General features: G+C 41.7%; 3 protein-coding genes across 10 annotated transcripts; 2 read left to right on the top strand and 1 right to left on the bottom strand.

Annotated features, from left to right (window-relative positions):
- Positions 1-27659: 27659 nt before the first annotated feature.
- On the top strand, positions 27660-31284 carry INAFM2 (InaF motif containing 2). The gene has a single exon (XM_089521963.1). The coding sequence runs from the start codon at positions 27742-27744 to the stop codon at positions 28138-28140; it is 399 nt and encodes a 132-aa protein (XP_089378089.1). The 5' UTR covers positions 27660-27741; the 3' UTR covers positions 28141-31284.
- Positions 31285-41247: 9963 nt separating this feature from the next.
- CCDC9B (coiled-coil domain containing 9B) lies at positions 41248-148806 on the bottom strand. Of its 8 annotated transcripts, none has more exons than XM_089521957.1 (13): positions 134442-134602; positions 134094-134207; positions 132226-132330; positions 124693-124848; positions 113806-113955; positions 101740-101814; positions 89373-89557; positions 88076-88131; positions 83593-83646; positions 80168-80273; positions 71946-72003; positions 67601-68354; positions 41248-41266 (listed from the first exon to the last, which is right to left on the bottom strand). In XM_089521957.1, exons 1-12 carry the CDS (start codon positions 134499-134501, stop codon positions 67638-67640), a joined length of 1836 nt encoding a protein of 611 aa, XP_089378083.1. In that variant the 5' UTR covers positions 134502-134602; the 3' UTR covers positions 41248-41266; positions 67601-67637. The 8 variants fall into 8 exon arrangements, with proteins under 8 accessions (XP_089378083.1, XP_089378082.1, XP_089378084.1 ...); XM_089521956.1 differs by lacking the exon at positions 41248-41266 and adding an exon at positions 43532-43698; XM_089521958.1 differs by lacking the exons at positions 41248-41266; positions 134442-134602 and adding exons at positions 49239-50413; positions 148674-148806.
- A 17606-nt stretch (positions 148807-166412) lies between these two features.
- Positions 166413-222846, top strand: DISP2 (dispatched RND transporter family member 2). The gene is made up of 9 exons (XM_089521953.1): positions 166413-166454; positions 186899-187135; positions 200266-200724; positions 203429-203458; positions 206397-206520; positions 208231-208343; positions 209892-210004; positions 213583-213680; positions 218417-222846. Exons 2-9 carry the CDS (start codon positions 187017-187019, stop codon positions 221831-221833), a joined length of 4473 nt encoding a protein of 1490 aa, XP_089378079.1. The 5' UTR covers positions 166413-166454; positions 186899-187016; the 3' UTR covers positions 221834-222846.
- The last annotated feature ends 5776 nt before the right edge of the window (positions 222847-228622 follow it).

Below are 228622 nucleotides of genomic sequence, written 5' to 3'. Positions count from 1 at the left end.
TGGTATTTGTGAGATTGGGTGCCACAAATATTTTGCTGGGCTATGGATATTATGCAACTTAGCCAAAGTAGAAAGTAACAAAGTTCACTAGTTTAATGTTGGTAACTGAACACCTTTTGTGATACTGTGTTGGAAAATGTACTGGGCATGGCTGTAATTTTTGTGCCTGTTATTAGTTGTATAAAATGAGTCATTGAGCCTGAAACTGTTCTGTTCAGAAGGCTAGCTGTGCTTGTAGAAAGACTGGCTGTCCTGGCTGCCCCATATGTGTGAAGGTATTGGGAATCCAGACCTACTTCCTCCCTGCATAACTGAATTCTTAGTTTCAGGTCCCTATTCTGTTTTGTGACAGTCTTCTACAAGAAGAAAAGGCGTTATGTGTAACCAACCACCACATAAAAGGTTTGGATATGTTCAATAAGTCAATTGAGAACCAATGCAGTATAATGTATAGTTGCTGCAGCAAATTAATAATAATAATAATAATAATAATAATAATAATAATAATAATTTATGTTTCCCCGCCTCTCCCAATGGATCAAAGCGGGGTTACAGGCTACTAAAATCGAAATACATACAACAGGACCATAGAATTAATTTCTCATGCAAGCAAAATCATGCTCAAAATTCTACAGCATAGAGTCAAATCATATATGTAGAAAGAAATCCCAGAGGAACAAGCAGGGCTCAGGAAAGGAAGAGGCACTAGGGACCACACTGTGAACATACGATGGAGTGATGGAGTCATTGGGCAGACCTGGCTTACTGGCAGCTCATGCAGACTGTGAAGGAGGGGCTGCAGGGGAACTGTGATAAGCCTGCAACTATTATATTAATGTAACCACACTAATGGGCTGAACAGACCGGTGTTTAACGCTGGCCTCAGGGCAGACTGAGAGTATGGTGTCCAGATGTCATATGCCCCAACACTGCTGCGATACTGGCATCATACTGCATGCTTAACTGCATGGCGGGGGTGTCATGGTGCTCCTTTAGCGCAGCATTTAGGCACACTGCACCAAAGGAGCACCAAAAAGCTGCCACCATGGTGGCAAGAGCAAATTTTTGACAGTTCTAAAAGGAGCAGCATTTTGCAGTTCCTTTTAGTGCCAGCAAAGCACTGGATTGGGGCCATGGCATGCAGTTGCTGTGGCCCTGCTCCAGCAAGAAAAGGGGTAGTGGTACACCGCTCCAAAGGGGCACCCCTACGTTTGAACTAAACCACGTAAGGCGCAGTACAGACCACCTAAAAATGGCAGTCTGCAAGCACCCGTTTTAATTACAGAGGGACGCTGCAGCCGCCAAACCGAGCAACGCTTCTCTGGATTTAAAAGAACCCACATTTTCTGGATTCTTTTAGTAGTGCCCAGGTTACGTCGTGAGTGCGCATCCCTTATGTCAAGATGGCAGCACATGTGTGGACAGGATGCTGCCATCAGGATGCCGCCATTGCATACTAGCGTTCTGGACCGTGCAGTTGCTGCGCAGTCCAGAACCCTAGTATCGCCGCCGCCATGCCCCTTTTGGCCCATCTGTCTCAGGCCATAGTTACTTCCTTACTGAATGTTATTTAAGAAAGTTACTGTTTATTTGTTATAACAGGTATCTCTGTCTGAGTGAATTTTATACATTATAAACAAAGGCAAACATATAAACGTATCTTTGATGAGGGGCCTTCTATAAGGAAGATGTAAAGGTAACCTCAAGATGTATAAGGAAGGTCCTATCACAGATGGTTAATGGGGCAGCATGTTTTTTATAAACTATAGCAAAACCTTTCACCATATAGATCATGAAAATCTATGGAATGTTTTTAAAGAATTGGGAGTGCCACTACATTTGATAGTCCTGATGAGGAATCTATAGGCTACAACTACAAGAAGCTAGTTAGAATAGAATATGGAGAAACAGAATGATTCCCAATTGGAAAAAGGATAAGACAAAGCTGCATTTTATCACCCTGTTTGTTCAATTTCTATGTAAAAAAAATCATATGAAGAGCAAGTTTAGACTCAAAAGGTATGCAGATGACACCATATTACTAGCAGAAAATAGCAGAGACTTGGAATAATTACTAAGAAAAGTTACAGGAAAAAGTGCAAAGGCAGACTTCCTGCTGAACATAAAGAAAACAAAAATATAGATCACAGAGGATATACATAAATTCAGCCTAAACACTGAAGAAATCAGAACAGTCAAAGATTTCTTGTACTTTGGATCAAACATTGACCAGAATGGAGACAGTAGTCAAGAAATTAGAAAAGTCCAATCAATCGTGCATTTTTTTACAGTTTCTTGCTCCAAATCAAATTTGGACATAGGACAAACTATATCAATGGAACAGTGGGAAAGAAATTGGAAGAATGAAAAATACACCAAATTTGGGACTTCGTGAAAATTTAGTAAAAATGCAATATAAGTGGCATCTTACTCCACATGTGTTAGCCAAAATTAATAAGAACAACAATAACAAATGCTGGAAATGCGGCAAGGAGGATGGTACATATTATCATTGTTGGTGGCTCTGTGAAAAAGAGTCTGATATACACAGGGCGATGATAGAAATACTAAACATAAATTTTAGAAAAGACCTTAGACTTTATTTACTTACTATGATAGATCAATCAGAAGAAGTTAAAAAATTTGAAAAGTTGATTTTTTATATGGTTTCAGCTGCTAGAATTTTATATGCGGGAGTTTGGAAAGAGACAACAATTCCGAACAAGGAGCAATGGCTAATTAAGTTATATGAATACATGGAACTGGACTGTTTAACTTTATTGTTAAAAGGGAAATTGAAAAATGATTTATGGAAGGTGTGGCAACCCTTCATAGATTACATGAGGCTTAAAAAAAGAAAATATTCAGTCATTTTATTTGATGACTGACCATCTGTAAAATTGAACATTGGTATGAAAAGCGAGTACTATTAATCTTATCACAATAGAAAGGGGATGTGCACTGGTAGATTAATGAGGTTAAAAAGACACTTTATTGTTGCTTTTTCACTGTGAGAAGATGAATAATTTCAGAAATGGCAGTAGAAATATACTATTAGAATATAGAGATAATAGGAAAAGCTAAGGAAGTGGTATAAAACAAGGTTGAGAACATAATTTTGTATATAGAAATGCAGGTATGGGGAAGAGGAGCTGCAATATTTGTGTGTAATAAGAAGTTATATATGTTTTATCTTTTGACTGTAAAATAATAAAGAATATTTAATAATAAAAAAGAAATTAGAAAAGTGAGAAGAACTAGACAAGATCCTAATATGTAAAGATATACAACTGAACACTAAAGTCAGAATTGTTCCAGTCACTGTATTCCCCATCACCATGTATGAATGTGAGAGCTGAACAATAAAGAAAGTGGACAGGAAAAAAATAAACTCAAAAGAGACAAGCAAATGCATCCTAGAACAGATCATGCTAGAACTCTCCCTGGAAACCAAGATGATGAAAGTGAGGCTGCCATACCTTGACCACATCATGAAAAGGCATGACTCATTAGAAAATGCAATAATGCTAGGAAAGATAGAAGGTGATAGTAAGACAGGCAGACTGCATATAGATAGATGATCTCAATCAAGGAAGCCACAGGCTGAATCTGGAGGACCTAAGCAGAGCAGTGGAAGATGGAAGCAGAGCAGTGGAAGGCTTGGAGATGTCCAGTCCATAGGGTCGCCATGATATGGAGTCAACTCAAGGGCCATTAACAACAAACAACAAATTGGACCTAAAGGCCAAACAAAGCTTTAAAATTCTGCAAAACCCAAGCTACCTACCTTCCTTCCTCCCTTCCTCCCTTCCTTCTTTTCTTTTCCTTCTTTCTTTTGCCGCTACTGACAATCATGGTCTCCCTTGAAAATTTGTTACCAATATTGCTGGGAATAATAATAATAAATAATAATAAAATTTATTTCTGTCCTGCCTCTCCAATAAGATCAAGGTGGGTTACAACAATAAAATTCATACAATGTGAAAACAAATCTCACTATCCCCTCCCTCCTGAACAAATAACATAATAATTCCAAAATACATAATAAAATACAGTTAAAACATTAAACAACCAGAGATAAAAAGCCAGGGCATCTTGGGGCAGTCAGTAGGATAGTCTATATCATTGGGATGACCAAGTGACTCATTCAGGGAAGGCCTGTCAGAAGAGAACCGTCTTGATAGCCTTTCTTAAAACCATCAAGATTAGTAATATGTTGGATTTCTTCTGACAGGCCATTCCATAATTTTGGAGCAGCAGATGAAAAGGCCCTCTGGGTGACCGTAGCCAACCTAGTCTTTGTTGGCTGCAGCAGATTTTTCCCTGTGTGTGGGGTGGATTATATGGAAGAAGGTGATCCCACAAGTAGGTTGGACCCAGGCCATGAAGGGCTTTAAAGATAATCACTAACACCTTGTACTGTGCCCGGAAACTAGTAGGCAGCCAGTGAAGAGTTTTTAGCATTGGTGTTATATGGTTACCTCTAGCTTTTCCAGTGACTAATCTGGCTGCCATGTTTTGGACTAGTTGAAGTTTCCGAACTAGGCAAAAGGGTAGCCGCATCAAGAGCACAATACAAAAGTCAAGTTGTGAGGTTACCAGTGAATGTACCACAACTTCCAGGTCCCCTGGATCCAGGAAAGAACGCAGCTGGTGTATGCAATGATCACAATGGCTACCACCTTCTCAGCCTCTTTCTCCTACATGCAATACAGTAAAATACCTGCATGTTACTGGAAGTGTGGAAAGCAAGGAAAGAGAAAGATACAAAGGAGGAACTGAGGGGCTCAACAGACCACCCCTTTTAGTGTCGGATTGGGGCTGCAGCAACTACATGCCATGGCCCCAATTTTGCCTTTCCATGGCGTAAAAAAGATCAGCAAAAAGCAGCTCCTTTGTGCGCCTTGGGAAGGGTGCCATAGCTGCTAGCGCATAGCTTTTTTGTGCTCCTTTGGGGCTGCATCATGTAGATGTAGGGTTGCCATTCATCAGGGCCTCCAAACCGAGACAAATGTAGGACAAAATTTTCAAATGTAGGACACTTTTTTGTGTGTCCTACATTTGAATAGGAGCCTCGCTGAGGGGAGGCTTTCCCTCCCAGCCTGGGCCCCCGCCCTTGGCGGAGGTGGAGCCAAACGGGGAGGGATTCCTCCCCTCAGGCCAGGGGGTGGGGGCAATTCTGGGGGCGGGGGCAAACCGGGGCGGGACCGTGCGGACCCGCCCCAAACTGGGAAAGTCCCGCCCCCAGGCAGGATATGGCACGCCTATGTAGATGCAGTGCCAGAGGAGCGCCATGATGCCACATGCCATGTAGTGTGGCGCGCAGTGTCACACCATCCTGGGGACAGAGTCAGGGCATGCATCATGTGGATGTCACACCCCCGACTCCAGCCCCAGGCCAGCCTTAAACGCCGGTCTGTACAGCCCCTGAGTCTCCTGCCTTATATGTACATTTTACAGTAATGCCTGTAGCAAGTAGATTGTTCAATCATTTTTTTAAAATCCAGGTGCCCCTAACGTCCTCTATGGTGCAGGGGCATCTTTCTCATATTTGTGCTCACCTGGGCTGTTTTGGCCCCAAAAGGGACCATTTTTTTAGACCAGGGAGTGAGCAAGAATTCACTTCCTATTTTTTAAAGGCTTTCTTGGGTTCAAAAAGGCTAGGAGGGGGGAATCATGTTTCAATTGCCTCCACACACCCCTAGAGAACATATAGGGACAGTTAGAGGCACATACATATTCCACAAAACAACACTTTCTCCCGAGTATCTTATGAGAATTCCATCTGCGCCAGCCTTGCAGTGGCATGGCTGAAGACTCAAAATACTTTTAAAAGGTTTTTATCCTTGTACCCAAACTGCTTCTTCCTTTCTGTTTAAACCTAGCTGCTCATACCTGTCTAATATACATGATGAAACAACCCTTTTCAATTCTCATTTGCAATTTGCATGAAATGTTGCCCTCTCGTGGCCACCCTGCAAAGGTATATACACGGCTCTGAGATCTGAACTTGTGATAGTAGCCTGGAAAATTCTAGCCCCAGAGAAATTCCAAGTACTTTCTTGTATACTGTCCATTTTGAAATTTATAGTGAGCCCTTAGTATCTGCTGGGGCTTGGTTCCAGGACCCCCCATGGATACCAAAATATGTGGATGCTCAAGTCCCATTGAATACAATAGCATAGTAAAATGGTGTCCCATATCTAAAATGTCAGAATCAAGGTTTGCTCTTACATATTTTAAAAATATTTGAATCTGTAGCTAAACAATCTGTTCATATGGAGGGATGACTGTATTTCTTCATTCGAAAAATTTGTATCAAAATTCAGTCAGCATGCTAATTCTGCCAAGTGCTTTTGCAAGGTTTCATCTTATGTCAGATAGTCGTGGAATGAACCCGTGGGATGCTGGACCAAAATGAGTTCATATATTTCCTAAATTTCCACTTTCCAAACATAGATCAGATCAGATTCCTGCCTCTATGGTTGTTTAAAAGTAGGAATGTAGAGGAAAGCCAGAATGGTGTAGTGATTTAAGCATTGGAGTACAGCTCTGGAGAACAGGATTCAAATCCCCGCTTGGCCATGGACACCCACTGGGTGACTTTGGGAAAGTCACACTCTTTTAACCTCAGAGGAAAACAAAGGCAAACTGCCTCTGAACAAATCTTGCCATGGAAATCTCATGATAGTTTCACCTTAGGGTTGCCATAGATTGGAAACAACTTGAAGGCACACAATAGCAAAGCAGTTCACAGATGACATTAAAAATAGATCCCTTACTATACTGAGAAACTCTGCTCTATATTGGCTCCAACTTCCTAATTTATGGTTGGAAAAATAAATATGTAACAGGCTCAGGGTGTGTTCAGATCCTCTCTTCTCTTTAGAAATGCAGTGGGTTTCTAGATTTACTTCACAGGCCAGAAATTTACCATCCACTCTCTTCTTGTCATGGGCTGCATAGGTTTCTTTCCATCTGAGAGCACTTTCTTCTGGAACTGTAAAAATCTGGCATACACCTTTAAAAGTGCTATCATGGTGTCCTTATTTTGGTTTTTCAATATGTTGTGAACTTCTCTAGTGAGCTTTTTTGTTTCTGTCCTATTGATGGCTTCTTCTGCCTATACAGAAAATCCATGCTATTATTAACCTTAAAAACAAAATCAAGTCTAGAGCTGGGAAAGGTTACTTTTATTGCAAGGGCAGAAAAGTCCCACATTTATGGACCCTGGACTAGTTCCAACATTAAAGCCTCTTTGGTCACATATGTGAGTTACTCTAGGAGTGGTGGTATCAAAATTAAATAAGCTATAAATAAAATACAAACTACAACAGATAGCAGCACAAATTTTTTATGTGTGAACCCATTTTCAGTCCCACAACTTTGGGTAGACTAATAGCATGATCTCATGCATTTTTACTCAATTATTCAAGTATTATTTGAAACACTTGTGATAACAGAAACATCATAACATTCAGAAAATAACAATGGAAGAATAGCAAGGATGCTACATCTTTGTTCTTCAGCACTAAGCTCCTAGCCAGCAAGGGGAGAAATTGCACCAAGTGAACCATTACCAATCTAGGCTTCCCCCCATTCCCCCCTCTATTGTTTTTGGAGTTCAGCTACAAGCCTCCATCAGCCAGCATGGCAAGTAGAGGCCATGCTGGCTGGGGGAATTCTGTGAGTTACAGCCCAAGAAAGTAACATTTCCAAGCTTTGATCAGGTTGTTGACATGATCCTTGCCTCCAGCTTTGATAAACTTGTGTATGGGATTAATGAGCAACTCGGTTTCTAATCTTGAACCCAAGGTTTAGGGTCGGGACCCTATTAAACAAGAACTATGGTCTGTACAAATGTCTTCCCCCAAGCTTGACTCACCTGGGGAATTAAGTTCCTTCCACCCACTGCATATTCTCAAAGCACAGAGGAATGTACTAGTTTGAGACCACAGAAAGGAGGAAAAATTTCCATAGGCCAGTCAACTGGCTTTTAAAAAAAAAAAAGCTATAGTTTTCAGGTGCAGGAATGAAGCCTAGGAAGGGCAGAGTGATGTTAAGAGATAGCAACTTAGCATTTCCCTGCTCAATAGTTCTAGTTTATACTAAGAGATTAAGCATAGCATGTCCGGCCAGAGAGAGGAGAAGGAGAGGAGCTGCTTGGCAGCCATTTTGAGACCGTGTGCTTGAGACCGTGTGCTCGTTGCTGAAGGGGAGGAGCTTCTGTGAGTCACATCTGTGAGTCACAAGGGGGCGGAGCTAGCAGACTAGCTTTATATACCAACTTCCAGAGCCTTCCAGAACAGTCCGGCCAGAGAGAGGAGAAGGAGAGGAGCTGCTTGGCAGCCATTTTGAGACCGTGTGCTTGAGACCGTGTGCTCGTTGCTGAAGGGGAGGAGCTTCTGTGAGTCACATCTGTGAGTCACAAGGGGGCGGAGCTAGCAGACTAGCTTTATATACCAACTTCCAGAATTTTAGTTTTCTTTAACTGAACAACTCTGCTCAAGTGGCATCAGGTTAGAATCGGATATTCAAACAGAACCTTCCCTTTAAGTGTAAGATAGCAGCCAGTACATTCCTTTAAAGAAGTATTCCCAGTAGATTGACTGTTATACTCATTACTAAAGACTTTGCAGTATGGACAACGAGGGATCTGCTGCAGTCACCTGCAACTCTTGTGGGATGTTTCTCTTCTTGCCTACAGAAGTGGAGAACTTCACATGCACCAAGTGCAAGTTGGTAGCACTCTTGGAGGAGAAAGTGCAGCAGCTGGAGTCCAGAGTAGCTACACTTCAGCAGATTAGGGAACAAGAGGATTTCCTGGACACAATAGAACTAACCATCTTGGATGAGTACCACGCAGAGGAAGATGCTAGGGTGGAAGAGGTCACTTGCCAAACAGAGGAGGCAGACAGCTGGAGGAATGTCACAAAGAGAAGTAAGCCAAGAAGGAATTGTTCGGGGAGCTTGCAGCTAGAGAATCGATTCGAAGCTCTTTCCCTTATCAAGGAGGATGAAGAAGAGCAGCATGGACAGACTTCAGGGACGGAGCAGGGGAGCCTGAGAGTCCCACCCGAGGGAACAGTCGCTGCTAAGCCTCGGAGGAGGCGTGTGGTCGTAGTGGGGGACTCCTTGCTGAGGGGTACAGAAGCAGTGATTTGTAGGCCTGACAAGATGGCTCGAGAGGTGTGTTGTCTTCCAGGTGCAAAGATCCGTGATGTGACAGAGAGGCTGACAAGACTGGTCAAGCCTACTGACCAATACCCCTTCCTTTTGGTCCACGTGGGAACCAATGATACTGCAAGACACAGCATTCAGAACATCAAAAGGGATTACGAGGCGCTTGGTAGGAAGCTGAAAGGAATGGATGTACAGGTTGTCATCTCGTCTCTTCTGCCAGTTGAAGGGCATGGTCCAGGAAGGGAGAGGAAAATAGCAGATGTGAACAACTGGCTTCGCAGATGGTGCCGCCGAGAAGGATTTGGATTCTTCGATCATGGGCTGCGGTTCCATGAGGAGGGACTTCTTGCAACAGACGGGTTGCATCTCACGCCAGTTGGAAGAAATGTTTTTGCCAACAGTCTCAAGAACTTGATCAGGAGAGCTTTAAACTGAGTTCCGAGGGGAAGGGAGACAATATTAAGGAAGGCGAAAGGGATGGCGAAAATAGTCAAACTGACACAGAGGAAACAAGGCAAACAGTGCAAGGACCCAGCAGTGGGAGGCAAAAAAACTTGCACAGGCAGCAAGTAAAAGGGAATCATGGTCTGCGATGTCTCTACACTAATGCACAGAGCATGGGAAATAAGCAGGATGAACTCGAACTCCTAGTACAACAAAGCAAATATGATATAATAGGCATCACTGAAACCTGGTGGGATGAGTCTCATGATTGGAATGTGGAAATAGAGGGGTATAACCTTTTTAAGAGAAATAGGTCAAACAAGAAAGGAGGAGGAATAGCACTATATGTCAGAGATATTTACACCAGTGAAGAGATCCTGGACATCAATCATGGAAGCCAGGTGGAGAGCATCTGGATAAGAATCAAAGGGGAGGGAAACAACAAGGATGTTACAGTCGGAGTCTACTACAGACCCCCAAGTCAGACTGAGAAATTGGATGATGCCTTTCTAGAACAGATGACCACACACTCAGAAAGGAGAGATGTAGTAGTGATGGGCGACTTCAACTACCCTGATATTTGCTGGAAGTCAAACTCAGCAAAATCCTCAAGGTCTAGCAAATTCCTCACTTGCCTGGAAGACAATTTCATGGTCCAAAAGGTGGAAGAGGCAACAAGGGGGTCAGCTATTTTAGATCTGATCCTAACCAACAAGGATGACTTGGTTAATGGGGTGCAAGTGGTGGGATCATTAGGTGGAAGTGACCATGTTCTCCTGGAGTTTGTAATACAGTGGAAAGGAGAAGCCAGGCATAGTCAGACACGCATCCTAGACTTTAGGAGAGCGAATTTCAGTAAACTTAGAGAAGTATTGAGGGCGATTCCATGGTCAGAAATACTAAAAGATAAAGGAGTTCAGGATGGATGGGAGTTTCTCAAAAGAGAGATACTGAAGGCACAATTTCAAACAGTTCCAGTGAGAAAGAAAAACGGGAGGTGTCTCAAGAAACCAGGATGGATGACCAAGGAACTTTCAACCGAGCTAAGTTTGAAACGGAACATGTATAAGAAATGGAAAAAGGGGGAAATCACAAAAAAGGAATTCAAAGAAATAGCAGGCATGTGTAGGGGTAAAGTCAGAAAAGCTAAAGCGCAGAATGAACTCAGGCTTGCTAGAGAGGTTAAGAACAATAAAAAGGGCTTTTTTGGATATGTCCGCAGCAAAAGGAAGAAGAAGGAAACGGTAGGGTCACTGCGTGGAGAAGATGGCAAAATGCTAACAGAAGACAGAGAAAAGGCAGAATTACTCAACACCTTCTTTGCCTCAGTCTTCTCAGAAAAGGCAAAGGGTGCTCAACCTGAGGATAATGGAGCAGAGGACAGAATAGGGGAATTTCAGCACAGAATAAGTAAAGAGATAGTAGAGGAACACCTTATTAATCTAAATGAATTTAAGTCTCCGGGACCAGATGAACTCCATCCAAGGGTATTAAAAGAACTGGCAAATGTAATATCGGAGCCATTGGCAATAATCTTTGAAAACTCCTGGAGAACAGGAGAGATCCCAGCTGACTGGAGGAGGGCAAACGTTGTCCCCATCTTCAAAAAGGGGAAAAAAGAGGATCCCAACAATTATCGTCCAGTTAGTCTGACATCAATACCATGAAAGATTCTGGAGCAGATCATTAAACAGAGAGTCTGTGAACATCTAGAAGGCAATGCCATAATCACAAAAAGTCAACATGGGTTTCAGAGAAACAAGTCATGCCAGACAAACCTAATCTCTTTCTTTGATAAAATTACCAGCTTGGTAGATGAAGGGAATGCTGTGGATATAGTATATCTTGATTTCAGTAAGGCCTTTGACAAGGTTTCCCATGACATTCTTGCAAACAAGCTTGTAAAATGTGGGCTAGACAAAGGAACTGTTACATGGATCTGTAATTGGTTGACCGGCCGAACCCAAAGGGTGCTCAACAATGGCTCCTTTTCATCCTGGAGAGAAGTGACCAGTGGGGTCCCACAGGGCTCTGTCCTGGGCCCAGTGCTATTCAACATCTTTATCAATGACCTGGATGACAGAATTGGGAGCATACTTATCAAATTTGCAGATGACACCAAATTAGGAGGAATAGCTAATACCCCAGAGGACAGGATCAAGATTCAAAATGACCTGAATAGACTAGAAAGCTGGGCCAAAGCTAACAAAATGAAATTCAACACAGAGAAATGTAAGGTAATGCACTTAGGGCGGAAAAATAAAAAGCACAGATATAGGATGGGTGACACCTGGCTGAATGAAACTACGTGTGAAAGGGACCTAGGAGTCCAAGTAGACCACAAGTTGAACATGAGTGAACAGTGTGATGCGGCAGCTAAAAAGGCCAATGCTATTTTAGGCTGCATCAATAGAAGTATAGTGTCTAGATCAAGAGAAGTAATAGTGCCACTGTATTCTGCTCTGGTCAGGCCCCACCTAGAATATTGTGTCCAGTTCTGGGCACCACAATTCAGAAAGGACATTGAGGAACTGGAGCGTGTCCAAAGGAGGGCGACAAAAATGGTGAAGGGTCTGGAAACCATGCCCTATGAGGAACAACTTAGGGAGCTGGGGATGTTTAGCCTGGAGAAAAGAAGGTTAAGAGGTGATATGATAGCCCTGTTTAAATATTTGAAAGGATGTCATATTGAAGAGGGAGCAAGCTTGTTCTCTGCTGCTCCAGAGAGCAGGACCCGGAACAATGGATGCAAGCTACAGGAAAAGAGATTCCACCTGAACATTAGGAGGAACTTCCTGACAGTAAGGGCTGTTCGACAGTGGAATGCACTCCCTCGGAGGGTGATAGAGTCTCCTTCCTTGGAGGTCTTTAAACAGAGGCTGGATGGCCATCTGTCGGGGATGCTTTGAATTGGATTTCCTGCATGGCAGGGGGTTGGACTGGATGGCCCTAGTGGTCTCTTCCAACTCTATGATTCTATGATTCTATGATTCTATGTATTCTTGTCATTTTTCTTTGCTGACCTTAGGCACACTCTCCTCCTTCCATAGTCTGTGATTAGTCAGAGTTTGCACATTCTCTCTCTTTCTACTCCATTCCTCTTTTGAAGAATACATATTACAGAGCCTCTCAACACGAAATGTTATGAAATCTATAGTGTTTGTAAGTACACCAACTTCATATATTTTAAAAATAAAGCTAAGCCTGCTTTATTTCTTTGCTAGGCCTTGCAGGGCAGGATGGGGGTGTACACTGATCACCTTCTGCTTACAAAAACTAATCACTCTGTTTATGAAATAAAGTGGTATCTCACATTCCCCCAACAACTGGGAGAAAGGATGCACAAGGCCTCAGCATATTTAAATTTATATATATTTATATATTGTCCTCAGGGAAATAGTAGCCTTGAGATTAGTTTCTTATTACATAATTTTATTATGTAATCTTACTGAACAGAATGAACATTGTCCAAAAAAAAGCCATACAGCATTTTTTTTGCAACAAACAAGACAAAAAAAGAACAGCTTTTTTAAAAAGCCATGTTCGTTGTGTAAAATCATAATAATTTCCATCGTTTTTCTTAGGAATGCTTTGCAAATTATCATTCAAAGACACAGGGTGATTTCTGTGAGTCACTTCCAAATACACTTGCAAATACAAAGTTGTAAAGAAAAGCACACATAGTCGTCTCCAGAACTGATCTGCTAGAAACTGGCCAACTGTCTTTTGTAGTATGAGAATCATGCAACCAGCCTTCCAGAAGTTTTTGTATGTCCTTGCAGTCCCAGGCAGTATACCCAATGACAACGAATGCTGGAAATTGCAGTCAAAAACATCTGGAAGGCCACGTTATTTCATGCCCCATTCTAAATGGAGCTGCTGATGATTCATTCTGACAATGAATTTACAGAACTTTTCAAATATGTGAACAGATGAGCAGATGCCGTCCTGTGTAACTGTGGTGTGGGCTATCACATTCAGCTTGAACAAATGGAACAGATGGTATTTATTGCTGAACAGGGTAAAACTCAGTAAGAAAATTACATGAGAGTAATGCAAAAGTTTCCAGAGCAGTCCACCCTGGACTAGCTATCTAGCTATCAGATAAATTCTTGATTTTCAAGATTCAAGCCACAGCTTCCCATGTGGATTGAGTCAGATGTTAAATCCCAATGTGGTCACTGAGCTTAATCTTAATAAAATGTGTAGCAATGAAGTGTAAAAATATTTTCCATTTAGCTACGAGCTTTCTGGGTATAAATACTTCGCAAAATGGATACAGTATATTTCACTTTGCCTATACTGGTGTGCGTGAAGTACACAGCTGCTAAAAGATTGGAAAGCTCTAGGGATCAAAAAGAAGCTTTTTCCTTGTCACATTTGGTGCCAGAATTGAAACTATCATGGGAAGAATAGAGATAGTTTCCTACAGTACAAAAAAAGAGGAGCCATTCAACATGTTTCAACAAACTTTTTATTCAAAATGAACAATATGCACATGTGAAATGAGACAACCAGTTCAGATAATCCTTGCATTATTGATAAAAAACCCAAACAAACTTTGAAACCACTGGAATGCTTCTTCCAAAATGAGTTTTTCCATTTTTGTGGCTTCTACATCTATGCTTTCTTTTAACATGCTGGAGGTATGAAGTTATCTGCTCTCCTCTTTTCTTTCTGTTCTTCTGTTCATGATTGTTCAGCAAGGGATTCTGGTAGAAGCTGCTGTTTAACCTTACCTTTCAGAAGCAGATACTGTATCTACAGCCACAGCAGAATTGGCTAGAGAAGAATCTCACTCTTTCCCAGCTCAAATTTTGTTCATCTTTTACTGCAGACATGCTGCTGCCTGCACCCCTACACTGAAAATCTGTGTTTCTCCAGCCCTACCTCACCATCTCCTAATAATTCTGCTGCTGAAAAATTTCCAGCTAGATAGAAGACAAGGAGAGGGGGCTGGGTGGGACTAAAAAGATTTTGTAAAAAGGAACTTCACTGTCAAAGGCTTTGCTATATAACTGATACATATCTGTGTCTATACTGGGTGTTTACATATATGTGAAAGGTTATCTTACTGAAAACACCACTGAGTCTGATGCTTCTGGAAACAATGCCAAAATATTATTTACACAGGCACATTGTTTCTCATGCTGCCATGAACTCTGCCTTATATGAGTGAGCCTGACCCATCTACTGTCCGACATTGTAGGAGCTGAGCTTCCTCTCCGGAACTCTGCTGAAAACATATTCTGATTTCACACTTCCACATGGCTCCACACTTCCACATGGCTCCAGTTCAGAGTTGGAATATGGTTCACAAGACCATTTCATAGTGTGGCACGCCAGAGGATGACCACAGTATCTACAATAAACTAAGCGGATTTAGAAGAGGAATGGCACTTTCCTACGTGAGACACTGAGGGACTGAGACTGCAAGAGAAATTATTTCCTTTGAGATGCAATTACAAGGCATCTAGGCTTAGCTGAAGTATAATGGAGGGAAATCAGATGGCAAAATGCAACTCTTTTGTGAAGGGAGGGAGACTACTTACTGTGTTTTTAAAAGTGCACTTATTAGCAGAGGAGCCAGCTGCAACAAGGGAAAGTGCTTGAAATGAGGCACTGTGGTGTAGGCTCCAATTCTGCTGTTTAGAAAGGGGCTGAGTTGCAAGGAACATGGTGCGTTTCAAATGAGAAAGCACACGGTATGACTTCTTAAATCCTCTCACAGTACAAAAATGAAGCAGTTCTGTGAAATGTAAAGGCAGAACTTTTATAACCAGGAAAAATGAACAATTTACAGCTTGAAACTATAATTACCCATTGGAGACCACACTATTGCCAAGGGCCAGTAAGCTAAGATTTGGGGCTGAATTTCTATGAGAGCAGAATTCCAATTTGATTGCAGCCAGTATCTTTTTCTGATTTTCAAAGGAGGGCAACTAAAGCTAAAGCTCAGCCTCAGGTGCTTCAAACAAACTGAATTCTTGCTTTGGTCCCAAAGATGCACCATTGTTCACTCTTGTATCACTTGAGAGGCCCATTTAAAACATATGAATTAAAAGGGGGGCTTAACAACAGAGAGCAGGAATGGGCTGCCGTATGGGAAGAGATGGGGAGAAATTTACAGTGAAATCTGCTGCCCTCTAAATATAACAAAATCCACAAAACAGTGATACCTTTATGGAGGAAAATATAAAGCACAAAATACATCATACAAAAGCTTTACTGGAGGCACACAGAGGCAAATCCCATGCAGAAACAAGATTTTTAAATCTGCTAAACACCTGCAAATGTGGGATGTTTTTTAGATGCATTGGCAGAAAGAGAGATAATGCAAAAATAACCCGAATGGAAAGCTGACAAAAACTACTCCTTTCTACTTTCGGAATTTTCTGAAAGTAAAAAGGAGTGGGTTTTGTCAGCTATCTGTTCAGGTTGTTTTCGTGTTATTTAACTTTCATGCAAACGTCATCTGAAAAACAACCCACATTTGTGGGTTTTTTCTACTTTCTGTTCAGATTAACTCCAAATGTCATCTGAAAAACAACCCACAAAAGTGGGTTGTTTTCACTTTAAATCTACTTTTTGCACGGGATTCGTCCCGTGTGATAAACTCTACTGACCTCTTTATCAGGCAAAGATGTTAAGAATCATATAGGAGAAAAAAGGTGATGATGGACCTATATTATGTCTCAGTTCTTAGTTGTTATCAGTTAAGATGGATATCAGTTCAGGCAGAGGTCACTCCCTTTCCTGGCCACGTGGGAACCAGGAACAAAGGGCAGTAAATTAAAGGCATTAAAATTTCAAATCCGTTACTAGCAGCAAAGTAACTTCAATTGGGATTCAGGCTCTGTCCTATGCTGGGTTGACTGCCCCTTTTATTGGTAGAGAACACTGGACTTCTCAAGCAGTTTCCATACTGTTGCATCTGGAAAAACATGATGTAGTTTATGCTTTTCAGTGGCCCAATAAAAGTATGACTGTTTTGTAGATTTTCCTAAAAAAGATCAGAAAGTCTCCAAAGCAAGGTGAAAATACCCTCAAGGCTTTTAGAAGGAGTATGGGAGCAAAAATCTTTTTTGATTTCGCTTTTGCAGGAACTGGTGTATGAAAGGTGTGAGGCCCTCAAAGGTATTCTGGGGGGCTAATGTGCCACCCCAGCTTTCCACAGTTGCCTGCTCCTGATCTAAATGTGGGCATGGGGGGTAAGATTATTTTGTCTAGAATCCAAAATTATCTAACTGTACCATTTAATCAAATATATAATTACTCATGTAATAGGCACAAATTCTATGCCTATTACAGGTACTGATGCAGAGTTTTATCCCGGTTTGTCCTGGGTCTATTTACATCAGTTATCCACAGAGCTGGCAATGCAAATCATGTAGGAAAACTCAAGAAAAAAACCCGAGGTCAATTATCCTAGGTTAAGTGGATTTTTTCACAGCCCCCCCCCCCCAACTTACTTGAGTGCATTTGAAATGTATGTAGACAGGAAAGCTTCAATCTTCATTCTACTGGCATTATATTTACCACCTGAATAAAATTAAAATAAGACATATCTCCCCGCCCCCCTGTTACTTCTTCAGAAGAGCAGTAGATCTTTTTTTAAAAAACCCTCAGTGATTATAGAAGATTATGCAGGAAATTTCCTTCTGAAGACTATAACATCCATTGGGGAGGGGGAGTTTCCAAACTAAGCAATTGTAGCTGAGATTTCACTTTGAAGTTTATTGCACAGACCCTAAAACGGGCCCGTTACATCCTAAAAATGCATCCGGATTGGGGCTAAGGATAGCATTTTACTGCACGCTGGAATGCTGCCACTGCTGCCGGGTGTTCCACTTGCATCCTCCCTCTGTTCCAGAGGCGCCATTTCTGAGAACGTTTTAGCCTCATCACGTTCTGTGCATGCCCCCGTTTTAGGATGCAACGGGCCCGTTTGAGGGCCCATGCGATAAACTTATTTAATTGCCATGTCAACATACTATGGAATCCTGGGAGTTGCAGTTTAGGGAAGGGCACATGGGCGGGATACAGACCGCCCAAAAAGGGCAGTCTGTCCACCTCTTGTTTTGCTGTGCGAGGGAGTTGCAGCGGACAAACTGCGCGGCTCTCTCACGCAGCAAAAAGAACCCGCAAAAAGCGGGTTCTGCTGCACCATAAGAACACCGCAGTGCACCAATGGCACATTCATGACGTCCTTATGGGGGCGTGACGTGCGGACACTAAGCGTCTGTCGCATCAAAATGGCATTACCCGTGTGTATAGGGTGCCACCCTCGTCACATGCTAGGGGTGAGGCAGGTATGGGCAGTGCGCCCTCAACCAACCCCTAGCACGTGACGCGGGTGCTGAAAAGGCCCGTCTAAATCAGTACTTAGACTTCTTGGACAGAGCACTCCAGTGGCTCACCAAACTACAAGCCCTAGGATTCCATAAAATGCTACCATACCTGTTAAAGTGGAATCACATTGCTATAATTCTGTAAGATAAGGTGCCCTAGCTATCATGCTCTGAGGTCTGTAGGACAAAGAAAGGTCCTTGGCTGAAAACATTTCCCTCAGCAAAGACTATTTTGTATTGGGCAAGAAATTTACCACATTATGTTATATCTTCCTGGATATAAACAAAAACAGCTGTTTTGCTTCAGGATTTATGTCTCTTTCCTAATTTGTTGGCTTTACAACAATGTGCTTTTTATTGTTTTTGTTTTCAGTTGGAAATAACAGTGGTGGTATTTTTGGAAGAGCTACATGGGGGATATTTGTGTGGAAAAGGAAAACTCAAAACACATGTTCCATCACATGTGTTTTCTGGCTCTGGGCATTTTGGGTATTAAGGAATACCATTCGTTCTTCAGTGTAGCATCTAATTCTATACCCATAAAGACTCCCATGGAGTGGAGACATCACCCCCCACCCCCCACAAAATAGACAAATAAATAAATAAATAAATAAATTAGATAGATAGATAGATAGATAGATAGATAGATAGATAGATAGATATTCCTAGGGACCCCCCCCCAAAAAAAAACAACAACCAAAAACATAATGAAAATTATTATTTTTTAAAAAATCCATTTGGATGAGAGCTAATTTTTGCCTGGGGGAGCTTATTTCAGTTGGATGTTTTGTCTATTAGGCTTCAACTTTTCAATTTGCTCTCAAGAAATCAAACTAGGAGGGTTATCGCATGGGAGCAAAACCGTCCCCCGATGTGTTCTAACGAGCACGAGTGCGCACGGAGCATGATGGGAACCCGATGGGAACCAGAACGCTAGTTTACCGCACGGTGGAATGCCGCTGCTGCCGCCGGCGTTCCCATCGGGTTCCCGATGTGTTCCAGGAGGTGCCATTTCTGGGAACGCTTTTGAAACTGTTCCCAGAAATGGCGCCTCCTGGAACACATCGGGAACCCGATGGGAATGCCGGTGGCAGCGGCGGCGTTCCACCGTGCGGTAAACTAGCGTTCTGGTTCCCATTGGGTTCCCATCACGCTCCGTGCGCGCCCGCGCTCATGCTCGTTAGAATACATCGGGGGACGGTTTTGCCCCCATGCAATAACCTTCTAGGTGTGGGCAACCTGTGGCCCTCCAGATGTTTGACACAGTCATCCCACCATATTTGCGGCTTTGATATTTGCGGATTTGATTATTCATGGATTTCATTAATATGTTCTCTCTAGGACTGTCTAGGTCCTCCAGTGCAACTCTGTGGTCAACTTTAACTAAAAGTTGCACTGAAAAAACATTTGTAGCTACTCCAATGCCATTCTATGGTCAGTGTATGTTGGACATTGACCACACAGTTGCACTGGAGGACCTAGAGATTCCTAGAGAGGTGTCCCCTCAGGTTAAAACAGTTTTTTTTCTTATTTGCGGTTTTTCCATATTCACGGGGGTCTTGTTCCCCTAACCCTAGCGAATATGGAGGGACAACTGTAGTTCCAGTCATCTGCCACAAATAGCATTTGGGGAGCCACAAGTTGTCCACCCCTAGTTTGTTTTGGTGACTGGTATAGCATCCAGCCATCTCCTAAACAATTGATTTAGCTCTCAAAACTCCTAAGACAATGTAGGGAATCTTCCTATGTCAAAATCTCAAGTTTGAAGTTTCTTAGCTTTCTCTTCCTCTTTGTTTTTAATGGGAGGGGGCATCTGGATATTGATTCTCATATATTAGTTCTGATTAGAAAACTGGTACAATGTAGTAGATAGAGATGGTCTTGAGAGGCCTAGATTCAAATCACTGCTGCAATGAATTGAAGCCAGTCACTAACATGCATCATGCCTTGCAGAGTTATTGGATATGGCACACATCTCTTGTCTGATGATGTGAAAGGAGGAAGATGGTACAGGAATATACAGGCAAAACTGTGTTTTATATTCCTAATGTGTACTGGGAATGATATAGATATTTTCCTGGGCTTATGTTCTGTCGCCGATTCAGAGTTTTTCAGAGAATGTATACAAGATTCCACTAGGTAAATACAAAATGGTTTGGGTCAGCTTCTTCATTTGGTCTCAGCAATGGGGGGGGGGGGGGAGTTGCCAAGCATGGGAAATGTTCCTTTTTGGGGGTTGCAACTTCCAGAACCCCCAGCTAGAATAGTCACTGGTCATGCTGACTGTGTCCTTCTGAGCACTGAAGTCTTACAAAGTAACAGTTCCCAAGTTCTGGGATTTGCATATGTTCTCAAAAGACTAGCAAACAAATGTAACATTGCTGTAGGCAGTCCATCTTACTTGGATTCTCAGTTTCAGTCATGTCTTAATAACTACAGTAGAAGGAGAAATTTGTTTTAGCCAAAATAATAAAAATTGGCCCCCAAACAGAAATGTTTTGAATCCCTTTTATCTTCCTTTCCACAGCAGGCTTTCAGCTGCTCTTCCACTTAAAAAAATATTTTGTGAACAAAGGATAAAAATGCACTTGTCCACATAGATGCAGTACAGACCGCCAAAAAATGGCAGCCTGCTGGCGCCTGTTTTTCTGCCGAAGGGAAGCCACAGCTGCTAAACCGCACAGCTTTCCTCTGGCAGAAAAAGAACCTGCGAAAAGCTGGTTCTTTTTATGCTGCAAGGGTGGTGTAGCACTGCACTGCAGCACTTATGTAACAATGGCAGCACCCATGTATACAGGGCACTGCCATTATTACACCCTCGTCCCGTGTTAGGGTCGTGGGGCGTGTGGACACTCTGCCCCAAGGCAACCCTAGCATGTGACGAGGGCGTCACACAGGGCCCGTATGTACCAGGCCACAGTTAAGGCACCATCCACATGAGTAAGAGCCAGTAGCAAGACTTCTTTGTCTTTCAGTGACTGCACCTTCAGAAATAAGCAGAAAATGGAGCACTAAGAATTATGCTTTTACCTTCACATATTCTTATTTTTTGAGTATATAAAGGGATCTTGTAGCATATTTTAGTCTGTGTGAAAAAGGTTGTCGCATAAGGTTTTGGAGACTGAGGTCCTAAACACACTGCCAAAATACTCCAGTTTAAGACTGCTTTAACTGCCCTGGTTCAGTGCTAGGGAATTCTGGGAATTGTAGTTTTGTGAGACATTTAGCCTTTTCTGTCAGAGAGCACTGGTGCCACAATAAACTACAATTTCCGGGATTCCCTAGCACTGAGCCAGGACAGTAAAAGCGGTCTCAAACTGGATTATCTCTGCAGTATGTTTTGGACTTAGGCTACTTCCTCAAATGCATGGAGTCTACAACTTCTTTCATACAATAAGAGGCTCGACAGGCTGCCCCTTTTAGCACAGGATCAGGGCCATGACAACTACATGCCGCGGCTCCTTTTTGCACCCCAGAAAGGGCACCACAGCTGCCAGCGTGCAGCTTTTCCATGCTCCTTTGGTGCTGCATTATGTAGACACAGCACCAGAGGAGCGTCATATGCTGCTTACCATGTGGTGCGGCACACGGCATCACGCCGGCCTGGGGGTGGAGTCAGGGTATGTGTCATGAATGCCACACCATGCCCCCGCCCCTCAGGGCTGGCCTTAATGGCCAGTCTGTACAGCCCCTAAGTCTCAGAGGTGCTACAAGATCCCTTTGCATACTGTTAATCAAGATTAATAGGGCTATGTTTCTGAATTCTATCCCCCATGGAAAGATGATGATGATGATTTTGAGATAAAGGGCCAGGTAGCCCTATATTATTATTTTTAAATAAAACTTTGATGGATGTGAGAGCCGACCCTGACATTAGGTAGAGTGATGTGGCCACTTCAGCATGCAGATTTGAGGTGACATAACAGCATTTAATGCTATGACAATGATGGCCACAATAGTAATAAAGGTTATTATGGAGCCCTGGTGGCGCAGTGGTTAAATGCCTGTACTGCAGCCATTCACTCAAAACCACAAGGTTGCGAGTTCAAGACCTGCAAAAGGGCCCAAGCTCGACTCAGGCTTGCATCCTTCCGAGGTCGCTAAAATGAGGACCCAGACTGTTGGGGGGCAAATTAGCTTACTTGCTAATTAGCTTACTTGCTGTTCACCGCTATGATCTTTGGAACAGCGGTATATAAATAAAACAAATTATTATTATTATTACCATTATTACTTGTTATTATTGCATTTTTGCTGTCAGGGTGGGGGAAGAGCTACCTTACATATCAATATAATTTGGCAAACTTTGGCTACTTGACATGCTTGGTGGGCAGGCACCATTTGATGCTTTGCCTCAGTTAGGAAAATGTCTTGGGCTGCCCATGGTGAACAGACACTATTACAACGGGGACCACATCATACAGAATTTCTCCCTGCTGAAAGCTGTACTTCTACATTCTAGCATTATATGCACGATTCATCTGATTCTTTTTTTTTTTTTAGGTTTCCAAGAAGAGACTAAATGACATCAAAACCTTTAAAGGAGTGATGTGCTTTGGAAATCACTAATTTCATACATTTTTGCCACTGTGGGTTCCATTAGCAGATATTGTCTCACAGAGCATCTGTGCTTGTGAAATACACTGCTTTTTCTCCCTCCCTTAGCATTGCCCACTTAAGAAGATTTCCTGGGCTCCTGGGAACCGGAAGACCATTCCTATTTAATAAGAGTTTCCCTTCCACAGTAACCAGTCAGAGCACAAAAAGGGGAGGGGGGTTATAAAAAGAAAAGGAATATGCCAGAGGCTTGAAATGCAAGATTACCCAAATTATTAGAATGTTCATTAAAGGAAAATTCCCTCTTATAATAAGTTTCCTTGCCATAATTTTGCAAAGCCTTATGTTTCTCCCCAATGCATTTATTCCTGTATGAATTTTAACACAAAAGAAAATAGCACCACTACAGTGTAGCTCACCTCTTTTAGTTAGCCAGCACTCTAAATGCTTTGGGGAACTATAAATCAACTTCATGTATATCCAATAAATACACAATGTCAGGAAGATTAAGAAAATAGTAATAACTTTGGGTAGAGCAGATGCTAGCTCTGAGGGTGCCTTTTTGGAATCCTCAGTACCATTCTCTAAGTCTGTCAAGGAGCAAAAGGGGTGATAGTGGACACACATTGTGGCAAGCAAAAAAGTGTCCTGAATAAATGTACTGGGTGAAGCAGTCACAATTTTGATTTTCCCACAGTGCTTCTGGGCTCTACATCATCTTCCCTGCCACTTCTTTTCAGAGTGCTGAGCCGACAAAAATGTTTTTGAAAACCGCATAGGAAAACATCTAAAGTGTCTATAAATAATGATGTTTGTGTCATCAACAGTGGAAAGGCAGAGGCCTTGGGATTGGCATTTGCCTCTCCATATTGGGTGCTGTCACTGGGATTGACTGGTGGGGAGGAGTCTCCCCCCCCCCCCACATTACTTTACTCCAGAGTAAACATGATGACTATTGGCTGTTCATTGAACTGACTGAAAAATCATAAACAAGAATTATTCCAGATTTACAAGTGCTGAAATACACAACTGGAGAGATACTATAGCCACTGTGTGGTGGGAAGCTAAGACGTTCAGGAATATGGGAGTGTTGCTCAGAATGAAGACCTCAGACAATTATGGAGGATAGAAAATGCTCATGAAGCCCTCTTTGTATATTTGTTTTATTGTCACCAGAGTAGGATTCTGGGACAGATGTCCAGGGCCTTACTCAGGAGACTGCAGCTGAACTGGCATGTTACATTTTGCAGTAAGACTAACAACACATTGAAGTGTTTCTGTTCAGTAAAGCCGTTAGCTCCTGAGTCCAGAGATCCACCATGGTGCAGGTGTTTGAGCATTGGACTATAACTCTGGAGACCAGGGTTCAAATCCCCGCTTGGCTGTGAAAACCCACTGGGTGGCCTTGGACAAGTCTCTCAGCTTCAGAAGAAGGCAATATCAAGCCCCCCTGAACAAATCTTGCCAAGAAAACCCTATGATAGGTTTGCCTTAGGACCACTGTAGGTGAAAAACTACCTGAAGGCATGAAACAACAGAGATTATCACACTAGGGCCAATTCAGCAATAATGGCAGTAATGAAAGCCAACCCAACAGTAGCACAAGAGTGCTCGATATTCTCGCACAGTCATGCAATCAGGTGATTATTGTGACATTAGCATATAACATCATGATCACGTTCCTCACACATCCATGAATGAATCGTTGGAATTGGAATTGATCGTTTTGCGCATGCGCTGTCTCGGTGCTACGGCACACGTGTTGAAATCATGTTTCCAGCTCACACAGAAAAAAAGACAACAAAATAAAATGTATTATTTCACCACACTGTTTTAATCCAGTTCAAACAATATTGTGCCCCATACCTCAAAAGAAGACTGAGTAATCCATGTAAACAGAGCTTGGAAAAGTTAGGGTTTTTGGACTACATCCCCAAGGACTGACCACACAGCATGGCCACTGGCTGTGTTGGCTAGGAGAGCCCGGGAGTTGTAGTTCAAAAAAGTAACCTTTCCAAACTCTGAAAGCAAGAAAACATGAGAAAGTAGTTGAAACTTCTGAATTTGATTGCACCCATCTGTCTGTCACAATCTTCTTCTACCTAGGACTGGCTAGGAATAACAAGAGTTGTAATCCAGAACTACTGGAGGTCACCCTGTTGGGGAAGGTTGATTTCTCAAGAAAGCATAAAACAATTCCTTACAGTTGCAGATTCAGATAAAATAAATTAATGTTACAGAACAAGGGAAAACATGCTATATGCCAATGTTGGAATTAAACTTGAAAAAGTATATTTAAGACTTGAGCAACTGAGGCACATTTTTCACAAGTACCCATATTAAAGGGTTTTTTTCCCCTGTCCTTTTTTCCCAACCATAAGTTCCATCAGTTCCTTCAAATCTGAGATGTGAGCAACATTCCAGACTTTGATAATCCAGTAATTAACAGATAACATCTTCCACAGTTCTTTTGGCAGCTGTCAGCAGATGAGCGATCAAAGAATGATGCTCCTTTCAGAGACCATCTAATAACCATCCTTACAGTAAAAAGTCAAAGGATCTAGTGGTACACTGCATGTCTATTTATCATATCTATCTAGGAAAAGGTAGATTCTACCCTTCCACTTAAAATAGTGCTTGAGGTTATTTAAGAACATATTGCGAGATAAAAGACAAAAAGTATAAAAGCGTTAAAATCAAGATACACACAAGATATAGGGTACACAGTTGACAGGCGAAGATACATACACATATGAAGGCCTTCACCTTTGGATTTATGGTGAGCCCATAAATTTCATAAGTGTTTTCTTAAGTAATGAATATTCAGAGGTAGTTTTGCCAGTTCCTTCCTCTGAAATATAGCCTGCAGCATCTGGTATTTGCTGGCGGTCTCCCAAGCAACTACTAACCAGAGCTAACCCTGCTTGGCTACCAATATCAGATGTGATCTGGTGCTTTTAGGGTATTTAGGCCTGACACACACACTTCATTTAATACCATTTCTAGATATTCTGCCACTGGCACTGTGCATCAAAGTTGGAGTTAGCCTACCCATATTTGGCAGGGAATGCCAGAGCCTGGGAGCAGCTGTGGATAAGGCTCCCATTTGCATCCTGACAAATGTGACCTACAGTGGTGGCAGAAGGGCATCTCCTTTGGATCATAAAGGCCAGGTAAGCAAATGGTTGGAGTTTATCACGTGGGAGGAATTTCTCTTAATTTTGAATGAAAAGAAAGTGGGGCCAGAACACAGCCATGTGAATTTGCTAGTTCAGTGAATTTACGTGAATTTGAACTGCGTTCGAACTGACTTCCCATTGCCTGAAAATAGCACAAAATTGTGTGTGGTAGTCTTATCACACAATAACATTAAACCCCATGATTATGTTCGGATTGCTATTGGATTATACTTCCAATTTCCCTTGTCTGATAAACTCCGTTGTCAATCTCCTCTAGTATTCTGACCTAATGTACCCAAGTATCAAATGACATATCCAGCAGATAAGCTGCAATCCTATACAGTTAGGATTGTCTGGAAGCGTGTCTAAAGAGATTATCACACCGGCAAAAAAGATGGGAGTATAGTGGTATGCTCCCGTCAATAATGAGTGATAACATAAAGATTATTACACGACGTCGCAATTATCCCATGAATAAAGGGGAATTCATGGAAAATCCCCATGAATAAAAAGTGGTGCTAGAATTCCTCTTTATTCACGGGTGAATTGGGGGATAATTGTGAGGTCAAGCAATGGCGTGTGATAACCTTTGTGTTGTTGTCATGTGATACTGGCTGGAGCATACCGCTATAATCTGGTCTTTTTTGCTGGTGTGATGCAACAAGCCTTGCTTCTGTCTAGGCCTTTTCAAAGAAGCTTACAATTCTGATATTGAGTCCAGTTTTTCAGCAAGCAAGATATTGGATCCTACCTGCTTTTAGTCAGTGAAAGGCCCCCCACTCCTGCATTTTTAACTTGGGGCCCTCTCAGGAGTGCTCCTCAAGAAGAGGAAGGGGAATGGCATCCACAAGGGAAAGGAAGGAGAGAAGAAAGCGGGCTGGAGGGAGGGAGGGAGGGGCGGGGAGAGGCGGACTCGGCCTAGTGGCCACAGAAGCATCAGACCCCGCTGGGCAGCCAAGCCCCGGAGCATCCCTGACAGGGCCGGGACTCAGGGGCTCCCTTTTGGGCGCCTTCCTGGGCCTTGGTTTGGAAGGCGAGGCCTTGGCACCTGCTGCTCCTCCCCCCTCAGCTTTTCCTTCCCATCGCCCCTTTAATCCCCGCCATCGCCCCCTTCCCTCTTTGGGGCCTGCTCCTCCTCTTCCTCCTCCCTCAGCCCTTTCCTCCGTTGTTGCCCCTTTAATCCCCGCCGGCCTGGGCCTCACCCCCCCCCCCGCTCCTCCTCGCCGGCCTCCAGCGCCCCCGAGGCAGACGCCGCTTGTGCCTCCCTTCCTGGGCAGTCGGGAAGGGCCTCGGGGCTCCCATTGGGGGGGGGGTCCTCCTTTTCTCCGGGCAGGTGCTCCTCCCTTTGGGGCCACCCCTCAGCAGCCTTGCACCCCTCACACTTGCACCCCTCTCCATCCTGTCATCCCTCAGCAGCCTTGAACCCCTCGTCCTTCCACCTGGCATCATATTTGCTCTCCTCAGCATCCTTGCGCCCCTCCTCCTCCCTGAACCCCTCCTCCTTGTACCCCTCTCCATCCTTACTCCCCTTTTCATACTTACACCCCTGAGCATCCTTTGCCCCCTCTTCCTCCTTGCAGCCCCTCACCTGGGCCTCGGGCAGCCTCCTCTCCCCCTCCCTCCCTCCCATTGCCCCTTTAATCCCCGCCTGCCCGGCCCTTTCCCTCCTCCTCCTCCTCCTCCTTCCTTCCTGCGGAGGCGAGGAGGGCCTGGGGGCTCCCATTGGTAGGCCTCCTCCCCGTCCTCGGAGCCCCTCTCTCCATCCCCTGAGAGAGAGAGAGAGAGAGAGAGAGAGAGAGAGAGAGAGCCAGCGAGGGCTGCAGCATCCCTTGGGCCGGCGCCCTCTTCCTCCTGCGATGTGATCCCGGCCTCTTCCTGCTGCTGCTGCCGCTGCCTTGGGGCTGCTCCTTCCTTCCTTCCTTCCTTCGCTCCCTCCTCTCTCTCTCCCTCCCTCCCTCCCTGGGGACCCGGCCCAAGAGACGACGGAGCGGGCGGTGGAGCATCGGTCCGCCAAGGGCCGCGCCCCCATGAAGGAGAAGCCGGAGAAGCCGGAGCGGGAGGCGTCGGAGCGGGGCAAGCCGGCCACTTACACGGGGGACAAGAAGGCCCGCATGGCGGCCAAGACCAACAAGAAGTGGGTCCGCCTGGCCACCGTCCTGGCCTACGTCCTCTCCGTCTCCTTGGCCGCCATCGTCCTGGCCGTCTACTACAGCCTCATCTGGCAGCCCGTCCGAGGGGCAGGAGGCGGAGGCGGAGGCGGGGGGCCGGCCCCGCCAAGCCATCCCCAGCCCCCGGGAGCCAGCCCTGCCCCGTCGACCCCGGGCCCCGGGCAGCCAGCCGCCCCCACGACGCCCCTCCCGGCTCCCTCCGGACCCCGGAAGTCCGGCGGCGGCGGCAGCAGCAGCGGCGCCCCCTCCTCGCCTTAAGGAGCCCCCCGCCGGCGCCTGTGTCTCGTCCCTTCCTTCCCGACTGGGGGCGCCCCAGATCTCGGGGGCCTCCTTTGCTGCGAGGAGGCGGAGGCTGAGAGAGTGTGACTTTCCCGGGCCGACGAGGACCTTTCCATAAGGATCCACTCCACAAAAGACCCTCTCCTTGGTCGCCGATTTGGAAGGGAGCCGAGCCATCGGAGGAGGAAGAGGAGGAAGACTGCAAGAACTGCCTGGCCTCGTTGCGGACTCCGGAGCAGAGCCCCTTCCACTTCCTGCCTGGCCTGCTTTCCTCCCCTTCTTGCCCTTTCCTGGAACTGGGCCAGATGGGCCTGAAGTTGAGTTTGTTTCTCTTTTGGACCCAAAGCTCCTTAGGAATCTTTTAAAACAATCAAAACTAGTATTGTTCAGGGGAGCCGGAGGAATGGAGCCTCAGGTATGTGCCAGCCTCTCCCAGACGGAGCCCCACGCCTTGTCATTATTATTTCTCCTTTGTGTATAAAGGTGTATAAATCTGCCATCCTTTGTAGACCAATGCACTTAGTTTTATCACCTGGAAAGGAACACAGACACGTTGAGGCGGGATGAGGGGTGCATCCACACGGCAGAGGTAATCCGGTTTGGTATCAAACCGGATTAGCTCTGCTGTGCAGGTGCAGCTGGTGTCTCAAGGGCTATTGGGGAAAGCTTGGCTTTGAAACCCACACAGACCCCCGGTTTGACCTTAAAAACTTGATCTCTTGGTTAGCACATCTTTGGTTAAAAACATTTCTGTAGAAAGAAAGAAAGTATCCTCCATGTACCCCCTTCGCTCCCATGCCTGCATTCTCTGAAGATGCCAGCCACAGATGCTGGTGAAACGTCAGGAATAAACTCTTCTAGAACATGGCCACGTAGCCCCCCAAACCCCCACAAAACACTAAAGAAAGAATCAGTTCCCGAGGTTTAGGCCTCATGGCTCTGCTTCATTGGAGGTTTTTTCTCTCCTTATTTTCCCCCCAAACTGTACCACATTTGACCCTCACTTCACCACTCTTTCTTTCTCAGCTGTGCCTACATCCTCCTGGCGCTGTCCAATTTGATCCCCAAGCCTTTAGAGAAAAATCCTAGCTGCCTTTGGGTTTGTGGCCCATTGCATCCGGTCTGCTTCCACCTCCCCAGTGAAGGAAGGATGGAAATAGCTGGGGTCATGTTGTGACAGAAATAAATTTGGTCTTTCATCCCTTACTGCAAATGTAGATGGTTATGTGCAGTTCCAGAAGTAGTTTCAGCATTGAATCAAAGGAAATGCAGTTAGCGTAGCCTTCGAGTGTCCTCCAGAGGTGATGGGAAATACTTCCCATCATCCCACCAAGTGTGCCATCTGGGGATGATGGGGGTTCTAGTTCAGCGCATGTGGAGGTGCCAGGTTGGGAGAAGCTGGCAGTGCAACCACCTTCACCTGCAGTAATAGTTCTCCCAACACCTGAATGAGTCTAACCTCTTTGTCTTGGACTTAGGCCAAAATCCTGGCCTTTTTATCTTGCCTTTTTTACTTTAAAATATGGTGGTCCCCCAGTGGTTGACATTCTTGCTAAAGAATGTACTGTGGAGAGCAGAATGTAGTTGAAAAGCCTGGAACCCATGGCCTCGGCGGAATGGTGTTCTGGCTTATTTTATTTTAATATTTATTTTTCCTGGGTCAGGCTCATAGCATTACAGTCTAAGAAGCGTCTATTTCCAACACAAAGGTGGTGGACTCTTTCTAAGGTTTCTTCTAGCACTGCAATTTTCTACACTCAGCTCAGTTTTGCTGTTGGGGAAAAGGCCCTTTACTGAGAATCTTGGGCTCCTTAGGCCTTCATTGTGCCGACACATCAGCTTTTACTGCAATTTATTTCAAAGACAAAGCCATGTTAATCTGGAAAATCAGTACACAAAGGGATCTTGCAGTACCTTTGAGACTAACTGAAACATAGAAGTTGGCAGCATGAGCTTTTGTAGACTTGAGCCTACTTCCTGTGATGCATAAATCTGAAGAAGTCAGCTCAAGTCTATGTATGCTACCAACTTCCATCTTTCAGTTAGTCTCAAAGGTGCTGCAAGATCCCTTTCCCTACACAATTTATTTGTTTAGACTTTAAGGTGCCCTAAGACGCTGATGATTTTTTTGCTGAGACTAACATGGCTGCCTCTCTGGATCAAGGATGTTGTGATATGTTGCACATCTGCTTCTTTTTTTCTGCTGTGAATACTCTGGGTTCAATAGCTATGATGTATATCAGCTACATGATCTGGTGGAGAATGATTTCCACTTGTGAAGTAGCCCTTAGTACACTCAGAAGCAGTAGATGGGAGCCTTGGAAGCACATAAGCACAATGTTGTACATGTTTCCTCAGAAGCATGCCCCATTGCATTTAGTGAGGCTTTCTTCCAAGTAAACATGTATATAGAATTGCAGCCTTAATGGCCATGAGTATTGAAAGTGGCATATTGCCCCGTGGAGCCAGTGGGATTGTGACTTGTGTCTTACAAGAAGCTCAGTGGCCTATTTACTGTGGTTTTCTCCTGCTTTAAATTTTGCAAGCCGCTCCCTTCTGCTCAGGTGTGTCCAGGCACTGAAGTCACAAGCTCAAAAAAAGCAGATGTTTTGCAAATAGAAGAGTAGGATAGAGACCTGTGAGGAATGTCTCAGAGGTCTCTATCATACCCCTGAGACAGAGAGTGAAGGGCCACAAACCTTTGAAGGAAGATACAAGATCTCCCCCCACTTGTATTAATTCAAATAAATAGCAACAATATGTGCCCTTAGAGGGATTTCCGGTATATATATATATATATTGACAGGATGCATGGCTAAACTGCTAGTCAGACATATTGAACATGTATAGACAAAGGTGTGCTATTTTTGAATGATCACAGTCTTGGAAAAAAGGAAACAAGAATGGGCAAAAATGGCTTTAATGTTTGGACGGTCAGGCTATAGCCTTATGTATGGTTGTCGCCAAATGTCAGACTCGATGAATAGGTTTAAATTTAAAATTGTGAACATGCTCTAATGTTGTCTATATCTAATTCAGCCATGTAAGCTATGTCTGTATTCAAAAGTTCTGTATATTTTTTAAGAAAAATATTTTTAAGGTGACAAAAAATACATTGAAAGATTTCTGCCTAAAACATGTGTGGTTTCAGACTTGTGCTTTCTTTTGTGTTTGTTTGAATTCTCCTTCATTTGAAGAAGGTTATCCTTGCCTGTTTGTTGATGGCTGGGAATGGGGGCAATGTGCCAAGTTCATCCCTGGAGAGCAGGCTGTGCTCATATATTTGATGCTCTAACCAACACTTTGGTCCTGTGTTACTAAGAGTGGGCAATGTTAAATCTTTTATATATCAGAGAGGGCTCCAAGGAGAAAGATGACTTATCTGTGTTTTGTTTAAAGAGCAGAACATGTGAAGTTTGCTGATAAAGGAGCTTCAGTCCTGGGAAGTTAGTTAGTCTTCAGTACCAGCGAACTCAGTGTGTCAATTTATCTGACACTAAACCAGAGTGGTTTTGGACTCCAGAAACATTAGAGTACAACTCCCACAGCATTAGCCATGCACTGGATGGGGGGGGGGGTGATGGGACTTTTAGGCAAACTATCTAGAACAGCCTTTCTCAATCTTTGTACCCTGAGGGAACCCTTGAAATAATTTTTCAGTCTCTGGAAACTACCTGCCAAAAAATATTATTTACAGCAATGAGTGTGACTTTGTTCTTTTCAACCATGATCCCTCACAGAACTCCCCCTGACCCCTTGTAGAACCCTGATTGAAAACTGTGATTTAGCATGCTCAGTTTTCCCCACCATTGTATTAAAACCTAGCTGGCCTCTTGTGAAACAGCCCTCCAGTATTTAAAATTGGTTTTCCATTCTCTTTGCATGGCTTTGATCTTTGAAAGCATAACTGGAGAGAATCCTGACGGAATGACGGCTTCATACCAAAGGCCATACAAATTCCTATATAAAAAGCACTTGTGCTTAGGAATAGCTACAGTCCTAAATCATTTCATATGGTGCCTGTTTGTGGGGTGGTTGGCTGTTTTGTGTGTGTGTGTGTGTACACAACCTTCTGTGTATTTATGATAGCCATATGTGATTATTGCATACAATTTCCTCTTAAGGAGACAGTGTGAAAGCCCTAGTTATGGTGACTGTTTGTGTTGTAAGTAGGATTTGGCTATTGTACAGTTGGGTCCTTTGAAGTTGGCAGAAATAAACCTATTTGGGAAATGTTTGTATTGTCTGATCTGGATGGGGACACTCAAAGGAGGATGAGTAGAGAAGAACGAAAGCAGATTTATCTGATTTCAAGGCAGTTCCATTCAGTTGGAACAGAGCTTGGAAAAGTTACTGTTTGGGTGATGACTCTATCCCCAAGCTATATTGGTTAGTGTTGACTGCATGTTACTGTGAGTTGCATTTCAAAAAGCACTTTTCCCAAGCTCTGATGTATGTGAGTGTCCAATATCCCCCGTGACTTGAGGAACCATTCTGCTGAGTTGCAGTTTGCTTTGTTATCTTATTTTAAAGATATTTAAAATATTTTTAAAGGCTAGGTTGGGATTTGCTGAAGCTGGGGTTGCACTGTAATTAGGAGTCCACCAATTCAGTAATTTTTCTTTTTCTTTTTAGAGATAGCAAGAGCTTTGTCGTTCTTATATGTCTTCAAGTTGACTCCAATTTATGGCAACCCTAAGGTTTTCTTGGACAGATTTATTCAAAGGAGGTTTGTCATGCCCTTTCTCTAGGACTCAATGTGACTTGCCCAAAGCCACCCAGCTGATTTTCAAGGCTCTGCAGGGATTTCAACACTTAAACTATTGCATCATGGTGGTTTAGCAGGCTTCATGGTGGCTCCTAGTCCAACACTCAAAGCATTGTATCATGGTGGCTTAGCAGGAGCTTATGAACATTTAAAATCCTCCCCCCACCCTCCGTGTTAATGCCTTTACCTAGAAGACTGCTAGGTAAAGCCAATGGAAGAAAAGAGAAATAAATTTAATTCAAATAGCATTGTGTAACATTTCTACTTTATTGTGACTCAGTAGGGGAAATAACTTTTCTATATATATTTAAGACATTTTCCAGAAAAGACTGCATGTCATTCAGGGACAGTTTGACCTGAGTCCAGTTGATCCATTATAAATAGGTTACCAATTATACTCTTATAACTGGAGCTGAAACTGCTTTCCTTTTTGATGTCCTAGAAACAAATCAATTCCATGTGCATGGCAGAACTGTTTTCATAGAGAAAATGTCTTGTTGTTAACCACCCTCGAGTTGATCTTGACTCATGGCGACCCTATGGATGAGACATCTCCAAGGCCCTCTATCCGCCACTACTCTTCCCAGTTTCTGCAGAGAAAATGTCTATCTACCCATAATTCTGCAGTGTTTGATGATGGAAAGATGGCTGTTGGGAGGTTGATACATTTATTTGTGACTTTCAGAAGGCTTCTGGTGATGCTGGAGATCAGTACTGTATAGTCTTTGTTTCTTTTCCAAAAGCTTTAAAAAAATTGTTGGGGTCCTTTGACTGGATGACATTCCTTGGACTCAGTTTACTCTGCTTTTCCTTCAGCTTGTTCCTCAGTTGCTGATGTTGGCAGATAACATGGCTTCTTTTCCTTATTTGTTAGATTCTTGAACAAGATTAACCATACCATCCCAAGTCAATTTACCAAGCAAAATACTTTCTTAAAACCCAGGAGTCCAAGAAGTATCCTGGGAAACAGGTAGCAAATACCATTCTGGGGCATCTCTGTTCTCATCTTGCACAGGACAATTTCATATCCAGTAGATCAACATAGTACCAGTGATGATGGTGGTGGGGCTGCTTGAGACATGGCAAACCTGATATCATCCAGTAAATTTGTTATTATGTACCTCCAAGTCATTTCTGATGCAGGGAAACCTTAAGGTGAACCTACCACTGGATTTTCTTGGCAACATCTGTTGAGAGGGGTTTACCTTTGCCTTCCTCTGGGACTGAGAGAATATGTTTTGCCCAATATCGTCCAGGGTTGAAAAGAAACCAGAATCCTAGTCCAACACTGAAATGACTACACCACATTGGCTATCATTTTAGGGTAGTTATTAGTAAGACATTTTGAAAATATCTGTTTCTATGGACTAGATTGCTTTTCTATAAGAAGTATAGCTTAACAAATGCCTGTTGGGTTTGAGATGTGCTACAAGATATAACCTGAGATATTTGTTATGAATTGCATGTTTTTTTCAGATGATGAAACTGATTAAAGATTTTGCTGATTTTTTGTAAACATTCTTATCTGCTGTCTGGATGCACTTTTCCTGCCTGACATAATCAGTGACTTGGTACCTAGGATGCTGTCTTCTCTTCACAAAAGAGTGCATTCATACAAAGATAACAATTTTTATACCACCAATAAAAAAAATTCAGAGGCTGATGTAAACAAAGATGTTTTTAATGAGCCTGGGGCATGTTAGAACAACTAATGGGACTGAAATAGCATCTCTGCTTATTAGTTGTTTACCTGCCTAGGATTTTCTCATCTTCATAGGAGATGATTTGGCTGAAAGTACTTCATAGACATTAAATGGCTTATAATTCTGTGTGCGTCTTGTTGGGGTCAGAGGATGGGGTTCATGTGTGACTCATTACTCGAATACTTGGTTACAATTATCCAGCTGCATGTTAGCCCTTGTGTGATAGTATGTGAGTTCTTTTCCCCCTAGTAATAGTTGTGTTTTCTTCAGTATAATAGTTGTGTACTATAGATCCCATCCACTATAATAGTGAAGGAATTACAGTGTGGAGGTAACTGTAGCTTTCCCTATGTGAAATCTGAGTTGTCAGTGTGATAACAATTACACTTGTAAATGACTGCCAATATCTGCTATTTAGGTTTGTCTGCACTGCAGAAATAATCCAGGTTGACACCACTTTAACTGCCATAGCTCAGTGCTTTGGGTTTCTGGGATCTGTAATTTTGTGAGACATTTAGCCTTTTTTGTCAGAGAGCTCTGGTGCTACAACAAGCTGCAGTTCCCAGAATTTAATTGCAATGAACCATGGCAGTTGAAGTGGTGTCAAACTGCATTATTTCTGCAGTGTGGACACAGCCTTAGTTATGTCTGAGTAACTAAATAAGATTGTCTGGCCTGAACCCCCTGCTTCCAGCCCATCTTAAGAACCAGCAGCTGGCTCAGGCAAAGGAGATATGTTCAAGGAGTCGAGGCTCAAGGTGAATGATGTTTCCATTCCATTCCTGCCAGCTAGTGAGGCTGTGACAAAGACTTGAAACAGGGGTCCTCCTTCTGATTATTGCAGCCTCGCTTGCTGACAGAAGCAGGATAGAAATGTCATCTATGTGTCCTGATTGGAAACTGAACACCTGATGAAGCTCCTGTTTCTTAAGCTGGGGTGGCATTTATGTAGTTTTACAGCAGGACTATGAAGTGTTAATGAATACAGAGCAGATATAGATCTGTAGGTCAAGGTTATAAATCCATACCTGCAATACTGAATGCCAGACAATATTTGCAATACTCTAAGTAATGGGATTATTTTTCTCTCAATTTTTTAAAAGAGAAGATAGAAAAACAACTACTCAAGTAGGGATGGAGAATGTATGTCCCTCCAGATATTGATAGTCTGCAGCTCCCATCACCTGTCACCATTAATTATGTGGGTTTGACATGATGAGTGCAGTGCTTACTCTTATTCTGAAGAGTACTGAAGGAGTAATTAAAACATTTGCTAAATAGTAGAGCATCACTATTCAATACATTGGTGGTATCTACCCCTTTTAAACAGATGCTTCTACATTAGGCTTGCCATATCCCGCCAGGGGGCGGGACTTTCCCAGTTTGGGGCAGGTCCGCACGGTCCCGCCCCGGTTTGGCCCCGCCCCCAGGACACACACCACCCACGCGACGGACACCAGGCAGGGAAAGGAGCCTCGCCTCCGTTCCCTGCTTGGCCTCCTCCGCCGGCGAGGGAGGCGGCCTGGCTCTGCTCCCTCCTTCCCAGCCTCTGTGGAGGCTTGGGCCTCCATAGAGGCCGGGAAAGGGAGTGGGGGCCGCCCGCGATCGCGCCGATCGCGCCGATCGCGGGCACTCTCCTCCCTCCTTCCCGGCCCCTATGGAGGCCCAAGCCTCCACAGAGGCCGGGAAAGGGAGTGGGGGCCGGGAGGAGGCTGCTTCCCACCGCGGTGATCGTCGCGATGTGGAGCAGCCCTTGCATCCTTCCCGGCCTGAGAGGAGGCCGAGGCTTCCTCCCAAGCCGGGGAGGAGGAGGAGGACAAGGTTTTAAAATGTAGGACCTTAAAAAAAAAGGTCCTACATTTTTAAGCCTTGTCCTACATTTGTCCCGGTTCGGAGCTCCTCAGTTAGGGCAACCCTATTCTACATAAATGTTGGAATTTACATTTCTAATCTGAGAAACTCCAAAGTCTTGACATAGTGCATACGTAAGACACTTGTGCTATTTACTTCTGTTGATGTCACAAACACGCACACACAAATCCATAAATGACTATGTGCATGAGCAACCATATTCAAAACATTAGCCACCATAACCAGCAAACCATTATCCAAAACATAAGACTATCTCATCAAAAAACAACATCAGGTTCAGGGACCTTGGAATTATTTTTAAGGCAAAGTGGGCTCAACATTTGTTGACAGGTTGTTATTAATTTTACCTGTTTCTAAGTACATGCTGAGGGAGAGCAAATTATTTTTCCCCATCCATTATTACTGAAACATCCTTAAATATGAAGACTCACAGGGATGACATGTAATTTGAAGTCCTTTCCATGTGCTCAGTAGGGCTTACTCCCAAGTAAGTGTACATGGGATAAATTCAGTCAGATTTTATTATTCTGGGGAGGGCTCAATGACAATAGCGATCTTAATATTTCTTAGGGCTTGTTCATTTAGTACACTTGAAGAGACACAACTGCATAGGAGAGTCTTGGTGTTCCAGTTTTGCCAGATTATTTCAAAAGGTGATCAGCTCCTCCATGCTAAATTTAAGGGCATCTTGAGCCTCCCTACTCCATTTGGGGTTCATGGCTGGCTTTTGGAATAGGCTTAGTGCAGATCCAAAAAAATTACTACAAACAGCTCCCTAGAAATTGGAACAGATAAAATCCAGCAAAAATCAAGAAGCTGATATTACAATAATTTTAAAACAGTATATAAAATACTGGGAACTGGTATATTGTAACGGTTTTACTGTTGGAAAGGGACTTCAGGAAACCAGAATTCAAATCCCCACTCAGCTGTGGAATTTCACTAGGTGGCCTTGGGTAAGTCATACTCTCTCACCCTTAGAGGACTAAGCAATAACAAACCTCCTCTGAATAAATCCTGCAACAAAAACCGTGATAGGGTCACTATACGTTGGAACCAAATTGAAAGCATATTAACAACAATTTATAAAATATTGCTATTTGCTAACAGTTTCCATGCACTCCTGTCTCACATAAGTTAAATAGTTTCAGGCTTAGATTCCTTACATAGTCAGATTCATACCATCAGATGAGACATGGCCAAATAGGTTGGATGGCATCCTGCATTGCAGTTACAGACCAGAAATTGTTCCATATCCACAATTGTACTACATATTCTGGATTGTGACAATTGTGACACTATTGCCACAGTTATAAATGCCCCCCAAATCTCACTTTAAACTGCAGGGAGCCACTGCCAAGCAAAGGAACTATGTTCTGCTAGCAGTTGGAGGCATAGCAGAATAATGTTCCCAGTCTTCTTTTGCTAGCAAGTGAGGCTGTACCAATCAGAAACAGGATTCTTGTTGCAGCTCCTTATTGATCCTTGTTAGAACTCCTTATTGAACTGCAGGTTGCTGGTGGGATGAGGCTGGTAATGACATCCTTCTGTGCTCCCGATTACCAGCAGAGCAAGCCTCCTTTACTTCGTGTGGCTGATGGGTGTAAAGGTGGAGTAGGGTGGGTTCAGGTTGGGCCAGGAGATGATAGTGATGATCATATTTATATTCTGTCCCTCCTCCCAGAACTGAGGCTTTTTAGTTTAAAAGCCTGTCTAAATAAAAGGGTTTTTTAAAGACTATCTCTAGAAGGACAACAAGGAGGGGACCATTCTGGCCTCCCTGGGAAGGCAGTTCCAAAGTCTAGGGGCATCCACTGAGAAGGCCCTTTGTTGTGTCGCCACCAACCATGCCTGCAGTAGTGGTGGGACTGAGAGAAGGGCCTCTCCTGATGATCTCAGGGAGATATGGTCTGCCAAATAACCTGGACCTGAGCCATATAGGGTTTTATAAGTCATAACCTTCATTTAGAATTGTGCCCAGAAACAAACTGGCAGCCCAGCCAATGGAGCTGTTTCAACAGGGGCATTATGTGGTCTCTGTAACCTGCCCCAGTTAACAGTCTGGCTGCAGCCCTTTGGACTAGCTGAAGTTTCTGAACATTTTTCAAAGGCAGCCCCAAATAGAGCTAATACAGATGGCCTATTAAAGCCTTCTTCCAGGCCTCTTGGAAGCATGTGCTTACATGCCACACTCTCCAAAGCTACCCGTAAGTCAGCTGTCTGCCCAGACATGGACGGCTTCAAGATGCTCCAACAGCAAAGTGTTTACATGCTGCATGCCACTGGAGCATCTTGAAGCCACTCTGGGGCTGCGGTGGGAGCAAAAAAGGCAGCCCTTTCCCAGCCCAAATAGGAGCAGATCATTTCCACTCCTATTTAGGCCAGGCTCAGGGTGGAATGGGGCTGTGGCATGTGTTTGCCGCAGCTCCAATGTGTCTTCATGGTGGGTGGTTTCAAGCGGTCCCTTTCTGGCTGTCTGTTCTGGCAATAAGTCAGCAATGTAGGTTCTTGGCCATATTTTGTTCGGCAAAGGAATCTTTGACTTGCTCTAGGAGATGTTTCCATTCCTGTGTGTTCTCTCAGCCTTCAAACTTTTAGATGTACTGTACCTTCAATTCTAAGTATTGTAAAGCATCTTCTGTTTGGACTCTGACAAAGGGCCAGATGTGGAGTAACAGAAAAGCCTAAAAAACCCAACCCTCTCCCCACTCTTTTAAAAGATCCTGCCTGATGGAAAAATCTGGAAGTCTTGATGGCATGGACATATTTTTGGTCCCTTTGGGTTAGTGTTTGTTTTGTTTTGTTTTTTGTGTAAGAAAGATATCACCCTAATAGGGTTTTTGACATTTTATCTTAGAGCCAGCACAGCTATTTTGGAGGAGTGTGTGTTGTGTTGTGTTTTGAATGGCTTCTGATGGATAGTTCTCACATTTTATGTCCAGGAAGCCATATATACATATTCTCCATCAGTTGTGTGAATGGTAACAAAGCTCAGAAATGGTGTTTGATCTTCTCTCATGTGACTTTTTAAAAAATGCATCTAGTCTGCTATGCATCTATTGTATTTAACAGGTTACGTCTGCATTTTTCTTTTACCAAGTTGTACACAATAGGAAAAACAGTGTATGAAGTTGCCTTTACATAGCTTTTTTGCTGGGTAGTTGGCTTTAAATAGACTCCCTGTGTTTTATTTAAGCTTTACCTGATGTAATTTAAATACTAAAGCGTTCATTTAATTAAAAGCCTTTACAACTTCCTTTAGGCTTGCAAACCAATTACTGTCAACCTGTCCAGGGAAAAATCCATGTGGAAAATAATTTAATACTTGGATTGTTAAAAAAATACTTGCAATGAAATCCCAAATTTAAATCATAACAGTATTTATTAGCCATGTGATATAAAAGACAACAAGGAGCTTCCATTTAAGGCTGAAGCAATGTAGTGCCCAATTCTGCTGGTGCACTTCATATCCAGAAAGACATGGTTCTGCACTACAGTTCCCCAAGCCCCCATGACCAATGGTTATGCTGGCTGTGTGATTCTGAGAGCTGTGGTCCAAAACATAATTTTTCCAAGCTGTGATGGTTAGGAACTAATTATTAGGCCCAACAATCAAGAATTTCTCCAATGCCTGCCAAATGTATTCATGTAGTAATTATAACTGAGACAGTATCTAGCTTTCAACCAGTTGCTGGTGTGTATAACAGGTACAATATCTTTTTGGAGATGGAGCTTACCAGAAATTGACTTTAGATTTATTTGTTAATACTGTTTACAATAAATCAAATCCACAATGCTCTGAGCATGTATAAAGTATTTTCAGCTGCTAATTATCCTAACCTGTTGTAATGCAGCAGGGATTGGGAATGGGGTTTGCAGACCAGAGAGTGTGGCTTTCAATTCGGTTCAAGCCAACTGCTTCATGTATCATATTAAGTTTAAATACTGCCTAGTACATAGGTTTCTCTAACAAGAATGTCATTTTGTTTTGTTACATTTGAAAAGCTTGTTATCTTTCTGTGAACTTGTACTCTGTCAATGATCATCTCCCTGAAGGAACTTCTGATAAGCTTTGAAAAAACCTCAAGATTCCCTGGAACCTAGTTTGAAAAGCACTAGACAGAACCGGGTTGCTGCTGAAAAGTGCATATAGAAGGCATTACAATTTTCCTTGAGTGACCTGGGACATTACCGCATGAGCCCCGCTCTCACCACAATTGCATTAGTTAATAAAAATGGAAACACATTAGTTTCAGAACAACCGTTATCACACCTCTCTGCAGTAGCATGACTGGAGCTGTTTCTGCCAACACGCTCACTTCTGCACTCCCCCTTAACCTTGGCCCCTGTCCTCTGTCCTACCCTTTAATGCAGTTCCGGAGTTATGGTGATGCAATTTAAGTTTCTAAAAAGAAAAGAAAACATAGAAAATAACAATTAAAAAGCAATCAACTCCTTGGGAATAATGAGGGGATGGTGGGACAAGGGGAGGAGACACCACATGGAACTGCCACATGGCAATGACGTTTTGCATCTGTGAGGTAATGAAAAAGAAGTACAATTGGAAGCCTTCTTTTGGCAATGAAAAGGGACACCCTAACCAGGCTTTGGGGACTCAGCAGCTATGGGTTGGACATAACATTGTGTGATAAGTATCACCAAAAGTACTATTTTCCAACTGTAATTGCAGTTTAAAAGCCATCTGGGCAGTATTCCGCTATACCTCAGTTAATGAAGTTGATGTGTTCCTGGGCATTATTTCCTAAACAAAAAATGTGGAATCAAATACAGAAATACAGTAACTTGCAAAGAAAAGGGATAGGTTCGAGCAGTACAAAAAAGAAGAGGAATTTTAAATAAAGCAAACTTTTATTTCAGAAGTTACAATGAGTAATTTTTTTATTCAAAAGTAACTATGCACATGTGAAATGAAACAACAAGGTCAGGTAAGCTTTGTATAAGTAAACAAAAAGCCTTTTGAACTTTCTACAGATCACTTGAAGTCTTCTTCCAATAAACATCCAGGGTTGACTTTTTCTTTCAGTATCTTCCTTTCTTAAGATTTCTATTTTGGTGGCCAAATTTATAGATCTATGCTTTTAACATGTTTGGTGTAGCTGGGGAGGCAGCTCTTCTGCTCCCCACTTTTCTCTCTGTTTTGCTCTTCACACATGCTCAGTAAGGGATTCTGGTACCACCTGCTGTTTACCTTGCCTATTGTAAGCAAATGCATACAGCTATCATAGGGTTGGCTAAAGCAGAATCTTTCCAACACAAACCTTGTTTATTGTATTGTTCACTGCAGGTCTGCTGTGGCAGTCTAACACTATGGCCTAAATTCTCTTTTGACTTGAGTAGACTCATTGAATTGATGAGATGTACCTATTTGTCAGCTCACCAGTCAACAATTAATTCAGTGATCTATTCTAGCAAGATATAATACAGGGTTCCAGCCAAAGTATGTTTCACCAGCCCCTTCACCATCCTCAGTGCCAATGTGGCTAAAAATCTTCCAGCTAGACAGAAGGTTAGAGAAAAAGGGAGTCTGGCCAGGCATGAAACTACGTTGTAAAACAAGAGCTTCACTGCTAGAGGCTTGTATTATCTGTCTGAAATGTCCATCTCTGGTCAGTTGTGCACTGAACTTAACAGTGTCCTTTAAATGTTTTCAGCACCTTAATAAAAATTCTCTCCTGCTAGTTGCCACACTATTTCCATATAATTTCAAAAAGATGTGGTCTCAGTGTTTCCTAACCTTATACCATTTGTTTATTTCATGAGATGAAGACTCACCTGCCTGGATTCCTTCCTGGAGCTGATGTTAAATCTCACCATCTCTGAACAGTCTCAAACCATAGCATGTCATTCTCTGTCTGGTAGGCATTTGCTCCATGTGACGCAGTCCCTGCTGCATTCTTCTCTTGGTGGAAACTTTGGAGGACTGAGGAGCAAGATCCTCTGGGCTACCAGCCAATATGGTGAAAGGAAACAGTTACCTCTCAGTGCCTGGGTGTTTCCAGTTTTCATGATTTGATTCACCTCCCTGTTAACTCTAGATACTGCCCCACACCTGTTTTTGTCCCTAAACAGAACTAAGGATGTACAGCTTCCTGAGCAAGATTATCAGTTTATAGTATAAAAAGCAGTCGTCTATAATCAGACAGATGTATTGGACTTCAGCTCCCACAATCCCCAGTTAATTATAATTCCTCAGACATTGGCCACACCTGCTATTGATCATGAGACTAGCCAGCCGATGGCCAGGTTCGGGAAGGCTGGGAATGCAGAGTGGCACATTTCCTCAAAACACCACTTTTGCAGAGCTAGGCACATGTGGCACTGTATATTACAGACTTTCAGGCTGTGTGCCATGGCCATGTTCAAGCAAAAATGATGGACTGAGCACTTGCATGACAATTATCACTCCCAGTACATTGGTGTGGAAAACATTTCACCCTGCAAAAGTTTCGGTCCACAATTCCCATGAACCCCACCTAGCATAGCCAGTGAAGTGATAATGATAATTGTTGTAGTTATATGCTTTCAACATGACTCTGAACTATGGTGGTGTACATGTTTTCTTGGCAATTTCTTCAGAGGAAATTTGTTGTTGCCTTTCTCTGAGGCTGAGAGAATGTGACATACCCAAGATCATCCAGTGGATTTCCATAGCTGAGTGGGGATATACATTGGTCTCCTGGAGTACAATACCAACATTTCAAACTATCATGTTAGCTCTTAAAAGTCACTGTAGAACAATGCTACTCAAATTAGTGATCCATAGTCCAGTACCAGTTTGAGAGCCTGCAGTGTATTAACATCTGTTGTTTATGACCAGGCTGGGAATTATGCAGTCCTCCATATCTTACTGGATTGTAAATCCCAACAGGCCTATCCAGCAGAGCAAATGGTGAAGAATGGTGAGAGTTGCCATTCAAAAACATTTGGAGGGCCACATGATTCTCACCTCTGGGTTATATACAAGTAGGGAGTATATCCTGCCCTTCCATTCTTCTGTTGAATTTGTTATTCCAAACCAATTATGAAGCTGTGTAAAGTCACACTGCTGCCTCCACGACCCTGGTGCTAGACACATTGTGCTGTTAGTGGCATCAGGTTTGTTTAGATGGTCTCTTTTCCTGATTGTGTCCAGTTGCTGTATTTGTGCTATCTTTACCTTCCAGATCTGGTACACTGTGAAAACAAAATTCTCTGCTAAAATGCAAGCTCAAACAAAAAACATTGAACTACTGTATATACGCACAAATAGAAATTAAGAAATCTTAGTCAAAAAATTGACCCAAGAAACCTACCACGGGTTAATGTAAGTACTGTAATCTTACTCTTTTTTTTTTTTTAAGGGACAAACCCCTGGTGAAAGGCAAGAGTAATCTGTCCTGGAAGCACTGACCCTCCTCTGCTCTCTCATCCATCCAGCCTTTAGGATGAGCACAGTTATGCCTGCTGGGATTTTGCAAGTTTTGTAATTGTGTTCCTTCATCTTTTACACCCTTAGCTACATGCCCCCTAGGTTTTATCCTTGACTTATCCATGAGTCCTATCAAAATCCATAATTTTGGTCTCGGAATGTGCCCTTGATTTACACACGAGGTCGAATTATAGTTGAGCATATACAGTATATAACCAAAGCATTATTTCAAAAAGCAGCACATTTGAAATGAACGCTATCTGTCCTCTACAACTGGGACAGATCATACCAAAATATTTCTTTGCACTGCCACAATGTCAGTTTGATGTCAGAATTCCACAGGCAGGATCTGTCTTTTCACTTGGACCGGTCACACCACACAGTTATAGCACTATTCCACTTTAACTGCCTGGGGAATCCTGGGGTTGGTAGTTTGGTGAGCCAGTAGAGCTCTCTGGTTGAGAATTCTTAAAGCCCTTCCCAGAATTCCACAGGATGCTGCCATGGGAATCTTTAATATTAATGGCCACACATTACCACCTTAGTTACCTAGCTATGCAGCCAGTACCAGCCCAACAAGCCTAGCCTCTGAGTGACTAGGTTTGTTATTCTGCCATCTCCGCTTGCTTCACTATAGCACTGACCAGGGTAAAGCCTAGGAAATAGTCAATTGTACTAAGTTGACTTAGCTAAGCTTTGCCCCGGCCAGTGCCACAGGTCGATCATGTGGGAGAGGCGGGATACAAATAAATTATTATTATTATTATTATTTATTAATGCGAGGGAAGATGGCACCTGTTTGGCCGAGGTGCCTCTTGTTATTGCCCAAACAGCCTTGGCCAAACAGCTTCCAATCTCTGGATTCCAACAAAGAACATGGTGTTGTGATGGTTGTTGTCAGCTACTCTCTAGCAAAGGACAAAGTTGCACTGGCTGTGATATTTCCCTCCATTTAGTGGGAAAATGCAAGGGCTCCAACTCAGCAATTCCTTGAGCCTCCCTTCCACTGTCATCCAGCAGAATTGGCATCCTCCACTCTTCCCCAGAGAGAGCAGAAAAGGATCAGAGCATCCATCAGGCTGTACCTTTGGACCATTTTGAAGGTGGGGTATGTGTGCACGAAAAAGTAGAGTCTGCCCAGGAGAGACCTCACCTCTGGTATTTCAACCTTTTTAAATGTCAGTAATGTATGACCAGAACCCATTAAACTGGCACATGGTCAAAAGAGTGGACCACATATGTAATATACGGGTTCTGAGTATAATTTAGAACCATCAAAACTAAGAGCAAGTCATTACAAAGAGGGTCATTGAAAGGTGGGGGACATCTGTACCTAAAACCTATAGTGGGTTCTGAAAATGACAGCCATTATATCTCCTTTTCCCTCTCCAATGTTAATTGGAGCCTGCTAGGTACAAAAAACTTCTAGATTCACCAGACACCAGAGCTCAGATCTGTGATCCTCATCACTGATTATGCTTCACCCCTTTGAGTGCATTTCAGATTAACACTATATAACATTTAGTGCAATTTATCTTATGCCACAGTAGGACCTAGTTCTTAATGTGTGCCTTTGGCAACTGAACTCAATTACCCCCCCCCCCTTTTTTTTTTTCAAGTTGGTTTTAAGACTATTCTAAATTTTTAATATTATTATAAACTTATGTTTTAATTGTATTTATATTATTTAACCATAAATTATCTTTTGCAGTACAGTATATGGAGAGTTTCTGTCAACTGAACAAGAAGCCCAGCAGACTAAAGTGTGCTGTATTTGTTTTTTTTAATCTAATTTGCATATGGATGTAAATTAGCATATGCATCCATTTATTATGAGTATAACAATGAATTGTTTCAGAGATCACTGAGGAATAAGTTATGAATTTTGTTTTGAAGTGTTGAACCAAAGATTGTTTGACAAATGTTCTTTTTGGTCACAATTTCTGCTGCTAAGATCACTCACAATACAACAAACTCAATAAATAAACCTTGGTATTGACAGTGGTTGTTTATCTGCATGTAAATAAATATTACTATTTATTCTCTCAACCCCCTGCAATGTTATTTAAAAGGCACAATATGTTCTCTTTTCCTTAAACAACATTTATTTAATAAAAATAATCCCTACATTTCTCAATACATCATTCACATCTCAGCCATCTTCCTCATCCATCTTGTATACATTTTTGGAAAATGCCTATCCCATACACATTTTTTGGAAAACAATAACAACCAGTATAATGGTTTTCTCAAAAATGACATCAAATACATAGATGCTTCAACAAATGTATCAGTCTTACAAATTTAAAGTGATTTAATAATCATTTACTCTTGCCAGGAACGTGTACTTTATGAATCATGGGAGCAAAGGTAAGGGTTCCTGATACAGATTTTTCAGCATTCTTACCAGACTGCAAACCCCATGTTCATTCTAAGAAAGCTCTGTCAAGCCTGTATGAAACTGATATAATTTTGTAGTACAGATACATAAAAGAAAAGAATGAATCTATCCTTAACTATGAGTATCAGTTCAGAAGATGCTATCTTATAGTGGTTCTTTTGCCTTCCATGGTTGTCTCCCACCCATTTGCTCTTATTTCTAGATTCTAGACGATTTCGGTCTTTGGGGTAAAAGGCTGAATAACAATTCCTTTTGCATAACTAAGCCTAAACTAATGTGGAACATCGTGTGACTAATGAGGGCTGTGTCTGCACTGCAGAAATAATCCAGTTTGACACCACTTTAACTGCCTTGGCTTAATGCTATGGAATGTTGAGAGCTGTAGTTTGTTGTGGCACTACAAGTCCAGAATTCGATAGCATTGAGCCATGACAGTCAAAGTGGTATCAGACTGGAGTATTTCTGCAGTATAGATGCAGCTGAGGATAGCTATGCTCCAAATGAAATAACATTCAATTTTCACACCCAACACTATTAGAGTGACTTACATTCTAAGGGATGGATCCTAATGGAAATCTCAACAAAGCTCAGATCCACGAACCAGGGGATTTACATAGGTTTGGGCCAGACCAAGTGCATGCCTTAACTCCTGAATCCCATTTTTGTAGCACCTGAAGCCTCCTGCCAGTATCTAAAGCCCCCAATTTTTTTTAAAAAAAAATGACAGAATTTTCAGGTATCTTTTACCCCAAACCATGTACAAAACCCCCAAATGAGCAAAAGCCTCCCCAGCCTGCCCAATGTACCTCATTAGAGTTCTTCTCAAAGGCGGGAAAGGAAATGACATGATGTGATTTCTGGCCATTGAAGAATCATATGAAGATAAGATGCATTTGGGAACTCTATTGGAAGGGTGTAGCCAATGGAGGGGATATTAGTGGAAAATTTCCTGTGGCCCTCATGCAAGTGCTGACTCGCCATTCCATAATAAACTCAACAGATCTATTCTAGTTGGGACTAGTACAGTAATACAGTTCATGCCCAGCCACGGAAAACACTTGATAGAAATTCTGCTCAGAAATTCTGTGAAGCCACAGACTTTTTTTTTCTTAAAAAATTCCACCGACTACCAATAAATGCAGTCTGAAAGCGTTTCCATGTACATTCCCCTATAAATTAAAAGATGAACTTGTGGGTTGTGCTTATTTCAACTGGGCATACCTCATGTCTGTAATCTGGCAAATCATTTGTACTCATTTACTAATCAATCACTGGTGAATGTGATATGATACAGAAGCTGAGACTTATCAGGTCAAGAATGTCTAGACCTGAAAGAATTGGATCACCAAATATGATTAGTTTATTTCCAAAGGGAACCAATGTTGGCTCTCACCACATTATTATTTCCACCAGAACACATGCAAATCGTGTAATGTGGCTTTCTTGCTAACACACTGTTGTCTGAGTGCAATGGACTTCTGAACAGAATAAGGAGTAGAATATGGGGAAGTTCCCTTCTTGAACTACAACTCTCAGAATTCTCCAGATTGGCTAAATGATTCTGGAGATCTAGTTCAAAAAGGAGATTTTCCAAGCTCTGGCATGGATAATACATTTCTCATTTGCACTTTTGGCAGGGGGCATGACCATTTAGTAGTTCTAAACAAATACAAGTCATCTGTAGAAAAGGTCATCCAGTTCTCTTATATTAATGATAATTATTCCCCTAATGCCAGAAGTACTTGTTCTCATGTGACAGAATGCTGGCACAAAAACCTCCTTACCTTGGCAAAAGGGAGAGAAATATTTTTGTGATATTTATTCAGATCCCAGTTAGAATTTCTTGGATTATTAATTTAAGATTGTTTGTTCTGGTACAGAACACTTTCACTGAACCAAGTTTGCCATGTTGTTGTCATCCATTCAGTCTAGAGAGAGCTCTTCACAATCTACTTTGGTTCTCTCCATCCTAGATTAATCATGATCATCTGCAAATTTGATCAAGTATTAGGTTATCTGGTATCAGGGCTAGGGTTCCCAGATCTCAGGGCCTGGCCCTACTTCTGCAGTCTGCAAGCCAAAGGAAAAAATCTCAGGGTGAAAGAACTGCTTTGAAAAATAAACATTGGCTTACCTGGTGATATGTTATTTTCCTCATTTGTTCTACATTTAAAAAAAAAAACTAAATGGCATAGTCCGAACAGCTGTATTTGATGCTTTATGTGGCAGACTTGACATCATCAGGGGCTGCTCTTTGTAATATCAGCCTTGTAGCATCACAGGCCCACCCTCTTTGACGCCATAAGTCGCCAAGTCTCAGGTTTTGGCCCTGAATCTCGAAGGCCATAGTCCCTATCTGGCAACCCTGATTAGGGCCCATTGTTTTCAATGGAAGAGTGCTACTGTTGAACAGATACTTTAAATTTACAGTGAAATCAGTCAGCTTTGGCCAAGATGAGCCCATTGTATCAGTAGGGATAGTGTTGCTTCCAATTTATGGCAACCCTATCACGGGATTTTCTTGGCAAGATTTCTACAGAGGAGGTTTGATCTTGCCTTCCTCTGAAGCTGAGAGAATACGACTTGCCCAAGGTTGTCCAGCAGGTTACCATGGCTAAGCAGGGATTTGAACCTTAGTCTAAGACCCAAACTGCTATGCCATGCTGGCTGTGATTAGTAGGGAGCTAATCCATAATACAGAATTTTTGCTGCTGGTATAGAGATGTTGCCAGTACTAGCAATTTCTCACATATGGTTGGATTGTCTCACAGCACCCTCTCATGCTTAAAAGTTAGTGATCCTTATAATGTCCTTCAAAGTTAGAGAATAACACCCGGCCAAAACTTTGTTCAGCTTTATTGAAGTGATAACTACAGCTACAGAGAACACTGCAGACCAGCACAGTCATGATCATGCTGTTATGTAAAACCCTGTCTAGTCCACCTAGCACTTTAGTTTACAATCTACAAAAACACTTTTTACTTTCACCAGAAATGCCAAAAGCACCTTTTGGCTTTCACACCCATCTCCACTCTGATATCACAGTCACAGCATAACCATTTACAAAGAAGAATTTTTAGCATGTGTAACTTCCCCATCCTCTGTGCTTTTATATGAGGGAGGCACACCCAGAGGAGATAAGTCTGGATGTTTGTACTACTGGGAATGATGCTAATCTATCTATTCCATTTGGATTCACATGGCCATCTGCATGGGAAATACCTGGGGAAGTAGGCACCGCTATACATATTTAGTAATTTCTTGTAACAAACTAGGAAGTTAATGATAGTCACAAGTTCAGAACAGTTGCAGAGAAAAGGTATAGTTTGAGAAAATGGTAATCTAAACCTGCTTTACCACTGGTCCCTCAACATCATTCTGTCACATTCAAACCAAGTCACTGTGCAATTCCCCTGAATTACTAGTCCTCAGCCATCATTATTATAAAGTGATGCTTCCTTTTTCATAAATATTTCTAGCTAACCAACCAGTTAAAATCAAAGTAGCATTGGGCTCTGGAAAATCTGATGCTTCATTTTCAAAGAAATAATTTTCCAGAACTTGGAAAAACTACTTTTGGAGGATTCTGGAAGCTATAGTTAAAACCTTTTCAATCTCTGCAGTTTACCCACTGACTGTTATCCAGGAGGGTAAAAAAGCTGGGTAATATCTGCAAAGTAAATCTACATTTTAAATAAAATTAGTGTTTAAATAAGATAAAGTGCACAAAGTTGATAAACACTGGCTTGTCACATGCCCATGATAATAAGGGGGTGGAGAGGGGGGGGGATCTACAAAGTTAGATGTGAAATAAAGGTGTTCATGTTTTCCTTCCTTTCTTCCCCAGGAAAGCTGCTTGTTTGTCATTTTTTTCCTGTCCTTTGGCACAGAGATGTGCTCTAGGGAAGTGATGCCAAAACTGAACAGACAATTTCAAGACACATCTGGCTCCCAAACAGAAAAATGTGGCCTGCTGTGGGTTTTGTATTAAGTGAGCTGGAGGGTGAAGGCCAAGCCGGCTGCAGAGACAGTGTGCTCATCTTCTTTTGTAAGCAGCTCTGCTTGTTTAGCATGTTGTCCTGGAAAACAAACAACAAAAACAACATCAGAACCATCCACCTGCAAGGACCTCTGAGCAGTAAATTAAGGTGGCAGCTGGGTTCTAATGAGTTCTTTGCCCAGCCAGGATACTATCCAATGTAATTTATCTCAGATGCTTATCATCTAGACATGAGGAACACACTGCAAATGCCCCAATAGAACTCTCTCCCATCTCCTCCAAAACTCATTTTCCTCAGCAATAGCTGACAGAAATAAGTCAGTCATTAAAGACTTGGTTTACGGTCTTGCTGTGATCCTATCTATAGCAACTGAATACCTCTGGGAGTTCCTGCAGTCTGGTGATATGCATAAAATGGTGACACTGAGTCTGTGAGCGCATCTCACCACTGACTCACGGAGTGACCTTGGTCACTTCACGTCCATCTCCTTTTTGTGGTTCCACTTATGGGTTTTATGTGTGTACAGAGGAGACTCTGGGAACATTTTAGTACTCATGCCAGGAAGATGGTGCTCTTTTTCCTACCTCAAAGAAGTGGGTGAGTGCCTTGTTATATAAGTTCTGACTGCCATGCAGAGCCAATAGCCCCGCTGGCTGGGAGATTCTGGGAGCTGTAGTTTAAAAAACCAAATTTCCCAAGCTCTGCTGCTATGGCACCTCATCTTTCACACTGCACAATTATAGACCTTGAACTGCCCATAGCAACACTCTATGGAATCCTGGGTACTGTAGTTTGGTGGGCCCCTACAGCTCTCAGCAGATAATTCGAAACATCCCTTCGTAAACTGCAACTACCAGGATTCCATAAAATGGAACCAGGGCAGTTAAAGTGGAATCACAGCACTCTAATTGTATAATGTGAAAGGGCTATTAAGGCCAGAATTCTCTTAATGCCTTATGCCTCTATGTAGTTCCTCTACAGTCATGGGTAGACTTCTTTGCCCAATGCTCATGTTCAGTTCCAGGAAATGGAATCAGAGCTAGACATACAGTTCCATTATGCATGTGAACACACATTCTCATGCCAAAACTGAAACTGATGGCAGTACTGTACTCTGTTGGTTATGAATTCAGCTGCACATCCGGTTGCACATTCTGTGATATTTTAAAGTCATTTTGGGGACAGCCTGAAAACAATTTTAAAATGGGGGAAGGGGTCTTAGGGTTTGCAAGGCTTCAAGGGCATCAGAACGGGGTGCTATGGACCACAGAACTTTTCTTACCCCTGAACTAGGGCCACAAATGGCTCTGGGTCTCATTCCTTCATTGCTGTCATTTCCCAGGAACTTAGCAAAACAGAAGTGAAGATACCCAGTGCCAACTCACCACCAAATGCCTTTACAGTAACCTTGTTACCTAATCAGCCCTTCCTGAATTATCTGTTTTATCTTTGGCAGCAAGCATTCCTGCTTTGGCTGAAACAAAAACTTGACTCAGATTGAAGTGGAATGTATATTAATAGACTGAAATCATCATCATCATCATCATCATCTCCTCCTCCTCCATTTCTGTCTTGCTAGATTTTTTTCCTTTTAGCTTTACTTTTATTTTGGATATGCAGGTGATGGCATCCTTCTATGGGCCAAAATAATTAAACTATTCACACAATTAGCCTCTTCATAAATGACCTTTTAAAAAGTCAGTAACATGTATAGGAGGCCCAATATAGATTAGGATATGAGAGGGGGAAATAAGGGTTTTTTACTTACCCTTCCACAATCTAGGTTTGGGTTGGGGCTCTGCACTTTGCATTGGGGAAACATTCCTATTGGTATGAATTTTAACTTTTGTTCTAATGTAAATAGGGGGCAGGGGATGCTTGATCTAGATGAGGGCCCCAATGAGAAGCAAAGGATTAAAATTCCTGCATTCCCGCATATTCCCAAACTGGATTGTTTGCCCCTCTTAGCTTCTGCTATTTACTACACCACCAAAATATTCCTGATGCAAAAACTTGGAGACTTCTTGAGAAACTCATTGTTCTCTGCCTACAAAGAGGCCTTTCACCACACTGGAATGGAGACATGCTGGACTGCAAAAGTGAGGACCCTGTTGAGATGCAAATGGACTTTAAATTTCCTGGACTTTCAAAATATCCCTTTTTCCACATGGCCAGAAGGAGGAGGAGCCTGCCAACAAAAGATATCTTCCACAGCATACCATTTTTGCTAAGGACTGAACCAACATGCAGGCATCTGACTAATGTCTCCAACTGTGTTTCTTTTTCTCCTATTTGATTTGTAACATCTTGCCTGAAGAAGAAGCCCATGGAGCTTTAAAAGCTTGCAACAAGTATATTGTGCATTTCCGTTGGTCAATAAATGTATCACTGATGGATTGTTGTCACCTTCTTGTTTGACAACACTCAGTGGCTAAAATAATGAGCTAAGCAGTTGCCTGTATATAGGACAGCACAGACACTACTGAGTGGATATCTGTGCTGTTGCGCCATCTGCCCTTCTGCCTGCCTACGCATACCTTTCAACCTTTGGTAGTTTCAAAGGAAGAAAAGGAAAAGGTATCTGCTCTGTCCTTTAAGGGACACATGGATAAGCAAAGGCATATTAGAGGGTAAAGTTCTAGAATCTTCCCAAGCATGGAACCCACTTGTAGGGCAGTTCAAAGAATATCTGTTATGGATATGCAGCCTGTTTTGTTGTAGCATTGGTCCTAGTCTCTGGAGCAGCAGAAAACAAGCAGGAGGAGGGAGCAAGCTTGTTTTCTGCTGCTCCAGAGAACAGGACCCGGAGCAATGGATGCAAACTACAGGAAAAGAGATTCCACCTCAACATTAGGAGGAACTTTCTAACAGTAAGGGCTGTTCGATAGTGGAACAAACTCCCTTGGAGAGTGGTGGAGTCTCCCTCCTTGGAGGTCTTTAAAAAGAGGCTAGATGGCTATCTGTTGGGTATGCTTTGATTGAGGCAAGATTTTTCTCTCTCTATTTATTGCTTTGGGCCAATGGTATGCTTTGATTGAGATTTCCTGCATGGCAGGGGGGTTGGACTGGTTGACCCTTGTGGTCTCTTCCAACTCTACGATTCTATGTTTCTATGATTCTCACACTTATATAATCAGATTGAGCATATTGCTAGCTACCAATTTTAATTATTTAACATATGTCTTGTCCACCATTTTATGAACTGCACCTCGAGACAGCTTACTGCACAACACTAAGCCACAGCCTGTATAACTGTGAATAAATAATCAGGTGTTTCAAAATGGTAAGTCATCACTTGTTCCCAAAGCCTTTTGTCATAAAGTGGAAGTAGAGACAGAAGGTATCCTTCCATATGGGCCCTGTCTCTAGCAATCAGAAGGTGTTGTACAGCTATTCCATCTTTTTCTCCTTAACAGATTTTCCACAGTAATAAAGAAGAAAAAAGAAGATGAGGAAACAGTGGTGGGGAAACACGAGTAGAGGGAAATGATGGCTGGGCCACTTGTCTCTGGCTTTACTTCGCGAACAAAGATTCAGGAAGGACTCATCCCGCGCTTTCTACAAGCACATTGATGACTAAAAAGGACAATCTGAGATAAACACGTCTGGATGCAGAAAGCACAGCAGAAAGTCTCCTTGGGTGATGTTTCTGGGTTGTGATTCTTTCTGCATTGTCATTTCTCTTTGAGACTCATTCGGCGTGAGCGTTCAAAAAAGGCTGCAGCAGCGTAGACAGTGCGTTTCCTTGCTTCCTGATGCGAGGCCAGGGCGGACCATTGTTGGTGATCAATTTGGCCGAGCCCAAAATGTTGTTTCAGGCAGTCCTTGTATCTCTTCTTTGGGGCACCCCTCTTACGCTGACCCGTGGCGAGTTCACCATAGAATACTATTTTTGGGAGGCGATGGTCCTTCATCCTAGAAACGTGTCCTGCCCAGCTAGTGATCCCTGCTTGCTCAAGGACAGCAACATTTGTCACATAGAATCATAGAATCGTAGAGTTGGAAGAGACCACTAGGGCCATCCAGTCCAACCCCCTGCCATGCAGGAAATCCAAATCAAAGCATCCCTGACAGATGGCCATCTAGCCTCTGTTTAAAGACCTCCAAGGAAGGAGACTCTATCACCTTCCGAGGAAGTGCATTCCACTGCCAAACAGCCCTTACTGTCAGGAAGTTCCTCCTAATGTTCAGGTGGAATCTCTTTTCCTGTAGCTTGCATCCATTGTTCCAGGTCCTGTTCTCTGGAGCAGCAGAAAACAAGCTTGCTCCCTCCTCAATATGACATCCTTTCAAATATTTAAACAGTCGTTCCTCATAGGGCATGGTCTCCAGACCCTTCACCATTTTTGTCGCCCTCCTTTGGACACGCTCCAGTTTCTCAATGTCCTTTTTGAATTGTGGCGCCCAGAACTGGACACAATATTCTAGGTGGGGCCTGACCAAAGCAGAAGACAGTGGCACTATTACTTCTCTTGATCTAGACACTATACTTCTATTGATGCAGCCTAAAATAGCATTGGCCTTTTTAGCTGCCGCATCACACTGTTCACTCATGTTCAACTTGTGGTCTACTTGGACTCCTAGATCCCTTTCACACGTAGTTTCATTCAGCCAGGTGTCACCCATCCTATATCTGTGCATTTTATTTTTCCGCCCTAAGTGCAATACCTTACATTTCTCTGTGTTGAATTTCATTTTGTTAGCTTTGGCCCAGCTTTCTAGTCTATTCAGGTCATTTTGAATCTTGATCCTGTCCTCTGGGGTATTAGCTATTCCCCCTAATTTGGTGTCATCTGCAAATTTGATAAGTATGCTCCCAATTCTGTCATCCAGATCATTGATAAAGATGTTGAATAGCACTGGGCCCAGGACAGAGCCCTGTGGGACCCCACTGGTCACTTCTCTCCAGGATGAAAAGGAGCCATTGTTGAGCACCTTTTGGGTTCGGCCGGTCAACCAATTACAGATCCATTTAACAGTTCCTTTGTCTAGCCCACATTTTACAAGCTTGTTTGCAAGAATGTCATGGGAAACCTTGTCAAAGGCCTTACTTGAAATCAAGATATACTATATCCACAGCATTCCCTTCATCTACCAAGCTGGTAATTTTGTCAAAGAAAGAGATTAGATTTGTCTGGCATGATTTGTTTCTCTGAAACCCATGTTGACTTTTTGTGATTATGGCATTGCCTTCTAGATGTTCACAAACTCTCTGTTTAATGATCTGCTCCAGAATCTTTCCTAGAACTGATGTCAGACTAACTGGACGATAATTGTTGGGATCCTCTTTTTTCCCCTTTTTGAAGATGGGGACAACGTTTGCCTCCTCCAGTCTGCTGGGATCTCTCCTGTTCTCCAGGAGTTTTCAAATATGATTGCCAATGGCTCCGATATTACTTTTGCCAGTTCTTTTAATACCCTTGGATGGAGTTCATCTGGTCCCGGAGACTTAAATTCATTTAGATTAACAAGGTGTTCCTCTACTATCTCTTTACTTATTCTGTGCTGAAATTCCCCTATTCTGTCCTCTGCTCCATTATCCTCAGGTTGAGCACCCTTTGCCTTTTCTGAGAAGACTGAGGCAAAGAAGGTGTTGAGTAGTTCTGCCTTTTCTCTATCTGTTAGCATTTTGCCATCTTCTCCACGCAGTGGCCCTACCGTTTCCTTCTTCTTCCTCTTGCTGCGGACATATCCAAAAAAGCCCTTTTTATTGTTCTTAACCTCTTTAGCAAGCCTGAGTTCATTCTGCGCTTTAGCTTTTCTGACGTTACCCCTACACATGCCTGCTATTTCTTTGAATTCCTTTTTCGTGATTTCCCCCTTTTTCCATTTCTTATACATGTTCCGTTTCAAACTTAGCTCGGTTGAAAGTTCCTTGGTCATCCATCCTGGTTTCTTGAGACACCTCCCGTTTTTCTTTCTCACTGGAACTGTTTGAAATTGTGCCTTCAGTATCTCCCTTTTGAGAAAGTCCCATCCGTCCTGAACTCCTTTATCTTTTAGTATTTCTGACCATGGAATCGCCCTCAATACTTCTCTAAGTTTACTGAAATCCGCTCTCCTAAAGTCTAGGATGCGTGTCTGACTCTGCCTGGCTTCTCCTCTCCATTGTATAACAAACTCCAGGAGAACATGGTCGCTTCCACCTAAGGATCCCACCACTTGCACCCCATCAACCAAGTCATCCTTGTTGGTTAGGATCAGATCTAAAATAGCTGACCCCCTTGTTGCCTCTTCCACCTTTTGGACCATGAAATTGTCTTCCAGGCAAGTGAGGAATTTGCTAGACCTTGAGGATTTTGCTGAGTTTGACTTCCAGCAAATATCAGGATAGTTGAAGTCGCCCATCACTACTACATCTCTCTTTTCTGACTGTGTGGTCATCTGTTCTAGAAAGATATCATCCAATTCCTCAGTCTGACTTGGGGGTCTGTAGTAGACTCCCACCGTAACACCCTTGTTGTTTCCCTCCCCTTTGATTCTTATCCAGATGCTCTCCACCTGGCTTCCATGATTGATGTCCAGGATCTCTTCACTGGTGTAAATATCTCTGACATATAGTGCTATTCCTCCTCCTTTCCTGTTTGGCCTATTTCTCTTAATAAGGTTATACCCCTCTATTTCCACATAGTCAGTCCAGTGTATATTTAGAATTTTGCGTAAACAGCGCTGATGAAAGTGTTTGAGGAGTCGTAGGTGTTGGCGATAGGTGACCTATGTTTCAGGCCCATAAAGGAGAATAGACAGTACAATGGCTCTATACACACTGATTTTTGTGCTTCACCTCCAGACTCTTTTGTGAAGCCTTCCGAATGCACTATATGCCTTTGCTAGTCTGTGATCGATCTCTTTATCAATCTTGGCATCTGAGGAGATGATGCTTCCCAGGTAGGTGAACTACTGAACGGACGTATGCACAGATTTGCCTACAGTGATGTGGGGATGGTAGTGTTCTTCCTGAGATGCCAGCTGGTAGAGAACTTCCGTTTTCTTCAGGCTGACTTCCAGCCCAAAGAGCTCTGCAGCTGTTGCAAAGCAAGATGTTAGGTGCTGCAGAGCTGCTTCTATATGGGCAACTAGGGCAGCATCGTCATGGAATAGCATGGAGTACATGGCATCCGTGTTTCCAAGCTTCAGGTGGAATTCCATCAATCTCGGCTGCATTGCCATTGTTCATCTGTTGTATGGCCTTAAGTGTCTCTTCCAAAGTGGGAGCTATGTCCAATTCATTTTTCATCCGTTGTTGTGTTCTTCTGGAATTCTCTGGTGCAGTCCATTATCCATTGTATGTTTGCAGTGTGGTCTCTAATCTCTTCCTTTCCTGAACCCACATTACACTGCTGGGATTTCCCTCTTCATATGTGGTAGAAGTCCCTGCTGCAGAATTTTAAAGATGATTTTGCTTCATGGGGAATTAATGCAATTAATTTCTGTAGTTGCTGCAGTCTTTTGTGTTTCCTTTTTTTTTTTTTTTTTGTGGATGGGAATATATAGAGATCATTTCCAATATGTGAGACATGTTTTTGTTTTCCATATTTGTTAGCTGATTTTAGTTAGAAATATAATTGACTGTCTCTGTAGAATGTAGCAGTCCAATTGGTGTGTCATCTGCTGCTGTTAGTTTATTCCACCCAATTGCTTGGAGTGCTGCTTTAACTTCACTCCCCAAAATTTGGGGTTCATTTTTGTATGATTCTCCTTCCCATGTGTCTGACATTGTCTTGCCTCATAAAACAGGCATCTCTGACACCAGCAGTGTAGAAACTGTCTTGTTTATGTTAGGAGAAAAGGTTTGACGTCAGCACCCCACTGTGCTTTGGAAATTCACCCCAGCTGTATTTTCCTGGGAGATGTTGAAATTAATAGTCTCAAGAGAACACAATGAAAAGCTTTTTTGCTGATTGCTCTGATGATACACTAAAACCCTGAAAGGGATTCTGGGCTTGGGTTTGGGGTAAATATTATTTCTTCCTTTATTTGGGTAAATATTATTTGGTATTAGAAACAAATTCCTAGTTTCAGTTTGTGAGACACCAGCCCCATTCACGTATTAAAATCAGAGACAAACATAATACAGTGGGCTCTTGGTATGTGTTAGGGTTTGTTTCCAGAACCCGACATGGATACCAAAATCCATGGATGTTCAAGTCCCATTAAATACAATGGTGCCCCTTATATAAAAATCAAGGTATGCCTTTGGGGATTTATATATTTTTGAATATTTTCAAGCCATGTATGCTTGAATCCATGGATACAAAAGGCCAACTGTACTTATAGAGGGAATTAGGCTGCACTCATCAGCCCCACCACCAATATCCCTGACTCATCCACCATGATGAGGCTCCAGTGGGGAAATAGCAATAGCAAATACATTTCTATACTGCTTATCAGTAAACTAAGCACTCTCTAAGCAGTTTATAATGTGTAAGCTAATTGCCCCCAACAAGCTGGGTACTCATTTTACTGACCTACAGAAGGATGCCAGGCTGAGTGGATTTTGAAGGTCCTGGGACTGAACTCACAACTTTGTCTTGCAGTACTGCCATTTAACCACTCTGCCACCAGGCCTCCCTAAACTGATATCCTGAGACCACTGAGGTTTCAGCATAAATATTAGAAAGATTTGCTAAAGGTCTCTGCAATTTGAAAATGAGGATTCAGATTTTGTTCACTGGCAAGAAAGGAAAGAAAAAGTATTTCAACTGTGGTGGACAATTGATTGACTATTCAAGTATTTGGGGGATATTTTTTTTTTTTGCAATTTTTTTGGTCTCTTGTGTTATATTTATATTTGTGTATTATTATTTTTGTTCAAATAAACTAATAAAAATATTTTTGTAAAAAGAGAACATACTGAAACCCTCCTCCATTTCAAAGGTTAGGAGTGGAGCAGTTGGGAATAAACTACATGGGAAAATTGAGGGAGAGTCCAGTATCTTGGTGTTCTGGTAAAACAACAACAACAACCTCAAAGTCTCAGAAGGAAACTAAGACTTGGAAGGGTAGATATGAAGGAACTAGATAAGATCTTCAAGTTAAGTATAAAGATGTATCATCAAATACTAGTGTCAGAGTAATTTGTGCCATAGTATTTCTGATTTCTATGTATGGGTTTGAAAGCAAGCCAATGAAGAAAGAAGACAGGAAGAGAATCAGCTCATTTGAAAAGATACCACAGACTACAGATACCACGGACTAGCAAAAAAGTAAAATGAATGAGTCTTAAAGTAAATCAAATCTGAACTCTCACTAGAAGCCAAACTGACTAAACTGATACTATTGTGCTTTGCACAAATCATGAGACAACTTGACTTATTGGAAAAGACAATAATGTTTGACATTGAAGTCAGGGGGGAAAAAGAAGACCCCACTGGATCACTAAGGTTGGTGTCACCTCAGTGCAGTAACGTATGCTGTCACCCCCAGGCTGTTTGGTACATACCTCAGCCATCCCCTCTGCCAGGCACACCATCTCTGCAGTGGTGGGGTGTTGCTGCCACACCACACTCTTTCTACGTCTAGCGGAACTGCTGACTGGGTGTCAAAGGGAGGCGACTCACTTTCCTGCCCAGCCAATAGACCCTCCAGACCCAGTAGGCAACCTCTTCCCACCAGCAACCACTGGTGGGGATGTATTGCTGCTGCTGCCCAGCAATCTTTTTCACATTCTGCCTGGAATGACCTGCCGAGAAGAAACACCCCACCTCCATAAGCAGCCAATAGCATTACTGGAGGTGTGGACTGCATTGGGTGACAACTCAGAGTAGGGTGTCACCCAATGGAGCGGTACACCCAGCGCAGCTGCTAGGCGAGCGAGAACAGATGTCACATCCCTTTCTCACTTGTTCAGCAGCCACGGCAGTCCCTTTTGTATGGGCTTCAGCATGGCTGTAGCCAGGCCGGAGCCCAAACGGACCTCCAGGGCCCTGGCATTTCCCCCTCCAGTGGCTGTGCCTGCTGGAGGGTGCAATCCCTTCTGTTTGGGCTTCAGCGTGGTTACAGCCACACTGAAGGCCAAAAAAGACCTCTGGGAGCTGAGGCAGTCTGCCCTGCCACACCAGGTGACACCCTCCTGGTATGCCAGTACAGCAGCCACAGCTAATGGACAGCAGAAGCGCCTTGGCTGGTGAAGAGGTGTAGCCAGGGGATTTGTGTGATAGTTGTGAATGCCTGCCCCACCAGGTGTTCACCCCCTTGAGGTGTCACCCATGTACTTTCCACACCTAGTGATGCCCCTGGGAAGACCATATCACAATCGAGGAAGCCATGTCTCCAAGCTTGTAAAACCTGATCAGTGCTATTGGTGACCATGACTCTTGAAGTTTTCTCATTGATAGGACTGCCATAAATTGAAGCCAACTTGACAGTGATCATCATCAACAACAAAAATCTATTAAACCTGAATCTGCCCATGCTTGTTCTAGCTTTTGCTTTCAAATTTTGCATGACAGTAAGGAAACTGAAAAAGCCTGGCCAACGATTCACACAAACTGTTTATACATATACTGAATATGTACCAGGATTGGAGCTTGGAAAATTTATGTTTTTAACCACAGCTCCCACAAACCTCCATGGCTATGCTGGCTGGAAGATTCTGGGAATTGTAACACCCCCCCCCTCCCCATTTCAAAGCAGCTTTTTCAAGTATTGTACTGGGATGCCATAGTAGCAGACACTCCTTAGCAGACAGATTAGTGTGGGCAGAAGTAAAATAAGTCTGAAAATTCCTGCCTTGGGAAAAATAAGTCAAAGAAGTATGACAACAGTTCATAAAGCTTTAAAAAGATCTGAAAAGAGGAAAATGTATACAGTTTTTCCAATTGCAAGAAGAATACTGAAAGAAAGTAAACAAGAACTGAATGCCTAAATACTGGCAACCCTTCTACAAGAACCAACTAAAGAGCCAAGGGAAATAAACTATTGGAAAGCTGATTTAGGATGAATATTAGGAAAATACTTCCCAAATCATCTTCCGATGAAGATTACAGAATATCTAGTGCCATTGACTTTAATGAGAAAGAGGGAGGGCCAAGGCAAGAGCAAAGAGGGAGTAGGACAGAGACAGAGGAGTAGTTAGAGATGTGGTCTATGGGCTTCCAATGGACAAATTAGATTTTAATACCAAAACAATTGCATTCACTTAATTTCATTCTATATTCTAGAATCTTTCATTTTCCTTCAGCCACTGAAAACTCTGTACTTCTGTACTACAGCTTTGAGTGTGATCCCAGTTTTTCATGTTGCTCTTCCTCAGTACTATGTTCAAACCACAAGCATTTGGGTCCATAATCAGATGGATCTGTCAACTGAATCCCTTAGTGCCAATGCCTGTGATTCCCTTGGTGTTAGATACAAGCACTAAACTTTAGTGAAGATCATGCTAAAAGCTTTTAGAAAGGGCAAATAGATGCTGTAGTAACAATTCTGTCAGTATCTTCTCAAGGACAAACACCTTTGCTCGTTATGTTTACAGTTCATTAAAATAAATTACATTATTTTAATCAATCATTCACTTTACCAGAGTCCCAAAGCCTGGAGTCAAGGCAACTTAGTTTTGAAAACAAATGCAACATAGATTTAAAAATTACAAAACATTAGCCTTAAAATATAATTAAACTATCAAAAACATAAAATATACATTAAAAAGAAAACATACTGTAATAAATATGGCATTCATGTCCTGTTGCAGTGTACCTTCAAGTTGCTTCCAACTTATGGCAACCCTAAAGTGTACCTGTCACAGGCTTTTCTGGGGCTGAGAGTGTGTGACTCACCCAAGGTCACCCAGTAGGTTTCCGTGGCCAAGCAGGGAATGAGACCCTGATTTCCAGAGTTATAGTCCAACACTCAAACTACTACACCATGCTGGCTCATGTCCTACGTGTCCACTTTGTGCATCAAGAATAATTTATCTGCGCTTGGAAGCAATAACTCCACTTCTTTTGTGGTTTAACTATAACTTAATTCTTGTTAAGTTTGTAGTTACAGAATGGATTCACTGCTTATCGTGTTTGCATGGTTTTCTTTCAAAGTGATGTTGAGATACAGTACTTCCAAAGACTCAGAAAATGTGTGCCTTTTCTTGAAGTGACACCTCCTGTTTTGAACACAACATAATTACAGTAGTTAAAAGCTAACAGTCGTATAATTCAAGAATCACAAGCAAAAATAATATGCCCACTGTGACATACTAACCAGAGCTTAGAAAGGTTGCTTTAAAGCAACAAGTTAGTTACATATTGAATATTCAAAAATTTGCTAATTTCTGTTCTAATTTTAAAATAACCTTTCACTTTTAAATAACTTTTAACATGTATTTCATCCTACAGAGCTACAGTTCTTTCTCAGGGAGTGAGTGTCATGGTAGGCCAAGGATCTGAACCCTGATCTGCCCAGTCCTAGTTAAACAATCTTACCAATATAACACATTGTCTACCCAAGACAAAGGGCTGCTGAGACAACCTGTCTCAATTTGGGAATTTCCACAGGTCATTTTAGCTACTCAGCTGGAGCTTTCCAGAGAGAGTCACTGAGTGACAGGGTCTGGCAAACACATGAGAGCATATGAATGTGAATGGGTAGAAAGATGGGCCAGAATGCAGGAAAAGAAAGCCCCTCTCCCTCCTCTTTACCTCCTCCAGTCACTTAAACACCAATGATCCCCACTAGTCTATGCATATGTAAATACACAAAAGCAAGGGAAGAGGCAGGAACTGAAAAAGTTTCTTTTTAAGAAGACAACTCTCACTGACTGGGGAACTGTGAGAATTATCATCCAAAACACTGGGGAGGAAGTTATGCTCTTAGGGAAATGCTTAAGTACCTCTAGAGCAATTTTTATTCTGAGTAAAGAGAAGCATTTCACAATGGCAGGGTAGGCAACTCACTACACTTATCATTCCCTGGCAGAAAATGTATTGATGCATTAAACACTAACAGCAAAGAGTGTAAGTCAAATGTCCCTGAGATCTTTCCTGGTAGGTATTAGCTCACAGTTAATAGCTCCCTGTGTGAAATTTGTCACTGATACACAGATTCCATTAACAGATACCAGTGCTAAGAAAGATAGCCATATTTTATGTGGAAATGTGTGGGATTGGAACCAAGATGTCATATCAAGCCATATTCCAGACAATGAAGTTGAACAAGTGGTTGTAATGCTTTAAAATACATGTGTAAAGAGTTTCTGTCCAAGATGTATTGTATATACTCGACTATAAGTCGACCTCATGAAAGGTTGAGGGCAGGTTTTGGGGCAAAATTATGGATTTTGTTATCACCCTTTGATAAATCGAGGGTAAAATTTAGGGACATGTAACAAAGGATCTAGATGATGACGCAAAGGAAAACAATGTCAAAGAACCTATAAAATTATGGCAGACATAACTATTTTGGCTAAAGGCTGGATGGAAGAGAGAGTAGAGGGAGGTCATTGCTTGCAGGAAATATTGCAATCTTGCCTTTCACCAGGGAATGGTTCCCTTTTTGTAAGTGTTAAAGTATAATATTTACATTGATGGATATGTTGACCTAAGTTTTGGGAGTCAATTTTTTGACTAAAATTTCTAGACTTATACATGAGTATATACAGTAGTTCCTTTTAGCACAGTCTCTTGCACTTGCAGAACTGCAATTTTAGTAGTAGTACTACAAAGCCATGAAAGTAGCTACTCCATAGTATTTAACAACCTACACCAAAAGTTATTTGTTTCTAGAATCACAGAATCTGAGAGATCCTGAAAGGTAATCTAGCCCAAACTCCTCTCAATGCAGGAAATCCATCACTACAACATCCCTTAAAAGCTGCCACATAGCCTTGGTGTAAACCTCACTAATGAATGGGAGTCTACCACCTTCAGAGGCAGTCCACTCCATTGTCAGAGCATTCTTCTGTCAGGGATGATGGGAGTTGTAGCTCTTCACCTCTGGCTCAAACTCACCACCTTGTTACGCACCGGCACTGACCAGTTTTGGCCAGTGGTTAAAGCTTTGCTCTAAAGCAGCAGAGTTACAGAGAATAGGCTGAAGACCCTGACAAACTCTCCAAGCCTTCTCACTCTTGCTTCCACAGAAGTCTTTACACTTCTTCAGGATCCAGCTGGCTCTTGTATCTTCACTCAAGACACCAGACAACTCAGTAGTCTTATATAAAAGATCTACTTTATTCTACTATATACAGCTCCAAAACTATCCAACACAACTCCAATATTCCTCCACAACTACTACCCACAAAATACATTGGGAATCATAGCCATTATTATAGTCATTGGAAAACACCACCCACTCTTGTCAGTTTCCACCCAGTGGGCGTGTACAACCATTTTCATTGGTTCTCTTGGTTCATCCCATAATTAATGATTTCATCATCTCACCTTGTCCACTTAACAATTCTCAGGTGTGTTCAATTATCCACTTTGCATTTCTGTCCTTGGCATTTAGGACTTGTTAATTCCATTACCTTTTACACCTGTGTGGCTCCTAATTGCTTTTGCTGAGTCATCCTGACTCTCACATACATGTTTTATTTCTTACACTGTATATCCCATGTTGCTTTTTCCTTAACATCTTCTTCATATTAGTTGATAGCCTCATAATTTGAATTTGCTAATTCAAGTCTTATCCTCTAAACAAAAAAGACATCTGCTCCATCATCTCTGTATCAGCCCTCATTCATTCAACCTTTCAGAATTGGACTTGGTCAACAGTCCCTCTCACCATCTTTGTCATCTCCCTTAGCAAACTTTCTGTTGTGACAACTTCCATTCTATTTCAGACAGAGGCTATCATAAAAGCGTGCCATTTCTCCTGCTGGAAAAATCCTTTTGGCAAAAGCCTCGCTTTTATAACCCTCTCCCTCTGGAGGGAGAATGGAACTGCTATGACATCATACTAGGAGGTAAGCAGAAAGCTGCTTTTATCTCTTGTCTTTCCTTTATAATAGGATAAGACTCCTTGTCTCTGGCCAAAAACAATTAAAAAGTTAACCATAGTATTCAGAGTTTGGAAAGGTTCCTTTTTAGATTACAACTGCCAGAGTTTTGCAGCCAGCATTTCTAATACAAACATAGCTTCCCACATCAGAGATGCAAAAATTTACTTTTCTTGGCTTATACCTTCCATAATCTTGAGACCATCTTGCAGTTTAACATCCAGAATCTATATGCTGACACGAAAATTTGGACAGTTGTCCAAAAAAGTAACATTTCAAAGCTCTGGATTCCCACCTTGGATGAAACTGTTATTATTATTATAAACTTTATTTACATCATGCCTTTCCTACTAAACTGGGATTTGGGTCAGTTTACAAATTAAATTAGTATAATATGGTTAAAACATATGGAAGAACAGAATTAAACTAGAATAAAACTATTAACAGGATTTAAACAATGTAAAATATCGAATTTTACAGTTTCTAGAGCACTTGTTTTTTTATTTTTAATTCTAACATACCCTCTTAAAAACCCTCTCTTTAAAAACCTTCAGTTCTGAAAGTATCGGAAAGCTAGGAACCAACTGGGGGAGTAAATTTTTTCTGTTGATAACTTGTTTGTACAGTTCTCAAAGATATTGGGAGGAGATAGGCCATGCTTCCACACTGCAGTTTTCTTTGCTTCTGCTTGGGAGCAGTTTTCTTTGCTTGGGAGACCATTTTCTATTGGCCTCATCTTGGTGAGTGTTGACAAAGGCGCGTTACAGACCGCCCCGTTGGGGCGGCCTGTAGGCGCACCTTTCCCCACCGGATCGGGGCCTCAGCGGCCAGAGCGGCAGCCGCTGAGGCCCCGATCCGCCGCTTTCTGGGCTGCGGGGAAGCGGCAAAAGGCCCCTTCCCCGCAGCCTGGAAAGGGGTGTCCTTGAGGCTTCAAGCCCCAAGGACACCCCGCAGCGGCGGGGAGAAGGAGAAAGGGGCCGTTTGGCCCCTTTCTCCTTTGGTCCGCTGGGCGCAGCCGTTTGAAGACTGCGCCCAGCGAACCAAACCAGAAAGGAGCTCCAAAACGGAGCTCCTTCTGGGGTCGCGGAAAGGGTGCCCTAGGCGCCCTGCAGCGACCCCAATACGTCACAACCGCGCCGCCTCGTTTGGAGGCGGCGTGGCCGTGACGTATCGATGATGGCGGCCGTGCGGAATGGCCACCGCCATTTTGTCCGCGCGTACTTTTTAGCTCATGTGTAATGGGCCTGAGTGATATGGGCAGGTAGAATTTGTCTGGGAGCCCAATTCTACCATTGACTATAAGACTATAGACCGGACGAGTAAAAGGGGTAGAAGGCTTTTTTTGTCTGTACCATCATTTAACACCAATAAAGCTTATGATATAACAGTAACATGTGTCATTGTTTGGCACCAAATAACCTTGGAGAGGCCTGGAAGTACAACCTGTTCTGGAACAATACAGGAGGTTGCTGTTTTGTTGTTGTCCAAAATCTCTGCATGTGTGCTTCTCTATTCATTTCAATAGTGCAGAAATGTGTGAACCCTAACAATGCTTTTTGAAAGAAAAACCAATTAACAGCAACAGCAACTAAAATGCATTCCAAGCATATAACCAATAATAAGTCATGAAACATTCTGGTAAGATCAACATATTGTATTGAAATGAAAGATCCCATAAGGCACCACAATTTAAAAAGGATGTTGAGAAACTGGAGCGTGTCCAAAGGAGGGCAACCAAAATGGTGAAGGGTCTGGAACGACTTAGGGAGCTGGGGATGTTAAGAAGGTTAAGAGGTGATATGATAGCCCTGTTTAAATACTTGAAGGGATGTCAGATTGAGGAGGGAGCTAGCTTGTTTTCTGCTGCTCCAGAGATTCCACTTCAACATTAGGAGGAACTTCCTGACAGTAAAGGCTGTTCGACAGTGGAACAAACTCCCTCGGAGTGTAGTGGAGTCTCCTTTCTTAGAGGTTTTTAAACAGAGGCTGGATGGCCATCTATTGGGGATGCTTTGATTTAGATTCCCTGAATGACAGGAGGTTGGACTGGATGGCACTTGTGGTCTCTTCCAACTCTATGATTCTATGATTGTAAGTAGAATTCTTAAGGGACAAAACAACCAAAGATGCAATCCAGAAGGAGGCAAGAAGCAGTGTTGTCATATTCTTGCAATGTTGTGATTCATTTCTATAGGGGTTGACCAGGAGAACTTCCCAGTTGGTTGTACAGTGTGTGTGTGTGTGTGAGTCATAAGACTTAAGGTCTTGGGATAGGGCAGGCTATACACTTATGAATCTCTCTCTCACACACACACACACACATCAAATGGACTTACCTTTAATCTCTTGGGAGCCCAGAATGTTCTGTCTTTATTAGTTCTGTGCTTCCTGATCGCATGGCTGAGGTAGGTCTTGTTTCTTGCTCCTCATTCTTGTCCCTTCTTGTGCAGATCTGTTAGTTCTGTCCAGCACTTCTTTACCTGGAGACTCAGATCTCTCCTTGTCATCAAGGCAGGTGGGGTCATCACTTTCTTTTGCAAGGGCTATTTGTTTGTTGAGGCCAGCACTTTGGATTTCTCCCACTTGTCTTTCTGATGACAGTCCTTGATCTCCTCCACCATCTGTTTCTGCCTTAACTATCAACTGACTAAGATTTTTTGCACAGTCTTCACCATTAGGGTCTGCATTTTTTTCTAAGCCATCTTCATAAACTGCAGAACTGATCTCCTCCAGGACATCTCCAGAAACCTGTTTCAGCAGATTCCCTTCCTGACAAGGACTGCTATTCATACAGTTGCCCTTGGGAGATAGATCAGACTCAATTGTATTCTTACTGAGATTAGGCTCTACCTCAGTCTCATCAGTGTTGACTGCAGACACCTCCTGGGTTAGACTTTTCCTGGTTTTTTCACTCCTGCCCTGGAGTTCTTCTCCTGCAGACACATCTGCTCCACTTCTTTTGGCTTGTAGCACAGAAACTCTATGCTCCTGTGGCTTCACATTCTTGTCAAGCCCTGCTAAGCAGTATTGTTCCTTTATTTCTTCACTGGGCAGAGTTTGATATTTTAGTTGCTCACTGCTAAAGGATCTCTAGAATTTAAGAAAACAAAATCTAAGTACAGCAACACCATCATCCCTCATCAATGGCTATATCAAGTATACCTGATAGGAGGTACTGTCCAACTACAGCTGGGGGAAGCATTACCAATCTCTGGTTTAAAGAAGTGATAGTTAACTCATCCATCATTATCAATATTGGTTGTTAACTACCAGAGATGGCTATCATATTCTTTGATTGCTGGGGGAAAAACTCAAATACAGCAACAGAATTACACTAACTCACCTCAAATATCTCTTTGTCTAATACCATTGGGCTCTGAAATAATCTGGAGAGGCCCTTCTCTCAGTCCCACCACCATTGCAAGCATGGTCTGTGTGGACACAAGACAGGGCCTTTTCAAGGGCTTTCCCTAGATTCTGGAACTCCCTGCCCAGGGAGGTCAGAATGGCCCTTCCTTGTTGTCCTTCCAGTCACAATCCAGTGGCACTCTAAAACCTTTTTATTTTGAGAAGCTTTAAAAACAGAAAGCTTTAAAATAATGGATGAAGTGGTGCTGTATGCTTTTAAGAGCTTTTGTATTGTTTTTAGCTGCATTTTATTTTATTTTTTGAAGTTGACTTGTTTTAATACTGCAAATACAAATAGTTTAATTCTATTTTAATAATCTCTTTTAAATAATTTTAAATAAAATAATTTAAAATTGTAAATAATAAAACCAAGAGACACCCTAAAAGGGGGGGGGGGGTGGCACCAATGCTCCTCAGGCATCTGCATTTTGGCAGAAATGGGCTGTGGCATTTGCCTGTATCTCTGAAGAGATGGTGTGTGTGGAGTGAGGCTCATTGGGAGGAGAACAGAGAGCCCCCAGGTTTGTTTGTTTTAATTAAAATTTCAAATTTTAATTTTTTAATTTTTTTAAAATTAAACTTGTTTTTTAAAAACATCACTTTTTACCAACTTTTCACTTTAACCACATGAAACTATGTATATATAAATACATTTATTTTGTGTCTATGATATCATAATTTAAAGGTATACATTTAAATTTGCTAGTTGTTTGCTGCTTAGAGACTTCTTAGTTCAGTATAAAGCAGTATAAAAATGTAGCTGCTATTGCTATTGATGCCACAAGTATTACCATTACACTCAGTGATGTATGGGAATTATTATTTATTAGTAAATTATTTTAAAAAATTACTAAGGAATCTGTATGGTGTGGGATAGGAGGTCAAAGGGGTGTGGGTGACACCACGAGTTTTCGCACCGGGTGACACCAACCCTGACATGAAATATGATTAATTCTGCCTGTATATCCTTTAACCACTAAGTCACCTTAATTCATATACTATCAAAGTAGTATTGTATCCTTGTCCCCACAGCTGGCTCTCACACATCATTGACACTGTCTGTATCCTGTATCAATTAGGATGAGCAAATGCATGGCTTCTACCTACATCAATACTGCCCCACCTTGATTTCTGTTTTCGTTCATTCATTCACTCACTCACTTTTTATCCCACCCTTTCTCCAAGGTGTTCCAGATATTCCCATTAATCCAGTTTAAGATTTTTCCCACTACATTCACGCAATTAAATTAAAATGGGCATGTACCATTTTCAGGTAGCCACTGCACCTCTTCTTATCCATGCCATTGGGGCTGCTCCCTTAACCCCACCTCCCTCCCTGATGACCTACAGAGCATGCCTTTAGGGTTTGGGGTTTTTTCATGCCATTGAGAGTTCGGCAACCACAATTTAAGCCTTAAAAATCAGAGCTCCAAAACTGTGTGGAAAAACTGGGGGGAAAAAATAACAAAAGGACTAGAAAAAGGGAAGGGGAAAGGGGGGGGGCGGGAAGAAGGGACATTAAGGCCACATGACACATGGCAATTGTGCAACTACCCCATGAATGACTTTTCGCACCTGTGGCATTGCACAATTGCCAGTTCATTCGTGGGTTTCCCCTGTGAGACAGGACAACTATGGATGGGATGTGGTGTCATGTGATCAGCATCGCCAAAGCTGCTTCCCTCCCAATGAAAGCGTGGTTTAAAAGCCACAAGTAGTAATCTCTTAGGTGTCACTGAGGCAACTCCTTTGCTATTCTGATAATACGGGAATCAGCTCATGAAGTGCTCAGCTGTCACTGGAGGATTCCCCCCACACACACACACACACTCAGTGCAAGCATACAAGATTCTCAGTGCAAGATATAAGAACTAAAGAAGATGAGACTTTGGTTCTTATAGAAAAGTAGATGGGGAAGATTATCAGATTGGGGATAGGATGTCCCTGCCCTGTCCTTCCCACTCAATCTCAGGAAGCACTTTCAGATGATATTGTGCAGATCTGGACATTATCCCATCTGGGAAGCACAAATGGCAGCGACTGTGTGAAAGACTTTCATATGACATTGTGCTGATCCTGTTACTGTCCCATCTGTGAGGTAGAATTGTCCTGTCCTTGCCCTTCATTTTGCATTAACAAAAGAGCTTGTTAATACAATTCCACTTCATTGGCAGATTTATGACAGGATCAGCACGTCAGGTGTGAATGTCTTTTGTGCAATTGTTGTAACAAACAAGATAAAGATGGACTTGGCTCTCGTCTCCTGTCTGATAATCTCCAGGTACTGTGTAATCCATTCCTGAATATGATGACAACAGATTCTGATTCTGCTTCCATTTTCACTTCCATTTCCACTTCTACATTCTTTTCGTCAATAGGAACCTTTTTACAGAAGAAACTGTATAACTATAGGAAATACAAATCCAGTCAGAACATTGGGAGCTGTGGAAGATGCATAGCTCTTGTATATTTTGACTACTTTTGTTTAACTGTTGAAAATGTGGAGGCACAGTGGCAATCCCACCTCAAAGGGAAAAATTAGAATCATAGAATCATAGAAATTAAATTGGTCAGATGCAAAGGAGAGCAAGACAAAGAAGAGGGAGTTTCAGTGGTGTAACAAGCTAGACCTGATGACGTTCCATTTTCAACACACTTCTTAAGAGGGCAAAAGCCCTGTTCCCTTTTGCACCTAGCCATTCTAGAAAAGATACAATGGGGAAAACAGTTGGGAAGAAATTAGAAAAACAGTCTAATATGAATAGGTGAAGCATCTTCTTTTTCTCTCCCATCCAACTGCTCAAACAGATTTGAAGCCCCTTATATTTGCATTTCAATTACGAATATAATGTTTAAAAACCTCCACAATGAAGAAATTGGGCACTACATGAGTGAAGATTTCATTAGGGCCCCTTTCACTCTATACAGTTCTAGTGCTAAGATTCCACTTCAGCTGCCCTGGCCCAATCCTATTGAAACCTTTATTTCTGTGAGAGATATTTAAAATTCTCAGCCAGAGAGATCTATTGTCTTTCCAAACAACAAACTCCAGGATTCCATAGAATGCAGTTAAAGTGGAATCATAGTACTATAATTGTATAGTGTGTAAGGCCCCCTAATCTGGTTTCAAGCAACAGGAGATGTTCAGTTCTGCGGGTTAAGAATCAGAAACAGTAGTTCTTCGGATTAATTCATACAGTGTACCAGGATAATCCAAGGCTCAGTGATACTATTTTGCTTCTACATATCTGAACAAATATTCTGTATACTCACCTGATTATCAGGCTCTTCCTTACCAAAGGACATTTCTTCACCATCCTTGGCGTCCCATCTGTAAAACAGAAGACAACATAAACAATGTCAAAAAATCTCTGATCCTCTTGGGTTCTTTTTAGAGAATATCTGTTTTGCTTCAATTAACTGCTGTTTCAACATCTACAGAGAAAGATGATATGAGCTAGGATTAAGTCTGTAGGGTCTGCTGCTGTTCAAGCAATGTTCATAAACCTGATCAGTAAGGCTAAAAAGGCCTCCTATTGCAGTCATTCATGGACTTTTGGCAGCTTAAACCAAAAACTATGTTAATTCTTGAAGCAATCTCCATAATCAGGATAGATTCATCTGGAATATTTCCCTTAATTCCTGAGGCTAATTAGCAGAGTATCTTTCCTGAGGCAAAATGCAGTTATACATATTGTTATTTCTCTTAATCACTGAGAATCTGCACAATCTATCAATCTTTAACAAGCTGGTTGTTTAGACTGCAATATAATAAAAATCATAAAAACCTAATTTCTGTGCCAAGCCATTTGTCACTTGACTAATAACATATGCTAGTGATTTGTGGGGCTGTCTGCTGCAGCCTGAGAGCGAAGCCCAAGAACAAGAATGTATTCCAGAATGTCTTTTATTTTACATGTACCAACATGCATAAGCAGGAAAATGACAGTTGAATTTTCAGTTCTTTCCTGACAATCTCTGTGTTTGAAGTATGCATTAATAATGTATTTAGAACACACAGAATTTAGGGATGTAAATCTTCATGCATTTTATTCTTGCCTAAGAGAATTAAAACATTCAAAGCTTTTCTTAGGCAAGATTGCAAGAGGGTTTGTCTACTTTTTATGACACCCCCCCTCCCCACCGATATACATTTCATGAATTTTTACTCCTCTGTAAACATTTTACAATTTTTTTGTGCAAAAGATGGTGGATTTTGTATAAAATCTGTTTTCGTGCAAAAATACTGTATTACATTTGCATAAAACGCAATGACCTTGCAACTAAATGCATCTTTTCACTGTTGTGCTGGGATGAAAAAACTTGCTGTGGGGTTTACAATTTACTAAATTGAGTGTCTTGATGTTTTAACGTACGGTGATAGCCAAACCTGTCTGTTTCGGCACTAGTGTTGTCTGTCCTAGTATTTTCTTAGCAAAAAAGAAAAGAAAAGGAGAACAGAAGGAGGAACCTAGCAGTTCCTTTAAAACTAAGGAGTTTATCACACACCTGGACTTCTGCTACGCTCCCGTCGCCCCAACGTCACCAATCTGTGACGGGAGCCTCCTGGTGGGATTGCGCCTGGCTCTGTTAAAGTGGAACGCTTCCGTTTTTGTCATGAAAGCATTATTGTAATTGTTAGGAAAAGGGCCCTTTTAAAATCATTATTAAAAAAGGGCCGTTTCCCTAACAATTATGAGAACGCTTCCATGATGAAAACGGAAGCGTTCCACCTTAATAGCGCCAGGCACGATCCCACTAGATGGCTTCCATCGCAGATTAGTGATGTTGGGGTGACGGGAGCATAGCGGAAGTCCAGGTATGTGATAAACTCCTAATAGATATTAGTCTCATATTAATCGACTGCAGTCCATGGAAACATATGCTGAAATATATCAGTCCTGGTAATACTGCTAGATCCTTCCTTCCAATTTTCCTTCTCTTGATGTGTTGAAACAACCCTGTTGGGGGCAAGAAGATTTGGACATATTCTATACATTCCGAGCATGTACATTGGAGGTTCATATTTGGCAGTTGTTGTTGTTACAAACAGTCTGCCACCATATTCACCATCCACGGCTTGAAAATATTCAAAACAAATATAATTTTTTTTAAAAAGCAAACTTTGATTTTGTCATTTTATATAAGGGGCACCATTGTATATAATGGGACAAGCATCCACAGATTTTGCTATCCATGGGGAGTCATCCATGGGGAGTCAACTAAATTCCAGCAGATTCCAAGGGCCCACCAGTGGCATCCCTGGTTGTTGGGTGTCAAACTACTTTGTCCTCCTCCCCACTGCCTACCCACTCAGACCACCACAGCCCCCCAAAGGCCTTTAGGGTCTGGTGTGGCTGCAACTGTACCGGGCTGTGAAGGAACCGGCCCCCTAACAGCAACTGCTACTGAGGGGGATAGGAGTGCAGCTTCCAGAAGGCATGTTTAGGGTCCTGTGTAAGCAGGAAAGTGCCCTTTTTCACTCGCCCAGTAGCTGTGCCAGTCCCTCTGTCACCAGGTGACAACTCACTCTGTGGTCTCAGGTGGTGTGATCTGAACCGCTTGTATTCCCCACATCCCCCTAGTGGGGCCAGTGGGGCCCACTGTACGTTTAAGTCAACTTCAGTTTATGGTGACTCTGTCCTAGTGTTTCCTTAGCAAGATTTAGTCAGAGAAGGTTTATCACTGCCTACCTCTAAGGTAGAGACATTGTGACTTGCCCACCTAGTCCATGTTCATGTCTCCCAGAGCCCTGGTGCAACACTCAACCATTACACCACATTGGCTTTCCCTCCCCACATTTGTCAGTATATAGACAGAAATCCAAGAAAGCAAAAATCCAGTTTTTTCCTGTGTGTAGATGTCATTTACCAGTTAACTTCCTCTTTGTTATGTTGATCTTAATAGCACAGAAATAATAACAACGGTTAGTTTTCTTCTCCTTGTATGATAAGAGTTTCCCTTCCCTCCTCTCGTGGCCTGTCTGGAGTCAGTAATGGGCTGGATGAGGGAAAACCGACTCAAGCTGAATCCAGAGAAAACGGAGGTACTTGTGATAGGTTCCCCTGGTCCAGGAATGGCGGTGGTTCCACCTGTCCTGAATGGGGTCACGCTCCCTGTGAAGGACTCCGTGCGCAGTCTGGGGGTGCTTCTTGACTCGTCCCTTCGCCTGACTGCTCAGGTGAATGCGACGGTCAAGAGCACCTGTCATCAGCTTCGGCTTATTCGCCAGCTGCGCCCATACCTGGCCCAGAAGGACCTTGAAACTGTGGTACACGCCCTGGTAACCTCGAGACTGGATTTCTGCAATGTACTCTACATGGGGCAACCCTTATACCAAACCCGGAAGCTTCAAATGGTGCAGAACATGGCAGCCAGGCTGGTCACTGGTACGTCCAGGGCCAGCCATATAACACCGGTATTAAAAGATCTCCATTGGCTGCCCATTCGCTTCCGGGCGCAATATAAGGTGTTGGTGATGACCTATAAAGCCCTAAATGGCTTGGGCCCAGGATACCTGAAGGACCGCCTCTCCCCATACTCTCCGCCCCGCACCCTCAGAACATCTGGGCAGCAATTACTTAGGATCCCCCGGGCGAGACTGGTCTCCACTACCAGGAGGACATTTTCCATCGCCGCCCCGGCCCTTTGGAACATGCTGCCCATAGAGCTCCGCTCAGCTACCTCCCTGGCCCAATTCAGACGGGACCTAAAGACCTTTCTGTTCCGGACCGCATTCCCTGAATAAGGTCCTATAGGCCTCCTCCGCCGCACTGGCAACGGGACTGGCTAACCTGGGGCCTTTTGTTTTTATGTTTTCTGTAATTATGCTATGTTTTTAATTGTTTATTATTGTATTGTGTTTTAATTGCTGTAAACCGCCCTGATCTGATGGAAGGGCGGTATATAAATAAAATTTATTATTATTATTATTATTATTATTATTATTATTATTATTCTCCCTCTTGCAACTCCATGCATGTGCCTCTCCGATTCCTGGAGGACTTTTGGAATTTGCATGAAGGTCTTCAGGGGTGATAGGAAACTGATCCACCAGGTGTGTCCAAATACCATTGGGATGGGAGTGGAGGCCTGAGGCTAAGAGCTAATGGGTGTCTTAAGACTATCAAATACTAATAAGTGATTCAGCAGAGGGGTCAAGCCCCTACTTGGGGGTTTCCTCGTTCATACAATTCCATTTCCTAGCCATAGAATATGCTACATTACTGTGCAATCATATGCATATTTACTTAGTAGTAGTTTTGATTGAATTCAATGAGACCTATTGCAGGTTTGGGCTGAGTTTGTCTTTTAGATATGCCAGCACTTCAAAGGGGAGCTCTCATATTTCAGGGGAATTGCAGCTTGTTTTTTCGATTAGAAAATCAATTTCATTGTTATAAATTACCGAGAGCTGGTTTGCTGATCCCATTAAAAAGGTACATTAACAAGCAAACTGTTCTTCATATTAAAGAGCTGGAGGTTTTTTCTTCCTTTTTTAAAACCAATAATAGTTTTTTTTTTTTAATTTCTACATTCAGGAATATAGGGATGTTCCACATATGCGTCATGACTAATTTTTAAAATAGTTTTATCACTGTTGTTGTCAGGCCGGTATTATTTATTCCTATCCTGTTATTAGTTTTTATATCACCTACTGCTGCTTTATGTGTGTCAGCAAATAGGTGGGTTATTATAAATTATCAAATAAATATACCTCATTAAAAAAAAGTTTGGTGGCAGAAGAAATTGAGGTTGCTGCCAATACTCTCCTCTCCTTTAAACAGGAGTTGGCAATCTGAAATACTAGTGCTACAAGTGTTCCCTTAATGGAAATAATAACATGCAGTCTTCATCTCAGTTCTGAAAATCTTATGCAAGTGATCAGTTCAGGCCTCTGTGAGAGTGATCTCTTTTCCTCCAGTACACTGGATGGCCATTCCAGGATCCCATTGACCATGCTGACACTCCAGTAGACTTCTACTGTTTCGTACACACAGAGAAGTGGAAACTTTGTCCCTTGGAGATGTGCTACAACCTTGGTTGTATCTCTTGATAGTACAGTTGGCCCTCTACATCCACGGATTCAAACACAGATTCAAATGCCTTGAAAATATTCCCTCCCCACCACTGAAAAATTCCAAAAAGCAAACCTTGATTATGATATTTTATATGAGGGGCAGAATTTTACTACCCCATTGTACATAATGAGATGAGCATCCACAGATCATGGTATCCATAAGGGTCATGGAACCAAACCCCAACAGATACCTAGATTCCACTGTACTTAGGGCTGGTGGGAAAAAATATTTTATCTCAGATGATGAACAAGATGACACTGTGCCCATTCCATGCAGTATGTAGAACAAACATGTTCCAAATAATGAATTACTTGCAAATAATTAATCCCTGCTTGCACCAATAAAGGCACAGCTGAGTTATATTATGATTGTAACTTCACTCATACAATCTCCAAACTCATGTGGGCTGCGCTATTCCTTCCTGGCAAAACCAGAAGTGACTGGAAGTTCACTTTGAGAGAAAAGAAGTATGGTGGGGCCCAGTTTTTGGCAGGTGTGATAATAATTACTTGAAGAAGCAAATGTTATACATTTGCAATACAGACAAGACATAAGTAACAAACACAGGCTTATTTGTAAAAATGAGCTAAAACATAACCATAAAATTTGAAAAAAAATCTAACACACAACAACAACAAATGATCAAAACCAGACTTGACTAACATGCATGTTGCTAACATCTGTTGGTCTGGCAGACACAAGAGAAGATGGCTTTTTTGTGGAGGCCCCAACTTTCGGGAGTTCCTTGACTTGCAATTTATACATCACTTCCTCTCTGACATTTTTTTCACCTTTATTTTTTAGGCCACTTTTTTATTAATGCAAACTCATCTTTTATAACATGATCTTTACTGCTGGATCTACTTCAAGACTTTTTTAGACTCTGAGAAACCCCCAACCAGCATAACCACTGGTCACACTGGCTAGAATTGGAGTCAAAAATAGTAGCTTTCGCAAGCTCATTTCAGATACAATGCTATTTTATGCATTTTATAGTTCATTGTTTTGTGTTGTCTATTAAAATATTTCTTTTAGAGAACTTCTGCAGACACAGAAATATTTTAAATGAGTAAATATGTACATGGAGTACATCTAAGGACCACAAAAATTCAACAACAACTCTTTCCTGGAATGAAGTCCACTTCCCACGCATAATGATGACTTATCATAATTGCAGAGAACCCTCCCTCCTTGGCTGTGGCTGTGGTAATAGTTTGCAGTTGTTTTCTGTACACCTGAGGACATATCTAATATTAAATACCACAGTGAACAGATGGCAATGTGTCAAGGGGATTTTAAAGAGGAGATTTGATGTTTTAGACTATACTTCACATCTGAATTTTGAAGACTATCCATTCATATTGATATGCTAGTGTGGTCCAGCAGCTAAAAATGTTAAAAGGAGAGGAAAGGTTGAAAAATAATGTTATTTAACTGCATTTGCTTCAGACTTATTATTATTATTTTAAAGCTAATTTGATTATTTATTATTTAGTCAGTTACACATATGTTCTATTTTTGGTCATGTGAGTTCAAGATACCATGTATTGCTCTCCTCATCTTCACTTTGGTCTTACATCAACACTGTGACATTTGTTATGGTAAGAGACAATGGCTGACCCAAGGTTAGTTTCATGGCTTCAGTTCTTAACTTGGTTCTCTCAAGTCCCAGATAAACACTCTAACCCATATGTGGGAGTTATTGATGCACAATGTTCAACATTCCTTTCCATTGGCTATACTGGTTAAGGCTGCTGGGAATTGCAGTCCAAAAATATCTGGAGGGCGCATGATTCTAATCTCTAATCACTACACTGAACTCACTGTAGGGCTATCTAGAAACAGTGCATCTTATGCTATGAAACTGCTTTTCACTAAGTCAGACTACAGCTTCATCTAGACCAGTACTGCCTTCTCTGACTGGTATTATCTCTCCAAAGTCCCTGGTAGTGGTTCCTCCCTTCAGCTGTTAGCTGATCATGTACTGAGAGATAGTGATTGCTGAAGTTGGAAACTTCTTTATGGAAAGCACATCCATTACCACTAAGCTAGCATCTATGTCTTCTAGAAGCATAATAAATTATTGTTTTCATTTTTTAAAAAATAGTCAATGGAGTTCCATTAATATAGTAAAGAAATTGGTAAAAACAACATATGCATAGCTTATATACATCTATAACTTTGATTACAGGGAATGAGAATTCACCAAATCACCTCCTCTGGCCTCAACATCTTTTTCAGGATTGCTGTTTAAATAACCATGGAACCAATGATCACTCAAAGTTTTGAGAGCAAACAGTTCATGTGCTGAAAGAGATGATGGCAGCAGATATAAAGAAGGATAGATGTTCTGTAGAATTCAGGCAGAACTTTGCCACAATCACAGTATAGTAACCACTGGGGCCCATGCTAACAGACTGGATGATATCATGGTGCATGGCTCCACTCCAAGACCTGGCCTTCCTTTTTCTGACATACATTCCTGCTGTTTGCACAGAGAATATCCCTGTCATCTCTGGGGTCATTCACATGTTGTTGTTTTTAGCATGACTATGTGAATAATCTCACTCACACATTCTGGGTTTGTTATTCACACTATGGGACTGCTTCTATGCACCTCTTGGCAAGTTTGGCTGCTCACATGTGTCAGCACTCAAATAAAGATGGAGTAGATGATACAAATGTATCTGAAGTACATTCAAGCCATGCAGAGTTTTATCCTGGTTTATCCCAGCTCTATTCACATTAGGTATTCACACAGCCAAGAATATGAATCTTTTAGAAAAACTCAGAAAAAAAACCCAACATCAATTATCTTGGGTTAAGTGGGGGTTTTGTCAGCCCTCCCCCCCAACTTAATTGGATGCACTCAGAATGCATGTGAACAACAAGGATTCAACCCAGATTCTACCTGGATTATTTTCACTGTCTGAATAACCCCTCTAATTATCAATCAGAGTTAAGCAGGGACATTCCCATGTGAGTGAGGCAGAGGGAACTCCAGTTATGTCAGATTACTGATACAAGCAGGATTCCCCCCCCCACCCCACCCCCCACACACACATACACCTCTTTGCTTATTTTCTTCATTAGAAACACAAGTGGGCTAGGTTAGTGGTGAAATCTTTTTATTTTATAGCACGTGAAATAATAGCAGGAATTCTCCTTGCCATACTCTTGTTTTCAGAAGAGAAAGCAAGTCAGGATGTGTGGGATTTAACTGTTATCAGAATGTAGTGTTTTCATTAATAAATGCAATTTTAATATTAATCTGGGTCAATAAGCAGATGATGTATAATGAAGACAAATTATTCCTACCCTGAAACTCTGTTCCATGACAGAAATTTCTTTCCCAAATGAGGCAAAAAACAAATCCAAGAGGCAGTGAAATTCCATTAAAAACTGTTTCCCTACCTTCTGGCTCTGCCAGTCAGTCTGTCCTTCCCTCTGGCTTTACTGCTCATGACTGGCAATGTTCTGGAAGCAGACTCACTGGTGCTCCGTCTGTGTTGTCCTCCACCTGAAAAAGATGCCATACACAGAGCTAGATGATAACCCAGTCCTACCATTAGGCACAGTGAGACAACAGGCTCAGGAAGGAGAGATGGCTGGGAGATGCAGCAGCACTCCTCTCCATGTTCTTCCTATGCTTACTGGCTATTTTCCAATGTTGGAAAACAAAACAGTGTATGCCACATAACTTGTTTTCATTCCGTGTGTGTGTGTGTGTGTGTGTGTGTGTGTGTGTGTGTTGTATGCCTTCAAGTCATTTCTGACTTATGATGACCCTATAGCAGGTTTTCTGATCAAGTTTCTTCAGAGGGGTTTGCCATTCCCTACTGTGTCCTATTGTTCTGGATGTAAGGAAATAAGTCACCCAATCACCAGTATCTAAGATTCAAGTGGCAGTTCCGCTTCAGCTTTAATTTATGGCTGAGTGAGCAAAGTGCAGCCCTAGAAATGAATGCAGCTCCCATGGCTGTTTTTCCACCCCTTGCTCTTTATAGAAATAGAAATATCAGCTACATTTCTACACTGCTTCATACAGTCTCTAAGCGGTTTACAACGTCTATGCTAATTGCCCGCAACAAGCTGGATACTCATTTTAGCGACCTCAGAAGGATGCCAGGCTGAGTCAAAGTGTAATTAGCAAGCCATCAGGGACTTGTACTGAGGAAGATGAATGGTGACAGTCTGCATGGCCTGAAGGCATAGGCTGCATCAGCCTTACCCAATCTGATCTCCTCCAGATGTTTTGAATTGTAATTCCCAGGATCCTGATCATTGCCTGGGGTTAATGGGAATCAAAGTCCAAAAATACCAGGTTGCGGAATGCTGTGCTACAGCAACCTTGCTGAATCTGAATAGGATTTAGCCTGCACATTGGAAAAGAGTCTGCCTAAACCTCCCATGACTACCATGTTGGGAGAAATGGTTAGATATACAGTACGTATCATGAACAAATTTCAAGTGTCAAAGTATGTACAATTGTTTTTCAGTCCTTTTTGTACTGACTGAGATATGTGACTTGGCAATGTCTTTAGTTACCCAAAAATTATTTTGTGGCATTTCTCTGTAGTGTGTGTGTGTCAGCCAATCTATGGTGGTCCCATGAATTTCATGGTGTTTTCTTAGGCAAGAACTTTTCAGAGGTGGTTTGGCCAGCTCCTTGCTTTGAAGCATAGCTTACAGCACCTCTACACTTCTCAGCATAAAGCCCAAGTGGTGCAGCCTTCTTGCGTTGTCACCTTCCTCTACTAAGCCCAAAACATTTTCTGGTAGTATAGCTTTTTAAATACTTTTTTCTTGTAACTATAATCCTCAGAACATGCCCACACAGTCTCTCCTATGGTGCCATTCCCAGCATGCCTCCTAACATCTATGGTTTCTGCTGTGGTGCTCATCAGTTTTCTCTTTGGCTGGTAGCCCAGCTATGCCCCCCAACTGGGAAAGACTTATAGAACAGATAAATTTTTTTGCAGAGAGAAACTCATCACTCTTCCTTTATGTCAGTGTCTTAAAGATCTCCATCAAGCAGCAATGTCACAGACCACCTCCCAAGAAGCAAGAGTAATATATGCAGTTAAAAAGGAAACCCAAAACATATCTGCATTTATATCATTAAATACCAAAATCAAAATCATCCATGCCATAGTATTTCCAATTTCTATATATAGTTGTGAAAGCAGAACAGTGAAGAAAGCTGATAGGAAGAGAATCAACACATTTCAGATGTGGTGCTGGAACAGAGAGCTTCAAAATGGAGTGTGAGAAAGACAAATAATATGGGTCAAACTTAAACTCCCACTAGAAGCCAAAATGACACACACACACAAAAACTCCAGCTTCATTTATATACCACTTCATACTGAACTAGCAGTGTCTAAGAGGTTTACAACTGTAAGCTATTTTCCTTCAACAGTCTGGGTACTCATTTTGTGACCTCGGAAGGATGCAAGCCTGAGTCAAGCTTGAGCCCATTTGCTGGTATTGAATTCTCAACCTTATGGTGTTTAGTGAGTGACTGCAGTACAGGCATTTAACCACAGCACCACCAGGGCTCCATTGTAAAATTGACACTGATCATTGTAAAATATGATAATATAGAGAATGATGTAAGGATAATGTAGAGAGAAACTACATTACAGATAGATAGATTCAATTAAGAAACCATAACCCTGAATTTTCAAGTCTGAAGTAAAGCTGTTCATGAGTGAAGCTCATGGAGGCCTCTCATTCATTGTTATTAAGATGAATCAAAGGAAATGGTAGATGGGGGGAGGGCAGGTGACTGAAACAGGAAAACTGAATTGTTTATGACTATTTATGATGGTGCTTTCCTTTCCACAGAGATGGCAAGGAGATAGGAATTGAGAAGGGGCAAACTTCAAAGTCACCTTAAGTGTTGCTTAACCTAGGGAAACTCAGAGTTGATTCCAACCTTTGTGGGGTAGTTTTGTGTGTCTTAGAATCCAGAACAAAGCAATAGTTAATTTTCACAATTCTGTGGTCATGTCTTCAGCTACCAAACATGACAACCCTCTTCTCAACCGCTCTGCTCAGGTCCAGCAGGCTCAGAGCTGCAGCCTCCTTGATTGAATATATCCACCTGATATGTAGTCTTCCTCTTTTTCTGTTGCCTTCTACTTTCAAAGCATTATTGTCATTTCTAATGAATCCTCCCTTTTAATGATGTGGCTGAAGTATGACAGCCTCAGTTTAGTCATCTTGGCTTCCAGGGAGAGTTCGTGCTTGATCTGTTATAGAACTCATTTAGGATCTCATAGTAACAAATTAGTAGCTAAAATTTTGTGAAAACTAAATGGTTCCTTAAAGATAAAGGTAAAGGTAGTCCCTTGACATAAATGTCTAGTCATAACCAACTGTAGGGATGGTGCTCATCTCTGTTTCTAAATCAAAGAGCCAGTGTTGTCCGAGGACTGCTCTGGTGGTTATGTGGCCTGAATAACTGCACTGAACGCTGTTACCTTTCCACTGAGAAGTGGTACCTATTTATCTACTTGCATTTCCATGCTTTCAAACTGCAAGGTTAGCAGAAGCTGGGACAAGTGACAGGAGCTCAGCCCATTGTGCAGCACTCAGGCCTCAAACTGCCAACCTTCTGATCTTCCGCTCATCAGAACTGGCATCTTTAACCACTAAGCCACCACATCCCTTATATATATATAGGGAATATATCATGGTTCCCTCACAACAAAGACCTAGAAAACTCAGGAAAAATGTGGTCTTGAAGATAAAGCATCCTTTTTGCTTTAATATTTTTGGACATTGCTCTGAAAGGACAGTTAGGTTTTGCATTCTTGTTGAGTTCAACTTACCTTTTCCTTCAGAAGGTAAGGATCGATGTTGGGACTTTCGAGCATTTCTTCCTCCTCAAATAGGAAAAAAAGCACAAAACACAGTAGGACAACAAATTCCCCTCCTACACTCACCCTCCAGATCTAGCATAGAGCAGTTTTCCTGATTTGAAACCACAAAGAAACACACACACACACACACACACACACACACACACACTACTAGCTTTCTTCCCCTATCTGGTACCCTTTCTGTGCATTAGTATATACAATTCCCATTATCATTATACCCCAGCCAGCAACGATGGAGTTGTAGCCCATCCATGCTGGCTGGTGGGAGTGGGAGTTCAAGACACCTGGAAACTCCAGTTTAGGAAAGGCTGGTATATACCCAACCATAGACCCATGGCTTTTCTGGTGCCATGAATAGTTTGCTATGCCAAAGCATAGTGAGAGTGAAGCTGATGTAGCAGCCATGGAAAGAGTATAACACAATCATATTCAGGGTGTGCAAGGTGGAAGTTTCAACTGCTTTCCTTTCACCAGTAGATAAAAATATTTTTGTTTCAGAAGGTTTTTAATAAATAACTGTACCTGGGAGACTTTTTTTATTGGGGAGGGTGTGATTGATTATTTATTTATTTATTTATTTATTTATTTATTATTAACTTTTGTATTTCTTCAAACAATTTTATGTTGTTTAATTAAAACTATTTTAATTGTTTCTAACATTGCACTGAAGATTTTGATTGATCCTGTTGTGAGCTGTATTGAGTCCCACTCTGGGGGTTAGTCTACATGTAAGTGTACTATGCAAATTGGTGCACATCTTTACACATTTGCATTGATGTTTAATTGTCTTCACTTTCCTGCACAAATTCACATCACATCTAGTCACCCTCAGTGGCATCACTAACCCTGGTGTCACCTGATATTGGGGGGGACTGCCAGGGAGATGGCAGTCAAAAGGGTATACTTGGCCCTTTTCTTTGCTGCAGTGGTAAAAGCCTCCTCTTGAGGAGGCCTCTGCCACTATGGCAAAGTCAGGAGAGGTGCAGAGGGTGGAGGAACCCACCAGGTGTCACCCCTCTTCTGAGGTGTCACCTGGTGTGATCCACATCCCACACACCTCCCTAGTGATGCACTGTTCATCCTCCCTCTGCTAAAAATTGCAGTCATCTGAATGTATGTGAAGTAGATGGATGGCCACACATGCAATGATGTGCATTTTTCTGGATTTCAATGGAAACTTTGGTAAAAACCACAAAACTTTTTTCTGTGGAGTTTAAGGAGGTTCATTTTTGGGGGGAGGCAGGGGTGCAAAAAGCCCAAATTCCTGAAAATTTTATGTGGCCAGATCACATTCTATTTGACTGGAACAAGGAGTATTTTACACATATAGGCTAGCTCTGTGACATAGGTGCACTTTATGTCTTTAGTATGTTTTCTAAGGACCTTATCTCAATAGCAAAATCCCTCTCAGAAACAGGATTTAAAGTAGATTTAAATTAGAAAAAACCTGCACATTTTTCACATGGCGTTCCTGCAAACATGAAATAACGTGAAAATAAAGCGAACATAAAAGGGACAAAAACTGCAGCTTTTTACTTTCATGAAGTTCTGAAAGTAAAAAGCTGTGGTTTTTGTCCCTTTTATAATTTGCTTTATTTTCATATTATTTCACGTTTGCAGGAATGTCATGTGAAAAACTTCCTGCATTTGTGGGGGTTTTGTAATTTAAATCTACTTCAAATCCCGTTTCTGAGCAGGATTTCGCTAGTGCGATAAGGTCCTAAATAACAGACTTTTCAAATTTTTATAGGTCAGGTCGTCTAAGACTGATTCTTTTATTATGGAAACTGATTTCATGTTTTTCAATATGTACAATTGGGTTGTCCTTTTTGTTGAGGCAGCAGAGTTCAAAGATGGAATTCGCAAGAATATCATACAAGTAACAAGAATTCATTATAGTGCAAATGAAAGCCAAATTAAATTAGTTATGCTCTTTTTTTAAGAGCACAGAGTACAAATGATAATTTTAATTGAATGTTAACTCTGCTTAGAGCTCCCTTTTACTCTTGAGATTCTACCTCAACATTAGGAACAATGTCCTGACAGTAAGAGCTGTATGAAAGTGGAACACACTCCTTTGGAGTGTGGCGGAGTCTCCTTCTTTGGAGGTTTTTAAACAGAGGCTGGATGGCCATCTGTCAGGAATGCTTTGATTGTGAGTTCCTACATAGCAGTGGGATGGATTGGTTGGCCCTCTTCCAATGCTATGAATCTATGATTCTACCCTGAAACAACATGGGGGGGGGGGGAAGAAACCAAGGACAGTATGACTCAAATTTAGAGCTATTGTTTTTCTACACAGAGCATATTATCGTATTCTGAAATAATTTTTTTTCTTCATACCTTCCTACCTATGCTTTTTCTGTACAAACAGGCAAAAATAGGCTTGGCTTAGCAACTGCTTTTGGAAGCATACACATCAATATAAAGGTTTTGTCTCACCTTACAGTGTAAAGACATGGACACGTTTTAGTAAAACACACACACAAACCAGTATGCAGTGCTCCCGCGTCATATGTGGGTGAGCCATATGCAGCTTTCCGCATGTGCCAGAAGAAGCAATGGTGCATATACCCATGGCGTGTGCGCCATGCTGCACCACAGGCACGAGCCCCATTGTTTTTAATGAGGCTCCACCATATGCAGTATTTGCCTTATGTGGGGTGGTGGTGTCCGGAATGGATCTCCCGCGTAAGGCAAGGATCCACTGTATTGAGACACGAAAACATGAAAAGGGGCCTTGCAAATGATAAAACACATATTTCTGTAAACCTGACCTTGGAAAGTTATTTTTAAAGTAATTAATTACAGTTACAGTTTAAAGACCTCAAACTATTTTTACTTTTATAGTTAACATTTTTAAAAAGTAACCTTATACTTTTCTACTTTCCAGACATAACTCAAAAAGTTACAAAGAACTATTGTAGGGAGGGGGAGACCCCTATCTGAGTGCAGGTGGCCAGTGGTACAATGCATGTTTCCTGGTGTCCACCTCATCATCACCCCAACACCTACAACAGAGCACAAAGCAGATGCATGAAGCATAAGATGTACCAGCACTTGAACCATGTGATATTTTTCCTGCACATTTAGTGAGCCACATCCTGGCTGCATTCGGACCACAGAAATAATCCAAGTTGATGTCATTTTTACTGCCATGGCTCAATGCTATGGAATTCCGGGAACTGTAGTTTTGTGAGACATTTAGCCTTCTCTGTCAGAGAGCTCTGATGCCACAACAAACTACAATTCCCAGGTTTCCATAGCATTAGCCATGGCAGTTAAAGTGTTTCAAACTGTATTATTTCTGCAGTGCGGATACAGCCCCTCATAACTGAAAAATAAACTAAAAATTTGCAATCATACAACAAATTATTATCCCTCTTTAATTACAATTGTAATGTAATATATGTTTCATTGTTAAAGAAAGGAATTAATTACAAAGAACTGGTTATCTGTAACCAATTGCTTCCACTGCCTGTTTCAGACACATCTATTTTGGATGTCTTTTTAAAAATAAAGTTATATGAAGGCTCATCCAGATGGGCTATTAGTTCAGGTAAATGACAAACTATTTTATTTGTGGATTTCACAACTTGCAACAGTTCTTCCTGCTTCCATGTCCCATTTCCCACATCCAGTCATGCCCTAAATATACCAGCTTTTTGTCCAGTCTCCTCCACACCCATTTTAGATGTAGTTAACTGTGGCGTAGGTGGGACCGTGGGATTTCCTTCTCTTCCCATCATCCCCTTTATAAACTCACTACCATGCTTTTCCTCTAGTATCTTCATTTCCAGTCTGGTACATTAATTTTTAATATATATATATATATATATATATATATATATATATAATGGGGAAATGCCATAGATATAAAGCACTATATCACTTTAGCACTGTATTTGTAGAAAGGAAGAAGAAGAAGAAGAAGAAGAAGAAGAAGAAGAAGAAGAAGAAGAAGAAGAAGTAGTGAATGCAGTGCAGCACACAGAAAATATTTAACCTGGTAACTAGAATTATAATTAGGGAATGTTTGACAAAGGGGACTGCCCAGAATTACAGAAGGAACCAACACAATGGATACTCTCTGTTTCAGAATCTCCCGGGACAGAGAGAAAAACCACCCTACCCTCTGACCTGGGTTTTAAAAGTTGCAGCTAACCAATTTCATGAGAAATTGACTGGGACCGGACATATATCATATGCATGGCACTATTGTTTTTATTTTAGAAATCCTAATAAATACAGATACTATACAACTCTTGCCAAATCCCAAGGATTTTGGCTTGTCTGGATGAGCTTTAAGAAATATCTTTCAATTCAGTCACTGGCAGAGACATGAACGTCTGAGAACAGGCAAAAAAAAAGATACCCAAGAACAGATGGCAACATATTTGGGGTCAATAAAGCATCAGATCTCTTTCCTGACCTTTCTTGCTGTGTGGACCCTCCAAGATTGGTTCCCCATCCTTAGTATCCTCAAACCTGCAGATGTAAAAGCAAGACTATTTCAAGTACAAAATTCAGTGAACAAATCTCCTGAAAAATCTGCTCATGTTAACATTAACACTGAAAAAATGACTATGAATTGGCCCTTAGCAAACAATGGATTAACCTTTTTTTTTAAAGTCACCTTGTTTATCTTAAATAATAAACTGTCCTACCTCTTCAGTGTTCCCACCTTGAAAAAGCTGAGCAGGCCAATTTTTTTTTGTAAAAACATAGGAAAAGCCCCACTAGGTCAGACTAGGCTCTATCTAGTTCAGTGGTTCCCATGTCTGTGCTCCCATGGTCAGCTACCAACCACGGCCAAAGGTCAGGGAACTCAAGGCTGGAGACGTCTTGATTTTCCAGTAGTGACAAACCAGATGCTTCTGGAAAATGAGCAAACAAGGACCAAAGGAAACCACCCTCTACCTGACTTTCAGAGGTATGCTGCCTTGAACAAACAGATTCTCTTTAGCTATTATGAACCTCAATAAAGTTACTTTTTAAAAGCCATCAACAGCATTGGCCATGAAAAATACTGTGCAGTTGTGAACTATATTTTAAATATGGTTTTTCAGAAACTGCTCTGAAACTATGGACAATCACTTTCACAAGTATTACTGTCATCAATCGGTGAAGTCAATCAGTCCTCACTCAGCATTCTGATTCTAGGCAAAATCCTCACTCAACATTCTGGGTTGCCACTGGGCTATCAAGAGCAGCATACGTCATATACCTCATCAGAATAATTTTGAGAAGCCCGAAGTTCATTCAGTAATGGAGGGTAGAACACCTACAAATCTATCTACACTTTACAACTGTCAAATGAACCAGTTGTTAGCTGCTCTGATAGTCTCTGTGGCTGAAAAGTAAGTTATAAATACGTTAAATGATAAATAAATAGTGGGTTCTTTTTTTTGGTTTTTGGTTTTTTTTCTAGGATGAAAATAATTTGTGGTGTCTTCCTTTCAAAGGAATTCTTTCCTCAACATCTTCAGGTGCCTCCTTCCTTTTCCCACCTGTGGGTCACTGAATTTGAGTCATCTATTGAGACAGAGACACAATGATATATTATCTTCTTTCTCTTGCAATCTGAAGCCACACATAACACAGCCCAAGAGTGTTATTAGAGATATTGCTTCCAATCCAACTATCCAGTTCCCACTTGGATATTATTTCTATCCTTGACATCTTTGTGAAGCCTACCGCATGTTGTGTTGGATGTAGAAATTACTTACATGCGCTCTGATTTTTCAACATCCCAAGCCCGCCGCCATTCTCCCCTTGCATTCTTGTGGCGAGCCAGCCGCTCAAGGTCAATCTGATCTCGTTCCTTCTTCCATCGCATGTATTCTGATCGCTCTCTTCCAGTCAGCATGCAACCCTTGTCCCCTGGACTCTTCTGAGGAGATTTCCCTCTCTCCTAATTAAAACAAAAAGTAGCTAATTAAAATTAGCACTCCACCTTTCAAGTGCACAGAGGCTGAGCTATGATTCATTTCCTTATGTTGTGGTCATCCCATGGGTGGAGTTGGCTGAATGGCTTTCCAGTTCAAAATTCAATTCCTTCTCCACTCAGCTGCAATGACCCTGTCTGCAAAAGGAGAGGCAATGCTAGTTAGCATGTAACATTGCTGAGCTTGCACAGGCTCCACCAAAATGTTAGTCAAGAAGCCACTATGTACCATTGCTCTGCTTTATTTGTGGCCAGAAAACATACCTGCTGGTTATAGGTATAGTCACAGATATATAAATCATATCCTTTCCAGATGTTTTGAACTTCAGTTCCCAAAATCCCCAACCAGTATGGAACTGTATGAGATGTTGTCCTGAACAACTAGAAGGCCAGTGGTTCTGGAAGACACAGAACCTGCAGAGATCACATAAAAAACCTTTCATGACTGCATGAAGCCACTTTTGAGAAACCTGTGGTCTTTATGAGCATCTGTAATGTGGGCTTGTGTATCTCAGCAAAGCATCCCCATTTCCTAAGAAAGACACTTCTGGATGTTCAAAGCTGGCCAGCCTGCATCTGAGCGGAAAAAGAGATGGGTTTTAATCTATGGTTTGTGGTTCACTCTAGAGCCCCATTCATACTGGTCTAAAAGACCTGGAAGGAACTGGGCTGATCCGGATGCCCCTCCCCCGAATCGCTCCGTTAGCAAGTGCCCACTACAAATTTGAAATCGAATGCATTTTGACCTGCAAATAGAAATCGAATGCATTCTGTGTCTGCTGGCGAGGTGGCTGCTGCCAATCAAGCTATCGTCATGGTGACGTTTGCAGGGCATCGTGGAAAGTGTCCTCCCTTTTTAAAGAGCCAGGCACAGGGGTTTCAGCGGCTGAAGCAGGGAGAGAGATGCCTCTCTCTCTCTCTCTTTTTTTATAAACCTGTGGGCTTTGGGGTCAGATCTGCCCCTGTCCCAGGCAAAGGATGGGATTGCCATGCATTTTTTTTAATGCTTTTAAAAGCAACATTAGCTTTCCCTTTGCTTCCCTTGCTGTATCTGCTCAAGAAGACAAACCATGCGCATATTTGCTCCAAAAAAATTGTTAAAAATGTAACATTGATTGTTTGCAACATTTGTAGCTTCCCCCTCTGCAGAAGGCAAGGAGATCCAAGGATATAAAGTGCAAGCCCAGCTCCATCTGCCTCTGGAATACAAACATAATGTATTCAATGCGCGTATTTGCTCAAAAAAAATTGTTTGAATTTGAAAAGGGGGGGTGGGGTTGCCTGACATGAGCTCCGTTCGTGACCTGAATTTTTTCCTCCTGCAAGGGAAGGAATGCCCAGTGACAGAGGGCTTTGGGCAGAGGATGCAGGGAAAAGAGGGCTTTGGGCAGGGGATGCAGGGAAAAGAGGGCTTTGGGCAGGGGATGCAGGGAAAAGAGGGCTTTGGGCAGGGGATGCAGGGAAAAGAGGGCTTTGGGCAGAGGATGCAGGGAAAAGAGGGCTTTGGGCAGGGGATGCAGGGAAAAGAGGGCTTTGGGCAGGGGATGCAGGGAAAAGAGGGCTTTGGGCAGAGGATGCAGGGAAAAGAGGGCTTTGGGCAGGGGATGCAGGGAAAAGAGGGCTTTGGGCAGAGGATGCAGGGAAAAGAGGCTCCTAAAGAATGCCTTCCCTTGCTCTCTTCTTCCCAGGGCTCTTTCCTCCTCCCCCTCCCCTCCGATGAGGGGAGGAAATGCCTTGCCCTTTGCCCACCCTCTGACCTAAATCCCTCCCTCAATTTGCCTCGATCGTGATCGAGGCCAAGTTCTCATTCCCAGGACCCGGGGTTTTCCAAAAGAAACAGTATTTGCGCCGATTTCAAAAACACCGCGCTAGGGGCCATTTAACACGGAACGGGTGTGCAAGCCCCGGATTCGCTTGTGTGAGATTCGGGGTGAGTAGGAACTTGACGTGATTGAATCGGTTTCAGAACCGATTTTTTTTGTAATGTGAATGGGCCCTAGAAAAGCCTTAGATACTTCTCTTTATTATTTTTGCTATGATTCTTTAAACAATTAATCTCCTTATCCATCCTTTCCCCTTATCCTAGTGTGACTTTTACTTTTCAGTCTGGCAAAGCAAACTGCTTTAGGCATACATGCCATTATGTGCTTATCAAATAAATATGAATCATATTATGAAAAAAGCATCACTGGATCACTGACAAAGCATACGCTTTAGAGTCGGTAAGAAATGCTACATCACTGGCTGTTTCTCTTCAGGGTTCAAAATGAACATGGGCAACATGTGGTCTTCCAGATGTTGTTAGAATGCAATGCCCACAGAATTTGGAAACGTTACTTTTTGGAACTACAGCTCTCAGCATCCCCAAGCCAAAGGGAACTAGAGGCCAAAGGAAAGTTTCGTCTTTACTCTCCCATCTGCTCTAGCCAATACAGTCAACAGTGAGGAATTATTGGAGTCGTTTCACAAAAAACATCTGAAAGGCCAAATGTTGCCCACCCCAATTTGCCAAGATAGGTGCATATACTGTATTGAAAGATTGCCTTCTCCCAAATCTTTTGCAAATCTGTTGGGCCTTTAATTTCTGCTTTGGTTTGGATATCCTGCTCTGGGTACTCTGCTCCCCTGTAGTCTTTTCTTGTGTTTTTGGTGCCCAGCAAGACTGAGAAATTCACCAGGCAAAGATGTAGCCTGACAGAGACCCAAGAGAGGAAGCCCAGAAAGCCAGATTGAGCTGCTTTGGAGCCTCCTTCCTTGAGGTTTTTTAAACAAGGGCTAGATGGCCATCTGTTGGGAGTACAGTGATTGTGTCTTTCTGCATGGCAGGGCATTGGACTGGATGGCCCTTGAGGTCTCTTCCAACTCTATTATTCTAGATCCCAAACTGTGAAGATTCTCATCAGTGCAAGATTCTTCTCATCAGTGTTTCCTCAACACTTGAGAAATGTGCCTCAAGCTTGTTAAGGAAAGTTTTTCTAAAAATATATCCAAACATTGAATGATAGAAATCTAGGCTATGTTGCTGTCAAGTTCTCGTCTTTCTGATGTACTCACTACTGTTATTTGCAATATTTTTTATATTTGCTGCTATTTTTTGTTATATTGAATTTCTTGCATCTTAAACAATTTGATTTTTTGAAACTGGACATTGTTGTAATTTCAAGATAATTGGTAAACTAGTGTAAACTAGCCAGAAAATATGAAGCGCAAAATGTAGCATATATAAGAGAGCCAGGATGGGGTAAGAGCTTTGAATGTTGGACTAGGGTTCCAAGAGGCCAGAGTTTCAATCCCCATTCAGTAATAGGGACCTACTGGATGACCTTGAGCAAGTTACACTCTCTCAGCCTTAGAGGAAGTCTATGGCAAGCCCCCTCTGAATAAATCTAGCCAAGCAAACCCTCTGATGGGATTGCCATAAGTCAGAATTGACTTGAAAGCATGTAACAACAACAAAGGATATACATGCTTGAAAAACAGTGTTTTAATATTATCAATAGTTCTGTATTGGTATGGATCCTTTGTATGGTTTTAACTGGGAGCCAGTGTTGTGTAGGGGTTTGAGCATTGGACTATGCCTCTGGAGACCAGAGTTCAAATTTCTGCTCAGCCATAGAAACCCACTGGGTGACCTTGAGCAAGTCACATTCTGTCAGCCTCAGAGGAAGACAAAGTTGAACCCCCTCTGAACAAATCTTGCCAAGAAAGCCCCATGACAGGTTCACCTGAGAATCACCATACGTCGGAAATGACTTGAAGGCACACAACAACATTTTTAAATATATTGTAGTAAAGCGGGTGGGTAGAAAGAAAGTCTGTGGTGGTGGTGATGATGATGATGATGATGATGATAATCTTTAGGTTTTCTGCTTAGCTTTTAATTTAACTAATGTTAAATATGTATGTGCCACTATTCATAGGTGTAATAGCAGATATCAAAACTAAAACAGAGCACTAAAACAGTAACACAATAAATTAAAAATTAATGAAACAAGAGAACACAACAAAACAGTATCAAACAAGAGATAACAGCATTATAAAAGATCAACCGAAATAAAAATGCTTTTATAAAGAGGCCATATTTCCTCTGTCTATGTTCACATTCACAGTACAGACATACACACTTAGTAAATGAAATTTACTAAAATTTCCTGCAGTTTATGTTTATGCTGTGATCATTATTTGGACGGGTAAGTCACAGAAGGGATGGTGTGGGATGGAGACTTATCTGTTCCTGGCAGGTGATGGTTTCCATGTCAGTGGATTGATGAATCTGTTCCACGTTTTTGTGTGGAATTTAAAGGAAGCATCTGAGGTGTAGGATCCATCTTGGAGTTAGCATTCAGCACCTTAGATAGCTCCTTTAAATTTCCGATTATAACTGAGACCTGGGTAACTATCCCACTGATGTGAAAAAGGGCTGAGGTGAGTTGTAGGCTGAAACATCTCTGAACATTTCCCCCAGGTTGGGGTAAAACTGTCTCATAGGAACCCTAAGGGGGATTCCACTAAGAAAGGCCAGTAAATTATACTCAAACCACAGACAGGAATGTTGAGGCTGTGAGAGAACTGGTTGACACAAGCATCATCACAAGTGCTAGCTGAGATGAGATACAAACCATGAATGTCTTGGTTCATAGCTCAGGTGCTTTACCATTCAGGTACACTACAGAGTTATGCTACATAATTGTGTGTTGTCTTCCCATGCAGTTAGTTAGTCCCTTAAGTACAGTGAGTTCAGCAGCACAGCGTGCATAATGAGCATCAAGTGTACAAGTAAGAACAATGTTCTCCAAGGAAGGCATTGTTTGCTAGTACTGCTTGCAGCCTCACCATTTACTGTTTCAGCTTGTGCTGTAAGAGCTGAATGCTAGTTTTCCTTCCGTGTTTAAGACTGTAGCACACAAACAAAAAATGGGGGAGATGGGTTGTTCTCAAAACAAAGCCAGCAATGCATGAACACCTAGCACATGTCCACTAGGGGTGGGAGCCAAGCTCTCTGATGTCGTCAGGCCCCATAGTGAATAGCTGAAAGCACAGCAAGTCCAATGACGTGCATTGCCTGTGGGAAACTTGATATTCCATATTTCTCCCCTTCAAAGACAGCCATCCCCCCACCTTTCCTACAAACAAGAATTAATCGCCTTGGCATTTTGTTGCAGATCAAAATAGGCTGGAGGAAAATTAGAGCCCAAGGAACCTGTTGCCAAGGAGACACACCTGTGTGGGTGGGCAAAGGAGGGAAGGAACAACAACATTTTACTTTTCTTACCAAAGGGAGCCAAAGGGCCTACCAGCCCATCCACATATGGGTAAGGAAGCAGGAGGCGAAGGCTTATATTGTGAAAAACAGAAGAGCCCCATTGGGCTTTTTAGGCTTTGATGCTTTCTCCTTCTCAGACATACTGGCTCTCTTTTTGGGGCAGAGAAGTCTGGTGGGGCCAAAGGCCATACAAACAACAAGAAGGGGTCGCTGTGTGTAACTTTGACTGCCCTTGTGTAGAACATAGCCCAATATAACACTTTAATTAAAAACATGGCTTGAAATAGGGATCAATCCCATGCTTATGGACCTCTTGATGCCCCATCTTGAGAAAAAGTGTGCTCAGTGCAGAGGAGGGACTAGAGATTCCCATTGCTTTAGGCTAGAGCAAGCCTGGAGCAATTAAAACCAGCCAAAACTAGTATGAACCAATGAGACTGCACTCTCAAGTGAACTTTGTTGATTTATTGACATCACAAAAGTGAAAACCTTACCCCTAAATATGTTAATGAAGCTTGGCACAGGGCATCGCATGCGCAGTAGTAGATATAGTTGCAATCGGCTCAGAGGAACTTGGGAGGAGACCAGATGGGACTTGAAGATTACTAGCTAACCAGTAGAGTCTTTGTAAATGCTTGCTTGCTTGTAACCAAAAAATGTATAACAGGACTTGAATGCTTGTTAATTTTGCTCAGTCAGATTTTTGAAACTATTCACCTGACTGGCCTCAACTGCGCAGTTGGATTAAATTGGTGGTGTTCTCTATTCCTGTGTGAGTCTTTGGCTCATTGCACTGGGCAAGCAGATTCACCTCTACTTGGTCATATATCTGCTGTGCAGTTGGCGATGTCTGGAGCCTCCCAGCTCTTATTGGAGGAGGCCTCTGTGCTTTTAGTCTGGTCGGAGAACAGCAGAGACTAGAGTAATCTCCTCATCACCATCCCAGGGACGTAGCCAAAGGGGGGGGGGGGTTCTTGGGGTCCGGACCCCCCCTTCCATTAGAAAAATGAATGGTGTGTGCTGCTGCGTCGCCACACCCAAGCCCCATTATAATGGTGAAACTTAGTCTGGACCCCCCCCCCCCTTCCTAAAATCCTAGCTACGTCCCTGACCATCCTCAGGAAAGCAGCCTGTTTACCATTCAGAGCTGGGCTTCCCGCTCAGCTTGGCCACAGCTGGGCTTCTGGGCCATAAGGGAGTCGAATGAGCCAGCCTTCCCTAGGCTGCAGCTGGGACCCAGGCGAAGCAGCTCATCTGGGTTCTCCTAACGAAGCACATCACCAGGAAAGGGAAGATGATTTAATTTGTGCTCTGTTAATTAAGAGAATTTGTTGGCTCAAGGGAGCTAGGCCTTCCTTTTTCCTATTCAGAACAGTTAGTAGTGGAGCAGAGCCACTGTTGCAAAATCATTCTGAGGCTGATGCATTTGTCCCAGAACAAGGAATATTTACTGGTGCTACAACACAGAGAATCATCAGCCAACAGGCTGGGGAGCCTGGGAGTTGCAGTCCCAACAAAAGTTGCTTATCTTATCTGTGCTATTCCTTTCTTGACACCAGCCTTTAGCAGCCTCAGCATCAACACACCCTCCCCCACCTTTCCCAAGGAGTAGACTACAGCTGGGAGAATGAATCACATATGATTTTGGTCATGTGGCCTGAGAGGACAGTTAAAGAATTTGAACTCTGGTGCAGCTCTAAAGGCACAGGAAACAGCTTGCATAGAGCAGATGCTGCACAGCCTGAGCACTTTTATCCTGGTGGTTAATGTGACCCAAACATTTTGAACTCAAGCGAAGCACCATGTGTTTTGATTTTGAACTTTAAATGAAAGTGGAACTTGATTGTGGCATTGTCAAAAGGACAGGACTTGGCAAGTGACTTCCTTCCTCATCTCTGCATGAAAACCTTACATTCAGGTAAGGATACCCAAGTTCATGCTGTGCTTACTGCACCCTCTAGTGTATTCTGTGCTGAATATCACTTGACAGCTTTCCACTGAAACAGAATTACTGTATATACTCATGTATAAGTCTAGAAATTGTAAAATTGCCCCCCCCCCCAAACTGGATTGACTTATCCATGGATCAATGTAAGTCCTGTACTTTAACTATTATAAAAATGGAAACAATCTCCTGGTGAAAGGCAAGAGCATAATCTATTTTGAAAGCACTTATTCCCTTCTAGTCTCTCATCCATCCAGGCCTTTAGTGTGAGCACAGTTACGTCTGCTCAAATTTTGTAAGTTCTTTGGCACTGCTTTCCTTTGCTTCATCTTTCAGATCTTTTGTTACATGTCCTTAGGTTTTACCCTCAACTTATCCACGGGTCATATAAAAATCTATAATTTTGGCCCCAAAACTTCTCCTAGACTTATATATGACATCGATTTATAGTCGAGTATACACAGTAGTTATCATTGCACCAGGCAGCAGACTGATACATTTAACGATACTCTTGACCAACTATTAAGTTATTGTTTTTTCTCCCCTTCGATCCCTGATAGTTCCCTCCTGGCACTATGAAAATTGAGTAACTCATGTCCACAGTTCACCTCAATGTAAATTTTGAAGACCAGGTTTCGAATCCCAATTCAACCATGTAAACCCACTGGGTGACCCTGAGATGTGATTAAACTTGCCAAGAAACCCCCATGACAAGTTTGTCATAGGGTCGCCACAAGTTGGAAAAGGCTTGATGGCACACAATGACAAAGCTGAATACTGGATAGCAAAAAGGTTTTGGCCATTTATGTAGACATTTGCTCAAAAATTCTCAAAAACTGTCAGAAGCTATCTGGGAATTGGTTTGGGATTCTGGAAGCTGTAATTCAAAAGAGCAATAGCTCCAGGCTCTACATTCTAGCCATCCATTCCCCACTTCCACTGACCAAATACTACTGGTATAGACAATACTTGAACACTAGGGCTATCTCTACCAAATCAGAGCTCACAGCCATGCCTCATGACTTAGGGGTAGTTCAGCTGTACATTCTGATTTGCTAGGTATCTCCTAACCCGGACAGGCATCTCTCCCTGAAGATGCAGGTTTGTAGTTTGGGGGTACTCCTGGACTCAGCTATGAACTTGGAGGCCTGGATCTCTGCAGTGACCAGGAGTGCTTTCACACACTGAAAACTTGTTCACCAGCTGCACCCATTTTTTGAAATGCCGGATCTGGCCTTGGTAGTACATGCCTTGGTTACATCCAGTTTGGACTTCTGTAATGCGCTCTTCTTGGGGCTGCCTTTGAAGAGTGTTCTGAAACTTCAGCTGGTCCAAAGACCTGCAGCTAGGCTGTTAACTGAGGCAGGTTATAGAAACCATACAATGCTCTTGTTGAAACAGCTTCACTGGCTGCCAGTTTGTTTTCAGACACAATTCAAAGTGCTGTTTATGACCTACAAAGCGCTATATGGTTGAGATACAGGCTATTTGGCAGACCACATCTCCCTATATAAGCTGACCCAGGCTCTGCAATCCTCTGGAGAGGCCCTTCTCACTGTCCCATCACCATCACAAGCAAGGTTGGTGAGAACCTTTTCCATGGCTGCCCCTATTCTCTGGAACTCCTTTCCTAAGGAGACCAGAATGGCCCCCTCCTTGTTGGCCTTTTGCCAACAGGCTAAAGCCTACCTGTTCAGGCAGGCTTTTAAAAACAGAAAGTTTTTAAAGGACCACCTTGGGGGTGTTAATGTATTTTAAATATTTTATCTGTTTAAACTGTATTTGATATTTTAACATGCAATTTGTTTTAATATTGTAGTAATTTAATTTTGTTTTAATTTACTATTTTTGTATGTTTTAGTTGTACTGGGTTTTTAAAAAATATTGTAAGTTGCCCTGAGTCCCAAGTTTGGAGGAAGGATGGGAAGATGATGATGATGATGATGATAATAATAATAATAATAATAATAATAATAATAATTCATCTCCCCATCCTTTAACTGGCCAGGATTATTTGTCAAACGCAAAGACCACCTTCCAGATGGACAAGCTCAGTTAAGGAAGCCATAGCCCTGAAACTGCAAGACCTGAGCAGGGCTGTTGATGATAGGATGACTTGGAGGTCTCTCATTCATATGGTTGCCATAAGCTGAAGTCGACTTCATAGCAGTTAACAACAATCAAGGAAGAAAAAATAAGCAATAAATGGGCTAGTGTTGAAATAGAAGCAAGATTTTCAAAAGAAATATGGTTAAAAATGAACATTCTTACAGTTCAGTTTTTAAAAAGGGAAATAGCTTCCACAGAAAGCCCTACTTTCAACCTGAATATCAATTTTTTTTAAAAAATGCAATCCTGTGTATAAAACTGGGAGGTAAAAACAACCCCAAATGAGGAGCTGTCAAAGACAGCTTCCTGCCAAGAAATCAAAATATTATCGTACAGTACATCCTTCTGCAAGAGATCTGGTTCTTAATTTAGTTTTTTTTTTTTTAATATGTCAGCTTCCTATAGAGACAGACTGATTGAGATTTATTCTGTTCTAGGAAAGCTTTGGCAGACACTCATTCAGAATCTGCCACCATTTCTGGATCGGATTCAGATCTGAAATCTATTTGATTCCCATGAAGTCACTGGGATCCCTGTAATGGGACTTGTTTGGTTTTTTATCTTCATCCTGATGGCACAGTCCATCAGATGAAATGATGAGTGGTTTCATCTGCTTTTCTTTCCCACCATTCACATAGAAACAGTATGCCTAAAGCCAGCCAACACATCTAAACATAGATCTGTATAGATCAGGAGTAGGCAACCTTTTTGAGCCGGGGGCCGGGTTGCTGTCCCTCAGACAACTGGGGGGCCGAAGCCAAAAAATAAATAATTAAATAATTTTTTTAAAAAATTAAATAAATAAATAAACCGGGACAAATGTAGGACAAAAATTTCAAATGGAGGACACTTTTTTATAAAAAAAATATGGAGGACACGCTAAAAATTTGCTGATTTTTTAAAAAATGTTAATATAAATGCATGTTTTGGAGGCTTCTATAGACAACTGCCCCCCTTGCCCATCGCTTGCCCCCCTTGCCTGCCACTTGCCCCCCTTGCCCGCCTCCTCCTGATAGGCCAAAGGCTCCGGTGGCAATCGGCAGCAGGACTGGACTGGGGCCGGTCCCAAGGCCTTGCCAGGCCACATCCGGCCCGCGGGCCACAGGTTGCCTACCCCTGGTATAGGTTTTACTTCATTAATCCAGCAATGTTATACAGTACATTGCGTCTGACTTTAGAGGGTATAACTGAAGAAGACTTGTGTGCCAATTTTAAGGAGAGGATGGCCATACCCTCATTCCTCTACATGTAACCTGCATCTTGTTGGTGACACACAGAAGCATAATCTGTTCAGTACATGCAGAGTGACTTTTTCGGACAATGTGGAATGGATGTATCCAGCTGACAGTCCTGGGAATGCACCCAGAGTAGTTTGTCAATGCCTGTTGTGTACTACCTCTGTGCATTGAGCATTATGCATTGTACATCATGCAATGAGGTGAAAGGTATGCATGTGCCATTTTTCATACATTGCACTATGGTGGTATTTAGTATAGGGATTACACAATACTAGCATAGTATGACCCATCCATAGATATTTATGCTATGCAGAAACAATGCAGGGGCCTGGCCTGGAATAACCTAAAGTTATTGTTTGAATTGGTCCAGATAGGCTAATTTATCAAGATGTGCATGTAAACACCCTGGTAAAATCCTTAGTTAGTTGAAAAATTCCCTTGAACTGTCATTATTAAGATGTTGTTGAATTGTGCTGTCATGATCAATAGCATACTGGTAAATTTTGAACTGCAAGCTTCTTGCTGTTGTTGTTGGTAGCCATCAAATCAGCTTCAAATTATGGCAATCCTATGAATGAAAGACCTCCAAAAGTCCAAGTCATCAACTGCCCAGCTCAGGTCTTGCTGTGGCCTCCTGGATTGGATCAATCCAGCTGTAGTATGATCTCCTACTCTCCTGATGCCTTTCCTTTGAAAACACTATGATGAAACAATCCAAAAAGAACTGCAGACATACATCATAAAAGTTTCCATAAGATAATATAAAAATGTAGGCAGCTGGGTTGAGTCCAGCTAACAAATCACTCACTAATCCCTAACAAAGCATTTTTCATACCCATCAGGAGCAGGCTTTTTAAAATATATATATAAAGCTAATAGAGCTAAAGCCTAAAGGCACCAGATACTGTCTGATCTTGGAAGGTACACATGGTCAGTCCTGGTTAGTACCTGGTTAGGAACAAATACTAGGTGCTGTAAGCTATATATAGGAGAAAGGTGGGATATAAGAAAATAATAATAATAATAATAATAATAATAATAACAACAATATTTCAGATGCAGGAACTGGTAGAACCACCTCTGAGTATACCTTGCCTAAGAAAATCCTATGAAATTCATGGGGTCAGCATAAAGTGACAGGTGACTTGAAGGCACATACATACTCAATAGCCCTTATTTGCCTAATTGAACCAGGCCACCTCAAAATACATTGGGTTGCAAGAAGGCTAGCTAAGTGGAACATATTACTGTTGTTGGGGGGAGGGGCTCCTATCCCCTTCCAACTGCTGTGAAGATACTGGCTAGATTCAAATAAGGAAGTTTGGAAGGTGACACATAATATAATTGTCATTAAAAAGCCCTGGGACACTAATCCACAATTCTGGCTTTACTACATCTAGCCATGGTGTACATGGATCATCAAAAGCTTTATTTAAAAAAAAAGAAAGAAAAAGAAACAGAAAGAATATATTGCCTACCAATCCCTGCTCCCATATGCTGTGCTGTAAAGTTACAACTGATATTAAGGTATTAGTGCATGGTCAACCCTGCCCCCAGTTTGCTGAAACAAAGTGGCATGAAAGACTGTTCTTACCTTTCTGATGATACCACTCTCCGCATGCTTGTCACCCTCTGACCACCTCCTCTCCACTGTTCTCTTTTCATCCACCTGCAAGGACCCAAAAGGTGATACTGATTCATTCAGGATCAAAGAAGCTTGAGATCAAAACTACTGTGGGATGGGGCAGAGATTAACCTGCCAGGAAAACTGGGGGATCCTATTTTAGGAACAGGCCAAACAGAGGGAGAGATTGGGAGAAGCTCTAAAGCAGGGAAGTGGGTTAACCATGTCCACAACAGAACAGAGGGAAGGAAAAGGTTGTGCAACACAATTTATGAGAAGGAGAAGAGCGAAACTTCTTACCAATTCCCTTCCAGCCTATTACCCTGATGCCAGAAAATAAAAGCAGAGCTATAGTTAAAGTTGCATTTTATCCATTAACACAAGGAAGTTCCATCAAAGGTGGGATTCAAGTGAGGGAGCAGAGAGCAGAAGGGAAGAGAAAAGGCATGGTTGGGGCACAAAGAAGTTTAATCCAGCAAAACTGAGTGAACCAGTGTTCTGGGACAGAACAGCAGGTAAGAACTCAAGCAAATCTAGCTAGTGAAAAATATAACACTGAAGATGGGCTCACTCCAAAAGTAAAAGCGTCTTTCATGTAAAAGTGTCCTTCACTCCAAAAAAAGGGCTATTTGGCTCTTTAAGCTAAAGCAGGGACATACAACATGTGACCTGGGAAATACAAGCAGCCCCCCAAGTCCTTAAGTGCACCCCACCTGAGTACCATAACTCTGTTATGAAGCATACACTCTCTAACAATTTAGAGCTGATATAACTAATATTATTAAAAAGTATGATAAATAAATGAAACATAATTTTACATGTATATGTTATGCCGCTCAAAAGTATACCTGTACACTTGGGAATGAGAGCCAGCATGATGTAGTTTTGAGTGTTGCACTAGAACATTGGGAGACAAGGGTTCAAATCCCTGCTCATCAAGGAAACCTACCGGGTAACCATGGACACCCTATTATGGGATTGCCATGAATTGGAGTCAACTTGGAAGCATATAACAACAACAACAACAACAACAACAGATATACATACTTGAAAAACAGTTGTTTTAATATTCTCAGTACTTCTGTCTTAGTATTGATCCTTTGTATGAGTTTAACTGATTGTGTTGTGTAGTGGTTTGAGCACTTGGACTACCATTCTGAAGACCAGGGTTTGAATTCCCATTTGGGTAAGTCACATTCTCTCAGGAAGGCAAACACTCTCTGACAAATTTTTCCAAGAAAACCTCATCATAAGCTTGTCTTAGGGTCATCATAAGTCAGAAATAACTATGAAGGCACACAACAACAATAATACTTAGGATGAAGGCCTAGTGAGTACAGTAGTTACATCCTAACTAGGTACAAAACTTCAGTAATAGAGAAAGAACATTTTAAATACAAATTAAATGGTGACTATACCCACATGAAGTCACACTAAATCTATTTTGGTTAGCTCCAAACATATATATTCATATATGTTGGATGTGAATAACATTTCAAATGGGGAAAAAGTTGTTTTCTACTTTGGGCAAAGGGTCAATTATTCCCTGATGATTATGTGATGTATGGGGCAGCCTGTCAACATGAAGAATCAGTCTCTCTTATTTCCACTAAATTGAATGGGAGAAAGCTTTGATTGGAATCATGCATTTGGTAAGATGACATTTTACTCTTCTCAATTTTTGCCTCATAAACTGCCTGCCAGTAAGAGCATAACATGGGAGTAATTCAATTTTCTCCAAAACAGAGTTGTCTGAGATTATTTTATGTCAAAGGTATTCACTGAACAGCTGGGCTCCTGAGCAAAGCATGTAGCAATGGGAGACAAGTGAAGGGGTCATTGCTTTCCTGCCCTGTGGTTAGTGAATTAATATCTTGGGCTGTTTCAAAGTGACCTAAATAAAGATATTCATGGGTTGATTTTACAACATTTGAAAATAGTGTTGTTTTTTAAAGCAATATGCTAGGTATGAAATCATAGCTCTCCTGAGCTTTAAACATGAAGAGAAGACTAAAATACAAAGAAGCCAATTCCCTGGAGTTGTTCAAAGAAGCAGAGGATGCTGAGGAAGTAAGTCGAATCTTAAAGGAGCAAGCTCTATTTTCTGCTACTTGCTTAGGGCCCTTTTTTCAGTTGAACATCAAGACCTGTATAAACACACACTGTAAGAATATAGGTAGAAACATCATTGAAAAGTTACATCTAGGATTCCCTTTTTTCCGTTTCTGTCTTAAAAGAACAAATTTAATCAAAGATGCTTTACATTACATGCCTATTTTATTTCAAAGCATATTGTAAAGGTAAACACATTTGTAAAAATATAAGTATTTAAGTATGCAGTTACTAGTCTCAATTAAAACAGACTCACCAAATCAACTGGATTTACAAAACTATTGCTGATTTATCATTATGCAATTGATTGAATGGGACTAGTTGGGACTATAATGGAATTTAGGCCAGAATTTGGACTCATGTGAACTACAATCCCCAGCATAATTCACTATACTGGCTAGGACTGCTAGCATCTAGAGCCCAACATTTGGAGGAACACATGAGTCTCACCCCTGATTTAGGCCATAAACTTTAAAAGTTATTGATTAGCTTAAGGATGCCAACTTTTGCCTATTCCTTCTCCTGTGTTTTTAATATCAGAGTGATCTGCAGATATTACCAGGTACTGATAATGCAGGGCATACATGCTATTGAAAGATTAATCTGTTGACCCTACAGATGTTAAAAGGCACAAGAGTGGATATGGCTGGCTTTACTCTGGTTAAGTGGCAGTTTCCCAGGGTGCAGATTATGATCAATAGTATGCTGGGATTCTAATAGTTCAAATTATAGCCAATTTACAAGACATTTGACAGAGAAAATTCTTCCTAGCTGTGCTAGTTTGAATGCAAGTTGATCCTGATCCAGCTGATGCAGTGTTGGCCTCTGTTTGTCCATTTATAATAAATACATTTCAATTTGCACAGCCCGAGAATGTGGATAGGATCCATGGATAGGTAAGAGATATCACATGCGTGCTTGAGCCTTTGCTCTTCATATTTTATTGAAATGGCCAGGGAAGAGAGACTAGCTGAATGGGTAAGAATAGCAGTGAATGTCTCTTTACAAGGTGTCACTCTAACATGCATAAAACAGGCAATGGTGAGATCACTGCAGCAGTGGCAGTGACTGTTACAATACTAGTTAATATTTTACCAATCTCCAGTACTCCACTCCTGGGTGAGTCCTGGAGTATTTGGTGATGTCCGAGCTCCAAGTGATCAGAGACAATATGGATAATTTAGATACACTGAAATATTGATTTATGCTTGATGCTCTCAAAACAACTTCTTTGAACAGCATGTTGGAATTCCATACTGGAGAATTGATAGAAGAGAGTTTGTCCCTACTGGTGTTGCTAGATCTCAACAGGTTTCAGTACCAGTGCTCTGAACATGGTATGTTTTTGAAACATCTTCATCTGGGCCTTCCTGGAGAGGCAATTTCAGTAAGTGTGATGGAAAACTGTTCAATAACATGCATATAAGTTTGGTCCCTCAGGTCTGCATCTTGTCTCCCAGGTTATCAGATATAGCCATGAAGTCCCTAGAGGAGGATGTCAGAGTTTTGGAGTCTGCTGCTATCAGTATGTTAATGGCGCCCAGCTCCGTTTTTCCTTTCCATCTAAAGCTACGGAAGCTGCTTTAGTTCAAAAAGTATTTTAGTCTGATGTCAGCAATGGGGTACATGATCATGATGAAAAACCTGAAGTTTAATCCAAAGAAGATTCAGTCAAAAGGTAGACCATAAAACAGTGATTTTATCCATTCTCTGTACAAAGCTGTGCAAATTTACAGTGCTTTATAAATAAAATGTAATGATAACAACAACAACAACAACAAGTGATACAGTGTGTGCTGGATAAAGTTACACTCCCTGAATACATTTGGCTGTACTCTTGGATTGGGCACTGAATCTGGATGCCAAGATTTTGGTGGTGGCCAGCAGTATGTTCGCACAACTCAGATTAGCATGCAATGTCTTCTTGAGCTATCAGGACCAGCCACCATGAAACATATCACAAGTCTATTCCTGAGAATAAATAAAAGTGTTGGTCATGATCCAATATAACTTAGGCCAGTGATGGTGAACCTTTTAGAGACTGAGTGCCCAAACTCAAAGGTGCCCAAACACCAGGTGTCACCGGTGCTGGGGGGCAGGATAGCTGGGGGGACGGGATGTCCGGGGGTGGGACTTTACCAGAGACAGTTGAAGGCATGGGATGGTGGGGAAAAGGAGGAACAGGCGTGCACCTGTTCCTTCTCTTCCTCCACTCTCCCAGGCCTTCAGCTGCCTCTCCAGAGACAGCTGAAGGCCTGGGACAGAAGGGAGGAAGAAAAGCAACAGGTGTGTGCCTGCTCCCTCTCTTTCCTGTCCTCCACATGCCCTCAAAAATGGCTTCACGTGCCAGAGATGGCACATGTGCCATAGGTTCGCTGCAATGGACTTAGGCTGTATTGTCCCATATTCTGTATTGTCCCATATTCTCCAATATGAACTTGTATAGATGTTGGGTTCTTGAGGCAGAAGATTACTACACCTGGCATTTAAACTGTAATTGGACCTGGAAAAAAAGTGGCTTTGATGATATTTATCACACCACAATACCTCTGATCTGTAGCTGCTGTATTTCCCAAAAGCAGTTAGGATGTCCTTTTTCACTGATGGCAATAACCCATCATTGAGCTCGCAATTACACAAATCTCCAGGTACAAAATAATAATAATAATAATAATTTGTTTTATTTATATACCGCTATTCCAAAGATCATAGTGGTGAACAGCAAGTAAGCTAATTTGCCCCCAACAGTCTGGGTACTCATTTTAGTGACCTCGGAAGGATGCAAGCCTGAGTCGCGCTTGGGCCCTTTTGCTGGTCTTGAACTCGCAACCTTGTGGTTTTGAGTGAATGGCTGCAGTACAGGCATTTAACCACGGCGCCACCAGGGCGTAGTGCAGTTGCAATATTGACAGTCACATGGTGTCAGTGTATCCTCCTCTCCCCTGTCTCCTGCCCCCCACTATGTCCTAGCAGCTAATTACATTTTTCTTTCTTTCTTTCTAAAACACCTTATAATCGCATCAGCAGAGCTCCAGAATTGCATGAAAAAATTAAAATAAAATGAATAAAACGCCGAAAGGCATTCTGTTCTGTTCTGCTGGATAGAGGGGGTTGTAACTGGCTGGGTTTGGGTTTGATTTTTTTAAATAGTGTTATTAATTTGTTTTTATGTTTTATCTGAAACTCTGTTCTACCTGTATTTTATTATTGCTGGCTACTCTAAGTACCATTTTCAGTGGAAGTGTGGGATATAAATTTAATAAATATTTCTGTGGTGGAGCCTCTCAGAGTGTCATAAACTTCTTTGTTCTTCTGAACTACTCCTTCTGTTCTGTTTCAAGACGCAAAGCATTTAGCAAAAAGCAAAGCATTTAGAATGGTCTAAAGGGGCTTGTCTCTAAAAACAGCTCAATATTTCATCTTCACTGTATCCCTGCCATCACATGGCACATTTCTTTAGACAGAAAACATATTAACTCATGATATATTATATCTATAAACATTATTCATAAAAAGGCAATATAAAGAGTCTACAAACCACAGAAATTGTCCAATCTAAAGATGATTTATAGTATATTAATCAACTATCATGCTTCACTGGATCTGGATATAGGAGCTTGAATCTCAAAGGCACTGTTGCATAAAACTGTGGTTTGTTAAATAAGGATATTTATATATATTTTTAAAAAATCCCATCACACAGAGAAGTCTCCAAGGAAACATGATACTAAAAGCCCTGTAAAGGGATGACTCTCAACTCTCTGCTGACAAAGAAAGATATTGACGCTAGGGAAAAGTCTTGGCCAGGCAATGAAGTAGTTCAGGATACGCTAGTAATAATGTTCTGCTTCTTAGGCCATGGGGATTTACTTTATTTCCTTTTAGGGGAGAAAAAGATGAAAAAGCAATTTCATTTAGTCTCCACTGAAGCAGAGAGAGAGAGAGAGAGAGAGAGAGAGAGAGAGGCAGAAGCGAATGATGCCAAATATTGGGAAGTTTCTGTGGTTCACTAGTTTGCATTGACTACATGTATCACTTAACAGCTACCAGGGATTTTTTTAGTAAAAAGTACATGAAGGACCACATGCTTTCTATCAGCAAGACAGTCTGTTGGAGTAAAGGGACAGAGAGTTAAGATTCTGATGTGAAAGACTTTCTGTTTTCAAATTCCTGTTCAATAATGATGGATTTCATTGGGTGGCTTTGGACAAGCTTATGACACCTCACAATGTTGTTGTGAAAATAAAATGGTATGCCACAATGACTTCCTATATATCATGATGTGGAAAATGTGTCCTTCCCAGTATTGTTGGTTTACAGTTTCCATGATTCCTTGCCAATAGATGTACTGAGTAGGATGGTAGGAGTGGCAATCGAACAACATCTGGACTCTAGGGGAACACATGTTCTACAAATTTGCCTAACTGCTAGACCTTCTTATGATGCCTTGTTCTGTGCCTCCCTTAAATCTTTGAGTTATAACAGATGGGTTTGAAAGACAAGGCCTTTTGTATGGTGGTGACAAGATGTAGAAATTCTATGCTTAAGGAAAAGCTCCTTGCTCAACAATTCTGTTTGGTTGACAAGGTGTAGCCAAGATCCTGCATGTATGCCAGTAGCAGGTTTCAGACACTGCCTCTGCAATAAAATTGCATAATAACAGCCCTGGTGCGCAGTGGTTAAATGCCTATACTGCAGCCACTCACTCACAAACCATAAGGTTGTGAATTCAATACCAGCAAAAAGGCTTAAGCTTGACTCAGGCTTGCCTTCTTCAGAGGTTGCTAAAATGAGTACCCAGATTGTTGGGGGCAATTAGCTTACACTTTCTAAACCACATAGGGAGTGCTTAAGTGCACTGATAAGCAGTATAAAAATGTACTTGTTATTGTTGGTGTTTGAATCGATTTTTATTATATCACTTAATCATTTTAGATGCATTATTTTAAATTTTGTTGGTCTTTTTTTAATGGAATGACACTATGTTGAAATAAACTGATTAAATAAATAAATTTAAAACAACATCCTGACCTCAGTATTATTTCGTGTGACAATATTTTTCCTCTTTCCTTTCATATTACTCCTCAAAAAGAACGTGTTGTAAGCAAACACTTGCTCAAATTCTTACTCCCTACTTCACCTAAAATCATCTGTATTTCATATCCTTGCATTCATCATCTGATACCCTTTGATGGTACTGCAAAAGAAATATTCGCAAGTGATTCAACTTTGCTGCTTTAGCTCCCTCTGCAGTTAAAGCATGGCACTGCATGTCATGGCAAAATTGCTTGCCTAGAAACTCCTTTGCCCCTTCCCAAGGAATCTGTGGTTTTTGTTTGTTTTTGTTGTCTTTTTTTTGTTTGTTTTTTACAAAATGATTACTCGGCTTCTGTTCATTTGCTGCAAAAATCCAAGCATCCTCAGGTTAGTTCAGACTAAAATGTTGGTCAGCTGGGGGAAAGGCTATTCATATATTTAAGACTATCCTCTCTCTTTCTAAGTGTACAAAAAGCACCGTGCCGAAGCAGCCACTTCTTTTAAACCAGGAGCAGGCAGGTCATACTGACACCTCCCCAAATATCCCAATTTGCAGAGACAACCCCAATTAGTCCTCGGCTGTCCCATTTTTTCAGTTGCTTTTAGTGTGGTCAGATGGCAAACGTTATTAATGAGGAAGAACATTTAGTAGGCCCTTGGTTTCCCTGGAGTTTGGTTCCAGGACATCTCATGGATACCAAAATCAGTGGATGCTCAATTCCCATTATATATAAGGAATAGTAACATGGTATCCCTTATATAAAATGGCAAAATCAAGGTTTGCTTTTTGGAATTAATTGAATTTTTTTTCAAGCTATGGATAGTTGAATCTATGGATACAGAATCAGTAGATACGAAGAACTGACTGTACAAGCTAGGAGAAGCTGCAACAATTTGCTTTTTCCTGAACCTTCCGGAATGGGCAAGATTCCACCTTCTCCTGTCCTCCCCTGTTTGCTGAATTAACTGTGTGCAAATTACTTTTGAACTTTGAACTCATGTTGGAACAATGGAAATAACCTAAGGACAAAAGTGGGAAGTGGGAAGAGTAGTACAGTTGGCCCTCCTTATCCACAGATTTTTTTTATCCACGGATTCAAGCATGCATGGCTTGAAAATATTTTTTTAAAAGTATAAATTCCAAATAGCAAACCTTGATTTTCCATTTCATATAAGGAGCACCATTTTGCTTTGCCATTATATTTAATGGGACCTGAGCATCCACGAATTTTGTTATCCATGGGGGACCCTAGAACCAAACCCCATTGAATAACAAGGTCCCTTTGCAGTAGTAAAAAAAAACCTGGGACATATTAAAAGCCGCTGAAAAAGTATGACGATGGATGGAATCTCACCTTAATCATTTTTCACATATTCAGCAGGAGCCCATTCAGAATCAAGGTAGTAAATACCCTTTAGTTCTCCCCCTTCAGTATTTGCAGTGTCTGTGTTTCTCTAATAAACATCAACTTCATGCTGAAGTCTACACAAAAAGACATTTTGCTGCCAAATGTCCTGCTGAAACCCTTTTCCAACTCCAGGTTGAAATATGCATGTACTTCACACTGGGAGGCCTTGCCAGTCCTGGATTCAAGGACAATGGCACACTGTTGTTGAGAAAATGTCGGCTGTGAGAGGCAGCCATGACCTCGCTCCACTTGCTGCCTCTCACAGCAAGATTAACACTCTCTTTTTCAATGTGCCCATCCATGTGTTCCCTGTGGGCCTGTCATCCATCTTAGCAGAGAAAACAGCCCTAGTCTAACTGGAACTGTAAAAGTCTCACATGTTCTACCACTCACTGTATCAGCAGCAAGATTTCTTTGTATTCCTTCAAAGGAGAGAGAACAGACTCAGCCACTGAGTTATGGCATGCAGCTGACTGAACAGGAAAATACAGGGCGCTGTTGTTCTTGTGTTAATCCTTGTCAGCAGAATATTACTTGGGCACCATCAGTTTGAGGCAGATGATATCAAATTGCCAGAGTGAAAACTGGAGACAGCTCCTGTACCTTTAATAGTTGTGCAGGAGAGGGGATTTCAGCATGGAGTTGCTTGTTATCTGGTGATGTGATAAGCCACTTTTGATGAAATGCCCTCTTCTACATACCTATTCAAGGTTCAGGAGCCATTGCCACTTTTCAATATGGCAACCCTATGGAGTTCATGCTCTGAAATCTATCTGAAAATATTGGCCCCAGAAGCACAAAATCACTGTATTAGTGGATGTTAGTGCAACTTCCAGAACCCCCAGGCTAGCACAGCCACTGAAAAGACATTTGCCATGGGAACATCACCCCCTGACTGAATTGTATCATTCAGAAGCGATAGTATAGTCTCCTGATTAGAACTGGGAAAAGCCACAAAGAAAAACTGAGTTCTTGTCTCATACTACAGTTTTCAAACACTTCCCCTCCCACACATTTAATTGCTCAGTTTCTAAAATGCCTTCTTTTCTTTTCTTTTCTTTTTTCTCTACTGGACCCAGTGCAGTGCCATTAACAAAATGTATCAGGTGATGTTTTTGGCATCACACCCCTTCATGCTAGGCAGTGGCATCACTAGGAGGTGCAGGTGTGCAGCCCACACCGGGTGGACACCCCACAAGAGGACTGATACCTGGATTGGCCCTCCCTCCCTGTGCTGTCTCATCCTTTTTCTCATGAGAAAAAGGATGAGACAGCACCAGGGGTGGCTGTGTGTGCCATCTCTGGAGGCCCACCCCCACACCAGGTGCCACCAGGTGTGGGGACACCACTGATGCTAGTAAAAGTTTTACATGATAAATTTCTATGCTGTTAAAATCACAGGCAGAGCTTGAAAATGTTACTGTTTTGCACTACAACTCCAAGAATCCCACAGTAACCAAGTTGGCTGGTGGAGTCTAGTATGGAAGTGGTGGTACAAAATAATAACTTCTCCAAGAAACTATGGCCTCATTCCCACTTACCTGAAACTCTGATTCCTGAAACCGGTTCCGCAAAAACGGGGTTCCCACTATGTTTGCACCAGTTTCAGGAACTGGTTCAGGAATCGGCAAGTGGCGGGTGGCAGCTTGATGGCCCAGCCTGTCGCTGGCCTCTCCTGGCCCTGACATCCCCAGCCCAGCCTCTTTACTGGCTTCTTTGACCTCTGACCAGCTTCCCTGCATCCTTTTTAAAAATTTCCCATGGCCAGGGCTTCCGGCTTCTCTGTGACCTCCTTCCAGCTTCCCCAGCCACAGGAAATTTTAAAAAACACACAGGAAAGGCAGTCAGCAGCCAAAGAAGCCGGTAAGGAAGCTGGGCCGGGGATGTCAGGGTCAGGAGAGGCCAGGCCATGTCAGCTCCCCCTCTGGGCTGGGCTGCCCTTAGAAACCAGGGCAGATTCGAATCCGATTTAAATCTGTCTGGTTCTCACTTGGGCTGAATCGATTTATTTCTAAATAAATTGATTCAACCCAAAAAACACCCCATTTTACCAGCGTCTTTGTGATGTGGGTTAAATGGACAAAAATGGGCAAAAAGCATGGGCCCCCTTTCTGAATCGATTTCTGAAATTTGATTCAGAAGGAACCATGCCCGTTTAACCCGGATCACGATCCAGATTAAAAGGTAGTGGAATGACCCCTATGATGGCAACAACAGTCTCCTGTTGGCCCTTGTACAAAATGTATTAGGGAAGGGGGTTCCCAATTTAGACTGAATTTGCACAAGTGTCCAATTATATACTTTTTGATCAGTGAGGCTGACAGCAGCAGCAGCTTTTCCAGATGTCTGTCACACCTGCTTCCCTCCCCTCCCCTCCCCTCCCCTCCCCTCCCCTCCCCTGTGCTTTCTGCCCAGGGCAGGGAGTGCAAGGCAGGGCAGTGGATAGGAATGGAGAGCAAGGTAGTCCACTGTAGTCGCTGGTGGAGGTGAGGCGGGTCTGCCCCCTAGCAACAGCTTCCTGATCGGCAAGACTGCTGGCCAGGCTGGGAAAGGGACGTGATGGAGGCAGGGGCAGTCATGGACTTCTTTCCTTGTGGGAAAGGGGAGAAGTCTGTGACTGTCACCACTGCCAACACCAACACCAACTCTCTTTTCTGGCCCGGCCAGCAGCCCTGCCCTTCCCCGAAGGAGCTTCCAGGCAGTGACACCACCCCATCCACACCAGAGGCCACAGCATGCCAGCAGCGTAGGCACTCTGGCTAGCAAAGGGTCAGGAGGGTCTTGGGATGAATTGTGAGCATCCGCCCATTGGGTGTTGGCCCCTCTTTGAGGTGTCAGCCAGTGTAATCCACACTCCTTGCATTCCCCTAGTGACACCCCTGCTGTAGTTTGATTCTTTGGCTGGCTGCCGTCCTGATTACATCAGCCAGTGCACCCATGAGGAAAGTTATTCTTTGTCAATTCTATTGGACATCCTCTCATTTTTATTACAATTGAGCAGGCACTTTGCCTGGCATTAGGCTGGCGCTAGGCCAGTAAACCTATACAGTCAGTTTGTTACAAGCCAGCCATTTACTTTCATTTTCTCTCAAGCTTTCAAACTTATATTTATTTATAATTAGGTTGGCTATAGGCCTGGAGCTAGCATGCATCTATTTTCATAATATCCTGTCATCTACTACACATCTGTTACAGCTTCAAGAACTTATATTAGGTTTAAAAAAACACTAAGATAAATAAATAAATAAATAAATCAGCACAGCCTGTTACAACCCAGCTGGGGAAGACTGTGTAAAAGCTAGTGGTATCATCCCAATTCTACCTCAGAAGTTTATTGTGAGAATACAACGGAGCACTTCAAGCTTAACAGTGGGTAGGCAGAATACAAATGTAACAAACAAACAAGCAACAGGAAAACACTAATTGTGAAGGTGGGGAGTATAAAAGTCCCGCAAATGCAGATTATGAGAATACTCACTCTGCCCTTGTCCATCGTAATTGCAATCTGCATTCTTCTTCCCCTTCGAAAAGCAACCAACTGATCCATTTCTTCCTCACTGATGTCTGGGGCCTCCCCTGTGCTCACAAGACACTCTGGTCCCCGCTTTTCACTGACAACCCGCTTTCCCTAGCAAAGATAAATGACACCTGTCTGTATTTGCACAAGAAGCCCTGTCAAGACATGTGTGTGCACACGTATGTGTATGTGTTTGCTACACAGAAATTGCTGGTGAAACTGAAAATCTTGTCTGGTTTAGGACATGAAGAGCTGAATCAGCAGCTGAAAGGAACTCTTCCTCTGGTCCTAGGATCATTTACATTACACAGTTATAGCACTGTGATTCCATTTTGACTGCCATGGTCACATCCTATGAAGTCCTGGATTTGCAGTTTAGAGAGAGGTATTTAAGATTCAATGCCAGATAGGGTTGCCATAATTCTCTACTATAAACCAGGACAAAATGTAGGACATAATTTAAACCAAAATGCAGGACATTTAAGAAAAATGAGGACCTTAAATGTCCTACATTTTTGGCTAAATTTTATCCTACAATTGTCCTGCATTTTGGTCTAAATTATGTCCTACATTTTGTCCTGGTTTATAGTGGAGAATTATGGCAACCCTAATGCCAGAGGGCCCTAGCTTCTCTCCAAACTACAAATCCCTGGATTCCATATGCAGCTATGGCAGTTCAAGTGGAAGCATAACTCCATAAGTCAGCCTCTAGGGGAAATTATAGAAATATAACTGCCAATTAATAGTAGCTACTAAGTAGTAATATTCCCAGGATGCCTACAACAATAAATTAGACATTAAAAATTAACACCCCCAAGAAAAATTGCTGCAATTGCAAACAGTTCATTAAAGACAAGAACTCACAGTGACAGGGGCAAGGTCAGCTCAGCACTTCTCTTTCTTTGTGAATAATAATTTCTCCAATTTTGGGTCAAATAGTTTGAAATGGGTGTTTGAGACCTTCTGGTAAGTCAATAACCAGGTAATATCTACTAGGAAATGCAAATGGGCATCCTTTGTTTAAGGGTACTTTGGCTTTAGAGGATGTTCCTGAACTGAAGGGTTTCCCCCATCAACACAGACCACAAATAAAGACGCAAAGCTTCAGAGATAACATATGTTGAGAAGGGATTTGTTTGGAACTTACATCTTTGACAAAAAGACAATTTGGAAAGGTTCTTCTAGTTTCTTCTTCTTCTTGGATAGAGGGCTTGACATCCTGAGAAGAATGTCCATACCTTCTGCCTTTGGAGGCCTCTTGCTGAGATCACTAGCTAGGTTTGCCCAGCTCCTATTTAGCAGAAATCGCTGTAGCCTAGCACTCTCAATTAGACCTCCCAGTATCTGGGATTTTAGCCAGAGCATCTCATTAGTTTGTTCTCTTTCTTAAAGTCCTGGCTGTCACTCACAGGATCTTTTTTAGTCTGCCTTTTCTTTTTTACACTGCTTCAACCAAAAGTTCAGTGCTCCCCTTTTATAGTTTTGTAGGAATATCTGGCTTCCATATGAGGGACTGACAGGGAATACTAGGTGTTGTAGGCTATTTTTCAGAGGACAGCAGTGGCAAACCATCTGTGAGTATTCCTTTCCTAATAAAACCCTATGAAATTGACTTGATCACACACTCACTCTCACAAACACCTTAAGAAGAGTGCAGTGTGTCTAGTGGAATATGAGGTTACAGTAGTAACAGGAGTAATTACTCAGGATGCTCTTGTAAGGTTAAAAAACTCTTAATATTCATTGTTCTCTCCATCTTGGGATCAAAAAGAAGACAGATAAAATAAGGTGACCTATGCTGGTTTATAAGACCCCCTAAACACTGGCTTTCATGTGATGAAAGCAGCTAGCAACCATTATTGGCATTAGAACTCCATGGTGATCACTTCACAAAGAAAGGGGAGAAAAGAGACAAACATCTCAAAGAAGGGGAAGTGACCTCAACAGGGAAGAAGGAAACAAAATGTGTGAGATCAAAGAAACTTAAAGGAAGATGAAAGAAAGAGAGATATAATTTAGGTTGCTCTCTCTGAGTAATCATTTTACACAAGCTTATATGCCTCTGTGCTTTAAAAATTTTCAGGGAGAATTTTCCCTAAACAAGTGCAGCTTTCCCACTTATTGCCTCTTTCTTATATGTCTGGCTCAAGGAAAATTCTATACTGCCCTTATCTCTTCCTTCCTTCCTTCTCTTAGCAACTCCTGAACCTCTGATGGCATACCCCTCAAACCTGTGCCTCAATCTAGTACTCTATGGCATCTCAAAGGACATCTTGGATTCTGAGGCAATCTTATTTAAAATTTGATTTTAAATAGAATGTGTATTTCAGCACAGATTATCCTGGGCTAGAATAGTTTGGCAGTTTGAAACAAAGTGTACATCAAGCTGAGTTGTCAAAGCCACAGCTAGTATCTTCTACACAATACAAAAATCAGAAACATCAATTTCATAATTTCTGCTACCACAAAGCATTCAGCTCATCAATGTTTGCCTCAGTGTTGGAGATGGAAGCCTTGCCAAGCTATCTTTATTATGACCCTTGCCAAGCTATTTTTATTAAGTTAATATTTCTCCTGGAAGCAACTAGTGTTCTGTGTATGTGCCTTCAAGTCACCTCTTAACTTTTGGAGACCTCATGAATTTCACAGGGTTTTCTTAGGCAAGTAATACTCAGGGGTGGTTTTGCCAGTTCTTTCTTCTGAAATATAGCCTACATCAGGGGTAGGCAATCTTTTTGAGCCGGGGGCCGGGTTGCTGTCCCTCAGACAACTGGGGGGCTGAAGTCAAAAAATAAATAATTAAATAATTTTTTTAAAAAATTAAATATATAAATAAACCAGGACAAATGTAGGACAAAATTTTCAAATGGAAGACACTTTTTTTAAAAAAAATGGAGGACACGTGAAAAAATTTGCTGATTTTTAAAAAAATGTTAATATAAATGCATGCTTCTGAGGCTTCTATAGACAATTGCCCCCCAAAGGCCCCGGCGGCAATCGGCGGCAGGACCAGGCTGGGGCCGGTCCCAAGGCCTCGCAAGGCCGCATCCGGCCCGCGGGCCGCAGGTTGCCTACCCCTGGCCTACACCATCTGGTATTCTTTGGTGGTCTACCATCCAAATACTAATCAGGACTGACCCTGCTTAGCTTACAAGATCAGATAGGATCTAGTTCCTTTAGGGTATCCTGCCTGTACTCTAGTAACTAGTTATTTGTGTTATGCATTTTTACTATTTATGAAGCTCTTCCATAATGTTTGCTAGCCCCTAGAGCAGGGGTAGGCAACTTGCGGCCCGCGGGCCGGATGCGGCCTTGCGAGGCCTTGGGACCGGCCCCAGCCTGGTCCTGCCGCCGATTGCCGCCGGGGCCTTTGGGGGGCAATTGTCTATAGAAGCCTCAGAAGCATGCATTTATATTAACATTTTTTTAAAAATCAGCAAATTTTTTCACGTGTCCTCCATTTTTTTAAAAAAAGTGTCTTCCATTTGAAAATTTTGTCCTACATTTGTCCTGGTTTATTTATATATTTAATTTTTTTAAAAAATTATTTAATTATTTATTTTTTGACTTCGGCCCCCCAGTTGTCTGAGGGACAGCAACCCGGCCCCCAGCTCAGAAAGATTGCCTACCCCTGCCCTAGAGCAATTGTGTATATTGGGTGTTAGACAGCTCTGTGAGGGAATGTGTGTTACTGAGTCCAATCTAAGACATACTACAGGTGTTTATATTTTGAACATGTATCAGTTCACACATGTGCTCTGAGAACATACCTGACAGCATAGTTACTTATGCTGAGGAAGACCCAAAGATATGTTCAGTTTTCTTCTTTATATCCATGTCACAGCTTAGAAACCTAACTTTTGGGGGGCTCATTTCCAGACCACTTCATCCACCATGAAATAGTATGGGAGTCTTTATTGAATATAATAACTTTTCTAAGGCCTTATCCATATTTAAAGGGAGCATGCATTGAAGGTGATAATTATTTGTTATTTTAGTAATTTATTTTATATATATATATATATATATATATATATATATATATATATATATCACTCTCTAGCTAAAGAGCTCAGGGCAGTGTACAAAAGAAACAACTTGACCAACTTAGAACAATGCAAACAAGCAAATTATTTTAAAGGGTTAAAGACATATTTAACAACAACAAATAAAAAGACTTATCAAAACTGGTTACAATAGTTTAAAATTATTTAAAAGCATACACACATACAAATTTGTGTAGAACTAATTAAGCCCCTATGGGTTTGGTAAACAACCTAGTTTGAACTAGTTGGTTAAAAGCGATGGAAACGTCTTCTGAACAAATCTTGCCAAGAAAACTCCATGATAGGGTTGCCTTAGGGTTGCCATAAGTCGTAAATGACTTGAAGACACACTGAACAACAACAAAAGGGGGAAGTGTTTCATAGCTGGGGTGCCACAGCAGAGAATCCTCTCTACCACATCTTCCAACAGTATTGCCTTGACTGATGGGATACAGGGCCCACCACCACCACCACCACAACAACAACATGGTCTGGGCAGGATCACCCTGATTCCCAAGGGCTGCACTAGCTCTCCCAAGGGTCTGATTGTGGTTTACAAACTACATATATGACTCTTAGACCTTTCACAAACAAGTCCCCCCATCAGTAGTGCGAATCTGTTTCTTATGTTGTCAGTACATTCTGCTGACATATTATTTAGCTCATACAGTAGAGTCTTGATTATCCGACGTAAACTGGCGATCCCATAGGTCGGATAGCCGAAAATGTTGGATAATCCGGAGGGTCATAGGAAAAGCCTAGCAATCACTATGAAAAGTCTTGAATCACTATGAAAAGCCTTCCAATCACCATGAAAAGCCTTCCAATCATTATAAAAATACAAATAGCAAAAATTTTTTGCTTGGAGCCCTTTCCGGCTGGAGCTCCAAGCCACGCCCACTGACCTATCCGACGTCGGATAATCCGGAATGTTGAATTATCGAGAGTCAGATAATTGAGACTCTACTGTATTTTGGTATAATCACTTGTTTTGTTTTCTTCTTGAGTCTTAGTCATATTTTTGATATGAGTAATTCATGATCTGTGCCACAGTCACCTCCTGGTCTAGTCTTGGCCACCAGTATAGAGTTCCACCATCTTTTACTTCCAGTTATAAAATCCAATTATATAATCTATTTGATTTTTGTGTTGACCATCTGGTGATGTCCATATGTATAGCCTTCTTTCTGGTTGTATGAAAAAAATGTGTTTGCAGTGGAATTATAGTGCTACAATTGTAAAAAGGGGTCCTATTCAATGGAACTCACTCTAGATTGTGAAGTCAAAGGCTTTCATGGCCGGCACCCATAGTTTTGTGTGGGTTTTTCAGGCTAGTCCTTGGCTATATATATTGTGTGATCTGGAAAGGCAGGAGTGATTTGCATGTGTATTGTTGGTTGCTAATGGCAGTCCTCAGGGTGGGAGGGTCTGCACAAGAGGACTAATGTCTGCTTGATTAGTGCTCATTGTCTGCTGGGAAACCCCGGACCCTGGGAGATTTCTCATTTGCATTTGTCTTTATCTTGCTGTCTTTCAGGACTGGTAGGCAAACCTTGGCCTGTTACAGACTGCCAAAATAAAGCTGCTTCGGGTCTCTTTGGAGGTATGCTATTTAAATGATGCATGGGTCCTAAGAGTCCGGAGGTCGCACCAAAGCCACACTCCATTCCTAAGCACTGGAGGGCAGCTTTGGTGCAGCTTCTGGATTCTTCGGATGCATGCATCATTTAAACAGCATACCTTCAAAGAGACCCGAAGCAGCTTTATTTTGGCAGTCTGTAACAGGCCCTTGTTTACTTTAAGGGATTCCTCTTTCCTGTTGAAATTGTCCAGGTGCTTGTGGATTTCAGTGGCTTCGCTGTGCATCCTGACATGGTAGTGGTTGGCATGGTTCAGAATTTCAGTGTTTTCAAACAGTATTTTATGCCACAAACCATCCTGGGCATAAAATACTGTTTGAAAACACTGAAATTCTGGACCATGCTAACCACTACCATGTCAGGATGCACAGGGTAGCCATTGAAATCCACAAACAAATGAGCTTCTTCCTGCGCTGTGGAAAGGGCACCACAGGCACCCTTCCGCAGCGCCAGGATGTCACGCCTGTGCTGCCCTGTTTGGAGGTGGTGTGGTCATGACGTCCTAATGGCGGCGCCCATGTAGAATGGGCGCCGCCATTTTGTACGTACTGTGTATGTACTAGGGTTGGGGGCGTCTGAAAGAGACACCCCCGGGCAACCCTAGTATGTATGGAGTACGTAGTCGGGTGCCCTTCTGGAAAGGGCCTAGGATACTTTAAAAGCAGTTGGGAAAATAAGAGTACAGAGGGTTAATTGGTTAGTTAGAAGGTATGCAATGATAAATTAAATGGGAAGCTTGGAACTAGAATTGTGATTTATTCTTTTAAAAAAGTAATTTCCCAATCTCTGCTTCCTCCCAAGGAAGAACCTCCTTGTTCTGCTTTAGATAGGCAGTAAAGTCTGTCCTATTCCATCAGGTTTTTATTGTTTCTTTTGCTAAGTTTTCATTTCAATCGCTATTCATATAGATTTTTGTATAGTTTTGTTCCTTTATTTCTCTGTTTATGTAAAGTTTTTGTGTTTGTATTGTACATTGCCTAAGCATCTGCTAGGTTCAGGGTGCAGTTTTATAAATCCAAAATTCAATTTATTTATTTATTTATTTATTAGTAAAAAAAATTATACCCTGCCTTATATCATGAGATCTCAGGGCAGCAGCAAAGTAATATCAATTTAAGCATATTAAAATAATAAAAATAAGCATAAGAAATGTAGAATATTCTAACCAAACATAAAAGAACCAATTGCTTTTGACATCATCCTAAAAAGTGATTCGCATCTGTAAGTAGCTTTTACAGAAAGTATCCAAATAATTCTATTGCAACCTTTCACAATGTTGTGGTTTCTTGGCAAAGCTTTGCAAAGTTACTTTTTTGGAGAATGACTGCCAGAATCCCCTAACTTTCTAGGAAGTTCTGGGAGTTGTAAAAAAAAAGTAACTTTTCTCAGTTTTATTTCTAAGTATCCATTTTTGGGTTCTGTCCTCTCTTTGACAGGTCATCTTTGATTATTCAATAAATAAATTTAAACATGCCAAGTTAACTGCCACTGCAGTTATTCTAATCAGTTCATATAATTCTCTGCACATATGCCAGCACAACTTCATGTGATGCGTTGTTTTGATTGCCACTATGAGCTGAGCAGATGTCCTCACCAAGCTGTCCCCAAAGATGCCTGGAGAGAGCTTTCTGAAGTGGTTGAAATGAATGTGCAATCCAATCTGGCATTAAAAGACTGAAGGGTCACATTAGTCTGAGTGCATGCTGCTTCGTCTTTGTGACTGCTAGAGTTTAATATTCATGACAATGATCCCTAATTGGCTAAAAAGCTATGCATTGTGTAGGAGGAACATTCTCACAGAGATTACCAGCCAAGGGCTCACTTGCTCAGCAGTAATAATAATATGGATTTCAATAAGAGGTCAATTACTCTGAAAGAAGTGGTGAGTGAATACCAAATAAGACATTGGGTGGCCTTATAGACTGTGTTGAGTTGAGAGACTGGGGAACCAAATTTAGTACCTGTCCGGACATGAAACTTACTGGGTGGCCAAGTGAATCCTGATGGTTTGAGATGCTGAAGAACCAAATTCAAAACCTGCTTGCATATGAGGTTTATGGGGCAAAGCACTCAAACAACATAAATCTATGTGTGTTCACTTGGAAGTAGGTCCCTCCTATGATTTCCTAGATCTCAATGCCTGGCCCCTCTTCTCTGGGCTGTAAGAGGAGAAAAGAAATCTTAAGACAACAGCACTGCTCTGAAGGGAAAAAAATTTTTTTCCCTGCAAGCTGTTGGCTCTCACTGGTGCAGTATGCATTGGGGGGGGGGGACTTCTATAGACACTTCAGAAATGTTTTTCCTTCCCTCTTTTAGCTCATTTGTTAAAATTTGTGCTTTGTTGTGGTTGTTTTTTATTTGACTTGCATACTCAGCAACTGATGCTTAAGGTATATGCTTAATGACATCACCAAGTCTCAAATTTGGCTTGTGAAATTTCAGTCTGAGATGCTCCTGACCTGGTAATCCTTTCTGAGATCAATGGAGTTTATGCAGAGGAAAGAGCACAGAGGTTTAAGGCTAAGCCATGGATGGGAAACCTGTGTCCCTCTAGATGTTTTCAGACCCTCAATGAGCAAGTCAGTAGTCAAGGCTGACAGGGGTTAGAGGTCAAAAGCATCTAGAAGGCCACAGGTTCTGCCCTCTTAGTCTATGGCTAAATTAGGCCAAATAAAACAATTTGACACAATAATATGGTTCACATTAATAATACATTGTATAACATATCAGACCTTGGAAAAGTTATTTCTTTGGACTCCCAATAGCCATTGGCCCTGCTGATTGTGCGGTTCTTGGAGTTGTATTAAAAAGAACAACTTTTCCAAGCTCTGTTCATCATCACTGTTGTTGTCATCTGGCCTTTCAATAGGAAAGGTGCATTCAAAAGAAATTTAATATGAGAGAGAAAGGGGGAAGGAAAATAGGCTAGCCTTGACATGTCAAAATATTAAATAACAAAAGTAAGAAAGGCAGCAGAAGAAAGTAGGTATTCTAAAGAACTAGTTCTGGAAAACTTCTCAAAAGGGAAGGGAAGGGACCATTACTTGAAGGTAATAGGAAATCAAAGATAACTCTTGCATACTCTCCCAAAGCAGGGTACCCACAAGAAGGCTTTACTCCAAACAAAGTTGGAATGGAAGACTCTTTGCTATAGGAGTTTCTCAAATAAATGTAATGGAAAATATGGCTCTCTGCCTTTCTCCATCTTTATTGCCAACAGTGCATATTTTCTATATATAGCTATTGTTTCTTAGTGAGTCAATGTACAGGGCATGATGCTAAGTAAAGTTCAAATCAGATCCAAAAGTGCTCCCTGATATGTGTGTGATGTTTTTTAAATCCCAACCTTCTTCTGTGGCTATGAAAAAGAGAGTCAAAAAAACAGAGGTGGGGATTTAGAGGAGGCAAGGAACAAAACGGAATGGAAGCATTTTATGCTCTGTCAAAAATGAGTGTCCAGACTGTCTGGATCATGTCATCATAAACAGTAGCCACTAGGTGGCAATGGATTTAGATTTGTCCCAAAGTAGTTAATAGTTTTGCAGTACTGTTCTGTTCTTAGGGATTTAGGCCATAAACACACTGCAAAAATAATCCCATTTGAGACTGCTTTAACTGCCCCGGCTCAATGCTAGGGAATTGTGGGAACTAAACTTCTGTGAGACATTTAGCCTTATCTGTCAGAGAGCTCTGGTGCTACAATAAATTACAATTCCTCAAGATTCCCTAGCACTGAACCATGGCAGTTAAAATGGCTTCAAACTGGATTATTTCTGCACTGTGTTTTGGACCTAAGTATCCTAAAAATACTAGATGCTGTTTGATCTTGGAAGCTAAGCAGAGTCGGCCCTGGTTAGTACTTGGATAGGAGACCACCAACTAATGCCAAGTACTGTAGGCTACATATCAGAGGAAGAAACTGGCAAAACTTCCTCTGACCATTCCTCGCCTAAGAAAAAACTATGAAATTCATGGGGTCATCATATGTCAATAGTAAACCTGAAGACACATACACACACACTTCTACCTCTAAGAGGAAAGAAACATGAAATAAGAGACTTGCTTCCATGCATATATATATATATATATGTATATGTATATGTATATGTATATGTATATACATACATACATACACACACACACACTAAAGCTTTCCAGGACACAGAACATTCAATATTTTGAGCATGCACATGCATATTCTGAGCTTTTTCCATAGTACATTGCTCAGTCACAGGTTTCTCAGTTTTCATATGTGAAATGTTGTTATGGTATAGAAATTAAGTTGATGATTAATACACAACAAATAAAATGCAATGTACAATGGAGAGCAACAAAAAACTCTTCATGAGTGAGCTTATTTTCAGTCCTGCAACATCAATGACACCAATATACTGATCCCATGCATTTTTACTCAATTTACTTTACTACATTATTCAATTAACACTAAAATATTGGTAACAACAGAAGCACCAGGAAATTCAGGATATGAGGGCTGGACAGGAGGAAGCAAGTTATATACAATATGTATATGCTGCATGGAGGCCTGGAGCAATTGCACCAATGGAACTACTGATAACCTGTTCCTCTTTGCTATGAAAGAGAGAATTAAATTACTATATGAAGGGAGAGATGTGTGGATGTTTGTACATATGGACAATGGGTGGATGAGTGTGGCCAGGGAGTTGCATAGATGCAGAACTTGGAAAACCTACATTTTTTTTAGCACAGCTTCCAAAAATTCAGTGCCTGTATAGCCGTCTGACATACTGACTAAGAGCTAAGAGCTGTCGTCTCAAAAAGTAACTTTCCAATTCTATGTAAGTATATGGATTTGTGAATGTGTAAGATATGGGTATGAGTGATGGGAAGGATTAAATCCCTGACCATAGGTGCTGGGGAAAGCCATTTCAAGACTGAACTGATGGGTGGGCAGGTGGGCGTCAATAATTTAATTTGCCTTCTTTCTTTCATGGTGCCCAAGAATGGGAAGGAAGTGAAAACACTTTATTGAGATATATTCTCAATATAGATTGCAGTTCTGAGGATGGGGATAATGGGGGAGCCCATATTTTTTTTTAATTTCAACACATTTCCCTTTCTTTCCTTGCAGTACCATTTCTGGAGAGTCAACTGTGTTCTCACATACACACACACACACTTACCTTGGATTTATTGTCCATTGTAACTGCCAGCTGTACCCTCTTCCCCATTCTGAATGTAAACAAATGATCAGCTTCTTCATCTTCCTCCTCCTCACTGCCAACCACAAAGCCTGAAGCAGGAGAGTTTCCCCATTTCTCACTGACAACTCTTTTCTCCTGTAAAATGAGACACAGCTACCTGGGGTAGGGGGAATGGTCTGGCAATTTTCCATATTAATCTAACAGCTGGAGAAAAGAGACTGTAGCCTAAATCCAACAGATCCTTTGAATGAATGAGAACTTGGTAATATTGCCCCTGTTTAAAATGCATGATTCATTGGACCTATCTAATTGGAACTAACAGTTGGATTTAGGAAAAATGTCCAGGAAGGATCTATGGCAACACACTTTTTTTGCCAGTGACATAAATTCCCTGAAGTTCTTTTCAAATGATAACTGGCTCTTTTGTCTGAACTGCAAAGCAACCCATAGATTGGGGCGGGGGGGCAGAATCATACATTTCCGCTTCTGACATTTGGCTGAAATGTCAAAGGTTTACAATATCAACAGAGTCACCATGGTGTGGAGCTTCCCTAAACAGAAATAAATAGTACTGTGGCAAAGCTGGACAAACTGAGGCTCATGGACTGCATGCCACATTCATGGCCCCTGATGCCCTCAAAACCCGGAGCCCTCAATTTCTTTTTTAAATACTCCCCACACCTGTTTTTCCCTGCAGTTCCTTTCAAAATGTTGGGCCATTTTGAGAGAGACTACAAAATAAAAAGAAAGGTATTTGAGCTTGCCGTGGAGGTGTGTGGCCATTACGAGGGAATGGTAGAAATTGACAGGTGGCTCTAATGCAATTACCCACCCCTGCTCTATGGCATGACTAAGGCCCTTATCATATCTGAGACTGGAACTCCAACCCAGAGCCAATTCGAAGTGAAGGGGAAGGCAATCCAAGGCAATTCACATGGTGAATTATCACACATGAAGAACAAAATTGTAGTGTTTCCTGAGGCAAAACGGAGTGAGTGCACAATTATCATACTGGTACATACCATGCAGATTCAACTATTTGAATTGGCAACCTTGCGCATGCTCAGTGGGAGTCTGAACGCATCGTGAACCTTTGCACTTCCAAGGTGAAGAAGGGGGCCACTTCCTGGTTCCAGTTTCACATGAATGCTAGACTCACGTGAATGATAGGGAATGTCACCTATCCCTACATGCCTTCTGCTTCATCCTAATGTGTCACCGGCAAAATTATTATTATTGTTACTGTTATTATTTTGCCGTGAAAGAAATTTTAATAATAATAATAATAATAATAATAATAATAATAATAATTTCTTAATAATAATAATAATAATAATAATAATAAATTTATTTCACTGCAAAATAATCAGTGTAGAAGCTGCAGGTTTACTTGGAAGTAAATCCTTTGGATCTGAAGGAGACCCATTTGGGAGAATTGCAGAAATGATCCGGTTTCCCTTATTCTCCCTGCTCCCTAAAATACCACCTCCCTGAATCCAATCCACTCTCCTTCCCTTTCTAACAGTTGCCTTCTCTTAGGTTGCATCCACACTGGGTGAATAATCTGGTTTGACTTTACTTTAACTGCCCCAGCTCAGTGCTATGGAATTCTGGTAACTGTAGTGTCGTGAAACATTGAGCCTTCTCTGCCAGAGAGCTCTGGTGCCTCAGCAAACTAATAACTTATTATTATTATTATTATTATTATTATTATTATTATTATTATTATTAAATTATTATTATTATTAAGGAACTATTATTATTATTATTGAAATATTATGCAGCCTCCGTTTTTGAAGGAGCACCGGAAGCAAATGGGGCAAAATTGCAGCACAGCATCATGGGAAATGTGGGACCTTGGAGATTTGGGGGGAGGGGTGTACCAGGACAGAAGCAAAGTTGCATTCCACACCAGACCAATTTGGAGTGAAATCGAAGTGAGCTTGGAAACAATTTTTGTGAATTCGCTTGTTACCGAATTCACCAAAATCAAGAGTCACTTTGGATTGACTGTGGACCCACCTCGGAATGACCCCCCCATAGAAAGCAATCACATGAGATAATACATCACGTTTTAACATGAATTTGCATGGTTGGACCTGCAGTGGCTTTGGATCAGAGCTGCCAAACCCTTCATGTGATAAGGGCCTAAGTGTCACAGTTTGGAAAATGGATAGTAAAAGGTAGCATGCAGTGACAGCTGACATCTTAATATTCATGTATTTGAAATTATTTTTTACATGGTTCTATCACATGTACCCTCACCCTTTAAAAGCTCTCTACCATTTTACCATACCATACCATACCATACCATACCATACCATTTCCCCACATCATGATGGTATAGTATGGTATGATATTTGATGATAACATTGTGGATGGAAGGGGGGAATTATTTTAAAATTTTATTTTAATCACGTTTTCCATTACAAATTTTGTCTTATCTTACAAATATCGTGCTATGTAACAGTCAACACTTTCTTTCTCTTCCTCCCTCTCTTCCAACCACCCCTCTTTTAAAAAAAATAATGAATCTAAATTTAGGGGGAAATATTCTTCCTACAGCTCATCCATGATCTTATGAGCTGGAATAGGGCAAGTAACCTATAGAGAATAAAGAAGAAGATGGCACATGGATTCAGAGAGCTTATTGGACTACTATTTGTTTGTTGCTTGTTTGTTTTTCCTTTTCTATCCTTCTAATGAGAGGAGGGGAAGAATGTTACCCTTCCCAGTAAGCTTAGGCAAAAACAAACTGTTGCAGGCTCTCTTACCATGTCTGTTTTTTGTCATTAATAACTTTTGTCATCTTGGCGAGTTGGCCACACTCCAGGTTGTTTGATAACACTTGTGCTAGTTTTCACCTGTGCAATATTGTAGGATATGGTAGTGATTGACATAAGGTCACCCACTAAACCTCATGGCTAAGAAGGGCTTTAAACCATTCCTAATCCCCGGTGCTCTAACCACTACATCAAAGCAGTGACAGCCAGTGCCTCTTATGCTAGAGGGGAATAAGAGGTATGTCCATTCTGGGTTTTAGCTATTCAAGCTGCTGAATCCATTCCCAAAATAGGTTCACAACCTTGGAAATCTTTCTAAAACATGGAATTGATTCAGCACTCTACTAAAATAGGAGTCACTAGCCACCACTGTATCAAACTGCCATCTAGCCTATCAATAGACATATATTTTGCACAGGATGTCATAGAGGTCTTAAAGCTGGAAATTACTGGAAGGCACAATATAATGCTTCACTTCAAGTCTTGCAAGGATGAGCAGAATTTATCAATTGGGCAATGATTTATGATGACGAGATTCTGGTTGCCACCTGACAGGTAGTTTGCTCATTTTTCATTGCTACTTCTCTGTGACACTCTAGGCAATACAATGAGCACCATGTGCAGTAACTGAGTGTACTCTTTTCTGCCCTGCTTAATAGATCCGCTGTGTAAAAACAGGAAAAGTAACAAGCTGCTCTGCAGATCAACTCATAAATTATTCATGAATGTATTGAAAGACATAGACATATTAATCTGGAAAATCAGTATGCAAAGGAATCTTGTAGTACCTTTGAGACTTAGTTTTCTGTGGGTTTTTTGGGCAATGTAGCCATGTTCTAGGAGAGTTTATTCCTGACATTTTGCCAGCATCTGTGGCTGGTATCTTCATATATACTCAACTCTCTTCCATGCCAGCATTCTCTGAAGATACCAGCCACAGATGCTGGTGAAACATCAGGAATAAACTCTTCTAGAACATGGCCACATAACCTGAAAAACCCATAAAAAACTATGGATGATGGCCATGAAAGCCTTCGACTTCACCTTTGAGACTGACTGAAAGAAAGAAAGAAGCTAGTAGGACAGACCTATACAGGTCTATACAGGTTTCTGGACTTTCCTCTCATCTCAGAGGTAGTTGGCTCAAGTCTATGAAAGCTCACGCTACCAGCTTCCTTCTTTCAGTCACTCTTTAATATTTTCAGGAAGTTTTAGTCCCAAAGAGTAACTTTTCCAAGCTCTGAATTAAACCAATTCATGGAGGCCTATCTATGGTGGTTATTTCAAGCTCAGAGGCAGGATGCCACATCATACCAACCCAGATGAATACCTTGCTTTGACTGGCTGGGACATTGCCCTGGACCTTCAGTCAATGGGGAGGGGAGCTTCTGCTGCTGCCCACCTATCTTTTCCTTGATAAGATGACAATGGCATTTGTGGTTAGGGGCCCCAATTTGTTCTTCTGGCCCCTGGGCTTCCACATAGTAAACTTGCCTCTGTACAAACTACTGCAGCAAAAGCAAGTTGATGCTTTCATGTCCTGTTTGTGAGCTTCACTTAGGCCCTTATCACACGAGGCACTTACCATGCTGGAATCGTGACCCAAACGCTCCAGAAATGCGGAGGTGGGTTTGCCGGTCACGCTTCTCAAACGTCATTGAGACATTTAACTGTTCTTCCATTGATGAATTGTTTGCGGAGCAGCCACTTTTTGCATAACAGAAGGTCCCATTATTACAGAAATAGATGCTCTGTGAACGATTTGTCGATGGGAGAAGAGCGGGACGTGCTTCAGTGATACTTCAGAAGTGTGACCAGTGATTCTACCTCTGTGCTTCTGAAGCGTTTGGGCTGTGATAAGTGCTTTGTGTGAAAAGGTCCTTAGACACCTAGAGGTGGAGAACAAGATGCTGGAGTATACCTTTGATCTGATCCAGTAGGGTGAATCAATTAATTCATCGAGGAGCAAGAAGGTGTTTCCTGTGACATTTAAGGACAAGGACAGAAAAGCTCTGGCTCATGGACCAGATGCAGCCCAGAGGGCTTCCTCCTCTGGCTGCAAGTTTCTTTTGATTTGTAAATAGTATTTAAATTCAGTAAGCAATTTCATGGGACTGGTTTACATGAATCTCTGCTTCATGCAGAGTTTACATCTCTGACTTTGGGAAGACTATTTAAAGGTCAAGAAACTGCTACCTTGGACTAAGTTCTGGTTTGTAGATGGAAAACTGTTGCAGGAAGTTCTGTAGGAGGAGAGGGCCTTGAGCTGCCTCTTGGTATTTCTCCTTCCTCCTTACAGCAAATGACCACTGATGTAAAATCACAGTTATCCTTCAACTATCTCCTTCAGGCTCCCCTTCTTTTCATCCTGGAGAGAAGTGACCAGTGGGGTCCCACAGGGCTCTGTCCTGGGCCCAGTGCTATTCAACATCTTTATCAATGACCTGGATGACAGAATTGGGAGCATACTTATCAAATTTGCAGATGACACCAAATTAGGGGGAATAGCTAATACCCCAGAGAACAGGATCAAGATTCAAAATGACCTGAATAGACTAGAAAGCTGGGCCAAAGCTAACAAAATGAAATTCAACACAGAGAAATGTAAGGTATTGCACTTAGGGCGGAAAAATAAAATGCACAGATATAGGATGGGTGACACCTGGCTGAATGAAACTACGTGTGAAAGGGATCTAGGAGTCCAAGTAGACCACAAGTTGAACATGAGTGAACAGTGTGATGCGGCAGCTAAAAAGGCCAATGCTATTTTAGGCTGCATCAATAGAAGTATAGTGTCTAGATCAAGAGAAGTAATAGTGCCACTGTATTCTGCTTTGGTCAGGCCCCACCTAGAATATTGTGTCCAGTTCTGGGCACCACAATTCAAAAAGGACATTGAGAAACTGGAGCGTGTCCAAAGGAGGGCGACAAAAATGGTGAAGGGTCTGGAGACCATGCCCTATGAGGAACGACTTAGGGAGCTGGGGATGTTTAGCCTGGAGAAAAGAAGGTTAAGAGGTGATATGATAGCCCTGTTTAAATATTTGAAAGGATGTCATATTGAGGAGGGAGCAAGCTTGTTTTCTGCTGCTCCAGAGAACAGGACCCGGAACAATGGATGCAAGCTACAGGAAAAGAGATTCCACCTGAACATTAGGAGGAACTTCCTGACAGTAAGGGCTGTTCGGCAGTGGAATGCACTTCCTCGGAAGGTGATAGAGTCTCCTTCCTTGGAGGTCTTTAAGCAGAGGCTGGATGGCCATCTGTCAGGGATGCTTTGATTTGGATTTCCTGCATGGCAGGGGGTTGGACTGGATGGCCATAGTGGTCTCTTCCAACTCTACGATTCTATGATTCTATGATTCTATAAAAGAAAAACAATGGTAGGGTCATTCCAATCAGTTTCTGGACCCTGGATCTACTTTGTGACAAATCTTCTACTATAAGTAAATCTATGTTTCAACTGATCATCACTTTAGGATGAGGAATTGCTGTTATGCACTCACTCGTTAGGTCAGACACCAAGGCTAGGAGATTGCCTCCTATGAAAAAAATAGTGGATTTTATTGGAAAATACTGCTTGAGTCAAGCATTCTCTTCACATCCCTTCTGCTATTTGCTGTCAGACCAGTTAACTTTTTGGGCAGCACAGGGCATTCCTACATGCCTCTATTCTATGGTCACATAGAGACTCCTCCCAACTCTTCCTACTCTCCTCTCAGTATGTTGAGTCCTAGTTCTGTTGAGCAGTTCCTTTATCTTAGATAGTTAGGCAGGGATTCATGGCATTTCTTAGAGGTTCAGTGCATTTATCTATGAATTCTGCTAAAGAAGACTACTTCTTAAACTTAACTGGCCGTCTTCCTTCTCATAAATGGCCTAACATTCCAGGAAACTATCCCAGCAGGTTGTATCCAGATTTAGGTGCATGCAAATTGTAGAACATTTCTTGGTGTCCTCCAGACGGAAATACAGGGGACAGTGGGCTGTACATGTAGAGTGGAGGAAGGATCCTGGATAGTCAGACAAAAGTACATTCCATGAGCAAAGCCTTTCCACCAACAGAAGGCAGATCTTGGCTAAAACCCAGCAACCACGGACTGGCTCAGTTCACAAAAAGCCCCCACAATGTTCCTGCAGTAAAGAACTGCCATTACTTAAGTAAAGTTGCAACAGCCTGTTTGGATCTCAAGTATTCCTGCTAAGGAGGGCTCTTGTCTTTGAAATCTTCTTTTCTACTAGGTACTCCTGCTAGAAACTCCTGTAGGCATTCAATATGCCCAGGATGGCTGGGTGTATATTTTGTACATCCACACAGATGAACTTCCAGGGCATTTTATGGCACCCCCTGTGCTTGAGTGTTTTAGAAGAAGTACATAGGCCTCTCTAGCCTGCAGCATGTATTACTGCTTAATTCAATAATCTGTAAATTATTCTGAGCACTGACAAGACCTGAAATCTACATATCTATTAACTGCATCTTCCCATCTTGGAATGCCTTCTAGATGCATTGGATCACAAACCCCATGATTCGCAGCCAGCCTAGCCATTGGGCAGTGTGTCTGTTGATCATAACCTCTCTATCATATATGGAGGCCAAGCCTTTTGGAGAGCACTGAGTTTGGAAAAACTAAATGATCTATCCAAGCTATGATCTGTCTCACCTCAAAAAAATAGAATTCTCAAAAACTTGTTTTTCAGAAGAAAAAAAAAGGAGACAAGTGCTTACATTATGGGCCTTGGTGATGGTGATGGTGAGCCCATCCGGCCTGGCCCTCCTGGAGGTGACAGCCATTCCCTCCTGCTCTGCTCGCTTCCTGTCCTCTTCTATTTCCTGAAATGATACCTCTATCAAATCAGCATACATTACAATAATAAAATGAGCTGGAAGCTAGAAACAAAGCAAATGGTCTGAAAACAAGAGATTTATTTATAAAAATATGGCCATAATCCTGTAGGGGAATAACCTAGATTTATATATTTGTTAACTGTTTGGTATTTGTAATACCTACTTATTCTATAATTTAGAGGATAAAGGGATCATGAAAGTTCCCAGTCACCACTTACTTGGAAGCAGACACTATAAGCAACAGACTCCTGTTCCCCAGTCATAGGGAAGCAGCTCACTGATGTTCCCAGTCATCCACTCCATCAAATGGGTTTTCTGTGATGCAAGAGGGAATTATGACAGGGACCCCGCTTCTGCCTGTTACACTGGAGATCACTCACTGGAAGGAGTGGGAATGTCAGGGTGATAGGAACAGATCACCATTACTCTCAGCAGCTGCTGCCCAGTTAGTAGGATAGAGGGAGGTCAGCCCAGGAATCACTGTGTAGCATCATAACTATGGTGGTTATGCAGTCATTACTCCCCAACAGTATTCTGGCCTAAATATTGCACTTTTCCCCAAAAAGCATTTCAGGGTGGTGTTTTATAAACATTAAAAAGTCAACTTAGCACAACAACCTGAAATCTAGAACTAAAACAGTAAAATTGAAGAAAATACATTATTGCAGTTCTCTTATAGAAGGAACAAAGAGGAAGATCTCCTCAGATGAGTGATGAAACTATGTCTTATATAGATGTCTCTTTGTGCTTTCTTTTCTAGAAGAAAACCTGAACCAGGGTTTTTTGCTGCTCTAACACTGCTTTTGATTGGGTCCAGCAACTCTAACAAATTTTGGGCACTGTATATAGAGACCATACAAATGACACAGCATAAACATATATAAGAATGGGATATTCTTTTCTCCCCCACTCATCTAGGAGTACGTTGGCTTCCTGGATCTGTAGGCTTGGATGAAGTGGTGCCATTTCCTGTCCCTCCGCTTTTACAGTTGGACCTAGCCTTCTAGAATTACACCTTCATTGTGCTCTTTTAAAAATGAGCAAACACAGGTGAACTTGCCCTTCATGACATTTCATCCAGAGCTTGTAAAAGTTCATTTTAAAAAGCCACACAACTCCTAGACTCCCTCCCCTCAGCCAGCATGACCATCCAGCAGGAGTTGTAGTCCACAAAGTGATTTCTCTGAGCTCTGATTTTAGCAAACATTTGGCAGTGCAAAGAAAGGCACCATAGCAGTTCATTTTGGGGGTCTGAACAAACTGAAGAATCTTGTCCTTATTGTTTTGTAGTCTGTGTTTGTCTTTTAGCAATAGCAAGTGCACTTCTTTTACTCTCAGGTTAGCAGTTACAGAATCTGCACCAAATTTAATCTTCAACATGTTACTCCCATACCAATTAAGTACTAATATAAACAACAATGAGGAATAATGGGTGTGAAATCTCATGAGCCTTGTTGTTCAGGCTTCAGGAAGTGTGATGCTGACAATTTTCATATTTTTCTCAATCTTATTCATGCAGAGCAGTGTTTTTAAAAAATCTAAAATTCCCATCATGTTCACAATAGCCTTTATAACTAACCATGCTTCAAATTACTGGTACTAATTAAACAAATGTGCAGATTTGATTCAAAGCAGATGTGTAACAACTAATTATCCACAACTAGCGATACTAGAAAGCCTTTGAAGTTTAACCAAGCAGGGTCCAAAAATATGTTAAGGAGATGTTTCACATATAGAGTCAAACTTACTTGGTATCTTCTCATAAGAGCTTCATTCTTTTTTCGCAAAGCAATGATTTTCTTATCCAGCTCAACATCTTTCTGTTCCTTTTTCCGCAGTATCGCATCATCCACAGTGGCATCCTAATATCACAGAAGGGGGAAAAAACACAACTTTGTCAGATTTTCACACATATTGGCAATTTAGGAGACTGTTTATCCTCTTTGTTTTGACAGGAAAACTCTCGGAGTGAGGGAAGTGGGCCTCTTTCATTTGCAGCAATAACAAAATGATGAAGCATGTTTTTAAGATATGATTGAAAGATGCCCCATCCCCTATTTTGAACAAACAAAGAAGTAAGAGATGATGCTCCATACTGGAAATAAAATCCAATTTCTCTCAAATTTGATACTGGGTTTTGAAGGCAAAATGTTCATTCCGTTTTAAAATGAATCAGTGGAACCTGGACAAAAGAAGAATCTGTTGGACAACAGAACTATCTGTCCTAAACAGCTGATGCAGCTTTTAGAGCACTCTTTGTCATTGCATTTGTGGCGAGCCAGCCCAGCAATATCTGGGATGAGAGAGCCTGCCCTGCCTCTTTTTAGGCATTGAATCAAACACTGTCCCTCCTGCCTAAGGAGTTTCTTGCCAGAAAAGCATTTCAGGAGAAAGTCACAATTTCCTGAGCCAGACACTGAGCTTAGTGTTAAATAATGGAACTTGAAATCTGTGTCCACATTTTACTCTTGATGAGATTAGAAAGCTTTTTAATCTGGACTGGCAAATTCCCAAGACTGAAAAAGTTACTTTTGGCTGCAGTTCTCATTATCACATACTCTCCAACTGTTCCAATTTAGTAGGGACAATCCTGATTAATTCTCTGTTGTCCTACTTTTTCACCTGTTTTTGAAAAGTCTCAGTTTCTCTCCCCTCCTGCCAGTTTCCCCTTTGTCCTCAGCTTACTTCAGTTGTTCCAAACTGCGTCCAAAGTGCAAAAGTAGTTTCCACTATATAACCTCAGCAGTGAGGAATGAAGAAGGAGTAAAATTATGTATTTCCCAGTAGGTTCCGGCAAAAGCAAACTGCTGCAGCCTCTCCTAGTTTGTTTGTTTCTCTTCATCTTTTGCATACGTGACTACACTGTAAGGTTACTTGGTCATATATGTCCTGGTTTTAATCTGTGCAATGTTACAGGGCTTTTTGACTCACAGAGCCCTAAGGGCTCCATGGAGCATGGGTTGGGAACAGCTGGGGCATATTACCAATAAGGGCCCCTTAACTTCTAGATCTCATAACCTATTTACCATGGAGCTCACATGTATCAAGAATACATATGAATCAGCAAAAATCAATCAACGGCTGAGAGAAGATGTAGTCCCAAAAAGTATCCTTTTTAAGTTTTGTCAGATTCTGAGTCAGATACACTCAGTGCAAATTTCATCTGTTCTGTCTCTTACCATCTTCCATCAGTGGTGGAATGATGCTGAATTTGCAATTGAAACCTGAGGGTGTAGTGTATTTACAATTTAAGTGCTGCCCTGCACCCCTTTGAAAAACTGTACACTAGAAATTAAGGAGCACTGCATCCATGCATTTCATAAATAAACAATAGCATATATAATCTTGCAGAATTTTCAGTTTCTAGTCCCAGCTTCAGTAGAAGCAATTTTCATCAATCTTAAAGAACCACTCAGCAATCAGTTCAAGGTGTCTTACAGTATTTCTGGCTACCAATTGGATTTAAACTTCAGTAAGCACCCAGATGCCAACATTGTGTTTTAAATGAAATCTCTTTAAAGTAATACTTATTATACTTTAAACAATTTTTAAAGCACTAATGCATCCTACTTAGTGTCTTCCAGACGCATTCAACACAGTCCCCACTAATTGCTGGTTAAGGGATTATGTGCATTGTTTTCTGACCCATCTATAGGGCACTGGTTTGGAGAAGGCTCCATTGAACAATGAGCCTTCCAGTATCAGTTGTGATGTCATGGGCTGTTTATAACATTGCCAGGTCAGGATCACAAAAGGCCTGAGGCTTTTCGGTCATATCCTGAGATCTGGAGACAGCCACTGGTGATGTTGCATTGTCATTAAGCACTGTGCAATTACACTTACTCACAGCCTTTCATTGAGAGAGAGAGAGAGAGAGAGAGAGAGAGAGAGAGAGAGAGAACATTACCCTGTTTGGAAATTAAGACAGAAAATTTAGCTAATGGGGCTGTTCCCAAATCAAGATGAAATGAGGTCAGGGGATATTCCTTTCCACTTACTTAGTGAGATAGGATAAGGAACATTTAATCTAGTTTATTTACTTCTAGACAGTAGGTAGATGCAGAACAGAGTGGTGGTTGACAGAGGAAGCTAACTAAATACATAACAATACCTGGAGATTTCAATATCAAATCAAATCAATTAAAATCCTTAGAAATTGTAGTTATCTGCTTCTCTATTGCTTGTGTTGGAAATTTGCACACAATCTTTTCCTCTTGCCTAGAGCTGAGCCAGCCAAAACTGGAGAATTTGTACCCTTGTCTCTTGCCTGGAGATGACCCATGAAAACTGGAGAGAGAGCCAGGGCCAAGGCCTGAGATTTAGCAACCCTAGCTGTTAATGAATAATAGGACATTGAATTCAGGAAAAGATGTCACCACTAAATGGGGCCTAAATTCAGAACCTAAAGGTAAACTCAAGACATAAAGGCAAGTGTAGCTACATGTTTTGGCAAGGAGAGAAGAGGAGCAAGATACAGGATCACTAAGTGAGCAAGGATGCTGTCAAGAATTTGGTATTTTCTGGTATTTTCCAGATTCTGCCAAACCCTGTCAAGAGAAATGGAGAAAAATAGACAGCGTAGTAGAGACAACAATGAAGGCAATAAGAAGGCAGCGATAGATCTGTGGACTGGATCCAGGAGAATGCATGAACTCTTGGCACAAAAGGAGAGGACCAGCAAGATGAGTTGGAAACACAACAGTTGTGAACCTGTGAGAGGAAGGTACATAGAATTGTTAAGTCTACACTCTGAGACTGCTTCTGTACCTTTAAGCACTTTTCATAAGGCCTCCCACAGCTGTGTCCTGGCAACAAGAAATTTTGCAATGTGATGAATTTTCATGTCACTTTTGCAAAACAAGTTTATATTAGATTTGGATCCTACCTGACCAGAATTTTCAGGGTTTCTACTAATTTGCATGTACTCTTGATATACGTGAGCTCCATGTGTAAACAGGAGTGCTAGGGGTTTGGGATGGATATATAAATATTAGAATCAGAGTAACATGCATTCTGAAATGCACACTTGCATGTTACAAAAACAGCACAGAGCAACCAAACCACATTCTATAAGGGCATGAGACATTGTGGATCTGTGCAGGGGTAGTTCCTGGATTCACACCACTGCATGACCCATTAGGATCATGCGAAGGTGGTTGATATCAAAGCAACGAAAGAAAGGATGAAAGAGAAAAAGAGAAAAGGGAAATGGAAACAACCAAGATTCTTATAATACAATTATGGGCTTTGTTCTTGTTATGCCCACAAATAACTTCTGACTTCTAGCAACCCTCAGGCAAACCTGTCATGGTGTTTTCTTAACAAAATTAGTTCAAAGAGGTTTAACATTGCTTTGATCATTCCTTCACTTTTTACTCACTCCCAAAGGTGTAGCTTGTGACAGATATTCTGTGGACAATAAAAATGTATAAAAAATTCAATGTCAAATCTCCTCACTCATATATTGCTGTGAAGCATTCCTTGGAACCTCAAATAAAGAGTTAAAATTGATGTAAAGATGTTGAGATATGGGTATAGGCAAGTGTTTATTGATTAGCCCTTAGGCCATTTCAAAATAACACAAAATAACACTAAAACAAGTAAGGTGGATATATCTCTCACAACAAAGGAAGGGTGATAAAAGTTTGGTAGGAGTGGGGAAGGGAGGAAAATATACACCAATACAATTGTGTATAAAAATTGTGTATTAGCAAAAATAAAAAATAAAAAAATACTAATACCATAACTAATCCTTAATACATATTATAACAGCAATTTAAATGAATTTGAGTGTAAAAGAAGGTTGTAAGATTCTGCATAAAAGGAATAATGTCTCAAGATGATTAAAAGATGGTCTTTATTTTATTTTATTTTTTTAAAAGTCCAACACATTTCCACCTTCTTTGAGGGCTATATAACCCCCCCCCCCAAAAAAAAAACCCCACATAAACATATGGCATTCCTATATACAATAACATTAATATTATATTTTCACATTGCTCATAGCCCATAAATACTTATGGCAAATCAAAACTGCAGAAATTTCACTAGCAAGAAATCCAAAATCATAGAGTTGGAGGAGACCACAAGGGCCATCCATTCCAACCCCCTGCCATGTAGGAACTCACAATCAAAGCATCCCCAACAGATGGCCATCCAGCCTCTGTTTAAAGACCTCCAAAGGAGACCCCATCACACTCTGACGGAGTGTGTTCCACTGTCAAACAGCCCTTATTGTCAGGAAATTCCTCCTAATGTTGAGGTGGAATCTCTTTTCCTGTACCTTGCATCCATTGTTCCGGGTCGTGTTCTCTGGAGCAGCAGAAAACAAGCTTGCTCCCTTTATTAATTAATATAATATTAATGTTATTGTATATATGGATGTCATTTGTTTATGTGTTTTTGGGGGGTGTTACATATTGCTCCCTTCTCAATATGACATCCCTTCAAATATTTCAACAGGGCTATGCTATCACCTCTTAACCTTCTCTTCTCCAGGCTAAACATCCCCAGCTCCCTAATTGTTCCTCATAGGACATGGTTTCCAGATCCAAATCACTCAGTGAAATAATCAAAAGGATTTTTGGAAAACAAATGTCCCATTCACACTACGGAAATAAAGTGGTGTGGAACCGATTTTTTTCTGTGAAGTGCAGTTTGTGGGAGGTGATCGAAAAGCCCACTTAAACCAGTGCATTTGGCACTGGGCCCCTTCACAGTTCTTATTTTAAGAGCCACAATGACCTGCATCTTTGGCAGTGTGACCATGCTACCAAATTGACTGGGATCGCACTGCATCATTCTCAGAAATGGAGGCAGCTCCATTTTAAATCGATATCGTGGCAAATGTGAATGGCAACAAGGTTAAAATGGCAGAGAGATTCTAATGCGGTAAACATAGTGGGAACATCAAACCGATTGTGAATTGGTTCTGAATTGGCATGGAGATGCATATCTCTTCATTAAAAAAAGTAAGTGTGAATGACCCCAAAGACTATCTTTTTAGCATCCAAAGATGCTGTTTCATTTTTCTTAAAAGATTTCATTAGATGCTCTCCAGATTTTGCTTTTTTAAAAAAAGTGCACATAAAATGGGGAGAAAAATTAGCTTAATTTCAGGATTGCTATCATGTGTTATGTGCTGATTTTCTGCAGTAGGGTAGTGGCTATAGCACATTTCTAAAGATGTAATACACACATACTACAGATGGATCAAGAGAAAAGAAAGACAGCAAAAGCACCATACAACTCAGACTGAAATCATAATGAAGATGGGATTACTACTAAAACAATATGGAGACTAAGAGAGGCCAGCAATGTGATATGGCAGCTTAAAAAGCCAATGTGATCCTAGGCTGCATCTGTCAGGAGTGCTTTGGATGTATATTTGTGCATGGCAGGGGGTTGGACTGAATGGCAAGTCCAAGTTTGATTTTATGAGGTTCACTCAAATAAACAACAAATGTTGACAATGTTAGAAGTGATCAATGAATGTTAGCTATTGATGGGTTTTCCCTGACAATGGAAAGGGATGCGCTAACCATACTTTGCATAGACACCAGCTACAGGATAGAGGCAACGTCATGTGATAAAGATTGGAAAAGGTGCTATTTAAGTATTGCCAAAGGTGCTCTTTTATTACTACAATAGTGATTTAAAAGCTGCATGTAGTAATTTCTTGAACCCATTTTGAAACCCACTAACTGGACATTCACTCCACACAAAAAGACCCGACAAAACCCCACACCCATTCAGTCTTGGCAAAAATCCATTCACTCAGTTGTCTGCAGACAGAGAAAAACTCACAGAAAACAAAGCACTGCTCACAGTTACTCTGCTTGTATCTCCCAGAAATAAGCACTGTATTGACTGGCTATTCCTCTTTCAATATGGATTCCAATCTAAATAATTATGTACTTAGTTTTTTGTGGGTCATGTTCTAGAAGAGTTTCTTCCTGACGTTTTGCCAGCATCTTTCTCTGAAGATGTCAGCCACAGATGCTGGCGAAACGTCAGGAAGAAACTCTTCTAGAACATGGCCACATAGCCTGAAAACCTCACAAAAAACTATGGATGCCGGCCATGAAAGCCATTAACTCCACATTAATTATGTACAGTCCGCCCTTCCCTTATGTGAGGATCCATTCTGGATCCCCCACGTAAAGGAAAAAACATGGATGCTCAAGCCCCATTCAGTCCAAACCCCTGGAGCACACACCACGGGAATGAGCACCACTGTTTCCTTCCAGTGCGCACCTCCCTCACTTCCATTGTGGCTTCCAGCGTATGCACTGTACTGTTAATCTGATCCTCTTCCTCTTCCTTTTTTTCTCTTTCTCTTTTAAAAGAAGGAGGATCAACGATGTTCGAGTCTGATACTGAGAACTATCCATGTTTCACTATCACAAAGTGAATATAAACATTGGGGAGGAGGGGAGACAACATATTTTTTAAAAAGCCAAAGATAAAGCTGAGGATGAGGCTCATTGTGCTACCACCACACTGCCTAGCAGATGTCCATTGTGCTGTTCCCTTCCACACTTGCCTCAAGAGGGAGGAAGAAGTCTCATGGAAATGTCTGGGAGTGGCACCCACCCTTACATAGGCAAGTGATGGCCATAGGCATTGTTTAATGATGCCCTGTTCTCACTCTAATTCAGGGGTAGGCAACCTTTTTGAGCCGGGGGCCGGGTTGCTGTCCCTGAGACAACTGGGGGGCCGAAGCCGGGTGTGGAGCTTCCACCCCCGGGGGCCAGGCCACCTCCTTTTTGCCGGCCACTGACGGGGCCCCAGGCCCTGTCAGAGGCTGGGAAAGAGCCGGCGGGGACCGCCAGCACTGGAGGCCTCCCCCTCTTTGCCGGCCCCTGACGCCAGAGGCCCACTGCTGTCACAGGAGCCCTCCTGGAGGGCCCCAGCGAAGGCAACTGGCCTCCCAGGGGCCCGCTGCCGCCGTCGGAGCCCTCCTGGAGGGCCCCAGCGACAGCAACTGGCCTCCCAGGAGCCCGCTGCCGCCGCTGGAGCCCTCCTGGAGGACCCCAGCGAAGGCAACGGGCCTCTGGGAGGCCCGCTGCTGCCGTCGGAGCCCTCCTGGAGGGCCCCAGCGATAGCAACTGGCCTCCCAGAGGCCCGCTGCCACCATTGGAGCCCTGGGCGCCGCCATTTTGGGGGGAAAATCTTCCTGGAGGTCGAGCGGGATTTCGCCACCATTTTCCCCCCCAAATGGCGGCGCCCAGAGCGGGGAAAAGCCACAACCGTCGGCGGCAGTGGCGGCGGCGGCAGGAGGAGCCAGGGGCCAGCTCAAAGGCCTCCACGGGCCGCATCCGGCCAGCGGGCCAGAGGTTGCCGACCCCTGCTCTAATTGTTAGAGCTGATAGACCCACATGTGGCCAGCTGCCCTTCCCTTTCCCAGTTTACAGATAGAGCGGTGCATGTAAAAATTGCTTAATAGAAACACAGAAATGCAAGGGGCCACAAGAGTCATCTATTCCATCCCCATACCATGCAAGAATATACAACTACAGCACTCCTGAAAGAAGCCCATTCACCCTTTGTTTGATACCCCCAAAGGAGAGTCCATTGCTCCTGAGGCACTCTATTGCACTATTGAACAGTTAGCAATAGCAATAGCAAGTACATTTCTATGCTGCTTATCAGTGCACTTAAGCACTCCCTAAGTGGTTTACAAAGTGAATGCTAATTGCCCCCAACAATCTGGGTACTCATTTTAGCGACCTCGGAAGGATGCAAACTTGAGCCAAGCTTGAGCCCTTTCACTGGTATTGAACTTGCAACCTTATGGTTTGTGAGTGAGTGGCAGCAGTACAGGCATTTAACCACTGTGCCACCAGGGCTCCTTACAGTCAAGACATTCTTCCTAAGGTTTGAGTGAAATCTCTTTTTCTTGTAATTTTAGTCAATTGGTTAATGCCCTAGTCTTGTTCATCTGACATCAGATATTTACAAATGGCTACCATATTGCCTCTCAGTCACCTTTGCTCCAAGCTAAACATACCCAGCTCCCTAAGCTGTTCCTTCACCGGACTTTGTTTCCAGAACTTTTGCCATCAAGAGTCAAAGTGAATGCAACACACTGCTGCACCCTCTTCACAAATTCAGGGGAGGGTAGTGGGATAATAATAATAATAATAATAATAATAATAATAATAATATAGTTTATTTGTACCTCCTGCCTCTCCCATGGATCGAGGTGGGATTACAACCATAAAAGACACTTAGTACAATTTACAATCAATACAACAATAAAATAGTAACACTGAATTTACCAAGATAACACTTGGCTTGGCAAGGAGCTGGGATGGTGGGTGAATGCTGCTCCATGTAGCCAAAGTATTGACCCATCCCTCATGAACTACTGATTTACATGGGCTGGTTCAGGTAATTACACAGAGTTTTACTGAAGAAATGAAAATCTAAGAAGAAATGGGGTGGCATTAATAGTGAGAAGATATATAGCAAAAGAAGTCATGAGATAGAATGTAAAGTCTGACCAAGTCAAATGAATAAAATTTGAGGGAAAATTCATCAATTTAACCATAATCCAAGTTTATGCTCCAACTACAGGGGCAGAAGAAGGAAAAATCATTGGAATCAAGGAGAAAATTGACTACACACCAAAACAAGACTTCCTGTTAAGCATAGGTGATTAGAATTCAAAAATAAGAAACAAAGCAGAATCAAACATAGGAAAATTTGCCCTAGGATCAAAAAACAAAACAGGAGAGCGACCAACTAAATTTTGTGAGGCCAACAGTTTGTTTATCACTTGAAAGCCAATAGAGAAATCAAATAGGTTACATAACTGCAAGCAGACAATGAGTGGTTCCAATCTCTATGCAAAAACAAGATCAGGAGCAGATTTGTGTCACAGACCATAAACTACTAATATCAAATATCATAGTAAATCTAAAGTACACTAAACCAACCATTGTGCCAAAATACAACCTGAAGAACATCTCCAAGCATTTAAGCATCCAAGAATTTAAAGATAATGTGAAGTCAAAGGCTTTCACGGCTGGGCTGCTCTTCTCTGAAGATGCCTGCCACAGATGCTGGCCAAACATAGGGAATAAACTCTTCCAGAACACAGTCACATAGCCCAAAACCTCCACAAAAAACTATTTAAAGATAAAGTTAAAAATAGATTTGCACCAGAAGCCAGAAGACCTCTGGAGTCAAACCAGGGACATTGTCAGGCAGGAAAGCAAAAAGACACAGTCTGCAGCCAAAAAGAAAGAGACGCCTCAGTGGATGACAGATGAAACTCTTCAAGCAGTTAAAGATAGTTGGGAAGCAAAAATCAAAGATGACAGAAATAGAGTCAGAACCATGAATGCAAATGTTTAACAACTTGTGAACAGGTACAAGGAGAACTCCTATAATACTCAATATACGAAAATTGAAGATGACAACAAAAAAGGAAGAACAATAGGCACATTCCACAAGATCCGAGAAATCAAAGCGAAATTTAAACCAAGAGTGGGTATGCTATTCAACCAGCAGGGGACCACATTATATGACCAAGTAGAAATAAAAAAGCCAATGGAAACCAATAAACTAAAGAACTATATAAAATGATAAAAAGATGACAGAGGGGCTGTGCAGATGGCCGGCTCCATGCCGCCCGTTTGTGCCCTGGAAGGAGGCCGCGACAACCAGATGCCACAGCCTCCAGAAGGACAAAAAAGAACCTGCTTCCCAACAGATTCTTTTTGTGTCCCAAAGGTACGCCATTGGTGAGCTTGCATGCCATGATGATGCCCCTTGTGCGTAGCGCCGTTTGGGCGCTGCGCCCAAGTGATGTCATCATGGTGCACCCCGTGTTTAAGGGTGCATGCCAAGATGGCACCTGGGTGGCAGAATGAGGGCTCAGACCATGTGCATGCTCCACCCTAGTTCAGCCCTAGCACACAGTCAGGCCAGCACAAAGTGCCAGTATGTACTGCCTCAAAGTCATGAAAAAGAATCATTTGAAGATGAACCTCCAGTTTCAGAAAGTGAAGTGGAAGTTGCACTCAGAGCACTTGGGAGACATAAATCACCAGGAACAAATGGCACACCAATAGAGCTGCTTCAAGTTACAGAGACAGAAATTACTCTAGTTCTAACAAAAGTCTGCCAACAAATACAGAAAAGAAAACAATTGCCCACAGATTGGCCCAGAGATTGCAGTAACAACAGGACTATTGCATTAATTTCCCACTAAAACAACATGATGCTCAAAATTCTACTACAAAGACTTTTACCATATGAAGTGAGATGGGCTGCCTTTATGCCTCTTCTTCTCTTGGGTTCAGGAAAGGAAGAGACACTAGGACTGCAAACATAATAGAGAACACTACAGAATTTCAAAAGAAAATCAGCCTGTGCTTGATAGATTATAGCTTTTGGTGGTGTAGATAATGAAAAACTATGGATTGCTTTTAAAGAAATGAATGTGCCACAACATTAGATTATCCTAATCCATAACTTATATTTAAGACAAGAAGCTACCTTTAGGGCAGAACACAGTGAAATTGAATGGTTTGCAATTGGCAGGAATGTCAGGCAAGGCTGTACAATATTTTCTTTTTAACTTGTATACTTAACAAATCATATATAAAGCAGGATTAGACTTGGAGAAAGGAGTCAGGAAAATTGGAGGAAGGCACATCAACAATTTTAAGATATGCAAATAACACCATACTACTAGGAGAAAATAACAAAGACTTGGAAGGATTATTGAATGAAGTCAAAGAAGAAAGTGCAAAGGCAGGTTTACAGTTGAACAATAAGAAAACAAAAATAATGTGCACAGATGATTTACATAACTTTAAAGAAGGTGACAAAGACATTGAAATAGTTCAAAATTTTCTATATCTTGACTCAGTCATTAATCAGAATGGAGATTACAGTCAAGAAATCAGAAGACGACTAGGACTTGGAAGGACAGCTGTGAGAGAACTAGACAAGATTTTCAAGTGTAAAGATATACCATTGAATAGTAAAGTTAGGATTGTCCATGCCATCAGATTTTCCATTTCTATGTATGATTGTGGAAACTGGACAATGAAGAAAGCTTATAGGAAGAAAATCAACTCATTTTAATGTGGTACTGGAGAAGTGTTCTATGGATACTGTGGAATGTTAAAAAGAGAAATAAATGGATCCCAGAGCAAATCAAAGCTGAACTCTCCCTAGAAGCCAAGATACTCTTGTACTTTGAATATATCATGAGAAGACATGACTCACTAGAAGAGATGTTAATACTTGGTAAGGTAGAAGGCAGCAGGAAAAGAGGAAGACCACATTCCAGATGGATAGACTCAATTAAGGATGCCCTGGCCCTGGGTCAGCAAGATTTTATCAGGTCTGTTGATGATAGGGTAATTTGGAGGTTTCTCATTCATAGGGTCACTATAAGTTGAAGATAAGTTGTCAGCAGTTAAAAACAACAAGAAAAAATTGCAGTATTTTGCTTCAGGTCTCATGTTACTCTTAAAGTATTTCTCTTATTCTTCATCATGGCTTATTATTCATCATGGGTAGGGATGCCATAACCCAGCGGCTCCCGTGACAATCACGCTTTTGGGTCAACCTGGCCTGCCCCGGCCCAGTTCCCCCTAAATCCCGGGTTTGGGCCCGGTCTCCGGGCTGCCACTAATGCTGTTGGCACTGGCTGGCCACCCTCCTCCTCCTCCTCCTCCTCCTCCTCCTCGGCCGCGCCGCCCTCCTCCTCCTCCAATCCGCCTCCTCCTTCTTCTGTGTAGCTGCTGCGCCACCTGCGGCACTTGTCTGGGCAGCGGCCGGCAGCAGCGTGCGCTTGCCTCTCTTGCACACCCACACATGGGGCTTAAAAAGGAGCGTGCATCCCCGAAGCTGTCTGGCCAATGGCAGAAGAGCGGGGGCTGGCCTGTTTCCAGCCCCAGTCTGCCATTGGCCAGTGAGCTTTGGAGGAGAAGGAGGAGGAGGAGGAGGAGAACTGGGAGGAGGAGGACCGAGGAGGATAGGCCTCTGGGCCAGGGGGAGGGAAAAGCGCCATTTCCTGGTGCGAAATTCAACCAACGATGAGGAGGAGGAGGAGGAAGAAGTTAGAGGAAGAAGAGGAGGAGGAGGAGGAGGAAGAAGAAGAGGAGGATAAGGAAGAGGAGGAGAAAGTAAGAAAAAGAAGGGGAAGAGGATGAGGAAGAGGAGGGGGAAGAGGAGGAGGAGGAGGTGGGTGCCCATTTCCAAAGGTTTATTTCCCCCAAAGTGCCTTTTCTGTGTATTTTTGGTGCTTTTAATGCTAACAGGTCTTCCTTGTTTTAAAAATGATAGTGATGATGACGGAATGGAGGGGGGTGGTTTGGCCAGAAAGGGAAGTACATTTCTGCCATCTGTCTAAGAATAATGCCAAAATGTCCTCCATTTTGATCATGCCTAAGAAACATGCATTTATATTAACATTTTTAAAAAAAATCATCAAATTTTTTCATGTGTCCTCCATTTTTATAAAAATGTGTCCTACATTTGAAAATGTTGTCCTACATTTGTCCTGGTTTGGAGGTCCTGACTTATGGCAACCCTAATCATGGGTGCCTTAGTGCCCAGGGCCTTAGGGGGAAGAAGTAGAAATAATGCTCAACTTGAGCATACCCTCCAACATTCCACAGATGGAAAACAGGACCCAAGGCACCAAGCAACATCAGAGTGTGGAAAGATGGCAAAAGTTATTAACGAGGAAGAAGAGACATATTAGAAGAACCTGCAGCAGTTTGCTTTTGCCAGAGCATACTAGGAAGGGCAAATTCTGCCATTTCCTCTCCTCTCCCTCTGCTGAGTTATAAAATTGCAAACTCCTTTTGCACTTTGAACTCATTTGCAGCAATCATAACAAGCTAAGGACAAAGTGGAAGGAGAAAAGAGAAACTGGGACATTATAAAAACAGTGGAAAAAGTGGATGACAGAGGATTAATCGGGTCTGTCCCTCCTAAACTGGGACAGTTGGAGGGTATCCTGAAGCATGGCAACTACTGCCATCTTTTCAATCAGGGCAGGGTCTGGTTGGGGCGAATGCAAGTAGGTGGTCTCCATTTAATAGAGACCCAAGGCAGTGTCTCCCACCGGCTTAGTAGTAGCTGGCCACCAGGCTTGTGACCAGATATGTCTTACTTTACATATGAAGAACATAGCAGCAGCAACCACCCAACTAAATTGGCCCAGAGCTGCAAAACAGCACTTTGAGGCCTTATGCTGATTCCTTGGTGAACACTGACCAGCACACTGAAGCACAGTCAGCATTTTTCTCCCTGGCTGTTGCTGTTGTGTTGCAGCCAGCCAGCTGGTTGTTCAGTCAGTCTGTAATAAGATAATATTCCTGCTGCCAAGTTACTGAAAAGAAAGTTGCCTCTGCTGTCACTTGGACACTCCTTTTACCATCTCCAGCATAAAATTCCTCCTGGGATCCAGGAACCCATGTGCCACACACCGACTAGAGCAAAGAAGTTAGAAATGGCTTTGGCCCAGCGACCATGCCATGCCTGTGAATCAGAAAGCATGCCTGGTTGCTTGGAAAAACAGAGAGGCCAATAGCAGAGGAGGAGGGGAAAGCAACTGTGACAGGCATAGATATCACTCTCTTTTAAAATGCAACAGAAAAAATGAGGATGGGGGTTGAATAGAAGCTTTATGGAGACTGTTTTCATCATGTACCCATCCCCTAAAGTTCATCTACCCACTGCCAGCCCTGGGTGAATGGGATTTTCTCACTGATCGTGGCTTTGGCGAGGGCATATCCCTGTATGCTTTCAAAGACAGCTATTTATGATATGAAAGACTCTGTGAAAAGCAAGGCTCACGAGAGAAAGAAAAGCTGGGGGATGGGAAGTGATGAAAAGGAGACGGCCTAAAGCCAACATTTCTCTGTGCTGGTTGCTGCACAAACTCCTTCATAAACACTGTCTTTGCACACCGACAGTTGCAACAGTGCCAGTCCCCAAGTCATGGGATGGGACATGTCCATTATTACCCAGCATTTTGTTTTGACTTGTGCTTTGTTTTTCATTTTCTCCCCCATCCCTTCCCTTTTTGTGGATAATCTCACCTGTCCATCTCTTGAATGACAGACTTCATATAAACTGTGGTTGGGAAAACCATTTTTTTTTTTTTTTTTTGCCCTCCCACATCCCAGTGATACATGCCTGCTGAGCGAAAACAAAATACCCGAAACCACAATGCCATTTAAAACAAAAATAGCAAAGAAAGAAAGAAAGGAATAAGTCATAGCTTGGCTTTCTGAATGCAAGACCGACTCCCCGACAACCCTCCCAGTTATGACAAAGGCAGCACTCACAGATCGGTGCATTTTGGACATCAGAGAGGTGAAGCTCGGCGGATTCCACAGCAGAGTTAAAAGATGAGAGCCATCAGTCGGCCTTTCTCAGTACTGGCTGCACAGCATACAAGATCATGTTTTGATTACAAAAGCCCGGTCTGGGCTCCCAGCCAAAAGCACTGGCTGTCTAATATACGAAAGCAGAGGCAGGCAATCAGAACACCAATGTGTCCTCCTCTCCACTCTTCGCTCGCCTTTCTGCAGGATTGCACCTTTGTTATTCCCTGTGTGACATGAAGTCGATCGCTCCTTGGTCCCATAACCTACATGTCAGAACAAGGGAACCCAGAAGGGCATCAGAAAGCACATTTGCCCCTGAATGGGTGGACTTCAAGTCGTTTGCTTGCATCATGTCTTATGCCCACAGCAGTTTACCTTGGTAGGTAGGTGTTCATAGCAGTCCAGAGAATGCAGTGAAAATGAGATCAAATCATTTCACTGGTATGGATTTCATTTTGCAAATCAATCATCCATCGAGGGCAGGGAACCGTCTAACTAAAAAGATTGCATGTATAGTGCTGTGTAAATTTACAGCGCTTCATAAATAAAGGTTAATAATAATAATAATAATAATAATCCATAGATTAAGTTATACTGTATCACAGTGTTTCTTCCATGGTTGAGGGAGCACTGCTGGCCCTTGACAAATTTCAGATGAGAACTTAAGGACAATAGAAAGGAAGACATTTGAAAAGCAGGGGGTTTTCTTTTTTTTGGCAACATGTTGAAAAGCTAGCTTGCTTCTCATTTAATGTTTTTAAATTACTCTGAAAAGCAGCTGGCCTCTTCAGCAGTGCAAACAGTGAATGGAAAGAAACTTCAAAGAAGCCCTGGCTACATGCAAAATTAATTGAATCTTGCCCATAGAAGAGAGAAGTAGAATTTGACTATTAATTCAGAATCTTTTAAGTCGTCATCTGTGTGGTAGCTGTAAGAAAAGAAATAAGAAAAGCTATTTAAATACGTCTTATTCTACCATATTATTACATTAATGTATTTCATCATGTTCTCAAAAGTTCTTGGTCTGAACTTAAAAACATTTTTAAACTACAAATAGAGTTGGTAGGAATGGCCATGCTGGTTGGGAGATTTTGAAGCTGTGATCCAAAATCTAATTTTTCTAAGATTGTTTATTTAAAAATCTTCTCTATGTGAAACTCTCTCTGCACCAAAGGAAAACAAAAAATGGTAAGCATCCAACAGAACCAGAGGAAAAAAGGAAACACGCCTCAAGATGCTGAAAAATTATGTTTAACAGCTAAAAAGGCCAACACATTTTGACCTGTTGATATTTTAAGACCTTCCTCAGGGGGGCTGCACAAGAAATAGGCTTATGAAGAGTTTCTTCAATTCCTATAAAAATTTAGACCAGTATCCTATAAGTAAGTTGAACTTCCACCATAGTAAGCTTTTGGGGGCTCTTTGTAGAGGTCAGAATTCTCCACCAGACTCTTAAAATGACAACAATCCTCCCAAGGATCCAACTATCAGCTGCTGCAAACCCAAACCACAGCCATTTTTTAGCCAATGGGGAGCTCTGGAAAAACATCTGGTTATGTCTCTATTGCCGGACAAAGAATAATGATATCATTTGCCAAGATTTTAAGAGTTCCCTTTTCCTTCAGGTTTCCTAGGGCACCTCCAGATGGAGGAAAAAATCTCTGGAAATCCCAGGCTTTTTTTCTTGCACAAACCAATTTTATTTTTGAGATGCATATGACATTTTTCTCATCCAGAAGTATTTCCTGGGAACTCCTTGTATTGTTGTTTGCTCTTGTTGTGTGCTGTCAAGTCATTTCCGACTTATGGCGACCCTAAGGAGAACCTATCATGGGGTTTTCCTGGAAGGTTTCTTCAGAGCAGGTCTGCCATTGCTATCCTCTGAGGCTGAGAGAATGTGACCTGCCCAAGGTCACCCAGTGGGTTTCCATGGCTGAGCCAGGATTCAAACCCTGCTCTTCAGAGTCATAGTCCAATGCTCAAACCACGCTGGCTCCCTTCCTTGCATTACCAGAGACTTTTTATTCCCAGACTGATCTAAATTAACCCAATACTTATCAAAATGAAATACTGTATGCTGGTTACTTGCCATGTGTTTCTGCTGTCTTGGACCTTGTAAAGGTGGCCACCAAGTAAACACAGCTGTTGTTTCCAAGACACAGATTCAACCGTGATCTAGCAAGGGAAAGAAGAATGTTACAGCAACATGATTGTAATGCTTAACTAGTATAATCTTGCTAAAGCGCTTTAGTACTTTTGAAAATAACTCCTGATTTTTTATTTTTTTAAAAAAAAGACAGTTGAAATTGGTAAAAATCAATTGCTGAAATGTTGAATGAGGCTGAGTGTGACACAGGATAAGTGAGAGAGAAGAAGGAACAAAATGAATGGGAAGCAGGGAAAGAAAGAAGGAAGGAAATAAAATGAAAAACTGTACATCATATTTCAGGAGAGAGGATTAGATGCAAAACCTTAATATGCAAGTGCAATCAAAACAAAAAGAACTGGAAACTCTCAACAACAACAACAACAACAACAACAACAACAATTTGTATTTTCCTGCCTCTCCCAGATGGATTGAGGTGGGATCACAACCTGGTATAAATAATAATAAATAAATAATAAAAATTTTATTTATATCCCGCCCTTCTAAAAATCAGGGCGGCTTACAACATGGATTAAAATACAATCAAAATACACATCAAAAGTTAAAATGCAATACAATAATTATACAGAAAAATAACCAACAAAAGCCCCATAGCCCAACCTCTTGGCCACGGAAGAGGAGGGAGGCCCACAGGATTTTATTCGGGGAATGCCTGTTGGAACAGGAAGGTCTTTAAATCCTTCCTGAATTGGGCCAGGGTGGTAGACGAGCGGAGCTCGGTGGGCAGCGTATTCCAAAGGGCTGGGGCAGCTGTGGAGAATGACCTCCGTGTAGTGGAGGCCAACCTAGCCCCAGGCACCTTCAGTAATTGCTGCCCAGACGTTCTGAGGGTGCGGGGCGGAATGTATGGGGAGAGGCGGTCCTTCAGGTATCCCGGGCCCAAGCCATTTAGGGCTTTATAGGTGATTACCAACGCCTTATATTGGGCTCAGAAGCGAATGGGCAGCCAATGGAGGTCTTTCAGAACCGGTGCTATGTGGCTGGTCCTGGGAGCCCCAGTGACCAGCCGGGCTGCCATATTCTGCACCATTTGCAGCTTCCGAGTTTGGTATAAGGGTTGCCCCATGTAGAGTACATTGCAGAAATCCAGTCTCGAAGTTACCAGAGCATGTACAACAGTTTCTAGGTCCCTCTGGGCCAGGTATGGGCGCAGCTGGCAAATCAGCCGAAGCTGATAACACTACAAAATGAAATACAACAATTCAATAAAATACATAGAAATTGACAATTAAAAACAGGGTATCACAAGGTGACAGTGGAGCAAGAATGTTCTCATCCTGTTCTGGGAAGTGGATCTGTGTCTTACATGAAATCGGGTGGATACGCTTGCTGGAAAAGCTCCGTCTTAACTGCCCCCCTGAAAGTTTCCAGGGAAATAGTAAGACAGATCTCTTCCGGGAGACTATTCCACAGTCTTGGAGCAGCTATCGTAAAAGCTTTTTGGGAAGTTGAAACAAACTTGGTTGTGGTTAATTCCAACAGATTCTTCCCCATTGTTCTAAGAGTGCGGGGCGGATTGTAAAGAGATGTGTTCCCGCAAGTAACTCGGGCCCAAGCCATATAGGGCTTTAAAGGTGTTAACTAACACCTTCTATTGCACCCGGAAGCAAATTGGAAGCCAATAAAGGTCTTTTAAAATTGGTGTTACGTGGTCAAACCTTGAAGAACCAGTGACCAGTCTGGCTGCCATATTTTGTACTAGTTGAAACTTCTGAACTTGGTACAAGGGTAGCCCCATGTAGAGTGCATTACAGAAATCAAGACAAGAGATTACCAGGGCATGTACCACAGCTTCAAGGTCCCTCCGGTCCAGGTAGGGACGCAGTTGGAGTATCACCCGAAGTTGGTACGAAGCACTTCTGGCCGTTGCATCTACTTGAGATGACAGCTGTAGACAGGGATCCAGAAGTACTCCCAAACTGCGAACTTCGTCCTTCAGGGGAAGTGTGACACCATTCAGGACAGGTTGATAAATTTCCTTCCCCAGACCTGAGGTGCTTATTGCGAGTACCTCCGTTTTCTCTGGATTCAGCCTGAGTTTGTTTTCCCCCATCCAGCCCATTACTGACTCAAGGCAGGCATTCAGAGGAGAGATTCTATCCTTAGTTGCTGTGACAGTTGGAGACATAGAGAAGCATATTTGGGTGTCATCGGTATACCCATGTCTCAGGATGATCTCTCCCAGCGGTTTCATGTAAATGTTAAACAGCATGGGGGACAGAATGGCACCTTGGGGGATGCCAGATGTCAGCTCCCTCTTGAAGGAGCAACTGTCCACCAGCCTCACCATCTGGAACCTGCCCGAGAGATAGGAATGGAGCCACTGGAGTGCAGTGCCCCCAATACCTAGCTCCCTCAGGCATTCCAGAAGGATACCATGGTCAATGGTATCGAAAGCCGCTGAAATGTCCAAGAGCACCAACAGGGCCACACTTTCCCTGTCGATACCCAGATGGAGATCATCGACTAAGCTGACCAGTACTTTGGAATAATCTGGTTAAGCCCCAATCATGTTTACAGGGCCCTTGAACATTATCAGTTTGTTCCAATATTTACTCATAACATACAAAATCTTTAAACCTTCACATGTTAAAATTTGCCAATAAATGATATCATAGAATCACAGAGTTGGAAGAGACTCCAAGGGCCATCCAGTTCAACCCCCTGCAGGAACAATCAAGGCATCACTGACAGATGGCCATCCAGCCTCTGTTTACAGACCTCCAAAGGACACTCCACCACACTCCGAGGGAGTGTGTTCTCCTGTCAAACAGTTTGAGCTGGAATCTCTTCTACTGTAGCTTGCATCCATTGTTCTGTGTCCTATTGTCTGGAGCAGCAGAAAACAAGATTACACCATCCTCAATATGACATTCCTTCAAATACCCTTGACCAAAGAACGATATACTCCTTCTATCTGAGATGGTTGTCCTCTTCCACCGAGTGCGCAACTTCGGGAGGGACGCACATGGAGCAGTGAGGGAGGGACACCCGCCTAGCCAGCCAGATCAGCCAAATCAACCCTGGCGATCAATGGGGTGACAGATGTCGCAGCCAGATCGGCCTCACATCCCCTTCAAATACTTAAACAGGATGTAATTCCAGCTGGGTGGACCATTACACCCTTTCTCCTAATGCAGTATCTCAGCCAAGGAGTGTTAATGGAAAAGTAAAAGCTGAAGGACAGCAACAAGGATTGTAATGATAGAATCATAGAACCATAGAGTTAAGGGCCACCCAGTCCAAGCCCATTCTGCCATGCAGGAACTTACAATCAAAGCATCCCTGAGAGGTGGCCATCCAGCCTCTGTTTAAAGACCTCCAAAGAAGGAGACTCCACCACACTCCAAAGTAGAATATTACACACTTGAACAGCTTTTAATGTCGGGAAATTTTTCCTGTGTTTAGGTGGAATCTCTTTTCCTGCAGCTTGCCTCCATTGTTCTGGGTCCGATTCTCTGGAGCAGCAGAAAACAAGCTTGCTTCGTCCTTAATATGACACCCTTTCAAATACTTAAAGAGAGCTGTCATATCACCTCCCAACTGTTTCTTCTCCAGGCTAAACATCCCCAGCTCCCTCATAGGGCATGGTTTCCAGATCTCTCTCCATTTTGGTTGCCTTCCTTTAGACATGCTCCAGTTTGTCAACATCCTTTTTGAATTATGGTCCCAGAACTGGACACAGTATTTCATGTGAGGTCTGATCAAAGCAGAACAGAGCGGCAATATTACTTCCCTCGATCTAGACACTGTATACAACATACATGTGTTAAAAATATTTTTCCATTTTATAATAATATATATTTTATAATAATAGGTAGTAGATAATAAATAATTATGGCATGTAAGTATGATAATTATTAATCTATTTACATAAGATATAATTAGGCTATTTTATTTTATAAAGTAATATAAGAACAGTTTGACAAAATTAGCTATTTCTACAATAAGTATTGTTAACACTGGAAGTTAAGCTTCGAAAACAATTAAAAAAAGAAACAATGAAAAATTAGTAGGAGATTTGTAACAACACTAAAATAGGACTTGTTTGTATGTTTGTGTGTTTGTTTTTAAACATTGTTTAATAAAAAATTAATAATTAATTCCCCCCCCCCCTCTTTTATGAAGGTTATATGTATGTGTAGCAGCAGGGGACTTCTACCATGAAACACCAAAGGGAGAAATACAGTGGGCCCTCCACATTTGCTGGGGTTAGGGGCACAGGATGCCTAGGAAAGTAAAAAAAAAAAAATTACAAATAAAAGACAAACTTTTTTAAAGCCTGAAAGAACACCTTTCTAGGAATCTCTAGGTCTTCCAGGGCAACTCTATACCCAACAGAACTGACCATAGAACTGCACTGGAGTACCTACAAATGTGTTTTCTCTAGGAATATCTAGATTCTTCATTGTGACTTATGGACAACTTCTGGCAGAGTCAGGCTGGAGGATCTAGATATTCCTAGAGAGAACATGTTAATCAAATCTGCGAATAATCAAATCCACAAAAGTCAAATCCGCAAATGTAGAGGGTTGAATGTAGGTCCGAGAGCAAATCAAGCCTAAATGCTCACTAGTACCTAAAATGACTAAACCAAGACTAATGTTCTTGGGATATAGCAGGTGATCACATGACTCACAGGAAAAGACAATAATGCCTAGAAAAGTGAAAGGCAGTAGGAAAAGAGGAAGATCATATTTTAGATGGCTTGATACAATAAAGGAAACCACAGCAAGACCTCAGCAAGGCTGCTGATAACTAGGGCTTCTTGCAAGGTTCTTATTCATAGTGTTGTTATAAATTGAAGCTGACTTAATGGCAACAACAAAATTATGCATTTTCCTTTATATTCATTGTATAGGCCCCTGACAAAGATATATATTTTAAAAAATCAGGCTGAAAAATGTTTTTTTAATTATTAAATATATTTTTCAGTATTTTAAGGCACAGCATTTTTGTATTATGATTATCTGAGCAAGCTATTGCTTTCTTGAGTTGGATTGCACTAACTGAACACAAGACTCCATGTGAATTCTTATCAACGTTGGCAGCCCTTGGTGATGTTCTTAGGCCTTAGGCATCAGACATAGTTGCACACGTTATGCAATTCAAATTAAAACTTCAACGTTTAATGAATGAGAATAACACACACACATATATACACACGCTTTGCAAGACAATCCTCTCACCCTGAGATTTCTCTTCCTTACCCTAAAACCAGAGAAGAGGAGCCAGACCCTGAGATCTAGGAACCTTATTAATGAACCAAATGAAAGTATTGGGCCAGACAATTCTCAGCCTTACCTGAGTGTGCCACCTGTCTCTTGATACACTGTCAACTGTTGCTAAATGCCTCCCCACAGCTTTCCCTCTTTAGCCAAAGCAAAGAAGAGGATTCAGCTTCTTGGTTCAGTTTCTTTTTTAAAATAATATCCATCACAACATGGAAGAGGAATCTTGTATCACTTGTATGGTCCTGGTTTGCCTAGGAAACCAAACTTCTCAAACTTTTATTCTTGCTCTGACTCTTTGTAAATACAACTTCCTTTTACCTTCTTTGCCCTTCATGTTCCTTGTCTGCCAATAACTTTTCCTTAGGACTGTACTATCCATGGCACATGCACACAACAGATTTCTAACAGGTAGCTACAAATTTGAGTGGGAAAGTAGCAAATGGAAGGAGAGCTTAGCCCTTTCCTTTTTGGGCCTTTTGCTGCTGAAAATCACTTACGCTGATCCCTTTTTCCACTTGCAAGGGAACTAAGATGCAAGTGGAAAGGAGGTCATTTTGAGTAGGGGGAAAGGATTAAGCCACTCGTACTCTCCATACCTCCACTAATACTCTATAACTACAACACCAGCAGAGGACAGTTATATGAGTATCTCTTTTAATGTCAAGTTTAGCTCTGAGCAACACGTACATTTTAGATTCTTCCAGTTTTCCTTTCAGGTTTTGGATCATTAAAAATCATTAGTACAACTTTCTTTTCTGTGGTTTTATTGTGAATAGAAAACTAATATATGGCCATTATCCCTGAGAAGAGGATGGGAACAGAATAGTTCAATCTTCATCTCCCATTATTCCATGTAGGAGCAATCCCACTTTCTAGGTCAGGAGCACTATGATCAGGACAGAGTACTTTGCCCCACTTGTCTTGTGTATTGGCAGAAGCAGGTGTCTGTGAATTTAGCATGTCTGTTCACCAGCCCAGCAAGAGTTTTACAGCTGGCTCCTATTACAGACTGTCCCATTTGAAAGAATACACCTCCTCTTTGATATGCTTAGATTCAAAACATAGTGACCTTGTTCCCAAATGTGTTGCCTCGCTTGAGACAATTGCTTTGTCTCTTTTTCACTGGTTTCTCATCTCTGTACACATGGATATCTCATGTGCATGATGAGAGTGTGCTTGTATTTCACTTTATTATTTCAAATATGTTTTGATTATGATGAGCTTTAGATCCAGAAAGACTGGATTTCCTGAATAGTCCAAGAGGAAGATCTTGTCCCTTAGAAAAATCAGTGCATCACACACCTATATGTCTTAGCAGATGTTGTATAGTATGTTTGGACAAGTATTACTGGTAGGATGTGATGCAGTTTCTCATGAAAGTGACACACCTGCCTGTATTATCTCCTCACCTACCTCCTTCAGTAACATTCTTTACTTATTGTCAGTCACATTCTTTATTTATTCACATGCCTTATGAATGATTTTGTGGCAGTACTTGAAAAGTAACTTTTATGGCAAATGGGTATCTTTGATAGTATAACAGGAGCCTAACACTTACATGTCTTAACATTTCTCAGCTATAGTCTCATATGTTCTGATAGTCATTTTTCTTCAAAATAACTTTCCAAGCTATGATTCTGGCTTGATTTGAGGGCTCCTCCAGATGGAGCAAAGATGTGAGGAAGTTGTGATATTTGTTGCTGTAGTTCTCAAATTTTTTTTATATCCAAAGTATGCTTTAGTTATCCTGGACTACAGTATTTTCCGGCAATTCCTGACATCAAGTACGTACCACATTTATTCCCACCCTGAATTGACTTTCTTTTTGATTCCCAGACAGATCAGAACAAAGAAAGTATCATGTTCTTCTTTTTCTTTTTAAATTATTTAGAGGTGTGTTTTTTTAACTTAAAAAACCTTTTAGAGTTATGGTGCATCGACATATCAGTGAAATGAAACTTGTCACCATAGCCACTACAACTCGTAACTTTTTTTACAGGATAAAATTTGCCCTTCTAACCATAGGACAACCTCAGCAAATCAAACCCTTTGGAAGAGTCTTAGTGCTTTTGGAATATCTTGTACCACAAAACCCCTGTGATGAGACAATCCAAAACGAAAGAAGAGATAGTGCCAGGAGAAGAAACTCCGAGGCTAGATGGCACTCAGCAAGCTACTGGAGTATAGCAGAGGACTATTATGAGTAGTACTGTGTCTAATGACACAACTGCACTCAAGCCGAAAAGGTGTTCAGCTGTTAACATGCTCAGAGTGGAAAAAATGTTTGAAGCTGTACTGAGCTGAAATGGACAGGAATGGAACAGTTAGATCATTAGTGTTTTTTTCTCAGGAAATGAAAATCTCCAAAGAAATAGGATGGCATTAATAGTGAGGAAAGGTATAGCAAAAAGAGTCAATGGATATAATGTAAAGTCTCACAGAATCATGTCAATATAACCTCAGGGAAAACCCAGCAATATAATCACAATCCAAGTTTATCTACAGAGGTAGACAAAGAAGAAGAAATTGAAAAATTCTGTGCTGGAGTCCAGGAGGGAACTGATTGCACGACAAAGCAGGACTTGGTGGACTTGATGGAAGTTAACAACAAATACCTGAAGTGTCACAGCTGCTGTTGGTAAGTTCTCCCCATATTTTGTTCTTTACATTTCCTATAAGATGCTAAAATGTTCCCTCTCAATTATACAGTATTGGGAGGAGGGTTGTAAAGGCAATGGATAAAGTTTTAAAACATACCTTGATATTTTGGCTTCCTGCCCAGCTTTCCTCCATGTATAGTTGATATGATGCAGTTAGTTACTGCTGTCAACTCTAATGGTTTCAGTTAATTAAGATGTTATTCTTCATTGCTTTGATACATGTACTGGTTCACTAGTACAGTATATTCTTCTTAACTTGTTATACCAGTCATTGCCCTGAAGCCAAAGCATCAACCAATAAGTGTGCAGACAATCCAGATAGTCCTGTCCTGAGTTTAATAGGTTGACTCTAATAACTTACATTTGGAATTAAGAGATTTGAGTTGGGAAATATCTCCACCCTCAAGAGAAAAATAATATTATATTGTCAAGAATGGGGGAAATATGGTTGGTCTTCCATATCCACAGATTCAGTTATCCATGGCTTGAAATATTTTTAAAAATATAAATTCCAAAAGGCAAACTTTGATTTTGCCATTTTATAAAAGGGGCATCATTTTACTATGCCATTGTATTTAATGAGACTTGAGTATCCACAGACTTTGGTATCAATGGGGGATCCTGGAACCCAACCCCAGGACATACCAAGGGCCCACAATAGTGTATTTTAAAAGATCTTTCAAAGCAGAAGCCATACTGATGATGTGGTTAACCCTGTAATATATTTAAAACTATATTGTGCCTCTATAAAGCAGGCCTTCGAAAAGTTACATTTTTTGGCTACGACTCCTAGAACCCCTCTTGCCTAGCATGGCGAGGTGTGGTCCAAACATGTGACATTTCTAAGCTCTGTTGGATGAATCCATAATGTTCCCTAGTGCCACGCAACAAAAAACAATAGGTCTGAATCCAGAAATTGCCTCCCACAGATAACAGGGCTCTGCATCAGGCATTTAATCCAGCAGATAGTTTTTGCCAGTGGAACAGATATGAGAGTGATAGAATGGAAAGTTTTCTAGGTGGGTTGAGTAGTGCTAATATCATGAGACACTAGATAACATGATGTAATTGTTGTAGGAATAACTGCTTTCCTCAGGCCTCATATCATGTTATTCTTCCTTTAACAGTTACACTCACTCATTCAGTTTATAACCTGCTATTCCATCAAAAAAGACACATAAGGTATCTAACTGTAACAAAACAAAGTATGAAAGCATACGTTTGATTAAAAACATATCAAATACATTTAAGACACAGTTAAAAACCAGCCATAAAAGACCTAGCCAGCACCTTCAACAGTTAACTAGCCACAGATGTAAAATGGAAGCAGCCAGTAGGAAAGTCTCCTTAGAATCATAGAATTGGAAGAGACCACAAGGGCCATCCAGTCCAACCCCTTGCCATGCAGGAACTCTCAATCAAAGCATCCCCGACAGATGGTCATCCAGCCTCTGTTTAAAAACCTCCAAGGAAGGAGAGTCCACTACACTCTGAGGGAGTGTGTTTCACTGTCGAACAGCCCTCACTGTCAGGAAGTTCCTCCTAATGTTAAGCTGGAATCTCTTTGACTGTAGCTTACATCTATTGTTCTGGGTCCTATTCTCTGGAGCAGCAGAAAACAACTTGCACCCTCCTCAATATGACATCCCTTCAAATACAAAGCTATTATATCACCTCTTAACTGTTTCTTCTTGAGGCTAAACATCCCCAGTTCCCTAAGTCTCTCCTCATAAGGGATGGCTTTTAGACCCTTCACCATTTTGGCTGCCCTCCTTTGGACACGCTCCAGTTTCTCATCATTGTTTTTGAATTGTGGTACCCAGAACTGGACACAGTATTCTAGGTGAGGCCTGACCAAGGCAGAATAGAGTGGCAATATTACTTCCCTTGATCTAGACACTATTACTTTCTTTGTTCAAGGGAGAGGCGGTGTAGACAGCAAATGAAGAGAAGAGTGATGTAGAAAACAGCTTCTTGTTTTGGCAGAAGCAAAACACCTACCAAATTATATTCTTGCTAGCAGTTGTCACTCTGAAAATGATATGTCATACAATATTGTCTGGTATTGATTTGTGCAGTTGCTTAGAGTTTATACCTTGTGCTGTGTGCCTTCATGTTGTTTCTAACTTGTAGCAATCCTAAGATACACCTATAATACTGTTATCTTGAAAATATTTGTTCATTTGTTTTTGCCATTGCTTTCCTCTGAGGCTGTAAGAAGGTGACTTGCCCAAGGCTACCCAGTGGCTTTTCATGGCTGAGTGGGGATTCAGACCCTGATCTTCAAACTCATAATCCAATGCTCAAACCATTACCATACTTGTTCTTGTTAAAAAATGAGGAAACTTGCAAGTTAAAACAAGTAGAAGATAGCTGAAACATAAAAAAAAGCAACATTAAAATGGAATTAACAACATTAAAACTGTTTCAAATATACAACCAAAATGTTAAAAACCACAGTTTTTTAAAAAGTACTGTTAAAATAAAAAGAAGTATAGCATGCTCTTGAAAGGCCTTTCTTTAAAAAACCTTCATTTCTCAAAAGTATGTTTGGATAAAAATATCTTTGCCTGCTGATGGAAGAACTGCAAGAAGGGGGCATTCTAGCCTCCCCAGGAAGATATTCCAGAGCTGAGGGGCAGCCACTGAGAAGGCCCTATAACATGTCCACACCAACTTGTTTTGTTCTTATATGTGGTCAAGATTAACACTAGTTATTATTTTTTTATTATTTATTATTTTATATCTTGTGACACAAACCAACTTCAGAAAGTTACTTAGGCCCCATTCCAACTATAAAAAGAATTGGATTGCTGAGCAAATTAAATGACCCTAGTTCCCATTTGAAACTGGTTCCTGTACGATTTGATCGAATCTGTCATAATGAAGGGAGGCAAAGGCAAAAGAACTGTTTTGTCCAGACACCAGCTAAAAAGAGGTTATTTTGAAAAAACGCGTTTCCTAAGCTTGTCGAGCAAGTGGGAATGAAAGATTGGAATCACAGCATTCTGGAGGGGAGGGACTAATGGCAGACGGTTGTTTATCATCCATCCCCATCTTTTTGGAGATGTCATCCCCCCCCCCCCCCCCCAGTGCTGTCTTGTCATTATTGGTTTGATGTTTGGTTCCTTTTTTTAAAATAATAAAATAAAACTAAGCGATGAAGTGACAGAATGGTATAGCAACTTCTTGCAAAGATGCTAAACCAATCTGTCACTTAAGTGCTTAATTGTGTTTACAAAAGAAAGAAAGAGAGAAAGAGAGAAAGAAAGAAAGAAAGAAAGAAAGAAAGAAAGAAAGAAAACATGCCCTGTCCTCCTTCTCACAGACCTCCCTAGGTCCCGGTGCCCTCCATTTCTGTCATCCTCTGCCTCCTCTTCTCCCTTCCCAGCCTGGCAATGTCCCTTCCCTGTCCCCCAAACTCGCTTCCCAGCCTTGCCTCCCTCTCATCCTCATCCTCTTCTCCGCTCCCCCCCCCCAACTTGCCTTGCTCCATTGCCATCCTCCTTGTCACACTATCTGAGTCAACAGTGTGATGCGACAGCTAAAAAGGCCAATGCAATTTTAGGCTGCATCAATAAAAGTATAGTGTCTAGATCAAGAGAAATAATAGTGCCACTATACTCTGCTTTGGTCATGCCCCACCTGGAATATTGTGTCCAGTTCTGGGCACCACAATTCAAAAAGGACATTGAGAAACTGGAGCATATCCAAAGGAGGGCGACCAAAATGGTGAAGGGTCTGGAAACCATGTCCTATGAGGAACGACTTATGGAGCTGGGGATGTTTAACCTGGAGAAAAGAAGGTTAAGAGGTGATATGATAGCCCTGTTTAAATATTTGAAGGGATGTCATATTGAGGAGGGAGCAAGCTTGTTTTCTGCTGCTCCAGAGAACAGGACCTGGAGCAATGGGTGCAAGCTGCAGGAAAAGAGATTCCACCTCAACATTAGGAGGAACTTCCTGACAGTTAGGGCTGTTCGACAGTGGAACACACTCCCTTGGAGTGTGGTGGAGTCTCCTTCTTTGGAGGTCTTTAAACAGAGGCTGGATGGCCATCTGTCAGGGATGCTTTGATTGAGAGTTCCTGCATGGCAGGGGGTTGGACTGGATGGCCCTTGTGGTCTCTTCCAACTCTACAATGCTATGATTCTATCTCAGCCTCACACTCTCTCTGCCTCAGAACACACTCTCTCAGCCTCCACCCCCCCCCCCCCCGCAATTTCCAAGACTGGCTTACGTCAGATGATTGACAGGGGAGTTTAAAGTGGTGCTGCCAGTGGGAACCACAATTGCCTCCACAAAAAAAACAACAAAAAAACAACAACAAAAAAAAACGATCACACAGGATAAAGGGAAAAAAATCTTTCATAATGAGAACTAGGGGTCTTTTGAAATCGCTTTCCAAACCGGGGCAGGAGCGAATCACTAAGCAATTCATCCTGCACTTGAGAATAAGCCCTTAGTAAACCAGTGTAAGGCAATTTAATAGTAATCCAGGTACAAGTTGATATAATAAGATGCCAGAAGTTGCGCTTATCAATTGTACTAGGTTTTTTTGTTGGGATGCATGCATTCAATGAAGTGTATTTACACAGTCCACACTGCACCTTGCAGTACACTACAGTCACTGCTCAAGGCCTCATGTTCCTGCTTCCAAATAAGAAATTCCTTGTTTAAAATGGGCTTGTTTTTCCATAATGATGGAACTTGATTGATTGATTGATTGATTGATTGATTGGCTGATATCCCACCATTCTCTCAATATGGAACACAGTCTGAGTTAAAATAAGTTAAAGCAGTGGATAGTACAAAAGATTAAACTATATAATTAATTTTAAAAAGTTTATAAAGGCGGTTGAAATGTAATAAATTAATAATGATGGGACAAATCATTATGTTACTTGAGTATTAATTAATATAATGAGTTTTAATAATATAATTATTAATCATTAATAATTCAAGAACAATGCTGGGTATGGTCCATCTTTATGGTTCTGTTTTAGGTATGTAATCAATACATGGTTTCAGCAATTTCAGCTCACAATATATGTAAAAGGGTGACTTTCTCTGGCTTGTATTGGCCTCCAGCAGTCAATAATATATCAGAATGGGACTTTTTAATGAATGGGCAACATGCATCCTGCTGTGTGTGTGTGTATGTGTGTGTGTTAGGGACAGAATATTATTATTCACTTCCTAGCTGGAAAAAAGCATTTCCCAACACTTCTAAAACCCTGTTGGGAAAACTAATGTGACAGCAAGACAATTTTCACCGGTTATTCACACATCCTGAAGTATTTCAGAGGATTACTCTGCACAGTAATCCATATGTTTTTTCTGTGCAATGTGCATGTGTGCGTGTGTGTGTGTTCTCCAACATAAAACATGTTGCCTATGCAGGAAACATGTTCTCAATGCAAAAAAGATGAAGTACTGTATTTTGTAGAGAAAACCCACACATGTTTCTGTACTGAATAATTCGTCAGAACATGGAAGTATGAATATGAGGAAATATTGTACAGAAATATTTGTTTTCTCCCATAGAAAAGACTAAAAAAAATGCATCCTTGCATATGAGGATGAAATAGTTAGAAGGTGACATCCCTGGTTTGCATTCTATACACAGAATTCATTTATAAGATGGGACACAATCAGGCGCTTACTAACTTTCCTGTGCCATAAAATTACAAACTGCAGCCACTGGAGGGAACCAAAGCAATAAGAAACAATATGATGCAATTGTAAAGACTGTATTTGCTACTACAGTACATTCATGCTAACCTGTGACATGCTGCCTTCTTTTGTGTATTTTACACAAGTTTGTCACACTTCTGAGTGCTGTGGGACAGCCTCCCCCAAACCATGAGTTGTCCATAAGTGCTGACTACAACTCCAATCAACCCCACCCAGCACAGCAAACAATGTAGATTTATAGTTCAACACATATGGAGGACATTATCTTGGGGGAGGCTGGTTTTAAAATCTCAGTGATGCTGTGTCTGCAGAATTTTTCCCCAACTTTGTTTAATCAAGGGTCAGAATGTTTGCTTTCTGTTTATTATTGGAGATCTCTAGAGGTGGCCTAAAGAGACAGTGAGGTTCTAGGATGAACTACATGTCTTTACTCTCCCCACCGCTGGCAGCATTGATACACAATGAGACCATGAGAGGGGAGGCCTAGCTAGAAGTCAGATTACACTGTCATCACAAGGCACAGTATCAATGTCATGTCTTGTGGTTGTTGCATCATTAATTTCCTGCCTTTTAAGAACATGATCACTAGTCTAGCTACTGGTGCATTTGAAGAATTTAAAATCCTGGTGATAACCTATAAAGCTCTACATGGCTTAGGTCCAGGCTATTTTGAGGATTGCATCTCTATATATGAGCCTTGAATTCAAAGATATAGCCATGTTACTCTGTAGAATCTGTATGTAGAGAGATCTTGTAGCACTTTTGGTCTCAAAGGTATTGCATAATTGTTGCTTACTATTTGATGGTCTTTTGGTGCCTGTTTATCGAACCATTTCCTGTATTGCTATGTACTGTATATGTATTATCCTACTTGAGAGTATGTATTTTCCCTGGAAGAAGATTAACCATCCATTATGAGGCCAAGCCCTCCATCCAGTCCATCTGCCTTGGTCCAGGCCTTGGAGGTAGAGAGGAACTGCTGGACCTTTTACCCTTTCTCTCCACCACTCCCTTCTCCTTTTCTGTCATGTCTTTTTAGATTGTAAGCCCGAGGGCAGGGAACCGTCTAATTAAAAAGATTGTATGTACAGTGCTGTGTAAATTTACAGCGCTTCATAAATAAAGGTTAATAACAACAATAATAATAAAGGTGCTACAAGATCTCTCTACAATATATGAGCCTGTTGGAACTTTTAAAAAAAAAAGAGTTGTAAGCTGCTTTGTGTCCCAATCTGGGAAAAGGTGTGAGATGAAAATGATGATGATGATGATGATGATGATGATGATGATGATGATGATGATGATAGAATCATAGAGTTGGAAGAGACCGCAAGGGCCATCCAGTCTAATCCCCTGCCATTCAGGAAATCTAAATCAAAGCATCACCAACAGATGACTATCCAGCCTATGTTTAAAGACCTCTAAGGAAGGAGACTTCACTACACTCAGTGATGATGAGGGGATGATGATGATGATGATGATGATGATGGCTCTTGGTTTCTTCCATTTCTGAATCTCTCATCTTTGGCCTGGGCTTTGCAGCATTTGCTTAGAGCAGGTATAGAAATCATGTGTTCCTTCCTGGTATTGGACTGCAAATCCCAATAGCCCTAACCAGCAAAGCCTGTTGTGTGGAAAGCTGGGGGCTGTAGTGCAACAACACCTGAACAGTTGCTTGATCCTTGTGTAAATTCTTTCCATACACGTTAGGTGTGTGGGAATGGCCCTGAGTCTGCCTGAGTCGAAGCAGCATATCTGGCATTCCCATGCCCCAGTCCATATTGCATAATAACTGACACCAGCCAAGTTATTCTGGCACGTGAGGCAGGAAAAAGTAAGAACCTCTTTCCATCCCTCACAGTAAAAATAGCACAACAATAAATAAAACAACTAACCATTTGCTGCCTTTTCATCACTTGCAAGATCTGATGCTGGGGGTGGCCACTTCATGCTGCCACATATTAAGGCTGGCCCATTTGCGGTGAGTGTATATATGCATGTGTGTGTAAAAAAGAGAGGGTATATGTGTGTGGTCTCTGTCATGACAATACTGCATAGGAGGAACATACTTTTAAAAACTTTCTGTGAGCTCTGTGAATGCAGCCTCCAGTGCATTTGTTTCTGGCACTTGTTGTACTTATGCATAAATATCTAGAAATCACCTGTCTGATCTTGGATGCTAAGCAGGAGCAGGCCTGGTTAGTACTTGAAAGGGAAATCACCAGGGAATACAAGGTATTGTAGGCTACATTCAGAGGAAGCCAGTGGAAAACATTTTCTGAATAAAGCTTTCCAAAAAAACCCTGTAATAGGATTTCCATAACTCAGAGAAGTTTATCACACAGGGGACAATTGGAAATATGAACGGTGATTAACCCATGATAATTGTGCCAATGGTTTTCACATGATGTTGAGATTAATCATGATTAACGTGCCATTGTCCTATGAATAAGCAGGCAAGAAACAGCAGCAATCATTCATGGGATTTTCCCATGAATGGCTTTTTTCTGTTTATTGTCTGGTTATTCCCTGGTTATTCACAGGATAATGGCTCTTGTGTTAATCTCATTTTAATCACGTTTTAATGTCAATTGCGCAATTTTCACAGGTTAATCATTGTTTAAACTCCACATTTTCCCTCATGTGATAAACTCCAGAGTAAACTTGAAGACACATAACAGCACACCTACTGTATTTGTTAATGATCTTCCCCAGCCTTTTCATATCAGCATCCTGCAGTGATTAATACTGAGCTAAAAGCAGTTATGTAGACATTCTGTCAAGTGGTCTAAACTGGGGGTGTAGCTACTGGGAAGCAAAATAAGAATTCTGCATCCCCATAAGAACCCTCCACCCCTGAATTTTTTCTTCAGTCCCCAAATTTCTAGCATTGCAGAGGATGCAAACTGTTCATACCTAGACCTCTTACATTTCTATGTCTACGTACCCTTTATACTTTTGCCTGCCCCTTTTCTCTTGATGCCTAAACTGCATTTCTGAATACTCAACTGAGGATTGAAAAAAATTTCATGGTAATGGGAGTAGAATTCTTATCTGGTATGAATGTGATTTTGCCCACCCACCTCCCATAGCTCCACTGTGGCACTGAATGCATTTTCCATTTGAAGAAAGGATCAGTCAATCAACTAACCAATCAATCAACAATAAAAGTCAGGAATCGGGGGGGGGGGGGGTCTCCTTGATATGATTTTTCCAATTTCCCCCTCAACACTACTTTCCAGTACCCATATCCAGCCTCTCAGATTCAATATGAAGGCTAGATTTGGACCGTGTCTCCACTACCCTCTTGTACAACATTTCGTTGCTGCCAGAAGGAGAGTTAGCCCTACCAGAGTAGATTAAATTGCTCTGTAGTCTAGTTCCCAGCTATGCATGTGAGTGGCATGTCCTCTTGCAGCCTTGAAACTTGTTTATATCCACCACTTCAGCCTCAGATGTCCCACTATACACAGTTGTCCAAAAGCCATTTGTGAGAGCAAGCATGGTGTAGTGATTTGAATGTTAGACTCTGGAGACCAGGGTTCAAATTTCCACTCAGCCATGGAAAGCCACTGGGTGACCTTGGGCAAGTCACACTCTCTCAGCCTCAGATGATGACAATGGTAAACCCCCACTGAAGAAACATGCTAAGAAAATCTTATGATGAATTCGCCTTAGGGTTGCCATAAGTAAAAAATGACATCATCAACAGCAACAACCAAAAGCTGTGGGGAAGGGGAAGTCTAGGAAAAACTAACAGAGGCTTAGTCTATCTTAAAGACCAACCAATTCAATGTAACTTGTTCTCATGTTAGTCTTCAAAGTGTCACAGGATTCTTTCCATTGATGTGTGTGTTTTTTCTGCAACGTATTAACAAGGAGTTGGAAACAGTCAACTAGAAAAGTCAATGTTATTTTGCTGCCTGAGCCGATGTGCAAAGTGTCCCCACCTCCCATTCCATTTACAAAATCCAACTGGACTGGCAGTTCTGTCTTGCTTAAACACTAATAATGGAAAGGCATCATTCGCTGACATGGAGGGCAACTAGCTAATGCAGTGGACCCAGGACAGGTCATGTGCTATTTACAGCTTTATCTTGGATTCTATTAAGGAAAACACAGATCTCCACTACAGAACTTAAATGTGGTGCATGCATACATTGGAGCTTGTCCAAACCAAATTGATGCATTGGGCCTGGGGCTTCTTTTTTAAAAAATTCGCACAGTGAACTTTCTAGGCCCAGCAATTGTCCTGCCTTTACCACTACAAGTCATTTTTGGCCCTGCTTTCAGAATATTTCATCCCACAGTTTCTTATTCATTTTCCATTGTCCATGTATTAGAAACATTTTTCAAGGCTAGCTATGTACTGTGTGGTACTAGAAGGGGCAAATTAGCAGTATATCATTTCAAGAAAGGTTACTCACATACTAAAATGGTTCCAGATGAATCAGTGGTATTTAAAAACCATAGAGGTTTTTAATTGAAATAAATCAGCTTGATTTTGAGCTTGGGTGAAAAGCATATTCAAAAGGTCAGAACTGTTCCTAATAAGATGCATTTGCCAGCATGAATGAAACCATGTAATTTATTTCTGCTTCTATGGCTTGTATAACTTCAGGGTACATCTGCAAGGTCTAGCTTGAATGTTAGAATCTCAGCAAAACTATGTTCTTGTGGTACCTTAAAATGACAGCAAGCATGTTATATATTAGTACAGATATGTTCAGATATGTTGCTCACAATATCCATGAGCCCCAGCCAGTATGAGAAATATTAAAAGATTATGGGAGGAAAAAAAGGGAGGGCATGAAAAAATTCTACTTCATTATCCAAGTGTTTACTGTTAAATGAGAAATAATAAACACAGTAAAGGATCATAAATGAATACAGTGGAATTCATATATGAGTATACATAGGGCATATGCTTAGCTAGGTAAATCTTTTGGTAGTACAGCCACCCTTTCACATTTGCAGCTTTGACTTTTGTGGATTTGATTATTTGCAGATTTGATTAATATGTTCTCTCTAGAAACCTCTAGATCCTCCAGTATGACTCTATGGTCAATTTCTGCTGGAAGTTAACCACGGAGTCATGCTGGAGGTATAGGGTAATTTAAGTTTCCTAAGGCTTCGGCTTTTAGTAAGGAAACAAAAATATTAAATATCTAAAATAAAGCCAGGAGTGGTCCAGCTTTAAATTAGCAGAGCAGGAGAAATGTGATCTTGTCTAACTATGCTTCTCTGAGAACTGAGACTGACTCAAAAACACAAACATGTCTCTGGCTTTGCTTCACAAACGAAATTTAGGAAGGACTCATCCCGCGCTTTGTACAAGCGCGTTGGTGACTAAAAAGGCCAATCCAGGACAAACAGGTCCGGTTGCAGAAAGCACAGCGGAAAGTCTCCTTGGGTGATGTTTCTGGGTTGTGGTTCTTTCTGCGTTGTCGTTTCTCTTCGCGACTCGTTCGCTGTGAGCTTTCGAAAAAGGCTGCAGCATCATGGATAGTGCGTCTCCATGCCTCCCGATGTGAGGCCAGGGCAGACCATTGTTGGTGATCAATTTGGCCAAGCCTGAGATGATGTTTCAGGAAGTGCTTGTATCTCTTCTTTGGAGCGCCCCTCTTACGCTGACTCATGGCGAGTTCACCGTAGAATACTGTTTTTGGGAGGCGATGGTCCTTCATCCTAGAAATGTGTCCTGCCCAGCGCAGCTGCGTCCTCAATAGCATGGCCTCAATGTTGGTGATCCCTGCTTGCTCGAGGACAGCAACATTTGTCACATAGTCAGTCCAGTGTATATTTAGAATTGTGCATAAACAGCGCTGATGAAAGCGTTCAAGGAGTCGTAGGTGTTGGCGATAGGTGACCCATGTTTTAGACCCCTAGAGGAGAATAGATACTACAATGACTCTATACACACTGATTTTTGTGCTTCACCTCAAGTGTTTGTTACTCCAGACTCTTTTGTGAAGCCTTCCGAATGCACTATATGCCTTTGCCAGTCTGTGATCGATCTCTTTATCAATCTTGGCATCTGACGAGATGATGCTTCCCAGGTAGGTGAACTGCTGGACAGACTTAAGCACAGATTTTAAACTACAAACATGTAGCTTGTAGTTTAAAACAAAAATTTACTAATGGCTTTAATCTATATTTTCATAAAATCTATATCCTAATCTAACTAATGAATAGTTCAGGTAAAAAGAAATCTTTATCTCACCATATTTCCAAAAAAAGTTAAGAGAGGAAGATGGAAAAGCAACAGTTCAGTTGAAAATCTTGAGAGAGAATAACTGTTAGTCCCAAAGGGGAGTGACCTAAATTACATGGTTAGTTTGAACCAGGGGAGGGGAGGGAGTTTGCATGCAGGAAATCCCTATCGGTCTAAGGAAGGGGAAAGAGAATGCAAAAATCTTCCAATAGGAGGACTTAGAGATTCCTAGACAGAACACTTCTCTAGGCGTTGGTTGGTTCTCCAACACAATTCTATGGTCAACCGCTTGGTCAAACTCCATGGCCTGTTTTGAGAACTATAATATTAAATACTAAGTTAATTAATGATAATGGAAGTTGACTACAGAGTTGCACTGGGGGATCTAGAGAAACCTAGTGAGGTGTTCTCAAGTTTTAAAAAAGTGGATTTATCCACTTTCATGGGATAAACCCCTATCACCAGCAAATGTGGATGGCCCACTGTAGGTCCAACTTTACTGGAGCTCTCAAAGTTTATGATCCACTGAAGTGGGGTGCGAAAGTGTGTGTGGGGGGGTGGGGTGTAAAGCAGAACTAGAGGGGACAGGAGAGAGAATAGCTAGGTGGGGAGAGAATGGGGTTGGAATTGAGGGAAAACCTTTTTGCTTAAATATATATGTTCCTAGTACTCTGTGAGCAACAATAAATGCATTAAAGATGACAAAAAGTTTCATAGCATCTCCTCCTCAAATAAAAAAACATACAACATTGCATATTATACAATACTATACAAAAGAAAACTGAAATGCATCTTTACGCACCTGAGAAAAACATGTAAGTCAAGTCAGGCAGGGAATTGGGAGGCACCCATCCGAAGCAGCTTCTGTTTAGCCCACAGTGTCTCCTTGCTGAGTTCATCTGAAAGGCAGAGGAGGCACAAAGCCAGCCATACAGTCATCCTATGCTACCAGAACTTGGCATGAGTCTTGAGACTCAGACTCAGCCAGTTTCTGGCAGCTTGACTGAGTGCATCTCACTCCTTCTCATCTACACATGGAAGGAGCATTATAAGGTTAGCTGATGTACGCATGCCTTTTACCATCCTCCAGTGGGCAGAAAAATTTGAGGGCAGGACTCTGCCTGTACTGCCCCAGAGTTTCCCCAACCCTAGGGATGTAGCTAGAGGGGGTGCAAAATGAGGACATTTCCCCTAAATAAGAATTTTATTCCCTCAAATAAAATTTTCCTCTAGTCCCCAAACTTTTAACATTGCAGAGAATGAAACACATTTGGTGTGTTCACATTCCCTTGGTAACTCTGGCTGCCCCTTTCTTAGACTGTATTTGCCTAGAATGTATTTCTAAATGTTCAAGTTGATGCTATGGTAGAGATTTTGGGAGCCGAAGGAGAAATTTATTTAAAGAGTAAAATTCTTATGAAGGAGTCCCCTAACTGTCCCATCCTCCGTAGCTATATCTCTGCCTACCTTTTATCTGTAATAACTCACAATGTCTCTTCAGTAAGAAGTCTCCATCTAAAATTGGAGACACTGGGAAAGAACTGGGAATGCTTTGGATGCAATGGCCCACAGATGGAAGAGATCAGTATGTATTCCTATTCATAAAAAAGGAGACACAAAAGATTATCGCAGCTACAGAACAATTGCACTAGTTTCCCATTCAAGTAAAGTCATGCTCAAAATTCTGCAGCAGAACCTCTTACCATATATGGAGACTGAAATCCCAGAAAAGCAAACTGGATTCAGGAAAGGAAGAGACACTAGAGATCACATTGCAAATATGCATTGGATAATGGAGCACACCAGAGGATTCCATAAGAAAATCTGCATGTGCTTTATTAACAACAGCAACATCTTTGACTGTATAGATCATGAAAAGCTAAGAGGAATGGGAGTGCCACAATATCTGATAGTCCTGATGCATAACATGTACTCAGGACAAGAGGCTGCTAACAGAGCAGAATACAGAGAAACAGAATGGTTTCTAATCAGAAAAAGGATCAGGCAAGGCTGCATTCTACCATCCTATTTGTATGCAGAAAATATCATAAGAAGAGCAGGGCTAGACTTAGAAGAAGGAGGAGTACATCATAAGAGGACAGTACATCAACAATCTAAGATGTATGATTTCATACTACTAGCGGAAAACATCACAGACTTGGAACAATTACTAAGGAAGGTCAAAGATGAAAATGCCAAGGTCAGATTAATGCTGAACATAAAAAAACAAAATGGCCACAGAAGGTCTATGAGAATTCACCATAGACAACAAGAAAATTGAAATAATTGAATAATTCCCATACCTTGGTTCAAATATTGATCAGAACAGAGAATGCAGTCAGGAAACCGAAAAAAGACTGGGATAAGGAAGGGCAGCTATGAAAGAACTGGACAAGATCATAAAGTGTAAAGACGTAACTGTAAAAATCATAAAGTGTAAAGACAAAGCATAAAGTGTAAAGCCATCATATTCCCCATCACCATGTATGGATGTGAGAGCTGAACAGAGAAAAAAGCCTATAGGAAGAAAGTCAACTTATTTGAGATGTGGTAGTGGAGAAGGGTGCTGAGGATAGTGTGGACAGGCAAAAAGATAAATAAATGGGTACTAGAACAGATCAAGTTGGAACTCTCTCTGGAAGCCAAGATGACTAAATTCAGGCTGTTGTACTTTGACACAGCATGAGGAAAAATGACTCATTAGAAAAGGGAATGATGCTAAGAAATGTGGAAGGCAATAGAAAGAGAGAAAGACAACATGCCAGATGGTTAGACTTGATTAGGGAAGGCACTGACCTGGGGCTACAGGGGATAGAAGGTCTTGGAGATGGCTCATCCACAGGTCAGCATGAGGTTGACTCAAGAGCAACTAACAACAAACAGCTACTGTACTGCTGAACCATGCCCTTCCAACAGTTTCAAGTCAGCCTATCAAAGGTCAACTCAGTAGTTCTTCACCAACATACTTGCACTGAACAAATTTCAGATGCAGATTGGAACTTCACACACAAAAAAACCCTGCCTTTGAGGGGAAATGAGCATTGATGTAAATTATGTGTGCTTGACAGAAAGTTCCTGTAAGAATAAACAGTTCCTGAAGCTTTTCAGCAGCCAAAGGGAACAATAGAGAAAATGGCCACTAGTAGAGACCTCCAGCCTCTCATCAGATAGTCAGAGGCCTCCACAGACAGTGCTTTGACAGGTGAATCACAAGAGAGGAATGAGTAACAGTCCATAGACACAGAGCTCGGCAGGAGAGAGTGAGTAATGTGACATTTATTAGATTGCACAGCCCTGGCATCCATCAAAGTCAGAGAGCTGGAGAGTGACATAACTATGGGCAGAGAAAGCTAAGGGGGAGGCTGTCCATATGCATTGGCCTGCTCCTTCCTTGCACCCTCAGTGGTGGCTGTTTTTTTGGAAGGCTGCCTAGAGCAGTAGCTGAATCAAGTTATGTTGACACTGACAGATGCAAAGCAGTCCATCAGGCTGTTTCGATTGCTTCTGCAGAAGGCAAGGCACCCTGCTGGCAGTGGTGACAGAGCATGATGCTCTGAACCTGGAGAAGTCACAGGATCAAAGCAGAAACAACAGAGGGATGCATTTGGAAAGAACCATTCCCTGTTTCCAATTGTAAGTTCCACTTATAGAAACCGTTGGGCGAGTCTTTGTGTCCATTTGCCTGTGTTGCTGCTGGAGATAAGGAATAAAAACAGGGACACATGCATACTACTGTGGAATACAAAAAAGGTGAAAGGAATAGTCCCAAGGCAGGTTTGCAAATAAATCTGGTTTCCATATTTTCCAGCATTTAGCAAAAATAAAAGTTGTTCTTTGTGGGAACAGGAGGAGAAGGAGGCGACAATTACCTTACAAGGAACAGGACATTTTGAAAATGAATGTTTTATACTACAGCTCCCATACTCCTTTGACCATGCTGGGTCCCTGGATGCACCTGACAGAACCTGTAAGCCAACACATTTAGAAGCCAAATGTTCCCTATCCCTCTTCTAGGCAGTGGTGATTGGCGGTTTCTCTGTCACTGGGTCCATGAATTTTAATCTGAACTTTAAAAGTACTGAACCTACTTTAGAGACAGACATCAGCACTTTACTGAGCTCCTTTAAAATTCAGATGAATCCCAATGTAGATTCACTGATAGGGAAGATACCAGCTGGCACAGATGCTAGGGTAATTTTGTCACATCCAGAACTAGTTGCCTTTCAAGAAACATGGAAAAACTCAAATGCATGCTCTTAATTCCATCCTGCCCCCCAAATAATTTTCTTTCACCGTACTGGTCTCATTCTTAGTGCAACAGTTTTCCATGTGACCAGTCATCAGTACACATTACAAAATCAAGATCACACTCACTTCATTGCACTGCTTTGTGGGGGGGGGGGGGGGAGGATACTTATGAATATGAATCTGGTTGCCAGGATGCAATCTGCAGAGACTTTATTTTTTTAATGTCAACATTGCAGCAAGCTGTTGTGTAATCTGGCCTTTTCCAGATCAACCTCTTCACCCACCTGCTTTTTGAATGGAATTTAAGGATTGCTTCACAGCAGATGAGGGAAGATCAGAAGTAAAGGTGAGAGGCACAGCAGCTACATTGTATCTTAGCTCTAACAGTAATATTAGACACAACAGCTAGCAGGACCAACAATGGAAGCAAAACAAACAAACAAACAGCTTCATTTGTATACCACTTCATACTGAACTAGCATTGTCTAAGCAGTTTACAACTGTAAGCTAATTGTCCCCAACAAGCTGGATGCAAACCTGAGTCAAGCTTGAGCTCTTTTTCTGGTATTGAACTCGCAACCTTATGGTTTTGAGTGAGTGGCTGCAGTACAAGCATTTAACCACAGCACCACTGGGTGCAACACTCTTCTGTTGGAGCAGGGGTAGGCAACCTGCGGCCCGCGGGCCGGATGCGGCCCGGCGAGGCCTTGGGACCGGCCCCAGCCCGGTCCTGCCACCGATTGCCGCCGGGGCCTTTGGGGGGCAGTTGTCTATAGAAGCCTCAGAAACATGCATTTATATTAACATTTTTTTAAAAATCAGCAAATTTTTTCGCGTGTCCTCCATTTTTTTAAAAAAAGTGTCTTCCATTTGAAAATTTTGTCCTACATTTGTCCTGGTTTGTTTATATATTTAATTTTTTAAAAAATTATTTAATTATTTATTTTTTGGCTTCGGCCCCTCAGTTGTCTGAGGGACAGCAACCCGGCCCCCGGCTCAAAAAGATTGCCTACCCCTGTATTGGAGGATGAATCTGTGTGATATACACAGTTTGCCATTCACCTCCTACATTAGCCCCATGCCTTCAGGGTGTTGCAAGATGTTGGTCCATTGCTGGTGTTGAAGCACAGTTCAGCTGCTGGTCCAGTTGGCTTCTGTATGTACATTGGAGGTTGTGCCATCTTGTCCTTTGACTCAGACAGCAAAATTCCTTGGGATAGAGTTCAGGGTTATGTCCTGGCAATCAGGATTTTGGCGAAACTGGGTTGAGTTCTCAGCAGGATCTGGGCAATAGCTGCAAGATCTATTGTCCATTGAGTGTCATTAATAAATGAATGCATTTAAGTCTGTGGGTTCATTAAATACTGCCTATTACATGCTGAAAATACTGAACCCTCCCCCTGGGGCTTGCAGAGAGCAGTGAGATCTTGACTCACTGAGCTCTTGCATTAATCTTTACAGATGAGCAATTATGTAATTCCATTTAATCAATACAAATGGGCCTTTAAACAATGCTCTGCCATTTTGATTGTTTGACAGGAACTGTAATTTGCCAGTTTGCTTCTTACACTTGAACACACAGCTTAAAGAAATTTGATATTGTGTGTGTGTGTGTGTGTGTGTGTGTGTGTGTGTGAGAGAGAGAGAGAGAGAGAGACATCTTCAGTCTAGAAATATAAGGGATGTCCTAGACATCAACTGGCATCCTGTTGGAGAATTACAATGGCATAAATCAAACTTGTGCCATTACAAGTCTAATTTAATAGTCTGAGATCCAGACTATTTGAAAGCCCATATCTCTCTATATGAGCCTGCCTAAGTCTTAGGCTCTTCAGGGGAAGGCTTTCTCTACATCTCACCAGCCTCCAAGGTTTGGTTGGTGGGGAGAGAACCTTCTCAGTGGCTGCTTTTCGGCACTGGAACCCCTTCCTGGGGGAGGTTTGATCTGAATATAATCATGATGATGATTTTTCAAGTCTGGCCCACTGCACTATTCATGTATTCAAAAGGTTGAAAAATGCCCTAAAATTGTCCCAGCTGGGAGAAGAAAGTCCTGATCTTACAAACTGCAAACCAAAATCATATTGCCAAACTAGTCATGGGGAACCTGGATTCCAATTCCCATCAGTCCCAGGCAGTAGTCAAGGAAGCCATAAGTTGTAGTTCAAGAACCTCTTCTCCACCCCTCAATCCTAAAATCATGTAATGAGTACCATTAGTCCTGACATACATGTCACTCAAATGCCTGTCACAAATGGACAATTACTGTGTAATAATAACACATTAGTGTTCAGAGTGTGAAAAGAGATTTGAGTGCCAGCTCAGTGAGTGAGTCACTAGACAGATTCATGCAGTGTTATTACTTGGCTTTATTGTGTATTGCATGGATGAGGAGTTTGCTCTTGAAAGGAACATCTGCATACCAGGTATACCAGGCCTTCCCATAACCCAGGTAATCAACTCTTCATGCAGGTTGTAGTATCGTATGGGGAAGGATGTCTCCAAGACCCTCTGGAAATTATATGCAGGGCCCACTCTACCATCAAGAAGAGGGAGGCCAAAAAAAGCAATCTCTTGGCTATGCCTCCTAAACCTTGGCCAGTTGGGGAACAGAGCTATATATTCCCCACACCATCCTGGGCATAAAATACTGTTTGAAAACACTGAAGTTCTGGACCCATACCAACCACTACCATGTCAGGATGCACAGGGAAGCCACTGAGATCCATAAACATCTGGATAATTTCAACCGTAAAGAAGAAACCCTTAAAGTGAACAAAATTTGGCTACCAGTCCTGAAGAATAGCAAAACAAGGACTCAGCAAATGCAAATGGGAAACCATTCAGAGTCAGGGGCTTTCCCAGCAGATAATTGACCACCAATTAGCAGACATTAATCCTCGTTTGCATTAGCCTCCCAGTCTGAGGCCAGCCATCAACACAAAACAATACACATGCAAATCACTCCTGCATTCCCAGGCTCACACAGTATATATACACCCAACTTTTTCCAGGCAAAGCATTCTCTGAAGATGCCAGCCACAGATGCTGGTGAAATGTGAGAAACAAACTCTGCTAGAACATGGCCACATAGCCCGAAAAACCCACAAAAAACTATGGATGCCGGCTATGAAAGCCTTCGACTTTACCTACCTACCTACCTATCTATCTATCTATCTATCTATCTATCTATCTATCTATCTATCTCATATATTTTCACCCTTGTGGTCTCTTCCAGCTCTATGTTTCTATGATTCATAGAGCTGTAAGAGACCACAAGCACCATCCAGCCCAACCGTCTGCCAATCTTTAGGACTGGTGGGAAAAAAGATGGGGATCACACAGCTGCCCATGGTACAGTGGGCCCTTCCTATACTCAAGGATCCATTCCAGCCCCCCCCCCCCCCCCCGGTGTATGGGAAAAAAACACATATGCTCAAGTTCCTTTGGTTTCTATGATGGCACTCTCCTGTGTGTGCGTTGTATACACACCATTTTGTCCTCCAGGGCTTGCCGTAGCATAAGATCAAATTCACATACCGCAAGCCCACATATCGTACAGGTGCATTGTATTATAAAAACATTTTTGTTTTACAGGGAGCTTTCTGGGCATGGGTAGGCTTCTCATATTATGAACACAAGGTAGGTGCTGAAGCAGAGCCACAGACAATATTCAAGCAGACATTTTACAAATTCCAAATAAACCACTCCTGTGCACAACTTATAGTATTTACTAGTACTTAAAAGGATGTCCAAGACTGCAGTGGCAAGAGCTTGTAGTAAAAGGAAGAAACAGATAGAGAGAATATGATGGGAAGTGACAGCGTTACCCTCCCTGTGGCTCAGGGTTGTTGATTCAGCACAGTGATGCCCCTTAAGCATGTATCACAGTGCCCATGGGTGAAAGGCCATATACATCTATGCAGCAAAGATATAGCTCCACTCAGACATCAGTACAAAATGAGAACAGAGCACGGGCCAATGAACATGCACAGCAACTCTTGTCAGCTGAGCCATCAATATATAACAATAAACTACTTTTCTGCATAGGAAAAGTAGTTTATTTTTATATTTTAAAAGTGGCTTTGCCCTTTTATGGAAATAATGCCAATTTTCGACATGAATTTTTCCTCAGAGCTTGGGAGAGTTCCTTTACTTGACTACAACTCTCCAAATGTCTCCTCTCAGCTTTGTGGCAGACAATGCTAGACAAAAATGACCAAAAATACTGGCATAGCATGTTGGCCCTTAACAGTTTCCCACAAAATGCTGTATGATGCATATAATGCATGCATGGCTTTGGATGCACACATGGGTGAACAGAGAAAGACAATGATGGCAGAATGGGATGATCATCATGAGAAGCTACAATTGTTGTGGAATATTTCAGGGGAGAAATGTAGAAATGGAAACAACAAGGGAGTTAATAGGGCAATAAAGAAGGGAATACAGGGCTGCTTCAGTTCTCTCACAGCTCCCATTCATCAACAGTTCAATTTCCTAGCCAACAAAAACACTTTGCATAGGGGTGCTGGCACTGTTTCACACTACACAGTTATAGCATTTTGATTCCACTTTAACTGCCAAGCTTCCATGCTATGGAGACCTGGCATTTGCAACTTAGGAAGAGACATTTAGAATTCCCAACCAGAGAGCTCCAGTACCTCAAGAAACTACAAAATCAGGGATTCCAAGGGCACAGCCATGGCAGTTAGAGTGGACTCACAGTGCTACAACAACTGTGTTGTATGAAAGGGCTCACTTCAAGCAGCCCCAAGTAGGAGCTGTTGAGCTAGGGATTCTGCACTGCTATAGCCTCCAGTTAAAGTCCACCTAAGATTCAAGAGCCAGCATGGTGTAGTGGTTTCAGCATTGGACTATGACTCTGGAGACCAGGGTCTGAATCCTAGCTCAGTCATGTAAACCCACAGGATGACTTTGGGCAAGTCACACTTTTTCAACTTCAGAAGATGACAATGACAAACCCTCTCTGAAGAAACTTGCCAAGAACACTTCATGATAGGGTTGCCTTAGGGTGATCATAAGTTGGAAATGACTTGAAGGCAACCAACTGCAAGATTCAAAAGTGAACCCCTGACAGCAGAGAGAATGCATGTCAGTAGAGGGATAGGGAAGAGGTAGGGACAAAGAATAAATTATCTCTGGCTTTTCTTCACGAATGAAGATTCAGGAAGGACTCATGAGGGAAGAATCAATTATGTCCATGTAAACAAAGTAGGTGATAAAAAAATGTACATTCTGCTCCCATTGATTTTTCTGTCCACCTGCTTTCTCCCCTAGACACTTGCAACATGGACTTCAACATGTCAGGGTGGCGAGATTCCAGATACGTTCATATATCAAATATTCACCAAACATTCTGCTTGTTGAATTTGTTTATTTTTGGTTGTTTAGAATTGTGCCACACCAGTCAAGAGCTGAGAATAGGAACTAATGAAGTCCTTCTAGCTTGCACTCCTCAGCTTTATTCCCTGGAATCAAGCCATCACAATAGATTTCAGCCTCCATAAAATCGTAAAGTGTAAAATGTAATGACATGTTTACAAAAGCTTGTCAAGTCAATCTGCCTATACATTTCAGCAGCTCTCCCCCCCTTTTTTAAATAACTTTTTAAAAAGCATCATGAGAATAGGCAAGAAAATAAATCAGCAAGCAGAGGCTTTTAACTTCAAACCAAATCCTGGGCTGTCTTTCTGTCAAGTAGCTCATTAAGCAATCTTGGATCTGCCCATTGCTCTCTGTTCCTTATGTGAATCACAGAGGGAAATATTTTCTTAGCCAGCATTTTCCTTTAACCCCACCCTGGTCTCAAGACTCCACCTCCAGTCAATTAGGGCTGTGATCCTATAAAAGCTTGTCTGAGAGTAAGTCTGATAGAACACCACAGAACTTACTTCTGAGTAGATATGTATAGGACTGCTCAGTAAATCTCATTATCCTATGTTAAGAGAGAGTCTCCAAAGTGGTGTTGCAGAAAGGCTTATGTTCTTTATGCTGTCTTAAGACTTCCACAGTATTAAGAGAGGAAGAGCTTATTCAAAAAGGCAAGTGGATTACTGTGCTTTCTCCACTCCAGCAATTTAGAAATCTTTTCCTTTTTGCTATTTTTATAACGATATGAGAAACATGCAACATATCATTTTCATGATGACAAGGGCCAAGCACACAGGAGTCAGAGGGATCATGAAGATGGTGTACAACTACTTTTATGTAGCAAAGTACCAAAGCATTCAATGGCAGGACTATTTTTTTTAAGTCCAGCACTTAAGCCTGAATCCAATTGTCCCCTCCAACCAGAGTAAACCGACTGAATCAACTGAATCTACACAAGTATTGATCCACTGCTAGATTTCAAAGAGGGCTGCATTATTTTGCTCATTATGATGGCCTGGTTTTGGCCATCACTCACAACAGTCAGAAAAACAAATCCATCAAAATGTTTCACAAATCAAAAGCCAGGGATTGAAAATGAGTGGCCCTCCAAATATTGTTGGAGTTCACTTTCACCCTCCAGCCAGCATGGCTAGTGGTAAGTGTTGGTGGGAGTTTGCCTCAATAAGAACTGAAAGGCCACAAAATTCCCTATTGCTGAATTAAAGCATTCGAGTGCCCAAAAAGGGCACTCTGCCGGCGCCCATGTTTTCTGCGTGAGGGAGCCACAGCAGACAAACCACACGGCTCCCTCGCGCAGCAAAAAGAACCCACAAAAAGCAGGTTCTTTTTGCGGTGCAGTTATGATGCTGCAAAGCACCAATGGCGCACTTGCAGTTTCATAACTGTGTCACGACGTGCGGATGCTAAGCGTCCCCCACATCAAAATGGCGGTGCCCATGTGTACTGGGTGCTGCCATTTTGACGTACTCAGTACGTACTAGGGGTGAGGCCTGTTTGGACGCTGCATCCTCAGCCAACCCCTAGTACATACTGAGGGCGGGCCAAAGGCCCATCTATAAGGCACCTGTGATATATGTTGTATGTTTCTTTTAGTTTTACATCCTCTCTCTTCATTCACCTGTTCTGTGTTTCTATAAATCATTATGTGAATTTGGGAGTGGCAGTTGTTGTTTGGAATGAGACTGACCATGTGCGTGAATATTCTGAAGCTCCAGTTTTCCAAAAGATACTGACTTTTCAATAAATGTATTTATCTGTTTGAGAAACTTGACGGAGCATTCTTCACAACATTACAGTGCCATAGTTACTGATTGTGCAACATCTTAGTGTTGTAACTCACATAGGCGGGATACAGACGGGCAAAAAGGGGTGTATTCATGACGTCATGAAGGTAGAGCCTTCAGACGGCCCTTACCTGAATGCCGCCATGAACATGCCCCCCGCACGCCCCAAGCGCGAAGAAGCGGCATTTAAAAGGTGCTGCTTTTCTCCGCTTCTTTTCCGTTTGATGCGCAGCTGCGCAGCTCTGTCTGTAAGCTGCTGCACCGGTATGCCAGAATTGCTATGCCGCTAATTTAAGTTGCCCATTTAAAAGCTCCGTGTCTGCTGCGTCGCATAATGAGTCGGGGTCCTGGAACATGCGCAGTTTGCAGTCAGGCTTTAATTGCAGCGTCAGCTGCCATGCAGGTGTGGAAGCTGCAGCACAGCTGCAGCACATTTTAAGACTCGTAACCCTAACCCTAACCCTAACCCTAGAGCAACATGTACGCATGCGCTGCTTGGAAAGTTTGGACTTTAAAGTGAGCCCCTACACACATTCCTGTGCCATTTTCACCTAACAATAAAAACCGCTAAAACTGTAAATATTTACATATATACAAGGGAGGTGATGGGGGATGGCAGGGGGACAGCGGTGGCAGCGGCGACAGCTGTGGCTGTGCATTGCAGATTCAGCAAGAGCGCAGGGACCAAAGGAGAGGAGGCATCCATGATGCTGGTGACACTGGTAAAGTGCAAGCGGACAAGGATGCCAACACCAGCTGATCACCAGCTGGCAGGAGACCACCATTGTTCTTGGGCAGAGCGGGGGAAAAAGTTTTAAAGGGGCTTGGGCACTTTAAATGTGCCCATAGGCTTTCTGCCGCCGCTGCTTAGCGCTGCAGCTGCGCAGCTGCGCATCCGCCAGCCGGCAAAGGAAAAAAAAAAGCCCCGTTTTTGGCCGCCCATGAGGAAGCTGCCTCTCTCTTTGCAGCGTCCTCCGAGGCGGCGGTTTGGAAACTGCGGGTCAGAAACGGCCCCAGGTGAGGCGTCTTCACTGCCCCCCATGTGGAAGCCCCATCTCCTGAGCCATGCCCCCGGGGCGGGTGGTCTGGAGGCTCCGTATTCAGCAGAATACACCTCCAAGACGTCTTCCCCTGCCCGTTTGTATCCCGCCACAGTTACTGAATGTATAACATCTGAAATATTTTTTAATGTTCCCTTAAGCATTCCACATCATGTCCTTCATAGGAAAGTAAGTGCTAAGCATTTGAGTCAACACCTTTTCTTTTGGTCTGTCTCCTATCTTTTGTCCTAACCTTTCCACCGACAGGGTTTTCACAGGGACTGAGAATGAATTTTTCCAGCAGAAATTAAACGAATGATGCTTAGAATCATAGAATCATTTTGATTGCCATTACTACTTTTTATAACTAACACAGGCTATTTGGGGCAGGGAGAGGTGGGATTATTACTATTATATTAATTTCTATCATGCTTTTCCCCAAGAAGTGACACTCACTTTTTAAAAGAATGATACAATTAAAAACATACAAAAGAGAACATTAAAATAGAACTAAACTATTGGTAGTATTAAAACAAGTCAGCTTCAACAAAAGAATAAAATGCAATAAAAAGACTTCTTAAAAGTTCTTAAAAACAGTTCAGTTAAAGTGAGATACTGAAGACAGAAAAAAGGCATTGAAGAAAAACAAAGCAAATAATACGATTGTTACTGGAGTAAGAATTAGATAACAACACTATATAACATTCACCAAGAATACTTGGAATGAAAAAGGAGAAGAGACAACACTCACTGGAAGAACCAATGGAAAAAAGATGAAGAGGGAACAGAAAATGAAAGATAATGCAGATAGACTTCAAATAAATCAGAAATCACTGAATGTGAAAACCAATGGAAATAATGAATGTATAGAAGGAATGGGTTTATCAGGATGAATGATGACATATGATTTTTAGATATAAAAATATAATGGGGAGGGGGAGTGAATGAACTGTATGGATTTATTTAGTTTGTCCTATTTTATATATATACCGAATAATTATAATAAATAAAGTATGAAAAAAGAATAATTCAGTTTAAACTCCTAGTTTGACTAAAAAGATTTTAGCCTCCTCCAGGAAAGGACTACATGGAGGGGGCCATTCTGACCTCCCTGGGAAGTGAGTTCTCATGTCTTGGGGCAGCCACCAAGAAGCCTCTCTCTCTTTCAACACTGACTGGGGAATTCTGGAAGCTACAGACCCCAAAGCAACATTTCCCTGTTTGGGGAACAACAAGGGTAAGGAGATTTGCTCACAAAAGATATTAATTTCATGGCAAAATACAGTAACATCCAAAATCCACAAAACCTTTATGGTCACATGCTCTCAACCTCAGGGGCAAACCTCCTTAGAACAAATATTGCCAAGAAAACCCCAGGACAGGTTTGCCCTTAGGGTTGCCATAAGTCAGAAAGGACATGAAAGCACACAACAACAACAAAGCAGGCACACAACAACAAAGAATCCTGATGGCACAGTGGTTAATAGCAATTGCAAGTGAATTTCCATACTGCTTATCAGTGCACTTAAGCACTCCCTAAGCAGTTTACAAAGTGTAATCTAATTGCCCCCAACATTCTGGGTACTCATTTTAGCTACATTGAAAGGATGCAAGCCTGGGTCGAGCTTGAGCCCGTTCGCTGGGATTGAACTCACAACCTTATGGTTTTGAGTGAGTGGCTGCAGTACAGGCATTTAACCACTGCGCCACCAGGGTTAAGTGCCAGTACTGCAGCCACAAGGTTCTAAGCTGGATCTGAGGAAGGGCTCCAGAGTCCATTCAGCCTTCCATCCTTTCATAGGTCAATAAAATGAATACCCAGCTTGCTGGGGGCAATTGTCGTACACACTGTAAAGCACTTAGGGAGTGCTAGTTCACTGATAAGCAGTATAGAAATGCACTTGGTAGTGCTAAAGTAGAAAGAGAGGAAGACACCATGCAAGATGGATGGATGTAGTCAGGGAGGTCATGGGTCTGACTTTATAGGACCTAAGCAAAGCAGTGGAGGACAGGGGATCTTGGAGATGTCTCATCCACAGGGATGCCCTGAGTCAAGGTCTACTCGAGGGCAGCTAACAACAACAAACATAGCCAACAAGGTTAACCCTCTTCATAGCAAACAGCTTTACTTTTCTCCACACACCTGAAACATTGAGACCTCTAGGAATAGGGGAGAAAAAGATAAAGAAGCAGCCAAACATTCATGTCTGATTTTTGAGCCAGGGTGACCAGACGTCCTCCTTTTCCAGGACATGTCCAACATTTCAACCTTCTGTCCAGGAGGGATCCCAGAATGTCTTCCATTTTGAGCATGACTAAGAAGCATGGATTTGTATTTCTATGAGTTTTTATTTTGGAATGCTCCACATTTTGCAGTGCCTCTTTTGCAGTTATGACATATGGTCACCCTGAGGAAGGGTGACAGGATGTTCTCTTTTTCCTGGACACATCCAACACCTGTCCAGGAAGAATTTTCAAAATGTCCTCCATTTTGAGCATGACTAAGAAGCATGAATTTATATTTCTATGAATGCTTTTGGCTTTTCTTTGGTCATGTCCTCCCTTGTAACCTACTGTTCAGGAGGAACTGCAAAATGTCTTCCATTTTGAGCAAGACTAAGATTTATATTATCTGTGAATCCTTTTGGCTTTTGTTTTATCATGCCCTCACTTCTAATCTGATTCTTCAGGAGGAAATCCAAACTGTCTTCCATATGGGACAGGACTAAAAATAAGGATTTATATGTCCAATGTGCTTTTGGGTTTTATTTTGTAATGTCCTACATTTCTCTGGAATGCCCCACAGTGCCTTGTCCTCTTTTGCACTTATGACATCTGGTCACTCTAAAGTAGGGTGACCAGACATTCTTCATTTTCCTGGACACATCCAACATTTCAACCTTCCAGAACATAGTCACACAGCCCAACCCCCCCCCCTCACACACACACACACACTATGGATGCTGGTTGTGAAAGCCTTCGACTTCACAATTTCGACTTCTGCCCAGGAGGAATTTCCCACAATGTCTTCCATTTGGAGCATGACTAAGAAGCATGGTTTTATATGTCTAGGAGTGCTTTTTGGTTCTTTTCTTTTGTCCTGTTCTACATTTTTCTGCAGTGCCCCACACACAATCATAGAGCTGGAAGATACCCCAAGGGCCATCCAGTCCAACCCCAATCTACCATGCAGGAACTCTCAATCAAAGCATTCCTGACAAATGGCCATCCAGCCTGTGTTTAAAAACCTCCAAAAAGAAGAGTCCACCACTCTCCAAGTCAGCATATTCCACTGAGGAACAGCTCTTACTGTCAGAAAATTGTTCCGAATGTTGAGGTGGAATCTCTTTTCCTATAGTTTGAATCCATTGCTCCATATCCTCGTCTCTCGAGCAGCAGAAACAAGCTTGTTCCATCCTCAATATGACATCCCTTCAAATACTTAAACAGGGCTATATCATATCACCTCTTCACCATCCCATTTTGCATCCCATCCCCCTCCTCTGGAGGGGATTCCCATCCATGGATCACCCACCCACCCACAGCTTGTGTGTTAGAGCGCCCCCTAGAGGCTAGATGACCTCTGGAGCCCTAGGAGAGCAGCTTCCCCACCTGGGCTCTCCCTCCAGCCCTCTCCCTGGGCTGCCATTGGGCCACATGCCAGGCTCCCTCTTCCTTCCTTCCTCCCTCCCTCCCTTATCTCCTCAATTGCTTCTTTTCCCAGGATTGGCGCATGCGCTGCCGCTGCATTGTCAGCCAGCCAGCCAGCCAGCCAGCCGGAGCTTGGTTTCAGCACCAGGGAGCTGCGGACAGCGCCTTTCCCCTTTGCAAAGGCGAGGGCCATGGCCGAGGACGGGGCTGGGGCTGGGAATGCCCAGTCTTTGGAGGAAGGAGCGACGGAGGAGGCCAGCGATAGAGGAAAGGCCAGGCGGCCGGAGAAGGAAGAAGGCTGCTTCTCCAGGTAGGCAAAGGGTCCCTCCCTTTTTCTGAGCAGCCCATTGCAGCCCCTCACCTCCCCCTGGACAGAGACACCAACATGGCCAGCCTCTTCCCAGACAAAGGAGTCGGAGGGAGGGAGGGAGGGAGGGAAGGAAGGAAGGAAGGAAAGAGGGGAGGGAGGGAAGGAGGGAGGAAGAAAAGAAGGAAGAAAAGAAGGGAGGGAGGAGAGGAAGGAAGGAAGGAAGGAAGGAAGGAAGGAAGGAAGGAAGGAAGAAGGAAGGAAGGACCTGCTGCTCCTTCCAAGAAGACTGCAGGCAACCTCAGTCCCCGACACTGGGTCCCCTGCCTTGCAAAAGTTGCCGTTGCAGATTTTGGGATTTATTGCAAAGAGGAAGGGTTGGGAAACATGCATCCAGCCTTGCCTCCTCCTCTTCCTCTTCCTACTCCTTCTTCTGGCCCCAGCATGGGCCCCAGCGTGGCTGGATTCACCTCGTTTTTTCAGGGCTGGTAAGGCTGGGGCTTGGGTGGGGAGGGATTGCCTGGAAAACATTGCACCCAGGCAACCTTGTACCCGGACAAAATCTTGCAAAAGGGATCCTTTGGTGTTGCTTTCCGGGAAGACTGGATGGATGGGGCTCATCTGGAAAAGCTTGCACCACCCAGGTGATCTTGTCAAAATCTTGGAGGTTTGGGCTGGGTGCAAGAATGGGTGCAAAGATCGCCTGGGTGCAATTCTCTCTCTCTCACACACACAGGAACCCAGCCACCATAATAATGGTAGAGCCTGAAGGAAAGCCCTCTCCTGGGTGAGGGTGATATTCCGCTTGCAGCCCCCTCAGGCCAGACCCCAGTCCCAAGCCCTGGTGGTGCAGTGGTTAAATGCCTGTACTGCAGCCACTCACTCACAAACCACAAGGTTGTGAGTTCAATACCAGCTCGGGCTCCAGGGTCAACTCAGCCTAGCATCCTTCCATAGGTTGCTTAAATGAATACCCAGCTTGTTGGGGGCAATTGGCTTGCACTTTGTAAACCACTTAGTACATAAGTAAGTGGTATAGAAATGTACTTGCTACTTGCGACTCTTCTTTTCTTCCTTCCCTCCTTCCTTCCTTTCTCCCTTCTGTCATCTCCCACACAGGAGGCGACAGAAACCCAGATTGCAATGGAAGAAGGGAGGGAGGAAGGAAGGAAGGAAGGAGGGAAGGAGAGAAGGAAGGAAGGATAGGGGTCTGGCCTGAAGAGGCTGCAAGCAGAAGATCACCCTCGCCCAGCAGAAGGGTCTCTTTCAGAGTCCACCCATTGGATGCCTTGCCTGTCTGTCACCGGTCCTTCAAACCAAACCCAAGCCCAGCTGCAAACAAAAGGAACCCAAGAAGAGACCCAAAGATTTTGCCCAGAGATTCCCCTGAGCAAGCAATGCAACAAAAGGGGAGTCCAGGATGTGTGGGGGGGGGGGGGGTAAGGCAGCCTTGTTTTCTCTTCCTCCTCATCACCATCAGCTGCCAGGCTCTTTGAGTTGTTGTCAGTGAAGATAGACAACTGAGTGCCAAAGTTAGACTCATACAAGCATTGCATTCCCTGTTACTGTGTATGGATTTGAGAGCTGAATATTTAAGAAAGAAGATAGGAGGGAAATCAATTCATTGGAGTTATGGGGCTGGAAACCCACTGGGTGACCTCAGACAAGTCACATTCGCTCAGCCTCAGAGAATAGAATCATAGAGCTGGAAGAGACCACAAGGGCTGTGGCAAACCTGCTCTGAAGAAACTTTCCAAGAAAACCCCAGGATAGAGTTGTCTAGTGATCCCCAAAAGTTGGAAATGACTTGAAGGCACACAACAACAGCAGTCCTTTGGGAAGAAAGAAAACTGGATGTGGGATGCAAGTGCTGGGAACATGGTTTTAAAGAGAGCTCCCCTACTGGGCTAACTTCATGAGCCATTAATTGGTCAGGGAGATCATATAATCATAGACTGTTGGAAGAAACCATCCAATCTAATCCCTACCATGCAGGAAGACACAATCAAAGCACTCCTGACAGATGGCCATCCAACCTCTGTTTAACAACCTCCAAAGATGGAGACTCCACCGCCACATATTTTCCAGTGTCAAACAGCTTTTACTGTCAGGATGTTCTTCCTAATGTTTAAGTGGAATCACTCTTTCAGTAGTTTGCATCCATTGCTCTGTGTCCTAGTCTCTGCAGCAGCAGAAAACAAGCTTGCTCCATTCTCAATATGACACCCTTTCAAATATTTAAACATGGCTATCATGTCAGATCTTAATCTTCTTTTGCCCAGGCTAAACATACCCAGTTCCCTTATAGGGCGTGGTTTCCAGACCTTTGTCTGAGAGAGATGTCTGGGCTCACCATTGAGAGGGATGGCAAAGACTCTTGTTAAAAATGAAGATGGAAGAAGACCAATACAACCACAGTATGATAAAGTGGTTACAAAGTTTTGGATGTACAGTGGGCCCATGGTATCCACAGGGGTTTGGTTCCAGGATCACCTATGGATGCCAAATATGTGGATACTTAAATCCCATTATATACAATGCCATAGTAAAATGGTATTACTTATATAAAATGACAAGAGCAAGCTTTGCTTTTTAGATTTTTTTAAAAAATATATTTTTAAGCCATTGATGGTTGAATCCATACATGTAGAATTTGTGGATATGGAGGGCCAACTGTAATATACATTTGGATCAATGAAAAAAACTTTGGTTGAAGGGAATCAAATTTACATTATGTTATGATTTAAAAGAGAATATAAGTTGGTGTGGTGATGATATTTGACACCAAACAAATTGGCCAAAATGCACAAAGCTGTTTCAAACTCATATTGGAAATGCAAGCAACAGATGGGATCATTTTATCATATGTGGTGGACATGCAAGTGAATAACAGGTTGACTTTAGGTTTTAACAATTAGTAGATTAGGTTAAGCAATAAAAGTACATAAATGGTAATGATCTTTGAAGAAGCTACACTATCCAGTTATGTAAAATCGCCATGAGGCAAGTTGCAAATAATATGTTCTTCTTTTATCTATCACCATTTCTTACTATTTTTCTTTTCTTTGTATTTTTTGGGGGTTCCCCACCCCCACCCCTTTCTTTGTATGTTAATTTTTTACTTGTATTTTAACTGTATTTGGAAATTCTTAATAAAAATATTTCTAAAAAGAGAGATCTATAAATTTAACTGCAACCCTATTTTGATCCAAATAATGTCATATGGATATCTCTCTCCTCCCAACCCTGTTCATCAGAGGGTTTGAAAGCACATAAAGTTCAAGGGCCCCACAGCCATCCCACACCCCTGATCTAGCCATGTAGAGGCCATAGTAGGGCTCACCCATAAGCCGCTTTCCTCATTTCAATTTGATGGAGAGAAAACTTCAAGATACATTTTCTGGAATGGCCACGAAACCTCCTCTGAATAAATCTTATCAAGAAAATCCTAGGACAGGTTCACCATAAGTCAGATCAGGGAAGAAGGACTCTGCCTGCACTGGATGCCCCCCCCCCCCAAAAAAAAAAAATCTCAGGCTCCCAGCTTGAATGTTTTCTTGGATTCAACCCTGAGCCTGGATGCCATGGTTTTAGCAGTGGCCAGAAGTGCATTTGCACAGCTAAAACTAGTGTGCTAGCTGTGCCCATATCTTGAGAAGTCAGATCAGCATGGGCACCCTTGTTCCTTGAGAAGTCAGATCTGGCTGCAATGACACATGCTTGATTAACCTCCTGTTTGGGCTTCTGTAATGCTTTTTATGTGGACCTGTCTTTGGAAACTGTCTGGAAACTCCAGTGGGTCTAAAATGTTGTGTCTAGAACAGCTTAATTGGCTGCCAGTTCATTTCCAGGCATAATTCAAAGTGCTGATCATGACCTATAAAGTCCTATGCAGCTTAGGTCTAGACTACCTGAAAGATCATACCTCCCCATACAAACCTGCCAAAATTTTAAGATTCAGAAGGAAAGGTTTTCATTTGATCCCACCACCATCACAAGTTCACCTGGTGAGGACAAAAGAGAGAGCCTTCTCAGTGGCTGCCCCCACCCTCTGGAACTCCCTTCCACTGGAGGTCAGTCTAGACCCCCTTTGCTTTCCTTTCATTGGCAGACAAATATATTTTTGTTCAAGCAGACTTCTAATTGGAAAGCAGGGAAGGTTCCTATTGAGTTGTTGTTTCTTGCTGGGTGCCTTCAAATTGTTTCTGGCTTATGGAAACCCTAAGGCGAACCTATCATGGGATTTTCTTGGCATTTTCTTCAGAGAGGGTTTGCCATTGCCATCCTCTGAGACTGAGAAAGTGTGACTTGCCCAAGGTCACCCAAGGGGTTTCCATGGCCAATCTGGGATTTGAGCCCTGGTCTCTAGAGTCATAGTTCAAACCACTACATCATGCTGGGTCTTGCTAAGATGTGTGTTCTGTTCATTTACATTTGCATGGTTTCTAAATATCATATAATATGGAGATTTTAAAATTGTTTTTACATTTTTGTAAGGTTTAATTTGAAAATATCCTCTTTGGAAGCTGCCTTGAATCTCACTCTGGAAGAAACGTGGCATATAAATGAAAGAAAATGAATGAATAAAAAAATAAACAAACTTGAATTCACATAACAGCAACAAAATCTGTCTTACAAAGTGAAATATTTAAGCTGTTGCTACAAACAATGTGCAACCAAAGACCACTGGAATTAACTGTGTTAGTAGCAATGCTCTTAAGTTATCCCAGACTGTGCTGAGTTTTTTCCAAAATGGATGAAGGTGGGGCAATTAATGACTAACAGTCAGTTGCTGGGGATCATAAGTGGGAGGATGTAATTGCATTCATGATCTGCTTATGATAACATTTGGTTGGCTACTATGGAAAAAGAACAGTAGACTACCTAGATTCTTGGAAGGACCTATTAGGCAAGGTGGAGCAACTGCCTCAAGCAGAAAATATTGGGAGGTAGCACTGGCAGCTTCCCAGCTGTTCTTTTTGAATTTTCCAGCTGTTTTCTTCTGTTGCATGACAGAACTGTGTATGCCACCAGACTTGTTCTGGGCCCTCTAAGGAAGCCTGGGGTGCCTCAAGTACTGCAAAGGATACTCTCCCATTGGCAATGCTGAAGTAAAATTCATTGCCCAGTACAGTCAGTTTCTGCTTACAAACCAGGGAGGAGGCATCATCTTCTTGTTTGCTTCAGGAAGCAAAATGTTCTTGGAAGACAGTTCTTCAATTTGGTCTGTCCCAGTGTGGTGGTTCTTAGGTTCTTAAAATTCTATTTCTGTAAATGAAGCCTTCATGTTCAGAAGCAGTATACCTCTGGAAATCAAGGGCTGAGGCCTAACATGTCTTGCTCATAACCTTCTGAAACAGCCATTTCTGAGAACAGAATGCTAGGCTGTGGTGATTTTTGGTTCAAACCTGCATGGCTCTTTTGTGCTCAGTATTTGTCTTTTAAACCTGGGTCTTCCACAGTATTGATGTACTCTCAGTTTGTTTATGACTGACATCATTTAGAAAGGAAGGAAGGGCCATCTTTCCTTTAATATCAATTAGTAGTATTTAAAAAAAAACACCTGTGTGCTATTTCATGGTTCAGAGAAACAAACATTCCCTCAAGATCCCCATCAAGCCACTGCTGAGGTTTTGTAGCATGCAAATATATTCTGAATTAATGAAAGTTTTGATGGATTAAAAGATGGAAATGATTGTTTTGTTTTGTTTTGAGTTTTTTGTTTTTTAAAAAAGATCATTTGTGAATTGATAGCTCTAGTAAAACTGTGGATAGGACCAAAAGAGCAAAGAACAACATAATTGTCCAATGTGATCTTTTCTGATGTGGATGTGGTTGATGTTGCCTTCAAGTAGTTTCAAACTTATGGTGACCATAAACAAACATATTGTGGAGTTTTCTTGACCAGATTTGTTCAGGGGGGGTTGCCTTTGCCTTTCTCTGAGGCTGAAAGAGTTTAACTTGCCCAAGGTAACCCAGTGGTTTCCCAAGGTTGAGTGGAGATTCAAATCCTGGTCTCCAGAGTTGTGGTCAAATTCTCAAATCACTAAACCATCCTGGCTCTTTCCAGTGTAGTGCCCTTCAGACACTTTGAGTGCTCCAGCTTCCCACAACCACCACAAAGAGCCCTCAGTAGTCATAATAAACAATACTGGACTAGATGGAGCAATAATCAGACACACATAAGACAGCATCCTGTGGGCAGCCCATCCAAGATCACCAAAACATGCCCAATGAAAGAGTTTATTGCATCCTGCTACTGTTTTCCACAGTTCTGGTTGTATCATAAATCACTGGACTGAGGGTGCTGATCAGCACCTTAGGACATTACTGTGGCTTTTAAATCACATTTACATCAGGAAAGAAGCAGCTGTGGAGATACTTATTGCACAATGATGCCTCCAACCCACACCTGCTGTATCCCCAATCCTTTCCTTTTATGATGAGGAAAACCTGTCAGTGACATGGAAGTGCAATTCCCCAGGTGTAAAATGTCACTCCCAGGGCAATGGTACAATTGCCAGTTACATAGTGTCAGTGTCTCCCCCTGTCCCCACTCCTCTTCACTATTCCCCAGCACTCTCATTACCTCTATTTATTTTTTTCTACTTCTTTTCTTTCTTTCTTTTTAAACCTCCGTCATGGTATCAGAGTTCCAGAATTGCATGGAAAATGTGGGGATTTAAAAAAAATATTCTAAAGGAAGAGGATAAGGCAGGGAGACAAGGTTAAGAGACAGTATGGAAGACCGCAGCCCATTGCACAACTGAGAAGAGCAACAGTGATGGCTTTTCTGCAAGCACTATGTTCCATTTTTTTTATAGTGGGTCCTTGTTATCTGCTGGGGTTTGGTTCCAGGACCCCCATGGAAAACAAAATCCATGAACATAAAACCTTACTTTTTTCTCACTTCCATATAAATGGACTCAATAACAGGTACTACTGGGTAATTATTTATTTAGAAATCCTTGAGGAACATAACATGCAGGTCTAGAAGCCAACATTTCTAAATGTTGTGCCATTGTAACAAAGTGATGTCATTGCTGACTCAGTCTCCCACAAAGTACTTTTTGTTTGCTTCTTCAGAGTTATAGCTTAATTGATCTTTGATTCTAGTCCACATGGGAACCCACCCTTCCTCAGTGGTGTAGTCAAGTGATCATGTAGTCAGATAGTGATACTTCTCCTCACCTCACCAACATATACCTATGGACGTTTCTTTGTGAAATGAAGCCAGCTGCACACAAAGAGGGGATCTTGAGAGGGTGCTTGACAAGAGGCATGCAAGATTTTTAAAGAGCCAGTCTTTAACCTGGTAGAAATATGTGAGCAATAATGAATAAGTAAGCATTATAACTGTACCTATATTTTACATTTATTGTGTTTTGGGTTGCCTGTTTGTGCTATAATTCTTTCCTTTAGCTGAATGATGGTGAAAACCGAAAAGTCATGCAGATAAGATGCAAGGTGAATCCAGACAATTCTGTGTGAAGTTATAGGATTTGCCCTTATGTAAAAATCCTTATACCAGTGTAGAGGTGTTGATACCATTCCATATATACTTTATCTCTTCCATCAGGTTGCTGTATTATATCAGTCTGGCTGGAAAGAAATGAGCCTTTCTCCACTCATATTCAGTCCTCCCTGTTCTAAACATTGCGTTCTCCCAGCATTCTCTGCTTTTCTTTCAATTTCATATTAATATCCTATTCAGAAAATTCCTGCTATGAGTCCTGGGATGCGGTAGTGGTATAATTTATTAAACCTATACAAAAATGTGATTAACAGCACAAAGCTGTAGATTAGTGGGGGGGAAATTCCTTATGTCAATATTTGATGATGAATCTCACTGCAGAGAGAAGCCTCTTTTGAGGGAGGAAGGAAAGACACATAACCAGTGTGCAGCTCCCAAACTCTTTCACACTGCAGTTATTGTGCTATGATTCCACTTTAACTGCCATCATTCCATTGTGGGGGTATTTAGAATTTCCAGCCAGAGCGCTCTAGTGGCTCACCAAACCACAAACCCCCAGGACTCCATAGGATGCAGCCCTGGCAGTTAAAACAGTGTAGGACTATAATTGTGTAGTGTGGAAGGGCCCTTAGTATTGTGCTTTAACTCTTCTAATAGACACCTCAGTAAGCTCCATGAACCATTTTTATCTTATCTGCTCATTTTAAGAACTGAACCTTTGTTTTTTACTTCCTCCCTTCTCATCCTTATTCTTCGTGTGTCACATCTTAAATTTACACTGTATGCCTGAGACCAGGGACTGTCTTTGAAAACCACTCTGCAAGACTTTTGGCTAAAGGGCAGAGTTTTGATTGTTACATGCCTACAAGTCAGCTCTGACATTTGGTGACTCTTTCATAGGGTTTTTTTTTTTTTAAGTTTTAATCAGAGGAGGTTTGCCATTGCTTTCCTCATAGGCTGAGCTTTATATATAACCATATTTTATATTTTATTGTGGGTTCAGCTATTTTAATTTTTTGTGCAGTGGAAGAATGGGTGTGTACATGATGTCACATATGCCCATCACTCAGTGCTGCACACAACTTCCTTTTATCACTTTAAGCTTGGAAATGTTACCCTAAAAGGTGGGGAGACATTAGTGGTCCTTCTTAGTAATGTCTCCTTGAAATTTTGAGGAAGGTTTATCTCAAAAGGAGGCCTACAAGAGGAGAGTAACATCAGAGATCTTTTCATCTATTTATACCTGTTCTAACTTCAGAGAGCACTCTGGTTTCAGTGAACAGAAGGGTTTTATTTAGAAGTGTGCTATGGTGCGTGCAAACAGACAAATACTAATGTAGCCTTAAGAACCATGCAAGGCTATGAGAAAGAAAGGTATGGAAGGTTGGATAGAGAGGAATTCAGAGATGAAGAGGGAAATAATTACCAGCTGAAGAGAGAACCACGGAAAATGGGGAGTGGCTCAGATTACACAGACAGCGTGGACTAGAGCCCTGATCTGTGAACAACATGGCTATGGCTGAGGTGGATATTTATATCCCATTTCATGCTCTTGAGCCATGTTTGATTTTACCAAATAGAGTAACAAAGACTTAGATGGTTTCCCCATGGAAATGACAAAAGGGATCTGGAACGACTGATGGCCCCCGCTCCAGAGTCACAAAACATTGATTACATTTGACACAATCCCAGATGGTTGGGCAGAAAGGGTGAACAGGAACATGTCAGGAGTTGAGGTGAAAGATGTGGTCTCTGATTTGCTTTGCAATAGGACTCCCTTTGTATCCATTGCAAAAGGACATGAAAAGTCCGGGGGTGGGGGGGGAGGGCAGAGTGATCAGAAAACTCATAGCATTTATTTTAGTACTAGCTAGGTCTCTGCATGTTCTCAGATTAGCGTAACTCCTTTCATGTGTAACTTCCTAGTTTCCATAGGTCATCATGACATCTCAAAACATACCCAATGCTGGATATTAATTATGAAATTCCATATCCAGCAGGAGGTGTGTAGGGTATGCCAAGATGGAGAAGAACAAAATGCAGATGAGAGCTGCCATAACATCTCAATTGTTCCAGCTATATACGATTGTTAAGACACAAACATAGCTTTCTACGTTGTTTCTTGGTTTCTATTATTCTTTACTGATTCTTAGATGAAGGCTTCTGGGTTCTAATCAACACAGGCATCCTTTTTGCATTGCTTTAGGAAAGTGATAGGGGAGACAAATAAGGAGAGGCATTCAAGCAGCTGTGGTGCCAAATCAGAAGTGTTGACTCCCACCTCTTCTTTGTCTGCTTCACTGAACCACTCTTTTTGTTTCTTTTCTGATTACATCCAGCTGGGCTAAACAAAATGGAACTGTCAGACTACAGCTTTGAAGCTGCAGGCTGTAGCTGTTTTGTGAATGGGGGGACATTTTTGCCTACATAAAGCTATAACATCACTATTGGAGTCCTTTCACTGGGAACCTAATTTCTCCTTTTGCATCTCTTTTGCTGCTTTTGTTCACTGGATCATCACCATGGGCCATAAATGTGAATGAATGAGGTAATGAAATTAAAGGATTGTCTTGATTAAATGGGCTTGGCCAAAAATCTGTTCCTTAGAAAATCATCTTAACAGGCTGCCCAAATGTGGGGATGCATAAATTGCTGCTGATATATCTCTCTGGCTTTCATGTTCATCCCCAAAATATTTCATCATCTAGAAAGGGCTAGTGAATTTTGTTAGTACCCAGTCATTTTCATCAGAGAGATATAAGACTACTATCAGTAAATGAGAAACGTACATTTATTGTAGAATACAGAATGTCTCAAATACAGAATGCTTGAATTATCAGTTCAAAGATCATTCTACTATGATGTCAGAAACGTTTGGGCTGAAGTTCAATTAATCTGACCTATGTTTAGTACATTGCAGCTGAGTATACAAATTTGCTGATGGATGTGCTTAGGTTGTCACACAAATAAAATAATTTGAATGCCTTCTCTGCTTTAGTGCCACAGTGGGGGATGGTGTTCCTGTTGGACACTAGATTGGTACCAATGCTGGCATCATTCTGGTTCTTAGTTAAATCATAGCTTTTAAAAGCAAAACCTCTGACAGTATAAGGTTCTTGTCCCAATCTGTACATAGCTTTAAATCATTCTGTAACTGTGTTTAAATTGCTTTATATATGGTCTGTTTCAATTGTTAAATTATTTATTGTTTTAAATTGTTTTAAAATGATCTTACTTGTCTGCTGTCCTGAGATCTTGTGATAATTGGGTGAGATATAAATATTTTACTAAATAACGTGTGCCTGTCCACACATTTGCAAACTTAGCTATTTATGCCTCACAGCTGCCTAATCTGGATGTTGTGGTTGGAATCTTGTTAGTACACTATACCAGTGTGTAACTATGACAGCACTGGTGTTGGTAATAAGAGGGAAAAGACCACAGGGGCAGCAGCCATAAGGAAATAAGGCAGTGAAGAAAAGACTGCTCAGAGTCAGCAGACTCTGGGAAAAGACCAAAAGCTAACATGGTGCAACCCTAAGATTCTGCCCTGTATTCCCAGGACATGTTAAGATACTAGCAAGACTACTTCTGTCCAGGAGAGTTGACACCTGGGACACCACCCTAATCTGGTGAATCATAGAAATCTTGAGTTAGAGGGAGTCATGTAGAACATATAGTCCAATCCACTACTCAATGAAGGATACCTAGAACTACAGGAACTGCAATATATTGCTTTCCAGTCTCTGTGTGAAGTTCTCCAGTGCATGAAAGCCACCAGTTCTATAGTTCATTGGTTCTATTGAAAGGCATTTCTTATAAAAAATGATACATGGGCATCTAATTAAATGGACTGGGGTGGTTATCATAAACATTCCCACTGTTAGAAGAAGTACTACTGTGCTATGAACAGAATGAACCCATTCAAGAGCAGTAAGTAAATTTTTATTATTGGATCTAAACTCAGGGTTGTTGTTGTTGTTGTTTTACATTTCAACCATCCATTTCAGAACTTGGAAATGTGTGGGTTGGGTGGTGGATTACAACTCCCAGAATTTCTCAGCCAATTTGGGATTCCAGACACTGTAATCAAGAAAGGTAATTTCTATAAGCTGCATCCATTACTGATACCAGATGTCATTTCTGAACTTTATCTGTCTCACCTAAATTAGATGGGGGAAAATAGCACTACAAAGAAGTGTATAGTAGGAACACTTTTCCTTTCAATTCCTAAATGACCAGCCTTAGTAGTTTCCTCTTAAACATTTTGGGGGATAAAGCCTGTAATAATAATAAATAATAAATTTTATTTATATACCGCTTTTCCGCACAGATGTAAAACTCCATAGCACAGATGTAATGCACAGAGCTAATGGCCTGCAGTGCTTGTTATTGTTGTTGTTGTTTGCCTTCAATTTCTAATTTAGGGCAACCCAAAAGTAAACCTATCATGGGGTTTTCCTTGCAAGATTCATTCAGAGGGGATTTACAATTGTCATCCTGTGAGGCTGAGAGAGTGTGACTTGCTCAAGGTTATCCAGTGGAACGCTCAAACCACTACACCACACTCAATGCCACTTCCGAGAAATGATCACATTTTGGAAAGTGATTAGCAAAACACAGTATTACCAATTCACATTTCTAACAGAAGGATACCATGATGATAATACTTAGTCCAGGAAAATTAGCAGAGTCACAGCACCTCTGTCTTCTCCAAGCAAAGGTCATTCATCATCCATCAGGAGGAACAACACTATTTTAGTTACAGATGAAAGCCAGAAGCAAGTTTGAAATTAATCTGGATAATTGCTGTCATCCAAGACTGCAGTTAATCTGTCATCGCATACTCAAGCAGTTAAAAAGTGGAGGTTTTGGAATTGGCTGGTAATTGGAATAATCGTCAAGAGGGTTTCTGTGTGTCAGAATTTCAGTATATCTTATGGCATTATGCACAAAAATGATGTATTTGCCACTAGAGCAGAAGGTCAGCATGTGATAAATTTAAAGGGCATGTGCTGTCAACAGACAGATGGAAAATGGGAGATGGGCAGAAATAAATTACCCATTGCCAAATTTCTATCAAAAGCAAACAATTCCCTGTAATTTATTCATTTTTATTTGTTTAAATATTTATACCTAACTTTATTTATTTATTTATTATATCAGTCAGTCAGTCAACCTTTATTAGGCATACAACAACAACATATATTTACAGTAAAACTTCAAGATCGTTATTAAAATTTAAGCCATAATCTTGTTTCCTCCACCAGAATATTGGCCATTATCCTCTTAATATGCGGGCTCCAATCTTCCAATAAGTATCCCACTGATAACCCATCCAAACAAATATTCATTTCCAATAACCTTCTTAACAATCTTTCCCTCGGAATTTTATACAATGGACAGAAAAAATATTTATTATATTTATACCTTGCTTTTCTCCCAACACTGGACACAAAGCAGCTTGAATTTTTTTTCCCTCCAGGGTGTTCAAGTTAGCAAACAAATAAAATAATACATTTAAAAATTAAATCTTTGTGCTCTCCTCCTCATATGTAATGGTTGTGTGAGAAGGTGGCAATGATGATGATGATGTACTAGTAGTAGAAAAGCACAGGGCATGACCGAAAGTGTAAAATGAAGACATTTCTTTTTGCAGAGAAAAAATCAACCCAGAACTTTGTCAGAGCTGTCTTAATGTGCCAGAGGTCAGGAAGACTGAGCCAAGCCCTGGTGGCATTTTCTGGGAAAGGAGATGCCCAGTACATCACTGCCTGATCAATGCTTCCCCCAATGCTGCGAGGAGGACCCAACAATCTTCTTCCAGTCATATGCATGCCCCGATTTCCACTCGATCCAATGGGCAGCTGCCTTGTGGCTCCCAGGACTCATTACAGCCTCACTTCTATTACCACTGCAACAAGCAAGAAGCGAGAAGCAGCTATGCCTTGCCTCCTCTGCCAGGGCATGGAGAAAGAACCACATTGTGCTCCCATCGTTCCAGTGGGGATTCATCATCCACCTCACGGCATGATGAGACTGCTGAAGGTCGATGGAAAGAGTGGTCCCGTGACCAGCAGCCCTTACGGCCAATGCAGCACCACGTTGTAACTGTCAGGTAAGAAAGAACTAGTTCCTGCTGTGGGTTCTGATGCAGGAAACAAGGGGATGGAGGATTGGTCTGGATATCACTGAAGAAGCAGGGACTTCTTTCCCAAGTAGTCCCTTAGGGAAGGGCTTTTTAAGGAGTCTTTGCATGGGAATCTTGTAGCCCATGGACATTTATGTGGCCCATGGAGGCCATTTGTATATTCATTGGAATCTCCAGAGCCGCCCCCCATTGTAAATTTATTTCCAAAACAGTGGTTCATTCCTCTGGAAAACTCCAGAAGGCCAAGTTCTTGTTTAAAACAGGGCCTTGGCATTCCTGCACTGTGCTTTACCCTATCACGTTCAGAAGCTTTCTGGAACCTCTGGTTTAATAGGAAATCAGAAGTCCAATGGGGATCTGGAGAGAAGAAGAAATGGAGCAGGTCTGAGACTCTCAGGAGCCACCCATCTGGATTAGGCCACAAGCTGGAAATTTCAGTGTATCAGCTAGCTACCTGAAAGAGTGGATGAAACAAGCATGTATTGTAGGCATTAGGGGATCAGGATTGGTTATGCTCCCTATTAAATATGCACTCAGTGGCACACCTGAATCTGCAGTCATGTAAAGAGTAAAGTAGAAATGGGATGAGTTTATGGAATTGTAGCATTTTAACTATTTCTTTTAACACTCTTGACCCTAACACATTTCTGATAGGTGTGAACATAAAGATAAATGTTAACTTAATTTTGATCCTAAAACTACTTTCTAAGCAGAAATGTAACAATTCTCATTCTGGCTTGAAACCAGTCTAAAGGTTGTTTGCTATATTACTTCTAAGGCATTCACTCACACTTTTGGGAGATAAGCCTACCTCTAAGGCTTCATAAAAATATCATATTAGCATTATGCATCTGTCTTCTTCGAGCAATTTCTGCAGCTTTGCCCTTCATGTGTTCTCTTCTTCTTCTCCAAAATTTCCCTGTGCATTTTAGCTTAATTATTACATTTACATAAAGTTCTAGAAACAGAGAGAAAAATTTCCAAAAGTTCATCCAGTTCTTTGAAAGGTTTTGTGAAATTTGGGCCTAATACAGCTTCCTCACCCTGTTGTTTCTTTTGGTTCCTAGTGTAGACAATCCTTTTGGAAAGATGGGACGGGGCAGGGATTTTGATTAAACTAGAAGTGGGCAACAGCCACTTATGCAGTTCCTCACTGCTTATCTGTTACCACTGAATCCAGTGGCACACTGCTGAATTTTAGTGGCAGCAATTAAATGAACTAGTTTTGATTGCTAGAATATAGTGCACCCTGACTGTGCATCTTGCTTTAAAGAAGGATTGTGGTTCTGGAAGCCACTGTAATCTATAGATCTCCTTTAAAATAAGGTGCATGTTCACCATGAGGTCTGTTTTAATGCTAAATCTGCTTTCTGAGAAATTAAGGCTGCTGCCACACTCAGTGGCATCACTAGGCTTGGTGTCATCTGGTAGGGGGGCTAACAGGGGTACCCCTTCTTCCACTTACTTGCTCAGCAACCCATCCGCCACGCACCCTGATCTGCCAGGTGGCAATGAAGCCAAGAGGGGTGGGCTCACCTCTACTCTTTTTCTGCTGCCTTGACTCCCTCCTGAGAAGAGATCTGGCCAATAACAAAGCCGGGAGAGGCATACCTGCCTTTCCTCCTCCCACTTCTTCTCTCCCCTGCCCCACTCCTCTGCTACTGCCTAGCCAGACCCACAAAAGGCTGCCAGGCAGTGGCAGGCTACCCAACCTTCCCTCCATCCCCTCCCAGTACCTCACTCATTTGCCTAGCTGCCACCCAGGGATGCAGCTGAACGTTCTGTGAGGCAGAAGGAGGTGACAGAAGGGGCATGAACTAGCCCTCCTCCTCTTGCTCTGCCTTGACTTCCTCTTCATGGAGAGAGACGGGGCAGCAAAGAAGAAGGGACAGGCACAGCAGCAGCTCACCCACAATGGGAAGAGAGCATGACCGGGTGTCACCCCTCTTATGAGATGGGATGGCAGGGTGGAACAAAAAAGAGATGCCCCCAAATTTTAAAATTAAAATTTAAAAATTTTAATTTTAAGATTTAAGTTTTTAATTTTTTTTTTGAAATTTTGAAATACTTTTTAGTTTTTTTTTTAAAAAAAATCACATTATAACCAAATCTTCACTATGAATATGTAAATACATTTAGGTTGTGTGTATGATATTGTAATTTGAAGGTATCATTTTAATTTTGCTAGTTGTTTATGTCACAACTGTTAGCATTACATACACTGTTATATGGGAATTATGATTTACAAGTACCATTAGTGCAAAACAGCATTCCTAAGGATTCTGTATGGTGTGCAAGGGGAGGAGGTCAAGGGCATGGTGACACCATGAGTTACTGCACCAGATGACACCAACCCTAGGGATGCCACTGTCTTAAGTTTACCCAGTGGTATCAAACTGCATTATTTCTGCAGAGTGGCAGCAGCCTGAGTTTCATGGTTCAATGGTAACTATATGGTTAAAAGAACTAAACATTGGGTTACAGTAAGGAGGAGATAAGGACAGTTATCAGACAGCCACCCTTACCATGCTCTTTAGGTCTTCTTGACTAGAGGTCCTTTGCAGAGGTCTGCTCTTGTCCTTTCCCTGCCCAGAGGGGTTAATAGGCTCATTAACAGAGAACTATGCTTTGCGTGAAATTAATAAGCCAATGAATATCTTTCTCCCCACAGACATGACAAAGCGTTCAGGATGCCAAAGAGGTAGGTTACCATCAATCATTTCCTGTCCTTCTACATCATTATCATTTTCCCCTTTTGCACACCCTGCTGATACAAATGAGACAATGTATTATTCTTGGTGACATCCGAGACTGGCAAAGAATTGTAGCTACATTAGCAGGCTCACTATTCCTCATTATGAGCTTCCCATTTGTTTGAATTTCTCCCCTTTCCCCTCCGCCCTGCAGTACACACATATGCAATTTACAATAAAGGTATTCTGCTTCCCTGAAAAGCTGCTAGCCTGGATAGCTTCTTCAAATAGCCTGTTTTGGCAATGGTCATCTGTTGCTCTTTGGATTTGGGTTGTGGCACTTATAGATCAAGCCTATATATGCTTCCACAGAGGTACTATCTTCCTGTGTTCAGCAGTGCTTATTCCTTAGTGTGTTCAGGGTGGCAGTTCCAGAGCCATTTAACACATCACACTAAATTTGAACCAGGTATGTTGCTTTACTTAGCATGCTTTACATATGACACTACAAAAAAATGTTCCTTTATCTCCACCAGGAATAGGCAAACTGGTGACTTCCAGATGTTTTGGGACTACACTTCCAATATTGCAAGATTATATTTTATGCTTGTTGGGGTTTATGGAAGTTTTAGTCTGAACTGTTTGGGGTGACCAATCAATAAAAGTTGATATCCTACGCCAGTGCTTCCTTAGCTACCTAATGGGACTGAGATTCCTCCCCCAGCGTACCAGGGAACAGCACTGTATTTGTGTTCATTGGTTACAACTGTTTCTTTCTTTCTTGAAAGAAATGTTTCACACATTGCACTGGTCCAGAGATCACCACTCTGAGTAGCACTATTTGTGTTGTTGTTGTGTTCCTTCAAGTTATTTTTTACTAATGGTGACCCTAAGGCAAATGTATCATAGGGTTTTCTTGGCAAGTTTCTTCATTATCATCCTCTGAGACTAAGAGAGTGTAACTTGCCTAAGGTCACTCAATGGATTTTTGTGCTCGAGTGGGAAATCAAACCCTGATCTCCAGAGTCATAGACCAATGATCAGATAAATACACCACACTGTATGCCATGACATATGAGCTAGCAACATGCCCTTGTGACTCCTTTCCCACACTTATACATATGGTGTATGTGTGTGTGTGTATAATGCTGCCACTTGTACATATGGTGTGTGTGTGCGTGTGTTTTAGAGTGAGGAGAGAACAGGTGTAGCTGCCTTCCACGCAACAGAGTGTGTGCTAAACCTTTAAAGGCATAACTGAAACATTCAGCAAAAAATAGAGACAGAGGGTTCCTATAAACACACACATGTAAACTTTTGTGTGCTAAACACTTTTTTAAATGGAAACAGTCAAGGAAAATGCAACATTGAGCAAAAAGAAAAAAAGAAAAAAGAGAGTACACATAAATCAGAAATGACTTGAAGACACATAACAACAAAACCCATAAGACATCTCATAAATCTGGGGGGGGGATATATGCACACTATAATTGATGATAACTCAATATTATTCCTTATTTAACCATTCAGTTTCAAGTACTGATTTATTAATATTGCAAATATTAATTTTTTGATATTTCTATTCACTCTGTCCCTAAGTATCTGACTGAGGTTTTTTTGGGGGGTGGGGGGTGTTACATTTTAGTTTTGGCAGATGCTAAAAAAATTCCACAGTATCTTTATTACTGTGGGAATGTATTAAAACAACAAATACAGAATATTCAAAACACAACAACATCCAATGGTAGATGCTAAATTTTTAACGTGTACTGTGTGAAGGCTGCTCTTGAAGCTAACACTGGTGTAGTGGAACTCTGATCCAGAAGCATTTGTGGCTAATGGGTTCTGTGTATGCTTTTAGTTTGAATTTTAACAGAGCTATCCAAAGTTCTGAATCCTACCCCCCCCCCCCCCAAAAAATACATCCAACACCTTAGATAGCTAATTTAAAGTTAAATTTGAAATCAAGTGTAGATTTATGGATTCATTGATATGGGTGCGACAAACAGTCACTGTTCAGAAAAAGGCCAGTCTCTGCTGTGGAAAAACTGGGATTCCATCCTGCTGCTCCTGTTGTGCTGAGCATCCTGACTCACAGTTTGGTGATAGTGGTCACATTTCCTGACTTCTGCGTGCTGCAGCTTCTTCATCTGCCAAATGATGACATTGTTTATTTACCACAGTAAGAGATCTGCTACCAAGCTGTTTGTCTGTCAGATGCAGTCTGCAATAAATAACATCTTAATGAGAGAGAGAGAAAATTCTGCTGAAGATAGAGAGACTGCACTAAGAGCCAATCAACACTATTGTGTTGATACTACTTCTGAATGTAGGGTTGCGCAGCAAGTGATCACACATCAGAATGCCAGGGCTGGTCAAGAGGACAAGTTATTTGTCATCATAGAAAGGGAACAAAATGTTAATTCATTATTTTGTTACTGTATTTTTACTGCCAAGCATAGGGACTGGGGTCTTATGTGCCAAAATAAGCTGGCTTGGCTAGTTTGGATGTGGCATTGGGTTTACTATCCCATTAGAAGTCACCTACTGTTTGAAAAAGGGTTTCTCCTAGGCATTTGTGTCACTGAAAAAAAATGGAGCAGGGGAAACCCTGAAGTTCAGGGCCACACTATCCCTATCCTTGATCTAAAGAGTAGGAGTCAGATTGCAGGAAGGATGGTGCAGAAGACAAAGAAACCCAGTGGTATATATTATTTCTGCCAAGCATTGGGTTGGCAACGTGTCTCCTTCCAGCTGTAATTGAACTATAACTCCCATCAGCCTTGACCATTGTTGCCAATGGTGAGGAATGCTGGGAGTTGCAATCCAACTGCATTTGGAAGGCCACAGTGTGCCCAACCCACCCCAATAAATCTGAACAGAAATGAATAAAATATAGGGAAGACCTGAGTAACAGTTGCTTCTTTTTCTTTTTCTTCTATCTAGCTTGTCCCAAGCTATTGCCGAGTGGCCAGTTGCTGTCTTAGTGCTCTGCTCAGTGACAGTCTTGGTCTGTACTTTGGTGGGCCTGCTAGTGGGAAATTTACCAGATTTTTCTGAGCCCTTAATGGTAAGTTCCTATTTAGGAAATGGGTGGGTCAGCACATATTACATTCTTAATTGTAAAGTTTTGTCATCCTCTTCCAAGTGGGAAGCTACCCCATAACAGAATACTTTGCAATCTGGTGGCTTCCATATGCTATTTTTTTTACTGCAATCCCAATAGTCCCTTACCATGGGTGACACTGTTTAAGGCTGATGGAATCTATCGGCTAAAATATATATATATAGAAGGCTGTGGTTACCCAGAGAACGTGGGAGTTACTTTTTGAACTACCATTCCCAGAATCCCCAGATAGTGTTACCATAGCTGTGCTGGCTAGAGGATTCTGGGTGTTGTGGTCCCCAAAAGTAACTTTTTCATGCTCTAGTTGCCCAGTCCTGTAATAGAAATTGACCCTATTGTTTCACCAGTTCACTGAAATAACAGTAATTTAATAACCTCTACATGCATAACTCATATTTTAGGCATCTTTTGGGAAATACTCTTAGCTGCTTAATGAGCTCATGCATACCTACTTTAAATATACCATATCTGAAAAACATTTAAAAGAAAAAGAAAAAATATTCTACTCATTTATATTTTTAGAGCTTGTTAAATCATATTATCTTAATAGACTCCTGGGGTAAATTATGAAGATAATACATTCAAGGTATATAGATTGGCTTCTGACCAGGATTTGCCTGCTGTGGACAAAAGGGCTCAGCTCATGAAAGATCCTTTTGACAGCTTGTTTCATACACATATCACAGTCCAGCTAATTCCAAGTCCTCTAACCAACTTTGTCATATTTTTAGATGGCTGGAGGTGGTGTCAAGGGGAGAAAGTTAGGATGTGGCTATGGGGAGGGGGTGGCAGCAAAATGAGGGCATTACCCGTTCCCCAAATAAGAATAATTAGCACTGGCTTTTCAACATAAATGGCAATAATGAAAAATTTAAAAGATTTTAAATGTAAATGTAATGTAGTGATACTTCTTCACGAACTCCTCCTCCTGTATAAGTGATGACTTATTAAGTTCCCATTGATTCAAAGGGTCTGCTGTTGCTGAAACTAGACATTAGTTTTAGGCCTTAAATTTGTACATATTCCAGAAAACTCATTTGAACTGACATCAGGATTATAACTGTTCTAGATGAGATCTGACTTGGCCTCTTGTTGGCAAATTATAATGGCATAAGTTGGACATGTGCCATGGCAAATCCCTTTTTGGTCACTGCAAAGGCCGGAATTCTGTTCCAAACATGCAACATCTAAAATCCCAGCCACAATTCACCCTGTAAGTGCAGCACAGAGCAGTGCAGTACACACACACACACACACACACACACACACACACAACACAGCCATTTTTGTGTTGCTGGAGAATTGCGGGATCAACAGAGATGTGTCCAGCTCTTTTCCTGTAGCTGGATGTGCTGCAACAAGCACCTACAGTGACCTCCAAGGATCCTTGGGAGATCTCTGCAGACAACATTCTTGCAAAGCATTCAGCTACAGGAAAATAGCTGGACACATCCCAACTGATCCCCCAGTTCTCCGACAACACAGAAATAGTCATGTTGTTGGGAGGATTAGCTGCACTGGTTACAAGGGGAGCTTTTAGGGAGACATAGCTATGTGATATACACATCTCCCAATGCAGGATCTCAGACATGGTATATTTTTTTAAATGCCCAGATTTAATTCTTTTTAAAATGTTCTTCTTTCTACAAATAGGGATTTGAACCACGAGACACAGATATTGGCAGAAAACTCATGGTCTGGAAGAATATGAAAAGCCAGACAGGTTATAAAAAGGCACTTTCTCTTTCTCCCTCTACTGAAAGCAGGTAACTTTTTTTGCTGGGGAGTGTGTGGGCTAGATTAGAAATCTGAGACTCTACCAAGGGATTTATTATATTAATATTTTAATATTTATTATATTGCATGCATAAATAAATAAAATATGAAAACATTATATTTGCCTATAAGGATAACTAGAATTACCAGGTATCAGGACCATGCCCCTTATTCTTTGGTTTTCAGGTCAAGAGGGAGAAATCACAGGACAAGAGCATTGTGTTGAAAAGTGTGTGCATTCTTCTTTAGAAAACATATTGGGGGGTACTCGTGTTGCCATGTAGCAAAGCACAACATCTGAAGTCGACAAAACAGTGATAGCTTTATAGGACTAATCAAAATACACAATGCAAGCTTTTGGCGCTCCACTGGCTTCAGCATTAGGCAAAGGTGTTAAAAAACATACGTGAGAAATTTTCTTTTAAAATATGACAATGTTTGTCACAGGCCTGCATTTTCCTTTATTAGACTTTGAGTTTTTATTTGCTTGACATATTCTGAAATCCTGTGGTTGATGCTTAATGTGTCAAAGATATCATTGGGACCTGAGACACTACCAGGAACTGTCAGTTGATATCAGTTTTGGCCCAGTCTCATGGTCTGGGATGATACTAACCTGACAATCCCAAGTCTTAACAGAAGCTAGTGCATTACAACATAGTGATACTGCACCAGGATTTCTTGACCAAGGTTCCCTGGACCTTAAGGTTCCATGAGACATAGCTATGGGTTCTGTGAGAGATTGTGATTGGAAAATATTACCTTTTTTTAAAGCTGTACATATACAAGCAGAGTCTTCCTCAGCCAAAATACTAGGGACCAGAAGTGCTTTCATTTGGGATTCTTTTTGGATTTTGGAAAACCTGTATTTACATATATGTACATAATGAGATATCTTGGAAATAGGACCCAAGTCTAAACACAAATTTCATTTATGTTTCATGTACACCTTATAGCCTGAAAGTAATTTTATGCAATATTCTAAATAATTTTGTGCATGAAACAAAGTTTCTGTTCATTGAAGCATCAGAAAACAAAGGTATCCCTATCTCAGGGACCCATGAAAAAAAGTTTTGCTTTTGGAATATTTTGGGTTTTGGGATTCCAATAAGGGAGAGTCAAGCTGTAATAATTATTTTATGCAGGGGTTCTCTGAGACGTGAACATTATTTCAAGGGTTTCCCCCCAGTAAATAGTTTGAGAAAGGCAGTGATGTGTCTAGTTCTACAAAAATGGGATGTGGGACTTTAGTGAACTACATAATTGGTCTAAATCAGCCTTTCCCAGCTTGGAGATGTTCTGATGGAATGGACTACTACTCCATCATCTTAAAATAAAACTAACAAGATAATTATTTGCATACTTTATGTGCTAAGCAAACATTTTGCTTTGGCCTTTAGAATCTAAGCCAGAGAAATGGTAGTAATAAAAGTACTTCTTATAGCTTGGTAACATAAGAGGAGGTCAGCCAATTGACTTATTGGAAAGTGCTCAAGTCAAGCACTTTAAAATATATGTATTGTTGTTTCTTTTGTTAGCTATGGGGACATGGGCATGAACAGGGGGCAGAGATCAATACACAATGAAGCAAGAATCAAGAGGATGGTAGAACCAAACTATGAAAAGGATGGTTTCTTTTGTGGCTCCCCAGGTAAGTCTTATTTCAGACTGGGCTTCTGTTGGTTTTAAAAAAAGGAAATAACAGGGAAATAATTCTAAATGCCTGTTGGAGTAAAAAAAAAAAAATTACTTACCAGCTGATACATGGTTCTCATTCCCACTACCTTTTAAATCGGATCGTTAATCGGTTTCAAATGACCCTGGCTCCCACTTAATCTGAATTGCTGAAGCAATTCCAAGAGTGGGGCCATGTGCTAGACCCATTTAACCCATGTCTTTTTGATGCTGATTTTTTCTGCTGCTTTTTCGATAAATCAAATATGCGCAAGTGTGAACCATATGCATATCAGAATTGGTTTAAATTTCCCCTTTGGTTGGCTGGAACTGAATCATTTTGAATTGATTCATTTATGAATGGGAACTACAAGTGGATTATTTTAGAGAAAGAGAAATGCTATTGGAGCAAATGTAGTCGGAGAAAATGAAATCGGGGCCAATGTAGTGGGAACCATGCTCTGCTGTCGAATCGATCCATCGATTTATTTGTAAGTGGGAATGGGTCCCTAAGTACAGCTGCTCAAGGAAGGGAGTTCCAGAGCTGAGGAGCAAACACTGAGAAAGCCCTAACTTCTGATTCCTCCAACTATATCTATGAAATTGGTGGGACTGAAAGAAGGGTTTCCCTTGAGGATCTCAGAGAACAAGTAGACTCATGAGTTTACCTTTTATTAATGCGATTTTCAAGTTGTATTTTAATTATCATTTTTAAAATTAAAGTTGAACTATTTATTGTGTGCCACTTTGAATGCTATTCTTGGAACAAAGGCAGGATACAAATTTAATAAATAAAATAAGGGGAGAATGTCTAGGGGCCCCCAACCACCTACCCCAGCCAATGATTGAGCATCTCAGTGGGGTGACAATATGTTGAATTTTCTGGTAGGAGGGGTATGGAATGGACAAAGAGCAGAAGTGGAATGGTGTATCTCAAAAAAGGCCTGGCTGGCTGGTAACCACACTGAACAAGGGCACTGGAGAGCTGCAACACTGTATTGTACATGCTATTTGTACTTTAAACCTTCCTATTTTTATTCTGCGATGTCCTCTAGTTGCCAGTACCACTGTCTCAAAGCAATGTCATTGAACCTATTGAGGCTTTATTTCTCAGAGCTTTCTCAGAATCTTGGTACAATATGAATAATTCTTGCATAAGATGACAGATACTGAAATGAGGCATTGCAGATATTTCATTGCTTCATTGGACTGTTATTGGGCTGTTATTTATATTCATGTGCATTCAGTTCTCTGTATGAATACTCAGAAATATGTGTGATGAGACTTAATGCAAGGTAAATAGGATTTCAACCTGAACAGGATTAAAGCTTGTTTAATTATATGATTGAAAAAAACAGCTGTTATTTTTTTTTTAATAAATCTGTATTTATAAAAAATACAGAAACAGCCCTGAAGAAACCAGCCTGTAGGTCACATGAAACAATGTCATGCAACTGTACTAGCATAACAGTTGGGTTCAAATGTACTAGCTCATAGTCCCATGACCATTATGTCCAACCACCTTGTTTCCTGCTTGCTACAACAAGGATTAATCCTTAGTCAAGTAGAAAAAGAGCACGCACACACACACACACACATATATGAAGACTAACAAGACTAGAGAGGAAATATTGGTCATATACTCAGACCAATATATGCAGCAGGTCTGATTCACTGGCCTTAAAGGAAAAAAAAACATATTATTATAATGTTTCTAGATGAATTGCTTACATTAAACAAAGGTGCCTTGCACTCCAAATAAGAATTCTCCCCCCCCCTCGAAGTTTTCCTTCAGTCCACTAATTTATCATATTGCAGGGTTTAAAACTTCAGTTGGGCATTTTGGAATACAAAAACAAAGGGACAGGCAAAGTGACCAAGGAAATGTGAACACAGCAAGTATATAAGTATATTCCAAAAGCAGACCATGCTCGCTGGGGGCCGACCGGTGCTTCCAGGAGCTGGATTAACCCAGCTCCTTTTTGCTCCGGTCCAAATGACCAGAGCGCAGCCTTGGTGCAACTTCCAGCCACTTTGGAGGTGTGCATCATGTAATCGGCATGCCTCCAAAGTAGCCAGAAACTGCTTCTTTTTACCCACGTGTTTCATTCCTAAGTTAAATGTGAGTTACTCCCAGGTGAATGTGCAAAGGAACACAGCCAAAGTAATGGGGGAAAACGGTGATTAAGCAAACAAGATAATCTTTTATTTGCACAGAAGACAAAAACAATGAAAAACAACTGCAGAGATTTTGTTTGCTTTTGGTGCTGATTCCACAGAGTTTGTGAGTGCTCTCCACTTTCTGCACTGGCTTTGGCTAAACGGCCAACTATTAGAGCCTTGTTGCATTATTGAACAAACCCGAGAGGCAAATGAAAAGATGTGTCTTTTTTTCCCTCCCTTTGCATGACTCTCATTCTCTTCATGTTGTAAAATCATGGGAGAGTGTTGTAAAAGTGTAATTTTTCCCCAAACAGATTATTTCAGTTTGGCAAATGGGACAATTTTACAACACTTTTACAATTCTCGCCCACGGTTTTACAACCAGAAGAGAACAAGAACAATTTCATGCAGAAGGAGGAGAAAAAAGACGTGTCTTTTTGTTTGCTTCCCAAGTTTGTTCAGTAATGTGACAAGGCTCCAAGTAGCATGATTTACATGCTGCTTCCAGCTTTGCAGAATTTATTATTAACTTTAAGTTTATAAAGATACTGAAGGATTCTACAAGGGCAAAAACAGATCACACACACCCAGCTCAGAAGTGTGCTGGGGAGCTGTCTGATACAGACATGCTTCCTGGAAAGTTCAACATTCCCCACTGCAAAGCTGAAGAATCACAAGAATGCATTAAGGTTGGCTAGACATAAGCTTCTTCAAACAAAGTTTTAACAATATTATCGAAGAACCTTGATTGACCCAGGATGAACTCGGTTGAGCAAGTATAAATAATTTGTATTGTAGATATTCAAACTTCAGTCTTCACTGAAAAAATGTTTGAAAGTGACATTAAGGGTCAGAGGAGGAAAAAGCAGCTTGATCCTAGGTTTTCTGAAAGTGGGTCGAAACCTCACTGTCCACACAGCCCACTCCCAACGCAGGCCAAACACCCATGGGCTATCTGCACCATGTGGTGTCAAACCGCACTGTGCTGTTATTTTTGGGGATCACTTCCCCACCATGTATGTGCTTCATTGTAGAAACATATCACCTGCAACTTCCAGTTACCTCCCTCTTCCCTCACAGATGCCATTCTATTGGATGCCTGTCTGTATGACTGAACACACAGTCTCACATGTCATGTACCACCTGTACAGTGCATCAGTGCATTGGTGTGTCCAGTGATACATTGGCAAAACACATTCATGGAGGCCTCCCCATACATGTCCCCTTCACCCGACCTTCATCCCATGCCCCCCTGTTGGACTGTCTGGTTTGTGTATGCTGCAATTACATTCACCGTATTATTGGTGATCATGTTTTTCCTTTGGTGCACTGATTCCATAGAGTTTGTGAGCTCTCTCCACTTTCACACTATCCACTTACTTTTGCCTTTAGGGAAGAATTATTCTCAACTGGTATTTATGTCCACAACTGCTGGGAGCTTATGGAACTTGCAAGCAATACAGTCCATGTGTCAAATGGAACAAGACAAGGTTTGTAGTACTGTAGGCAAGATGTCCACACTTTCATTTTAAAGTTTCATTTCAGGTTAAACTTCTAAATAAGAGACAAGTCAGTGTTTCCATATATAGTTTATACTTGTTCTCTCATATTTTCTCTCTCTCTCTCTCTCTCTCTCTCACACACACACGTATCTGTTCCTAGTCCTAACTAGGGTAGCCCCATTGAATGGAATTTAACTGTGCCCTGATTTGCCATTCAGCAATTGATTGAATGGGTCTGCTCTGGCTGAAACTAGCCAGCAAGATTCCAGCTCTCCACACTACAGCGTCAGAACACTGGATCCTGCAACACTTAAAGAGTACAGAAATAAAATATTATCACTCAGGAGATATGCATTTCTGAAAGCAATGAGGTGAAACATGAAAGGCTGGCGGGGGCAGTAATAAACAACCTACACTGTAGCATTTTAGAGTTGGAAGAAACCTTTAGAAGGCATCTTATTCAACTATCTGCTCAGTACAGAAGGGATATATTCCATACAATGGGATAATAACTCCCATTATCCTTAGCCACTGGCCATGCTGCCTGGGGCTGATAGGAAATGTAACTGAACACAAATGGAAGAGGGCTCCATGTTGCCTCCTCCTTGACCTATGGCACATAATGTCAGAGTTCCATTAAGGAATTAGGTTCAAATCAACAGCCAAAATCTTGAGCTTGAAAACATGGCCTATATCAAATGTCACCAAGCACTGCATAATGTGGAATAGGTAAGATATCTTTTGTCCACCCAAATATTAGTTTATAAATAGGAATTGTTGTTGTGTGTCTTCAAGTTGTTTCTGACTTATGGTAAACTTAAGGTTAACCTGTCATGGGTTTTTCTTAAATAAATAAATAATAAAACTTTGATTTGTATCCCGCTTTTCTGTAACTAGACAATCAAAGCAGCTCACAACATATTAAAATCCACATTTACAACAATTGTGTCCCAAATTCCCCCCCACTTAAAACAGGATTAAACATGTTACAATTAAAATATCTATTAAAACAGAATGTGTGTGTGTGTGTGTGTGTGTGTGAGAGAGAGAGAGAGAGAGAGAGAGAGAGAGAGTCCAGAGCAGTGGGCTAATACATGATGTGGGGGGCAGTCATTCTGTGGCTGGGCACTTTATTCAGGAAAGGCCTGCTGGAAGAGATCTGTCTTGACAGCTTTTTAAAGTTGTCTAAGCTGGCAATTTGACGGATCTCGTCTGGCAGACCGTTCCATAGTTTGGGAGCAATTGCAGAGAAGGCCCTCTGGGAGGTAGCAGTTAGTCTGGTTTTTAAAGGCTGCAATAGATTCCTCCCAGTGGACCTGAGGGTGCGGGGCGGATTATATGGAAGCAGGCGATCCCTCAAATAGGTTGGGCCCAAGCCATGTAGGGCTTTAAAGGTTATAGCCAACACCTTGTACTGTGCCCAGAAACAAGGTGTTGGTTATAACCTTTAAAGCCCTACACGGCTTGGGCCCAACCTATTTGAGGGATCGCCTGCACCCATATAATCTGCCCTGCACACTCAGGACCTCTGGGAGGAATCTATTGCAAGATTTGTTCAGAGGAGATTTGCAATTGCCTTCCCCTGAAGTTGAAAGAGTGTGACTTGCCCAAGATCACTGAGGGTGTTTTCATGGCTGAACGGGGAATCAAATCCTGGTCTGCAGAGTCATCGTCCAATGCTCAAACCACTAATGGCATGCTGGCTCTCATAAACAAGAATGCTTTTGAGTTTTACTTAGCTCTTCATCAAGTAAAACATGAATTTAGTCAACCTGTCAACTAATGAAGTAACTGATTCATCACCAGCCTTTTAACTGTGGCTCCCTCATTTGCCATCACATACCACTGAAATCAAAATACCAGAGTGATTTTAAGGTAACGAAGAAAGATAAGAACTTATCCAATTTCATAAGGATAAAGTACCATCACTGTTAGGACATCTTTAAATTATAATTCTGAATTAACACCAGCAGCTTCAGCAAAGTGTAGTCTTAATTTTTAGCCTTGTCAAATAAAGTTAGTCAATACTGGTTTATTTGATAACTCTGACATTAAACTGGATATAGCACTATAGCTCTAATGTCTAACCAAATAAATACTTACGGTAACTGAGAACAAGTTTCATTGAATTTAGTGGGACCTCTGAGTAAATCAACAGCTGCTTTAAAACTGTCCCAGTTTCTCTCTCCTCCTCCCACATTCTCCCATTGTCCTCTGCTTACTTCAGTTGTTGCAAACTGAGTTCAAAGTGCAGAAGGAGCTTTCATTCAGTTAACTGCTCAATTGACTGTGGGATGGGAGAAGACAGGAGAGGTGGAGTCTTGCCCTTCCTATAGGCTAAGGCAAAAGCAAGCTTCTCTTAGCTTGTCTTTTCTTCCTTATTTATAACTTTTGCCATCTTGGCCTCACTCTGATGTTGCTTGGCCACACAGATCCAAGCTTTTTTATCTGTGAAATGGTAAGTACATAGGATTATATTATGGAGCATATCATCTTAATATTCAGAATGAGGCATTAATAGGTATCTTAAACCCGTAGTGGGGGCAGGGAGGTGTGGCCCTACAGATGTCGTTGGATTGCAACTTAGATGTTTATCACACTATACCCTTAAAGTGCCACAATTCCAGTTTGACTCCTCTAGCTGCCTCCTGTTGCATGCTGGGATTGGCAGTTTTAAGGAGCTGAACTTCTCTGCCTGAGAATTCTAAATACCCCTCCTTAAAACTGCCAATCCCAGAATGCAACAGGAGGCAGCTAGAGGAGTCAAACTGGAATTGTGGCACTTTAAGGGTATAGTGTGATAAACATCATAGTTATCAGCCAACATAGTGATGAGGTTGAATGGGAGCTGCAGTGGGACAGCATCTAGAGGATCGCATAGTCCCCATTTCTAAGCCATTAGAAAGGCAGCACAAGGTTTAATTTTCCATTCTTTGTCATTTCTAAGGCAAGGTCTGACTTCTGATAATTAAATTTGCTCTTGGCTAGTGCTCATGTTACTGAAACAGAAGTACTGGATACAGTCAGCCCTCCATATCCATGGATTTCTTATCCACTGATTCAACCATCCTCAGCTTGAAAATATTTAAAAATATGTTTAAATTCTGAAAAGAAAATCTTGATTTTTGCCATTTTATATAAGGGATACCATTACTGTGCCACTGTATTTAATGGGATTTGACATCCACAGATTTTGGTATTCACAGTGATTCCTAGAACCAAACCCCAGTAGATACCAAGGGCTCACTGTATTAAAGTTTTGAGTAAAACAATAGAAAGGGCATGGCAGAGCATATGTCACCCTTTGCTTAATGAGAAGTTAGGTGAAACCTGACAGGATGCACACCTTTAAAATATCTTGAATATCTTTGAAAATCCATGATTCCTTGGTATGAGTAGTTCCTCCCCAGATGCAGATCACCATTATTTTATACCATTACTGTATTGTAGTTTGTAATTGTATTTGCAAACTACATGCAGCCTTCTAGATTTAGGACTGTAAACCTCAACAGCCATATTGAGCACAGCCAGTGGGAAGGAATACTGGGAACTGCACTGTCTGGCGTACTGCATGATTCTGCCTCCTCACCTATAGCCATGCTGGCTGAGGATGATGAGAACTGCAGTCCAACACATCTATGTGGCATAAGGTTGGGGAAAACTACCATGCCTCCTGTTCATTTGAAAGCAGATGAGTATGAAAAACTTTTCCCCAAGAAAAAATTCCTGGGGTAAAGGCAGGAAATAAAGCGATTAATTGTTTGATTAAAAATGACATTATCCCAATTTGCCCACCCTCAGTATCACCAAAGAGTCACTTGGCAGCCTTCTACAGGGCTGGATTGTGCCTGTGGATTGCCAGTTGCCAACTCTTAGGCGCGTTACAGACCACCGAAAAGCGGCGGCCTGCACCCTCCCTTCCCCGCTGGATCGGGGCCTCAGCGGCCAGAGTGGCAGCCACTGAGGCCCCGATCCACCGCTTTCCAGGCCGCAGGGAAGCGGCAAAAGGCCCCTTCCCCGAGGCCTGGAAAGGGGTGTCCTTGGGGCTTCAAGCCCCAAGGACACCCCGCGGCAGCGAGGAGGAGGAGAAAGGGGCCACCTGGCCCCTTTCTCCCTTGCGTCGCTGGGTGCAGCCATCTAAAGGCTGCGCCCAGTGACGCAAGACCAAGAAGGAGCTCAGTTTCGGAGCTCCTTCCTGCTCCGACGAAAGGGCGCATTAAGCGCCGCCTTGTTTGGAGGCGGCGCGTTCGTGACGCCATCATGGCGGCCCCCATGTAGATGGGGCGCCGCCATCTTCTACGTCCTCAAGACATATTAGGCTTGGGGGCATCAAGAAGTGACGCCCCTTTTTAAACCTAGGACGTCCTGAGGACGTCCCTTATGGCGGTTTGTAACGCGCCTTAGATTATTACATTGTATTTGGACAAGAAGAAGAGATCATCAGAAAGCCACAGAAAATTAAAAAATTGTCATAAAAGGAGGGAGAAAAAAAGAAAAAGTGGCTTAGAAAAGAAAGAATGATAGAATTATAAAGTACCACAAAAGCTACATAGTCCTGCCCTCTACCATGCAGAAATACAGAACTAAAGCAACCCTGAAAGATGCCCATCCAGTCTCTGTTTAAAGATCTCCAAAGTTGGAGAATCCACCACCCTCCAAGGCAGTCTATTCTAGAGAGGCTTGGCCAAGTCTGATTCATTCTTTTCCTCTTTGTTGTTTTTCAGATTCGGTCTCATCCACAATTTGGGAGTCTTTGCCAGCGTACCGAAGCCAACGAATGCTGTCCAAGTTGGTCTCTTGGGAACTACATTGCTGTCATGTACAACCGGTCCTCTTGTTTAGAGATTACACAGGCAGATGTTTCCCACACCCTCTCCCTTCTGCGTTCTTGTGCCCCTGACTATCACAGAGGTGTCCTTGTCCCCCCTTGCATTGGCCCCAAAGCTGAAAGAGACAAACACGCACAGTGTTCCAAAGTCCCGGAGAAATGCACTCGGTTTCATGCCATTTACCAGCTCCTTCATTTTGTAGTCGACAGAGATTTTCTCAGCCCACAGACAGTGGGATACCAAGTGCCAACCCTGAAATACAGTCTGCTGTTTTTGCCTACAGTGAAGGGAGCATCCATGATGGACATCTACCTGAACAACCTTGAATCATGGGAGTTGTTTGATAATTACACATCTATTACTGGTATGGACCTGGGCCTTAAGCAGAAACTATTCCAGCACTACCTTTTACTGGATACTGTGTATCCAGCCGTGGCAATACTGGCCATATTTCTAAGCATATTTTTTTATTCACGCTCAGTCTTTATTACTTGTATCATCTTGATGATCGTCTTTGGTACCTTGATGATTTCCTATTTCTTGTACAAGGTGGCCTTCCGATTCCCTTACTTCCCTTTTATAAATCTAGCAGCAGTCATCATTCTCAGCAGTCTCTGTGCCAATCATACCTGTGTTTTCTTTGACCTCTGGAACCTTAGCAAGAGCCAGAACCCATCTGCAGGACTTCTGCAATGGGTTAGACTAACCATGCATCACTTTGGTTATCTCATGCTGGCATCCTGCCTGACCACTGGTGCTGCTTTCTACACAAGTTATACAAGTTACATAACTGCCACCCGCTGCTTCGCCATCTACATGGGCACTTCTGTCCTGGTGAACTTGGTATTCATGTTAACATGGCTGCCTTCCTCTGTTGTGCTGTATGAGCGTTACCTGGCAAGAAACTGTATTTATAAACCAGAAGATTATTGGAATAACTCTGGGCACAAGAATGTCATTCTGTCTTTCCATCAAATCCTCAGGAGTATCCAGAACACCTGGAGTGAAACCTTCAAGTTATTATTTGAGAAAATTCTTCCTTGTGGAGTGATCAAGTTTCGTTACATCTGGATCTGCTGGTTTGCTGCCATGGCTATGGGAGGGGCCTACATTTCATGTCTGAACCCTAGATTAAAACTCCCTACTCTAGAGCTGTCATCTGTGCAGGTTTTCAGGCTTAGCCACCCATTTGAGAGGTACGATGCTGAATACTGTAACGAGTTCATGTTTGAAAGGCTAGAACAAGGAGAAGACCTGCCCATGCCTGTCATCATTGTATGGGGTGTCCTCCCCGTAGACAATGGAGATCACTTTAACCCCCAGAGCAATGGCACTCTGGTGATGGATACAGCATTTACAGTGGAAAACCCTGAAGCACAAAGGTGGCTTTTAGACTTTTGCCAAAAAGTAAAGAATCAGACCTTTTTCTCCTCTGACCTAGAACAAAAACCCACCATTTGTTTCATGGAGGAATTTCAACGGTGGATGGACAGCCGTCAGTGCTCCAAGCGAGATCACAGCTTCAGCCTCTGCTGCAACCACTTTTCCTTCCCATATGGCAGAGAAGTCTTCCTTCACTGCATCAAGATGATGGTCATGGAACAAAACCGAGATAAGACTGAAGCTCATGACTTGGGCCTCCGATTCAATGAAAAGGGCAACCTTGTTGCTCTAGTGCTACAGTTTCAAACCATTCACCATTACAGCTTCAACTATAGCAAAGTCAAACATTTCTATGATGAAATTGGCCACTGGATAAAAGAAGAGATGAAGGCAGCCCCTATGGGGCTTCAGAATGGCTGGTTCACCAGTAAACTGGAGCTCTATAATCTCCAGCACAGTGTGGACACAGAGAGTATGGTAGTATTGGGCTTATCCATAGTTATCTGTTTTGTGGTTCTATTGCTCACGACTTGGAATGTCCTTCTCAGTGTGTTCTCTGTTGCAACTATTTCCGGCACTGTTCTGGTAACTGTTGGGCTTCTGGTTCTTCTGGAATGGCAGCTCAATGCTGTGGAGTCTCTCTTCATTTCAGCAGCTGTGGGCCTCTCTGTTGACTTCACAGTGAACTACTGTATTTCCTATCACTTGTGTCCACACTCTGATCGCCTGAGCCGTGTAGCGTTCTCACTAAAGCAGATGAGCTGTGCTACCGTCATGGGGACCTCTGCTTTGTTTTCTGCAGGTATCATTATGTTGCCTGCTACTGTGCTGGCATACAGGAAGCTAGGCATCTTCATGATGATGCTCAAGTGTATCAGTTGTGGCTTTGCAACCTTCTTCTTCCAGTCTCTCTGCTGCTTCTTTGGCCCAGAGAAGAATTGTGGACAGATTCGTTGGCCTTGCACTCATGCTCTGAAGGACTACTCAGATGGACCCAGTTCATCCAACAGAACTTTTACCTGTGGAAGAAATGAGAAACAGACCAGAATACAAAAAAGCCAGGAATCCAGCAGTGCAAATGAGCAGTATGAGCTCCAGCCTTTAGCCAGGAAACTTAGCGACAGCTTTGACAACAGCACCTCCACTAGCAAGCTGTCCAACCGTCCCTCTGTCTTATCTGAAGATATTCAGCTCCAAGACAGCAGATGCCCCAGAATGGAAATCCACACTTCCTTTGAAAGGAACAGACAAAGCCTTGAACAAACGGGGGAACATCATATAGCTCTTTGTCAGTGTCCAGTCTTTCAAACATCTTCTCCTTATAAACATGGAAAAATCTCAGGAATGGAAGCTGAAAGCCATCAAGATGGGCTTTGCAGAGACTGTAGATGTCAAAAATATGCCCCCCAAACATGGGAACATCTCCAGTCAGCCACCACAATAGATGGTGACAGACTGTTCAATAAATCACACTGTTCAAGCAACACTGATCAACAAAAATCTGATTATACCTCAGAAAACAGTAATCTACCAGAAACTGAATTGTATGATCTCCACAGATGCCTTTATTCGACTGGCAGCTCTTTCAGTGTGCAAAATGTCTCCAGTGAGACCTCCCTCAGTGACTTTGAACCAAGCGCAAAACTTGTGGAATCAGCCAGTTCTTGCCCAGGTCATTTAAATGTAGCCGATTCTTGCTGTTCAACTCAGAGAGGTCATTTGAATGGAAAGAGAGACACACTGAAGCTGGACCTGAGGGAAACAGTCTTTGATATGTCTGCATCAGCATCACAGCAAAACAATGGTTTGAGGAGAACTCGGTTAGGAGGACTAGGGATTGAGGAGGAACCTGTTGTTTTACCAAACAGCAAGCCAGATATGCCCGATGTTTGGATCAAGCGGTCCAGTGTGCAAAATTCTGGATACTAAAGGGAAAATCTCAGAGGGAACAATTTTTCCTACTACTTTAGGGGCAAGGAAAATAAATGTCCATTTTGAATAGCATGTATGTAGCTGTGCTCTGACATGAGAACAAAGTGTGACATGAGAACAAAGTGTGCTGTTACAGTACAGTGAAAGTGACACATTTTTACAAAGCCAGCAAAGCTGATGTGGATTAGAAGCAAATGTTAATGCCGCGTCAGCTGTTCAACTGCCTACTCAGTAGTCAGTGCCATATTCTCAATTATACTGTAGGATTATCAAGCAAGAGTTGTGTGTCATTCTCTCTAGAGCAATTTGTTATGGCGTGTCAGTCCTGTGGGGAATCAATGGAGAGGCATGATGATTAGAGGAATAAACAACTCAATAAATATTGAGAGACAGAGAGAAACCTTATACTAAAAAGTATTTGGTGTGATGAGTCGCTGTCATCTTGCAGCTGACTGACTGACTGAATATTGTTGACTCAAAAGAAAAGGTGTTTTTAGTTTAAAAATCTCTTTTTACCGCCATTCATACAAATCTCCTTACAAAACAAATATTCACATAGAGAAAAACATGTCTCTTGGGCATTTTCAGAGAGGATTTATCAGTAGCTCTTTTTAAAAAATGTTGCTGAACTTGCCACTCTTTTCTACATATATTTTAGCAATTTACTCTAAATTGAAAGTTTAGATGGATTCCTTCCTCCCCTCCCCTCCCCTCCCCTCCCCTCCCCCATGACAATGTGTTCACCATAATTCTTTTCTTGTAGTTTTTCATTCTTTCATTCTGGGTAATTTGTGTTTTACTGTGGAGTCTAGTCTTCATGTTAGGTGTTCTGCTCAAAGCTGTACATAGAATTTTTTTTAGGTTTGCCTATCTATGGAAGCCTGACATTTTCTTTCTCTGCTGGCCCAAGGCCATGGCACAGCCCTTAAGCCTTTCAACCACCACAATTTGTTTTTTCATCTGTCTGATTAAATGATAACTCAGCATTAATGAATAAACACAATGTTTTTAAACTGGTCTTAATGCTTTTTCCCCCTTCTTCTCTCTTTTTCTTCGTTTTTAATAGCCTAATTAATAATTATGCCATAGTTAGTATTTCCATTTTCTATGTATGATTGTGAAAGCTGGACTGTGAAGAAAGCTATTAGGAAGAGAATCAACTTGTTTGAAGTGTGGTGCTAGAAAAGAGTTCTACAGCTACAGATAGCAATTTGTGTCCCATGCTAGAGAAAAGGAGGATAATGAATGAATGAGATACCATGGACTACCAAAAGATAAATGAATGAGCCCTAGAGCAAATGAAGCCTGAACTCTCACTAGAAGCCAAGATGCCTAAACCATATGTTGAATATATGAGGCTATATAATTGACTGGAAAAGGTGATACTGGTAGGTAATGTGGATAATGCTACTAGGTAAAGGAGAAGACTGCATTACAAATGCATTGATTCAATCAAGGATGCCATGGCCCTGAATCTGAGCTGTTGATGACCAGAGTTCTTGGACGGCTCTCATTCACTGTGTCACCAGAAGCTGAAGTTGACTTGACAGCAAATAACAAAAATATATGGAGAGCTCAACCACATAAACCCAGGACTATCTTTGCCCCTTAATCATCTCTCACTGCTATTAAAATAGTTCTTACCACAAAGCTTAAAATAGTTACTTTTCAAACTACAACTCCCCAAATCCTCCAGCCTGCATTTTCCAAGGCATGATTTAACATTCATATTAAATTTTTCATGAATGTTCACATGCATTTACTTTCAGAAGCCTCTGCAGCAGTGTTAGGGCAGACCTTGCAGAAGGATTGAGCAAAGTGTGGTCCTGAGACTGCATGTGGTTCAAAAAGCTGTTTTGGGGCCTGATTTCCTATCAGTGTCCTTCCTCTGGCAGCCAAAGGTATATTGCATGTGATTTTTCTTTGAACAGGTTATAGAACACCCTTGAATCCATTTTTTGAAACCAGAAGAACGTTCCTGGGTTTTTATTTTCTCTTTTCTTTCCCTTCCTTCCTTCTATTCTTCCTTCCTTTTTGGAGTCTCTGAAGCCCCTGAATTCAGATCCAGCAAAGTTGCCCATCTGTGCCCTGGGATATAGCTACCAGGAGAGATAAAATGAGGGCATTTTCCCCAAATAAGAATTCTGCCCTCCCTGAATGAAATTTTCCTTCTGTCTCCAAATTTCTAGCATTGCAGAGAGCAAGGCATTGAAAATCATTGATACCTAAAACACTTTCATTTATTTATTTTCCTCACATTCCCTTGGGAACTTTCCCTAAACTGTATTTCTAAATGCTCACCTGAAATGTTAAGTTACTGCAATGGCAGAAAATTGGAGACGGATAGAAAATTTCAATTTGGGGCATGCTTCTTATTGGGGGGAGCAACGCTATCACTTTGCACCCCCTCCCCACAGCTACACTCCTGCCCATTCTTTGTGATATAGTTTTAATGTAAAACAGAAGTTTGTAGTAGCTGCACAGAAATACTGTACTATTAAAGCAAATCCTATATCTTACACAAAATCTTGTTCTTATGAATCCAAATAGAAAGGAGATGTTTCTTTGACAATATCAACCACACATCAGTCCAGCTCCTGTTCTCATCTGTCTATTTGCCAACTAAAGAATAGACCATTACAAGAATACAGAAACTAAGCCCCTAATGTCGTCTTTAACATTACAATCATATTAAGGATGTACAACCTACTGTGTTGACAAAATAATTTGACTCGACATGGGATTAATTATGAAGCCAGGAGAATTTAAGAACTATTTTTAAGCTTTGCTTCTAGCTGTCCAGTTACAGAAGAAACTAAAGAGAACTTCCGTGTGCTGTAAAACAAGGGTGGGTCACTGTGGCCCTCCAAATGTTGTTCCTATATCCTATACTTATTTTGTTGTGTGCCTTCAAGTTCTTTCCGATATATGGCAACCCTAAGGCAAACCTTTCACAGGGTTTTCTTGGCAAAATTTGTTCAGAGGGGGGTTTACCTTTGCCTTCCTCTGAAGCTAAGAGAGTATGGCTTGCCCAAGGTCATCCAGTGAGTTTCCATGCTCAGGCAGAGATTCAAACCCTGGTCTCCAGAGTTGTAGCCCAGCGCTCAGACCAGCACACCACAATAGCTTTCATTATACTTACTTGCTTGAGAGCATCCTATTTAACACAGTAGGGCTTAATTCTGAGCAGACTTGTATAGAATCATAAAATCATAGAGTTGGAAGAGACCACAAGGGCCATCCAGTCCAACCCCCTCCCATGTAATATAGGATTGCAATACAAAACAAAAGAGTAAAATTTTAAAAAAGTATTTTTCCATCTTTCATTTATGAAAATTCAGAATTAGTAGGGCAGTCTGCTCCCCCTGATTTCCAGGTATTAGAACTTTACAATACTAAGCCCTACATTATCTCAGTCTGGGTCATACACTTCCAATAGAGCACTTTGCACCTGACAAATTTTGTCATGCAGTCAGTCTTGGCTCAAATGGCTCAGCCTCAGATTTTGTGTGGAAATGACAGGGTTGGAACCAGGCCAATCTAAACTTTGACTTAGAGATGGCAAGTTAGCATTGATAAGTTGGACAATCTTGAAGGGAAGCAGGAACACTGGCAACAGGATAATGTCCTCCACCACATTTAACAGGGACAGGCAGTTGGGGGAGTTAGAAGGTGTTTGGAACAGGCCAGATCATGCAAACATACAAAAACAAATCATTGAAAAGGCAATGGTGCTAGGAAAGTTGGAAGGCAGTAGAAAGATAGGAAGACAATATACCAGATGGTTAGACTCGATCAGGAAGGACATGGGCTTGGGCCTGCAGGACCTGAGCAGAGAGGCTGAAGACGGGGTCATGGAGAGGTCTCATTCATAGGATCATCATGAGTCAAAGTTGTCTCAAGAGCAGTTAACAGTAGATAACACTGTCTACTATAAAACCATATCTCTAAAAGAGTGTCATGACTGAGGAACTTTACCAGGTGTCTGCTGCCTAAGGTGCATTGCTGTCTGCCTTGATCTGTCTAATGGCAGAGCCAGTCCTGGTGCATTGTTAAAACTTACATTGAACTAAGGGTAGGCACTAAGTGATGTGACTGAACTTTTAAAGTTAAGATCTACCTTGGCCAAGGACAAAGAAAACAACAGGGGGGGAGCTAGGGCTGCCTCTAGATGGATTAACACCCCCACATGCACACACCAGAAGTCTTGGGTTTTGTACCCGTGCTTTCCAATTTTATTTTGGAGAGGCACATATTCCTGGGACCTCCTGGCATTATCAAGGACTTTTCATTCCCATTCCCAGTTTAAATTAACCCAGTATTTTCCAATTTGAAATGTCTCTGTACTGACTTCTGGTTGCAATGGCGGATTGAGAAGATGTCCTTTGAAGTAGCTCTCAGAGGAAACATCTACAGGACGCAATGTTGGGGCTAGTATAGGTACTGGCTGACTCTCCCTTGGGCACAAGAGAGTCAGAAGGGCTCTATGCAGACTCATTTCTACCCAAAGAGGAATCAAACCAAACAAACATCTTGGTTTCATTCCCCAGATGTAGCAGGTCATGGAACATTTTGCAGCCACGCCTATGTTGTGCTCAACGCGTGAAGGGACGCCTACAACTTTTTAAATTTTTTTGTTTGTTGAGTTTCTACAAGGTCGGCACCCCATTGTATGAGGGTTCCAATTTCAAGCTTGGAGAATATATGGACTGTTCATCATTTAATCTAAACTCCAACACCTAGTTTGCAAAGAGGAAAGAAGCAGGTGTTTTAAGCTTGGAAATTAAGCCAATATTTTGTTTAAAAAAATCAAATGATTGTAAGGACCCTGATATTTGTATTGGAACTATAAGAGTGAGGGGAAAAATCCCAGTTGAAAGACTGTGGGAAAGATGTAGAGGAGAAAGAGAAGAAAACAACAATAATAATAATACTGAATAATACAACGGAGGAAAATTGTGAGTAATGAATGGATCTGGTTAAAGAAGGATATTGTTTTAACTGGTTTCTGCACTGTCAACTTAAAGAGAGATTTACACACGATGTTAAGACTTTAGGCATTGAGCCAACCTCCCAAGAATTTGACAAACCCCCGAAAAATTTCTGTTTTTATATATATATATATATAGATATATAGATATATATATATAATTAGAAATGCATGATAAGTATATTAAATCCTCCATGATTAGATGGGCCCAGGATTTGGATGAGGTCTTACCTTTAGAGCAGTGGGAAAAAACGTGGTGCAAGAGACTAAAATACAGTGTCTGCTGATATTAGGGGAAACTATTATAAGATGCAAAATAGATGGTATCTTACACCTACTAAATTGGCTAGCATATATAAAAATAAAAAATCAGAGTGTCAGAAATGTGCGAAGGCTCCAGGATCATTTATACACATGTGGTGGTATTGTTATACTTGACAAAATATTGGACTCAAATTCACAACAAAATTCAACAAATATTAAACTGTTATGTTAAACTGGATGCAAAATTATTTTTATTGGGTATGATTTCAGCTCCAAAAACAGAGGAGAAATTTGGTAAACTTTTATTTTATATGGTTTCTGCTGCTCGGATGGTATACGCTTCTCATAGGAAAGGAGATGAACAACTCACCTGGAAAGAATGGCTGATGAAATTATTGGACTATATGGAGATGGATAAACTTACTTGTCTAATTAAAGGTCACAATTGGGAAAAACTGAAAAAGACGTGAGAACCCTTTGTTGGTTTGAATATAAACACATATATATCAAACAGTGAGTGGGGGAAAATGTGAAAAAATGGCAAGCAGTTGAAACAGAGAAAACCTGTTTGTATTGATGTATGTTTAATTGCGTAATAATGTCGATATGTCTCTCCTAGGAAGTCATCCTAAATGTTCAGTGTTGTTAGTGTATTGTTATTGGTTGTGTTATTGTATTGCTATTGTTATTATTTCTGTATTGTTGTGGTAATTGTGCTGTAATTGTAATGCTATTGTTATTGTATGTTTTTTTAACTCAATAAAAAATTATTGTTAAAAAAAGAAATGTCTCTGTACTTACCTTGTGTATTTCTACGACAGGTAGAGTATGCCTTATCTGGAATTCTGAAATCTGAAATACTCCAAAATCCAAAACCTTTTGAGCTATATGTATTTGTGAGGCTGGAGAGAGACAAAAGGATCTATGAAATAGTGAGAGGCGTTGATGCACGCCAAGCATTTGGATTCCTGCCATTTCATAGATCCTCAGTCTTTTATTATGTAAATGCAAATACAAGCAATTCCATAAGCAAGACTAAAAGCTGCTGCCTTTTAGATCCAGTTGGAATTTAATGGATGGAATTTAAAGTTTATTTCCTGGACTTCAAGCATCTCCCTAATACTCATATGGCCAAAAGGAGGAGGGGCTGGACAGAATGAATACCCTTCCATACCATATGATCTGAGGACAGCAACCACAGCATTGTGACAAAATGCAGGCCTCTAACAAATATTTTCACCTTTTTTTCCCTTTCCCCTTGATGATTTTTAACACCTTTCGCCTGATGAAGAAGCCAGTGGAGCTTTGAAAGCTTGAGCAAAATGTATTTTGTGCATTTTGGTTGGGCCATACTATCACTGCTTTGTGAGTTTTGGATATTATTGTGCTTTGCTATACGGCCAACAAAGCTGAGAGATAAATATGGGTGAAATTTGTTTTGGGGCCCAGTTCTACCATTGGCTGTGAAGGGATGCTGGAACCTATTAGTCAAAGGGCTAACATGCTTCTCCACTGTGTACCATCTGCTGCAT

The sequence above is a fragment of the Sceloporus occidentalis genome, unplaced genomic scaffold (assembly GCF_023333645.1).
Source record: "Sceloporus occidentalis isolate IW3139 unplaced genomic scaffold, rSceOcc1.0.p SCAF_4, whole genome shotgun sequence".
Lineage (NCBI taxonomy): Eukaryota > Metazoa > Chordata > Lepidosauria > Squamata > Phrynosomatidae > Sceloporus > Sceloporus occidentalis.
This window is presented reverse-complemented; position numbering and strand designations above follow the sequence as displayed.

Coding starts and splice junctions, on each gene's coding strand:
- DISP2 (XM_089521953.1), top strand. CDS start 187,017: ATGGCCGAGGACGGGGCTGGGGCTGGGAATGCCCAGTCTTTGGAGGAA. Junction 203,459..206,396: donor GCGTTCAGGATGCCAAAGAG/GTAGGTTACCAT, acceptor TCTTCTATCTAG/CTTGTCCCAAGCTATTGCCG. Junction 208,344..209,891: donor TCTCCCTCTACTGAAAGCAG/GTAACTTTTTTT, acceptor TTCTTTTGTTAG/CTATGGGGACATGGGCATGA.
- CCDC9B (XM_089521957.1), bottom strand. CDS start 134,501: ATGAACATTTTGCCTTCAAAACCCAGTATCAAATTTGAGAGAAATTGG. Junction 134,208..134,441: donor GAAATTGGATTTTATTTCCA/GTATGGAGCATC, acceptor CTGTGATATTAG/GATGCCACTGTGGATGATGC. Junction 101,815..113,805: donor TTACGATGGACAAGGGCAGA/GTGAGTATTCTC, acceptor GGGTCCTTGCAG/GTGGATGAAAAGAGAACAGT.
- INAFM2 (XM_089521963.1), top strand. CDS start 27,742: ATGAAGGAGAAGCCGGAGAAGCCGGAGCGGGAGGCGTCGGAGCGGGGC.